We start from the raw sequence: 243,793 nt of genomic DNA, 5'->3' as shown, positions 1-243,793 counted from the left end.
TCAAAAGTACTCGTTACATTTAGAACGCTTAGCAGGACAGGAAAATGGCCTAATTCACACACTTATCAAAAGATCATCCCTGGTCCTCCCTACTGCCTCTGATCTGGCAGACTCACTAAACACATGCTTAGTTTGTAAATGATGTCTGAGTGTTGGAGCTCCTGGCTATCCAGAAAAAAAAGAAAATGATGCCACCTGGTTTGCTTCATATAAGGAACTAGAAATGATTTATACTTTTACTTTTGATACTTAAGTATATTTAAAACCAAACTTTTAGACTTTTACTCAAGTAGTATTTTACTGGGTGACTTTCACTTTCCATTAAGCTATCTTTACTTTTACTCAGCTATTACAATTGGGTACTTTTTCCACCAGTGTGCGCCCTCATGCACACTGTTTGCATGTGCACCTTAGCGGTTGTGCTATCTAGATGAGAGCATGGAGTCGACAAGGCTGTCAAGTGGAGCTGGAGGGGCTGGCCAATATCTATGGGGATGCCGGTATTGACACCAATGTCATCTAGGGTTGACTCTTGCTGCTTTCACGTGCTAGTCCGAATTAGGAAACTCAGACATGTTCAATTTGCTAACTGGTTGTAGTTATGTGTTCAACAAATCAGCAAGTTGGACATTTTTGAGTTTCCTAGTTCCGACTAGCATGTATACACGCCATTACTCAGGCAGGATGAAAACAACTATATCGACCATGATCCTTTGTTAGTTACGGCCACTTTCACCATGATCCTTAGCGATTCTTTGGTGCAATTAAGCCCCATTGAGCAATATGGCGTGCTTCAAATTAAAATACCTCTGGCTTCATGCGCCATCCAGAGTTTTCCATAGGAATATATGGATGACGTCAGCGCTATCTACTGGTTTTAATGTCTATGGCTAAAGTGGCCTTTTGGCCACTAGAGGCCTCTATCATTCTCTATGGGCGAGACCTTTTTGCAAGACTGGATTACTGTAAAGTTTGCCTTGCTGTAATTGGCTCACACACTTCCAGTGGTGTACTTTGAGCACTTCTAGAAGTTCCTTACTACAGAACATGACCATATTTTGATAAATGTGTCAAATTTCGTCCCTATAATTCCTACATCCAAATTTATGCAAATTGTGTTACTGTCCCCCTAAATGATGTACATACCATAAGTCCATATGGAAGACTACAAACAGATCATAACATGGTTCTACACTCCTCAAGGCCTTTCAGTCAGTCCACACAAAATTGTGGCACACAACACTATTTGCCACGACTGCTTAAAGAATAAGGCCTTTTTATAATTACAGTTATATTTTTGGTACTTTCTTTCTACTTTCCTGTCAGATTTTTTAAACTTCACATTGGTTAAAGGGCAATGCCACAATTTTTCAACCTCATATTCATTCTCTCCAGCACCAAACCAGTGTTTACATATTTGAAAACAGCGTGTTTCTATGATCCGTGGTTAAAACGATGAGAAGAAGGGTCTCTGTGACATCCCAGGGTAGGATTAAAAGCGAGAACACTGTGGTTCTCAAAACCTGCAATGAGTTTCTATCCAAGGGAGGGTATTTTCTTGCTCCACATGTTACCCTGAATCTCATAGTGTATGAAAATCATTGTTTTTAAACATGTTTTAACTTTTGATGATGTCAGTAGGTAGAACTATTTCAACTTCATATTTTTTTCTTCAAATGTAGAAATGTGCCGATTTCACATATGTTGACACTGGCGTTGTGCTGGAGATAATGAAAATTAGCTTGAAAAGTGGTGGAGTTGACCTTTAATATAATTCCATCTAGATTTCCATAATAAACTGAAAGGCCCATAAACCCTGGCTCACACTGGGGACACAGTCACACTCAATGGCTCCCTGATGATGAAGAATATTTCATTAACATTTCATCTGGATGGAGTGGGAGCATCTGTCACACGGAGTGTGCTCTGACCTTGAGTGGGCTTCAGCCCTTTCTCTGGAAACCAATCAGTGCAGGTGAAAATGAGGTGAGTCCGTTTAATAGCATTCTTCTGCTGAAAGGTATGTCTATGCATCACAATCTGGGATAGCCCAGAACGCACTACACTAGAGATGTTCAGGTAAGTATTCACATACACCAGTTCACACACAGCTCTGTAGGAATGAAAGCAATAGTTTTCTGAAGGGACTTTTCTCCTTGTTGATGGTTGGAGAATTTCGTCTTGTTTTCTGGAGGCACAGACCAGTTTGCCCATGTTAATCAAGCAGTCACCTCACTGACCTAGTTTACATGCACACTAATATCCCGTTATTATTCGGGATACTCAAGTATTCTGTTTTTGAGTTGACGCATATAAACATCACATCCCGTTAACAATAACCCGAAAAAAGCTTGTAGCCTGGTTATGAGATCCCCGGATATGATGCCTGGAGTATGCTGATCTAAGACGGGATACTGTGGCATGAAAACATCTTATGCCGTTTACTGTTGTTTTTGCAGTCCGCGCAGGCTCAGTTTCACATATAATGGGTGTTGCGTGATGATGTTTTCATCTGATTGTCAAACAAATCACTTCTAAAAGTAGGAATTGTCATGCTAACTGCTGGAATGTCCTGCAGAGCTGTTGCCAGAGAATTGAATGTTAATATCTCTACCATAAGCTGCCTCCAACGTTGTTTTAGAGAGAATTTGGCAGTATGTCCAACCGGCCTCACAACCGCAGACCACGTGCAACCACACCAGCCCAGGACCTCCACGTCCATCTTCTGAAGAGATGCTGATAGAAAGAAATAATGTTTCTCCATTCCTGTACCTGAAACAAAATTAACATTTGTTGTATTATTCTGCAGGAGTTAATGTTATATTACTCTACATGTGAGAGGTTATAGGCCTACATTCAGTGCAATATTTCAGTTTCTATTCCATTTAACCCATAGAACTTAAATGAGGAATATTGTGTTTATTAATGGATACAGGGATTCTCATGAGCAGGATATCAAAGGTGCATGTAAACAGATCATCCCAAATAAGACCTTAAGTGGGATATGAGCTGCTATCCGGAATACTGTGGACATGTAAATGTGGTCACTGATAAGTTGACAGGCTCAGTTTCACACACCAAGCCACCTGCAGGAGACAATCCCATCTCCCCCTTCCCCAACCCCTTTGGTTGCTTTGGGTTGGTCAGATAAGGCTTGGTCTAGTGTGGTGCAAGTGCTATGGGTGCAGGAAAAGCCTGAGTTTATACTAAGCTCTCATGGTTAACAAATGCATTAGGCTGATAGAATATATGTCTGGCTTTCTTTTGAGAATAGCAGAAATTTTAGTACAGTGCCCTCCGCAATTATAGTACAGTGCCCTCCGCAATTATAGTACAGTGCCCTCCGCAAGTATTGGGACAGTGACAGATGTTTTGTTGTTTTGGCTCTGTACTCCAGCACTTTGGATTTGAAATGATACAATGACTGAGGTTAAAGTACAGACTGTTAATTTGAGGGTATTGTCATCCATATCGGGTGAACCGCTAAGAAATTACACCACTTTTTGTACAGATTATGTTTTGCCCAATAGAAATTAATGGCAAATAATGTAGTGTCATTTTGGAGTGACTTTTATTGTAAATGAGAATAGAATATGTTTCTAAACATTTCCACATTCATGTGGATGCTACCATTATTACGGATAGTTACAGACGCACAAATATCGTAAACAAATATCATACATGCTAACCTTTAGGCCACTAAATCCACCTGTACACCATGTTCTACTTATCTGGTATTACCCACAAAAATGTGAGACCTTGACGTTGTACTGGGTAATACCGTAGTAACTATGTAGTGTAGGCTACGATGTAATACATGTATCACTAGCCACTTTAACTATGCCACTTGGTTTACATACTCATCTCATATGTATGTACTGTACTCAATATCATCTACTGTATCTTGCCTATGCTGCTCTGTACCATCACTCATTCATATATCCTTATGTACATATTCTTTATCCCCTTACACTGTGTATAAGACAGTAGTTTTTTTGGAATTGTTAGTTAGATTACTTGTTCGTTATTACTGCATTGTCGGAACTAGAAGCACAAGCATTTCGCTACACTCGCATTAACATCTGCTAACCATGTGTATGTGACAAATAAAATTTGATTTGATTTGATTTGAATGTAAAAATGTTTAGCATGGCAAATCAACAACCTCACAGTCAACAAGCTCTTATTACTTTAATTTATTAATAGAATACATCTTCAGATCACATATTATTAGGACCACAGTCGCCACACAATGTCAGGAGTAACCCGTTATCACCTTAGCAAGCAAATGTCTAGGACTTGAAACACCAGAAAGTAAATACTGCTACCTTGTGGCTATTTGAGAGTAGTGCTGAGATACACCACTACTCCCACACCATTTCAGTTTAGTAAAAAAAAAAAAAAAGCATTGACTAAATTTCCATATAAACATTGAAATCTATGAAGCACCACAACATAATGTGTCTTCAGCAGTTCTCAGAGATGTCAGAGGTGTCGTACGGAGAGGGTCAGCTCTTTCCCCAGAGGGGGGCCAATGTAGCGTTCCTCTAATAGCAGACGGAGAAGTAGGTCTTGGGTATCCTGGGGCCAGTGGTGTATCCTGGTGCTCTGAAGCCAGGCAGGAACATATCTCTGTAGGAGAAACATAGGATAGGCTGAATCATTACACTCTGGAGAATATAACAACAGTATGAACATGTCTCTGGAAGACAGTGATGGGATGAGCATTACACTCTGGAGAACATAACAACAGTATAGCCTAACCCAGTGAATGGGAAATCTGGTTATCCACTCACCTTCGTAGAGGTGGGAAACAATACCGGTACCAGTTTTAAATGAAGGCAGCGCTGTTGGATGAACTCATTCTGGATCTGACATGAGAAATGTTATGATTTCTTTTCATGGTAAATTAAATGTATACTATACAGAAACTATACACACTGTATAGATGACTTGGGTATACACTACTGGTCAAACGTTTTAGAACACCTACTCATTCAAGGATTTTTCTTTATTTGTACTATTTTCTATATTGTAGAATAATAGTGAATATATTCGTACAGGCACATGTAAGTGTCTACCTGAACTTTGTGTGGAGACCATGCTCATCCTCTCCATCTCTTTCCACGTCTGCCTTGTACTTGGGACTGATGACCACGATGATCAGCACTGACTTCTGCAACACGGCACCTCCTAGTCAGTTCAGTTGTTTTATGTATAGTTTCGTAATTGGATAGGTCCAAATGATGTCCTAAAAATGCTGACAGCTTAGACTTACATCCTTTAAATAGCTGTCCATCCACTTGTTGATGTCCATTCTTCTAACCGTGCTATCAAAGATGTCAGTCTGCCAGAGAGAGGAAGTATGTTTGAATAGAAATTTCAAAGAGTGGGTGAATGAAATCAAATGGAAAACGTACAGCTGGTTTAAAGCCCTGATCTGTCAGACACTTCACAAAGGTAAAGAACTCACTGGCTGTGTCCACAGAATATGTAATGAACACATTTCCTGCGATCAAACAAAGCATTGTACCACATGGAAGCTAATTGTGCTCAGGCAAATATTTACTGTACATATTTGTGGTTTTAAGTCCTAATATTGAATTCTTAGGGTGACTCAATCACTTCTGATTCACCGAAAGTCCACTGTTTAATGAACAATCATCTTTAATGTCTAAAAATGAATGATCTTGGTTTTGCTGAGGGATGGACATTGATACATAATTACTGCACTCCTCAGATAGACTGATGGTCTTCCTCAGTTCCTGTGTAGCTGTTCATCCCCCACCTGGTTGGCCAGGGGTCCCCGGGTAGGAGGGCACCACACTGACCTCCCTCATCACCTGTCTGGGAGGGGCGACACACTAAGTAAGATTTAGGCTGGAGGCTTTTAGATCTTCTTGTCCATATAGTCTGTTTGAGCTGTGGGAGTCCTACAGAGGGAAAAGTGTAGAAGAGTTTAATTAATATTCTAATGCCCAGCAGCAGGGTTTGGAGCCCCACAAAACACCAAAAAGTTAAGAAACATTTGCTAGTTGACTATAACAACGCTAATATATAGGCTAATAATACAATCTGATGTTAGACCAGCGTAGGAATGTTTAGTGTCCCAGGACAGTGGGCACTGGTGAGGGTCCTTCTGAGGTTCCATAGCGTGAAAATTGTTATAATGATCCTATAAACATCCTGTCTTGGATGGTCTCCAAATCAAAGTCATTACTTCAGCTGTGTTTACAGCTCTTTGCCAATAATTGGGCAGAAGATCAGAATTAGGCTGCATGTGTAAACACAGCCTATGTGAATTATAGAATGTGGATCGTCCAGGCTAAATCTCAGACAGTAATATATACAACAACATAAACAAAAACTTCACCAACTTACCAGCAAATGTTATATAGCTGGGTCGTTCCATGCATAAATGTTTATATTCTGTCATAAAGAGCACACGTTCATAACACACTAGATTTTTAAAAAACAAGGTTTTCCATCTCAAGAAGTCAAATTAAGACAAATGCCAATTAAAGTAACAGTAAAGGGCCAAATAAAGTAACATTGTTTATTCATATAAACAATCTGATTTATTATACTTAATTTAATATAACAGGCTTTTAACAGGCTACTTAAAATATCAAAGGAATGCAAGAGGAACTCTAGTTGTGGAACAACCCAGCTACTGTCATAGACATTCAGAATAATGTATTTCATGTATGTATCTACAGTCGTGGCCAAAAGATGTGAGAATGACACAAATATTCATTTTCACAAAGTTTGCTGCTTCAGTGTCTTTAGATATTTTTGTCAGATGTTACTATGGAATACTGAAGTAGAATTACAAGAATTTCATAAGTGTCAAAGGCTTTTATTGACAATTACATGAAGTTGATGCAAAGAGTCAATATTTGCAGTGTTGACCCTTCTTTTTCAAGACCTCTGCAATCCGCCCTGGCATGCTGTCAATTAACTTCTGGGCCACATCCTGACTGATGGCAGCCCATTCTTGTGTAATCAATGCTTGGAGTTTGTCAGAATTTGTGGGATTTTGTTTGTCCACCCGCCTATTGAGGATTGACCACAAGTTCTCAATGGGATTAAGGTCTGGGGAGTTTCCTGGCCATGGACCCAAAATATAGATGTTTTGTTCCCCGAGCCACTTAGTTATCACTTTTGCCTTATGGCAAGGTGCTCCATCATGCTGGAAAGGGCATTGTTCGTCACCAAACTGTTCCTGGATGGTTGGGAGTTGGTACCATTCTTTATTCATGGCTGTGTTCTTAGGAAAGATTGTGAGTGAGCCCACTCCCTTGGCTGAGGGACTTTACTGTTGGCATGATACAGGACTGATGATAGCGCTCACCTTGTCTTCTCCGGACAAGCTTTTTTCCGGATGCCCCAAACAATCGGAAAGGGGATTCTTCAGAGAAAATGACTTTACCCCAGTCCTCAGCAGTCCAATCCTTGTACCTTTTGCAGACTATCAGCCTGCCCCTGATGTTGTTCCTGGCGAGAAGTGGCTTCTTTGCTGCCCTTCTTGATACCAGGCCATCCTCCAAAAGTCTTCGCCTCACTGTGCGTGCAGATGCACTCACACCTGCCTGCTGCTATTCCTGAGCAAGCTCTGTACTGCTGGTGCCCGGTCCCGCAGCTGAATCAACTTTAGGAGACGGTCCTTGCGCTTGCTGGACTTTCTTGGGCGCCCTGAAGCCTTCTTCACAACAATTGAACCGCTCTCCTTGAAGTTCTTGATAATCCAGTAAATGGTTGATTTAGGTGCAATCTTACTGGCAGCAATATCCTTGCCTGTGAAGCCTTTTTTTGTGCAAAGCAATGATGACGGCATGTGTTTCCTTGCAGGGAACCATGGTTGACATAGGAAGAGCAATGATTCCAAGCACCATCCTCCTTTTGAAGCTTCCAGTCTGTTATTAGAACTCAATCAGCATGACAGAGTGATCTCCAGCCTTGTCGTTGTCAACACTCCATGGAGAATAAGAACACCTCCTCCCAGCTGCCCACTGCACTGAGGATAGGAAACTCTGTCACCACCGATAAATCCACTATAATTGAACATTTCAATAAGCATTTTTCTACGACTGGCCATGCTTTCCACCAGGCTACCCCTACCCCGGTCAACTGCACTGTACCCCCCACAGCAAATCGCCCAAGCCTTCCCCATTTCTCCTTCTCCCAAATACAGTCATCTGATGTTCTGAAAGAGCTGCAAAATCTGGACCCCTACAAATCAGCCGGGCTAGACAATCTGGACCCTTTCTTTCTAAAATTATCTGCTGAAATTGTTGTAACCCCTATTACTAGCCTGTTCAACCTCTCTTTTGTGTCGTCTAAAATTCCCAAAGATTGGAAAGCAGCTGCGGTCATCCCCCTCTTCAAAGGGGGAGACACTCTAGACCCAAACTGCTACAGACCTATATCTATCCTACCCTGCCTTTCTAATGTCTTCGAAAGCCAAGTCAACAAACAGATTACCGACCATTTTGAATCCCACCACACCTTCTCCGCTATGCAATCTGGTTTCAGAGCTGGTCATATGGGTGCACCTCAGCCACGCTCAAGGTCCTAAACGATATCTTAACCGCCATCGATAAGAAACTATACTGTGCAGCCATATTCATTGACCTGTCAATCTGTCAATCACCACATCCTCATCGGCAGACTCGATAGCCTTGGTTCCTCAAATTATTGCCTCGCCTGGTTCACCAACTACTTCTCTGATAGTTCAGAGTTCAGTGTGTCAAATCGGAGGGCCTGTTGTCCGGGCCTCTGGCAGTCTCTATGGGGATGCCACAGGGTTCAATTCTTGGGCCGACTTTCTTCTCTGTATACACCAATGATGTCGCTTTTGCTGCTGGTGAGTCTCTGATCCACCTCTACGCAGACGACACCATTCTGTATACTTCTGGCCCTTCTTTGGACACTGCATTTTTTCTTTTCTTTTTTCTTGTTTTTTGTTGAATTTTACCCCTTTTTCTCCCCAATTTCGTGGTATCCAATTGTTTTAGTAGCTACTATCTTGTCTCATCGCTACAACTCCGGTACGGGCTCGGGAGAGAAGGTTGAAAGTCATGCGTCCTCCGATACACAACCCAACCAAGCCTTCTTAACACAGCGCTTATCCAACCCCGAAGCCAGCCGCACCAATGTGTCAGAGGAAACACTGTGCACCTGGCAACCTTGGTTAGCGCGCACTTCGCCCGGCCCGCCACAGGAGTCGCTGGTGCGTGATGAGACAAGGACTTCCCTACCAGCCAAGCCCTCCCTAACCCAGACGACGCTAGGCCAATTGTGCGTTGCCCCACGGACCTCCCGGTCGCGGCCGGTTACGACAGAGCTTGGGCGCGAACCCAGAGTCTCTGATGGCACAGCTGGCACTGTGGTACAGCGCCCTTAACCACTGAGTCACCCGGGAGGCCCTGTGTTAACACTGTGTTAACAACCCACCAGACGAGCTTCAATGCCATACAACTCTCCTTCTGTGGTCTCCAACTGCTCTTAAATACAAGTAAGACTAAATGCATGCTCTTCAACCGATCGCTGCCTGCACCTGCCCGCCAGTCCAGCATCACTACTCTGGACGGTTCTGACTTAGAATATGTGGCCAACTACAAATACCTAGGTGTCTGGTTAGACTGTAAACTCTCCTTCCAGACTCACATCAAACATCTCCAATCCAAAGTTAAATCTAGAATTGGCTTCCTATTTCGCAACAAAGCACCCTTCACTCATGCTGCCAAACATACCCTCGTAAAACTGACCATCCTACTGATCCTTGACTTCGACGATGTCATTTACAAAATAGCCTCCAATACCCTACTCAATAAATTGGATGCAGTCTATCACAGTGCCATCCGTTTTGTCACCAAAGCTCCTACCCACCACTGCAACCTGTACGCTCTCGTTGGCTTGCCCTCGCTTCATACTCGTCGCGAAACCCACTGGCTCCAGGTCATCTACAAGACCCTGCTAGGTAAAGTCTCCCCTTATCTCAGCTCGCTGGTCACCATGGCAGCACCCACCTGAAGTACGCGCTCCAGCAGGTATATCTCTCTGTTCACCCCCAAAACCAATTCTTCCTTTGGCCGCCTCTCCTTCCAGTTTTCTGCTGCCAATGACTGGAACGAAATACAAAAATCTCTGAAATTGGAAACACTTATCTCCCTCACTAACTTTAAGCACCAGCTGTCAGAGCAGCTCACAGATTACTGCACCTGGACATAGCCCATCTATAATTTAGCCCGAACAACTACCTCTTCCTCTACTGCATTTATTTATTTATTTTGCTCTTTTGCACCCAATTATTTTTATTTCTACTTTGCACATTCTTCCACTGCAAATCTACCATTCCAGTGTTTTACTTGCTATATTGTGTTTACTTCGCCACCATGGCCTTTTTTTGCCTTTACCTCCCTTATCTCACCTCATTTGCTCACATCGTATATAGACTTATTTTTATACTGTATTTTTGACTGTATGTTTGTTTTACTCCACGTGTAACTCTGTGTTGTTGTATGTGTCGAACTGCTTTGCTTTATCTTGGCCAGGTCGCAATTGTAAATGAGAACTTGTTCTCAACTTGCCTACCTGGTTAAATAAAGGTTAAATAAAAAAATGAAAAATAAAAATTAAACACTCACACCTGTATTAACGAGAGAATCACTGACATGATGTCAGCTGGTCCTTTTGTGGCAGGGCTGAATGGCAAAGAGGGACTTTGCAATTAATTGCAATTCATCTGATCACTCTTCATAACATTCTGGAGTATATGCAAATTTCCATCATACAAACTGAGGCAGCAGACTTTGTGAAAATTAATAATTGTGTCATTCTCAAAACTTTTGACCACGACTGTATATCTGTTCTGTCTCATTCTATGAATACTGTAGTCATATACAGTACATCGTGTTACTTACACTGAGGAGGCATGTGTGCTTGGTGACTTGGAGGGACACAGTAGTGGATGTTGTTTAAGTCAGATGTGAGAGGAAGAGGGGCTTCTACGTGTTCTGCTCCTTTTAAGGCAACAGTCCCAAGGTCGTGGCCAGCTAGGAGGACCAGCGAAGCCCTCCACTTCCCGCTGGAGAAGCCCAGATAAAGAGAAGTCCTCATCCTCAGTCCACTGAGCCTTTTCTCTGTAGGGGTGTAACCTGAGATTGTCAGGGTAGGGGCCTTTCATCAGGCGATCAGGGGTGTGGGGGGACATGTCTTGCTGATGTGGCCCAGGCAGGGAAGGGGCTCTGGGCGGGGGTGGAGGCTGACCCTGAGGGTCCTCCACTGGGCTTCTCCAGGGGTCCTTGGGGTCGTTCACCTGGCCTACATCATTGACAGTCACCTCAGGGGAACCAGCCCTCTTCCTTTGGCCCACAGGTCACAGTAGGTCCACGGTTGATAATGTCATAGACTCATCTGTCTCCAAAGGAATGCTTCTGTGACAACAGGAATCTGACAAAAATAAAAAGAGAGGTTGTTATTCAGCTTAAGCCATTTAGAAGAAGTAAGGGACATAATTATTTATTATAACTAGGAGTGAGTTTAGTGAAGTGTAAGGTTAACTTTTCTGTCTGTTAAGTGTAGTAGTGTTTCCTGTAGTGTTTCCTTTAGTGTAGTTGACAATTCCATACCTTGATAGAGTCCATTCTTCTCTCAGGAGGGATAGACTTCTTGTGAAATTGAAACAAATGTGATATTACAGGAATAAACGTAGTATTACAGGAATAAATGTGGTATTACAGGAATAAGCATGGTATTACAGGAATAGACATGTATTACAGGAATAAATGTGGTATTACAGGAATAAACATGGTATTACAGGAATAAATGTAGTATTAAAGGAATAGAATATGAACTATGTGGATAGCAGCATGACGTGACACTCCTGGCAACGCTTTTCAGAAACCTTGTATTCACAAGTGACACAAACTGTTTTAGAGTGAAACAGATAGCAGTGATCTATAGCTATCATTCTAGATCGATGTAAAACACTTCCCATTTCGCTATACAGAACTCAAAGCAGTCCTTTGGTGATAAAGAGTCACTATAATACATTCGATTATAACCAGTCAAAGCGATGCTCCTAGAAAGTGAACTTTTTCATTCTTTCAAGCAACTACTGTAAACCTTCCTGCATGGTGTCTGTGAATGAGTAATAAAAAAACAAGTCTTCTACTAAATTCTCCCGACTTCAAACAATGAAAATAAGTTCAAACTTACAGAAAAGTGTGCCATTTACGGTTACGTTTAACAGTTAAACCTGAGCCCCACTCACCTTTACACACCTATCTGTGTCAGAGCTGTGTATTCCCTGGCTCCCTCTACATGCAATTCTGCTATGAGGCAAACAGCAAACATTCCCTCTATTTATGTTTGAAGAAGAGATCAGCTCATGCAAAGCAGAGAAGTTCCTTTGCACAATTTATGCAAATAATGCGGATCATGCAGTTCACGTCCGCCAATCAGGTTGTTCTCCAAACAGAGCAGGAATTCTGCGACCAGTCATGATGAACCTTGTAGTTTGAACTGATACATGAGAATGGAATGAGATAGTTAAAACATACCCACAGATATGAAGGCACTTGGTTAATGGAAAGTATACCGTCCATTAAAGTGAACAAGCCTTTAACATCCACACGTGAGGATATAAAATAGCCTACACGGTTTGGTATTGTAATGAGAATTTTAACATTTGAGCTTTACTTACAACTTATTTCTGTGTTCTATTCATGTGCTGTTCTATAAACCAATTTATGTGTTCTTGCAAGTGGCTGACTGTACAAATCCTCACTATCAGTAGCTGCAATTTGGCAGTTCGCCCAGACCTTGTTTTGAGAACAAACTAAATATATCTCAGTTTCAAGGTCTAGCTTAGAGAGAAGAAGCCTCGTGAGGTATTGGTCTGTCACATGAATGAAACAAAACGGTAAAGATGAATTAATTATGCTAAATCATGCAAATATAACTTGTCTGTGTATAGCCGTATGTAAGACAACTGCTGGGTCTGCCTATGGCAGAGCTCCTGAATGACGTGTACTATGGTGCATTGAGTTGGTTGGAACCTCTCCAGTGCACTGACAATAAACAATGATTCATTTAAGATTGACTTGGAGTGTCCCTGCGTAAGAATTTCCACGACAGTATAAATTCAAATGTTGTTTTACAAGTTGAGTTTTCATTGAAAAAAGTCCATGTAGGCCAACAAACACTATTCAAACATAGTTTATAACAACACAGAACGATCCTACAAACATACAATAAAATTCAAACATTCAAACCAACAACTATAGAAATGGGTATCCAGTAACGAAAACCAGTCATTGTAAAAGTTGTTCATATCGTTGTCCAGTCACCACGTCCTGCGTTCCCCCCTCCTTTCCTATCGAGCTATATAAACCCTGGACTGCTAATACTATGTATTGGCCATTGAAAGGCTTTGAAGTCACTGGTTGGCCATCGGCCATATTGTCCCTCCCCAGTAGGAGCAGTCATCCATAGGAATGAATGGAATTCTACAGTATTTCAATTCAATGGTTCAAGGACAAAATTATATGTATTTAGGTATTTTTAATTGTTGTAGTGGGGACGGTAACATTAGTACTCTCTAAAAAACTACTTAAAGGAATTTAAAGAAATATATTTTTATGTTTAGCTCACATAACATAATTAAAAAATTTTCATTAAGGTGTCGGTAATACGATAAACGTGTCAAAAACGAATGTAGACATTGCATTTCTAAAGCTTTTTTTACAATGGAGGAGAAGTTCCAAGATGGCTGTGCAGTGGCTTCAATACAGTGCCTCCTGTCAGTCATCCAGGGTTTATACACATCATTGTCCTTTCTCCCTCCATTCTCCTCCTCTCTACTGGGTCTGTTTGAGGTTGGTGAGGACTACAGTGATGGGGTCTCTGGTCGGCGGTGTTTTATGGTCCACCAGAGAGAACACCTTCATTGTGGTCTGGGTGAGAAAGGAGCCCAGCTCTCGGGCCTTGGACTTGCAGGTGAGTGTGTGGATCAGCTCCTGGCGGAAGCCCCGGCTCACCATGCAGTAGAGCAGGAAGTTGGTGGTGGAGTTGAGGTTCTGCAGCATGTTGGCCAGGTCACTAATCAAGTTGATGGGAATGCGGTAGTCGTTCCGGTCAAACCAGTCGTGGTTGTACTTGGTGCGCAGGATGCAGTAGGTGACGAAGCGTGGCAGGCTGAGCACCACGAAGGACACAGACACTGTGCCCAGCAGGAAGATGGTCCTCCGCACCATGCCCTTGGTGCCCCCCCCCCGCATGACCCTCCGCTCCTCCTTGGTAAACATCTTTCTGGCACGGGTCAGGTGGTGGCCGATCAGCGAGTTGAAGATGATGACCAGGATGATGGGGATGCCACCGGAGAGGAACGTAGTGACCCACACCAGGACAGTAGAATAGATATGGCCCCTGTAGTGACACCAGGGCACAGTCACATTCTTCCCCTCTCTGGTGAAATTCTTCGGCGTCACCACGTTGATCCAGCCCATGGGCACGGAGGCCAGGTGGGAGACCAGGATGATAGACACACAGGTCAGCCTAGTAACCTTGGCCTGGGAGAAGTGCTGCTTGGCGGACATGCTGCTGAGGACCAGGTAGCGTTCGATGGTAAACACCACCACGATCCAGGAGGAGCTGTACAAGGAGCCGTACTGCAGGAAGCCCATGATGCCGCAGGCCGGGTGGGAGTGCCAGAAAGGCTGCAGCTGCCAGAAGGTGAGCGTCAGGTCCAGCAGGATGACCCACACCAGGTAGAAGGTGTCCACGATGGCCAAGCAGCTCAGGTAGATGATGGCCGTGTCAGACATTCCACACTTCCGGAAGCAGATCATGTAGAAAGTGAAGAGATTGGCTGAGGAACAAGAAATAGAATGGCATCCGTTTTGAGTTGTGACATTTCCTTTTCAATTGCTCTCACAATAATTAATGAAAACAAGTTTGGAACATCACACAGACACAAATAGATTTAGAAAACAGCACAAACAAGATAGAAGATTCACACACCTGGGATCCCCAGAATGCACAGCAAAGGGTAGTAGACCTTCTGAACAGTGATGAAGCCACTGTCCCCCTCCATGTTTCCGTCCTCCTCCTCAGCACCAGGCAATAGCAGATAAGGTAATGCCTGCAATAAACCCATTAATGTTAGCTGGATGGGAAGACATTATTGATACAGAGATGAGCACAGTGTAATAAACAATATGTGGAGAAGGACCGAGAAGGGTTACTTATTTCTCCCCCCCAAAAACTTTGGTTTTTACTAGGCCTTTATGGATATATTATGATTGGGGTTGGCTATTTGTTGACGAGATGTTAAGGGTAAATTTCAATTAGAAAAGGAAGCACTCAATCAGATTCGGCAGACTTCATGATCACATTTGAAAAGATTCCATACATCTCAAGGCAAGGATGAACGTACGGACAGCATTTGATTCAATGTCATATACTGTGAAATATTGTGAAACTGATGAGGACTTGAAAATTAAAGAGAGCCGCACACTCTAGATGCAAACATTTAATTACCAACGTTTCAACAGCCAAGCTGTCTTCATCAGGGTATAATCACAAACACTGCGGGATGACTCGTTAATGTAGTGTCAAAAGACACAGGTGTCTGTAATCATGGCCAAGAGTGGCCTAATATCATTGGTTAATTATCAAATATTAAAATGTCATACAAAGAACAGCATACAAACAACAAATGGATAGCATACGATCATAGATTCATTTGACTACACAAGTTTACAAACAATTACAATGGCAAAGTCACAATAATCACAAGAATGGCTTCAGATCAAAATCTACGTTGAGACCGAAGGGAGCAAGGGTCTTTAAGTTAAAGATCCAGGAAGCCTCTCTTTTTAACAATAAATTATCAAGGTCATCCCCTCTCCTAGGGAGGGTGACATGTTCGATGCCAATATAACACAGAGACGAAATCGAGTGGCCTGCCTCCAAGAAGTGGGCCGCAACTGGGTAAGTAACGTTCTTACACCTATTGGTGCTACGAGGCTCAGAGATATGTATTTTAATTCGTGCTTTGTTTTACCCACATCATTTTTACCACAAGGACAAGTTATAAGATAAATAACTGCCTTAGTGGAGCACGTAATAACACCTTTGATTGGGATCGATTTCCCTGTTTGTGGGTGTTTGAAGGATCTACATTTATAAGTGCCATTGCATTGAGCACAGCCATTACATTTGTAATTTCCATCCAGTAGGGGCGCAAATAGACGTTGTTCAGGAATATCTTGGGGTGGTAAACCAGAGTGTACCAATTGGTCTCTGAGATTTCTGCCCCGCGAGAATACGACTAAGGGAAGGTCCGAAAACACATTACCGAGAATACGACCAAGGGAAGGTCCGAAAACACATTACCGAGACTATCATCGGATTTTATAATGTGCCAATATGAACAATTCCCTTAATTTGTTCAGAACGCTTTGAACAGTGGGTAGTTAGAACACAAGAATGCATATTTTTGCGAGACTGACCTTAAACGGTAATGTCTCATTTTGTTTTGAATTTTCTCATTGGTAATATTAATCTGATCATTCTTGTAGCCCCTCTCCTTGAACTTTCTTTGCATCTCAGCCATGTTTCTGTTGAAATCTGATTGTTTTTTGCAAATTCTTTTGATTCGACAGAATTGGCTGTAGGGCAAACTATTTTTCAAGGGAAGTGGGTGACAACTATCAGCCCTCAACAAACTGTTACGATCAGTAGGCTTCCTGTAAAGATCCGTGTATAGAACATTATCTTCACACAAGATCAGAAGATCAAGAAAACTGATTTGACGTGAATCAGATTGCATAGTAAATCTCAAATGATCAGAACAGGAGTTAAGAAAAACATGGAATGCCTGGAGCTGTTTTGCATCACCCCTCCACAGAACACAAATATCATCAATATACCGTTTCCAAATAATGATGTTAGGCAAGAAAACATTTTTGAGAGGTTGGAAAATAAACTGTTTCTCCATGTAACCCACATATAAATTAGCATAGTTAGGAGCCATGGGGGATCCCATAGCAGTACCCTTTGTCTGAATAAAGAAATAATTTAGAAACATGAAATAGTTATGTGTGAGTACTATTTCAGCCAATGTTATAATGCAGGCACTGGAAGGTAGTTCATTAGGGTCACGTTGCAGAAGAAAATGTTCCATAGCTTCAATACCGCTCTCGTGGGAAATCGATCCCAATCAAAGGTGTTATTACGTGCTCCACTAAGGCAGTTATTTTTCTTATAACTTGTCCTTGTGGTAAAAATTGTGGGTAAAACAAAGCGCGAATTAAAAGTACGTATCTCAGAGCATCGTAGCACCATTGGGTGCAAAAACTTTACTTACCCAGTTGCGGCCCACTTCTTGGAGGCAGGCCACTCGATTTCGTCTCTGTGTTATATTGGCATACAACATATCACCCTCCCTAGGAGAGGGGGTGACCTTGATAATTTATTGTTAAAAAGAGAGGCTGCCTGGAACTTTAACTTAAAGACCCTTGCGCCCTTCGGTCTCAACGTAGACTTTGATCTGAAGCCATTCTTGTAATTATTGTGACTTTGCCATTGTAATTGTTTGTAAGCTTTTGTAGTCAAATGAATTTACTTACCCAGTATGCTATCCATTTGTTGTTTGTATGCTGTTCTTTGTATGCCATTTTAATATTTGATAATTAACCAATGATATTAGGCCACTCTTGGCCATGATTACAGACACCTGTGTCTTTTGACACTACATTAACGAGTCATCCCACAGTGTTTGTGATTATACCCTGATGAAGACAGCTTGGCTGTTGAAACGTTGGTAATTAAATGTTTGCATCTGAGCTCCTAGAGTGTGCGGCTCTCTTTAATTTTCAAGTTTTCTACTCCGCTAGCCAGCACCTCGCCTTAATAGATGTGCGTTTCTTTTTCTTCTAGATAAAACTGATGATGACTAACACGATAGCTATGTCAACAACAGCAAAGGATATTTTACTGCCTGAAACATGCAATTATCTCATCTGACAAGTCTCTACAGAACAGGCGAGTACAACATGACGACCCTTGTGTACCTATGACCTTGAAGGGCTTATATAAGTGCCTAAATGACTCTGTGGTAATGTATTGACATTGACCAGGAGACATGCAGATGAGGGTGAATTTGTGCTGTTATCATACATATGTGGTTTTCTTGGAACTGGGAAACAGAAAAGGCAATTCCACCTTATAGCACTATCATCACTTTCCATTTTATAGCCAGATGCCCATATAGCAAAGTCAAATCATTGGAAATCTATATTTTTTTTTAGCAGAACACTTCGTGGAATGTCATAGACTTTAAGCACAGATCTATTGTAGCCTATACACATATATATATATATATAATTATATATCATGATACTGCCAACTGCATGACTAAGTGCTAGAATTTTCTTGCTGTACCATTCCCATCACTTTAAAAATGGATAAAACAAATGGAGAACTGTATGGTAAACATAACACTACTGAGAATTTAGATTCCAATATTTTATCAATAAAAACACACTTACAACCCCCCCCAAAAAACATGCACTTGTCTACAATAATCCCATCAATGTAAGTGCATAATTTAACAATAAAGTGTTAGTACAGGTTACTTACACAGAGGGGCAGGCCTGCTGGTAGAGTAGAGATCCACAGTGTTGCCAGTCCAGTCCAGTAGTTTTAGGTGATGATGAGGACCAAGTGAACCAGCTGCAGGTCATATAAAGCTTCCCTATCTCTTTCCCTCTCTCTCTGGGCAAATCTACATACAGGAAGGAGGCCTCATCTACAGGTGTCACGTCACCTGAAGCAGAGGTGGACAGACAGAGCTGCACAGCGTAGGACAGACCTCTGTAGGGTTTATATTGATCTGTGAGATCCAGACCATGATAACTAAAATGGTATCATTTGCGCTTGAATAAGATCCCTATAATGTCCTTTATAACAAATGAAGTATTGATTGAAATATTGTTATTGTGATGTATCCAAGCAGATGTATTACAAGTCACCATGATTCATCAATGAAGTTACCAATCGTGGCAGCTGTTGGTGAGTAAATTAAGATATTTCACTCAGGCTGTTTACCATTGAAAAGAAATAGCCTGGTCCGGTCTACTTAACTGGGTGTGTCTGAATGTCTCCCATAGTCCCCTATGCAATAGCAGTTGGGTCTGATCTACTTAGTTCATTGACTTTAATTGAACCCCCCCCCCCCCACACACACCATTTTTTGGGGGTAGACAGCTGAGTAAGGTGACTCGCTTCCTCTTATGTCTCTGAGCTCAGTACACCCCGCCAGTGACACACCCACACACGGAAAAGACTCCCTCTTGTGGTCTTAACAGAAAAATAACACTCACTATCAGACTGGTCTTGTTCAAGATTACTGTAGAACCTGGAGAGAAAAAAAGTGAATAATGTTCCACACTTACCTGCTAACATAATGCTTTTTCTATTACAGAGATTGTGCAGTGACTCTCGCCTGATAACAGACACATGTCCTGCAGCTTATCAGCCATCACGACTCGTCCCATAAACATTGATTCAGAAATCAAATAACGGAGAACAAACAACAGGACTGATGCTGCTGGTAGTGATTATATGACTCAACACTGAGCTAGAAAGCTGTGTATTTGACTCTGATGTGTGAGCCTGTCATAGCTGAGCTGTCCCTAAGCAACCTTTACCAATGGAGTTGATGAGCTACATGATGAGGTGAGAGGTGTGTCACTACTGATTGCCTGAGCTGCAGACTATGTGTGTATGTGTGTCTGGCCATAGTGCTCCCCTGTATCTACCTGGCACTGGTGCCTCAACCCGCTGCAGGCCTGCCCTGAGGTCATGTACCAGTCATTTAGTACCTCCTCAGGTGACCAGCTGGCTGCTGGCCCTCTCCTTATCATACAGCTATGGGTCTGGAGAGACCTGCTGGCCCTCTCCTTATCATACAGCTATGGGTCTGGAGAGACTAGCTGGCTGCTGGTCTACAGATGGGTCTGGAGAGACTGGCTGCTGGCCCTCTCCTTATCATACAGCTATGGGTCTGGAGAGACCTGCTGGCTGCTGGCCCTCTCCTTATCATACAGCTATGGGTCTGGACTTGCTGGCTGGCCCTCTCCTTATCATACAGCTGGGTCTGGAGAGACCTGCTGGCCCTCTCCTTATCATACAGCTATGGGTCTGGAGAGACCTGCTGGCCCTCTCCTTATCATACAGCTATGGGGGCTGAGAGAGACTACAGCTGGCTGCTGGCCCTCTCCTTATCATACAGCTATGGGTCTGGAGAGACTAGCTGGCTGCTGGCCCTCTCCTTATCATACAGCTATGGGTCTGGAGAGACCTGCTGGCTACAGCTGGCCCTGCTGGCTGCTGGCCCTGCTCCTTATCATACAGCTATGGGTCTGGAGAGACCTGCTGGCTGCTGGCCCTCTCCTTATCATACAGCTATGGGTCTGGAGAGACTTGCTGGCTGCTGGCCCTCTCCTTATCATACAGCTATGGGTCTGGAGAGACCTGCTGGCCCTCTCCTTATCATACATGGGTCTGGAGAGACCTGCTGGCTGGGTCTGGAGAGACTGGCTGCTGGCCCTCTCCTTATCATACAGCTATGGGTCTGGAGAGACCTGCTGCTGCTGGCCCTCTCCTTATCATACAGCTATGGGGCTGAGAGAGACTATGGGTCTGGCTGCTGGCCCTCTCCTTATCATACAGCTATGGGTCTGGAGAGACCTGCTGGCCCTCTCCTTATCATGGGGCTACAGCTATGGGTCTGGAGAGACCTGCTGGCTGCTGGCCCTCTCCTTATCATACAGCTATGGGTCTGGAGAGACCTGCTGGCTGCTGGCCCTCTCCTTATCATACAGCTATTGGGGCTGGAGAACCACAGCTGTCAAAGGTCCAGTCTGTCTGTTCCTATGCTAGCATGAGAGAGTGAGACAAAAAGAGAGCGAGTGAGAGAGATGGAGAGAAGCCCTGTTTATACCTGAATGCATGTTAACGGCAGTTATAAACAGGGCTAGAGAGTCTTCTTCAAAACTCTTCCTTTTCACCCTGTAGCAACACCAGGTGGTCATGAAGGCAGAGATGGACAGGCCTAGTGGATTACAATGTCCAGACACACACAACAGACACAACGTATAGAAGCAGCAATTCCATAAAAATAAAATAAGTGTCTTGGAAAGAGTGTAAAATGTTTATTGTTCTTTTTGAATTTCAAATGCCAAACCACTGAATTAACAAAACAGAAATGTAAAAAAATGGAAAATGGAAGAAATAAACTCTGAGGATTACTGACATTTTTAAAACCATTAAGTTGTAAAACTGTAAAACAACGATGGGGTTCAATCTTAAACAGATCCCGATTATCACTTTAACCGTCTTAAGATAAGAACAAATACTACATTGAGACAAAACAAGGTCAAGCTTTACAGCTGGACGTTTCACCAGTGTCTTTCAACATTCCCCTTGAAGATACAGTACAACCCATTCCTCAAAGATCTAGCAATTAAGGTTCAATAAAACATACTCTGAAACAAAAGACACAAGACTTAAAATATCCATGTCAGTTTAAACATAAAGGTAAAGTAATCCAAAGGAAGTGGTCCAGAAATGAGCTGAGAACGGATCCTACTGGCGGTGCTGTACTGCATACAGACAGACCTATAGGGTGGGACATGAGGTGGATGGGGGACATGTCACTGTTCACAGAGGGAGGAAGAGACATTACCCACTAAGACTTCCCAGTACATGGCTACACATCATGGAGGAAACATGGTCCATGAGATGGATGCCTTGGAATGGCTGTTAAAATGGAACTCTGCATACAAGTTCAAATATGACCATTAAATGTCGACATACATCTTTCTCTTCTTAAATAAACGGTATGCCCTTCCAGTACACACTAAATAATACCTGGAAAGATAGATTTTCCCCCGTTATTTACTTTTCTTAAAATCTGGTAAGCGAGAAGAGATATGTTCAAAAGTATAATTCTTACACGTTTGGCTGCAATTACAAAATGTAACATACATTATTTGTAAAATAACTTTGTTACAGCATTAGCCCAACATCTATTATTATGAGGAGGACAAAGCTATCTCACATTGATGAATCATATCAAACTTACTTCATAAGAAGCATTGCTAGAAAAACGGACTACTTTGTCATGCTAGCCTAGTCGGTAAAACAGATGACTTTGCAAAGAAAGGAATGTCCTGTAGAATCTGGATTGGAAGAGAATCTGGATTGGAAGAGAATCTGGATTGGAAGAGACCAGATAACTTGAGATATTGGTCTCATGGTGCACTTTTGAAATGGTCATAATTTCTTTATTCTCATCGTCATCATCATTATTGTGCTGGAGAAATATGTCAAACAAACAAACCAACAAAATAAAGCCCAAAAGTTAAGCAAACAAGCTGTTCATATTTACATTGAATACAGGCATTTCATTGCATCATCACAAACCCAACCACACCCAAATCTCCCTCCCTTCCCCTCTCCCTCCCTCCTTCATAACCCATACACGCCCAACCTATTTAACCCAGCCCCAGCTAGATCAAACCCCACTTTCCCTCACACAAAACCTCTGGTATCCAGCCTGTTGAGTTACAGGGTCAGCCACAGAGAGTGAGGAGAGTTGAGACAAGATGCTCTGTTAAGTTGAGGAAGATGTACAGGTCCCTGGTCCCTGGTGGGGCTCCAGAGAGCTACGGTTCAGTCCAGTCCTGTTCCCAGCCCAGCGTTTAGAGGTTGTCCCCTGGCTGGTACTGCGGCTCCGTGGCCGTGAAGTAGTCCTCCAGGAAGGCCTGCAGGTACTCGAAGGTGGGCCTCTCCTCGGCGTCCTTCTTCCAACACTGCACCATGAGCTCGTGGAGGGAGATGGGGCAGTCCTGGGGACAGGGCATCCTGTAGCCTCGCTCCACCTGCTCTAGCACCTCCCGGTTGTTCATCCCTACACACACGCGCGCCGGACAAACACAGACACACAGACACACACACAGACACACACAGGAAAAGAGATAGAGATCAGTTAACTACAGCAGAGGTTTATAAAGTAACTGATAAGACAGTTCAATGAAATACATCAGTTTTGACCTCTAATGAATGACCTTAATGACAGAGACATTGAGCTATAAACCTCAGAGATGCTGACCTTAAGGCAATATCTGGACCTGGAAAAGCATTTATGTAACACAGGGGTTACAAGTTTTACAACCTGGGGATGTTTGAATGGCCTACTATCCACTTTTGACTAGCTAAGAGATGTAGCCTCTGCATCAACAAGAAGAGTCCAGAGAAAGGGCCTCGAAAGCTGCTACGATATCTGTTAGGATGATGCTATTATTCCCTCAGCTCCAGCTTGGCCTCCATAGCGTGCAAGCCCTCCACTCGTGCCCATTCTCCCTCCCTCCCTCCCTCGCTCCCTCCCTCCCACACCAGCTCAGTGAAGTGGCCCATCTAGACAAACATGTGTTCCTCCCTCGCGCTGATCTCAGTCAACTCCTTGCCCCTGACCAGTCCTCTCACATGGGCTAGCAGCGGCCCAGAGGCAGACCCTGGATTAACAGTTATAAATCTCTGATTCTGGCAGGAAAACAAAGTTACTCAGCCGTGGTTAGACCTCTTCTTTTCTTTAGCATAAACAGCAGGAGCTAGGTTGTTATATATATATATTTTTTTCTTAACCAGGCAAGTCAGTTAAGAACAAATTCTTATTTTCAATGACAGCCTAGGAACAGTGGGTTAACTGCCTGTTCAGGGGCAGAATGACAGATTTGTACCTTGTCAGTTTGGGGGTTTGAACTTGCAACCTTCCGGTTAATAGTCCAACGCTCTAACCACTAGGCTACCCTGCCGCTGTTGTTGTGCTTTATAATTGCACCATAGTCCTCTACCTATTCTTAATACAAGTGAGGCTTATACATAATAGTAACTTAATCAAAACAAACACAACACACATCGTCTTGAGCTCTGTCAGGATGTGAACATTATATCACATGGGCTAGCAGCAGCCCAGAGGCAGACCCTGGATTAACAGTTATACATCTCTGATTCTGTCAGGATGTGAACATTATATCACATGGGTTAAGCCCAAAAACGGCACCCTCTACCCTACATAGTGACCAGAGCCCTATGGTGCCATTGGGTTGCTACCCTACATAGTGACCAGAGCCCTATGGTGCCATTGGGTTGCTACCCTACATAGTGACCAGAGCCCTATGGTCCCATTGGGTTGCTACCCTACATAGTGACCAGAGCCCTATGGTGCCATTGGGTTGCTACCCTACATAGTGACCAGAGCCCTATGGTGCCATTGGAGATGGAACCATTAGGTTGCTACCCTACATAGTGACCAGAGCCCTATGGTGCCATTGGGATTCTACCCTACATAGTGACCAGAGCCCTATGGTGCCATTGGGTTACTACCCTACATAGTGACCAGAGCCCTATGGTGCCATTGGGTGGTGCTACCCTACATAGTGACCAGAGCCCTATGGTGCCATTGGGTTGCTACCCTACATAGTGACCAGAGCCCTATGGTGCCATTGGGTTGCTACCCCATAGTGACATAGTGACCAGAGCCCTATGGTGCCATTGGGTTGCTACCCTACATGGTGACCAGAGCCCTATGGTGCCATTGGAGACGGAACCATTGGGTTGCTACCCTACATGGTGACCAGAGCCCTATGGTGCCATTGGAGACGGAACCATTGGGTTGCTACCCTACATGGTGACCAGAGCCCTATGGTGCCATTGGAGACGGAACCATTGGGTTGCTACCCTACATGGTGACCAGAGCCTTATGGTGCCATTGGAGACAGAACCATTGATTCTCTGGTCATCTGTCCCTTGATCCTCCTCACCTGGGTAGGGTACCCGTCCCTTGGTGACCAGCTCAGTGAGCAGGATGCCGAACGACCACACATCTGACTTGATGGTGAACTTCCCAAACAGCGCAGCCTCCGGTGCTGTCCACTTAATAGGGAATTTAGCACCTGGGAGACAACAGAGGGGGATGTGTAGATGACAGAATGTAACTTAGCTACATATGGCTACAGGTATCCATTCTCTCCAGAGATGGGAGTGTCTCTCAGTGTCTCTGTAGTACAGTGGTATAGCCAGACAGTGAGCCATTGACATCCTGTCAAGGTGTGATGATGCACACAGTATTGTGTTGGAAGAACTCTCTTCATGAACTAAGGCAATCATTAGTGTGTGTGTGTGTGTGTGTGTGTCCTCACCTTGCCGTGCTGTGTACTCATTGTCCTCAATCAGCCTGGCCAATCCGAAGTCGGCGATCTTACACACCAGGTTGTCCCCGACCAGGATGTTAGCCGAGCGCAGATCTCTGTGAATGTAGTTCATCCTCTCGATGTACGCCATGCCTGCTGCCACCTGGAACAAACAGACAGACAGACAGACAGACAGACAGACAGACAGACAGACAGACAGACAGACAGACAGACAGACAGACAGACAGACAGACAGACAGACAGACAGACAGACAGACAGACAGACAGACAGACAGACAGACAGACAGACAGACAGACAGACAGACAGACAGACAGACAGACAGACAAAATAAAATCACTGAGTTAAACGTAGTTCCAGAAAGAATACAACACACGGTGACACACCCCTGTAGTTCCAGAAAGAATACAACACACGGTGACACACCCCTGTAGTTCCAGAAAGAATACAACACACGGTGACACACCCCTGTAGTTCCAGAAAGAATACAACACACGGTGACACACCCCTGTAGTTCCAGAAAGAATACAACACACGGTGACACACCCCTGTAGTTCCAGAAAGAATACAACACACGGTGACACACCCCTGTAGTTCCAGAAAGAATACAACACACGGTGACACACCCCTGTAGTTCCAGAAAGAATACAACACACGGTGACACACCCCTGTAGTTCCAGAAAGAATACAACACACGGTGACACACCCCTGTAGTTCCAGAAAGAATACAACACACGGTGACACACCCCTGTAGTTCCAGAAAGAATACAACACACGGTGACACACCCCTGTAGTTCCAGAAAGAATACAACACACGGTGACACACCCCTGTAGTTCCAGAAAGAATACAACACACGGTGACACACCCCTGTAGTTCCAGAAAGAATACAACACACGGTGACATACCCCTGTCCTGAAGTTTCAGTGCTGCTGAGTTGTCTTGTTTGTGGTCACACAGAGTTCAGTTATATAAACACAGAGCTGAGTGAGTGACATCTTTATCGGGGCTTACTTGGGCTGCCATGTCAACCAGATTGGGCAGCTTCAGTCCTCGTCCCTCCCCATCCTTCAAGAAATCCAGGAGGCTTCCTAAACAACAGGAGAACATGTTCTGTTGTCAGAACATGCATTTGAAATAGAAGATCTTTATTGAAACAAGTCTTCTGAACGTCAGTTAACAGTCTGACCTACATGTGGGATTCCTTCCCAGCTTGTCAAAGAAACAATGTTTTCAGCCCATTTATTTCTATACTTAATTGAGGGATCTGAAGCTCTTTCTTGTGGTGCTCGTAAATGTCAGCTTGTTGGCCAACTGTGCCATAGTTAACTATAGGCTTCAATTATTGTTGCACTGAAAAAACACACAGGGCTTGCAACAAGGCAGATGGTTACATAGTCTATCTAGCTAGGCCTACAGCGTGTCACTGAAGGTGCTGGCTCACCACAGTGTCAATGTTGGATTATTCTTTAAAGAAATATTGAGTTCTAGGGTCCGTTTTCTCCATAGCATCGTTGCAGAGTACGTGGACAAAGGTATTGCATTGTGTGTGTTTCAACATGAACTGTGTGTGGGTGTGTGTGTGTCTGTCTATGTGTGCATGCGTCCATTCATGGGTGTGTGATTGACAATACCTTTGCCCATGTACTCAGTGACGATGTAGATGGGTTCCTCAGACACCACAGCGTAGAGCTGCACCAGCTTGTCATGCCGGAGCTTCTTCATGATCTGAGCTTCTTCCAGGAAGGACTCAGGAGACATGGTGCCCGGCTTCAGAGTCTTCACCGCCACCTTAGTGGTGCCGTTCCACGTTCCTGTTACCCACCAATAACAAAGTAGAAGTACAGCCGTCACATCTCACAACTTCTGGGGCCAGTTTCCTAGACAGTTTAATCCTAGTCTTGGACTAGATTATTTCGGTGGAGATTATCCATTGAGCATGCTTCTTAGTCCAGGACTAGGCTCAATCTGGATCTGGAAAACTGTTCATTGATGTATACAGTACATCATGTCACAAAGCAAGACTTGAGACCATTTTGTTGTGAATTCAATAAGTAATACTGTGTACAATATAGTATGTACATATCTAAAAACTCAATAAACAGACAAGTCTTGCTTTGAAATACAACAACGCAGCACACAACTCAGAAATGGACATTGACATCTGCTTGCCTTTAATTCACACGCACAAAGGTTGTCCTGAGGGACAAATCAATGTGTATGACATTTATAGTGACCCTTCATTTCTAATGGCTTTCAAAAGCCATGAGAGAGATCTGGCAAGGTTTTAAATCCCACAATATACCAACACGGGAAAGGATCATCCGTTGTAGGATAATTAACAAAAGCAATAGCCCTGTAAGTAAGGCCCTCTCTGCTGTCGTGCAAGTTACTGTACTGTAGCACAGTGTGAGCATGCCACTGTTCTCTACAATAGTGTACCTACAGCTTCAGGCCTTTGTGTCAGTAAATACACTGTGAAACATTGAACCATTGAATCAGGGTCTTCTTCTTACGAGGTAATTTAGCTTGTTCTGTGTCTGCGTCCCAAATAGCATCCTATTCCTGTACTACTTTTGCCCAGTGCCCAAAGGTAGGGCACTATATAAGGAATAGGATGCCATTTGGGATGCGGGCTGTCACAGTAAATAATGTCAAAATATTAACTGTGACCTAAAGGCAAGACAGACCTCGAGTCAGTGTGTGACATTTGGGATCCACATGCTTTTCTACTGCGGTGAGTTTGGGGATTTTAATTTAAGAATTTGAATAAATCCTGGAGAGCGGTGTTGATAAGTGACACAGCTATGACTGCTGGGTCAGTCTTTTTGGGACCTGGTACTGTGCAGTGACTGTGCTGAGGTCACCCGCTGGGTTCTGAGGTAATGGGATCCCGGGTGTCACTGGCAGCAGGGTGTGGGGCTAAGCTATCAGCCGGGACTAGCCCCAACCAAAACCCCAAACCCATAAACAGAATGTCCAAACATTACAACAGGACACACCCCTGATCTAAAACTCTGGACTCAAAAGTAGTTCATTTAGCCAGTTCTACACAAGATACATTAAAATAATAGTAGGATTGTATGTTTAAAAAGTTACTTTTAGACAACTGATTTAAGCCTTTAAGCCCTCAAATGAAGCATGATAAAATAATATTTGCAAAAATGTAGGGTATCCTGAAAAAAAGAACGATAACTTACATTTTCATTAACCATTACAATACAAAACTGAACCACCTGCACAAAAGTTTCATTTTGTGATTTATAGACTGAAAATGTCCTCAGGTGATTCTATACTTAGAAAATAAATATATATAAGTTATCAAATTTTCCTCCCGGACACCCCTTACTAGAAATGAAAAGAAAATGATGGAACAATTTTGTTCTTACCACACCACACCTCAGCAAAACATCCCGCCCCCAGCTTTACTTCGAACTCAAGTGAGTCTCTGGCGATTTCCCAGGAATCGTGAGTCAGGCCCACAGTATCAGGGGTGTAGTTCACACACACACCGGTTAAATTAAAGCACAAACCATCCGCACTCTCTACAGGGGAGGGAACATGGAAGGCAAGGCACACAGAGTTAACTACCAGGGAGAGGAACATGCAAACAGACAGATGGAAGGCAGCCATATTGAATTGAGAGAGCAGAGTTTGTAGACATTGACAGTTTGTTGAAATCATTGTTCGTGTTTTACATGGATCACAAACTAAAAGTGTCCCTTAGGAGAGACCAAGTAATGATGATCTCATTTAACAGTAAAGACGTTTCTGACGTTCCCCTTTTCTCTAAGAGAGAGAGGTTGTGAGGAGACTGGATCTGTTCTCTGTCTGATGTCTCTGCTTTCTCAGTCAGTGTGGCCTCCTTTCATGTAGCCTGTGGTCAGACGTTTACGGAGGCGAGTCTGCCCGTACCCATCCAGACCTCCCCAAACTGCCCATTCCCCAGACGCTTGATGAGCTGCAGTGACTCCCGTGGGATCTCCCACACGTCTTTGGTTTTGACGGACAGGTCGGTGAGGCGGGGCATCCCTTTGTGGCAGGGCACTACCAAGCGACAACACAGCCCCGCTGCCCGCTCTGCAGACAGGCATGATGAGCGTGCACACACATACACACACGCATACCCACAACACACACACACGCACGCATACAGAGACACAGAGAGAGAGAGAGAGTGAGATAGGGAAGAGAGGGGGGTTGAAAGAAAGCAGTTAGCAAAGCACTTTGAAGAGAGAGAGAGAGAGAGAGAGAGAGAGAGAGTGAGAGAGAAGAGAGAGAAGAGAGAGAGAAGAGAGAAGAGAGAGAGAGAAGAGAGAGAGAAGAGAGAAGAGAGAGAGAGAAGAGAGAGAGAAAGAGAAGAGAGAGAAGAGAGAAGAGAGAGATAGAGATAGAGAGAGAGAGAGAGAGAGAGAGAGGGAAGAGAAAGGATAAAGAGAGTGAGGATTTGAGAGAGAGAGAGGATAGAGAGAGAGAGAGAGAGAGGATAAAGAGAAAGAGGGTAGAGAGAGAGAGAGAGAGAAAGGATAAAGAGAGTGAGGATTGAGAGAGAGAGATGATAGAGAGAGAGAGAGGATAAAGAGAGAGAGAGGATAAAGAGAAAGAGGATAGAGAGAGAGAGAGAGAAAAGATAAAGAGAGAGATGATAGAGAGAGAGAGCGAGAGAGAGAGAGGATAAAGAGAAAGAGGATAGAGAGAGAGAGAGAGGATAGAGAGAGAGAGAGAGAAAGGATAAAGAGAGTGAGAATTGAGAGAGAGAGATGATAGAGAGAAAGAGAGAGAGGATAGAGAGAGAGAGAGAGAAAGGATAGAGAGAGAGAGAGAGAGAGAGAGAGAGAGAGAGGATAAAGAGAAAGAGGATAGAGAGAGAGAGAGAGGATAGAGAGAGAGAGAGAGAAAGGATAGAGAGAGAGAGGATAGAGAGAGAGAGAGAGAGAGAGAGAGAGAGAGAGAGAGAGAGAAAGGATAGAGAGAGAAAGGATAGAGAGAGAGAGAGAGAGGATAGAGAGAGAGAGAGAGAAAGGATAGAGAGAGAGAGAGAGAGGATAAAGAGTGAGGATTGAGAGAGAGAGATGATAGAGAGAGAGAGAGAGAGAGAGAGAGAGAGAGAGAGAGAGAGAGAGAGAGAGAGGATAAAGAGAAAGAGGATAGAGAGAGAGAGAGAGAGAGAGAAAGGATAAAGAGAGTGAGGATTGAGAGAGAGAGATGATAGAGAGAGAGAGAGAGAGGATAGAGAGGATAGAGAGAAAGAGGATAGAGAGAGAGAGAGAGAAAGGATAAAGAGAGAGAGATGATAGAGAGAGAGAGCGAGAGAGAGAGGATAAAGAGAAAGAGGATAGAGAGAGAGAGAGAGAGAGAGAGAGAGAGAGAGAGGATAGAGAGAGATAGAAAGAAGTAGTAGCAGTCAGTTAAGGTGAACTCTTATAGCAGCACAGTTTCAGGTGCATCCAGCGGTAAGCCACACAGCAGCCAGTCAATCTGTCCCACTAAATGTCCCAGACAGTGTCTGTCCACAGGCCATAAAGTCAAGCCTCAATCTGTCTAACGCCCTCTTAGCTACTGTTCATCAAATCACACTGAGTGCTGTTCCATCCACCCTCCCTTTAAGTATCGTACAGTACCGCATTAGGATTCTGTCGCCTCTGTTGATGACACACAGAAAGTGACATTTTTACCAGCTTCCCTATATTCCTTTGAATGTAAGAAATTCAGTAAGGAATTCAGTAAGGAATTCAGCAAGAACTTCAGTAAGGAATTCAGCAAGGAATTCAGTAAGGAATTCAGTAAGGCATTCAGTAAGGAATTCAGTCAAGAATTGAAGGGTCAGTGTTGTTTAGGTTGCAGCCTGTTTTGTGTAGTGGTTGCTCTTAGTCAAAGCTAGAATGAAGTGATTAGCAAAGGTCAGATATGACTGCAACAGCCCGCTATAGATGGCCACATTTATGGTTCTACTCTGGTTAATGGCATGTGTGACTCCCAACACTTTATTATAATGAATGTAATTGCTTGGAGATAGCCAGCCTGTCAATCACTCCAAATGAATATTAAAACGTCCTAGTTGTAATGATGGTTAAACACATAGAGACCACATAGTTAATGCACAACACGGTGCACCACAACTAGGACATTTTAATGTTCATGCAAACTAGGGAGTAAAGGAGGGTACTGTAGTCTAGATTTGAGACAGGGACAGCAGAAGCCATTGTGGCTGGTAGCTGTATGTCTATTAGTGTGTGATGATGAAAACCCGTTATCTCATCCCTGACATGAACATTTGCGTTACTTCTTTCCGCAGAGAAAGTAGATGTGTTTGCCCGCCATCGATTGAAAGCGAGGCGTGTGGGTGGTGCTTCCGCCGCTGTCCCTCCACTTTGATTCCCCTGACATGCAAGGGCCCCCCCCGGAGATAAGGACCAGGCTGTTTGCTCAGGGTAGTAAAGGGGAGATAAAGGCTTGTGTCTCTCCAATGGGAGTGCTGTCTGACTGTGCTGCAGCCATTAAAGCCCATCGGGGCCTGCTGCTGTGACCCGGCATCAATACTGTACTTTATGTCTCAGTCTCACTATCATAAAACATGTCAATACAGCAAATGGGAGAGGCTGGCGTTGGACACACTGCATGCACACATTAGGTATCAAAACAGTTATTTGTCCTTGTTGGCTATTAAGATAAAGTGGTATTTCTGAGATAAGGATTTCATTTTATAAACTACACTCTTAGAATCTAAGGTGCTATCTAGAACCTAAAATGGTTATTCGGCTGTCCTCATAGGAGAACCCTTTTTGGTTCCAAGTAGAACTGTTTTTGGTTTCAGGTAGAAACCTTTTGGGTTCCATGTAGAACCCTCTGTGGAAAGGGTTCTTCATGGAACCCAAACAGGTTCTACCTGGAACCAAAAAAGGGTCTTCAAAGGGTTCAAAGCTTAATAACCATTTTAGGCACTAGATAGCACCTTAGATTCTAAGACTGTAGTTTGGCCTGGTGGTGTTTTGGCCTATGTGATTGCTGTTTGGCTGCCGTGGGAAAGATGCGTTGACAATATAGAAATTAAACCTCGATAAAAACCCAAGTGAGAGATCGTGAGAAAGCAAAAGGCAACAGAAGAAGCACAAGCCCTGGAAGAAAACAACAGTGGTCAAGGTCATTTGAAGAGGTGTGTTTGGACTTCACACTATATGCTCCCTGGGGTGGCAATAGAGGGCATGGAAAGACAAGGTTAATGCACTGTGACACAAACATACACACACAATCCATACGGTTCATTTCCAGTGGACTAAGAATCGATATGTCAATGTGATAACTGGAGCACATCACCATTCTCATGGAGAGAGATATACAAATACATAGAGGTAGAGAGATGCATAAAGAGAGAAAGGGAGAGAGTAAAGTGAGAGAGATTGGGTGAGGAAAAGACAGAGAGTGAGAGAGTGAAAGAGAGGGATAGGAAGACAGCAAAAGAGAGAGACAGAGAGGGAGAGACAGAGAGAGAGAGACAGAGAGAGAGAGAGAGAGAGAGAGAGAGAGAGAGAGAGACAGAGAGCAACAGAGAGAGAGAGAGAGAGAGAGAGAGAGAGAGAGAGCGAGAGAGAGAGAGAGAGAGAGAGAGACAGAGAGCGAGAGAGAGACAGAGAGAGAGAGAGAGAGAGAGAGAGAGTGAGAGAGAGAGAGAGAGAGAGAGAGAGCGAGAGAGAGAGATATGTCTGACACCAACACGTGCTCATGAATGCAGTATGTCATCATCAATGGAATGGCATTGAACAGTCCTCGGCGTCTGCTGAGAACATGGTCTGTACGACGGGGACTAACATGCCTATTAGAGTGAACCAATTGGCCTAGTAACTCACACTAAGACTACAGCGATTGAGTAGGCTACTTCACCCTTGCAGGGTCCCCTTTTCAAACAACAATAAGTGGCGCTAGTGTCACAAGTGTCTCAATAGTTGTAAAATAATTGATTTCAAAATGTGTCACTTCATCAATTCTTTAATCACTTATCTGTTGCATCCTCAACAGTTTTCTGAAAGTTTAGAAAGTGCTAAGCTGAGTATCATAGCTACGCCACTCATACATGTCTAATAAACATTCTAATAATGGTGTATGAATGGTATAACTGACTGTTTTGTTCAGCTCACTGTTACTGCAACTCTAACAGGTCATCATAGCTACGCCACTCATACATGTCTAATAAACATTCTAATAATGGTGTATGAATGGTATAACTGACTGCTTTGTTCAGCTCACTGTTACTGCAACTCCAGGCCTGCACTGAAACCGGTGATAAACTAGCCATTTTTGAGGCAATATGGCTATCGTATGCATTTCAGTCATATATGTCTAACGAATGGTGTATGAATGGTGTAACTTGGACCTGTTCTGACTCTTACCTGAGTAGTGCTGTACCAGCTGCTGTAGGGTCTCAAACTGAGCCCTGGTGGTGATGTAGTAACCGCCGCTGTCCAGCTTACGGATCTTATAATGCTTCACGTGGTCCCCCTTCACGTCATCCCAGTCTCGTATGGACAGGGAGAAGGCACCTGTAGGACACACAGATGGGGAGTAGAGTGTCACTGGGAAACAATCACTTACCTCATGCATTAGCACTGAGGGTCATGGGAAATGATTGATAGTATTAACAGATACAGAATGAGATTTTATAGAATAGTCAGCTGCTCAGTTGGATAAATGAACAGTATATCAAACATTCTGTTAGACAGCTGTCCTACCACACAGGCAGTGGTGTAAAGGACTGAAGTAAAATACTTTAAAGTAACTACTTCATTTGGGGTATCTGTATTTTACTTTACTATTTATATATTTTACAATTTTTACTTTTACTTCACTACATTCCTAAAGAAAATGATGTACTTTTTACTCCATATATTTTCCCTGACACCCAAAAGTACTTGTTACATTTTGAATGCTTAACAGGACAGGAAAATGGTTCAATTCACACACTTATCAAGAGAACATCCCTGGTCCTCCCTACTGCCTCTGATGCAGCGGACTCACTAAACACACATGCTTCATTTGTAAATTATGTCGGAGTGTGCCGTTGACTACCCCTATCCCTAAATACATTTAAAAAAACAAGAAAATTGTGCTATTTGGATTGCCTAACAGAAGTCATTTAAAATAATTTATACTTTTACTTGTAATACTTAAGTATACTTAAAACCAAATACTTTTAGACTTTTACTGGGTGACTTTCCTTTTTACTTGAGTCATTTTCTATTAAGGTATCTTTACTTTTACTCAAGTATGACAGTTGGGTACTTCACTTAGATGAGTTGGTGGTTACCTTTTGTAGTTTCGCTCTCTCTGATGAGATAGGTGCCACGGGGGTTACCAGTGAACAGCAGCTGCCTCTCTGCATCCTTCCGGCCTAGTTTCCCAAAGTACCAGCTATGAAGAGTGGATAACAACGAGTGAGGGAGGCACAATCATAAACCATCCATCTTGGTTTGGTATAGACTATGTGTGTAAAGGGTCTTTGAGTTTAAAAATGATCATCTGATACACAGTGATCAGAGACACGTTGATTGTGACACCAGTCACAGGGCCAGTTAAAACTCTCACTGCAACACTGCCAATAAATCCCCATGTGGCCGTGGTCTCTGAGACTAGAGGCTGAACACTGGCTAAATACATGTAGAGAGGGAGCATGACATGTCTCTTACAGTAATAAGTCAGTGTTGGTGGATTGAACCACCCCCATACAAACCCTGGCTGTCCATCATGCTATAGTGTACCTTGTGGTGCACCAATAGAATAATGACATCATTATTCACCAGAGTCTGATGGAGAGTGAGGTGGGGGAAGGGGCCTGTAGCACTGTCTGACACCAAGGTATATATATATATATATATATATATATACACACACACACACACACACACACACACACACACACACACACACACACACACACACACACACACACACACACACACACTCGGGAAAAACTCTCACACTGTCTCTGACATTTCAAATATCTGAAAACACAGCATTTAACAATTCACACAACTCTCCTCTCTTTTATAGTGTCTAATAAAAGTGTTTTTAATGAGCCGGTGAAAGTGCCAGCTCTGCAGAGACATACTGTACAAATCCCAGTATGTTTACATTTCTCCTCAGAGCCTTGTCTTGATTGTTAACTTCAGGCACTGAGATATAGAGAGCCTATCTGCGCTTGTCTAAACTTCTGACATCTTCCTCTCTCCCTGTTGTCTCAGATAGAAAACAGAGGAGAGAGAGCGAAAGAGAGTGAGAAGAGAGAGGGTTAGAGAGACAGAGAGTGTGTATGTGTGTGCGTGTGCACGTGTGTGTGAGTGTGTGTGTGTGAGTGACGTGACAGGAGAAGTGTCACTTTGTGACCTGGTGTCTGGTGTGCCATGTATTCAGCTCTGTCAGAAAGTGTCCCAATGAAACCCAGTATGACAGATTGCTCCTCACTCCTCAGCCTGGATGGAGTCCACTGGAGCCACGTAATTACTGGGGATGTAACCATTTCCACCGGTGGTGAGGGAACGAGCATCCCACCAGTCCCCTTCACTGAGAGAGAGAGAGAGAAGGGGGGCAGAGAAAGGGAGGGAGAGCGATAGATGGAGAGAGAGAGAGAGCAGAGGAAAAGCATCATTACATGATATTCCCTACAGTATTGATCAATACACATTTGCAATACTAGTCAGTCATGGTAGGGGTGAGGCTTAAAGGGTTTAACCCCTGCTAACCAAAGGAACCCACGTGGGATCAGATGGTTTCATGTACACTATGTATTAGGAGATTGGCTATAGAAATAACAAATGAACCACTGTGATCAATAATGCATTTGACGTGAATACATTGGGTAGTAGTACATGCCTTGTTCATATGGAATCCTATACTGTAGGGAGGCAGCATGTGTTGGCAGCACTGTCTGAATACAAGCAGGGGTTGAAAGGAGGGAGGGAGAGCTCTTAACGACCACAGCTTGCATGCCCATGCAGCCATTACCGCCTCTCTCCTGTCCTCTTTCTCTCCCTCTAACAACCGTCTCTCCATCACGCTCACTCTCCTGTCCTCCCAACACACTGGCCTCGTTTACATCCCTCTCTCCCTCGCACATTTCATTACATCTTTCTTTTTATATCTCCACTTCCTGACACACTTAACTGTTATCCCTGCTGTCTCTCAAACACAGTATAGTCCCTTCTTCTTTTCAGCACCAGACTGCATTACATTCTTAATCTCCCTGTATTCCTCTCAATGTATTCCACAGTACCCCACCACTCATTCATTTATCCTCTCCTCCCCAGCCTCCTCCCTGTTTTCCTCTTCCACCTGACTCCTCCTCAACACCATCAAAAACACACATGGAAAGCACAGGAGACATAGGTGATGCCTTAAGGAGTGGTCCATTATTTGCTAGCCCGCGCACACACACACACACACACACACACACACACACACACACACACACACACACACACACACACACACACACACACACACACACACACACACACAAACACTGGTCCCTCAAACATAGTCTCCCCCACACACAGAACCACCTACTACTACATCCCTAGTAGCAGTCTTTCATTTGTCCTGAATAAAAACATGACGGGTTTCATTTGTTCTGAGAGGACAATGGAGGTTACATCTGGAGGGCTAGTGTGTTCAAGCTAACACGCTAACGCCAACAGCTGAGAGGAATGATGGACTGCTGGGAGGAAAGGAGGAGCGAGAAAGGCAGAGAGAGCAGGCGAAAGAGTGAAAGAGAGAGAGAGACAGGGAGGGACGGGATGGACCCCAGTCCATTCACCACTTCTGTCTTCTTAAACAAACGCTCTTTAAACCAAGTCGGCTGCGCCGCAAAGACAGAAAACAACAACATGGGTAAACAAACAAAGAACCAGCCTTCTCCCATCTCCAGAAATATTGTTATGCTTCAACTAACTTCTTTCCCTGTGGTCACTGCTAATGACAGAGTAATCATTAAACAAAACATCTGTGGTATTTCCTGCATATTTCTGAGGTAGTTGTACAAAAACAGACTGTGAAAAAATGTGCTAAATGTGCAATTGCATGATGAAGACGTATACACGTGTCATCTTGTTACAGCAATCATGTTATAGGAAACTATTCTAAGCAATCAGAATCAAACATTATAAACACTTGAGTCTTATTGTTTGGGATGCTTCCCTGTAACCTGTTGTTTGCATTCACCAAGCTCAGCGATTCATTGAGAAGATGCCACCATAATACAACACAACAGACCCTGTGCTCAGTAGCCACAGGAGTCCCATGGCTGCTCAGAGGAGTCCCATGGCTGCTCAGAGGAGTCCCATGGCTGCTCACAGGAGTCCCATGGCTGCTCACAGGAGTCCCATGGCTGCTCACAGGAGTCCCATGGCTGCTCAGAGGAGTCCCATGGCTGCTCAGAGGAGTCCCATGGCTGCTCACAGGAGTCCCATGGCTGCTCACAGGAGTCCCATGGCTGCTCACAGGAGTCCCATGGCTGCTCACAGGAGTCCCATGGCTGCTCAGAGGAGTCCCATGGCTGCTCACAGGAGTCCCATGGCTGCTCACAGGAGTCCCATGGCTGCTCACAGGAGTCCCATGGCTGCTCACAGGAGTCCCATGGCTGCTCACAGGAGTCCCATGGCTGCTCACGTGATTCCCTGCCTGAACAGGCATCTACCATGTACTGTCTGTTTGCCAGGCAGCCTGGCCTGAGAGGGAGAGACTGGGCCTGGGCTGGGTGCAGTTACTCTTCTCTCCAGCAGGGGCCAGTGTGCCAAGCTAGAACAGTGCCTGGATGCTGCCAGGGAGGGAAGTTAGAAGTGAGGGAGGCGTGGGCGGACGGAGGGTGGATGATGGAGGGCTGAGGCTGCAGCTCTGACTGGCCACTGGCCAGGAGGAGAAGATGAAGGGAGGAGAGAAGGAGGGGAAGATAGCATAGAGAGGGTCCTAATGATGATGTCTTCCTGCCTTTGCTCTAGATGGGTGGGCAGTGGGTGGTGGTGGTTAAACGTGTGCTACTGGGGTATGAGGAGCAGCCCTTCCACATGGGAGAAAGGACAGGATGTCAGCTGCTAAAGCAGTATGGATGGGTATGGAGACTGGTGAGCATCCCCTGTGCTGCCTGGGCTTTAGGTTGAAAAACTACATGGGTGAACATAAACATGGGGACAGTGGAGGAGGAGCTGGGAAATCACAAACCTAAACAGACACAGACAGTCATACTTCTGAGAGAATATATCAAATGACATTTTTCAGTGTGTCACTAAAGCCTGCTGAGAAGGAAGAACCCATCCATGAGGTTTCAGAGCAGCATGTTCATGGGCTGGTCTGAGACAGTTGTGCTGACAGAGGCGTAACAGAGTGGCTGCACTTTGTGTCAGACCGTTCAAAGAGAAAGTCTACACCAGACTAAAGCAGACTGAAGAACAACACAAAACCATTCCACATCCCCCTCCCCCACCTCAAACTAAAGACCCCTGCCTGTTCCATACAATTTAAATGCTGATGTCTTGAAAATGGAAATAAAACTTATTTTACAGTCATTCCAACACCTTCCCCGGTCAAAGTGATAAACCTAGGCAGCCAGGCTACCAGAGTGATTCTAATATGATATTTACATCTAGAATATAGACATTTTCCCACTCTCAGTGCAGTAGGTGTGATGTGTGATAAGTGGCTGTACTATACTGTACTTACGTGCTGTTGATAATCTGAAACCTCTCCCCTTTCCTGAAGCTGAGGTCGTCCTCTGTCCGCGCCTCATAGTCATAAAGTGCCACAAAGAGGGTGACTCCTGCCGAGAGAAAACACACAGCGTCAGCACTCAAGCGATTAGGAAGTGCAGCAAATGAACCTTAGAGTCTGAGAGACTAACATTGAACTGACTGACCCTGGAAGGGAAGTTGGGTGCATGGTAGTTTTTATACTAGAGTCTGCAGCCATTTCTGGATGCAGTGGATATACTAAGCTGTAGTGAATTGAATGTGAAATCATCCATTAAATTGGTGACAGTATAAATAGCTGGAAATAAGCCTTCATACAGTATTGGACATCTTTCACCTGAAAGATAGCATACAAACACTGCAGCAATTATGAATGGAAAAAGGTCCTTCATATAATCTTTCAGCAGGCAGGTAGGTAGCACATACACTACATACCACATGTAATAGAAGATTATTATTATTACCAACTACCTAGATGTCCAGGGAGACAGGCTGAGAGAGAATCTAGGGAGACAGGCTGAGAGTGTCCAAGGAGACAAGCTGAGAGAGGATCTAGGGAGACAGGCTGAGAGAGGATCTAGGGAGACAGGCTGAGAGTGTCCAGGGAGACAGGCTGAGAGAGAATCTAGGGAGACAGGCTGAGAGTGTCCAAGGAGACAGGCTGAGAGAGGATCTAGGGAGACTGTCTGAAAGAGGGTCCAGGGAGACAGGCTGAGAGAGGATCTTAGGAGACAGGATGAGAGAGGGTCTAGGGAGACAGGCTGAGAGAGGATCTAGGGAGACTGTCTGAAAGAGGGTCCAGGGAGACAGGCTGAGAGGGGTTCTGGGAAAGACAGGCTGAGAGGGAGTCCAAAGAGAGAGGGGCTGAGCCTGCTCCATCTACACAGGCAGTCTGCTGAATCTCTCAGCATAAGTCTCCACAAGTCTAAAGAGCTTTCTTTATTCATCTCCTTTCCCTGATCTGAAAGGACTTGATGCACCACAGCAATATGGTGGGGGTGGAAGCCTAGACAGTCTTTTGAGTGTTGGGACAGTGTTGAGTGTACGGCGGAAATGAATAGTCTGTGCTTTAAGAGCAAGGCCCTTGGGGATAGTAGCAGTGAGAAGAGAACAAGCTGCTGCCTTTCACATGACACAGAACAGAGAGAGAGTAAGAGGGAGAGAGTAAGAGAGAGAGAGTAAGAGGGAGAGAGAGAGTAAGAGGGAGAGAGTAAGAGAGAGAGAGTAAGAGAGAGAGAGAGAGAGGGAGAGAGAGAAAGAGAGAGAGAGAGAGAGAGAGAGAGAGAGAGAGGGAGAGAGAGAAAGAGAGAGAGAGAAAGAGAGAGAGAGAGAGAGAGAGCGAGGGGATGCACACAGGGGGATTTTGCATGCCACACCTCTGATGCATCTACCTGTCACAAGATACAAACAGACTGCATGACTTCTGAAGAAATGCCTCCACATCTCCTCCACTTACAAGAAACACCTAGCAAGCCAGAATACAACAACCAGGCTTTGGTTATGCATGGTTTATTATTTATTATATATTTACTACAGTAATCTGAGGATTGGCATGTGAGTGAGGCCCATTCAATTCAGTAATTTAAGGTCACGGTACATACAGTACTAGCTGTGAATTTCCGTTCAGACTGTTGACTAAGTGCAAACAGATCAAATGATTCCCGATAGAATGTCACAAACGGCACCTCATCTATGAGCCTGAAAGGCAAAATGGTGCCTGTTAGACAGACAAGGCAGTACCACTATTTTGTCATGAAAGTGGTTTAGAGAGAGAGAAAGAGAGAGAGAGAGAGAGAGAGAGGAGAGAGGGACAGTTTGTACCAAAGTTAAACCCCCTTGTCCCCTGCAACTGACAGTGGATTTGGATCATTTTGGGACAGAAATAATCCACACTTTGATGGAAGCTGTGTTAATTAAGTGGAAACGCTGTAGCTCCTCTTGTAGCAGCAGAGGCTCAGTGAAACATAAAGGATATCCTGACTGGGAATATTCTCTATGTAAACAATGAACCCACCCTACAAAGGGCTGTGCAAGCGCCGGCCGGACGTTCAAACACAGGGCCGAGGGGCCGTGACTGGGCTGTGAGGTGAAGCGGGTCCAGGGAAGTCAGGAGAAGGGCTAACGGGGAACGTATGGACACCCCTACCTGTTCCGCCACGGGTGCGTAGGGTCCCGGTGTGGGAGGAGGTGTTGACCCCTCCGAAGACGGTCATTCCCTGGCCGACAGGCGCCTGGAAGTTGTTGAAGTTGGGGATGGCGGTGACCCCGAAGCTGGGATAGTGCTGGTGCTGCGGCGTGGGATCGGCGCCATAGCGGAAGCCTGTGGCACTCTGGGAGATGCTGGTGTCTCGGTCGTCCGTGAGTTTCGTTGCTTCTTTATCCTTGCATTGTACACAGCCCATTATCTATATTCTACACAGAGAGTAACACAGAGAAGAAGAAGAGGGATTATCAACTTGCTTGTAAATCAATTGAACATCTAGTCTGAAAAGGAAAAGGAAGGTTACAGGACTGATGACAAGCCACAATACATGGAATAGAGGTGTACTTTAACATTGTTCTTGGTTTGCTCTCCTCTCTCCTCAGATGACATGTCCTTGTCTCATTAGAGAAATGCTGTCTCTCAAGGAGCACTAGGAGGTTTATAGCCTGACATACACACGCGCACACACACACAAACGCACGCGCACACACACACACACACACACACACACACACACACACACACACACACACACACACACACACACACACACACACACACACACACACACACACACACACACACACACACACACACACACAGGCGCATACACACACAGCAGAGCTCCGGATGACTCACACAAACACTGTGTCTCTTTCACGGCCAGGGGAAAAAAATACACTTAGATATACACTCGTGTTGGGGAAGGAGAGCTAGTCGGGGAGAAGGGGACCCATGGAGGATCGGTCATAGGGGTATTCACTCATCCATTATTCCATGATAACATCACTGCCAGCATCGACCGGCCGGTCCTATGGGTGGGAGGTGGGGGGAGTGTGGACTTTGCTTCTGTCTGTTAATAAAGAGACAGGACATATTTCCAGTAGGACATCTCTATGTTTCTTCCAACACTATTACTAAACCAAGTATAGTCTCCTTTTATGGTATAACCTAGGTCTTCAAATACTGGTATGTAAACACACCTACAGACAAGAAAACATGTTCAAATACCTTCTGTAGAGACTGTTTATGCCTTGGCTGTGATGGTATTGGCACAAAATTAAAGCATAGAAAGTTTATCAACTAGCTGGTGCTGGGGAAGATTACCACAGGACAGAATTATTCACCCTGTGACAATTAATGTGATCTCATTACCAGCCTACAAAATAAACATGAAAATAACACTGTCTGTGTAGACCAGCACAGACAAACAGACTGTAACTTGCAGTGTTCCCTTGGAGACAGACTGCTGATCTAGTCCTCAGCTATAGCCACGACTGCCATCAAACGTGTCATTTGAAAATATTCAGGATTTCAATTAGAGGTCGACCGATTAATCGGGATGGCCGATTAATTAGGGCCGATTTCAAGTTTTCATAGCAATCGGAAATCGGTCATTTTGGACGCCGATTTTAAATTTTTATTTTGTATTTATTTATTTATTTTACACCTTTATTTAATCTTTATTTAACTAGGCAAGTCAGTTAAGAACACATTCTTATTTTAAATGATGGCCTAGGAACAGTGGGTTAACTGCCTTGTTCAGGGGCAGAACGACAGATTTTTACCTTGTCAGCTCGGGGATTCAATCTTGCAACCTTACAGTTAACTAGTCCAACGCTCTAACCACCTGCCTCACGAGGAGCCTGCCTGTTACGCGAATGCAGTAAGAAGCCAAGGTAAGTTGCTAGCTAGCATTAAACTTAATCATTCATAATCACTAGTTATAACTACACATGGTTGATGATATTACTAGTTTATCTAGCGTGTCCTGCGTTGCATATAATCGATGCAGTGCGCATTCGTGAAAAAGGACTGTCGTTTCTCCAACGTGTACCTAACCATAAACATCAATGCCTTTCTTAAAATCAATACACAGAAGTATATATTTTTAAACCTGCATATTTAGCTAAACGAAATCCAGGTTAGCAGGCAATATTAACCAGGTGAAATTGTGTCACTTCTCTTGTGTTCATTGCATGCAGAGTCAGTGTGTCACGCCCTGGTCCAAGTATTTTGTGTTTATCTTTATGTATTTGGTCAGGCCAGGGTGTGGCATGGGGTTTTTGTAATTGTGGTGTGTTTGTCTTGGGGTTTTGGTGGTGGTATTGGGATTGTAGCTTAGTGGGTTGTCTAGCAAGGTCTATGGCTGTCTGGAGTGGTTCTCAATCAGAGGCAGGTGCTTATCGTTGTCTCTGATTGGGAACCATATTTAGGCAGCCATATTCTTTGAGTTTGTCGTGGGTGATTGTCCTTAGTGTCTTACTTGTACTCTCTGTTAGTTTGCACTAGATAGGCTGTTTTCGGTTTTCATTACGTTTATTGTTTTGTCGTGTTTAGTGTTTAGTCGTGTTTAGTGTTTAGTCGTGTTTACGTTTTGTTTAATAAATATGGATCGCAATCGACACGCTGCAGTTTGGTCCGACTCTCCTTCATCACCACTAGAAAACCGTTACAGAATCACCCACCACCAACGGACCAAGCAGCGTGTTAACAGGCAGGAACCACAGGAGAGGCAACAGAGGCAGCAGCAGCAGGAGCAGCAGCAGCTGCAGTGGGAGAGGCTGCACCACCTGGAGAAATGGACATGGGAGGAAGAACTGGACGGTAAAGGACCCTGGGCTCAGCCTGGAGAATATCGCCGCCCCAAGGAAGAACTGGAGGCGGCGAAAGCTGAGAGGCGCAGATATGAGGAGGCAGCACGGCGTAGCGGATGGAAGCCTGAGAATCAGCCCCAAAAATTTCTTGGGGGGCTCAGGGAGAGTGTGGCAGAGTCAGGAGTCAGACCTGAGCCAACTCTCCCTGTTTATCGTGAGGAGCCAAGGAGGAGACCAGAACCAGAGACTGTGAAGGAGTTAATGGGGAAATTGGAGGAGAGAGAAATGAGGGAGTTGCTGTGTTGGTGCTTTTTGCATGGAATTCGCCCGACGGAACGTGTTGGGGATTTGATGGCACCTGGGTTAGCGCTCCATACTCGTCCTGAGGTGCGTGTTAGTCGGCTGGTGAAGTTGGTGCCAGCCTCACGCACCAGGCCTCCTGTGCACATCCCTAGCCTTGCACATCCTGTGCCAACACTGCTCTCAAGATCTCCAGTACGCCTTCACGGTCTAGCCCATCCTGTGCCACCTCCACACTCCAGTCCTCCGGTAGCAGCTCCCCGCTCCAGGCTTCCTGTGCGTGTCCTCGGTCCAGTACCACCAGTACCAGCACCACGCATCAGGCCTACAGTGCGCCTCGCCTCTCTAGCGCTGTTAGAGCTTTCCTCATCTCCAGCGCTGCCGGAGCCTCCCGCCTGTTCAGCGCAGCCAGAGCCTTCCTCCTCTACAGCGCTGCCGGAGCCTCCCGCCTGTTTAGCGCAGCCAGAGCCTTCCTCATCTCCAGCGCTGCCAGAGTCTCCCGCCTGTTTAGCGCAGCCAGAGCCTTCCTCCTCTACAGCGCTGCCGGAGCCTCCCGCATGTTTAGCGCAGCCAGAGCCTTTCTCCTCTACAGCGCTGCCGGAGCCTCCCGCCTGTTTAGCGCAGCCAGAGCCTTTCTCCTCTCCTACGCTGCCGGAGTCTCCCGCCTGTTCAGCGCAGCCAGAGCTGCCAGTCTACATGGAGCAGCCAGAGCTGCCAGTCTGCATGAAGCAGCCAGAGCTGTCAGTCTGCATGGAACAGTCAGAGCTGTCAGTCTGCATGGAGCAGCCAGAGCTGTCAGTCTACATGAAGCAGCCCGAGCTGCCAGTCTGCATGAAGCAGTCAGTCTACATGGAGCAGCCAGAGCTGTCAGTCCGCATGGAGCAGCCAGAGCTGTCAGTCTACATGAAGCAGCCCGAGCTGCCAGTCTGCATGAAGCAGCCAGTCTACATGGAGCAGCCAGAGCTGTCAGTCTGCATGGAGCAGCCAGAGCTGCCAGTCTGCATGAAGCAGCCAGTCTGCATGGAGCAGCCAGAGCTGTCAGTCTGCATGGAGCAGCCAGAGCTGTCAGTCTGCATGGAGCAGCCAGAGCTGCCAGTCTGCATGAAGCAGCCAGAGCTGTCAGTCTGCATGGAGCAGCCAGAGCGGCCAGTCTGCATGGAGCTGCCAGTCTGCAAGGAGCAGCCAGAGCTGTCAGTCTACATGAAGCAGCCCGAGCTGCCAGTCTGCATGAAGCAGCCAGTCTACATGGAGCAGCCAGAGCTGCCAGTCTGCATGAAGCAGCCAGAGCTGTCAGTCTGCATGGAACAGTCAGAGCTGTCAGTCTGCATGGAGCAGCCAGAGCTGTCAGTCTACATGAAGCAGCCCGAGCTGCCAGTCTGCATGAAGCAGTCAGTCTACATGGAGCAGCCAGAGCTGTCAGTCCGCATGGAGCAGCCAGAGCTGTCAGTCTACATGAAGCAGCCCGAGCTGCCAGTCTGCATGAAGCAGCCAGTCTACATGGAGCAGCCAGAGATGTCAGTCTGCATGAAGCAGCCAGAGCTGTCAGTCTGCATAGAGCAGCCAGTTTGCATGGAGCTGCCAGTCTGCATGGAGCTGCCAGTCTGCATGGAGCTTCCAGTCTGCAAGGAGCTGTCAGTCTGCACGGAGCTGTCAGTCTGCACGGAGCTGCCAGTCTGTAAGGAGCTGCCAGTCTGCAAGGAGCTGCCAGTCTGCAAGGAGCTGCCAGTCAGCCCGGAGCCGCCAGAGCGGTCAGTCTGTAAGAAGCCGCCAGAGCTGTCAGCCTATATGGAGCAGCTAGTGCCGCCAGTCTGCCCAGCGCCGCCAGTGCCCCCAGTCTGCCCAGCGTCGCCAGTCTGCCCAGCGCCGTCAGTCTGCCCAGCATCGCCAGTCTGCCCAGCATCGCCAGTCTGCCCAGCGTCGCCAGTCTGCCCAGCGTCGTCAGTCTGCCCAGCGTCGTCAGTCTGCCCAGCATCGCCAGTCTGCCCAGCACCGCCAGTATGCCCAGCGCCGCCAGTCTGCCCAGCGCCGCCAGTCTGCCCAGCGCCGCCAGTCTGCCCAGCAACGCCAGTCTGCCCAGCGCCGCCAGTCTGCCCAGCGCCGCCAGTCTGCCCAGCACCGCCAGATCTACCAGTCAACCAGACTCTTCCAGATCTGCCAGTCAACCAGACTCTTCCAGATCTGCCAGTCAACCAGACTCTTCCAGATCTGCCAGTCAACCAGACTCTTCCAGATCTGCCAGTCAACCAGACTCTTCCAGATCTGCCAGTCAACAAGACTCTTCCAGATCTGCCAGTCAGCCAGGATCTGCCAGTCAGCCAGGATCTGCCAGTCAGCCAGGATCTGCTGAAACCACCAGCCAGCCAGGAGCTGGTAGATCTATCTACCTGCCTGAGCTTCCTCTCACTCCTGAGCTTCCTCTCACTCCTGAGCTTCCTCTCACTCCTGAGCTTCCTCTCACTCCTGAGCTTCCTCTCACTCCTGAGCTTCCTCTCACTCCTGAGCTTCCTCTCACTCCTGAGCTTTCTCTCACTCCCGAGCTTCCCCTCAGTCCCGAGCTGCCTCGGTCCCGAGCTGTCCTTCAGTCCCGATCTGCTCCTCAGTCCAGTGGGATTCTGGGTGGGGACTACTAGGCCATGGTCGGCGGCGAGGGTGGACTATCCAGGGACGAAGGGAGAGGGGACTAAGACATTAAAGGAGTGGGGTCCACGTCCCGCGCCGGAGCCGCCACCATGGACAGACGCCCACCCGGACCCTCCCTATTGTTTTGAGGTGCGTTCGGGAGTCCGCACCTTAGGGGGTTCTGTCACGCCCTGGTCCAAGTATTTTGTGTTTATCTTTATGTATTTGGTCAGGCCAGGGTGTGGCATGGGGTTTTTGTAATTGTGGTGTGTTTGTCTTGGGGTTTTGGTGGTGGTATTGGGATTGTAGCTTAGTGGGTTGTCTAGCAAGGTCTATGGCTGTCTGGAGTGGTTCTCAATCAGAGGCAGGTGCTTATCGTTGTCTCTGATTGGGAACCATATTTAGGCAGCCATATTCTTTGAGTTTGTCGTGGGTGATTGTCCTTAGTGTCTTACTTGTACTCTCTGTTAGTTTGCACTAGATAGGCTGTTTTCGGTTTTCATTACGTTTATTGTTTTGTCGTGTTTAGTGTTTAGTCGTGTTTAGTGTTTAGTCGTGTTTACGTTTTGTTTAATAAATATGGATCGCAATCGACACGCTGCAGTTTGGTCCGACTCTCCTTCATCACCACTAGAAAACCGTTACACAGTGTATATGCAACAGTTTGGGCCGCCTAATTTGCCAGAATTTTAAGTAATTATGACATAACATTGAAGGTTGTGCAATGTAACAGGAATATTTAGACTGATGGATGCCACCCGTTAGATAAAATACGGAACGGTTCCGTATTTCACTGAAAGAATAAACGTCTTGTTTTCAAGATGATAGTTTCCGGATTCGACCATATTAATGACCTAAGGCTCACATTTCTGTGTATTATTAGAAATGGTATAGAGAGAAATAGTCCTATAATTCCTATAATAACTACAACCTAAAACTTCTTACCTGGGAATATTGAAGGCTCATGTTAAAAGGAACCACCAGCTTTCATATGTTCTCATGTTCTGAGCAAGGACCTTAAACGTTAGCTTTCTTACATGGCACATATTGCACTTTTACTTTCTTCTCCAACACTTTGTTTTTGCATTATTTAAACCAAATTGAACATGTTTAATTATTTATTTGAGGCTAAATTGATTTTATTGATGTATTATATTAAGTTAAAATAAGTGTTCATTCAGTATGGTTGTAATTGTCGTTATTACAAATACATTTAAAAAATTGGCCGATTAATCTGTATCGGCTTTTTTTGGCCCTCCAATAATCGGTATCGGTGTCGTAAAATCATAATCGGTCGACCTCTAATTTCAATAAGAGCCCTGTTTCCCTTGCACTGTCGGTCTCTGTCTGTCTCTCTCTCTATCCTTCTTTTTCTCTCCTCTCTCTCTCTCCCTCTTCCCTCTCTCTGATCTCTCTTTCCCTCTTTCCAAGCCTCCTGGCCTGGTGTGTTGTGTCTATTCCATCTCTTCTGATAGAAGAAGGAAGTGCAGTCTGCAGTCACTTAAGACACATGGGAGAAAGAATGTGGTCCAGTATGCTTCCCTTTGGCCAGAGGGAAAAAACAAGGCCCAGATTATAGGAAGCCCTCCTTCCTTCCATCAATCAGCACAGCTGACACACAATGGCCACCCATTGAGCATGGTCAAGGTCCAGAACCTGCTTCCCACATCATCACTGACTGACGACCGCATGCTTGGCAAATGGGGAGAGAGAGAGAGAGAGAGAGAGAGAGAGACAGAGACAGAGAGAGCATCAGGATTCCCAATCCATTAAAGTTTAAACAACTGAGCAATACACATATTGGTTTAAGTTGTAGATTAAGGCTAAATCCACACAGATACAGTGATCAGATAAAAATGAATCTCTGTGACATTATCCAGTCTCATATAATAAATAACATATCAGACAGCGGCTAGTATTTGGCCTCTGACCGTGGCCTGGCAACCAATGAATCCCTGGCTCCGCTAAACGACATGCGAATGCTACAATGACTCAGTGGGCTAACACTGTAATCCACCACAACAAGCCCTAGACAGGAAGAGAGCCAAGAATCAGATAACTGTAACGGTCAGTGGTGGATTCCACAGCATCTCTAATCGTCTTCAACTTGTAGCATCACTTAAAATGCTCAAAGTTGCTTGATAATCTATCTCATAACATAGCCGCTGGGCAGCAGAGAGAGATTGGATTGGCTTCTGGACATCGACATTTGTATTGATCTCTGTTATCCGGTCAGAGGGCTTGGCTTGTGTTGTGGTAAATGTCAGAGTAATCTGTGGAAGCAGGATGTTGTTAACTGAATACAGTCAAAGCTGCCTCTGGTAACAGCACAGTATTATAGGTGAATCCAAAGGAGCCAAATGGAACAGGTTGTTGCTGTGTAAATGACTGGAGATGTTGAGCATGGCAAGCACGCCATACACACACACAAGCACACACGCGCGCGCACACACACGCACACACACGCACGCGCACGCGCACACACAACAGTGTGTAGTCAGCTACATCCCTATCACAGAGTACTGCAAGACCACTCACAGTGTTGTTATTCTCCCGTTCAGTAGGCAGCTATGAGACAGCCCTCACAGCAGGAGACAAACAGACAGCCACAACAGAGCCTCAGCCCAGTACGATGCCTGCTCACTGCGGACCCCTCAACACAGGCTAGGGACTGAGCTCAGCATCACTGCTCCCTTAATTTGAACCCAACCTCTTTCATCTCTTTCTTTGCCCCCTTCCCTCCTGTTGAGAAAACAGAAAACACCTGCTAGCCGTAGGCACTTGTATTGTTGTTTACTCCTTCTCTCCTCCCCTTCCTCTGCTGCAGAATAACAGCCTGAAACCAACTGATAGCCATCAGCACAGTGTTTCATATAGAAACCAACTGATAGCCATCAGCACAGTGTTTCATATAGAAACCAACTGATAGCCATCAGCACAGTGTTTCATATAGAAACCAACTGATAGCCATCAGCACAGTGTTTCATATAGAAACCAACTGATAGCCATCAGCACTGTGTTTCATATAGAAACCAACTGATAGCCATCAGCACAGTGTTTCATATAGAAACCAACTGATAGCCATCAACACAGTGTTGCATATAGAAACCAACTGATAGCCATCAGCACTGTGTTTCATATAGAAACCAACTGATAGCCATCAGCACAGTGTTTCATATAGAAACCAACTGATAGCCATCAACACAGTGTTGCATATAGAAACCAACTGATAGCCATCAACACAGTGTTGCATATAGAAACCAACTGATAGCCATCAACACAGTGTTTCATATAGAAACCAACTGATAGCCATCAGCACAGTGTTTCATATAGAAACCAACTGATAGCCATCAGCACTGTGTTTCATATAGAAACCAACTGATAGCCATCAGCACAGTGTTTCATATAGAAACCAACTGATAGCCATCAGCACAGTGTTTCATATAGAAACCAACTGATAGCCATCAGCACAGTGTTTCATATAGAAACCAACTGATAGCCATCAGCACAGTGTTTCATATAGAAACCAACTGATAGCCATCAGCACAGTGTTTCATATAGAAACCAACTGATAGCCATCAGCACAGTGTTTCATATAGAAACCAACTGATAACCATCAGCACAGTGTTTCTTATAGAAACCAGCTGATAGCCATCAGCACAGTGTTTCATATAGAAACCAACTGATAGCCATCAGCACAGTGTTTCTTATAGAAACCAACTGATATCCATCAGCACAGTGTTTCATACAGAAACCAACTGATAGCCATCAGCACAGTGTTTCATATAGAAACCAACTGATAGCCATCAGCACAGTGTTTCATATAGAAACCAACTGATAATCATCAGCACAGTGTTTCATATAGAAACCAACTGATAGCCATCAGCACAGTGTTGCATATAGAACCCCATATCCTTATCACTTTTCTTCTCATCAGATTGGCTCAACCAATCAGATCAATGGTCCTTCATGGAAAACCAATTATTAAGCAGAACATGACCAGAAGCTAGTTAAAGTAAAGGCCATTCATATAGAATCTATATGGACCAAATTCATTAATATATTTAATTGTAAGATCTAAAACGTTGAAGGATCTAAGGCTGCTTTAAATTAAATAAAAAGCAGAAGGGATGACAATTGATTAAATCAAGTTAAAGAGGTGTCAACTTCTACCATATGTTCTGTAATCCATCTCTCAACAAAGAGGAGAGGAGATAAAGGGGATAAAACCAGATCCATCCACAGATCCAGGTCAAATATTAATGGAGCAGTTGTGGAAACTCAAGGTTGGCATGCCTCAGAGTCTGTGTCGGGCTAGCCGCAAGAGAGCTGCAGAAGGACCAAACGCCCTGGATGGAAGCATGTATATTTCATAGGGGGTGATGAGGTGGCAAGGGTGAATCACTAGTATACACTGTCACATTATGCCCTGGGGGAGAGAGCCTTTTATCACCACTCTTTACACGGATGGTCTGGACAATTTTGGGACACCCTCTGTCTGGACAGAACACCTCAGGCTTTACATGAAGCCATCATCTCTGAGCAGAGAGTAGGGAGGAGGAGAGGGAAAGAAAATGGATGCTTATACAGGACATACACTGAGTGTACAAAACATTAAGAATACCTTCCTAATATTGAGTTGCAGCCCCCTTCTGCCCTCAGAACAGTCTCAATTCGCTGGGGCAAGTACTCTACAAGCTGTCAAAAGCGTTCCACAGGGATGATGGGCCATGTTGACTCCAATGCTTCCCATAGTTGTGTCAAGTTGGCTGGATGTTCTTTGGGTGGTGGATCATTCTTGATACACGCAGGAAACTGTTGAGCGTGAAACACCCAGCAGAGTTGCAGTACTTCACACAAACTGGTGCGCCTGGCACATACTACCATATCCTGTTCAAAGGCACTTAAATATTTTGTCTTGCCGATTCACCCTCTGAATGGCACACATACACAATCCATGTCTCAAATGTCTTAAGGCTTAAAATCCTTCTTTAACCTGTCTCGCCCCTTTCATCTACACGGATAGAAGTGGATTTAACAAGTGACATCAATAAGGGATCATAGCTTTCACCTGGATTCACCTGGTCAGGATTATAATCACAGTGTATGTCATGGAAAGAGCAGTGCTCTTAATGTTTTGTACACTCCTATGTATATTTGTGGGTCTGTAGATATTTGGGTGAGCTCATCTCAATGACCTAGTCATTAATGTGTGTCTCAAAGTCAAGCCAGGTCAATGACGTGGCCCACGCAGCCAGTCATGTCTCTCTCTCGCCACTGCAGAGCCAGACAAAGGATCAAGACGTTTGGTTTTGTTCTCTCACTTCAGTTCTGTGCGTGTAAAATATGACTCTGCCTCTGTGTCATGCCCTTCATCAGAGTGAATGTTAAAACAAACTTCCAGACAGAGAGAGAGAGAGAGCATCAGGTCTACAGAGATAATGAGATAGAAGATGATTAAGTGGGGCGAGAGGATACGGAGGGGAGGAGGACAATGCCTGTCTAAGAGAGGGACAGATGAATAGAGAAGCCCACTAATACACCCACCCAAGCCCCATCCTGCGACCTAAGAGGCATGCACCAGATGCACAGCATGCTCTGCTCACACCTAATGGTCCAACCCTAAATAAGTAAATGCTCTCAACAGAGAAAGATGTCCTCCTGTGTGCTACCTATGTGTGCTACCTATGTGTGCTACCTATGTGTGCTACCTATGTGTGCTACCTATGTGTGCTACCTATGTGTGCTACCTATATCCCCCCACTAGAATCCCCATACTTTAATGAAGACAGCTTCTCCATCCTAGAGGGGGAGAACAATCGTTTCCAGACCCAGGAACATGTACTAGTCTGTGGCAAAATACACCAATTTCTTCCTCAGGGCTGGGGGGTGAGACAGGGATGCAGCTTGAGCTCCACCCTCTTCAATATATATACAGTATCTATTTGTATCTATTAGAATGCTATTTGGCCCTAAACAGAGAGTACACAGCGGCAGAATACCTGACCACTGTGACTGACCCAAACTTAAGGAAAGCTTTGACTATGTACAGACTCAGTGAGCATAGCCTTCCTATTGAGAAAGGCCACCGTAGGCAGACATGGCTCTCAAGAGAAGACAGGCTATGTGCTCACTGCCCACAAAATGAGGTGGAAACTGAGCTGCACTTCCTAACCTCCTGCCCAATGTATGACCATATTGGAGATACATAGTTCCCTCAGATTACACAGATCCACAAAGAATTTGAAAACAAATCCAATTTTGAAAAACTCCCATATCTACTGGGTGAAATTCCATCACAGCAGCAAGATTTGTGACCTGTTGCCACGAGAAAAGGGCAACCAGTGAAGAACAAACACCACTGTAAATACAACCCATATTTATGCTTATTTATTTTCCCTTGTGTACTTTAACCATTTGTACATTGTTAAAACACTGTATATATATATATGACATTTGTAATGTCTTGATTGTTTTGAAACTTCTGTATGTGTAATGTTTACTGTTAATTTTTATTGTTTATTTCACTTTTGTATATTGTCTACCTCACTTGCTTTGGCAATGTTAACACATGTTTCTCATGCCAATAAAGCCCCTTGAATTGAATTGAATTGAGAGAAGGGGAGAGAGAAAGAGAGAGGGAGAGAGAAAGAGAGAGGGAGAGAGAAAGAGAGAGGGAGGTTAACAAAGTGTGAGAGAGGGAGGAGAAGGAGGAGGCGGAGCACAGCTCTTGACAAACACTTGACAAAAGGAGCCGGATAATGATCAGTGCTGGGCGTCACATGCAGAGACTCAGTCCGCCGGGGAACGGCCTCGCCTCTGTGCTCTCAGTGTTCTTACAGCCAGCCACATCACGAGCAGGCCTGCCTGACTGTCTGTGCTATTCAAGGTTAACGCTCAGAGGCTTATGGCCCTTTCCTTCCACACACAATCACCAACCTACACTTAACATGAACAAGAAGACAAACACGGCACCCAACACACGCAATCTAAAACCACCCTTCTTAGTATGAACACATGCGAGATCTCAAGAAACAATGCGATGGGAGAAAGGTCAGTGGGCCGCTCATTTCCCTCAAAGCAGTGTGTGTGTGTGCGTGTGTGTGCGTGTCAGAGTATTTATGTGTGCGTGTATGTGTGACAGAAAGAAAAAAGGGAAGCAAAGGAGTTGTGTGTGGGTGAGCAGTGTGTTTGAGTAAAGGGGAGCAGAGGAGTTGTGTGTGGGTGAGCAGTGTGTTTGAGTAAAGGGGAGCAGAGGAGTTGTGTGTGGGTGAGCAGTGTGTTTGAGTAAAGGGGAGCAGAGGAGTTGTGTGTGGGTGAGCAGTGTGTTTGAGTAAAGAGGAGCAGAGGAGTTGTGTGTGGGTGAGCAGTGTGTTTGAGTAAAGGGGAGCAGAGGAGTTGTGTGTGGGTGAGCAGTGTGTTTGAGTAAAGGGGAGCAGAGGAGGGGTATTTTCTCCTGAGTGTGTGTTTGTGTGAGCAGTGTGAGCGTATGTGTAAGTGCTAGCAGCACAATTATCACAACAGCTACAAGGCGAGCCATGGAATTAATCCAAATCACTGCACTAACAGTCTGACAAAGATCCTTGTAGTGATTTAGGATTCAAATCAGACTGTGTGGGGCATCAGATTCCTCCTCCTTTTCCTTCTCCCTCCATCACATGCGATGGTCTGGTGTGATGTTATTCATCATCAGCTGGCAGAGAGAGAGAGTGCGATGGTGTGCTGCTTCCGGGTCTGACTGATCTGGCTGTGTCTCTGTGAGGAGAGAGAGCTCTTGTTCAAGAAGGACTGGCCCACTGCCGCCGGGTTACAGGGGTCACCTGGCATGGCCCCGAGGAAACAATCAGGCACAATACCACTGCTGGAGGAGCAGGCGGGATCCAAACCTCCCCGAAACCTCCCAGGAGTCGCAGAGCCCAAAGAGAGGGTTGGCCCGACCGGACTAGCCCCCTTTCCTCTCCTGCAGCCCACAAAAGGAGAAATCTGGCTCCCATTTTCTAAGGAGCAGCCTTCACAAAAAGAGAGTGAGGGAAATACCATTTGATGTTTTCCCTCTCCATGGCTTACTATTTGTTTTTGTGATCAAATGTTTTCTTATTTTGTAATTGTTTTCGGGGGGGTTTACAGGTACAGTCTTCAAATTAATATATTTTCATATATTCAGTTCAAGAGGCGAACAGCTAACAGCGAACAGCTAAGCAAACAGCTGGAGGCAGGGCTTTCTCCTATAGAGCTCCATTTTTATGGAATGGTCTGCCTACCCATGTGAGAGACGCAGACTTGGTCTCAACCTTTAAGTCTTTATTGAAGACTCATCTCTTCAGTGGGTCATATGATTGAGTGTAGTCTTGCCCAGGAGTGTGAATGTGAACGGAAAGGCACTGGAGCAACGAACCGCCCTTGCTGTCTCTGCCTGGCTGGTTCCCCTCTCTCCACTGGGATTCTCTGCCTCTAACCCTATTACAGGGGCTGAGTCACTGGCTTACTGGTGTTCTTCCATGCCGTCCCTAGGAGGGGTGCGTCACTTGAGTGGGTTGAGTCACTGACATGATCTTCCTGTCTGGGTTGGCGCCCCCCCTTGGGTTGTGCCGTGGCGGAGATCTTTGTGGGCTATACTCGGCCTTGTCTCAGGATGGTAAGTTGGTGGTTGAAGATATCCCTCTAGTGGAGTGGGGTCTGTGCATTGGCAAAGTGGGTGGGGTTATATCCTGCCTGTTTGGCCCCCCAGCATCTTGCCCCCCACATCCCTATCTGACCCCTCATCTCCCCTCCAGACCTGAGGGAAAGTGTGTCCCACGCTTTCCTCACCCGACCACTGAGGTCGGTACCCCGCCCACTCCATGGCTTACTCTGAATGAAAGGAAAACAGCATGGAAGCTCCCATTTCCATCAGGAATCTTGTGAGATATGAAACTGATTAGGCCTAATAAGAAGGCTTATCCTGCTGTTACCTTGATCAGCAACACACAGACTAACCAATCCACTGTTCAGAGTCTCTTTAAGGCCAATACTCAATACAAAACATATTTCTCCTTTAAATCCAAACAAGCATTCAGCAGCCTTGATCACACATATCAGGTCTTTCAAAGGGAATGGGAGACATGTGTGTGTATCTGGGCTGGATTATCTTGTTCCATGACTCTTTTTCCCAACTCGTGCCCACCAAGCGGTCTGCTGGAGGATGCGCCAAGCTCTGTAATTAAAAAACAAGCAGGGGCCACTCTACCCCCCCACAATAAGCTCCTCAGTGTCTAACTCTGCTTCCTGGGGTGAAGATAAGAAGAGCAGATAAGCCTCTGTAGCCTTGCCTCTCTCTGCCACAGCCATAAATTACAGAGGATAAGTGAGACAGTCAAGTTGTGTGACGTTAATGTGTTTCCTCCCGGAATAGAGCGTGTTTTTCCCCCTCCGTTTATGGTTCATTTCAACAAGCTGCTTTAGGGCATTGGAGGCTGCCTCTCTGGGTGGGATTATGAAACTGTGAGCTGTCAAAACTGTGGATAACCCTTCTCCCCTCTCGCTCATTCCTTCCTTAAAGTCTCTTTCCACTGGTTGAGCCAGGATCAAAACACTGAGCCAGCCTCCCCCCTCCCTCCTCCAACTCCCAAGGAAGGCCACTGTCCTCTGCCCTGCCTGCTCCTGTCAGTCAAAGGCCAGGGCAGTCCGGGTAAGGCTGCACTGCACTCGGGTGAATGGGAGGGGCCTTAGCTGGCACCATTGTGTCAGGGTCATTCAGTGTCAGTTGTGACATTCAGATTGCTGCTGGAGGAGGGACTGAGGGGACCTGACTAGCACTATCCCAACGAGCAGAGAGGGAAAGGAGAGGAGCTGCCTGCCTGGCTGGGAGAGCTGCTGCTCTAACCACTGAGCCTCAGGCTTCAGCCGTCCTGAGCCCTTAGCTGTTAGCCTGCATGAGCTCAGCCAAATACGCTCTGGTTAGGGATTAGCAATGTGGCTTCCCTGCTTTCTCTCCCTGGGACTGCAGTCATTGGAAACTGTTACTTGGTGTTTAATCAGGCTAAGAATCAAGTACCAGCATTGTGTTACTATGCATTTACAACACAATCCACTATTATTGTAGTTATTCCACTGCTATTTTCTCATTGCATAATAACATAGGATGCTACTGTAGGTTTATCAACCACTTACATGCATTTGTTCTGTGTTACATTTCAAAGAGATGTTTCAAAACATAGGGCTGAGTAAATGATTGGCCGAGTGACAAGCATAAAAGCAGAGGATGAATAAATAAAAAATAAACAGTGACATAAATACAAGCTTCCCCTAAATGGACCATGTCATTTTGAAACCATGTCATGGAGCCCTCCAGAAGTATGCTGCCAGCTGAACTTGTGTTAACAATGCAGCTGTGTCCGTGACGTGACCCCTGACCTCTGACCTCCACCCTCTAGCTCCCCCAGGGAGGGCCAGTTATAAATCAACAGCATTATACCACCTATCCAAGCTGTTGCCAAGGCCCTGGTAATATAAATATAAAAAATGATGATGACACTAGCATATGTGCGAGTGAAATGTGTGTGCAGACACTATGGGGCTTCAAAGCATCTCCTGCAAGGGTTGAAAGTCTAATTCCGTGCAGCACAGTTAGTACCAGAGGTGTGGACACGAGTCACATGACTTTAAAAAGGTGTGCAGCGCATCAACTCTTCATTTAACGGATTACAGTTTGAATCGGACAGCAGCCAATCAAATTGTGCCAGCTGAGAAAAAGTTGTGTGTGGCAGTGCAGAGGAACGTCGGTGGGTGAATTCAGATGGAGCCCTTGGAAAGATGATACCCCAAATTATTATTTTCGGATATAAAGACGATGCTGTATCAACAAAAACTGATTGCAATTTGCAAAACATGCGGGAAGAAAATTACAGATGGAGCCTCAACAATTTCCAACTTTGTTCGACATTTGAAGCTGCACAAAGAACGGTGGCTAACGTGGCTAATATAGCCGAAAGCTATATATTTTATTACTTTACTAGTGTATCATGTAGGTTAACGTAATGTTAAATCAATGAGCCTCCACACAGTCAGTCAGTACGGGAACGTGATCATTGCACCCAAGATTGAGCTTCAACTGACTAGGCAGTTGGTAGCCTAAATCCTGCCTGATGTTCCTAAAACAAGGTTGGGCGATTATGGTTGGGCGATTGTGTACAAGCCTACATTGCCCGATTGCGCCCCATAGCGATCATCGATAGTCGGGTGGGTCTTTCTCATGGCTACCCATGTATTTCCATGGAAATATAACGTTTATTTGGAAAGTAATAAATATATAGATATTTTTAAAAGGATTCATGATTTGCGTAAATGTAATATACTAACTATTACTCTTGTTAAAAATATGAAATGGTATTACATTTGGTGAAGAGCACATTATGACTTGTTTAGGACTCGAAACTCAAAGTTAAAGACTTGACTTGATACTTGACAGTCTTGACTTGAGACTTGAGTGCTAAGACTTGAGACTTACTTGTGACTTGAAAAACAATGACTTGGTCCCACCTCTGGTTAGTACACTCAAGGAAGTAAAGCATCGCTAAGAAGCATTGTTGCATTTTGCCCAGTTCCTCTGTTTTCACAAAATCAGACAAAAGGCTCAGGACTCAAGGTCACACAGGCACATTGTTGATACATCTTATTTGACTGCATGGTGGGCTGAACAACACACAAAGACATTGAGGTTACTGGACGGAGACAGCTTATGCAAATCTACTGCTCCTGTTATTTTAGTATACTGCACAGATGTGATTTCCTTTCTTTTCTCACAGTAGCAGAAACCTAAACTATGTCTAAACGTACGTCTGAACTAAAATAATATCATAATATCATAATAAATGCCATTTAGCAGATGCTTTTATCCAAAGTCATGTGTGCATACATTTAACGTATGGGTGGTCCTGGGAAACGAAGCCACAATCCTGGCAAGCGCCATGCTCTACCAAATGAGCTGCAGAGGACCACAAAATGGAGGCTTAATATTAGAGGTCTGAAATGAAAGGAAATGTAGCATTGGGCATGGCATTAAGAAAGGGAAAATCCTCCAGCTTCAACTGATTTTTTAGGAATAAGGAAGTAAACATCTTGTGCTTTTGTGTGTCAGGCAGAAGGAAGTGACTCGTTCTTTTTGAATGACTCTTTTTACTGACTCGGGAGTCATGATTCGTTTTCATGAGTGAATCGTTCATTTTAGTTGTTTGTTTTACCAGCTGTCCACAGTGAATTCTTCAGCAGGATTAATGGCGCTCCACCGGTGACTCCGGAAACGTGCTCTGTCTGTCATAACTGTCTGTCATATTTTCAGGCAAAATAAATCATGCTGCAAGAAGCATAAAGAATAAAAATACATGTTCCGAACTGATAATTGATAACATGGTGCAAGAATTTATGCAATGAATTAATTATTGAACGTTACGATGGACACAGCTTTGTAGAACCAAAACATACACAGCCTCTGCTCAACAAACGCGAACTTGAAAATGAATCGTTTCTGCAGTTCGTGAACGATAATGTACTTATCAGTCCGATGGCAGTCAAGTAAGGCATTCCATCAAGAGTCGTTCACAATGTAGTCCGGTTGCAGCCACAACTAGACCTAGTTTCAAATGTACCAAGAAAAAATCTTATTTGTATGCCAAGCAATCAACAAATGTACATTGTTTGGAGCAAGCTTTTACAAGTCTCAGTCACAAATGACAGCTCCGATAAGCAGGGAAGGACTTATTTATTCGGAGGCCCCAGGCAGGAGCCAGTCTGATGTCATGATGTTTTCATCAGATTGTCAAACAAATCAACAACAAAAACTAGGTTACCTTTGCATGCTCATCCCAAATAATTCCAGCATCCGAACAGGGCACAATGCACCCGTCAACTTTCCTTCAATTTGCAAGTGGCTGAAACTATCTCACTGGAGTGAGTGAAACAGTGCCCCCTCTGTCTTACTATGGGCTACACATACATGTTCTCTGCCTCAACAACAATGGCACTCTTATCAGCGGTCTCTGTGTCTTTTAGCAAAGAAATGCTTTAACTTCAGTAAAAAAAAATGTTGTTTCATTCTTTCTTTTTCTTTTCTCTGCCCCGCTCTGAAAGCATCGCATTGCTGCAGCTTAATTCAAATCAAATCACATTTTATTTGTGACATGCTTGGTAAATAACAGATGTAGACTAACAGTGAAATGCTCACAGGCCCTTCCTAACAATGCAGATAAATAATAATAATAATAAAAATAGAAAGAATAAATACACAATGAGTATATATACAGTTGAAGTCGGAAGTTTACATACACTTAGGTTGGAGTCATTAAAACTTGTTTTTCAACCACACCACAAATTTCTTGTTAACAAACTATAGTTTTGTCAAGTCGGTTAGGACATCTACTTTGTGCATGACACAAGTAATTTTTCAACAATTCCAGTGGGTCAGAAGTTTATATACACTAAATTGACTGTGCCTTGAAACAGATTGGAAAATTCCAGAAAATGATGTCATAGATTTAGAAGCTTCTGATAGGGTAATTGATATCATTTGAGTCAATTGGAGGTGTACCTGTGGATGTATTTCAAGGCCTACCTTTCAAATCAGTGCCTCTTTGCTTGACATCATGGGAAAATCAAAGGAAATCAGCCAAGACCTCAGAAAAAAAATTGAAGACCTCCACAAGTCTGGTTCATCCTTGGGAGCAATTTCCAAATGCCTGAAGGAACCACGTTCATCTGTACAAACAATAGTACGCAAGTATAAACACCATGGGACCACGCAGGTGTCATACCACTGAGGAAGGAGACACGTTCTGTATCCTAGAGATGAACGTACTTTGGTGCAAAAAGTGCAAATGAATCCCAGACAACATCAAAGGACCTTGTGAAGATGCTGGAGGAAACAGGTACAAAAGTATCAATATCCACAGTAAAACGAGTCCTATATCGACATAACCTGAAAGGCTGCTCAGCAAGGAAGAAGCCACTGCTCCAAAACCGCCATAAAAAAGCCACACTCTGGTTTGCAACTGCACATGGGGACAAAGATTGTACTTTTTGGAGAAATGTCCTCTGGTCTGATGAAACAAAAACTGTTTGGCCATAACGACCATCGTTATGTTCGGAGGAAAAAGGGGGAGGCTTGCAAGCCGAAGAACACCATCCCAGCCATGAAGCACAGCGGTGGCAGCATCATGTTTTGGGGGTGCTTTGCTGCAGGAGGGACTGGTGTACTTCTCAAAATAGATGGCATCATGAGGTAGGAAAATTATGTGGATATATTGAAGCAGCATCTCAAGACATCAGTCAGGAAGTTAAGGCTTGGTCGCAAATGGGTCTTCCAAATGGACAATGACCACAAGCATACTTCAAAAGTTGTGTCAAAATGGCTTAAGAACAACAAGGTCAAGGTATTGTAGTGGCCATCAAAAAGCCCTGACCTCAATCCTATAGAAAATTTGTGGGCAGAACTGAAAAAGCGTGTGCGAGCAAGTAGGCCTACCTACATGACTCAGTTACACCAGCTCTGTCAGGAGGAATGGGTCAAAAATTCACCCAACTTATTGTGGGAAGCTTGTGGAAGGCTACCTGAAACGTTTGACTCAAGTTAAATAATTTAAAGGCAATGCAAATTGAGTGTATGTAAACTTCTGACCCACTGGAAATGCGATGAAAGAAATAAAAGCTGAAATAAATAATTTTCTCTACTATTATTCTGACATTTCACATTCTTAAAATAAGGTGGTGATCCTAACTGACCTAAGACAGGGAATTTTTACTCTGATTAAATGTCAGAAATTTTGAAAAACTGAGTATTTGACTAAGGTGTATGTAAACTTCCAACTTCAACTGTATATACGGGGTACCAGTACCGAGTCGATGTGCAGGGGTACGAGGTAATGGAGGTAGATATGTACATACTGTATATGTTGGGGTAAAGTGACTAGGCAACAGCATAGATAATAATAATAAGTAGCAGCAGCATATGTGATGAGTCATAAGAGTTAGAGCAAAAATGGTCAATGCAGATAGTCTAGGCCCTCTGTTACCTGTGATCCATGATCAGATCCTTCATCTTGCTGATGTTGAGAGATAGTTTTTGGCATGGCATCACAATGCCAGGTCACTGATCTCCTCCCATATAGGCTGCATCATCGTCGTCGGTGATCAGGCCTACCACCGTTATGTCGTCGACAACCTTGATGGTGTTGGAGTCATGTGCGGCCATGCAGTCGTGGGTGAATAGGGAGTACAGGAGGGGACTAAGCACACACCCCCGAGGGGCCCCCGTGTTGAGGGTCAGCATGGCGGATGTGTTGTTGCCTACCCTCTCCACCTGGGGACGGCCCGCCAGGAAGTCCAGGATCCAGTTGTCAAGTGAGTTGTTCAGTCCCAGGTTCCTGAGCTTAGTGATGAACTTAGAGGGCACTATGAACAGCATTCTCATGAAGGTGGTCTTCTTGTCTAGGTGGGAGAGGGCAGTGTGGAGTGCAATAGAGATTGAGTCCTCTGTGGATCTGTTGGGGCGGTATGCGAATTGTAGGGGTTCACTGTGTCTCGGATGATGGTGTTGATGTGAGCACTGACCAGCCTTTCACGGCTACAGATGTGAATGCTATGGGGCGATAGTCATTTAGACAGGTTATCTTGGCATTATTGGGAACAGGGATTATGGTGGTCTGCTTGAGAAATGTAGGTATTACAGACTGGGTCAGGGAGAGGTTGAAAATGTCAGTGAAGGCACTTGCCAGCTGGTCAGCGAATGCTCTGAGTACATGTCCTGGTAATCCATCTGGTCCTGTGTCCTTGTGAATGTTAACCTGTATAATGGTCGTACTCACATTGGCTACGGAGAGCGAAATTACACAGTCTCTGGAACAGCTGGTGCTCTCATGCATGGTTCAGTGTTGCTTGCCTCGAAGCGGGCATAGAGGGCATTTAGCTCATTTGGTAGGCTTGCCTCACCGGACAGCTCGTGGCTTGGTTTCCCTTTGTAATCTATGATAGTTTGCAAGCCCTGCCACAACTGACGAGCACCAGAGCCGGCGCCAGAGCCGGATGTTGCCTGTAATCCATGGCTTTTGTTTGGGATATGTACGTACAGTGTGGGGATGACGTTGTCAATGCACTTATTAAGCCGGTGACTGATGTGGTAAACTCCTAAATGTTAACCAGGAACATATTCCAGTCTGTGCTAGTGAAACAGTCCTGTATCTTAGAATCCGCTTCATTGGACCACTTGAGCGCATCACTGGTACTTCTAGTGTGAGTTTTTACTTGTAAGCAGGAATGAAGGAAGATAGAGTTATGGTCAGATTTGCCAAAGGGAGGGTGAGGGAGAGCGTTGTATGCGATTCTGTGCATGGAGTATAGAGCATTGATTTGTGGTGAAAAACATAGATGAAAACTTGGTAAATAGTATGGTCTGCAGGTCATCATGAGGTATTCAAAAATGAAAGACAACCTTAACAGTAGAGATCGCACACCAGCTTTTGTTCATAAACAGACACACTCCTACCCCCTTCGATGCATGGAAAACCCAGCAAGATGTATATTATCCATGTCCTTGTACAGCCACAACTACGAGAAACATAGAATATTGCAGTTTTTCAGGTCCCATTGATAAGATAGTCTCAAACGGAGCTCGTCCAGTTTGTTCTCTAGTGACTGCCAATAGAACAGAGGGAAGAGGCGTTTTATTTGCTCGTCAGGATGCCGGCTTGTCTGCCTCTCTTGTGCCGTCGCTTCCTCGAATTGAATCCCGGAGAATTAGGGCCTGGTCCGGACTAAGCTGAACATCCAGAGCTGTCGACTCATTGAAGTAGAAACTGTCATCCAAACTGTTCTGATGTCCAGAAGCTGTTTTCAGTCATAGGAAATTATGGCGGAGACATTATGTACAAACAAGTTAAGATCAGTGTAGAAAACACAAAATTGGTCAGGAGCCTGTAAAACAGCTGTTATCTACTGCCGTCCCATCTAAGATCCCTCCCAATGTCAGTGGCCTTGAGCAGAGCATGGGGTTGCCTCAAGCAGATAAATTATGTATACGGAACAAAAATATAAACGCAACATGCAACAATTTCAAAGATTTTACTGAGGTACAGTTCATATGAGGAAATCACTCAATTGAAATAAATGCAATAGGCCCTAATCTAGGAATTTCACATGACTGGAAATACAGATATGCATCTGTTGGTCACAGATACTTTACCTTAAAAAAACGTAGGGGTGTGGATCAGGAAACCAGTCATTATCTGGTGTGACCACCATTTTCCTCATGCAGTGCGACACATCCCCTTCGCATAGAGTTGATCATGCTGTTGATTGTGGCCTGTAGAGTGTTGTCCCACTTCTCTTCAATGGCTGTGTGAAGTTGCTGGACTTTGGCAGGAACTGGAACACACTGTCGTACACGTCAATCCAGAGCATCCCAAACATGCTCAATGGGTGACACGTCTGGTGAGTACAGTATGCAGGCCATGGAAGAACTGGGACATTTTCAGCTTCCAGGAAGCTGAAACATGAGGTGATGGAGGCGTATGAATGGCACAACAATGTGCCTCAGGATCTCGTCACGGTATCTCTGTGCATTCAAATTGCCATTGATAAAATGCAATTGTGTTTGTTGTCCGTAGCTTATTCTTGCCCATACCATAACGCCTACGCCACCATGGGCCACTCTGTTCACAACGTTGACCTCAGCAAACCGCACGCCCACACGACGCCATACACACTGACTGCCATCTGCCCGGTACAGTTGAAACTGGGATTAATCCGTGAAGTGCACACTTCTCCAGCCTGCCAGTGGTCATCGAAGGTGAGCATTTGCCCAATGAAGTCGATTACGACGCCAAACTGCAGTCAGGTCAAGACCCTGGTGATGACAATGAGCACGCAGATGGAAATTCTTCGCTTGTGCAAAGCCACAGTTTCTTCAGCTGTCCGGGTGGCTGGTCTCAGACAATCCCACAGGCGAAGAAGCTGGATGTGGAGGTCCTGGGCTGGCGTGGTTACACATGGTCTGCGGTTGTGAGGCAGGTTGGATGAACTGCTAAATTTTTCTAAACGATGATGGAGGCGGCTTATGGTAAAGAAATTAACATTCAATTATCTGGCAAAAGGTCTGGTGGAATATCCTGCAGTCAGCATTCCAATGGGACACTCCCACAAAACTTGACACATCTGTGGCATTGTGTTGTGTGACAAAACTGCACATTTTAGTGGCCTTTTATTAACCCCAGCACAAGGAGCACTTGTGTAATGATCATGCTGTTTAATCAGCTTCTTGATATGCCACACCTGTCAAGTTGATGGATTATCTTGGCAAAGGAGAACTGCTCACGAACAGGGATGTAAACAAATGTGTGCACAACATTTGAGAGCAAGAAGCTTTTTGTGCGTATGGAACATTTCTGGGATCTTTTATTTCAGCACCTAAAACATTGGACCATCTCTTTACAAGTTGCATTTATATTTTTGTTCAGTGTATATATAAGAAAAATATTTTTACTTTTATTAACTTTTATTATGCCCAGCTCTGGAGGCCCCTTGATTTGTATTTTAGCTAAACCTTACACTAACCTTAACCCTTTTCCTAACCTTAACATATTTATCCTACTGCATAAGTTCTCCTAACCTGCTACGAAAAGTAAATTCTGACAAAAGCTGTATCCAGTCTAGCTAAAAACTTTTCAGTTCATCGTTTGCTGGTATCGGGTCCTGTGTGCTCTGGCATTACTGACTCAAATGAACGAAATAAGTTGAAAGTATTGTTATTTTGACTGAACAAGTCGAAAAGATCTGAGTCAGTAAAAAAAGAGCAGAACTTTCCATCACTACTGCACAAGTTGTTGAAGGTAAGTGCAACACTCTGCCCCCCATAAGCTAGCAAGCTACCTTGGTGGTTAACACAGAAATACAAACAGCGTGAAGGCTATCTCACAGCAGCATCACAACTTTACAAGTTTGCTTGAGCAGGATGCGGTTAACCATCATGTGGGCTTCCAAGTGTAAAGTTTCCAATTACTCTGCTGCCGAGAATAACGTTTTGACTGTAGGCGAGGATGAGAGTGCAGAGTTTTAGCTTAACGCTATGGTTAGAGAATAGAAACCCCACAGTCAGACAGTGAAAACAGGAACTAACTACTTCCATTCACTGCTTCCATATGTAGGAGGACAGATTATTTTCCTGAGCGGATGTTCAGGGGGCCGGAACATAGTTATAAATAATTTGTAGACTGCAAATTGACCGCAAGAAGCCCAAACAGATATAATATTTAACAAAAACAGAATAATTTTAAATGTTGATTTCATTGGGATACGATAACATATTCCACTGTATTTATGTGTGGGAATACTTGGAAACACATTTTCTCAATTACAATCACTTTGAGCTGATTTCCTGGTGATTTTTATGTCTAACAACAAGAGGTGGGTAAAATCACCCACGGGCCGGCTATTGGGGAGCCATGGTCTATGACCTGCTACATCACATGCATACTTCATATCAGGATGAATGAATGGCCCAGATATAGCCTGGCTATAGCAGCATTAAGTCTTACCAACACCATCACCAGCTCCAACACCACCAGCAGCAGCAGCAGAGCACTGTAATAGCCAGCCATCCCTGATGCACAGCCACCCATCACAGACCAACAGAGTGATCTGTCACTTCAGACCCGTTGCTAGGTTACTGACATTCCTCGACACACAGAGTACTATCGGCCATTTTGCTGCTGGCCAGGAGAGCTTTTCAGGTCTGGGGAGTGTCAACTATAGAGGGAAAAGGATACAGGAGTATATGACTAGGCTTGAGAGAAAGGGATAAGTGTGTGAGCCGTGTATGTGTGTGTATGTGTGTGTGCGCAAGGGACACTGGGTGGCTTCAGGACGCCTGCTGGCCCTCAACAGAGTTAGAGAGAGAGAGAGTGAGAGCGTGAGAGAGTGAGTAGAAAGAGAGCGAGAGAGAGTGAGAGAGTGAGAGAGTGAGTAGAGAGAGAGAAAGCGAGAGAGATATAAAAATCACCAGGAAATCAGCTCAAAGTGATTGTAATTGATAAAATCTGTTCCCAAGTATTCCCACACATAAATACAGTGGTATATGTGATCATATCCCAATGAAATCAAGGATAGACAGAGATAGAGAGAGGGAGTGTGCATATTACCATGGTGGCCCATTGCGCCAGTCATTAGTTATCCCTGGGTACAGACAGTGAACCCCCTGTACTGGCAGCCAGCTAGACAATACAGGCCCATGTTCAGAGTGGATTGGAGACGCCGCAGCTACAACATGATTGCTGCACCTGTGCCCCCGCACATTGACTCTGTACCAGTACCCCCTGTATATAGCCTCACTAGTATTATTTTACTGCTGCTCTTTAATTATTTGTTATTTTTATTTTATTTAACTATATTTACTTAACACTTATTTTTCTTGAAACTGCATTGTTGGTTAAGGGCTTGTAAGTAAGCATTTCACTCTAAGGTCTACACCTGTTGCAGTCGACGCATGTGACAAAGTGCATTCGGAAAAACCATCAAGTGCTATGATGAAACTGGCTCTCATGAGGACCGCCACATGAAAGGAAGACCCAGAGTCACTTCTGCTGCGGAGGATAAGTTCATTAGAGTTACCAGCCTCAGAAATTGCAGCCCAAATAAATGCTTCACAGATTTCAAGTAACAGACACATATCAACATCAACTGTTCAGAGGAGACCATGAATTATTGTATACATTATTTTTATTTAACATTTATTTAACTAGGCAAGTCAGTTAACAACAAATGTTTATTTACAATGATGGCCTACCAAAAGGCCTCCTGTGGGGACGGGGGCTGGGATAAAAAAATAAATATAGGACAAAATCAGGCCTTCATGGTCGAATTGCTGCAAAGAAACCACTACTAAAGGACACCAATAAGAAGAAGAGACTTGCTTGGGCCAAGATAAACATGAGCAATGTACATTCGATTTTTGGAAATCTGTCCCCGGTCTGATGAGTCCAAATTTGAGATTTTTGGATCCAACCACTGTGTCTTTGAGACGCAGAGTAGGTAAACGGATGATCTCCGCATGTGTGGTTCCCACTTCCCACCGTAAAGCATGGAGGAGGATGTGTAATGTTGTGGGGGAGTTTTGCTGGTGAAACTGTTAGTGATTTATTTTGAATTCAAGGCACAGAATGCTACTACAGCTGGTTTGTGCTTAGCGGGACTATAATTTGTTTTTCAACAGGACTATGACCCAAAACACAACTCCAAGCTGTGTAAGGGCTATTTGACCAAGGAGAGTGATGGAGTGCGGCATCAGATTCCTTGGCCTCCACAATCACTCGACCTCAACCCAATTGAGATGGTTTGGGATAAGTTGGACAGCAGAGTGAAGGAAAAGCAGCCAACAAGTGCTCAGCATATGTGGGAACTCCTTCAAGACTTTGGAAAAGCATTCCAGGTGAAGCTGGTTGAGAGATTGCCAAGAGTGTTTTAAGCTGTCATCAAGGCAAAGGGTGGCTACTTTGAAGAATCTCAAGGATAAAATATATTTTGATTTGTTTAACAATTTTGGTTACAAAATTATTCCATATGTGTTATTTTATAGTTTTGATGTCTTCACTATTATTCTACAATGTAGAAAATAGTCAAAATAAAGAAAAACCCTTGAATGAGTAGGTGTCCAAACTTTTGACTGGTACTGTATATATATTTGCGATTGCTCGATGTAAAAAATCTTGCTCGACCAACAACCTATCGACCGAACAATCGACCAGTTGACTAAATGGGGTCAGCCCTAGGAAGGTGTTTCTAATTTGTACACTAAGTGTATACATGATCAATGGTGTGAACTGGTGCAGAACTGAACAGGAACTGTCCACGTCATTACTGTTCTGTTAACTGGAGAAGCCTGTTCTATCATCAGTTGGTGTGGTAGGCAGTGTCTACTGAACCAGCAACGCCAATTGGTTAACTCGGTCTATATGGAACACGGTTACTCTAATAGGATTACTCTGAATGTTCCCACATTCATTTTCATTTCTGACCAACACTCTGTTAACACCCTGAGAAAGATGGTACATTAAGATATTTTGCCAACCCACAGCCAATGCTCCACTTGCTCTCTTTTGCACCTGAGCATACAGTAGTCACTAGAGATAAATATGTTGTTCAGAATGGTTTGATCTGATTTGGCTCAAAGGATCTTTCGCCTCACATTTCTCAAGGCTTTTCGCATTGCTTACTGGGTGGTTTCCATTAGGATCAATCAACAGATAATGTATGAATACCTCAAAGAGATGCAGTACCACAGCGCAGTACAGTAGTATTTTTGCTTATGTTGCAGTACCGCTGTGTTGACAACTTCCTGAGTAACTACAAACAGAGAGTGAGACTGAGAGCTTATGAAATTCCATGTAATGGAGAACTAACGAAATGAGAATGATTTCATAGCAGAAACGAAATTAAAGCTTAGATGTCAGCTGGTAAATTACTGTCACAGATGTATTGTACATGAGAGGTTCCAGCCTTAAATTCATGACAGCAGGGGGTAGGGTGCATTTAAAAGAAGAAAAAGTGCTCTTAATATCCTTTCCCCATCCAGATCGGCCAACTGTGGGAGTTAAAACCCAACCTCATAGACCTACTATCCCAGCCCAGGCTGAAGCACTGCCACGTGGCCAACACCATGCCCACTCTGTGCCAACACCATGCCCACTCTGTGCCAACACCCTGCCCACTCTGTGCCAATACCATGCCCACTCTGTGACAACACCATGCCCACTCTGTGCCAACACCATGCCCACTCTGTGCCAACACCCTGCCCACTCTGTGCCAACACTGCACCCACTTAGCCACACAAGCTCTGCCAGCACGTTTATATGGAAGCCTATTGCCGACAATCACCCAAATAGCCATTCTTATAGGTTTGCATCCCAAATAGCACCCTATTACCTTAATAGTGCAATCATTTCGACCAGAGCCCTATGGAACCTGGTCCAAAGTAGTGCACTATATAGGCCGTATTACAAGAAACAGGGAGGCATTTGTGACACAGGCATATACATTTCTTTCTCTTGTGTATAAAAGGAGTTATTCCCGGCGCCAACATTAGGTAATAAAGAAACTCTATGATGAATAAGGAGGAGGAACTGGATATGAACCCCCTGATGAAGTCTGGCTGCAGGTTCCTCTTTCATGTTTCCTCAATCACTAGATGATGGGTCAACCTCAGTCAGATCTCATTCATCTTGTTTATGACATGTACATGTGTGTCCTGAATAGGTCAGTGATTTGGGTTCCCCCCTTTATGGTACAGTACACATGCCTATTCCCTCCTCTCCCTCTGAAACACCTGTCTCTCTCAATGCCCTAAATCAGTTTAGAGTTCAGATGTGCCACTCCACTTTCACCTGACACAACACTGGTGCAGCAGCAGCAGCATAACAGTAGGCTAGTGAACCCACTGGGACTGTTCATTATACGCCTGTGGCTAGTAGCTAAAAGATATTGGCCCCAGAGCGGCCATATGTCCAGAGCCCAACAGTTGTCTCCCTCCATTATAATTAAAAGGACATCGCCATTGTCAACAAACCAAACCCCCAACAAGTGGAGTGGTGCTTATGTAAGCGTATGAACAGCATGGGGTCCGCCTGGAGCAGAGGAAGCAAACAGAACATCAAAGAGCTCCTCCTACTCTAGCACTACACTACACCATGCTAGGTCTGGGCACTGTTTAATGGGACTGACCAGCATGTCCACAACATTCACTAGATGAATTCCAAATTTCACCCTCCGCCCTGCAGAGAAGGAAGGCTGTACTGTAGATCAAGTGTATGGCTAGCTACATGAATCATCTGCAGCATTAATATCAGAGATTTGGTCTGATGTTTTGCAAAACATTTTTTTTTTATTGAATCAGACTTGAGTTAAATTTGAGTTCACTAGCAAAAGCATTCTGAATGGGTCTCAACCCCTGATACAGAGGGAATTAAAGGTTCTTTGTGTCAGCGGCCATCTTGACTGGGTTGAGATTTGGCAAATTTGCATCCCAGCGACAGATGTTCCATAAAGGAGTGTCCAACGCAGCACGGTCATGTGAAACAGACCATTGTCACCTTCCACCCAAGTCCATAATATGCCCATCTATGTGTGAAGCCTTTATTTGGCCTGGTCCAGATGTCCTCCAGTGATTCTTTTTACTTTCACTGTTGAAAAGCGATATCCCAAGTATAAATACAGTAAAGTACACACACTAAAGAGTAAAAAAATATTTTTGAGCAAAATAGTATTTTTTTTGACACAACTGCAACTTCAAGGAGTAGGGAGTTCAAGGAGTTGGTCTGATGAGAATCGGTGATGTCATCGGCCTCCCCCTTGCTGAAGAACAATAGAGGATCAATAGAGAACAAACATTGCTCTTCTATCGCACGTGCAATGATGTCCGAGGGGAAAAAACTGTGGTCGCTGTTTGCAGTAACTTCTTTGCTGTTGTAATATTGCAAACGGAAGTGGCCCTTTCACCATTAAGGATTACAGCTTTAAGTAAGGTTGAAAGGTGTTAAATTGGGTGAAAAGGAGACTGGAGTGCCACTTCAAGGCTTTTTCAGCTCCTCTCACAACATACCTGTCACACCGCTCAACAGGGGGAGCAGTAAGTCTAACCTTAACAATGAAGAAAAGGCAGCATTCATTGACTCTGGGGTCTCTGATTCTTGCGTCAATGCCTTTTCATATTGGCCAATAAAATCTGCACAGAGTGACGCTCAGGTCAGCTCAACTCCACTTGTAATGAGCACATTGTGTTCAGTAAGGCAATATGGCCACCTGAAGCCTACAGCCCTCCCTCTCATACATATAAACTAACAACCCATAGTGTGACGTGTCCCCATCAGTCAGAGAGGTCACACAATTATTGAGGGTTAACATTTGCCAAAGTGCAATTCGCGGGAAAACACCGTTGTAAACAGCGCACCTGGGATAACGCCGTTGTAAACAGCGCACCTGGGATAACGCCGTTGTAAACAGCACACCTGGGATAACACCGTTGTAAACAGTGCACCTGGGATAACACCGTTGTAAACAGCACACCTGGGATAACACCGTTGTAAACAGTGCACCTGGGATAACACCGTTGTAAACAGCACACCTGGGATAACACCGTTGTAAACAGCACACCTGGGATAACACCGTTGTAAACAGTGCACCTGGGATAACACCGTTGTAAACAGCACACCTGGGATAACACCGTTGTAAACAGCACACCTGGGATAACACTGTTGTAAACAGCACACCTGGGATAACACCGTTGTAAACAGCGCACCTGGGATAACACCGTTGTAAACAGCGCACCTGGGATAACACCGTTGTAAACAGCACACCTGGGATAACACTGTTGTAAACAGCACACCTGGGATAACACCGTTGTAAACAGCGCACCTGGGATAACACCGTTGTAAACAGCACACCTGGGATAACACTGTTGTAAACAGCACAACTGGGATAACACCGTTGTAAACAGCGCACCTGGGATAACACCGTTGTAAACAGTGCACCTGGGATAACACCGTTGTAAACAGCACACCTGGGATAACACTGTTGTAAACAGCACACCTGGGATAACACCGTTGTAAACAGCACACCTGGGATAACACCGTTGTAAACAGCGCACCTGGGATAACACCGTTGTAAACAGCGCACCTGGGATAACACCGTTGTAAACAGTGCACCTGGGATAACACCGTTGTAAACAGCGCACCTGGGATAACTCCGTTGTAAACAGCACACCTGGGATAACACCGTTGTAAACAGCGCACCTGGGATAACACCGTTGTGAACAGCACACCTGGAATAACTCCGTTGTAAACAGCACACCTGGGATAACACCGTTGTAAACAGCGCACCAGGGATAACTCCGTTGTAAACAGCATACCTGGGATAACACCGTTGTAAACAGTGCACCTGGGATAACACCGTTGTAAACAGCACACCTGGGATAACACCGTTGTAAACAGTGCACCTGGGATAACACCGTTGTAAACAGCGCACCTGGGATAACTCCGTTGTAAACAGCACACCTGGGATAACACCGTTGTAAACAGCGCACCTGGGATAACACCGTTGTAAACAGCACACCTGGAATAACTCCGTTGTAAACAGCATACCTGGGATAACACCGTTGTAAACAGTGCACCTGGGATAACACTGTTGTAAACAGCACACCTGGGATAACACCGTTGTAAACAGCGCACCTGGGATAACTCCGTTGTAAACAGCATACCTGGGATAACACCGTTGTAAACAGTGCACCTGGGATAACACCGTTGTAAACAGCACACCTGGGATAACACCGTTGTAAACAGTGCACCTGGGATAACACCGTTGTAAACAGCGCACCTGGGATAACTCCGTTGTAAACAGCACACCTGGGATAACACCGTTGTAAACAGCGCACCTGGGATAACACCGTTGTAAACAGCGCACCTGGGATAACACCTTGTTGTAAACAGCGCACCTGGGATAACACCGTTGTAAACAGCACACCTGGGATAACACCGTTGTAAACAGTGCACCTGGGATAACACCGTTGTAAACAGCACACCTGGGATAACACCGTTGTAAACAGCGCACTTGGGATAACACTGTTGTAAACAGTGCACCTGGGATAACTCCATTGTAAACAGCACACCTGGGATAACACCGTTGTAAACAGCGCACCTGGGATAACACCGTTGTAAACAGTGCACCTGGGATAACACCGTTGTAAACAGCGCACCTGGGATAACACCGTTGTAAACAGCACACCTGGGATAACACCGTTGTAAACAGCACACCTGGGATAACGCCGTTGTAAACAGTGCACCTAGGATAAGACCGTTGTAAACAGTGCACCTGGGATAACACCGTTGTAAACAGTGCACCTGGTATAACACCGTTGTAAACAATGCACCTGGGATAACACCGTTGTAAACAGTGCACCTAGGATAAGACCGTTGTAAACAGTGCACCTGGGATAACACCGTTGTAAACAGTGCACCTAGGATAAGACCGTTGTAAACAGTGCACCTGGGATAACACCGTTGTAAACAGTGCACCTGGGATAACACCGTTGTAAACAGTGCACCTGGGATAACACTGTTGTAAACAGTGCACCTGATAGCGGTTCCCTGTTAGAAACTTATAAAGAGGGGGAATCTAAAGATGCAACAACTAGCATAGGTTGCTAATATGACTAGGACTGTGCCTTTTGCTTCTGGACAACGAAATAAAAAATATATGAATACCAATAGAACGGGAGAGAAAACGCGTAGCGGTGGTTCCTATAGGGAAGTAACTAAAAATACACTTGCCAAAATTACATAATTACTCCTGTCTTTACATAAATTAATAAAATGATTTTTAATACTTGACTTAGCCACAGAGGAATCGAGAACCATAAGCTACTTTAAAAGATAGCTGTGGATTGTATCAAATCGCAAGGTCATAGGCCTATGACTATTTGGGAAACCTGCAATTTAGGCAGCGCACGTGGCAATAGGCCTAGCTGATTATTGAGTTGCGGATGTCAGTGAAAAGCATCTAAAATATGTATGAAGATAACGTGTCTCGAGTATAATTGAAACTGTTGAGACAAGAATAAGGGGAGGTTTCACCTGTCTTTGTGCTTGTCCCCCCCAGGTGTCGCCCATATTCCTCATTATCCCCAGTGTATTTATACCTGTGTTCTCTGTTTGTCTGTTGCCAGTTCATTTGTTTCGTCAAGCCTACCAGTGTTTTTTCCCGTGCTCCTGTCTGTCTCTAGTTCATGTTTTCTAGCTTTCCTGGTTTTTGACCATTCTGACCATTTAGTATGGTCAGGGCGTGAGTTGGGGTGGGCAGTCTATGTTTGTTTTTCTATGTTTGGTTTCTGTTTCGGCCTAGTATGGTTCTCAATCAGAGGCAGGTGTCGTTAGTTGTCTCTGATTGAGAATCATGCTTAGGTAGCCTGGGTTTCACTGTTGGTTTGTGGGTGTTTGTTTCCATGTGTGTGTGTTTGTCGCCACACGGTACTGTTTCGGTTTCGTTCATGTTCACATTTATTGTTTTGTATTGTATAGTGTTCAGTTTATTTATTAAAGTAATCATCATGTAAAGACATAGTAATCAACACTTACCACGCTGCATCTTGGTCCGATCGTTACTCCTCTTCAGAGATCTGCCGTTACAAACCTGCTACACTTGTGAGAAACAAGTTTTGGTTTAACCATCATTTACGAGATTTGTCATTTTTTTCATTGTCTTTTGTGTGGAGTGCTCCATGTGGGCAATGGACATGTGTCTGGTTTCTCTGTCCTGATAATGTTGAGGGAGCATGCTCACCTGAGCACATATAGAGTACCTGGCCTACTTTGCGGAAATGTACGAAGTGTTTTTTTTTTTTACATCTTTTGCGAATTATTGTATATAAAAACTAAAGTTCCTCACAGTATGCTATTTGAAAAATCTTCTCTGTGTGAAGGGTTTCATATGGAACTAAAAAGGGTTCTACCTGGAACCAAAAATGGTTCTTCAAAGGGTTCTCCTGTGGGGACAGCCGAAGAACCCTTTTAGGTTCTGGATAGCACTTTTTTTCTAAGAGTGTACTGCTGCATTGGTTTATCGGCTATGAGTTCCATCTGCTCATTTCTTTAGCCGCCAATGGATCACTGTGTATCAATGTGTCCATATCGCAGAGGCTGGTGTTCTCGCATTAGTTGACTTTTAACTTCTAGATTTTATGATTAACCACATGACAATGATTTTGAGAAACAACAACTTTATTATTGAAATGTAACTGTCCCCCACAAAAATGCACATATGATTTGCCTGCTTTGAAGCAAGGTAAGACATGCCTTATAATATGAAATAAAGCATGCAGGTTTCCAACAACAATGCTTACTGCCTCCAGCTCACAAAGTGGTGTGTGATGCGCTGATAGCCTATTGCCTGTACTTGAATGGTGAATGGGAAGCGCGCTTCAATTACCAGCTGAGAAAATAAAAATAGTAGCCATTTTTAATCATGCACCAAAACAACCAGCTGAAGAGCTGCAGGAGAAATCCTGCTCAAAATAGTCTCTGTATGCTGTGCACGAGTGACAGTTGTGTTGGATAAATCAGATACATGATGACTAACAAAAACATACACAGGCCAATTTAATTCCACTAAATTATGCAAATTAACCTATAGCATGAGGGTCAAATGTAAACTCAGCAAAAACAGAAACGCCCTCTCACTGGCAACTGTGTTTATTTTCAGCAAACTTAACATGTGTAAATATTTGTATGAATATAACAAGATTCAACAACTGAGATATAAACTGAACAAGTTCCACAGACATGTGACTAACAGAAATGTAATAATGTGTCCCTGAACAAAGGAGGGGGGGGAATCAAAATCAAAAGTTACAGTCAGTATCTGGTGTGGCCACAAGCTGCATTAAGTACTGCAGTGCATCTCCTCCTCATGGACTGCACCAGATTGCCCGTTCTTGCTGTGAGATGTTACCCCACTCTTCCACCAAGGCACCTGTAAGTTCCCGGACATTTCTGGGGGGAATGGCCCTAGCCCTCACCCTCCGATCCAACAGGTCCCAGACGTGCTCAATGGGAATGAGATCCGGGCTCTTCACTGGCCATGGCAGAACACTGACATTTCTGTCTTGCAGGAAATCACACACAGAACGAGCAGTATGGCTGGTGGTATTGTTATGCTGGAGGGTCTTGTCAGGATGAGCCAGCAGGAAGGGTACCACATGAGAGAGGAGGTTGTCTTCCCTGTAACGCACAGCATTGAGATTGCCTGCAAGGACAACAAGCTCAGTCCGATGATGCTGTGACACACCGTCCCAGACCATGGCGGACCCACCACCTCCAAATCGATCCCACTACAGAGTACAGGCCTCAGTGCAACGCTCATTCCTTCGACGATAAACGTGAATCTGACCATCACACCTGGTGAGACAAAACTACGACATGGCAGTGCCAGTCCTGTCTGGTCCAGCGACGGAGGGTTTGTGCCCATAGACAACGTTGTTGCGGGTCATGTCTGGTGAGGACCTGCCTAAAAACAGGCCTACAAGCCCTCAGTCCAGGGATTGTGCGTTCCTGGTGTAACTTGTACAGTTGTTGTTGCCATCCTGTACCTGTCCCGCAGGCGTGATGTTCGGATGTACCGATCCTGTGCAGATGTTGTTACACGTGGTCTGCCACTGTGAGGACGATCAGCTGTCCGTCCTGTCTCCCTGTAGCGCTGACTTAGGCGTCTCACAGTACGGACATTGCAATTTATTGCCCTGGCCACATCTGCAGTCCTCATGCCTCCTTGCAGCATGCCTAAGGCACGTTCACGCAGATGAGCAGGGACCCTGGGCATCATTCTTTTGGTGTTTTTCAGAGTCAGAAAGGCCTCTTTAGTGTCTTACGTTTTCATAACTGTGACCTTAATTGCCTACCATCTGTAAGTTAGTGTCTTAACGACCATTCCACAGGTGCGTGTTCATTCATTGCTTATGGTTCATTGAACAAGCATGGGAAACAGTGTTTAAACCCTCTACAATGAAGATCTGAGAAGTTATTTGGATTTTTACAAATTATCTTCGAAAGACAGGTCCTGAAAAAGGTATGTTTCTTTTTTTGCTGAGTTTATTTCCTTCGACTGGTATTTCCATTAATTAATAAAAAGCATTATTTGGCAATAGGATTTAATTTTTGGGGTCATTTTGCCCGGCAACAGTTTTATAAAAATCCAGAAATCCCTCACACACACACACACACACACACACACACACACACACACACGCACACGCACACACACAAAGATGTGGGGGCTGCTCCTCATCACAGTCAGCATCTAAGTGCAGCAACAGAGACCGTTCCTAAACTCTAAACCATGTTAACTTCAAACAGACAAATCCAGAGAAAACAGAGACACACAGCATAAATAACCAAGTTCCCTTGGAGCCTAACACACATGCCCTGCACATGTGTGCGTGTTTGTGTGTATACGTGTGTATGTGTATGTGTGTATGTGTATATGCGTGTGTGTATGCGTGTGCATGTGTGTGTGTATATGCATGTGTGTGTGTGTGTGTGCGTGTGTGTGTGTGTGCTCCTCCAGCAGACCTGCCTCCACCAAATAAGATGGATAGACTGAGGAAAAGTAAAGAGGTTGAATGAGTCAGAGATCATTAAGCTGCCTCTGCTAAACTCCTCTCCTTCTCCCTCTTTCTTCTCTTTCATCCGCAGAGAGAGAGAGAAAGAGAGAGAGAGACAGAGTGACGTCTCATGTTTCTTTAACACCGCTGCACCTCGACAGAGCGATGCAACTAGAAGGAGATAAGCTTTAAACGTCAGCACACCGACGTCATTGTAAATAAGAATTTGTTCTTAACTGACTTGTCTAGTTAAATAAAGGTTAAAAATTAAAAATGTGGATATAAAATGTCAACAAATGAGCCAACATAATGGAGTGCAGCTAAAATAGGTTAGCAGTTACCACCACAGCCCAGCCTGCTGTGTCTCAGGCTAATCTGATTTACAGTCAACCACAGTGAAACAACAACCATTTGAGGGTTACTCTGACAATTCAGAAACATTGTTCCAAGCTCACACCACAGCTATTCATTGAGGGTGAAATAAAGGGGTGTGAGAAAGTAACTAATTAAAACAGATAATTGATACTCATCGTTAAGGGCCTAAAGACATAGTGATGCAATTATGAAAAACCAAGCATACTGAAGAACAGTGTTCAGTTAGGTTCGTCATTAGTTGACAAGGTACAAATCTGTCGTTCTGCCCCTGAACAAGGCAGTTAACCCACTGTTCCTAGGCCGACATTGAAAATAAGAATTTGGTCTTAACTGACTTGCCTAGTTAAATAAAGGTGAAATAAAAAATAAAAAATGAGACCATGAAAAAGACACAAGAAAAGAAAACGAGGGGGAAATATGGGAGGTCTTCACATGGAACAACCTCACTGGAATGACTGACTCATTTTCAGCTCTCACTAACCATCACATACACACACGACACCCACCATAAACTCCCACTGTCTATCGTTCCACTGACAGTGTGCCAGTGAGAGTGACTTTGTAGCTCTCTACGTTCAGCCACAGCAGCCATGATGTCACCACTGCAGAGCTGCTGATGACTCCAGCATGTCATGACTCACCAGGCAGACAGGCACCACTACTTCATACACACCATCTGTTTCCCAAATGACACCCTATTCCCTACATAGTGCACACCTTTTGACCACTATGTAGGAAATAAGGTGCTATTTGGGACGTAGACACTCTCCAGAGCCTGAGTCACAGGGTTGGCCCGCCATGTTGCCTTGTTTCTCTCCACAAATTCAACACAGACCACAAGTGTTACAGTCACATCCACACAGAACTCTCTCTGCTTCATCGACTCCATTACAAACCATCTGCCATGGCTCAACCAGATCATGGTTACTGTAGATGTATGAGAGAGAGCATACATACCGTATATAACAGAACAGAGGCATACAGCTGTGCATCTGCCTGCATGATGTATGCAAATGCTATGCCTGTTGAATACTCAGCTGGCTCCATGGAAGCTTCAAGCTGGTTCTTGGAAGAAGAAACCCTTGTGCATCAACCGGTTTCCACTCTGCCAAGTGGAAACCGGTTGCCCCCAAAAAAGCTTCCTTTCTATTTATAGCCTGTTGTATTGTTGCTTCGGACTGGCCGGCGGGGTTCCTACCACAATCCATCCCCTTTGTCTGCCTGCTTGCCTATGCTGCGCTCCTCAGTCTTCACACAGGAAGAAGAAACTGCAGAGTGCAGGTTTTGTGACAGGGCCAAAGCATGGCTCAAGCACTATGCTGATTGCTCTATGCTGACTTTCACAAAACAAGTGAGCTCACTGCAAAGCAGAAGAAAGCCACTTCGTTGTGGTCACTATTTAGTGCACAATCAAAATTAGTGAACACTATAGGATGCCAATCACTTCGTTGTGGTCACTATTTAGTGCACTATGAAAAGTAGTGAACACTATAGGATGCCAATTGGGATGCAACCATAGACTTGCCTCAGGAGGAAAGAACAGAGTGCTGTTAGATGTTGATAAGTAATTTAGCATCGAAGTCACTGTCTGGTCCTCCGTGACAGGAACCGCCCAGCATGCAAAGACAAGGATTATGATCAAATAGAAAACATGTCACTAGTGAAGAAGAAACAGAAAGACAGTGAGAAAGCTGGATGGATAACTGCTCAGAACAGTTGCATGTACAGTTGAAGTCGGAAGTTTACATACACCTTAGCCAAAAAACTTAGTTTTTCACAATTCCTGACATTTAATCCTAGTAAATATTCCCTGTTTTAGGTCAGTTAGGATCACCACTTTATTTTAAGAATGTGAAATGTCAGAATAATAGTAGAGAGAATGATTTATTTCAGCTTTTATTTCTTTCATCACATTCCCAGTGGGTCAGAAGATTACATACACTCAATTAGTATTTGGTAGCATTGCCTTTAAATTGTTTAACTTGGGTCAAATGTTTCATGTAGCCTTCCACAAGCTTCCCACAATAAATTGGGTGAATTTTATCCCTTTCCTCCTGACAGAGCTGGTGTAACTGAGTCAGGTTTCTAGGCCTCCTTGTTAGCACACACTTTTTTAGTTCTGCCCACAAATGTTCTATAGAATTGAGGCCTGGGCTTTGTGATGGCTACTCCAATACCTTGACTTTGTTCTCATTAAGCCATTTTTCCACAACTTTTGAAGTATGCTTGGGGTCATTGTCCATTTGGAAGACCCATTTGCGACCAAGCTTTAACTTCCTGACTGATGTCTTGAGATATTACTTTAATATATCCACATCATTTTCCTCCCTCATGATGTCATCAGAACAGAGGACATTTCTCCAAAAAGTATGATCTTTGTCCCCATGTGCAGTTGCAAACCAAGTCTGGCTTTTTATGGCGGTTTTGGAGCCATGGCTTCTTCCTTGCTGAGTGGTCTTTCAGGTTATGTCGATATAGGACTCGTTTTACTGTGGATATAGATACTTTTGTACCTGTTTCCTCCAGCATCTTCACAAGGTCCTTTGCTGTTGTTCTGGGATTGATTTGCACTTTTCGCACCAAAGTGTGTTCATCAATAGGAGACAGAATTAGCCTATCAGAAACTTCTAAAGCCATGACATAATTTTCTGGAATTTTCCAAGGTTTCCAAGGCACAGTCAACTTAGTGTATGTAAACTTCTGACCCACTGGAATTGTGATACAGTAAATTATAAGTGAAATAATCACAATCTCATAATGTCATGCACAAAGTAGATGTCCTAACCGACTTGCCAAAACTATAGTTTGTTAACAAGAAATTTGTGGAGTGGTTGAAAAATGAGTTTTAATGACTCCAACTTAAGTGTATGTAAACTTCCAACTTCAACTGTATAAAGACAGTAAGAACACATATATGTGCACTCTGTGACACCAGGTGAACCTACTGGTAGGGTGATTTTCTGGGCTGACCTGCACAGAGCTTTAGCTTCCAGCATGGAGAAAGGGAGAGAGAGAGAGACAGAGAGAGAAAGTGAGAGAGGACTGTGGGAGGGAGAGCGAGAGAAGAGAGAGAGCGACAGAGAGATCCCATTAAGTCAAGCCAAAACATCCTATGCCTTTTTCACCCCACACAGCCCAGACAGTGAGAGAGTGACACAATTGGGACACTACTGAATATTCTCTTCCTGACTTGGTCACCTGAGATTTGAGCTATTGTAGGGGCACTAGGGCCCTGCTGCCTAGCTGGGAGACACTTATTGTACAGGAGAAACAACAAACACACATTTGCTATGAGCGCTCTTTGTAACATCCTACTTGTAGAGGTAGAAAAGAAAGACAGTGTAGCTGTGGACAGCAGGAGTGCCTGTAGCACAAACTCCAAACCAGCAGTGGCCAGCTGGTGTGTGTGTGTGTGTGTGTGTGTGTGTGTGTGTGTGTGTGTGTGTGTGTGTGTGTGTGTGTGTGTGTGTGTGTGTGTGTGTGTGTGTGTGTGTGTGTGTGTGTGTGTGTGTGTGTGTGTGTGTGTGTGAGCCCGTCTGCTGTGTGAGCTGTAATTATTGTGGCAGGCAGCACTGAGGTACGTACCTCTGGTTTCAGTGTATCAGGATCTTTATTTGCTCCACATTGCTTTGTGTACTGCGAAAACAGAGGCCCTGTGGGGAGAAAAAAACATTTCATTATTAATTTATAGTGTTCAATAAAACATGACTATCAACTGTGTGTGCCAGCCAATTTTCATTTACTGTAAGCGTCACTCCAAAAATGGGTCTTGCAATTTCATTTTCCGCCCCAGCCCCAGACCTGGCCCTCAGAGCTAATGCCTTGGGAAGTTGTGACAGGCTGTGCTCTGTTGAACCGTGACCTCAATATCTGTCCATTAGTAAACAACAGGTTGCAGCGTGGGACACAATCTAGGTGCCAGGCTTAATAAAAAAAAATCTGTCTGTATGATGGCCTCATTTCTCTCTGTATATTACCTGTACCAGGTAAATGGATTTGGGGGGCTTAATTCATTCAATGTTCTGAGCTGAAATAGTATTACCTAAAATAGCTTGAATGAGAGTGTTTTTCATCAAGTATCCTTCAATCAAGAGCCTCATACAGGTGTTACAGAGCTTTGCCTCCTGATACTTGGAATAACTACAGACGATATGCATGAGGCAAAGTGTGCTTTAAGCAATTATTTCCCTATTTACTGAGTGACTTTCAACAACTTAAGTATCTAGTAATCCTTCATCCAGCAAGTGTAAATATTGGCTTCATAACAGAGTCCACTACAGCCGTTCAGTAGAAATCACAGCAATAATTGATAAAAGCACTCCAAAAACATAAAGCTGCAACAATGAATTCAAACTGAGATGGCAAGGTTTGAAGAACCACTGCACAACTAAAAGTGATGCTTCAAAACGTTTGTATAATTTCAGCCAGTAGTTTTGAAAGTGGTGCTCACGAGCCAAATTAGGTCCCCGTTCTCTCTGTACTTACGTCATCCAATTGTGTACTACGTCACCCCCCTACCCCCCCAAAAAAGAAACGTGTAATGATATGTTATGAATCCAATTCGTACAATATGTTTGTATGAATTTGTTGTGCATAAGATCCTAATTAAACATCTACTACTGGCAAATAAAACAGCTGAACTTGCACACAAATCAATCTCCACCTAAAACAGCACACAACAAATGCTCCATGCCCTGCCAGCACTTTGAAACGAGGAGACACTAATGTTTCACAGTGGAGTCATCGTGCCCATAGCGACAGGGGTTAGCTACATGGTGAATTGACTAAATGTACTTTATCTACGACAGAATCCGATTTTCCACAGACAAAATCTGTTATAACTCATTGCACACAAAGTCGACTACTGAGCAGAGCTGTTCATCAAATGCATGTATTTCTATCTGAATCTGTTAACTGTTTATGACTTTGTTGTAACCCGTATAAGAATAAGCATGAGATAATATTTAGTCTTCTAGTTTGGTCTTGTGTGTAATTCTCCAGTTTGTATAGTCTAAATATTCTGGCGGTCAAATCAAATCGTACTTGTCACATGCTTGGTAAACAACCGGTGTAGACTAACAGTGAAATGCTCACAGGCCCTTCCCAACAATGCAGAGAGAAACAATAGAAATAATAGAAAAATAATATCACAAGGAATAAAAACACAATGAGTAAGATTCACTTGGATATATGCACGGGGTCCCAGTACTGAGTGTATATGCAGGGGTACGAGGCAACTGAGGCAGTCATTATGTAGCTTGCACATAGAAATTGACTTGAATCGCAACCCCCATTTTGTACTACAAATACTGTAGACACAGGGTTTTTCTAATGAAAACTCACAATCAGACTAAATGGAATATATCTTGATTTAGATACTGAGGCCAGAGGAAATTGGTGGGTAAGATATATGAGAGGTAGTTTCAGTAGTTGATTACCTCTCTCTGACTGAGGCTGGTCAGACAGATAGACAGAAAACAGAGAATGGGCCAGTAGAGACAAGCAATAATCAAGTTTGACATTCTCCCTCCTTCAGACTTTCCTTGACCCATTGTTTTCTACTGTTGTTCTGGATGATGCATGACATCACATATTGGAGCCATCCTGTTATAGTGTAGAAATCGCAGGCAGATGGCTGAGATAGCTATTAATAGGCTGGTATACAATATAAAGGATAAAATGGCATGCAAATGTAAAAGGATATAACTTTGGCAAAACCTGCAAACAATTAAAAGTCTCATTTTGAGACAAAGGGACAAAAAAAAGCAAGTACCCTCATTCAGAAGTATTCTCCTCTGCCAGACACCACTCTAAAAATGACTTTTTTTTTCAAATTGAGAGGTATGCTGAGCTATCCTATTTTGGGCGTATATCTGGATGAAACTGAGAGCGAGTCCCAAAAATACACTGCTCTATGTGTGGAAGTAAAACGTGATTTTCAGCACCCGACACCAGCAGAAGGTTGTCATTTAGCCATTCCTCATGTCTGTGTCCACTCTGTGGTCTCTCTCTCTCTTTCTCTCTCTCTCCATTCTACCCTCCCTCCCTCCCTCTGTCTTTTGCTTCGTCTCTGTCTGTCTGGGCACTGGGCAGCCATGGCGACGAGCTCCCAGCAGGCCGTGCTCTCTGAGTGAGTGAAGCTGCAGTCCAGGGACCAGGGGCAGAGCAGAGCTGGCTCTCTTTTCATCCCCAGCCCCTCCAATAAAACATAATGGCACTGGGGCTGAGGCCTGCGGGGGGAGTCATTCAGCCACACACAGATCACATGACTGCCATGGCACAACGAGCTCAGTCATTCTTACTGTCGCTCTTTACTGGGCCAGATGAGTGGAGAGCAGAGCACAAAGCTAGGGCTGATAGACTGGCTCCCCAGAGGGGGAGTAGCTCTCCATGCACAGCCTGCTGGGTAGGCACTAAGCGGGGGCACGCCATATGCCGCCTGAGGGAGAGTAGCCACAGCCCTGGCCGATCTCATACGCCTACATCTACCATCTCTAACCCACACCAAGTTAATTTCAGGGCTTATCTCTAAAGGCCAAGGGACTAGTCACAATGCCATTTCAATAGCAGCAGTATCTAACGTAAACCCTGTGCAATAATTGCATGTCTTGCATAGACATAATAATCACACAGCAGTATCTCAGATATGGTATTGTCACTAAACACGAGAAAAGACCACCACTCCTCAGCCAGCCCCCACTACACAGACAGGGCTTTGGTTGACAGCTCAGGATTGTATATGAGCAGACAGCCTTCACACAGAGGCTCTCTGTGGGTGTCCCAAATGCCTCCCTATTCCTTAAATAGTGCACTACTTTTGACCAGAGCCATTGGGGCAGTAGTGCACTATATAGGGAATGTGGTGCCATTTGGGACTCAGTATCTGACTGACAGAGCCAGGGTGGATTAACATGGACCAACATCCTCACTGTAAATATCTGCTCTGGCTCCATGGATGATGTGTATGGGCAGGATGCCTCAAATGTACAGTGCAGGAGTTCACCAACATAGTGGAGGCAATGGATAACAATGAATGAAAGGTTAGAGTTGAATGGCATATTGGATGAAGACTCACTGTATCCTACTACAATGAGACCTCACATTAACCTAGACCAGGGGACCTTTGCAAATGTCAACACTGAATACACAACACAATTATGAGAAAATTAGATTCCTTCAAAATAACTTGCAGAGGAAGCATGTGTGAAATAAACCCCTAGCATGTGTGAAATAAACCCCTATTACATAGAGCTCTGTTGCTGCTCTCCCACTACACTAATTAAAGATAAATAAATTTCATTAACAATGGCCCCTTTGATGTTTATCAGGGCTTCCTAAAAGGTCAATCTCTATAATTTGGTCAATATTGCTTTATCCCCTGGCAATGAGGGGGAATTTGAATGGGGCATACTGAGGAACTAGGCCTGGTGTGCCAGCCAGGAGGCCTTCGTGATTCCAGGATGAGCAAACGTCTCCTTTGTCAGCCCCCCAGCCAGCAGCAGCTGCATCAGCATAGCAGAAAAATGACACTGTAGAGAGGCAACAGAGAGGAGCAGGGAGCATGGCTGGCAGACAGGCACCACTCAGAATCAACTTTATTAGCCAAATACATTTGCATGCACAGGAATTTAACTCTGTGAAGTGGTGCTGCCACAATAAACAGGATATATAGACAACATATGTAGACTCAGAGTTTACACTCAGAGACACAGTATAACTGCTACCTGTTATACCATTTTACTATTCTACTGTAAACCAGTATACAGTAGAAGAGTACTGTACTGTACAGTATTATTGGAGTGATACAGTATGGAGGGCAGACAGGCACTGCTAAGACACTGTATAGCTGACTGCAATGCAGCTGTCTGCCATACAGTTCTGCTGTACTACTACTGTATATCACAACTTATGATGAAATGGGAGAGTATTGCTTCATATTACTGCAGTCCAATGGGTAGGCCTAAAAGGCTATCTGCTTATATCACAATCGTACCTGGTTAACTAGCCTATATCTTGGTTGAAAATCTGCTCAAATGTGGCATGAACAACATTCTCACTGAAATTCATAAATGCATAATGTCTTCTTTGTAATGCAATGTACCATTTCTTTTTATTACAGCAGTAGTAGTTGCTTAGTAGTTGCTTTTGTTCTGTAAAATCTTTTCATTCTCCTATTGGGGAGAGCACCAGCACATGATTCATACTTTATTCTGGCGAGGAAAATGCATTAAACTACTCAAATGTTCACCACTTATCAGTGTTTAAAGGCAGACTCGGCGAAATGATGTTGCTACGAGCAGCACTGAAGACATTGAGATGAGCGAGACGCAACGCTTCGCTCTCACACATTCGCACACAGTAATTTGCGCATGTGCACGGATTCGCTTCAGGCTTTAACAGCGTGGTAGCCACGGGACCAAAACAGCCGAGATGTTGAGCCTCGCGCTTCAACACTCTTAGTTCTTACGCAAATTGAACCACTGTACTGTTTACTTCCTGCATCTATGCCATATCGCTGAGTCTACCTTTAAAGTTATGAAAAAACATTGAGTCCTCCTCGAGTCATATACATATCACAACGTACGCAATCACCCAATCTCACCACGTTATACTAATATTATTTCATATGCAAAATCTTTGGGGATCGATGGAGGGAGGGAGGGAGTGACCGAGAGAAAACGACCTGCCATTCAACAAAGAATGAAGCGCAACAATATAGTACAGTATCCTTGAAAATCCACGTTCGGCATCGCCGACCTTCTAGCTGCTGCCGAATCTACTGCTGGCAAATGCCCTTCACTCATCAACCCCGGACTTGTCTCTTCATCATTACACTCACCTGGTTCCAATCCCCAGTCTATCACTGTATATATACTCTCTCTGCCATTTGTTTTTTGTTGGTCATTGTACATGTTACTTGTTTTCTCCTACTATTTCATGAGTACTTTATATTTCGCACTTTGGGTTCGCCCTGTGCCTTTATGTTTATGTAGATATATTTTGAGCAAAACAGCGTTTGGGTTTCGTACCGCTTTGTTCTATTGTGCTTAAATAAATCCAGTAGTTCTAAAACTGCGACTGCCTACTCCTCTTTACACCTGTGACACATAGTGTCTGCAGGTTTTTGTTTTTTCCTTTCAATTAAGACCTATACAACCAGTCGAGGGGAGCTCTTTCCTAATTAGTGACCTTCATTCATCAATCAAGTACAAGGGAGGAGCGAAAACGTGCAGACACTGCCCTCGTGGAATGAGTTTGACACGTGACCTAGATCATAGTATGGAGATTTAGCATGTTCTGCAGACAGCAGCATATGGCAGACATCTGTAAGAGAACTCTACTATTGCTGCCTCAGTACGTGTGCATTGGTAAGAATATGTGGGTTGGTGGTTGGTAGAATCCATGTACTTATTTAGCAATGTAGTTTTAAATATAGTCTTGTCTGTTTGCACAGAAGAGTGCCATTACACTGCAAAGCTCCTGAATACTGGCCTTTATTGAAGATCAATGGTACATTGGAGTTCCGAGATTAAATGTAGGAGAAGCCCTGCTTCTGTGCTGATGCTCTCAACCACGCACACACAGGTAGAAGTGATGTGTGTGTTGATAAGGAGAGTGTGTGATACAATCTGCCTCTGGATCTGGGGACTTGATGTTAGACAAACAGTTGCAGCTAATTGAATTCCTTTGAAGGAATATTCCCAAGATGGCCATCTCTATAGGCCTGAGGCAACCTTGTTTTGACAGGCTTTCATGCAAGCATATTAGTTTCACACATCATTTAATCCCATGATATTGCTGCAACAATGGCCAAGCGGCAGTGATTTTGGGGTGGAGTCTACGAGATTTATAAAAGTGAACACACAGGCCTTTCACTTTCATAGCACTAAAGTGAAAATGCTACAGCACAAACACAAAGATGCTTGGGTGATTCACCTGGAGGGAAAATATGATTGCTTAGCTTCACATGTCAACATAAACTCAGCAAAAAAAAGAAATGTCCCATTTTCAGGACCTGTCTTTCAAAGATAATTTGTAAAAATCCAAATAACTTCACAGATCTTCATTGTAAAGGGTTTAAACACTGTTTCCCATGCTTGTTCAATGAACCATAAACAATTAATGAACATGCACCTGTGGAATTGTCGTTAAGACACTAACAGCTTACAGATGGTAGGCAATTAAGGTCACAGTTATGAAAACTTAGGACACTAAAAAGGCCTTTCTACTGACTCTGAAAAACACCAAAAGAATGATGCCCAGGGTCCCTGCTCATCTGCGTGAACGTGCCTTAGGCATGCTGCAAGGAGGCATGAGGTCTGCAGATGTGGCCAGGGCAATAAATTGCAATGTCCGTACTGTGAGACGCCTAAGACAGCGCTACAGGGAGACAGGATGGACAGCTGATCGTCCTCTCAGTGGCAGACCACATGTAACAACACCTGCACAGGAAGGGTACATCTGAACATCACACCTGTTGGACAGGTACAGGATGGCAACAACAACTGCCCGAGTTACACCAGGAACGCACAATCCCTCCATCAGTGCTCAGACTGTCCGCAATAGGCTGAGAGAAGCTGGATTGAGGGCTTGTAGGCCTGTTGTAAGGCAGGTCCTCACTAGACATCACCGGCAACAACATCGCCTATAGGCACAAACCCACCGTCGCCGGACCAGACAGGACTGGAAAAAAGTGATCTTCACTGACGAGTGGCGGTTTTGTCTCACCAGGGGTGATGGTCGGATTCGCGTTTATCGTCGAAGCAATGAGCGTTGCACCGAGGCCTGTACTCTGGAGTGGGATCGACTTGGAGATGGAGGGTCCGCCATGGTCTGGGGCGGTGTGTCACAGCATCATCGGACTGAGCTTGTTGTCCTTGCAGGCAATCTCAATACTGTGCCTTATAGGGAAGACATCCTCCTCCCTCATGTGGTACCCTTCCTACAGGCTCATCCTTACATGACCCTCCAGCATGACAATGCCACCAGCCATACTGCTCGTTCTGTGCGTGATTTCCTGCAAGACAGGAATGTCAGTGTTCTGCCATGGCCAGCGAAGAGCCCGGATCTCAATCCCATTGAGCACATCTGGGATCTGTTGGATCAGAACTTGCAGGTGCCTTGGTGGAAGAGTGGGGTAACATCTCATAGCAAGAACTGGTACATCTGGTGCAGTCCATGAGGAGGAGATGCACTGCAGTACTTAATGCAGCTGGTGGCCTCACCAGATACTGACTGTAACTTTTGATTTTGACCCCCCCAGGGACACATTATTCCATTTGTGTTAGTCACATGTGTGTGGAACTTGTTCAGTTTATGTCTCAGTTGTTGAATCTTGTTATGTTCATACAAGTATTTACACATGTTAAGTTTGCTGAAAATAAACTCAGTTGACAGTGAGAGGACAATTCTTTTTTTGCTGAGTTTACATCCCTCGTGGCGCTGTCATACTTTGCATTCATCCATGGGTAAACATTTACTCATCTGTAAAAAGCAGTTAATTTGAGTCCGTCAGTGTTAACCACACAAACTGAACAAAAACATTCAAATACACACACATATACGTTTCATTTCCCCACAATATATTTGTGACAAAGGGCATCGTTGTTGTGTGTGACTATGGAGCATTGGGCTGATGCTGAGCACAGAGTGGCTGCTGAGCTCTGAGGCTAGGACTCACGCGTGAGCCCCACATCTGACTGATAGTGGGCTCAGAACAGGAGCTATGTGATTACATCAGCACTAAACACAACACACTCCTGGTCATGGCCAGTTCAAAATGGCTTCTGATGTCAGAGAAGAGGGTGAGGGGACAGGGGATGTCACACAGAAGAGTGTAACTACAGTGGCCCCACTTAACCAGATTGTCAAACTGGAGCACAAAGTAGCTGGAGTGTACTATACACATCCAACAAGTCTACATCCAACCAACCCTCAAAATGCCTATACAAAGTCCTGGATTGATTAAGCCCACAAATGTGGTGATGTTTGGGGAGAGTTATGAACCAAAGCATACCAGTTCAAATGAAAGCACCTGATGGACAAAAGCCAGTCCAAAGTTCCTACTGTATAGTATGATATACTGCATTTCAGAGCAGTTTTGTCTCTCTGTAGTGTGACAGCAGAGAGTAGCAGCATGCCATGCTGTCACAGGATCAACAGTGAGCAGCAACATGGGTGTTTGGCAGCTCTCTCTTCAGCAGAGGAATGGGACTGATTGGGAGGAAGAGCACAGTACTGTCTTTCTGACTGGGCTGTGGTGAATTGGGGCGGCAGGGTAGCCTAGTGGTTAGAGCGCTGGACTAGTAACCAGAAGGTTGCAAGTTCAAACCCCGAGCCGACAAGGTACAAATCAGTCGTTCTGCCCCTGAACAGGCAGTTAACCCACTGTTCCTAGGCCGTCATTGAAAATAAGAATTTGTTCTTAACTGACTTGCCTGGTTAAATAAAGGTAAAATAAATAAATCAATTGTGTTGAATTGCACAGAGAAATATATGGCTCTTCAATAACAGGTTAAATTACCTAAATTACGCAACATTTCTTGAAATCAATGGTGGACATTATTTGAGCTGAAGCGAGAGACAATGAACTCAGACTTCGGAATGAAATGTTGCCTATTTACATCTCATATGTTGGCTATTTTATCTTGATACCTTAATAAATACATGTTGTGTTAATTTTGGCATGATGCCTACGTACTGTAGATAGCAAGCCCGTAATAAGTCAATAGGGCTAAATGGCAAGCTACTAGTAACAGTAGGTAGGGCGGCAGGTAGCCTAGTTAGAGTGTTAGAGTGTTGGACTAGTAACTGAAAGTTTGCAACAACAAATCCCAGAGCTGACAAGGTAAAAATCTGTTGTTCTGCCCCTGAACAAGGCAGTTAACCCACTGTTCCTAGGCTGTCATTGAAAATAAGAATTTGTTCTTAACTGACTTGCCTTGTAAATAAAAAAATAGTGACTGGAAAATGGTACAGTGAATGGGTGCTGTAAGTCAATAGGGCTAGCTAGATAGCCACAAAGAATTAGCAGCTACCCATGGGAAATGTACATTGCATAACATTGGTTTTAGGTCAGTTTTGCCTGTTTAACTAACTGGTTAGCTAGATTATTACGATTCACATATCTCACTGATAATTATGAAGTGAAATGTTTGCTTTGTGCATATCTTGTTTTGTCTATTGTTGCCATTATCCTGGCTGGAAGAAGGTTCAGTGAATGGGGAGGTGAAGCGTGAGGTAATAAAATAGGTGTGCCAGTGCTTCTCAAATGTATCGTTTTATGCATTCTCCACACTCTTGTCCTCACAAGAACGTACTCAAGAGAACGTGGTTGGAGAATGCACTCGGAGCATGACAGTGTGGAGCACGGTAGTATGCATATTGAGAATCACCCTCAGTTTATCATATATCCTGATGCCTAGTCACCTTACCCCTATACATATCTACCTCTATCACTCCAGTATCCTTGCACATTGTAAATATGGTGTTGGAACTGACCCTGTATATAGCTTACTTACTTCTCCTGTTCTTCTTATTTTAATTTCTTGTGTCTTTTTGTTCTACCTTATGTTATTCTTAGTGCTACATTGATGTTGATTACTGCACTGCTGGGTTTAGAGCTTGCAAGGAAGGCATTTCACTGTACTTGTGCACGTGCCATTAAAACTTGAAGCTTGCAACTATTCATGCACTTCCTCAAGGACTAAACAATTAGAACAAGACCGTACATGGACCGTAACCCGTAACGTTGTGAACCATGTTGAGTTGGTGTATTTGTATGGCTTCTATGGAAGATTATACTTCAGGATGACCAGGGCTTTCTGTGGTTTTCAAGGTTACCTTTGTGGATCCTACAAAAACTGCAGGAGCTTTTTGCAAACATCTTCTCACACCAAACAATCATACTATGCATCCATACCTGATACATGAAATCAACATTACTGCCCATATTTTGCAATTGTAATACAAGTAACTTTTCTGTGAAAGAAAATAGGAATAACAGTACAAGCCTAGGCCGATGTCTTAATATTCTTAGCAATAGGAGAAGAAAACGATCACAAATTACACCTTTTCTATTTGTGAGAGTTATTCACATCAATAATAAAGAGCAAGCAAATATGACATGAAGCCCAAGTGCAGGATGTTGGTGAAGCAGTAAGCAACTTGAAGAAGAAACCAAGACGATAGAGAGACAAGATAGTACCGGCATCAGCTATGTACCGGAAAACTCTCTATTCAAACCAGTAACCTACATCAAGAAAACTTGCATTGTGCAATAAAATACACAAAAAGAAAAACAGAAAACATTTCTGACCTGTTTTTAACCAAACTTTCCTACAGGGTATAAAGGAAATGTACCAAATATACACTACATGGCCAAAAGTATGTGGACAGCTGCTTGTCGAACATCTCATTCCAAAATCATGGGCATTAATATGGAGTTGCTCCACCCTTTCCTGCTATAACAGCCTCCACTCTTCTGGGAATGCTTTCCACTAGATGTTGGAACATTGCTGCAGGAAAGATTCATACCAAAGTTGTTCGATGGGGTTGAGGTCAGGGCTCTGTGCAGGCCAGTCAAGTTCTTCCACACCGATCTCAACAAACCATTTCTGTAAGGATCTCGCTTTTTACACGGGGGAATTGTCATGCTGAAACGGGAAAGGGCCTTCCCCAAACTTTCCCCAAAGTTGGAAGCACAGAATTGTCTAGAATGTCATTGTATGCTTCACTGGAACTAAGGGTCCTAGCCCAAACCATGAAAAACAGCCCCAGACCATTATTCCTCCGCCACCAAACTTTACAGTTGTCACTATGCATTGGGGCAGGTATCGTTCTCCTGGCATCTGCTTAACCCAGATTCGTCCGTCGGACTGCCAGATGATGGAGCGTGATTCTTTTCACTCCAGAGAATGCGTTTCCACTGCTCCAGAGTCCAATAAAGGGGCGGCAGGGTAGCCTAGTGGTTAGAGCGTGGGACTAGTAACTGAAAGGTTGCAAGATCGAATCCCCGAGCTGACAAGGTACAAATCTGTCCTTCTGCCCCTGAACGAGGCAGTTAACCATTGTAGGCTGTCATTGTAAATAAGTATTTGTTCTTAACTGACTTGCCTAGTTAAATAAAAATAGGCAAGCTTTACACCACTCCAACTGACACTTGGCATTGCACATGTTGATCTTAGGCTTGTGTGCGGCTGGAAACCCATTTCATGAAGCTCTCGACGAACAGCTCTTGTGCTGATGTTGCTTCCAGAGGTAGTTTGGAACTCGGTAAACATGTGTCTCCTAAGACAAATCCTTAGACATGCTCTCTGTACTCCTATTTGGGACAGTAAGCATAATGCAACAATGATAATGTATAGACAAAGTAATAGACAATGTAATAACAACCAGTTAGTATTTTTCTGACCTGCACAGAGGAATAAGAGCATTCAGCATGAGTAGATTTTGGGAAGGATAACTAGTATTGTATTGAAGGATGTGAAGATCAACCAGCGCAATTTACTCTAATTATCAAAGGAACTGTGGTAACCAATTTCACAACAATGGGTTGGTTTATTCTCAAATACTGCATATTCTCAGGAGTATCTATTTGAGTAGGTTATCCAACTCACCTGATGTAATTAAGATGATTTGAAATAAACACAAATAGCAGTGTTATTCTGAATGACTGTTCCTCAAAAGGTTCTATAGCTGCACCATCGAGAGCATCCGGACTGGTTGCATCACTGCCTGGTATGGCAACTGCTCGGCCTCCGACCACAAGGCACTACAGAGGGTAGTGCGTACGGCCCTGTACATCACTGGGGCCAAGCTTCCTGCCATCCAGGACCTCTATACCAGGCGGTGTCAGAAGAAGGCCCTAAAAATTGTCAAAGACTCCAGCCACCCAAGTCATAGACTGTTCTCTCTGCTACCGCACAGCAAGCGGTACCGGAGCGCCAAGTCTAGGTCCAAGAGGCTTCTAAATAGCTTCTACCCCCAAGCCATAAGACTCCTGAACATCTAATGAAATGGCTACCCAGACTACTTGCATTTCCCCCCTCTTTTATGCTGCTGCTACTCTCTGTTATCATCTATACATATGTCACTTTAATAACTCTACCTACATGTATATATTACCTCAATTACCTCTACTAACCGGTGCCCCTGCACGTTGACTCTGCACTGGTACTCCCTGTATATAGCCTCGCTATTGTTATTTTACTGCTGCTCTTTAATTATTTGTTACTTTATTTCTTTTTTTAAGGTATTTTTCTTAAAACTGCATTGTGGGTTAAGGGCTCTGAAATAAGCATTTCACTGTAAGGTCTACTACACCTGTTGTATTCGGTGCATGTGACAAATACCATTTATTTGATTTCATATTTCTGACTTAATGCAATGGACAAAGTGGGTCATCAACAAATGCCGTGATGAACACATAGCAAAGGAAGGAATACAAGTTGGCAACATCCATTGGGAGCATATGATCATGGTCTTCACAACCAAGTTATTGCAAGCTTCTTGACTGGTTGAATATAAACCTCCACCATATAAAATAGAAATCAATAGAAACCAATCAACAAAAATCTATATAGCCTACCCTACATAATACTCTTAGAAAAATGTGTTCCAAAAGGGTTATTTTGAGTTCCATGTAAAACCTTCTGTGGATATGTTCTCCCATGGGGACAGACGAAACACCCTTTTAGGTTCTAGATAGCACCTTTTTTTTCTAAGTGTACGAGCATTTGCTACATTGAATCCTTCATCATGATGCCATATTTTAAGAATGAATGAGATAGCATGTTGACGGAGAGGGTTATCACTACTATATCACGGTAAACAAATTCACCAAGCCTCTGAATGCGACAAGGCACTCAAGAAGGTTGAATGTTTTTGCAGACACAGCACATAGATTTTATTTCTAATGAATAGGCCTACACATGACATAACGGCGTTCGAGGATCGAGGCCAGGATACTTGTAATTGGCCAATGCAATTTGTATGTTCTCATGGCAAAGGCAGTCTATAAAGATATTATGAAAAATAAGCTTTGTAACATCTCAGCTAGCCTACAGACATGAGAGCAAATGCGTTATCCATAAGAACACACTAATTAGATCCATTATGCCATCCAATAAAGATAAAATCAAAGTAATTAATTTCGCATTGGTATAGGTGCGATTACACAGAAACAGGATAGGAAGGACAAACGGTTCCTTACCGATTCGAAGGCGTCTAATTAACCGGACGAATGTATTCCATTGCAGTTGAAGATGAGACGCTTGATGTTTTTGTGACAATAATAACCTTATAGCCTACATAAATCCTGTGTGATATTCGAGCTGCCCCACTCGCTATAGCTGCTGAGTATGGGGTATGATGGCGTTGTCTTTGCAGGGCCACAATGAAACTAACGGGACCAGTGGAGTGATTGACAACACCACCAGCCAATAGAATGGGAGGATGCTACTAGTAGTGAGGAACAGGGGATTGTAAACAGGTACCGTAGCCATAAAGTCAGTAGGCTTGGCATTTAGAAGATTATTGAGGTTGCGAGACTATTGCGTTAAGAGGTATTTCCATGACACTAGATTAATTTTGGGTCAAGACATGGCTGCCCATAATGAATGTTCATCAATAGATGGAGGGATGAAGTAGGCCTACTTCACATGATAGGGATGGAAAAATGTGATGTTTTAATTGACAACTGCATCAGTTCTTTAGAAAAGTGTGTGCCCAATTAACATACATGCCTACACGAATACCAAATGTTAGATACTTCTATAGTTGAGACGATAGACTAATAGAAAAATAACTGCTCAATACACGGAAAATGTGTACATTGTATTGTGGGACAAAGTTTTGTGAAGATCATCATCATCATCATCAGTGCGATTGAATCAAAGATTTTGGAATTCAATCAATGATTTCTCGCGTTGACACTGCGGTCTAATAATCATTGCGTTGGGGCGCCCTCTGCTGCCAACAACTACCAGTTCGTATTACTCAAACTGCTCCCTAGTTATCTCTCATTATACCTTCATAGAATTCAGGAAATTAGATCTGGATTATTCAAATACCAGTGAGATCAGATATGGAAATACAGTCACACTTATGAAACGTCTGTTTTTCAATTTGATGCCAATGTCAATGAAATAGGCACTATGGTCTCTACTCTAGAAACAGAGCTCTGGCAAGTAATTGCATAGTCCAAGTGGAATGAAAAAAGGCCTGTGCATACTCCTAATAATTTCACTTCACTGTAATTCCACACTGTAAATGTACCTTTAAAAAATGTCAAATGAGCCCAGGACACTGTTGATACATTCTCAGCATAGTACCAGAACAAATGTCAGTGCAGGCATGATATTCTAAGGAGATGTGTGCCTACAGCTGTACACTTGTTTCACACTAGCGTCTCTGTCATTTTTTACAATGCATCTTTTCACATCTGGGCTGTACAATGACAGTAAGCCTAATGTACATTCCACATCATAGACAATGCCACCACAACTGTTAAATATTTAGTCAAAGCTTTCACAGACAAAATACAGTACAACAGCTCTCTCTGGCTGTAGTGTGATGGGGGGATGGTCAGTGGGTATTTGCAGCTGTTCTTGGGATCCTCTGTTGTAGTCTAATTGAAATACCAGTTGTTGCTAATGTCCCCTGGGCAGCGACTCATTGACAGCAATATGTGTCAGATACTCAGTCTGTCAGACAGCACCTACCTGCAGTTGATCCCCCAAAACAAGTCTATTAACACTGGCATCTTATCAGCCCCTGTGCTGCCCCTCAACATTGACTATAGGCCTTTTTGAAATGACACACATCATAGCAAACATTGTTTAAGCAGAACTATATTGTACAAATGAAATGTGTTAGTATATATATATTTTTTTATCACATCATGGATAACTTCCCAATTTTACTTTGATTTTGTAAATTTGTAATACATTTGTATAAAAGTACTGATTCTACAGAATCAGGAAATGCATATGTTGTAACACAATCTCTGTGGTCATCATGCTTGTGCCCCATTACAGTACTTATCGTATATACAGCAGCTTTTGTAATACATTTGTATAAAAGTACTGATTCTACAGAATCAGGAAATGCATATGTTGTAACACAATCTCTGTGGTCATCATGCTTGTGCCCCATTACAGTACTTACCGTATATACAGCAGCTGATGTCAGACAAGAAGCAAGTACCACTTTCATCCAGAGAGTGGCAGTGATCACTAACACAACACATCGGACTCCTGTTGACTACTGTTACTAAACATATAGGCCTATTACAGTCGTTTGGTTACATGACTGTAAGGCAAACCCTGTGTTTCATCCCAAACAAGAATGTGCGGCTTTGCTCTCCTAAGCCTTACAATGACAGGGGAACAATTGATGCCTGTCAAATCATCCACTGCCATAAAAATAATAAGATCCACCCAAAGTACCACAGAGAGAGCATGTCATCACAACAGTCTTCTATTCTTCTCCACCCGATGTGAAAGATCTCAAACTCGGATCAGTCTCTCTGGTGTTACTGCTGTGGTTCAATTCAGCAATAAGGCACGAGGGGGTGTGGTATATGGCCAATATTTCACAACTAAGGGCTGTTCATAAGCACGATGCAACGAGGAGTGCCTGGATACAGCCCTTAGTCGTGATATATTGGCCATATATCACAAACCCCCAAGGTACCTTATTGCTAGTATAAACTGTTTACCAACGTAATTAGAGCAGTAAAAATGTTTTGTCATACCCGTGGTATAAGGTCTAATATACCACGGCTGTCAGACAATCACCATTCAGGGCTCGAACCACCCAGTTTATAATGTACTTTATATACTGACTGTAAGCACACAGAATGAAAGCCTTCAGCTGAAATGTTAATAATGTAATGTAGAATGTAAACTTCATGTTTGAAGAGAGGGCTTCCTAACTTGGAGTAACACTGTCATAACTGTTTTTGATTCAGTCCATCCATCTTTGTCTTGTATAAGGGCATCCTTGTCTTGAATAAGGGCATCTCTGTCTTGTGTAAGGGCTGATTACAGATACCACAGCTCATCTGCTGACCCTATAGAGACCTTTAACTGGGTCATCTTTGAGCTGACACTGCCTGTTCTCGGGGGTCAGTGTGCTTCTAACAGCTTAGCTTCCTCCAGTGTCTGACTGCCCCATACTGGACTTGAACCAGTGATCCTCTGCTTCGCAACACACGTCACCATCCTCCTTGACAACGTTCCACCGAAAATGATCTTCTTCTATAGCTCCCATCCTTGACATTTCAAGTTTGCTGTGGAGTGAACGGTATGTTCTTAACTCCGTTACATGGGCTCCGTTACATGGGCTCCGTTACATGGGCTCCGTTACATGGGCTCCGTTACATGGGGACCAGCAGATGGCTAGTATTTCAGCATGATTTTCTAACAAGCATTATGTGGAGCAGTTGTCCTATAGCCTGCTGTTCAAGAGAGTGCACACTTTTAAAAAACTCATCATGATCACAGACCAACATCAACTTCAAACACATTCACTTCTAAATTTAGAGTTAGGAATGTCTAATACAGAATCCATCAAGTAAACAAAATTCTATCTTCAAATAGAAAAAAATATTTAGCTATTCATCTTGCATACGTGTGATAGTTTGCATAAGTTGTCATCTATGCTCGTTCACAGTGTGGTCACTTTATACAAAATCACAATGCATGATGACGCCATTCGTTGGCTGAAACTGAGCTAACATCTTAAGGTGAACCTGTTAGGTATGAACAGCACTGTAGTGGTGCCTAGTCAGACAAGACAGACATTCAGGAAGACCTACTAGATAACAGACAGGGACAGGATGGGAGTGAGTTCCAGTCCAGGAAGAGGGATGCACCATCAAAGAAATGTGGATAAAAAGAGCACAAGGCTGTTGGCACCAAACAATGGTGTGTCCTTGACAGTATTTACAGAATCTGATAAATGGATATTTGATGCATAAATAAACTGTTACTAATGTACTTCATCATCAATCTAAATGTGAACTGATAGTCACTATAAAACATCAATATATAGTACATCTTTTCAAAACAAAAGAAAAATGTTTAAATATAAAATAAAACGGTATAAAATGTCAGTTCAGTGACATCAATGTCTTATGTACAAAATAGGAAATAGCTTTACAAGCTACACATTTGTTCAAACACTCTTAGCAGATATCTTACAACGCACAGTTGAGTTCCTTGGAGGAATGGTATTAGAAGTTCTCCAGATGACACGACCACAGGTCTCAAAGTATCAGTGGACTGGTGCCTTGTCCCACTCCTGGTTCTTCAGATGATGATGTCTGGGTTCCTTGTTGGACATTCCTCATAGAGGGCTGGCTTCATGTTCCCTTCCTCTGATTCCTCACTAGACGAGACAAGCGGATATCCTTGGATTACTATTAACATTACATGAACCTACAGGTAACCCCAGTTCAGCACTGTAATAACAGTTATAGTACAATCAGAAAGGTTGAAATGGCTGTTAACCCAAGCTAAGATGTTCACTCCTGGTTTCAAATGAAATACTATGTAATAGAATCTTCTCACTGTTTTCCCCTTCAATGGATAGAGATGGGATTCAGACCTGATGCTGGATCCCTCCACATCCTCAATGGTGTCAGCCAGGGGCTGGTGGGCTGTCTCAGGCAGTAGCAGGGTGAGGGCTGCACCTAGCAGAGTACACAGGCCAAACAGCACCATGGGAGCATTCTTACTGACACCCCTCAGCAGGTAGATGATGGGAGCCAGGACTCCCCCTGCCCTGGCACACATGGAGCTCATACCAATTCCACTCTGCCTGTGGAGCACAGAGGAGACGTGTTCAGCCAAAATAACTCCACATTGTCGCAGCACTGTAATTAAGAATGTGCATTAAACCCGTTCCGCCACATCTCCAAACAATTAACAACAGCTGCTCAGCTAGTCTGCTGCCTCTCTTCTTATTGTGGTTGTTTGGGTCAGAGAAATGTACACTAGGCAAATCATGGGAAACATCAGAATCTGATTGAAATGTTATGAATAGTTTGAATGGTTAGACACCGGGCAGGACACTTCCTGAAAGTGAGATATACACTACCGTTCAAAAGTTTGGATAGAAATGTCCTTGTTTTTTAAAGAAAAGCACATTTTTTGTCCATTAAAATAACATAAAATTGATCAGAAATACAATGTAGACATAGTTAATGTTGTAAATTACTATTGTAGCTGGAAATGGCAGATTTGTTATGGAATATCTACATACAGTAGGCGTACAGAGGCCCATTATCAGCAACCATCACTCCTGTGTTCCAATGGCACGTTGTGTTAGCTAATTCAAGTTTATGATTTTAAAAGGCTAATTGATCATTAGAAAACCCTTTCGCAATTATGTTAGCACAGCTAAAAACTGTTGTGCTGATTAAAGAAGCAATACAACTGGCCTTCTTTAGACTAGTTGAGTATCTGGAGCATCAGCATTTGTTGGTTCGATTACAGGCTCAAAATGGCCAGAAACAAATAACATTTTTCTGAAACTCGTCAGTCTGTTCTTGTTCTGAGAAAGGAAGGCTATTCCATGCGAGAAATTGCCAAGAAACGGAAGATCTCGTACAACACTGTGTACTACTCCCTTCACAGAACAGCGCAAACTGGCGCTAACCAGAATAGAAGAGGAGTGGGAGGACCCGGTGCACAACTGAGCAAGAGGACAAGTACATTAGAGTGTGTAGTTTGAGGAACATATGCCTCACAAGTCCTAAACTGGCAGCTTCATTAAATAGCACCCGCAAAACACCAGTCTCAACGTATACAGTGAAGAGGTGACTCCAGGATGCTGAGGTTAGAGGTTCTTGAGGTTAGACCCACAGAGAACTGCTCATTAAAGTAACTAACTTTGGCCTTCCGGATAGCCTGCGTGCACTTATTTCTCATTTGCCAACGACAGCCAGTCAGTCTAAATATTTGTGTGCCGAGCCTTTTGCCAAATGGTATTCTTGAGATGGAGTAACTCTACCAGATCACGGTCGAACCAGGGGCTGAACCTGTTTTTAATGCATATTTTCTTTATGAGGGCGTGCTTGTTAACAATACCACTGAAAATATAAAAAAAGAAAATGCAGATAATATTGCTGATATTATACCAATTTACAGAGACCAGGTAATGAAGGAAGGCTTGCTCATTAAAGTTTTTTAGCACGAGTCTATGACAAATCAGGACAGGTAATTTAACTGAGCAGCCATTCAGAATACTCTTGTGACTTCATGCAACAGTTGTTTCAGCCCTTATCAGAAGTTCAAAAGTTAGGGTTAAGAATTAACAGACCTTTATACACCCATTGAGTCAGTGTCGACTATTGCAATGAGGAAACACGTTATTGGCATTGGTTGGTAAAAGATGTGTCCACATGAAAAAGATCACACGCAACATTTACTTATCCATGTAAAATGCAATGAAGAAGTATTACAAAACTTAGCTTAATATATCAATACTTTTTGCTGACTGAAGTGGAAACAGTTCTATTTCAAATACTTGTTTTGATGTCTCACTATGGATACACCTGGCCATGTCCACAAGCTCGAAGAAACCAATCACACAGTGTCTGTTCGAGAGACACGTCGAATGGTGAATGAGGTGAGCCTCTCTCCTTTATAAAATGAGCCACTTGCCTGCCAAGTTAGTCATTCTTGCCTCTCTTCCTTGTGGAAGTGACTGTGTTCACTAAAGCTCTCCTCAGCGCGACTGGATTTCTGTTTTTGCTACTGAACTGTTTTCAGGCGAACCATGAAGTTAACACTGCAGAACATAGTATTTCAGCTCCTGTCGATAGTGTTGAGTACCGACCAAATTCATTTTCTACCCGTCAGTCTCTAACTCTCAAGATTTGGTTAGGCTATCGCTGCAAGGCTTTAGCTAACTTGGCTAACTAGCTGCAAGTCTAGCCAACCATGCTGAACAAAGGACTAACACAGATACTTCCCGATGAGCCCTGGCAACTCCGCAGTGATCTTTTGACCCAGACGCACAGAGTAAATCCATGGCCCTCTGAACATGGCCTGTGAGGAGGAGAATCTGAATGCGACTTGCCTCTTGGAGTCTTCTAGACTACCCAGGAGCCCCTTCTACACGCTCACTGTATGAAACAATGGCGTGTTATCGTTCTTATGACATACCTTCTCAGCCCTCAACAACAAAATTAAGGTCACAGAGATATTGACAGAGTCAGTTAGAGGATTAACTCCAAGGATGGTTAGACTCATGTTGTGATCTAATGCTCTATTCCTGAATGATCCTGATGGAAAACAGCCCAGACATCAGCAGTCCACATTAGTCAGCAGAACACTCCAAATGTGTGTCCCAAATGGCACCCCATTACCTATGTAAATGAATACTTTTTTTAGGGCCCATAGGGCTCTTGTTAAAACTAGTGCACTATATAGGGAATAGGGTGCCATTTGAGTCAGACGCTCACCTTATGACAGTAGGGAAGACCTCTGCTGAGTAGACGTAGACGATGGATAAGGAGGCGGTGATCCCAAACTTCCCCACCATAGCCAGGACAGTTCTAATAATGGAGAGATCTGTGTATATGTGTGTGTGTGTTGGGGGTGTGTGTGTGGGGGGGGAATAAGTGATGGGGTGAATGGGGGAGAAAAATGATGGGGTTAGAGATTAAACAGGGGGGAAGTGATGGGGAGAGATTAAACAGGTAAATAGCTAGGCTATTTGTGTATAGCATCTGAAGCTCCAGGTTACATTACTGTGAATCACTCTCCAGCATTCCTACTGGAGACCGTAACCACCTAAGGTAGTGTAGATCCTACTGGATACTGTAACCTCCTAAGGTAGTGTAGATCCTATTGGATTCCGTAACCACCTAAGGTAGTGTAGATCCTACTGGAGACCGTAACCACCTAAGGTAGTGTAGATCCTAATGGAGACCGTAACCACCTAAGGTAGTGTAGATCCTACTGGAGACTGTAACCTCCTAAGGTAGTGTAGATCATACTGGAGAACGTAACCACCTAAGGTAGTGTAGATCCTACTGGAGACCGTAACCTCCTAAGGTAGTGTAGATCCTACTGGAGACCGTAACCACCTAAGGTAGTGTAGATCCTACTGGAGACTGTAACCACCTAAGGTAGTGTAGATCCTCCTACCTGGAGAGATAACCACCTAACGTAACCACCTAAGGTAGTGTAGATCCTACTGGAGACCGTAACCACCTAAGGTAGTGTAGATCCTACTGGAGACCGTAACCACCTAAGGTAGTGTAGATCCTACTGGAGACCGTAACCACCTAAGGTAGTGTAGATCCTACTGGAGACCGTAACCACCTAAGGTAGTGTAGATCCTACTGGAGACCGTAACCACCTAAGGTAGTGTAGATCCTACTGGAGACCGTAACCACCTAAGGTAGTGTAGATCCTACTGGAGACCGTACCTAAGGTAGTGTAGATCCTACTGGAGACCGTAACCACCTAAGGTAGTGTAGATCCTACTGGAGACCGTAACCACCTAAGGTAGTGTAGATCCTACTGAGAGTAACCACCTAAGGTAGTGTAGAACCACCTAAGGTAGTGTAGATCCTACTGGAGACCGTAACCACCTAAGGTAGTGTAGATCCTACTGGAGACCGTAACCTAAGGTAGTGTAGATCCTACTGGAGACCTAAGGTAGTGTAGATCCTACTGGAGACCGTAAACCTAAGGTAGTGTAGATCCTACTGGAGGTAACCACCTAAGGTAGTGTAGATCCTACTGGAGACCTAAGGTAGTGTAACCTCCTAAGGTAGTGTAGATCCTACTGAGAGACTGGAGACCGTAACCACCTAAGGTAGTGTAGATCCTACTGGAGACCGTAACCACCTAAGGTAGTGTAGATCCTACTGGAGACCGTAACCACCTAAGGTAGTGTAGATCCTACTGGAGACCGTAACCACCTAAGGTAGTGTAGATCCTACTGGAGACCGTAACCACCTAAGGTAGTGTAGATCCTACTGGAGACCGTAACCACCTAAGGTAGTGTAGATCCTACTGGAGACCGTAACCACCTAAGGTAGTGTAGATCCTACTGAGAGTAACCTCCTAAGGTAGTGTAATCCTACTGGAGACCGTAACCACCTAAGGTAGTGTAGATCCTACTGGAGACCGTAACCACCTAAGGTAGTGTAGATCCTACTGGAGACCGTAACCACCTAAGGTAGTGTAGATCCTACTAGTGTAGATCCCTGGAGACTGTAACCTCCTAAGGTAGTGTAGATCCTACTGAGAGTAACCTAAGGTAGTGTAGATCCTACTGGAGACCGTAACCTCCTAAGGTAGTGTAGATCCCTGGAGACCGTAACCTCCTAAGGTAGTGTAGATCCTACTGGAGACCGTAACCACCTAAGGTAGTGTAGATCCTACTGGAGACCGTAACCTAAGGTAGTGTAGATCCTAAGGTAACCACCTAGTGTAGATCCTACTGAGACCATAACCTAAGGTAGTGTAGATCCTACTGGAGACCGTAACCTCCTAAGGTAGTGTAGATCCTACTGGAGACCGTAACCTCCTAAGGTAGTGTAGATCCTACTGGAGACCGTAACCACCTAAGGTAGTGTAGATCCTACTGGAGACCGTAACCACCTAAGGTAGTGTAGATCCTACTGGAGACCGTAACCTCCTAAGGTAGTGTAGATCCTACTGGAGACCGTAACCACCTAAGGTAGTGTCTTCAAGTGTACGGCTGACATGACTTCCATGAGGGCCCCGGTGGGAGTTAATAACAACTCTACACCCAGGAGGTTAAGTCAGTAACAAACTCTGGTTATTACAAAAGGAGCTAGTTATATAACATTTAAATGTGGCTTGCATAAGTTTTTCAGTTTCGAACATAAGCCAAGTTTCAAGCCACAAAGACTTTCCATTGACTACTAGCTAAGTACTTATAAACAAGGCTATAAAACTACACAACTATGACATCATTCAAGGACTGCCATGGTTTAATTACACTGGTAAACAACTTAATTCAAGTCAACTGAAGTCTTTTCAGGGCCAGGAGGATACTGTAACTCGTCATGTAGATCAGGATGTGTTTAAACGTCTTAAAGCCGTATTGACACACAGCAGAGTTTTCTATGGAATGGTCCATACCATCAGGAATGAAGATGGTTAGCAGGCAGGCCAGGCCTCCCACAGCGAGGAAGGCTAGCTGGGATATCCTCCTGGAGCGGTTCAGGGTAAAGAGGGTGATGGTCCTGGCGGGCATCTCCACCAGGCCAAAGATCAGCTGGGTCAGGTAGATGTTCATCCCAAAGTCAGAGATGTTCAGGGACAGGCCATAGTAGACCAGCACGTTGACAAACCTGGACAGACACAGAGATGGAATGGTGGAGGAAACACTGGTGAGGAAAGGGAAAGATTAATAACATCGCTGTCACTGCAGTGAAACAAGGACTCCTTTCTTCTGCTGGTTTGACATAAGCCTATCATGCAAAGTGGAAAGATGTCTGGGAAGCAGAAATGTCTCTCTAGCCACCTACTGGATAATTGAATCAAAATCAAGGTACTTTCTAACAGACTAATATTACAGTATATACCTCTTGTAAACTGTATTTGACACGGAATATAGTGCAACATTTTACAGTAGTGATATCTATTGACAATGTTTTCTACATTAACACTCACTTCTCAGTGCCTGGGAAGCTACGTAAAGTATTCCCATTCAAATAATAATCTTTCAGTGTTGCCTCAGTGAGTGATACACTGCAATTCAAATGGCTTACACAGCAAGCATAGTGACCTGAGGAGGCCTTAAGAAGCCTGTGCAGTAAACAGTTCTGAGAACTACATTGGCGTACCACATCAAGGGAATCAACCCATAATGAAAATAGTTAATAAAGAATCATTACTGTGAATGATACATGAACGTTATGAATTTTTGGCAGAAACAGAAATCTCAATGAAACAGTAGTTGATACAGTAGATTTGATTAATTCTTGTTTGCCCCACAACAGGATGTGTCCTGACAAAGTTCTACTGCGAACATCACACGGAATACTGGGAATGACACTCACCACAGGTAAAACATGATACATGAATTCCTCCTCATTTTTGGCGTACGGACCAGGTCAATGACTGTGTCCTTTTTCCTCTCCTCCATCTTCACCATATCGTTGTACCCCTAAAAAATAACAAGAGTAGATGAGCCCTGAGCATTTCACCTGATGCTTCTCAGAAAAGGAATGACCTCATCAATGCAAAAAGCACACCAATGCAACTCATATAATTTGCATGTCCCGCATGCCTACACAGCATAGAGGACAGCATGCAAAGCACTTTAATATGCTCAGGTTTTGGCGGTATTGCGCTCAACATTGCCTGTACATAGAAACGTTGTTTGGCAAGTGCTTTAATCAAGGCTGTTGGAATTTCATAATGATCAATGATAGCTTAATCTCGTCCACCAGCCGGCTATTTCTCTCTATAGCAATTAGCCTTGGGACAAGGTTAATGATACTGTACTAGCTTCACAACAACAAAAAACCCACCTGATCCTCAATGTCCTCCTGAGTCCAGTTACTGTATATATGTGTGTGTGTGTGTGTGTGCACATGCGTAACCACACCTGATGTATCTCTATGTCCTCCTGAGTCCAGTTACTGTATATATGTGTGTGTGTGTGTGTGTGTGTGTGTGTGTGTGTGCACATGCGTAACCACACCTGATATATCTCTATGTCCTCCTGCAGGGGTTTGCCGTTCATCAGAGCAGCTTTCCTGATCAGATCCATGGCCTCCTCGTTCCTCTGGTTGGCCATTAGCCACCGAGCCGACTTGGGTAGGACCCTAAGAATGTAGAGGAGAGGTGTTGACCCACAAGCATAAACAACTACATATGACTCTCCGCATAAGTTTGGCACCATGGGAACAAGAGATAATAACATGAAGATACATTTAGTCATGAGGCAGGATATAGGCCAATACTACTGCTAAAATATTAGAAAAAGAAAATAAAATAATTTGGTACTATGCACACAATTTTGCAATTTAGATATACTTTAGGTATTCCCAAATGGCATTCAATGACCCATCTGGTTTTGATTATTGATGAAAAAAGAGAGTTCCTCTACATTCTCTTGAATTTCCCCTTCAGTGAGTTGTCTTGCTAGCCTGGAATCTAAACTGAATGATCTTTTCCCTTCATGGAAGATATTGAAAGTGAGTGATATTCCGTGTGTATTTAAGGCTACAGGCGTGCTGCAGCTGGCCAGTGACTCACCAGATGTAGAAGATGAAGAGGAAGCCTGGTGCTGAGATGGCCAGTTGGAGCTTACGCCAGTCTCTGATGAGGTAGGCCAGGCCTGCCAGGGTGATGTAGCCGAACCCAAAGAAGTAGTCTGTGATGATCCCAGCTAGCATCCGGTGCTTTGATCCTGTCCACTCTGTGCCTGGGGGCAACAACAGAACAGTATAGAGAGTAGAAAACACCTTATCATCTGAATTTTTTCTTAGATCACAAGTCAAAGTGTTATTAATGTTTCGTGTGTGTGTATGTGTGTGGTGTGTTTGAGAGAGAGAGTGAGAGGGAGCGAGCGAGAGAGAGACTAACCTAAAACAAATGCGTTCATGATGACAGCTGAAATAGTTGTTCCAACCACAAAGCGCAGAAAGACATAAATGTAGAAATTTGGGGCAAAAGCAGCACCAACCCCAAAGGTTGACTGGATAGTCAAACCAACCAGGATGATGTTCCTGCGTCCAAACCTGAAACAAGAAAGAGGTAGCAGCTACTCTTCCTGGGGTCCGGCAAAATTAAGGCAGTTATACAATTTTAAGAACATTACAATACATTCATTACAGAATTCACACTAAGTGTGTTGAGAATGAATTAGACTGTTAGGGAGCGGGGGGGAGTGTTAGGGAGTGGGACTGTTAGGGAGTGGGGGGAGTGTTAGGGAGTGGGACTGTTAGGGAGCTGGGGGGAGTGTTAGGGAGTGGGACTGTTAGGGAGCGGGGGGTGCTGCAAATTAGATGCACTCTTTAAAATACCCCGCGTTAAATGCTTCAAATGCTTTTGACCTTTGACTTTGGCCAACAAGAGTGCATTTCAAATGAAATCACTGCCGCCTATAAATATCAATGAAGGAGACAGCTAGTACTGAAATAGTCTGTACAGACATTTTGTCTGTGTACTTTCTATGAATAATCCTAGATACACAAATAAAATATACTCGCAAATGTACATAGAAATAAAAGCTGCAAAGTGTTCATTGAGCTCAATTTTAGTTTTACTTCACCTAAACTGTGACTGACCTCTCTCTTTATATTTGTTTAGCATTACCTTTTATTAAGTTTGTGACCTACCTACAATAGATGTTCCATGGATCCTCAGGCTCTTCAATTTATCTGAGCCAAGCTAATTATAAATTACATTAAAAATACATAAGTATCACTGGTGGAAGACGCATGGTTGTTTTACACTTACTTATCAGCTAAGGAACCAAACAGCACGGCGCCGACCAGAAGACCAAACATGTAGATTGAGGAACCAATGTTGTTCAGATTGGCATTATCACACACCAGATCCCACTGTCAAGGACAGAGGGTTCAAATGAGATGAAATGCTACATCATATTAACAAGCCCATCTGTATTTTCACCTACATTCTTTATAAACCATGTACTAGGTATAACATTTCAGATTTCAAATGATACTATATCCTTTTTTACCAGGCTTTTGTCCTTGATTGACTATACCTAGCCTATTACACTGTGAAGGTTCACACTCGCACAACACGGTAACTGTATTTTGACTGTGGTGTCCTACTCCTTTGCCCCTGAGCAATAGAAGCCTGTGAGCACCTTGCTTCTCAACAGATTCCAATAGAAGCCTGTGAGCACCGTGCCATTCAACAGATTCCAGTAGTAGCCTGTGAGCACCTTGCCATTCAACAGATTCCAATAGAAGCCTGTGAGCACCTTGCCATTCAACAGATTCTAATAGAAGCCTGTGAGCACCTTGCCATTCAACAGATTCCATCTAAACATCCTTCAGGGCACTGACATCAATCAGGGTGGAATGTGACAAAAAATCTGAGTTATTATAGATCATACAGACAGCCTCCAACAGTGGGCCTCACAGTGAAGGTCTGATCCCAGTGTTTATAAATCATAACAGGTTCTGCTGGCTGGGACCATTCCACTATGGCTACTGTCGCTGTGTGAGGGTCTGTCACGTGGCAACACTACACTGTTACATAGTAGTGAAACATGCTCCTAGGGAAAAATTTGTTCGACAAAACAAACTGCAGAGGCTTCATGTGAATTCATCTGACAATGTGGGACAGAGGGTAATGATCATGTTTGAACCCGACAGACAGACAAACAGACAGAGAGAGAGACTGACAGAGACAGACAGACAGACAGAGAGACAGACAGACAGACAGACAGACAGACAGACAGACAGACAGACAGACAGACAGTAAAATCACTGAGTTAAACATAGTTCCAGAAAGAATACAACACACGGTGACACACCCCTGTAGTTCCAGAAAGAATACAACACACGGTGACACACCCCTGTAGTTCCAGAAAGAATACAACACACGGTGACACACCCCTGTAGTTCCAGAAAGAATACAACACACGGTGACACACCCCTGTAGTTCCAGAAAGAATACAACACACGGTGACACACCCCTGTAGTTCCAGAAAGAATACAACACACGGTGACACACCCCTGTAGTTCCAGAAAGAATACAACACACGGTGACACACCCCTGTAGTTCCAGAAAGAATACAACACACGGTTGACACACCCCTGTAGTTCCAGAAAGAATACAACACACGGTGACACACCCCTGTAGTTCCAGAAAGAATACAACACACGGTGACACACCCCTGTAGTTCCAGAAAGAATACAACACACGGTGACACACCCCTGTAGTTCCAGAAAGAATACAACACACGGTGACACACCCCTGTAGTTCCAGAAAGAATACAACACACGGTGACACACCCCTGTAGTTCCAGAAAGAATACAACACACGGTGACACACCCCTGTAGTTCCAGAAAGAATACAACACACGGTGACACACCCCTGTAGTTCCAGAAAGAATACAACACACGGTGACACACCCCTGTAGTTCCAGAAAGAATACAACACACGGTGACACACCCCTGTAGTTCCAGAAAGAATACAACACACGGTGACACACCCCTGTAGTTCCAGAAAGAATACAACACACGGTGACACACCCCTGTAGTTCCAGAAAGAATACAACACACGGTGACACACCCCTGTAGTTCCAGAAAGAATACAACACACGGTTGACACACCCCTGTAGTTCCAGAAAGAACACACGGTGACACACGGTGACACACCCCTGTAGTTCCAGAAAGAATACAACACACGGTGACACACCCCTGTAGTTCCAGAACACCCCTGTAGTTCCAGAAAGAACAACACACGGTGACACATACACACACGGTGACACACGGTGACACACCCCTGTAGTTCCAGAAAGAATACAACACACGGTGACACACCCCTGTAGTTCCAGAAAGAATACAACACACGGTGACACACCCCTGTAGTTCCAGAAAGAATACAACACACGGTGACACACCCCTGTAGTTCCAGAAAGAATACAACACACGGTGACACACCCCTGTAGTTCCAGAAAGAATACAACACACGGTGACACACCCCTGTAGTTCCAGAAAGAATACAACACACGGTGACACACCCCTGTAGTTCCAGAAAGAATACAACACACGGTGACACACCCCTGTAGTTCCAGAAAGAATACAACACACGGTGACACACCCCTGTAGTTCCAGAAAGAACACAACACACGGTGACACACCCCTGTAGTTCCAGAAAGAATACAACACACGGTGACACACCCCTGTCCTGAAGTTTCAGTGCTGCTGAGTTGTCTTGTTTGTGGTCACACAGAGTTCGACATAACAAACGGCAGAGGCTTCATGTGAATTCATCTGAGAATGTGGGACAGAGTGTAATGATCATGTTTGAACCCGACAGACAGAGAGACAGACAGAGAGACAGACTGACTGATTGATTGGCTGACAGAGAGACAGACAGACAGAGACAGATAGACTGACAGAGAGACAGAGAGACAGAGAGACAGACAGACAGAGACAGACAGACAGACTGACAGAGAGACTGACAGAGAGACAGAGACAGACAGACAGACTGACAGACAGACTGACAGAGAGACTGACAGAGAGACAGACAGAGAGGTTGCCCTGTTTTACTGCACCACCACTTACTCACCTCGGTTGCCACGGTGCTGTGGAAGGTCTCTTTGCTGTATTCCCATCCCCCTTGACAAACCCCGGTGATGTGGTCATCGCTAAGGGCCAGGGCGGTGCTGTGATTCAACTGGGCTAGCGGGGTGCTAGGGACCCCCCCAGGGGCAGAGCAGGACAGGTCAGGGTCATCGTCTGGGCCCGTAACCAGGCTGAAGTTGAATGCGTCTGAGCTGGCGGGCAAGGCCCAGGTGGTGTTGTTGGAGCGACAGAGATGAGGGGGGACGGCCCCCGTGAAGACCGATATCAGCATGTGGAACGCCAGCAGGACCTGGGGGAGGCAAATCCACACATACAAGATCTTCTGGAACTTGCCAAAGCCACCGATATGAGAAAGAATCTCGTCAAAATTCATGCTTCTTTCCATAGCTGCTATTTCAATGCAGACGCTAGCCTAATGTATCATCACAGATACAAGAGGTCTAACAGAACAGTGCTCTCTCAACTTGCCAACAAAGATTTTAAACTTCTGAATGGATTGAAAGTGGAGTGGACAGACGGCTGAGAGGCAGCTGACACCTCACAGAGCTCAGGTTAAACTACACAGGCTGGTTTGTGTTATTCTCATTCAGTCCTCATTCAGATGAAGTCACACCTGTCTATGGTGTAGTGAACCCTGAGCGCAGGCAGGCTGCTGCCGCTGTCTGCAGTGTTGTGAACTTGAAGCACTGCATTTGCAGGGTAATATAACCATTCTGTACGGGGAGGGAGGGCCCTAGATCCTGAGGGTGGAGTCTCAGCTCAGAGGGAGGAACTGCTCTTCGTGCTGGCTGAGTGACTGCATTTGTTAAAATCTCTCTATACTGTATATCCTTTACTCCCCATATTTCTGCTTTTTTGCATGGTGAGAGTCAGAAATGGTGGAATAAGTCATATTTGTGTGTGTGTACAGGTGTGTATGTGTGTTGTTGCAACAACGATGAAAGCTATAAATCCACTTGACTGCCTCCTGGGACACTACAGTTGCAAAACAATATCAGTGGAAAACTAATACAGTTCTAAAGAAATGCAGATTCCATCTGGTATCCAATGATTCATGTTACATAGAGATGCCTACAGTGGAGAGCTGGCTAAACTGGTCAGACAAAAGCAACAGATTAATGCCATGGGAAGAAGGGATTAAGGTTTGTCCCCCTGACACCAATAAAAGAGCTGCATTCTGGCAACTCCATAATTATCCATCACCCTGGCTCCCGTTCCTCGGTCTTATCATTTTATCCTTTCCCCTGTTGTGGATTCCCATGTTTGAATACGGCGAGCGCTCTTTTCTCTTAGTGAGCTGCAGCCCATTGCTCTCAGAGGACATCCCAAATCACAACCATTCATCAAAATGGAACAGAACACCCAGGGGTAACCAGAGAGGGGCTGACGTTCTGCATTCTTTTGAGAGGTGTGGGACTCCAGTTCCGGGTTTGCGTACTATGCAAGGACAATACACAAAACACAAATGCAAACATCTACAGTATATGACCTCTCCTAAATGACAACATTAAATGAATGAATGACAACATTGCACCTAGGAAAGGACATTAAAGTCGGATGTTTGAATGGCTGCAACTGACTATCATTATCATAATCCTCAGACTCACATGTGAAACTCAGCATGTGAAGTTTTCCTGTGTCTAAAGTGACATAAGCTGCATTTAGACAGAGAGACTAAATCATGACATTTTTTCCACTAAATGGTCTTTTGATAAATCACATCAGATCTTTTCAATTTCATTGAAACGATGTTGAAACAACATTGATTCAACCAGTGTGTGCCTAGTGGGTATGCATTAGTTCCTGTAAATGGCTGTGTTGTAGTGAATAGGCAACATAAGGTGCATTGCTTCTTTATCTGGAGAGGAGAACAGGAATCCAATTGTTTCTCAGTGATACGGATGTGGAGTGCCATAAAAGGCAAATGCTGTCTTCATAAAGATGACCACAACCAAATAAGAAGTCAATCAATGACAAGGATAGCAAAATACTGAACAATAGCATTTACCCAAACATGCAGCAATTTCTAAGATTTTACTGAGTTACAGTTCATAAAAGAAAATCAGTCAATTTAAATACATTCATTAGGCCCTAATCTATGGATTTCACATGACAGGGAATACAGATATGCATCTGTTGGTCACAGATATCTTTAAAAAAGGTTGGGGTGTGGATCAGAAAACTAGTTAGTATCTGGTGTGACCACCATTTGCCACATGCAGCGCAACACCGTCTTCGCATAGAGTTGATCAGGCTGTTGATTGTGGTCTGTGGAATGTTGTTCGACTCCTCTTCAATGGCTGTGCGAAGTTGCTGGATGTTGGCGGGAACAAGAACATGCTGTTATACACGTCAATCCAGTGCTCAATGGGTGGCATGTCTGGTGAGTATGCATGCCATGGAAGAACTGGGACATTTTCAGCTTTCAGGAACTGTGTACAGATTCTTGTGACGTGGGACCGTTCATTATCATGCTGAAACATGAGGTGATGGTGTCGGATGAATGGCACGACAATGGGCCTCAGGATCTCGTTGTGGTGTCTCTGTGCTTTCAAATTACCATTGAATTCATCAGATGGTGCCAGAGAGATGGTGGATGTTTTACTTCCTCCTAACAGATTGTGTTTTTATGTTAGTTTTTTTTAACGTTATTTGTAACTACATTTTTTACTTCTTTTGTACATAACGCTGCTGATACCGTCTCTTATGACCGAATATAACTTCTGGACAGCGAACTGGCGTCGTGGTAAGACAAGCGGTGGCGGACTATGCATATATGTAAACAACAGCTGTTGCACGATATCTAAGGAAGTCTCAAGGTTTTGCTTGCCTGAGGTAGAGTATCTCATGATAAGCTGTTGACCACACTATCTACCTAGAGAGTTTGCATCTGTATTTTTCATAGCTGTCTACATACCACCACAGACCGATGCTGGCATTAAGACCGCACTCAATGAGCTGTATTCCGCCATAAGCAACCAGGAAAACGCTCATCCAGAGGCGGCGCTCCTAGTGACCGGGGACGTTAATGCAGGGAAACTTAAATCTGTTTTACGAAACTTCTATCAGCATGTTAAATGTGCAACCAGAGGGATAAAAATTACTAGCGGCGTGACCACCTTTACTCCACACACAGAGACGCATCTCCCTCACCCTCCATTTGGCAAATCTACCCTCCTAAAGCAGGAAGCACCAGTGACACGATCAATAAAAAAGTGGTCAGATGAAGCAGATGCTAAGCTAAAGGACTGTTTTGCTAGCACAGACTGGAATATGTTCCGGGGTGGCATTGAGGAGTACACCACATCTGTCATTGGCAACCAGACGCCATGGATTACAGGCAACATCCGCACTGAGCTAAATGCTAGAGCTGCTGCTTTCAAGGAGCGGGACTGTAACCCGGAAGATCATAAGAAATCCCGCTATGCCCTCCGACGAACCACCAAACAGGCCAAGCGTTAATACAGGACTAAGATCGAATTGTACTACACCGGCTCCGACGCTCGTCGGATGTGGCAGGGCTTGCAAACCATTACAGACTACAAAGGGAAGCACAGCCGAGGGCTGCCTAGTGACTCGAGCCTACCAGATGAGCTATACTACTTCTACGCTTGCTTCGAGGCACATAACCCTGAAACATGCATTAGAGCACCAGCTGTTTTGGATGACTGTGTGATCACGCTCTCCATAGTCAATGTGAGTATGTCCTTTAAACAGGTAAACATTCACAAGACGGCAGGGCCAGACGGACACAGGGGCCCCTAAGGGGTGCGTGCAACACACTGATCTTCAACACAGGGGCCCCTCAGGGGTCCGTGCTCAGTCCCGTCCTGTACTCCCTATTCACTCATGACCCCATGGCCAGGCACAACTCCAACACCATCATTAGCCAGCAGCATACCACCCTGCATACTACTGCTGGCTTGCTTCTGAAGCTAAGCAGGGTTGGTCCTGGTCAGTCCCTGGATGGGAGACCAGATGCTGCTGGAAGTGGTGTTGGAGGGCCAGTAGGAGGCACTCTTTCCTCTGGTCTAAAACAACATGTCCCAATACCCCAGTGCGGTGATTGGGGACACTGTGTAGGGTGCTGTCTTTCGGATGGGACGTTAAACAGGTGTCCTGACTCTCTGAGGTCATTAAAAATCCCAAGGCACTTATTGTAAGTGTAGGGTTGTTAACTCCGGTGTTCTGGCTAAATTCCCAATCTGGCCCTCAAACCATCACGGTCACCTAATAATCCCCAGTTTACTTTCCCCTGTAACTATTCCCCAGGTCGTTGCTGTAAATGAGAATGTGTTCTCAGTCTACTTACCTCGTAAAATAAGTTTGCAGATGACACAACAGTGGTAGGCCTGGACAACAACGAGACAGTCTGTAGGCAGGAGGTCAGTGACCTGGCTGTGTGGTGCCACAACAACAACCTCTCCCTCAATGTGATCAAGATAAAGTAGATGATTGTGGACTACATGAAAAGGAGGACCAAGCATGCCTACATTCTCATTGACGGATCAGGTTGAGAGCTTCAAGTTCCTTGGTGTCCACATCATCAAATTAAATTTATTTATATAGCCCTTCGTACATCAGCTGATATCTCAAAGTGCTGTACAGAAACCCAGCCTAAAACCCCAAACAGCAAGCAATGCAGGTGTAGAAGCACGGTGGCTAGGAAAAACTCCCTAGAAAGGCCAAAACCTAGGAAGAAACCTAGAGAGGAACCAGGCTATGTGGGGTGGCCAGTCCTCTTCTGGCTGTGCCGGGTGGAGATTATAACAGAACATGGCCAAGATGTTCAAATGTTCATAAATGACCACTATGGTCGAATAATAATAAGGCAGAACAGTTGAAACTGGAGCAGCAGCACAGTCAGGTGGAAGTTGAAACTGGAGCAGCAGCATGGCCAGGTGGACTGGGGACAGCAAGGAGTCATCATGTCAGGTAGTCCTGGGGCATGGTCCTAGGGCTCAGGTCAGTTGAAACTGGAACAGCAGCATGGCCAGGTGGACTGGGGACAGCAAGGAGTCATCATGTCAGGTAGTCCTGGGGCATGGTCCTAGGGCTCAGGTCCTCCGAGAGAGAGAAAGAAAGAGAGAAGGAGAGAATTAGAGAACGCACACTTAGATTCACACAGGACACTGAATAGGACAGGAAAAGTACTCCAGATATAACAAACTGACCCCAGCCCCCGACACATAAACTACTGCAGCATAAATACTGGAGGCTGAGACAGGAGGGGTCAGGAGACACTGTGGCCCCATCCGAGGACACCCCGGACAGGGCCAAACAGGAAGGATATAACCCCACCCACTTTGCCAAAGCACAGCCCCCACACCACTAGAGGGATATCTTCAACCACCAACTTACCATCCTGAGACAAGGCTGAGTATAGCCCACAAAGATCTCCGCCACGGCACAACCCAAGGGGGCGCCAACCCAGACAGGATGACCACAACAGTGAATCAACCCACTCAGGTGACGCACCCCCTCCAGGGACGGCATGAGAGAGCCCCAGTAAGCCAGTGACTCAGCCCCTGTAATAGGGTTAGAGGCAGAGAATCCCAGTGGAAAGAGGGGAACCGGCCAGGCAGAGACAGCAAGGGCGGTTCGTTGCTCCAGAGCCTTTCCGTTCACCTTCCCACTCCTGGGTCAAGGTAATTGATCCAGAACCAACAAACAAACATGGTCCAAGCACACTAAAACAGTTGTGAAGAGGGCACAACAAAACCCATTCCCCCTCAGGAGACTGAAAAGATTTGACATGGGTCCTCAGATCCTCAAAATGTTCTACAGATGCACCATTGAGAGCATCCTGACTGGTTGCATCATTGCCTGCTATGGCAACTGCTTGGCCTCTGACTGCAAGGCACTACAGAGGATAGTGCGTGCGGCCCAGTACATCACTGTCTCTGCCTGGCTGGTTCCCCTCTCTCCACTGGGATTCTTTGCCTTTAACCCTATTACGGGGGCTGAGTCACTGGCTTACTGGTGTTCTTCCATGCCGTCCCTAAGAAGGGTACGTGGGTTGAGTCACTGACGTGATCTTCCTGTCCGTGTTGGCACCCTCCTCGGGTTTGTGCTGTGGGGGAGATCTTCGTGGGCTATACTCAGCCTTGTCTCAGGGCAGTGAGTTGGGGGTTGAAGATATCCCTCTAGTGGTGTGGGGGCTGTGCTTTGGCAAAGTGGGTGGGGTTATATCCTGCTTGTTTGGCCCTGTCCAGGGGTATCGTCGGACAGGGCCACAGTGTCTCCCGACCCCTCCGGTCTCAGCATCCAGTATTTATGCTGCAATAGTTTTCGTGTTGGGGGTTAGGGTCAGTCTGTTAAATCTGGATTATTTCTCCTGTCTTATCCAGTGACCTGTGTGAATTTGAGTATGCTCCCTCTAATTTTCTCTCTCTCCTTTCTCTCTTTCTCTTGCTTCTTCTCTCCCTCTTTCTCGCTCTATCTCTTTTCTCGGAGGACCTGAGCCTCAGGACCATGCCTCAGGACTACCTGGCCTGATGACTCCTTGCTGTCTCCAGTCCACCTGGTCATGCTGCTACTCCAGTTTCAACTGTTCTGCCTGCAGCTATGGAACCCTGACCTATTCACTGGACGTGCTACCTTGTCCCGGACCTGCTATTTTGGACTCCCTCTCTACCGCACCTGCTGTCTCTAACTCTGAATGATCTGCTATGAAAAGCCAACTGACATTTACTTCTGAGTTGCTGACCTGTTGCACCCTCTACAACCACTGTGATTATTATTATCTGACCCTGCTGGTCATCTATGAACGTTTGAACATCTTGGCCACGGTTATAATCTCCACCCGGCACAGCCAGAAGAGGACTGGCCACCCCTCAGAGACTGATTCCTCTCTAGGTTTCTTCCTAGGTTTTGGCCTTTCTCGGGAGTTGTTCCTAGCCACCATGCTTCTACATCTGCGTTGCTTGCTGTTTGGGTTTTAGGCTGGGTTTCTGTAAAGCACTTTGTGACATCGACTGATGTAAAAAAACATTTGATTGATTGATTGATCACCGGAGCCAAGCTTCCTGCCATCGAGGACCTCTATAACAGGCAGTGTCAGAGGAAGGCCCTAGAAATTGTCAAAGACTCCAGCCACCCTAGTCACAAACTGTTCTCTCTGCTACCGCATGGCAAGCGGTACCGGAGCTCCAAACCTAGGTCCAAGAGGCTTCTTAAAACAGCTTCTACCCCCAAGCTATAAGACTCCTGAACATCTAATCAAATGACTACCCAGACTTTTCGCATTGCCCCCCCCCCCTCTTTTACGCTGCTGTTACTCCTGTTATTATCTAAGCATCTACATGTACATATTACCTCAATTACCTTGACTAACCTGTACCCCTGCACATTGACTCTGTATTGCTATATAGTCTCACTATTGTTATTTTACTGATGCTCTTTAAATACTTGTTACTTTTATTTCTTATTCTTATTCACATTTTTTATACTGCATTGTTGGTTAAGTGCTTGAAAGTAATCATTTCACTGTAAGGTCTACACCTTTTGTATTCGGCGCATGTGACTAATAATGTTTGATTTGATAAAATGCAATTGTGTTAATTTTTCTTAGCTTATGTGTGCCCATACCATAACCCCACCGCCAGCATGTGGCAATCTGTTCACAACGTTGACATCAGCAAACCGCTCGCCCACACGACTCCATACACGCTGTCTGCCATCTGCATCTGCCCGAGCTCATTTCTCCAGCGTGCCAGTGACCATTGAAGGTGAGCATTTTCCCACCCTACGACACTGAACTGCAGACCCTGGGGAGGATGACAAGCACCAGATGAGCTTTCCTGAGAATGTTTCTGACAGTTTGTGCAGAAATTCTTTGGTTGTGCAAACCCAGAGTTTCATCAGCTGTCAGGGTGGCTGGTCTCAGACGATTCTGCAGGTGACGAAGCAGGATGTGGAGGTCCTGGACTGACGTGGTTACACGTGGTCTGTGGTTGTGAGGCCGGTTTGACGTATTGCCAAATTCTCTAAAATGACATTTGAGGCAGCTTATGGTAGAGAAATTAACATTACATTCTCTGTCAACTGGTGTATATTCCTGCAGTCAAGCATGACAATTGCACGCTCCCTCAAAACTTGAGATATCTGTGGCATTGTGTTGTGTCACAAACTCCACATTTTAGAGTGGCCTGTGTTTTTTTTAACCTTTATTTTACTAGGCAAGTCAGTTAAGAACAAATTCTTATTTTCAATGATGGCCTAGGAACAGTGGGTGAACTGCCTGTTCAGGGGCAGAACGACAGATTTGTACCTTGTCAGCTCGGGGATTCAAACTTGCAACCTTTCGGTTACTAGTCCAACACTCTAACCACTAGGCTACCCTGCCGCCCAATAATGTTAATGATCATGCTGTTTAATCAGCATATTGATATTCCACACCTGTCAGGTGGATGGATGATCTTGGCAAAGGAGAAATGCTCACTAACAGGGATGTAAACAAATTTGTGCACAAAATATGAGAGCAATAAGCTTTTTGTGCGTATGAAACATTTTTGCGATCTTTGCATGTTTACATGTTGTGTTTATATTTTTGTTCAGTATGAATGGTCTAGAAGAAACAGCGATGGATGTGAAATGGAAAGCTTTCAATCAATGATGAGAGTTACAAAAACAAAAATACTATCACCTTGAGTGGAAATGCTCACATAAATACTATTAGTTCATGTTACAGAGAGCAAGGTAGAGTCATTACATTTAGCTGGCATCTGTTTGGACCTCTGTGCTCAGAGGGCAAGTGAACACCATTCATCAACACCTCTGATCACTGGAAAAATAGTTACCTGTAGTACAGAGAACACTCTGACAGTTGTTCAAGGGGAAAGTGGGGATTTATTAACGGAAACTTCATCTTTGAGTGAGCTGGATACTGCAGGCAACGGTATGACATCAGTAGGACAGGAATAAAACCTTAGTAAAGTGGCAAACAGCTGGGCCAGTGAATGGCAAATGGCTTTTTCCAGTAAATAACTGTTGGCAGATCTGTCACAGACCTGGAGTGGTTGGGTGGTCGGCAGTGGGCATTGGGCAGTGGTCCAGAGTAGGTTTAATACAGATGGAGCCAATGCCATCTGCTTCCGAACACAACACTTCACATACTCCTAGAATGTCAGACACGGCACCAAAGTCTCAGCCAAGCAGGCCAGAGAACCTGAATATTATGTTCTCCAGGTGAGCTAGAACTCTACAAAGGTCTTAGAGTCAGAAATAAACCCCACCTTTAGGTTCCCAGAGAAAGGGACTTGCTGCAGCACACCCGTGATTTAAGGTTTAATAGTGGAAAAAGATGGTGGAAAAAAAGCCACACTCTTAGTTGTTGCAGTAAATAAAGAGGTTTGTGGTAAGAAGAGGGAACGAAGAAGGAAATTCCACCAACGTGGTATTTAAACCCCCAAAAATAAAATAAAGTCTATTTAGAATGGTTTACAGTCTAGTGAGCTGCAGCAGCCCCATCCATGGAGGGCTGGATGGGGAAAGGAGCTGTGTATTGGTTGTCATAAACTACATTGACTCATAGATAAGAGTTACCTTCTCCAACATTGTCCATACTTGTCCACTGCCTTCCACACAGGTAAACATACTGTAGACGGAATGCAATTACATTGTATCCTTCTGTAATCCTTTTATCTCACCAGATGACACAACAGAGCATCTGCCACACAATGGATGATAGCTGTGGTCACTTGTGGAGAATGGGGAGTAGAAAGGGAATGTTTGACCTCAAAATGTAAGTGACAGGCTCATACACATCCATGTATACCAGGGCTGTTCAATGTCGCTCCTGGAGGGCCGAAACACTTTTGGTTTTCATCTTAAGGGACTAATTCAGACCTGGGACCCCAGGTAAGTGCAATTAACTACCAGGTAGAATCTCCAAGCAGAAGTGTTTTGGCCCTCCAGGACTGAAACTGAACAGCCCTGATATATACAAAAACGTTACAATTTGTGCATTAATCTTAAGACAGTTAGGTGAGACAACAACATATCACAATCGTATCATGTACATTTTCCCTCAACAAAGTATTTATCAGCAAAGCCAGTGCTAGTAGGAAAAGATAAGTGCCTTTTCTACTAACCAAGCTTAATTTTTGTGATGACCAAGAGGGGTAGTGGAATGTCTGCGTTTGCAGATGAGACGTCCCTTGTTGACTTGTAGACACCCCTCAGGTAACTCAGGACCTGTGCACATTGGTTTTCATGTGTTTGATGCCATTCCATTGGCTCCATTCCATCCAGTATTATGAGCCGTCCTCCCCTCAGCAGTCTCCACTGGTCTGGACACTCAATAAAATGACATGGCATTCCTGTCATTCCACAGGGGAGGTAATACAGTGGTTATCCTCATACATACCCCTTTTCTCTCCCAATGTTTACTGGTCAGGACTGCCACCCATTGCATGCATGGCTCCCTGCCCCTGTTTAGCCGCTTTAGATGGAGAGGGGAGTAGGGGAGGAAGGGAGGGGAAGAGATGAGGAAAGGAGAAGAGCAGATGATTTATTCCCTGAATTCCGTTAATTGGAGACCCCTGGATGGAGCCCGGAGGTGAGGGAGTCCGGGATGTGGACATGAAGCTAGGGTTAAGGATCTGGATTAGGCTAGGGCTGAACCGGGCAGTGGCTATGACTCTAAGGTTAGGGTTAGGGTTGGTGGCTAGGGTTGAACCAGGATGTGGACATGAAGCTAGGGTTAGGTTTAGGGTTGTGGTTAGGGTTGAACTGGGATGTGGACATCCCAGTTCAAGGGCTAGGTTTGTGGTGGAGGGTTATGATTCAACTAGAATCTGGACTTGAAGCTAGGGCTACATTTAGGGTTGAGGCTGAGGTCAGGGTTGAACTGGGATGTGGACATGAAGCTAGGGTTAGGGTTATGGTTGAGGCTGGGGTCAGGGTTGAACTGGGATGTGGACATGAAGCTAGGGTTAGGGTTATGGTTGAGGCTGGGGTCAGGGTTGAACTGGGATGTGGACATGAAGCTAGGGTTAGGGTTGAGGCTGGGGTCAGGATTGAATTGGGATGTGGACATGAAGCTAGGGTTAGCGTTATGGCTGAGGTCAGGGTTGAGCTGGGATGTGAACATGAAGATAGGAGTAGGGTTGAGGCTGATGTCAGGGTTGAGCTGGGATGTGAACACGAAGCTGGGGTTAGGGTTATTGTTGAGGCTGAGGTCAGGGTTGAGCTGGGATGTGGACATGATGCTTGGGTTGTGGTTATGGTTGAGGCTGGGGTCAGGGTTAAGCTGGGATGTGGACATGAAACTAGGGTTAAGGTTGAGGCTGAGTTCAGGGTTAAGCTGGGATGTGGACATGAAGCTATGGTTAGGGTTATGGTTGAGGCTGGGGTCAGGGTTGAGCTGGGGTGTAGACATGAAGCTAGGGTTAGGGTTATGGTTGAGGCTGAGGTCAGGGTTGAGCTGGGATGTGGACATGAAACTAGGGTTGTGGTTATGGTTGAGGCTGGGGTCAGGGTTAAGCTGGGATGTGGACATGAAGCTAGGGTTAGGGTTATGGTTGAGGCTGAGGTCAGGGTTGAGCTGGGATGTGGACATGATGCTTGGGTTGTGGTTATGGTTGAGGCTGGGGTCAGGGTTAAGCTGGGATGTGGACATGAAACTAGGGTTAAGGTTGAGGCTGAGTTCAGGGTTAAGCTGGGATGTGGACATGAAGCTATGGTTAGGGTTATGGTTGCGGCTGAGGTCAGGGTTGAGCTGGGATGTGGATATAAAGCTAGAGTTAAGATGATGGATGTAAATGAGCCTAGGCCAGTCGTATGGTGGTGGGAATCCTCTGCCTAAATCTTTTAATGACAATTTCCACCGTTTCTTCTCATCTTTATCTTTTAAGATTCTTTGAATGATGTGTTTCAATAATAATAATGCATTTGTTATATATAAATAATAATGTTAATGTATGTTATATCCATAAAACAATACATTTGTTATTTTAATTTAATTAATCTACTAGTCAAATTGTGGGGGGAAATGTGGGGAATCTTTGGTTAGCCTGTGGGCCCTGAGGATCGACACATTCCTTACAAATCTTCGAACCTTTCGTAACCCATAAATCTTTCATAAGTTGCATTATGTGAGGATGCGTCACACTATCTTACCACCTTTCGTAACTCATAAATCTTTCATAAGTCATGCTATACGAGGATGCGTCACACTATCTTACCACCTTTCATAACCCATAAATCTTTCATAAGTCACGCTATACGAGGATGATTCACACTATCTTACCACCTTTCATAACCCATAAATCTTTCTGTAGTCATGTTATTTGAGGATGCGTCACACTACTGCCAAAGCATCATGTTGCTCATTTTTCAGTCCAGCATACAGTATTTCGAACCACAGATTGTTTCAATAACTAAACCCACTTCTAGCAACTGGTGATTACATTTTCTTTACTGTGTTTTAGTGGGAGATGATGTGAAAGGTGTGTGTAATTTACGAGTGGCTGAGAGCGGAGCGGAGCGCCACAGCTTGGGACAGGAATGTCCCCTAAGGCCCTCCTGTCTAGGGGACCTGTCAGTGAGCTGGCTCCTAGGAGGATGAGAGGAGGAGGTGGCGTTCTGTTTCAACATTCATGAAAGCAGTCAGAAAGGTTTTGCTTACATTTTTGTGAAGTTGCTTGAGTGATCACCTACGGTGTAAAGAGAAGTGTGAGTAATTGCTCTGTAACTGTCAAGTTCAAGACACCGGGTCATATATTTAATTAACACGAGAGTGACAGTAAAAAAGAACTACTCTGTTTGAACGTCAGAGACATTTACTGCACAATGGAGATCATGAAAGAAGCTCTGGCTTGAACGTGGGACAATTTTATTGGTCCATTTTGTGTCTTTATGTAAAAAGCATATGAGGTCATGTTGCCTTAGGTTCCATAAGAACTCTTTATGCACCAATCACAAATCCCCAAATGTTGTTTGTAATAGAAGATTCCCTCAGATTGCTCTGCGTGCCCCCTTGTGGTAGGAGAAGTATATTTTATGCAACAGGCAGTAACAAAACTCTCAGCAGGGTTACTAAAGACCTTCAGAATGTTTTGCTGCCATACACTGGCCATAAGAGAAAATATTTCATAACTCCAAGCCATATGCTATAAATATATTTGATTCATAGAGTAAAAATAACCATTATGTATGGACAAAATTACATGATACTCCTGGAGAGAGTGATCATTCATGAAGAGGAGTCTTGGCTGCGTTCCAGATCAGTGTGTGAGAAATATAGAGAGAAAGAAAGAGGGAGAGAGGGAGAGATTGTGTGTGTGTTAGTGTGTACAGGAAGGCATCAGGCCACAGGCCCTTCCACTTCATTAAGAAACAAATACATGTATATGTGAATAGTCAAATGTAAACATCCAAATAATCATTTGTGTTTTTATTTTGTTGAGGCTTATGGTTAACTAAAGAAACACAACATCACTTCTCAATACACTAACAGCAACAATGCAGTAGGACTGAGTTTAATAATATCCTCACCCCAGGCATTGTATTATCAGGTTTTAAGGGGCATCAAGTCTGACGAGGTCTAATGCTTAGAATGCCTTGTACAGTCGTGGCCAAAAGTTTTGAGAATGACACAAATATTAATTTCCACAAAGTTTGCTGCTTCAGTGTTTTTAGATATTTTTGTCAGATGTTACTATGAATTACTGAAATATAATGACAAGCATTTCATAAGTGTCAAAGGCTTCTATTGACAATTACATGAAGTTGATGCAAAGAGTCAATATTTGCAGTGTTGACCCTTCTTTTTCAAGACCTCTGCAATCCGCCCTGGCATGCTGTCAATTAACTTCTGGGCCACATCCTGACTGATGGCAGCCCATTCTTGCATAATCAATGCTTGGAGTTTGTCAGAATTTGTGGGTTTTTGTTTGTCCACCCACCTCTTGAGGATTTACCACAAGTTCTCAATGGGATTTTAAGGTCTGGGGAGTTTCCTGGCCACGGACCCAAAATATCAATGTTTTGTTCCCCAAGCCACTTAGTTATCACTTTTGTCTTATGGCAAGGTGCTCCATCATGCTGGAAAAGGCATTGTTCGTCACCAAACTGTTCCTGGATGGTTGGGAGAAGTTGCTCTCAGAGGATGTGTTGGTACCATTCTTTATTCATTGCTGTGTTCTTATGCAAAATTGTGAGTGAGCCCACTTTCTTGGCTGAGAAGCAACCCCACACATGAATGGTCTCAGGATGCTTTACTGTTGGCATGACACAGGACTGATGATAGCGCTCACCTTGTCTTCTCAGGACAAGCTTTTTTCCAGATGCCCCAAAAAAACATCTTGCTTTGTGCTGGATGTGCTGGATGTGTCAATGTGTAGTTCATACATGCATAATCTATTAGCAGAATTACTGTCTTACCTCAATTAGCCAAAAATCTCTCATTTGAAAGCCAGTCTTTTCTGGAAGCTGTGCGGCGCCATTTTCCCTTCATTTTTTCCAATGAGCTTCAGCTCCTTGCTATTTAGCAACAGGCACACACAGCAGAGTGAGATAGAGAGCAATGGTGTGGTGAACATACCTGAAAAAAATATCCTGTTTCTATAGGCATTCTACTACTACTACAGTGGTGCTAAATCACTGAAATGTTTTTTTTTTCTATAATTTTTACAGAGAAATATCTTGAAACATATCTTGAAATAAGAAAAAGTACTTGTATTAAGCCACTACTACTGCTACTACTACTACTACTACAACAACTACTACTAATAGTACTACTACTACTGCTACTACTAATAATACAAGAATACTTCAGCCACCCGAGCCACGGCCTGTTCACCTCGCTTCCATCTAGAAGGCGGAGACAGTACAGGTGCATTAAAGCTGGGACCGAAAGCTTCAGAGTTTTAAATAGTCACCACTAGTCGGCCTCCGCTCAGTACCCTGCCCTGAACTTATTCACTGTTACTAACCAGCTACCACCCAGTACTCTACCCTGCACCTTGGAGACTGCTGCCCTATGTACATAGTCATTGAACACTGGTCACTTTAATAATGTTTACATACTGTTTTACCCTCTTCATATGTGTATAGTGTATAATATTTTTCTAAAACTCAACTTCAAAACACTCTCCTGCAACCCGCGTCACCCAATGTGGTGTGAATCTGTTTTTTTTTCTTCTAAAGTATTATTCACCTCGAATCCGGAATCCCCCAACAGAAGCTAAACGCCTCACTAGCTACTAGCTAGCAGTCAGCTAATCACTGCTAGTGGTCATCAGCTAACCTTTAGCTCAGCAAGCTCTCGCCAGTTTGTACAACGGGTCTCAAACCAGAGCATACCGGACCTATTTTCTCTCCATATCCCCGGATTCCTACCGCAAGCTCTGGACGTTTTCATCTGGATCTTCGCAGCTAGCTAGCTGCTATCCGAGTATTGGCTAACGTCGGTCCCGGAGCAAGCATCATTTAGCCTGGAGCTAGCCCATGCTAGGCCCTTTCTCCTGGCTTGCTAAAGAGGCCCATCAGCCACTCCTGGGCTACAATACCCGGACCCCTTCTACAGCCGGTACAGGGCACGGTACCCCGCCTACTGGACTATGACAATCTGCTCGAGGGGGTACTCAACTGGCCTCTACATAGCAACCACCCCTGAATGCCCATCCGCAAGCCGCAGCCCGCTAGCTGCTAGCTGTCTAGAGCATACTGGACTGTTAGCTGTATAGATCCATCGGCCAATTTCTTGGGCCACTATACCTATTTTGCCAATTGGACTTGGACCCCTCTGCTACTTGGAACCCTACTAATCCATCATGACTGGTCTACATCGAACGTGGAGGCTTTACTCCGTCGAGACGTCCCTCTAAGGCCCTTCTGCTAGCTTGCTAGCCCCGGTCTGCTAGCATGTAGCCCCGGCCTGCTAGCTGTCTGAATCGCCATGTCTCCAGCCAGCCCAACCACTCACTGGACCCCTATTGATCACCCGGCTACACATGCCTCCACTAATATCAACATGCCTTGTCCATTACTGTCCTGGTTAGTGATTATTGTCTTATTTCACTGTATTGCCTCTAGCCCTGCTCAATATGCCTTAATCTACCATTTAGTTCCACCTCCCACATATGCAGTGTCATCACCTGGCTTAAATGTCTCTAGAGACAATATCTTTCTCATCAATACTCAATGCCTAGGTTTACCTCCAATGTACTCACATCCTACCATACCTCTGTCTTTACATTATGCCTTGAATCTATTCTCTCATGCTCAGAAACCTGCTACTTTTACTCTCTGCTCTGAGCGCACTAAACGACCAGTCCTGTTAGCCTTTAGCCGTACCCTCATCCTAATCCTCCTCTATTCCTCTATGATGTAGAGGTTAATCCAGGCCCTGCAGTGCCTAGTTCCACTCCTACTCCCCAGGTGCTCTCATTTGTTGACTTCTGTAACCGTAAAAGCCTTGGTTTCATGCATGTTAACATTAGCAGCCTCCTCCCTAAGTTTGTTTTATTCACTACTCTAGCACACTCTGCCAACCCGGATGTCCTAGCCGTGTCTGAATCCTGGCTTAGGAAGTCCACCAAAAACACAGAAATGTCTATGTCTAACTATAAAATTTTCCGACAAGATATAACTGCCAAAGGGGGCGGTGTTGCAATCTACTGCAGAGATAGCCTACAGAGTTCTGTCTTACTATCCAGGTCTGTACCCAAACAATTCGAACTTCTACTTTTAAAAACCCATCTTTCCAGAAACAAGTCTCTCACTGTTGCTGCTTGCTAGAGACCACCCTCTGCGTCCACCTGTGCCCTGGACACCATATGTGAATTGATTGCCCCCCATCTATCTTCAGAGCTCGTGCTGCTAGGTGACCTAAACTGTGACATGCTTAACACCCCGTCCATCCTACAATCTAAGCTTGATGCCCTCAATCTCACACACATTATCAATGAACCCACTAGGTACAACCCCAAATCCGTAAACACGGGCACCCTCATAGATATCATCCTAACCAACTTGCCCTCCAAATACACCTCTGCTGTTTTCAACCAAGACCTCAGCGATCACTGCCTCACTGCGATCACTGCCTGCATCCGTAATGGGTCTGCGGTCAAACAACCACCCCTCATCACTGTCAAACGCTCCCTGAAACACTTCAGCGAGCAGGCCTTTCTAATCAACCTGGCCCGGGTATCCTGGAAGGATATTGACCTCATCCCGTCAGTAGAGGATGCCTGGTTATTCTTTAAAAGTGCCTTCTTCACCATCTTAAATAAGCATGGCCCATTCAAAGAATGTAAAACCAGGAACAGATAGAGCCCTTGGTTCTCTCCAGACCTGACTGCCCCTGACCAGCACAAAAACATCCTGTTGCGTTCTGCATTAACATCGAACAGCCCCCGTGATATGCAACTTTTCAGGGAAGTTAGGTTAAGTTAGGAACAAATATACACAGGCAGTTAGGAATGCTAAGATTACATTTTCAAGCAAAAATTTGCTGGAAAGCTGCCGCGGTCATCCACCTCTTCAAATGGGGAGACAGTCTAGACCCAAACTGCTACAGACCTATATATATTCTACCCTGCCTTTCTAAGGTCTTTGAAAGCCAAGTCAACCAACAGATTACCAACCATATCGAATCCCACCGCACCTTCTCCGCTATGAAATCTGGTTTCAGAGCTGTTCATGGGTGCACCTCAGCCACTCTCAAGGTCCTAAACGATCTCATAACCGCCATCGATAAGAGACATTACTGTGCAGCCATATTCATCGACCTAGCTTAGGCTTTCGACTCTGTCAATCACAACATTCTTATTAGCAGACTCAACAGCCTTGGTTTCTCAAATGATTGCCTCACCTGGTTCACTAACTACTTCTCTAGAGTTCAGTGTGTCAACTCGGAGGGCCTGTTGTCCGGACCTCTTGCAGTCTCTATGGGGGTGCCACAGGGTTCAATTCTTGCGCCGACTCTCTTCTCTGTATACATCAATGATGTTGCTCTCTGTGCTGGTGATTCTTTGATCCACCTCTACACAGACAACAACATTCTGTATACCTCTGGCCCTTCTTTGGACACTGTGTTAACTAATCTCCAGATGAGCTTCAATGCCATACAACTCTCCTTCTGTGGCCTCCAACTGCTCTTAAATGCAAGTAAAACTAAATGCATGCTCTTCAGCCGATCGCTGCCCGCACCTGCCCGCCCGTCCAGCATCACTACTCTGGATGGTTCTGACTTAGAATATGTGCACAACTACAAATACCTAGGGTTCTGTTTAGACTGTAAACTCTCCTTCCATACTCACATTAAACATCTCCAATCCAAAATTAAATCTAGAATCGGCTCCCTATTTCACACCAAAGCATCCTTCACTCATGCTGCCAAACATACCCTCGTAAAACTGACCATCCTACCAATCCTCGACTTCGGCGATGTAATTTACAAAATAGCCTCTAACGCTCTACTCAACAAATTGGATGCAGTCTAAAAGCCCCATATGCTACCCACCACTGCGACCTGTATGCTCTCGTTGGCTGGCCTTCGCTTCATACTCATCGCCAATCCCACTGGCTCCAGGTCATCTTCAAGAACCTGCTAGGTAAAGCCCCGCCTTATCTCAGCTCACTGATCACCATAGCAGCACCCACCCGTAGAATGCGCTCCAGCAGGTATATATCACTGGTCATCCCCAACGCCAATTCTTACTTTGGCCGCCTCTCCTTCCAGTTCTCTGCTGCCAATGACTGGAACGAAATGCAAAAATCTCTGAAGCTGGAGACTCTTACCTCCCTCACTAGCTTTTAAGCACTAGCTTTCAAAGCAGCTCACAGATCACTGCACCTGTACATAGCTCATCTGTAAATAGCCCATCCAACTACCTCATGCCCATACTGTATTTATTTATTTTTCTTGCTCCTTTGCACCCCAGTATCTCTATCCTACCGTTTTGGAATGTGAGAGGTTAGCATGTCTTGGGGGTATGATATTTGTGTGTTTGTAACTTTCTCATACATTAGTAAGAACCGAAAACCATCAGGCTCTGGACCTCGTAGGGCAGCATTTCCAAAACTCTGTCCAGGGGATCCCAAATGGTGCACTTTGTAGTTTTTGCTAGATGATAAGTTGATTATTTGAATCAGCTATGTAGTGCTAGGGCAAGAAACAAAATGTGCACCTCTTGGGGTCCCCAGGATCGAGTTTGTGAAACCATGTCATAGGGTAAGAGCTAAATACCCCTGCTGTACACTCATGCTTGAGCAGAGAATATCACTTCTGTAAAAAAAATGTTTCATATATACTGTCTTAATATAGGGCATGTGTGTAGTGTAAAAAACATGTTCATCTAAAATGTGTCAGTGGGTTCAAATAAGTTTTAACCGTACAAAGTTTAAGAATAAAGCACCGATGAATCTAATGTGAATGTGCTTGTGTTAGGCAATAGATCTACAGACTGGGGGATAAACAAGTAATCTGGGCTTGGAGGTCTAAGAGCAAGCCAGTGGTTATGTAGAGAAATATTTTCCTTCGGATCAAGTAAGCTACAGAAAGGTGTGTTTGGAGAGGAGACAGAGGGGCGCTTTGTGCCCCTCTCTGCCAGGTCAGCTTCCTCGATCACTCTTCCCCATTCCCCCTCCCTCTCTCTCACTTGTTATCCTTCCTTCCCACTTTTTCTTTCACAAGCTCCCAGAGCTCACATCAACCTGAGTACTTAAAAGATGCTATCTCTGCTCTGCTCTTCACTCTTGGTCATTCTAGCTCAACAGGTGAGAGCTGCGACTTTCCGTTTCTCTTGCCTCACAATAATGATGAGTTGTGTCTCTGATAGGACGGGGCTTGATGTGATACTCAACACCTGCTTTCTAGGGAGAATCAGGAAAAGGGTGATGACAGCAAGTCACAGAGAAAGATGGTAGGGTTGGTATTAGAGTAAGGCCTTGGTTGTATATGTTATTCATACCTTACAATATGTTGAACTTGCAACGGTTACTTTATTTGAGTGAAAGTATTTTCTTGTCCTTAGCCAATTCTTCAGTTGCAGGAAATTACTATTGAGCCTTGTTGAGTGAGAGGTAATGTTGTCGTAAAGTTGCAATAAAAAGGGTTCCCTTTGCATCCCTTTTTAATCTCCTAGAGTCGATTGACACACCGCTCTGTCGATCTAAGTTACATACCCAAATATTCCCCATCAAAATATGTCCGTCAAAGATAGAGATATCAGGTTGTTTGCATTGGATGCTTCTGAATCCACTCCATCCGCCAGTCTCACATTTCCACATCTGCAGTGAAAGGTGGCAGAGCTAGAGCTGTGTTTGTCAGACCATGAGACATCTTGACTTCAGACCATGAGACATCTTGACTTCAGACCATGAGACATCTTGACTTCAGACCATGAGACATCTTGACTTCAGACCATGAGACATCTTGAAAATTGGTCTTCTCGCGAAAAAGAACGGTTTGACCTACAAAACTATTGACTATGACCACTCTATGGAAAGAGGAAACTCTCACGCAGATGATGGTGTTCTCCCCCACAAGTGTCAGGAGACTGGTCTGAAGTTGGTACCGTCGATGTGCCAACTGATGTTTGGTAGCGTCCAAACTCTTGGCTGATTTCTTTGGATTTTCCCATGATGAATGTAGGCCTTGAAATACATCCACAGGTACACCTACCATTGACTCAAATGATGTCAATTAGCCTATCAGAAGCTTCTAAAGCCATGACATAATCTTCTGGAATTCTCCAAGACACACTCAACTTAGTGTATGTAAACTTCTGACCCACTGGAATTGTGATACAGTGAATTATAAGTGAAATAATCTGTCTATAAACAATTGTTGGAAAAATTACTTGTGTCATGCACAAAGTAGATGTCCTAACCGACTTGCCAAAACTATAGTTTGTTAACAAGAAATTTGTGGAGTGGTTGAAAAACGAGTTATAATGACTCCAACCTAAGTGTATGTAAACTTCCAATTTCAATTGTATGTTTGACAGTGAATGAAAAATACAAAAATTCTGTAATTTACACATCAGGAATGTATGATATATTGTAAAGTGTGTGCCAAAACGTTAATCAAAATTATAGCGCCTTTGACTAACAGATTTTGCAAATTGATTTATGGAATTTGTTGATACTTTTACTAATCATACTTTGTTTTGGTGTTCTGATCTTTGTATCCTTGTTTTATCCTTTATCCTCTTAACTGTTGTGAAATGTGAATGTTCTGAATGTTTTAACCATAGGTGACTTCTTGGTGAACTTTAAACTTTATCAAGAACTTCTTCTAACTTCTATGTCACATAAAGCAACACTTTCAGAACAGTAAATCACAGGCTTTGTATAATATTATTTGCTTTAGTTTACGGGGACCTTCTGGTCTTTGTTCACCCCACCTCCCAAGCAGTGCTCGTTTACCTGTAACCATACAAGAACCCTGTCCTCTCCTTCCCTCCAGTCTCTATGCAGGGCTCAGAACCATGGTGGGCAGCTGTCTGCTCCACGAGGCAGCAAGGCCATGTTGGAGAGGAAACAGTTCTGCCAGTGGCCCTGTAAGTGCAGGGTTAAGCCCCAGTGTGCCCCTGGGTTCAGCTCTGTGCTGGACAGCTGCGGCTGCTGTAAGAGCTGTGCCCAGCAGATCAGAGAGGCCTGCAATGAGAGGGACATCTGCGACCCCCACAAGGGCATGTACTGCAATTTCTCTAAAGACCAGCTGCGATATGAGGCCGGAGTCTGCGCTTGTGAGTGAACGTGTCAAATCTAGCCCATGGGCTATCAACAGAGTTAAGTCAATGTACAATTGAATGTCTCAAGGTCAATTACTTATTTTCAAAGGGGGAAGGAGCTGTACTGTGTAATAGGACTCTGCTACTTCAAAGAACTGGCTAGAAACGTTAGTACATGAAAATACTTCAATCCCATGCGATTCACTCAGGATTGGAGATTTGCATAAACCTGTAGTTCCACAGGACTGGTTTACTCATTTACCCATGGTCTCTTTGATCATCAAAGGACCCCATTAGGTCAAACACACATTTCAATCAGGCAAATACCCCAAGGCTGACCACACTTAGAGACACGCTAACATCACAAGAATGTGGCAAGCACTGCACAGGCCAGTCAACTGTGTTGAGTGTTGTTTCCCTTATCTCCTGCTTCTAGACTTGATGGCAGTGGGCTGTGACTTGAACGGGGTCCACTATGAGAACGGCGAGGCCTTTCAGCCCAGATCAATGTATAAGTGCACATGCACTATCGTCTACACCCTGGCCTTCATACCCTGGCCTGCTGTTCTCCTGGGTCCTGCCCCTCTGAGGAGCAACACTTCTAGGAAGCACCAGCAGGATACGACCTACATGGCCGCCATGCCAGGTGTGTGTTAGTAGAGAAAACCAGGGCCAGAATTGCCAGCTTGTCTGCCCTGGAATGCTAATTGCTGTGAAAGTAAGCTGGATGGAAAGAGGGAGGCAGAGGGCTTTTAATGACTTTGGCTGGGAAGTACAGAGAGGATGGAGTATGCCTGACTGGCTGTTAGGGAGTAGGGTGGATGGTTCCAGTCATGAATGAATGTCCATAGAGAGCTGGAGCTCACTTTCCATCAAAAGCAACAAGGCCTCTTTTAAGTATGCTTTGATATATTTGAATAAATGTCTGCTTTGCTTGGCTTGAAAAACAAGAAACATCCTGCTTTCTAGTGAATCTGAAAGGATAGCAGCCACTTGGTCTTGATGTTTTTGATATTGCCATTACACAACTCGAATACAGTATGTCTTCAATCGCTGAATTCAAACCATACAAATAGGCAATTGAAACTATCTTGGCATCATGGCCTGCCTAAAGATTTATCTCCAACTGGGTTATCCAATAGTCTTTAGCAGGCAGAATGATTGAGGACTGAGGGCTCTTGATTCTCTCTGAACAGCATGTGCTCTGTAGTGTCTTAACACTTCATACTTATTTATGTAATAAGAAAGACTCTGAATACAAGCAATTGAACTGGAGCTTCACATTTACTCAAACTAGTTAGTACCAGAATAACATAGAACAATACTGCGCATGACCAAGAGTGCTCCATCCTTAAAGGGGACATCAGTAATTAACAGAACATAACATTCCTTCTCTTATACAATCAGAGTTACTTTTACCAAACCACAGCTGAAACATTTCCCAGAACTTGTTGTAGTTATTTTGCATCTTTTAATTTGAACAGTTAGTTTTTGTTTGTTTGTTTATAAGTCTAGTCTGTCTGGTGGACGGTGCCTTCGTTCTGGGTAGGGCCTCGGATTGTCTGGAGGCTCCTGAACATCCTCAGTGTGTGCTTGTTCCATTATAGCGTCTGCTATAGCAGCACCTTCATCAACACGTTCCCTTCTTTCAGCCTGGGGTCTCTTTACTGCCCCACCGTCCTCTACAGTTCCCTGTGTGTCACTCTCAGGAGCTCTCTGTGCCTGTTCTCTCTACTGCCCCACCGTCCTCTACAGTTCCCTGTGTGTCACTCTCAGGATCTCTCTGTGCCTGTTCTCTCTACTGCCCCACCGTCCTCTACAGTTCCCTGTGTGTCACTCTCAGGAGCTCTCTGTGCCTGTTCTCTTTACTGCCCCACCGTCCTCTACAGTTCCCTGTGTGTCACTCTCAGGAGCGCTCTGTGCCTGTTCTCTCTACTGCCCCACCGTCCTCTACAGTTCCCTGTGTGTCACTCTCAGGATCTCTCTGTGCCTGTTCTCTCTACTGCCCCACCGTCCTCTACAGTTCCCTGTGTGTCACTCTCAGGATCTCTCTGTGCCTGTTCTCTCTACTGCCCCACCGTCCTCTACAGTTCCCTGTGTGTCACTCCCAGGATCTCTGTGTGCCTGTTCTCTCTACTGCCCCACCGTCCTCTACAGTTCCCTGTGCCTGTCACTCTCAGGAGCTCTCTGTGCCTGTTCTCTTTACTGCCCCACCGTCCTCTACAGTTCCCTGTGTGTCATCTCTCAGGAGCGCAGTTCTGTGCCTGTTGCCTCTCTCGATTGTTGTGCTGTTTTCCGTGGAATGCATTTGGTTAAAGTGATGCCGCCACATTATGTCTGGGCTCACTTGATGTCTGGGCTCACCTGGTAAGTTCTGGGTCCCGTTTGTGTGTGTACGGTCCCTCTTGTCCATTTCCCTCCTCTTCTGTAGTCTCGCACCATCACTTCCTGTCCTGTTTGGAGATGGCGCTCCCGGCCACCGGAGAGCATCTTGGCTTGTTTGTTCAGCACTTCATTACGCCTGTTTGGCTTCATGATGTCCAGCTGTGTGCGGAGAGGCCTCCCGAACATCAGTGCGGCTGGGCTTTCATTTGTCGTGGCATGTGGGGTGTTTCGGTAGGAGGCCAGGAACTTGGCCAGTTTTGTTTGCAAAGTCCCTTCGTCTCGTTTTGCTGCACGGAGTCCTTGCTTTAGGGTTTGCACAAAGCGTTCTGCCAGCCCATTGGTGGCAGGGTGGTACGGAGCTGAGGTTGAGTGTTTGATTCCATTTACTGACTTGAATCTTGTAAACTCGTCACTTACAAAAGCTTGCGCGTTGTCACTTACCAGCTGCAGTGGCAAACCGAAGCGTGCAAACGTTGTTCTGAGACACTCTATCGTCTGAGCTGAGGTGGAGGAGTCAGTGCAAAACACCTCTGGCCATTTGGAATGGGCATCAACTATAACCAGAAACATGTGCTTTTCAAAGGGACCAGCGTAGTCCACATGAATTCTCTGCCATGGCTCTGCGGGCCATTCCCATAGGTGGACTGGGACAGGAGCAGGCATGTGAAGGATTTCCAAACATCCACTACAGTTCTTTGCCATATTTTCTATCTGTTGGTCCAGACCTGGCCACCAGAAGTGACTCCTTGCGAGCAGCTTCATTTTGACAATTCCAACATGACCTTCATGTCGTTGCTGCAAGACTAGATGTTGGCATTTCTGGGGTATCATGACTCTCATTCCCCACATCAAACATCCTTGGTACGTTGTAATTTCGTTTCTCCGCTGGAAATACGGAGTCAGCTCCTTTCTACCAGTAGCTGGCCATCCTGACATGGTGTAGGTGTACACTTTTAACAAGGTCACATCTTTCCTTGTCTCCTGTTTGATAACTGTGCTTGTGACTGGTAGGGCCTCGAGCTGAGCGGTATGGAACATGTCCACTGCATCCACCCTCCTTTGTCTTTCTCTTGTACACGGCAGTCTGGATAATCCATCTGCATTTGTGTGGAGGGATGACGGCTTAAACTCAATGTCATACATATGACTGGCAAGGAACAGGGCGTATCGCTGTAACCTGGCTGCTGTCATCGCCGGAATGCCTTTCTTTGGACTGAAAATGGAAAGCAACGGCTGGTGATCTGTAACCAGTGTGAAACACCTGCCATATAGGTGTGCGTGGAATGTCTCGACGCCTCACACTAGTGCCAGTGCTTCTTTGTCGATTTGTGAGTAGTTTTTCTCTGCATCATTCAATGTTCGTGACGCAAATGCAACTGGCCTCTCTGACCCATCTTTCAGTGTGTGTGAAAGGACGGCCCCTAATCCATAAGGGGACGCATCACAAGCCAGCTTCACTGGCATTTCAGGGTCGTAATGCATCAGGACCTGTTCAGATGTTATGAGCCGTTTTGCCTCCAGAAATGCATTTTCACACGGCTCTGTCCACCGCCACGTCCTATTCTTTTCCAGGAGCTGATTTAGAGGCTGGAGTACTGCTGAACGGTTTGGAGGAATCTTCTGTAGGAATTGATCAGTCCCGTGAAAGATCTCACTTCTGTGATATTTTGTGGTCGTGGTGCCTGACTCGATTTTGTCCTGTGTTTTGTGCAATCCATTGCAGTCAATCTCATGTCCACAGAAGACAATCTTGTCTTTGAAGAACTCACACTTCTGTAAGTTTGCCTGTAGACCATACTCTTTCAGTCTTTTCAGGACCTCTTCCAGGTTAGCCAGGTGCTCTTTGTCGTTGCGTCCTGTTATGATCATGTCATCCAGGATACACTGGGTTCCTGAGATTCCTTGCAAAATCTGGTCAATAGTTCATTGCCAAATGGCTGGGGCTGATGCAATGCCAAAAACCAGGCGGTTATACCTGTATAGACCTTTGTGTGTGTTTATTGTCAGGTACTGTTTGGAACTCTCTTCAACCGGTAGCTGCAGGTAAGCCTGTTTCAGATCGATTTTACTGAAGTGTTTCCCACCAGCTAGTGCAGCAAAGATGTCATCCAGACGTGGTAGGGGGTATTGGTCCACATGCAACATTGGATTCACAGTTACCTTGAAGTCCCCACACATTCTACAGACCCGTCTTTCTTCACAATAGGAACTATGGGTGTGGCCCATTCGCTTATGTCCACTTTCGTCAGGATCCCTGTATCCTGCAAGCGATCGATTTCCGCTTCCACCTTTGGTCTCAGGGAGTATGGAACAGATCTGGCTTTGCAGAATTTTGGGGTTGCATCATCTCTTAGTACAAGTTTTGTTGTGAAGCCTTTTACTGTTCCCATCTGATCACTGAAAACTGTGTTGTATTTCTTCCGCAAGTGTTCCAGTGTTTGGTCTGTGCCTTTCTCTTTGGACTGGAACGTGTGGAGCATTTTCAAGTCACACCAATTCAGCTTTATTTTTGAAAGCCATTCCCTGCCAAATAATGGGGGGCCAGTTCCAGGCACCACATACAGCTGTAACTGCTGTGTTTGCCCCCCCATAATGCACTCTGCAACGCCCCCATTGGGCTCAATCTCTCTCCTGAGTATGTCTTCAGCAACACATTTGTGTTCTTCAGCTTGATAGCCTTAAAGTGCTCATTGTAGACAGTAGTGGAAATTATAGACACTGCAGATCCTGTGTCCAGCTCCATTTTGAGGGGTTTTCCTTCGATATCTGGTGTCACCCATATTATGCTACTGCTGGGAGAAGTCACTGTGTTTAACTCCATTGTACCAATTAATCGTTCATCTGAATCACTGCCACTGTTCTCTGCTAGTGCATTCACAGACCCTTTCATTTTCTCAGTTTTCCTGTTGTGACTGAATTTTGCTTTGCATGCTCTTTGAATGTGCCCCCTTCTACTGCATTTGTGACAAATTTCGTCTTTGAAACGGCAGTCCTCTGCTCTGTGACCATCTCTGTCACACCTGTTGCATTTTTCGGCCACACGGGTTGCTGTCGACTGCGTGAAAACTTGTGCAGGGAAATTTGTGACAGGTCAGTACTTCTTTTACTTTGCAACTCAAATGCATCTTTAGTCGCGATTTCCATAGCCACAGCAATTTCAACAGCCTTTGCAAATGTGAGCTCTGATTCTGTGAGCAAACGTTTTTGAATGTGTTCATGTTTCAGTCCACAAACAAATCTATCCCTTAATGTGTCATTTAGGTTCTCTGCCAACTGGCAATGTTCAGACAGTTTCTGCAACACTGCTACATATGTACTAACACCCTCCCCCTCATTCTGATCTCTCTTGTGGAAACGAAAACGTTCCGCGATGAGGAGTGGTTTAGGTGATAGGTGATTTTGCAATATCTCCACAATCTCTGTGAATGTTTTATTTGAGGGCTTCAGAGGGGCAGTCAGATCTCTTAGCAAACTGTATGTTTTTGGGCCAATTAAACTCAACAACGCTGGTACTCTTTTGTTGTCAGCAATGTCGTTTGCAATGAAGTACTGTTCCAGTCGTTCAATGTAAGTTGCCCAGTTTTCTTGCGTGTCATCAAACACATCTATTTTCCCGATGCTAGCCATTCTCTTTACCTCCGGCTCCACGGGTCTTCAAATCAAATCAAATCAAATTTTATTTGTCACATACACATGGTTAGCAGATGTTAATGCGAGTGTAGCGAAATGCTTGTGCTTCTAGTTCCGACAATGCAGTAATAACGAACAAGTAATCTAACTAACAATTCCAAAAAACTACTGTCTTATACACAGTGTAAGGGGATAAAGAATATGTACATAAGGATATATGAATGAGTGATGGTACAGAGCAGCATAGGCAAGATACAGCAGAGGATATCGAGTACAGTATATACATATGAGATGAGTATGTAAACCAAGTGGCATAGTTAAAGTGGCTAGTGATACATGTATTACATAAGGATGCAGTCAATGATATAGAGTACAGTATCTACGTATGCATATGAGATGAATAATGTAGGGTAAGTAACATTATATAAGGTAGCATTGTTTAAAGTGGCTAGTGATATATTTACATCATTTCCCATCAATTCCCATTATTAAAGTGGCTGGAGTTGAGTCAGTGTCATTGACAGTGTGTTGGCAGCAGCCACTCAATGTTAGTGGTGGCTGTTTAACAGTCTGATGGCCTTGAGATAGAAGCTGTTTTTCAGTCTCTCGGTCCCAGCTTTGATGCACCTGTACTGACCTCGCCTTCTGGATGACAGCGGGGTGAACAGGCAGTGGCTCGGGTGGTTGATGTCCTTGATGATCTTTATGGCCTTCCTGTAGCATCGGGTGGTGTAGGTGTCCTGGAGTCCTGGAGGTGTCCTGGAGGGCAGGTAGCATCCCCCGGTGATGCGTTGTGCAGACCTCACTACCCTCTGGAGAGCCTTACGGTTGAGGGCGGTGCAGTTGCCATACCAGGCGGTGATACAGCCCGCCAGGATGCTCTCGATTGTGCATCTGTAGAAGTTTGTGAGTGCTTTTGGTGACAAGCCGAATTTCTTCAGCCTCCTGAGGTTGAAGAGGCGCTGCTGCGCCTTCCTCACGATGCTGTCTGTGTGAGTGGACCAATTCAGTTTGTCTGTGATGTGTATGCCGAGGAACTTAAAACTTGCTACTCTCTCCACTACTGTTCTATCGATATGGATGGGGGGGGTGTTCCCTCTGCTGTTTCCTGAAGTCCACAATCATCTCCTTAGTTTTGTTGACGTTGAGTGTGAGGTTATTTTCCTGACACCACACTCCGAGGGCCCTCACCTCCTCCCTGTAGGCCGTCTCGTCGTTGTTGGTAATCAAGCCTACCACTGTTGTGTCGTCCGCAAACTTGATGATTGAGTTGGAGGCGTGCGTGGCCACGCAGTCGTGGGTGAACAGGGAGTACAGGAGAGGGCTCAGAACGCACCCTTGTGGGGCCCCAGTGTTGAGGATCAGCGGGGAGGAGATGTTGTTGCCTACCCTCACCACCTGGGGGCGGCCCGTCAGGAAGTCCAGTACCCAGTTGCACAGGGCGGGGTCGAGACCCAGGGTCTCGAGCTTGATGACGAGCTTGGAGGGTACTATGGTGTTGAATGCCGAGCTGTAGTCGATGAACAGCATTCTCACATAGGTATTCCTCTTGTCCAGATGGGTTAGGGCAGTGTGCAGTGTGGTTGAGATTGCATCGTCTGTGGACCTATTTGGGCGGTAAGCAAATTGGAGTGGGTCTAGGGTGTCAGGTAGGGTGGAGGTGATATGGTCCTTGACTAGTCTCTCAAAGCACTTCATGATGACGGATGTGAGTGCTACGGGGCGGTAGTCGTTTAGCTCAGTTACCTTAGCTTTCTTGGGAACAGGAACAATTGTGGCCCTCTTGAAGCATGTGGGAACAGCAGACTGGTATAGGGAATGATTGAATATATCCGTAAACACACCGGCCAGCTGGTCTGCGCATGCTCTGAGGGTGCGGCTGGGGATGCCGTCTGGGCCTGCAGCCTTGCGAGGGTTAACACGTTTAAATGTCTTACTCACCTCGGCTGCAGTGAAGGAGAGACCGCATGTTTTCGTTGCAGGCCGTGTCAGTGGCACTGTATTGTCCTCAAAGCGGGCAAAAAAGTTATTTAGTCTGCCTGGGAGCAAGACATCCTGGTCCGTGACTGGGCTGGGTTTCTTCCTGTAGTCCGTGATTGACTGTAGACCCTGCCACATGCCTCGTGTCTGAGCCGTTGAATTGAGATTCTATTTTGTCTCTGTACTGGAGCTTAGCTTGTTTGATAGCCTTGCGGAGGGAATAGCTGCACTGTTTGTATTCAGTCATGTTACCAGACACCTTGCCCTGATTAAAAGCAGTGGTTCGCGCTTTCAGTTTCACACGAATGCTGCCATCAATCCACGGTTTCTGGTTAGGGAATGTTTTAATCGTTGCTATGGGAACGACATCTTCAACGCACGTTCTAATGAACTCGCACACCGAATCAGCGTATTCGTCAATGTTGTTGTCTGACGCAATACGAAACATCTCCCAGTCCACGTGATGGAAGCAGTCTTGGAGTGCGGAGTCAGCTTGGTCGGACCAGCGTTGGACAGACCTCAGCGTGGGAGCCTCTTGTTTTAGTTTCTGTCTGTAGGCAGGGATCAACAAAATGGAGTCGTGGTCAGCTTTTCCGACTTTGATCTGCCGCCTCGTTCTCGTCAGCTCTCCCCTCGTCTTCACTGCTTGCTAGCTGTTGTGCTACAGGGTCAAAATCTTCCTCTCTTCCTACGAACTCCATCTGTATTCGTGATGCACACTGCAGGTAATCATCCTCATCGCCATTGTAGTGTCTTAACACTTCGTACTTATTTATGTAATAAGAAAGACTCTGAATACAAGCAATTGAACTGGAGCTTCACATTTACTCAAACTAGTTAGTACCAGAATAACATAGAACAATACTGCACATGACCAAGGGTGCTCCATCCTTAAAGGGGACATCAGTAATTAACAGAACATAACATGCTCTGTGGCAGAATGGCAGGTGCAGGCGGGTTTCTTCCTCTAGCCGTCTGGGTGTTCACCCGGTGCCCTTTAATACTGAACGCTTACAGGGATCCTCCTTTAGTCTGGATGAAGAACTGCCTGATCCAGACCACTCCATGGAGTCCCTGCTCCAAGACCTGCGGCCTGGGTATCTCAGTCCGGGTCAACAACGACAACGGCAAGTGTGAGATGAGGAAGGACCGCTGCCTCAGCCTGCTGCAGCCGTGTGAGAAGAGCATCATGAAGAACGTCAAGTTGACCGACCACCAGCCAGACTCTCTAGGGGTTGATGATGCATTGTTGAGATGGTGATGGGTGAAATGTAAAAATAATTCCCCCTATGCCCACAACACACTAAATATGACAGTGGTCTTGGATCGACTGTATACATTCACATGTTCCTATGTGAATCTTAAGTAATCATTTGGTGGGTGCTTACATTTGTCTTATTTCAGGTGTGTATTAATATGCATGTGTGAATTGGATATGCGTTTTTTTTGCATATCCCAACTCTCCTTAAGACACCCTTGGAGTGTGGGATCACGGCCAGGTTCAATCTAACTATGTCCTTTTCCCCTCTAGATGCAGAGAGGAAAGAGATGTAAGTCCAAGTTCCAGGCCAAGAAAGCTGAGAAGCTGACCTTGTCTGGGTGTAGCATCACCAGGAGTGTCGAACCCACTTACTGCGGCATCTGCACCGACAAGCGCTGCTGCGTCCACAACAAATCCAAAATGGTGTCCGTCAACTTCAAGTGCAACGGCGGCTCCAACGTGCGCTGGAAGATGCAGTGGATAACGTCCTGCGTGTGCCAGAGTATGTGCGACGACCCTGGGGACGTGTTCGCAGAGCTACGCTTCTTCTAGCACCTTGTCTAGCATCTATATCAACCTTTGAGCCTCATCCATTTTGATGCCTACAGACTCCAACACACAGGCCTTACTGCCTCTGACCGAGTCATCCATATCCCTGCCTACAGATTCCAACACATGCCTGGCCTTACTGCCTCTGACCGAGTCATGGTGGTTAAGCGGACAGGACTTAACCTTCAGTCTGGACATCAACTGCTCCTGAACAGTGCCTGTGTTCTCTGGCTAGATTCACGTGGGCTGATATGAAAGTTGAAACACGTGGAACCTCAACTCATGAAGTGTGACTGGATAGAGACAACTAGGGTTTGGCTGATTACTTAACAATTAACATGAAGAGAAACGTAATGTAAGTAATGACAATTTGGAGTTGAACCTCAAATGCTATGGTTTTTACAGTACCTCATTAACAGTAGGGCTGTCCCTGAGGCCAATAGTGGTAACAGGGATAGATAGAGCAAACATGTTCTGGGTCAGTTATCTTCTTAAACCTTTTTTATGATCTAGAGAACAACTGATCGTAACCCCTTATCAATACCAAACACAGTGTTATACCAGCTGGATAAAAAATGAATCTTTCTACCAGTTAATTCTCAACCAAGTTAGCTCCAAAATATCTTACAATCTCATATCCACTTTGATTCACTACAGATTTGGATTGTTAGTTTGAATTGTTAGTTTGGTATAAATGTTTATTTGTATTGTTGACATAATAACCTTTTGTCAAGGTATACATACTCACTACTCAGCAATCCATTGTCATGTATTTTGACGGATGAGGAATATAATTTATGCACAAAAGTGTACGAAATCGTTTGAAACTTGTAAACAAGAAATAAACCAGTTATTTATAAAACAACAGTACTATTTTCTTCTAGTAAAATACTAAATTGCTTTGCACATATACACCAACACATTACCACACACGGTCCACTGTGTGTACAGTCTGCTAGTGCTAACACACTCACACAGAGAGGACCTTCAAGTGGCAATGTTGAGTCTGGCAGCGTCAGGCATTAGTCTGTCCTTGGTGGCATCCAGCTGACTGTAGTCCTCTATCACGGAGGAGAGGGAGGAGATGGGCCCCGTGAAGCAGCCCTGCTCCATCCTGTCCATCAGGGAGGAGATGGCCTTATTGAAGCAGCCCTGCTGCATCCTGTCCACAAACAGGTAGTGATGCAAGTGAGCCTGACAAAACAATACATTATGTCAGATAGGGATGTACTCTACACTGATCACAGGGAAAATCCTGATGCCTACAGCCTTGCTTAGAGAACCGCTTCTCCTTATTTAACAGAAATGGTCTTGTTGCTGACTTTACCTCTCAATCTTCTGGACCCTAAACACTTCTTTTGCAACAGAGTTTAAGGTTGTTGTGATTGAAGATTAGGTTAGGATGCACCTTCTTCCTGTAGAGCTTGGTGATGCGGTCTCAGAGCTCTATGAAGGTGGGCTTGACGCAGGTATTGTTGGTCAGGGCCAGTAAGGAGTGATCGACAGGGGGCATAGAACACAGCCCTGTCTTCCATCCCTCTTGGTTCCACGACACAAAGGGCAGTGTGGGCCTCAGTCTGAGATGAAGAAGAAGAGAGAATAAATATGGGGCTACCATTGGTCAACCTGCTTTTCGATGAAAACATATAGGGTGGATTTCCCATTCTCAAAGGAGAAGTTTAGGCGCCTGGAAATGAGCCAGGGTTTACTTAAAATCACTTCTAGTACAGTCTAATTGAACAACCAAAGTATATAATACTGTCGCTATCCAAAGTCACCTAAATGTGCCACAAGGTGTCTGTGCTCCAGGAGATTTCTCCTCCAGATTTACATGGTGGTCATCCACAGGTATGTGCTCTCATAAAACCTCCTGTTTCTGCTCTTGACAACATGCCACATGAAAAAGATGGGAGCTGAATTGATCAGTCATGATTCAGGGGCATCGGTAGTGGAACACAAACACACAGCGGTGAATAGGAACACTATTTGAGAGTGAGCAGCTGGGAAGGTCATCTCTGGGCCGTACGAGTATGGATGAGTCTGGGTGAATAGGAACACTATTTGAGAGTGAGCAGCTGGGAAGGTCATCTCTGGGCCGTACGAGTATGGATGAGTCTGGGTGAATAGGAACACTATTTGAGAGTGAGCAGCTGGGAAGGTCATCTCTGGGCCGTACGAGTATGGATGAGTCTGGGTGAATAGGAACACTATTTGAGAGTGAGCAGCTGGGAAGGTCATCTCTGGGCCGTACGAGTATGGATGAGTCTGGGTGAATAGGCAGTTTGTCACGACTCCCACCGAAGGCGTCTCCCCTGCCTGTCCGGGCAGCGCTCGGCGGTCGTCGTCGCCTAGCTACTAGCCGCCATCGATCCATTTTTCCTTTTCTGTTACTTTAGTCTTATTAGTTGCACCTGTTCCTTTTTGTGTTTCTTGATTTTTGGTCTATTTAAGCCTGTTAGGCCCGCTTAGGTTTGTACAGGATTCATTTTGTTCTCTGTCGGTTGTGGATGTGTTCTCATTTTCTCCGGACCGTTTGTCCTGTGTTTTGGGCTGGTTAGTGTTAAGCGCCCTGTATTTGGCGTGACCGTTTTGTGCTGGAGAATAAATACAACAAATCACCGAACCCTCTGCGCCTGACTCCTACCCACCACTCCTTGTAACCTGTGACACAGTTGCAGTCCTTTTTATTAGAGATTGGAAACAGGAATGGGGAGGATAGCTGAAGTCAGACACCTGCATGTTGCTCCTGAACCTGAGGGCACAGGCCAGGTATTGGTCTTTACTGGAGGCATCAGTGAACATCTGGTCCAGCCTGAGGTAGGATAGACACAGACAGTATTGAATGCATACATTTTCATACTGGTCCCTCTTGGGAATCAAACCCACAACCCTGGCATTGCAAGCGCCATGCTCTACCAACTGAGACACACAAGACTGCAATGTACCGTAACTAAATATTTCTTTTTTTCAATTTTTCTTGGGTCACTATAACTATACAGTATATATTTTGCCAATTGGATTGATCCCCTCTACCACACGGAACCCCACTAATCTACCGAAGGAAACGCACGAACTGGCTAAAAACAGACCTCCATCCTATGCTAGCTTGCTACCGATGGCCCGGCTAGCTGTCTGAATCGCCGTCACCCCAACCAACCTCACTACTCACTGGACCCTTATGATCACTCGACTAAGCATGCCTCTCCTTAATGTCAATATGCCTTGTCCATTGCGGTTCTGGTTAGTGTTTATTGGCTTATTTCACTGTAGAGCCTCTAGCACTGCTCACTATACCTTACCCAAACTTTCAATTCCACCACCCACATATGTGATGACATCACCTGGTTTCAATGATGTTTCTAGAGACAATATCTCTCTCATCATCACTCAATACCTAGGTTTACCTCCACTGTATTCACATCCTACCATACCACATCCTCTGTACATTATACCTTGAAGCTATTTTATCGCCCCCAGAAACCTCCTTTTACTCTCTGTTCCAGATGTTCTAGATGACCAATTCTTATAGCTTTTAGCCGTACCCTTATCCTACTCCTATTCTGTTCCTCTGGTGATGTAGAGGTGAATCCAGGCCCTGCAGTGCCTAGCTCCAGTCTTATTCCCCAGGCGCTCACTTCTGATGACTTCTGTAACCGTAATTGCCTTGGTTTCATGCATGTTAGCATTAGAAGCCTCCTCCCTAAGTTTGTTTTATTCACTGCTTTAGCACACTCTGCTAACCCGGATGTTCTAGCCGTGTCTGAATCCTGGCTTAGGACGACCACCAAAAATTCTGAAATTTTCATCCCTAACTACAACATTTTCAGACAAGATAGAACAACCAAAGGGGGCATTGTGGTGCAATCTGCTGCAAAGATAGCCTGCAGAGTTCTGTCCTACTATCAAGGTCTGTACCCAAACAATTTGAACTTCTACTTTAAAAAATCTGCCTCTCTAAAAACAAGTCTCTCACGGTTGCCGCCTGCTATAGACCACCCTCTGCCCCCAGCTGTGCTCTGGACACCATATGTGAACTGATTGCCCCCCATCTATCTTCAGAGCTTGTGCTGCTAGGCGACCTAAACTGGAATATGCTTAACACCCCAGCCATCCTACAATCAAAGCTTGATGCCCTCAATCTCACACAAATTATCAATGAACCTACCAGGTACCACCCCAAAGCCGTAAACACGGGCACCCTCATAGATATCATCCTAACCAACTTGCCCTCTAAATACACCTCTGCTGTTTTCAACCAAGATCTCAGCGATCACTGCCTCATTGCCTGCATCCGCAATGGGTCAGCGGTCAAACAACCTCCACTCATCACTGTCAAACACTCCCTGAAACACTTCAGCGAGCAGGCCTTTCTAATCGACCTGGCCGGGGTATCCTGGAAGGATATTGATCTCATCCCGTCTGTTCTTTTTAAATGCCTTCCTCACCATCTTAAATAAGCATGCCCCATTCAAGAAATGTAGAACCAGAAACAGATATAGCCCTTGGTTCTCTCCAGACCTGACTGCCCTTAACCAACACAAAAACATCCTATGGCGTTCTGCATTAGCATCGAACAGCCCCCGTGATATGCAACTTTTCAGGGAAGCTAGAAAGTTAGAAAAGCCAAGGCTAGCTTTTTCAAGCAGAAATTTGCTTCCTGCAACACAAACTCAAAACATTTCTGGGACACTATAAAGTACATGGAGAATAAGAACACATCCTCCCAGCTGCCCACTGCACTGAAGATAGGAAACACTGTCAACACTGATAAATCCACTACAATTGAGAATTTCAAGAAGCATTTTTCTACGGCTGGCCATGCTTTCCACCTGGTTACCCCTACGCCGGTCAACAGCACTGCACCCCCCACAGCAACTCGCCCAAGCCTTCCCCATTTCCAGTCATGTAACTGCTTTCCTCCTCCTCTTCTTCTGAGGAGTAGCAAGGATCGGACCAATGCGTGCTAAGCGTGCTAAGTGTCCATGATACTTTAATAATAACTGAACACGACTCAATACAAAAATAACAAAGTGAATGGAAACGAAAACCCGAAACAGTCCTGAATGGTGACACAAACAACAAAACAGGAAACAATCACCTACAAAACACAGGTGGGAAAAGGCTACCTAAGTATGATTCTCAATCAGAGACAACTAACGACACCTGCCTCTGATTGAGAACCATACCAGGCCAAACACAAAACACAACATAGAAAAACGAACATAGACAACCCTCCCAACTCACGCCCTGACCATACTAAAACAAAGACATAACAAAATAACTAAGGTCAGAACGTGACAGTACCCCCCCAAAGGTGCGGACTCCAGCCGCAAAACCTGAACCTATAGGGGAGGGTCTGGGTGGGTGTCTGTCCGCGGTGGCGGCTCTGGCGCGGGATGTGGACCCTACTCCATCATAGTCTTTACCCGCTTCTTAACCCGCCTCCGTGGCGCCTTTCGAGCGGCGACCCTCGCCGCCGACCCCGGACTGGAGACCCTAGCAACGGGTCCCGAATGGATGGGAGATTCCGCCAGCACCGGACAGGCGGGAGACTCCGGCAGCGTCGGAGTGAAGGGCGACTCCGGCAGCATCGGACCGACGGGAAACTCTGGCAGCTCCGACGTGAAGGGCGACTCCGACAGCGCTGGAGTCATGGGCGATTCAGGCAGCTCCTGGCTGACGGACGGCTCTGGCAGCTCCTGACTGACGGGCGGCTCTGGCAGCTCCTGACTGACGGACGGCTTTGGCAGCTCCTGACTGATGGACGGCTCTGGCAGCTCCTGACAGACGGGCGGCTCTGGCAGCTCAGGACAGACGGGCGGCTCTCGCAGTTCAGGACAGACGGGCGGCTCTGGCAGCTCAGGACAGACGGACAACTCTGGAAGCTCCTGGCTGACAGACGGGCGGCTCTCGCAGTTCAGGACTGAAGGGCAGCTCTGGCAGCTCAGGACAGATGGGAGACTCTGGCAGCGCTGGACAGGCTAGAGACTCTGGCAGCGCTGGACAGGCGGGAGCACCTGGAGGAAGGAGACGGAGAGACAGCCTGGTGCGTGGGGCTGCCACCGGAGGCCTGGTGCGTGGAGGAGGCACCGGATTGGCGCACTGGGGGTCTCGAGCACTGAGCCTGCACAACCCTACCTGGCTGGATACTCTCCGTAGCCAGGCCAGTGCGGCAAGGTAGAATGCACTGGGCTGTGCTGGGAAACTGGGGACACCGTGCGTAGGGCTGGTGCCATATACCCCGGCCCGAGGAGACGCACTGGAGACCAGATGCTCTGAGCCGGCTTCATGGCACCTGGCTCGATGCACACTCTAGCCTGGCCGATACGAGGAGCTGCGATGTAACGCACTGGGCTATGCCTGCGCACCGGGGACACTGTGCGCCTCACGGCATAACACGGTGAGCACTGGGAGTTGGCTCAGGTCTCCTAGCCACTCTCCCCCCCAATCCAGCCACGCTGCCTCCTCATATCGCCGCCTCTCTGTGATATTCCCCAGCCTGAGGCCAGGGTCCTTCTCCGTCCAGAATATCCTCCCATGTCCATGAGTCCCGAGATTTCTGCTGCTGCCCGATACCACTCTGCTTGGTCCTTTGGTGGTGGGTGATTCTGTAACGTCTTTCTTCCTCCTCTTCTGAGGAGAACTAAGGTCAGAACGTGACAAGTCAGCTGATGTTCTGAAAGAGCTGCAAAATCTGGACCCCTACAAATCAGCGGGGCTAGACAATCTGGACCCTTTCTAAAATGATCTGCCGAAATTGTTGCCACCCCTATTACTAGCCTGTTCAACCTCTCTTTCATGTTGTCTGAGATTCCCAAAGATTGGAAAGCAGCTGCGGTCATCCCCCTCTTCAAAGGGGGTGACATTCTTGACCCAAACTGCTACAGACCTATAGCTATCCTACCCTGCCTTTCTAAGGTCTTCGAAAGCCAAGTCAACAAACAGATTTCCGACCATTTCGAATCCCACCATACCTTCTCCACTATGCAATCTGGTTTCAGAGCTGGTCATGGCTGTACCTCAGCCACGCTCAAGGTCCTAAACGATATCTTAACCGCCATCGATAAGAAACAACACTGTGCAGCCGTATTCATTGACCTGGCAAAGGCTTTCGACTCTGTCAATCACCACATCCTCATCGGCAGACTCGACAGCCTTGGTTTCTCAAATTATTGCCTCGTCTGGTTCAACAACTACTTCTCTCGTCTGGTTCACCAACTACTTCTCTGATAGAGTTCAGTGTGTCAAATCGGAGGGTCTGTTGTCCGGTTCTCTGGCAGTCTCTATGTGCCACAGGGTTCAATTCTTGAACCGACTCTCTTCTCTGTATACATCAATGATGTTGCTCTTGCTGCTGGTGAGTCTCTGATCCACCTCTACGCAGACGACACCATTCTGTATACTTCTGGCCTTTCTTTGGACACTGTTAACAACCCTCCAAGCGAGCTTCAATGCCATACAACTCTCCATCCATGGCCTCCAATTGCTATTAAATACAAGTAAAACTAAATGCATGCTCTTCAACCGATCACTGCCTGCACCTGCCCGCCTGTTTAACATCACAACTCTGGACGGCTCTGACTTAAAATATGTGGACAACTACAAATACATAGGTGTCTGGTTAGACTGTAAACTCTCCTTCCAGACTCACATCAAACATCTCCAATCCAAAGTTAATTCTAGAATTGGCTTCCTATTTCTCAACAAAGCATCCTTCACTCATGCTGCCAAACATACCATTGTAAAACTGACCATCCTACCAATCCTCGACTTCGACGATGTCATTTACAAAATAGCCTCGAATACCCTACTCAATAAATTGGATGCAGTCTATCACAGTGCCATCCGTTTTGTCACCAAAGCCCCATATACTACCCACCACTGCGACCTGTACACTCTTGTTGGCTGGCCCTCGCTTCATACTCGTCGCCAAACCCACTGGCTCCAGGTCATCTACAAGACCCTGCTAGGTAAAGTCCCCCCTTATTTCAGCTCACTGGTCACCATAGCAGCACCCACCGTACGCGCTCCAGCAGGTATATCTCTCTGGTCACCCCCAAAACCAATTCTTCCTTTGGCCGCCTCTCCTTCCAGTTCTCTGCTGCCAATGACTGGAACGATCTACAAAAATCTCTGAAACTGGAAACACTTATTTCCCTCACTAGCTTTAAGCACCAGCTGTCAGAGCAGCTCACAGATTACTGCACCTGTACTTAGCCCATCTATAATTTAGCCCAAACAACTACCTCTTTCCCTACTGTATTTTTTTTTCTCCTTTACACCCCATTATTTCTATCTCTACTTTGCACTTTCTTCCACTGCAAATCTACCATTCCAGTGTTTTACTTGCTATGCTGTATTTACTTTGCCACCATGGCCTTTTTTTGCCTTTACCTCCCGTATCTCACCTCACTTGCTCACATTGTATATAGACTTATTTTTCTACTGTATTATTGACTGTATGTTTGTTTTACTCCATGTGTAACTCTGTGTTGTTTTATGTGTCGAACTGCTTTGCTTTATCTTGGCCAGGTCGCAATTGTAAATGAGAACTTGTTCTCAACTTTATTTACCTGGTTAAATAAAGGTGAAAAAAATGCATTCAACTAACAAAGATAATACGCTACTGTATAGCATCACACTACACTATACATGCCAGGACACACCACTGGCATAATGGGCTATTCATAGGTCTCTCTAGTATTCCTGGTTTACTGTGAGATTCCACTTTGGACACCAGAATATATAATGAGTGCTTGATATCATGCTATCCCTATCACGTCACTATCACTCACTGTTTTTGTTATAAAGTGATAAATGATGCTGGCTCATCTAACCAATAGGCGGCGCTATCACCGGTCCTAGGTTGGTAACTGTGAGCAACAGAGATAGTTAGTTGAGTATTGGTCTCCGTGATAGATGGTGGTGTAAATCAGTTCCTAATAAATGACAAGTAAAGATTACATCCAGTGTCCTCCAATTATATGTTGGTCTATTCAAGATACTACAATTTTATATAGCATAGAACAGAGTAGACCGCATCAGTGAGACGGAGCTTTGCTATTCACGGAGTGTCAACAAAGGGCACTTGTACAGAGGGCAGTGGGCAAGAGAAGAGAAGTCTACGGGTAAAAATAGCTGTTGGGACAGGAGAGCAGATCTCCCAGTGGGGAAGTTAACATCAGCCAGGGTGTAGAGAGGGGTAACACTGGGCACAAGGTAGTACAGTCGAGGGAAGGGAACTAGGTCCATGTCATTCAGGTCCATGTTGAGCGATCCTTCAAAACGAGCCGAACTACAGAAGCAGAGAAACATAAACAGTGAATTGGTAGCACATCAGACATGTAAGAACCAAGCAGACAGATGCTAATCCCTCAGAAAAACAAACATGATTCTTTATTGACACAAATAACCCCCAATTAACAGTGCAATGACTGCACTGTGCAATTACGTTGTTGGTAGTGGGGTGGTTCTTTTGTAATTCTATTATAGCACTTTTATAACTCAGAATTTCCTCTCAATTTTCTTAAAAATGGCTTTTTTATGTTTTTTTTTTATCCAAAAACAGATGTTGGTTTTTACAATGGGAGTAAAATGCACTGGAGGAGACCAGACTGCAAACACCTGGGAGGCTCAATGAAGAGGCCTAGTGCCACAGATAGCAGCCTGTCTATCTCCAATAGTCTACCTGGTGATATTGAGCAGCAGGTTGGCTACGACATTGTTCATGGCATTCTCCGCTCCACTGACCCCTCCCTGGCCTGAGACGATGGCAGTGTCCTTCTTGATCACAGAACCTACCTTTCCACCGTGGGGCATGTGCTTTATCTTGTTCACTATGCCTGCCAATGACTGGAAGTAGAATAACAAAAATGGCCAATTAAGTAAATCACTGCGGTTTAACTTTAACTGTCAGAAACAGAATGGAGGACATGCATAATGAGGAAAGACCTGAGCACTGAATCAAAGTCTAAGATTACACTTTAACCCTGACACACAGGCAGTAACACACGCACACAGACAGATACACACCTGATTCTCCACAAGGAGAACACAAGACGGCATGCCCGGTGAGCTACTGTAGTTTCCAGCAGGACAATATTCTACATAGTTTAGCGCAGAGAACGTTGTAATTAACTACAATAACCATAATACATTGCGAGTCAGCTTAGACTTGTCCGGTCTGTGCGGAACACATGACCGAGAGGGTTAGAAAGCAGGTGCTTAGTGAGCTGAAGATGCATGATCTATGTGATTGATAGTTGGTATTCAGCAGTCATAAAAGTAAGCCTTATTTACTTTGAAGAACTACTAAATAGTGATTTTTGTCAGACAGCATAGGCAGCAGCTCTATAGAGATGATGACTTGGAATGAAATAATATAGTCATCAACTAAAACAAATATTTTATTAAAGTAAAGTAATGTGAATAAATTATGGTTAATGAGTGATAAGCAATAATGGGCAGTGCCCACCATCAAGGGACTTTTGTGAATTGTTTTATTCTGTGTTGTTACAGCATTAAACCCACATAATGCATAGTGCATTTAATGTCTAAAAAATAAATCATTGTAACCGAAAACCATGATAATTTTTTATAATCGAACCGAACAGACAAAAAAAAAGCACTAATCACTACACACCAAACTACTGACAATGCTGTCTCCACTGAAATAGACTATTTATGTGCCATATAATGAAGCGATTACCATGTAAAGCTCAGGGGTACTAAACTCTTTACCCCTACAAGGTAATGAGCGTGCTGTTTTTCTGTGATACCTGATAATTAATTGCACCCACCTCGAGTCCTACTGTAGGTCTAAGTCAATCCCTGATTAGGTGAGAACAATGGAAAAGCACATTGAAACTAACGTTGAGGTCTAGAGTTGAGTTTGAGGTGCCTAGCCTATACAGAACTTTTACAAAAAAATGAGTTTCATAATCTGCATATGGGCATGTGAGATGGCAGAGGCAGGCATGCAGACAGAGAGACAGTCAGTCACTCAGTTAGTCACTCAGCCCTCACCAGGACACGTCAATGAGCAGGACACGTCAATGATGAGCTGAGTGCTGTCAAACATCTCGCATGCGGGCCCTGTAGGATCTCATTTACCATGCCCTCCTCCACTCCTCCATGTCTACCAACACCGCCTGTAGAGAGGGCATTCCTCTTGTCAGAGGGTGTGTGAAGCTGACACACACACACACACACACACACATTAATCAAGCAGAGACAATAAATCATCACTGGAATTTACCCTGGGATCGTATCCTCCCACCGGTGATGTCACAAGCTCCTCCATTGCTTCTGCTGGAAATACATACATAGCAGGGAACAACAATGATCATTTGAGGAGGTGAGTAAAGGTTGACTGACTGACTGAGCATGCACATTTCACAGGCAATGGGTCACAGCAAAAGATGGGCGGGATGGAATTACCTTGGGTCAACATTCTGGGAAAAGCTGCTCAGAGCCTCATTGTAGATTACTTTCTAAATGACAAAGAAAATAGGAAATAAATGTGAGAGATACTGTAGCCCAGTTATGAATATGTCAAATGAGAACATACCACTAGCCTTACTTCCTGTCCCATTTGATACAACAGGGGATAAAAACCACAGGTGACTGGCATTCATCTAGAATACATTGTTAAACATTATGAAATATTTTCTCCACTACTGGTAGCCTTGACCTTTTCCCATCAAATCAAATCAAATAGATGTACCTTTTAATAACTACAATTATTTTTAAGGAAAAGTTTACTTACCTTGTTGACATATGAATGCTTCCGCAAAGCAAGATCCCATAACCTGCAGCCCACCTGGTCACCACACTGTCCAACTGCAGAACACAGCTAACCCATGTTACATAAATATTAGCTAGCTGTTCCATTTTAAAGCAATGCTATATTGCTACTTTTACTCAACATCAGACGTCAGCATGCCTGAGTGGACAAAACATTAGGAACATCTGCTCTTTCCTTGACATTGACTGACCTGGTGAAAGCTATGATCCCTTATTGATGTCACCTGTTAAATCCACTTCAATCAGTGTCGATTAGGGTTCATAATAAATTATTTATATGAACAGCATAGCGTGAAATGGAAAATTAAATTATATGCTATGTCTAAATCTTCTCTACGGCCTCTGCATGATAAATCAGCGCTCAGGGTGGGGACAGACAGCCCAGCTCAGTACAGAAAGCAGTATTTGCCCAATTATATTTAAAAGTTCAAATCAAATTCGCTAGCCTACAGCATACTTGGAACTTTGTGGGCCGCATGTGCTGCACTAGAATCGTATGTTCTCTTCTGCTTTATCATGGGTTGAAAGATGTGCATAATTCCATTCCATATAATACACTATATTACAATACAGGACAGTAATACAGTTCACACTAAAAAAGATTAGGCTACTGGAGCTAGTTTCATTTATCTACCCAAGATATATAAGAATATAGTTAGCTACATCTATGGGCTTTATGTTTTTCTGTCATGTGTAATGTGCAGTAGCCTATATCATATATGAAATGGATAACAGCACAATCATTTGGGCTAATTAAAAATCATTAATGCAGGGCTCATAAAGTGTATTTAATATATGGCTCATCAGCAGGGTTGGGTAGGTTACTTTCTAAATGTAATCTGTTACAGTTACAAGTTACCTGTCCAAAATTGTAATCAGTAACGTAACTTTTGGATTACCCAAACTCAGTAATGTAATCTGATTACATTCGGTTACTTTTAGATGACTTTCCCCTTAAGATGCATTAGAAGAAGGCAATGTCATGGATCCCTCTGGAACTTTTTTTTACGCACACCTGGCCCCTATTCCCAGTGATTAGTAATTGTATAAGTGTGCCCTTGGTTTACCAGTGTCCTGTCGATTATTGTTACAGTGTCCGTTGGTTCGTGTGAGTACCTGTCTGTGTGTTTTGGCTTTCGTGCCATTGTGGATTGCGCAGATGATTACGGGTCTCATCCCGTGTGTTAATCATTGTGCTCTTGTGTTATTTATTCAAGTTACTCCTCGTTCTTTTGTTTGGGTTTTTAACCTGTGTTTGTATAGTGTTCTTTTGGTCTTTGTCCCCGTGCCTTTACACGGCATGCCGTAATTTGGGTGTAATAAAAACACCCATTACGCATTCCTGCGTCTGTCTCCCGAATCATTCATACCAGCGTAAGAGGTTTTAACTAAACTTAAAAGGCAATTTATTATACTCCCGAAGGAGTTGTAGTTGATATCTCAAATGATGACGTTATAAAGCAATTTGTAAGTAGGCAAAATGGAGACTGCGTCTGTTTCACTGTTGTCTCAGGTGCCAGGCTTATTATGGACAGAGAGTGACATCTGCTGGGCACTAAGACAGTGCAACCCAGTTACAGTTTTTCTCAGTCGCTTTGGTGCATTTTTCACATCATCCCTAACATGTGCAAAATAATAAGTGCATTTCTCAGAACAATTTGTACAAACTGCAATATACAATAGATATGTTTCTAAAGCTAGTCAGTCACTAAAAATACTTAGAACATCTCTCAAAAGTAAATATTCATGCCAATGATCATGTCAGTGTCATCAGAATGATAAGTCATTGAGTCATTGTTCACGAACAAGGTCGTCAAAATGTTTAGGTATGTTGTCAATGTAACTGTGTACTTTGACAGTATTACCTAATATAAACTTAGGGTACAGTTTGGATGACAGTTACTGTATTGTAAATGCACAAGGCTGCACTTCTATGGCATATATCAATTTCAACAGTACTATTTACATATTACTGTATGTGGGTTATTGATTGAAAGAGACTGGACAACCCAAGGGGCACAAAGGAAAAAAAACTAAATTAGAAAGAAACACAGGAAACCACCCCTAAGGCACAACTTTGCCCGCAGCACTGTTGTGCTGTCTCTACACATCCAGACGTTCCTGTCTGTCGGCCCACATATTCTCATCCACATCACACCGGATATTTTCTCTTCCAATGCAACGTGGAAAGAATCTTTTGGAATGCCTTATCCATCCTCTGCAGGCGTCTACTGTGATGTCCTCACATGCTGCATCCATTGCAGCCAGCAGGGTCATCTGTGTGTGTGGCTGACGATCGTACACCTTCCACCTCCATGCTGAAAATAACTCCTCAATTGGGTTAAGGAATGGTGAATAAGGTGGGAGGAATTCTATGAGCATCCTCGGGTGGGTCACAAACCATTGCCATGTTTGATCGATGGAAACTCACATTATCACAAATGACCACATACTTTGGCAAATCCTCTCTAAACAGAACCCTCTCATCATCAGGGATGAGAGCCCTGTAGAGAGTCTCTAAAAAGTTGAGTAGATGCTGGGTGTTGTATGGCCCTATAAGGGGGATATGGGTTAGGACACCATGCTCCGAAATAGCAGCACACATGGTGATATTTCCTCCCCGTTGGCCTGGCAAATCCACAGTAGCTCTGTGACCGATGATACTCCGACCCCACCTTCTGCATTTGGTCAGGTTGAAGCCAGCCTCATCCACGTATACAAAGTTGTGAGAGGGTTCACTTGATTCCAACTCCATTATATGCTATATCCCAGAACACACAGTTGAATTTGTTTTGGTAAGGAAGAGTGACATAAAATGTACATATATTGCATGTTCCTTCCACAGCAATGGAAATGTGTGCAGTTTATGCTTACTGTACTATGTATCACTATAAAATGTTGCTGTAAAGTAGTTACATGGATATATGTTTTACCTGTACATACTGGTACCGTAGCTCCTTAACTCTGTCCTCATTCATTTGGAATGGTACACGGTACAGCTGTTTCATACTCATCTGGTTTCTATGCAGCACCCTGTTGATGGTTGAGATGCTAACCGTATGGATGTTTTCAAAGCCATCGTTGTCTTCTATAATGGTCCTTTGTATTTCCCTGAGTCTCATGGCATTGTTTGCTAGGACCATGGTGCAAATAGCCTCCTCCTGTTGAGGTGTGAAAAGGCGTCCTCTGCCACCGGTTTGAGGTAATCTTGCAGTCCTATGTGGGGAAAAATGCAGTGATGCATCGCACACTTTCACATAGAGAAAAACTATGCGAACACACATTTTACTGTAAAACATACAGGTGGGTGCATGTAAGGTGCAGTATGTATCTGTATAGAGTATATTTCTGTATGCTGTGAAATACAAGTGGACTACTGTAATATGAAGCATTGTAAGAAGTATACAGTATACTGCTTATATACAGTAACAGTACACTGTAACAGTGTAACAGTGTTACATTGGTGGACATACCTGTTCTCTCTTCGAAACGTTTGAACTATTGAGGACACGGTTGATCTCCCAATATTCGGCTGCACCCTTCGACCCGCCTCAGCCATTGTAAGGCCATGATTGACAACATGATCTACAATAGTGGCCCTTATGTCATCAGATTAGCGCCTTTGTCCTCTTCCTCTGTTTTGCCTTCCACCACGCATCCTTGCTCCTCTTCTTCCTCCTCTTGGCTGTTGACCCTGTTTGTTTCCTGGTCCATCCATTATTGGAAAATTGCAACTCTGTTTTGTGGTCTGTCTATATATGCTTGCCAATTGATTCTTCATGAGATGCACCTTTGAGCAATTTAGACAACTGGTTGATTGTTGGTTGAACTAACACTTTGCATTCCTTCATGAGTGAGGGTCAATTTCACCTGCACGATTCATTAATTCACGTTTTTGTACAAAAGGTTTAATAGAAATGTGTAAAACTATGCTTGACAGTTTATGACAAATAGTTCAACAATTTTGCATGTAATGGCTTATGCGAGGAACTAATGCCTAGATGTTTTGAGGGGTAAGACTATTCAACAGAGAACCATCTACTATATTTTGATCAACATGACATGAGCAATTGCTAATGTGGAAAAAAGCTGACACTTGTACATTATCAATTGCAATTTGTTCAAAGGAATAAGAAATTGCTTTAATGATGTGCACAAGTGACTAGATGATTTGGAATTTGTATAAGTAGTATCAAGAATTGCACTTTTGATCTAAGAAATGCACCAAAGCAACTGAGAAAAACTGTAATACATATTGATCCCTCCAAAGCATTACATATGAATCTTAAAATAGACATTTAATTAATATTGAAGCAGAAAGTGAATATCCAACAGAGATTGGTAATAAAAATATAGAGTAACCTTTTGAAGTGAAAACAATGCCTTCCAATATGGAGAAAGTGATCATGTGTCACACCCTGATCTGTTGCACCTGTCTTTGTGCTTGTCTCCACCCCCCACCAGGTGTCTCCCATCTCCCCTTATTATCCCCTGTGTATTTATACCTGCGTTCTCTGTTTGTCTGTTGCCAGTTCGTTTTATCCATCAAGCCTACCAGTTGTTTTCCCCTGGCTCCTGTCTTTTTCTATAATTCCTGTTTTCTAGTTTTCCCGGTATTGACCATTCTGCCTGCCCTGACCCTGAGCCAGCTTGCCGTTCTGTACCTTTTCACACCGCCCTGGATTATTGACCTCTGCCTGCCCTGACCCTGAGACTGCCTGCTGTTCTGTACCTTTAGACTCTCATCTGGATTACTGACCTGTCTGCCATTGACCTCTCGTTTTGCCTGCCCCTGTTCTAGTAATAACTTTTGTTACTTCGACACTGTCTGCATCTGGGTCTTCCCTAAACCGTGATAGTACGAATTGGCCATGACCGACCCAGCAAACACAGACCAGCTCCACAATGTCATCTCCCTGCAAGGAGCCACCATTGGACGACACAAGGAGTTACTGCAATGTCTTATGGAGGGACCATACCCTGGCAGAATGCCATGACCAGGCGGCCAAGACTTTTCTGGAGCAATTCCGTGGATTCCCCACTGGGCAGCGGGTCACCTATCCCAGTGTCTCGAGAAGTCTGCTTACCTCCTACGGAGCACAATGCTGGAGATTCTGGAACCTGCCAGGCATTTATCTCCCAGTGCTTCCTCATTTTCAAGCTGCAGCCTTCTTCGTTCCCCTCGGAGGATAGCGTACATCATAATGCTGATGTCCGGGAGGGCACTTGCCTGGGCTACGGCGGTGTGGGAGCAATAGTCCGCCGTCTGCCTCCGTCTAGAGGAGTTTGTGGCGGAAGTTCGGAAGGTGTTTGATTCTCTGTTGTCCGGGAGAGAGGCTCCCACTGCTTCAGCTACGTCAAGACTCCCGTAGTGTGGCAGACTACGCAGTGGATTTTCGTACGTTGGCGGCTGAGAGTGCCTGGAATCCGGAAGCATTGTTCGACATGTTCCTTCATAGATTATCGGAGGTGATCAAAGATGAGCATGCAGCCCGGGAGCTGTCGATGGATCTTGACTCACTCATAGCCTTGACCATCCGGATCGATGAGCGGATTTGAGAACATAGGAGAGAGAATATGTGCCCTGTCACCCTCGTTCGTCCTCGATTCCCACCTCGCCTCCAAAAAATTGCGAGCGACCCCCAAAGTCTACATGTTCGAGTGAACCCGACGTCACCCGGGTTCTCTGAGGAATCACAGAGGGCTGTCGACTCGCCTCTTTCAGATTCCAGGCACCTGGGCAGGGCTAGATTGACGCCGGCTGAGTGCTTACGCCATCTCCACACCCAAAGCTTTCTATATTATGGAGCGACGGGACATTTCGTAGCTACCTGCCCATCAAAAAACCAGGCTCATCAAGAAGGGGCGAGTACTCTGATGGGCCTTATCTTTTTTGCGACAGGGGGCAGCATTTTCACTTTTGGATGAATAGCGTGCCCAAACTGATCTGCCTCCTACTCTGTCCCAGATGCTAATATATGCATATTATTATTAGTATTGGATAGAAAACACTCTCAAGTTTCTAAAACTGTTTGAATGATGTCTGTGAGTATAACAGAACTCATATGGCAGACAAACAGGAAGTGAGAAATCGATTTTCAAAACAGTGCCTATTCAAATCCCCGATAGTTATGGATGTGCTTGCACTTCCCAGGGCTTCCACTAGATGTCACCGTCTTTAGATCCTAATTTTAGGAGCTCATAGAAGCTCTTTTAGTGAGTGGTCTGGCAGAGAGCCTCCGTCTCATGACGCGCGGTCACGAGAGAGTATGCTCTGTTCCAATGCTTTTCTTCAGACAATCAAATTCTCCGGTTGGAACCTCATTGATGATTTAAGTTAAAAACATCCTAAAGATTGATTGCAAACATCATTTGACTTGTTCCTACGACCTGTAACGGAACCTTTTGAGTTTTTGTCTGGAGGAAGTGCTCGCTCCTCATGAAGATGGATTACTGGGCTGAACACGCTAACAACAAGTGGCTAAATGATGGGCTTTATGGAACTTTATGGAACAAATTAGTCATTCATTGTCGATCTGGGATTCCTGGGAGTGCCTTCTGATGAAGATCATCAAAGGTAAGTGAATATTTATAGTGTTTCTCCTAACTAATGTTGATGCCAAAATGGCGGCTATTTCTTTGGCTGAATTGGGTACTGAGCGCCGTTCTCAGATTATGCTTTTTTAAATTTATTTTTTAAATCTGACACAGCGGTTGCATAGAGGATAAATCTATCTTTATTTCTGTGAATAGCACTTGTATCTTTTATCAATGTTTATTATGAGTATTTCTGCAAAATCATCGGATGTTTTGGAATCAAAACATTACTGCACGTAACGCGCAAAAACTGAGATTTTGGGATATAAATATGCACATTATCGTATTATCGTGTACATGTATTGCGTAACATGATGTCCTATGAGTGTCATCTGATAAAGATCATCAAAGGTTCGTGATTAATTTTATCTACAGTGGGGAGAACAAGTATTTGATACACTGCCGATTTTGCAGGTTTTCCAACTTCTAAAGCATGTAGAGGTCTGTAATTTTTTATCATAGGTACACTTCAACTGTGAGAGACGGAATCTAAAACAAAAATCCAGAAAATCACACTGTATGATTTTTAAGTACTGGACGCCGTGCCTGGACTGGACATTGGCGCAGAGGAAGGCTCCTGCCATGGAGTGGGACTGGACGCCGTCGCCGGAGCCTCCGGACCGTGGACCGTCGCCGGAGGCTCCGGACCGTGAACCGTCGCCGGAGGCTCCGGACCGTGAACCGTCGCCGGAGGCTCCGGACCGGGGACCGTCGCCGGAGGCTCCGGACCGTCGCCGGAGGCTCCGGACCGGGGACCGTCGCCGGAGGCTCCGGACCGGGGACCGTCGCCGGAGGCTCCGGACCGGGGACCGTCGCCGGAGGCTCCGGACCGGGGACCGTCGCCGGAATCTCCGGACCGGGGTCCGTCGCCGGAAGCTCTGGACTGGTGACACGCACTTCAGGGCGCGTGCGAGGAGCAGACATAGGACGTACCGGACTGGGGAGGTGCACAGGAGGCCTGATGCGTGGAGCCGGCACAGGTTGCTCCGTACTGGTGACACGCTCTTCAGGGTGAGTGTGGGGAGCAGACACAGGACGTATCGGACAGGAGAGGCGCACGGAGGCCTGATGCGTGGGGCCGGCACAGGTTGCACCGGACTGGTGACACGCTCTTCAGGGCGAGTGCGGGGAGCAGGCACAGGACGTCCCGGACTGGGGAGGCACATTGGAGGCCTAATGCGTGGGGCCGGCACAGGTTGCACCCGACTGGTGACACGCTCTTCAGGGCTAGTGCGGAGAGCTGGCACAGGACGTATCAGACTGGGGAGGCGCACTGGAGGCCAGATGCGTGAAACCGATGCAGACTGGTGTCACGCTCCTCAGCACGCCTGTGCTGCAGCACTCTCATCGCTACCACCTCTCTCATCGAATTCCTCCTTCGACTCCCTGACTGGCTCTGGTTCACCCCCCGACTCTGCCGACCACCCCATGTGCCCCCCCCCCAAAAAAATTGGTTGTCTTTTGGGCTTTCTTTGTGGCCGCGAACCCCGGCGTCTTCGCTGTACTCCCTTCTCTCCTTGAGTCCTTGTTTCCACTGCCATAATCTCCTCCCAAGTCCAGGATCTCTTCACCTCCTTTATCTCCTCCCAAGCCCAGGATACCTTCACTTCCCAGCCACGCTGCTTGGTCCTGGTGTGGTGGGATCTTCTGTCAGGATCGTAGCTGTAATCATACTCAGACCAAAGCGCAGCGTGGAATCGGTTCGACATCTATTTATTAGAAGAGAACCGAACAAAAAAACAATAAAGAATACACAACACGTGAAGCTCATGCAGTGCTCACAGGCAACTACACAGAAACAAGATCCCACAAAACACAGTGGGGAAATGGATGCCTAAATCAGAGACAACGATAAACAGCTGCCTTTAATTGGGAACCATACCAGGCCAACATAGAAAAAAACAACCTAGATTGACCACCCTAGTCACACCCCGACCTAACCAACAGAGAGCCTTTATATTCTCTATATGGTCAGGGCGTGACAGTAAGATGTTACCTCTCTCTCGCGCTGTGTCAGTTTATGGAAAATGTTGAATGAAAAGGCTATAATATTATTGTATTAGCTGAATGTATATTTTATGACCACATCTGTAAATCAGACCAGTGTCTTTCATGTGGGAGGGGAATAAATTAATAACAGCAAGGATTTTAGAAGATCCATTTTATTCAGCAGAACAAATGTAGAAAAACAACAAGGTGACAAAGCAATGAAGACTATTTTGTTACATGCTGATATAGCCCCTTCTAGTGACTGCCATTTCCTTACCACCTATTTATTTATTTTTCTTAGTTTTTAGTCTACTGTCTGTGTTGTATCATGTTATGTATTGTCTGCCTGTTTTGTTTTCCCAAATTTGAAAAATATATACACTACCGTTCAAATGTTTGGTGTCACTTAGAAATATCCTTGTTTTTGAAAGGAAACAATTAAAATAACATCAAATTGATCAGAAATACAGTGTAGACATTGTTAATGTTGTAAATGACTATTGTAGCTGGAAACAGATTTTGTTAATGGAATATCTACATAGGCATACAGAGGCCCATTATTAGCAACCATCACTCCTGTGTTCCAATGACACGTTGTACTAGCTAATCCAGCTTTATTATTTTAAAAGGCTAATTGATCATTAGAAAACCCTTTTGCAATTATGTTATCACAGCTGAAAACTGTTGTCCTGACTAAAGAAGCAATAAAACTGGCCTTCTTTAGACTAGTTGAGTATCTGGAGCATCAGCATTTGTGGGTTCGATTACAGGCTCATAATGGCCAGAAACAAAGAACTTTCTTCTGAAACTCGTCGGTCAATTCTTGTTCTGAGAAATGAAGGATACTGTCACGACTTCCACCGAAGTCGGCTCCTCTCCATTACACACCTGGTTTTCATTCTATAATTACTGCATGTATTTAGTCCTCTGTTCCCCACCATATCTGTGTGTGTAATTGTTTATTGTTATGTGGATTTTGTCATTCGCTATACTTTTGCTATGTTCCGTGTTTTTGGCACGTTATTGTTCTTATGTGCTATAGTTTTTGGACCGGAATTAAAGCCTACACTCTCCTGCACCTGACTTTCTCCTCCCATACACACCCCTGACAGCTATTCTATTCATTGGCCATTCTCAACGTCAACAGTGAAGAGGCGACTCCAGGATGCTGGCCTTCTAGGCAGAGCTGCAAAGATAAAGCCATATCTCAGACTGGCCAATAAAAAGAAAAGATTCAAAATGGGCAAAAGCCTTAATTTCTCAGAAGAATAGACTGACGAGTTTCAGAATGGTGATGGTTGCTGATAATGGGCCTCTGTACGCCTATGTAGATATTCCATAAAAAAATCTGTCGTTTCCAGCTACAATAGTCATTTACAACATTAACAATATCTACACTGTATTTCTGATACATTTTATGTTATTTTAATGGACAAACAATGTGTTTTTCTTTCGAAAACCTAGGACATTTCTAAGTGACCCCAAACTTTTGAATGGTAGTGTATATATATTATTTGAAATAAAATTATACATTAAATGAATAAAAATATAGAAAAGACAAAGATGTGGCTACATTGAGATTACAAAATAGGGTAGTGGAAGCATTGTCTGGAACTGGAGTTGGTTGCACTTCTACAGTACATCACAGCTCTCGTAGACTAAACAAACCCGTCCCTTTGGAGTGGGAGTGTGATTTATGAGTACTGTCAATGTAGATTAAGAGAATGAAGATGCATTTACACGCCTTCTTCAGTTGGCTATAATATGAGCACTGGAAATGCAGTGGTCCTTAATCACAACATGTTGCAGTCCTTCAAAGAAACACTGAGACTCTTTGATAAACAGTTTTTTCTCATGTCAAACTAGACTAATTCATAGGGAGGGTGGTTTACATTTCTGGGTCATTCTCTTACCAAAGAACAACAAATGTTGCGTTGGTGAACAAGGATAGATAGTTATGAAGCAGAATTTGGTCAGTCTTGTTGCTGCAGAGCTGGCCTGTATTGGTTATGACAGGCCTTTAGGCAGCTGGACAGAAGCCCACACTGACGGCCCCGCTGACCAGGGCAGCTTTACTGAAGCTCACTTGGCTCTCATTCACAGTCAGCTTCCTCATACAGCCTGTGTAGGCCCTCCTAGTCGCAATGCCCTCTGGAAGAAGAGATACTAGGACGATAGATAATAAATAACATTATAAACACATTCATTACTACTTACAGCTACTATTTAAAGACACAGCATAAAAAGTAATTGGATGAAACTACTATAGCTGTAATGTAGTTCATAGGATTTTTTTGTATAGCATCCTTTTTTTCTTAATTTCACCCCCCAGCAACCTATACAAAGTTGTTACAGTTTGGATGTGATTTGTGGATGGGTTCTCAGAAATTAGGTGTTATAAGTAGTGTTTAACCACTAGTATGAGAGTTGAGTAGTCTAGAGATGCATGTCCTTGCTACTGACCTGGAGCTCCACCAATGAACACAGGGGTCCTGACACTCTTGGTGCTGGGGTTGAGTGGTCCCACCACGTGATTGACCTCTGAGTCCACATCCAGCTGGACAACATTGGCATCTCGAATCACTGTGAACCAGAGGAGGCAGGAAGGAACTGCACATGTCAGTCACTGCACATAACATTAGGGCCGGATGATACCAGTATCGCGATACTCATTAGTATCATGGCAAGAAAACAAAAGTGAAGCGGATTTAACATCTTTAGGAAAACAGCCCTAATGTTGGAAACAAACATCATTATGTTGTCATCAGTCACATTCAGATTTTTTAAGGAACCAAATAGTATAGTCTGCTTCATCTTTTCTTTTTTGACATGGAAAAAACATCGCAGTACTGGTATCGTCATGGACCTACATAACATGGACCAATCAGTGTAAATAAATCATGGTCCCATCCTGTTTAAATCAGGGCAGTCAGTGAAGGGAAGCCTCTTACCTGTGATCCTGTGCCAGCTCCCATCACACAGGCCTAGTCTAGGAGTGACCTGAGTGAAGAACTCACGAACTCCGTTGTTCACCAGCACCATCACCTGTGAGCATAGAACAACACTTGCATTGATGACAAGTCCAAGATCTAAAAATAGAAAATAAGCAAATTAATACAGATGACTTTGTATTAGTGGCTTACTGCTCCTTGATGGATGTACATGGTGAGGTACTCCTCGGCTGCTGTGTACACATGCAGTAGCACCCCTGATGCCACACGGGGGCGCACCTCTACCACCAGCTCAAACTTCAGCCCCAGGTTGAACGTGTCATCTGAATGAGATGGATGGAAAGAGAAGTTCAAGCAAAGTCTGCTTTACAACCCCCTCGTATTCTGAACCTCCCCTTTAACGTCTGTAACCTGGAATATTTCACTGCCCTTTGGCCCAATGAGGTATGTCCACATGTGAAACTTAGCCGGCCACAGTAGGGTGTGAAATTGCTCTGTCCTCATTCAAACAGCTGCAGCTCGGCTCCCAAGAGTTTTGGGTCTGCAACTGTCCTCCGTGCCCTCGAATTTTCCACCAGGCCCAATTTTCACCACAGCTGCACTGGGGATATTGTATTCCTCTATCCTGACTACAGTTTCTCTGCTTCACTGTCTGTGTGGGGATTGGTGAGGGCCCAAGGGTTTTGTCTGCTTTCCAGAGGAAATATAAAATGGCGTGTGATATAATTGACTCATTGTTTCCAAACAGTTCCAGACCCTGCCAAAACTATTAGTGTACAACGATACGATGTCCTGAAGATTGCAGCAAATCAATGTTTCACAAGCTTTTCCTTTGGTTTCATACTTCAAATTAATCTGGAATGGTTCAACCACAGTATGAAGCCAGAAGGGCTTTGAGAGGAATAATGTGTGTTTGTGTATTACCCAAAACAACATATCCACCCTCTTCGGAGAAGTATGTCCCCGGCTCGGAGAGTCCCTCAAAACACGGCGTCACCCCAAAGGTCTGGGACACGGAGGACAGCCATTGGCCATTCAGCTGGAGGTTCTTCACACAGCCAGTGAAGCTGTATGCAGAGTTTCTCTGTAGGAGACAAATACAGCACAAGGAAGCGTAAATGAGTAGTACTAGACTGGTCCATTCATGGTAGTAGAGTAGAGTGGTAATGTCTGGAAAATATGTTCCACTAACAAATACGGTCTTGCAGAGAGGGGTCCCGTTGGTGGTTTCCTGTTCTCTGTGGGAACCGTATCATCTGAAGACAGCAGTCTGAAGTGAAAATACTTGGATGGCACCCAGTGTGAACATATAATGCCAGAAAAGACTAGAGGACCATAAATCACCCAAACATCTCTTGCAATGCTCTGTTTGGAGAGGTCAGGATCTTAACTATTTTATCCTACTTCAACATTATTGGCCAGGCTTTGTGTTTCCAGAATTCCACTGTAAAAACTTTGGAACATTCTGCTCTATTTGCCTTCAGTAGGCTACTAGGCTACAAATGGCACCCTATTCCCTATATAGTAAGTGCACTACTTTTGACTGGTACTACCCCTGGGTGCTAAGAGGTGTATCTTACCTGTATGTTCCTCTGGGCCCTCCCTGGGGGCACCCCCCCCAAGTAGAGTTGGCTGCTGACGTGCCAGGAAATGTTGGAGCCCTGAGCTCTGTCCTCCAGCACTGTCAGCCCATCAATGACTAATCGGCCTAGATTCCCATCACGGATAAAAATAACCTGCAGGAGAGACAGAACAGAGCTGCCACACTGAAGTGTTGGAGTATTTTACTGCTAAAAACTAGTGGTTTATCTTAATATAGAATTATATATTTCTGTAGGGGAGAGTGGAGTAAGTTGAGCCAAAGCGGTAAATTGAGCCACCCTTGTTTCTAGGAAAGCATACACAAATGAATAATTTGACAATATTTTGGAAGTCATTATTTTATGGAGTATATGAAGAGAGAAACCACACAGAAAAAGTGGTTAGGTCCAGGAAACAGATTTTTCACCAAGTCAAATAAATGTATTGTGTTAGAGGTTTCATGATGCTCGTATCTAAACAAAAGTAGATACTTTTAAGATTGTTCAAATGAGGTCTGTATAAGCTTCAATATGAGGTCTTAAACCTAGCATGAAAGTGCATCCTTGTAGCTGTGTGGGTTAATACAGTCAAATGTTTTGCCATGGGGTAAGTTGAGCAGATGGTTGAGCCAATGGCAAGTTGAACAAATTGAAGTGTTGTCTTCACAGGCATAATGCAAGGCATTATTGCTGGGACATGAGGTAACAACAGGGCCTGGCCTATGTTAAAAGTGTTTTAAAAAGTTCAAAGTGTTGTTAGGTGTTAAAAGACCCCCCTAGGGGAAGTTACCCGTAACTATTTCCATGTCCTGTCCTAGAGATGAAACATGCCTTTGGGGGGCTCCCGAGTGGCGCAGCGGTCTAAGGCACTGCATCGCAGTGCTAGAGGAGTCCCTACAAACACCCTGGTTCCATTCCAGCTTGTATCACAGCGGTCTAAGGCACTGCATCTCAGTGCTAGAGGTGTCACTACAGACACCCTGGATCACAGCGGTCTAAGACACTGCATCTCAGTGCTAGAGGCGTCACTACAGACACCCTGGTTCCATTCCAGGCTGTATCGCAGCGGTCTAAGACACTGCATCTCAGTGCTAGAGGAGTCACTACAGACACCCTGGTTTGAATCCAGGCTGTATCACAGCGGTCTAAGACACTGCATCTCAGTGCTAGAGGCGTCACTACAGACACCCTGGTTCCATTCCAGGTTGTATCACAGCGGTCTAAGACACTGCATCTCAGTGCTAGAGGCGTCACTACAGACACCCTGGATCACAGCGGTCTAAGACACTGCATCTCAGTGCTAGAGGCATCACTACAGACACCCTGGATCACAGCGGTCTAAGACACTGCATCTCAGTGCTAGAGGCGTCACTACAGACACCCTGGTTCCATTCCAGGTTGTATCACAGCGGTCTAAGACACTGCATCTCAGTGCTAGAGGCGTCACTACAGACACCCTGGATCACAGCGGTCTAAGACACTGCATCTCAGTGCTAGAGGCGTCACTACAGACACCCTGGTTTCATTCCAGGCTGTATCACAGCGGTCTAAGACACTGCATCTCAGTACTAGAGGCGTCACTACAGACACCCTGGTTCCATTCCAGGCTGTATCACAGCGGTCTAAGACACTGCATCTCAGTGCTAGAGGCGTCACTACAGACACCCTGGATCACAGCGGTCTAAGACACTGCATCTCAGTGCTAGAGGCGTCACTACAGACACCCTGGTTTCATTCCAGGCTGTATCACAGCGGTCTAAGACACTGCATCTCAGTGCTAGAGGCGTCACTACAGACACCCTGGTTTCATTCCAGGCTGTATCACAGCGGTCTAAGACACTGCATCTCAGTGCTAGAGGCGTCACTACAGACACCCTGGTTTCATTCCAGGCTGTATCACAGCGGTCTAAGACACTGCATCTCAGTGCTAGAGGAGTCACTACAGACACCCTGGTTCCATTCCAGGTTGTATCACAACCAGCCGTGATTAGGAGTCCCATAGGGTGGCGCACAATTGGCCCATCATCGTCAGGGTTTGGCCGGTGTAGGCGGTCATTGTAAATAAGAATTTGTTCTTAACTGACTTGCCTTGTTAAATAAAAGGTTCAATAAAAAATAAATGATGAAGGCAATTGATACATATTCACAAACTGGGTGTGGGGAATTTCCACATGGTGTTGATACACATCAATAAATAGGGCCTAGCTAGCTAGCATGCTAACCTTATCTGGCTAGCTATCTTGCTAACCTTATCTAGCTAGCTATCTTGCTAACCTTATCTAGCTAGCTATCTTGCTAACCTTATCTAGCTAGCTATCTTTCTAACCTTATCTACATAGCTAATATTTGATCTGTTGTTGCCGGGTTTTTTTAAAACTCCACCATATTCAAAAGATTAGCCAGCTGGCTCTGTGGCTTGTTCTCGCACTGGATTTGTCATAGCATTGATTTAGGGAAAACTTCACCACAGAAGGAAACCACTGGCCTATCTTTGACTTTGGCATCTATTGTTATCTTCAAAGTTTTGGCATCTTCCATAAATTCTGTCTGCGAATACGCCATAGAAATAGTAAGAAAGAATAAGATGAAGCTCCGGTAATATGGATAAGTATTTAAAGATAGCTGATATGTGTTTTTCTACATTGTAATGGACACGGTGCAACCTTTGGTAAGCTCCTGGCAGGCTTCGGCTGGGGTACAGCAAAGCCAAGTTAGCACGAGCTCATGGTTCTCACAAGGGAAGTGAAATGATCGGCTACAATGATTTTGCTCATGATCATGCACGACGTGCCTTTTCATTATCTGGATAGACACTTGTGGTTTTTAACTAACGTTACACCAATCAAAGCAGTGGACCGATGGGGGAGTGGGTATGCAAAATGCTTTAATATCACGCAATTCTACAATTTATGAAATTGTCATATACAGTATACATTTGTTTTTATAAAGACTAGCTAAAAAATAAGTGAAAATTGACAAATTATCAAATGGATTAAGATCATTTTCAGTTAAAAAAAGTACAGGAGCACAGATCTGTATTTAATAGTTTACAAAAGTAGTTACCTTCTGAAATCTGTATTCAATTAGTTTTAAAAAGTAGTCCGTTTTTAGGATCTGTATTCAAATAGTTGTAGTCAACTATTTGTTCCCCTGTTTTTTATATTTTTATAAAGCATAGTTAAAACTATAGTTATCCCAGGTCTGGTATACTGTATGTGACTGTCAGAGGTCAAAGTAAAGTATTTTTGTATGGATAGTGGGGAATAAGTACATCCACTTACATTGTGCCATGCTCCATCATTGTACTTCTCCAGGCTCTTGATCTTGACCCTCTGCTGACCCAGGTTGAATGTGTACACTAGCTTGCCATGGGCCAGGAAGAGAGCCATGAAGTTGTCCTCTGCCTCATCTGATGCATAAAAGATTAGGCCAAAGGAGGACTGGGTCTTCAGGGACAAGGAGAAGTGAGACCTGGGGGAGGATGGTGCATAAGAACTTGTACTTAGACCAGAGAGCACGTGACTAGTACTTAGACCAAGAAACCAAAGTGGAGTTCATGTGTTCAGGATTGACCTCTGGTTGACTTCTGGTCAACCTATGTACCCACAATGTTTTCCTAGCCCCAGCATTACCTCTTAGAGAGTGACCCTGGGATGTCTGTGAACTCCTGCCTGCTGTTGGCAGTGCCCCCATAGTGATGGGCATGGCGGGTGGCACGGGGCCTGGGGGACAGGTAGCAGGGCGTCTCCTCTGTCTCTCCTGGCTCCTGGTCATCACTATTCAGTCCCAACAGGCCTTTTGGGAGGTTGGACTTATCTCTGCCCACCTTTGAGAGACAAAGGAAGTCACTTGACTGTTAGTAGTGGTTCAATGCATGCATGCCTCTAGTTCAATATTCACTGATTAATTCTGTACTCCTTCCGCATTGATTATACCAAGATGGGCATGAATAAAAATGAAAATTGACATTTCGTAGCAAACTGTGTTCACTGACATGTATGGAAATGAATGAATGTCTTTATACCTTCCTTGTATGGCCCTGCTTGGGTTTGGCAGAGTTTTTACTTTGCTTCGAGAACAGGGCAGCGATTGGTCGCTTCACAGGGCAGTCCTGCAGAGAGGTCTGGACATTCTCAGTGTACTTCTGAAAGTCCTCTGGCTCAATGTCTCTGTCTTGTCTGAAGAGAAAGAGAGAGAGGGGGAATAACATCTAAGTGCCAAAGACATAAGAGCCATAGAGATACTCACACACACACACAACTGTCTCCATGGAAACACACTCCTTGTCCTCCCACTCGGCTCTCAACAGCAGCTCTATATGTGAGCCTGGCTTTCCTCCTCTCATAGATAAAGCTAGGCAGCTAGGTTTTCACCAACCAACCTAAGCCAAATGATCAATTAGCATGCTCTCATAACAGCAGTCCCTGGAGAAAGGAAACAGGCTCACTAACAGTGTGCAAACTTGGACTTGTTCACTCGCTAATAAAATGCTCTTTACAGAAACACATTCAGCATTGACTGGTGGTGGACGAGGTCAGCTCACCCATAAAATTGCTTTATTTCAGTTAAGTGACTTCTCTATATAGATGCAATCCATGACAATCCATTTCATCAAATGCATTAGGCTACGGGGCCACTTGAGTTGCAATCCTGTCTATGTATTTCTAATGTGATCTGAGTGCTGTGGCAGGGAGAGAGTGTGACCTGCTGATGTAGGCATAGCTGATGCAGCCAGTGAAGTTCTTGATGCTGCTGCTGGGAGAGCCTCCGAAGTAGAAGTTCCTCACTGTGGATGCTGACGGGGCAGCAGTCGGACGTTTCTTCTCATGCTTGTCTTTGTCATCCACCACCAACTCATACCTAGGATAGCAGTAGATGGTTCATAAGCAAATTAGTGTAATGAATAATGATAACCTATTCTATATTCAAAGAAACCTTTCAAAAATGAAGAAATCTCAAAGTGCCTTAATTAACAGCAGGGCAATCTGTAAAAGCACATTGTACATGGGAGCCATACATTGGATTCTTACTTGTCATTATTCACCGAAGCTACCAGGAAATGGGTAATTCCATCATTGTACTGCTTCTTCTGTGATTTGACTCTGGTGCCTCTGGCGTTCAATACCACTGCTCCATTCTCAAGGGTGATGGTAAACTCCTCAGACTGGAGGAGAAAGACAGAGGAGAGTTTATAACAGTTGTACTTCCTTTGTAGTTCCTTTTGGAACTCATATTAAAAAGAGAGCATTCTTGATTTAATAATAAATCAGTATACCCCTTCGCTGTGGTAGAACAGGAGACCAGTAGGCTGCAGTGTCCTGAAGTTAAGGCCTCCCTCGAAGGAGTCGAAAGGAGATATCTTTGCCGCAGACCCTAGGTAGCTCTCTCCAGTGAAATAGGCTTTACGGGACATCTGTGACAATCCATGACACAACAGGGATATTGTCAACTATTGTAGTTCAGTTGATTCTGTATATGCTTTGTCTAGTAGAGTTTAATGTGGACTACAGTACATACAAAGTACTCCTCAGGACAACCGCTGCTGATGCCAATAGTGCCAGGTTCTTCCAGGAGGTTGAAGTCTTTCTTCTGGAACTGGAAGCCCTTCACACAGCCCTTCAGCCCAACCAGGGAGGACAGATCAGGTCTGGGGGAGAGGGAACAGGCTCATAGTTTTATAGGGCATAGCTGTCTAATGCCAATGTTATAATCTGTTGATATTGTGTTACAATTGTCAATTGCTTTTAAGGTTATACCTCTGTCAAAGTCCTTGGATTGGTGTGAGAAAGTGCATGATTGTGGTGTTGGTTGGACAACTCACCTGGAGAGGAGAATGTGCGAGGGGGCTCCTCCTATGTAGATATCAGAGAAGGGCAGAGTCTTTTTCTCATTCTCCATGGACTTCACGTGACTCTTGTCCACCAATAGAATGAACTTCTTGGAGTAATGGTAGATCACTGACACCTATAAAAAAAACAGCATAGATTAGATTACTGTTGAGGACATTTATTTTATTCTCACAGTTGTAGAATGCACAACCCTGCAGACACAAAGGGAGTGGGCTGATTTAGATTTACCTCATGGTATCTTGCGTCGTTGATTTGTAGTTTGGGTGAGTTACTCTCCATGACGTTCGGGCCTCCACTGAAGCCAAAGTCATACATGAGACGTAGGAAGCCATTCTTCAACTCCAACAGGAAGAAGTTGTCCTGGAAAGAAGATAGAAGAATTACAAAAGAATTGTTCACAGTTACATGATGAAGAACAATTATTGGTAAATCTCTATGCTCTCTGAAGTATTACAAGGCATAGCATTTTATCACGGACTGACTGTGTTGCTTGTTCAAATATAAAGGTGACATTTTTGTTGCTATATTTACCCCATTGACCATGAGTAACAGGATACCGTTGTTTGCCACTGTCCGAACAGCAATGTCAAACCGGGTGACGATGCCAAATTTACCCCTCCTCTCCATGTTGTTGATGAGGGCATATCCAGTTCCGTCAAACAGGTAGCTGGCGATACGACTTTGTGAGAATGCCAGCTTATACCTGATAGGGCAAAGAAAACAATGTTCGATTTAAGTCAACATTAAGTGACTTGTCTGAACAAGCCTCAGATGTAGATGTGGACTCTTTAAAGGCAGAGGTAATATCTAAAGTTCCCAACAAAAATGTTTGGACAAGATGCAGTATATCATACCTGGGACAAGGTGTTGAAGCAACTACATCCATCTTGTGGGTCTGTTTGAAATTGTACATACTGATGACATCGTTATTCAAAGAGGCCAATTCGATGCAGCCCACAAAAGGAGCTAGGCTTAGTGCAGGTGGAAGCTACAAGAAAAACAAATGAACAACATTCAGAATCTTATCTTGGAAGGGAAGCGTAAATTCAGAATCATTGCAATACTGATTCAATCCTGCTGTGTCAATGGGTCTTGTGTGAAGTACAGGTTACATCAACACTGTATGATGAAAACGGTCTGCTATGCATTCGCCAATGCCACAGAACTCTGATCAGAGGCTGGTGTCATATCCTGTTAGAAAGTAATACTGTACCCTGACATCAGCGGGGACGCCACCCACAAAGAAGACAGTGTCTTCAGGATCCAGGTCGAACAGGGAGTCGGTGCCAAAGGCCTCTCCCTTCTGGATGAATTTCTGCTCGTCTGTGGATGTCTGACTGGGTACGGTCAGGAACACTTTGCCATGTCTGCCCAACCTGTCAAAACAGAGACACAAAGCAGCGTGAATAATCAGTCACATCAACACCATTACCTCCTGCATGGGCAGATCAGCCTCCTAGCTCCCTGTGAGTGGTTAGACTAGACAGATGTATTGACTGTGTGAATGGATGGACGACCTTTAGCCTGGTCGCAGATCTGTACTCAGTGGTGTAAAGTACATAAGTAGTATTTTAAAGTATTTTTACTTAAGTAGCTTTTTGGGGTATCTGTACTATACTTTACTTTAACTTCACTACATTCCTAAAGAAAATAATGTACTTTCTAACTCCATACATACACCCAAAAGTACTCATTACAATTTGAATGCTTAGCTGTCACGTTCTGACCTTAGTTCTTTTGTTATGTCTTTGTTTTAGGTTGGTCAGGGCGTGTGTTGGGGTGGGTTGTCTATGTTCGTTTTTCTATGTTGTGTTTTGCGTTTTGGCCTGGTATGGTTCTCAATCAGAGGCAGGTGTCGTTAGTGGTCTCTGATTGAGAATCATACTTAGGCAGCCTTTTCCCACCTGTGTTTTGTGGGTGATTGTTTTCTGTCTTTGTGTATGTCACCAGACAGGACCGTTTAATTTCGTGTCATTCTCTTTGTTATTTTTGTTTTAGTGTTCTGTGTTTAAAAAATTCATCATGAACACGTACCACGCGGTACATTGGTCCTCCGATCCCTCATACTCCTCAGACGAGGACGACAAACGTTACATTAGCAGTACAGGAAAATGGTCCAATTCACAGACTTATCAAGAGAACGTCCCTGGTCATCCCTACTGCCTCTGATCTGGCAGACTCACTTAATTTACAAACTAAGAATTTGTATTATGTCTGAGTGGTGGAGTGTGCCCCTGGCTGTCAAAAAAATATAATAATAATAATGAAATCGTGTCGTTTGGTTTGCTTGATATAAGGAATTTGATGTACAGCATTTACTTTTACTCAAGTATGATAGTTGAGTTATTTTTCCCCCACTGTACTTAAGTACATTTAATACCAGATACTTTTAGACTTTTACTCAAGTAGTATTTTACTGGGTGACTTTCATTTTATATTAAGGTATCATTATTTTTATTCAGGTATGACAATTCAGTACTTTTTCCACCTCTGTCTGTACTGTATGTGCTTTAGCCAAGTCCTTTGTCATTGGTTGTCAGTCATGATGCCAAACATGTATGGCATGACAGCAGACACGACAGAAGTCTTGTCTATCAAGCATTAACTGATCTGCTTCCAGAATATGAGAGTCAATCTGTGTGGATCTGTTTCTTAGGAAATACTCTATTGTACCTCTCCACTTTGATGAGGTTGAAGACTGGAGGCCATTGGCTGACAGGCTTTGAACCAAGTGGGATCTCAACATCTTCCTCTCCCAGGTTGTAGACGTACACCAGGTTGTCATTCTTGATTGCCAGACCCATGTAGTCCTTCCTACCCTACATGATATATAGGACAAAAACCAAGGTTACAGGTTTTATACAACATATAATGCATGTACTGTAATATGGAATCCCTGCCTGTGCTCCTTTCAGGAAAAGCAAAGCATCCAAATCTTTGGTTTCATAAAACCAACGAAAGGTCACTGAGAGTGCCATTTCTAAGGGAACACCACTGCCTAATTTACAGCAGTGGCAGAATCACCAGGGTAAGCAGCATCGTTAATGAGAACAGAGAAGCCCAGAGAGGAGAGATCTGCCCTGCTGTCAATAAGCCCCTATGGGTGGGGGTTAACGCCATTTATGTAAAGGATCCCCGACTTTGAAGGCAGTGGCACACACTATTGTTAACAGGGGTTTCCTGGACACCTTTCAAAAACGGCAACCGTCTGCTTTCAAAGGCCTCTCCTGCTCACATAATGACAACAAACCATTCATCTGCACACAAGCTGCTCTCCCTTTCATCTCAGGCCGTCCTCAGGGTCCAAGTCTGGGAAGTTTCAATAGCAGATCTGGGCCATTCTGCACCCCTCTCCTCCCACCCACCCACTTCTTGCACACAACAGAACAATGCCTCAGTCAGATCACAGGAGCCATTGTGTTCTATGCTGCTATCCTGATCCCAGATGTGTTTATGCTGAATGGCAAACTCCCATGGAAGTGACATCACAACAGCACGAGTTGGCTATACAGGACAAACATATCTGCTTTATAGAAAAGCCAAGCTGATGAACCCAGCACCAGCCCTGCTCCTTGTTCCCTGTCCCTCCTCTCCCCCAAGCATCCTCACGTTTCTGTCTCCCAGATAGAAGATGAAGCGGTCCTCGATAGGGTCCTTATCTGGGTCCACCCTGATGAACAGGCTGATGGTGGTCACTGTCTTCAGGTCCTCCAGGTTGGTGTGGGGCTGCACCTGAACCGATGACTGACCGTTGAACTTCATGGACACTTGGACCTATGGTGTGACAAAACATGATATATCCATGTCATACGACCTTGATTACGAACAAGACTTGGGATTATAGTAACGTGAGACTAAATAGAATTTTACTCATCATAGGTGGATGAAAGTACATTTCGGTTGTGATATAGTGATTGTTAAGATGATAATCTTGACCTTCTTGGCCACACTCCTGGCCTGGGCAATGAGCTCTCTGATCCTCATGATGTTAGTGGTCACATTGTTCACTTGGTTCTTCTCCTCCACCACACGCAGCTTATGTAGCAGTTCAGGGACCAGCTCAGACAGGTTCTCCACTAAATACACCACCATAGATGGAGAGGAAGATGACAATTTACAACAATAATTCAACTACTTTTTTCTATTAAGCCACCACAACCACAGAGCATTTTTTTCTGAGAATCTCTGTTCAGTTTTACACTTACTAGTTTCAGTGTAATGCTTAGTCATGCAGTCTTCTCTGTTGAGGATTGAAATGCTGTTGTCTGTATGGGTGTACTGTACCTGCTTCCCCAGCAGAGACTACAGCGCGGTCAAAGGCCGCAGCAGAATAATCTTGGTGCTTCATGTTGGTGGCCCACTCCTCCACCTTCTCGTGGATGGGGGTGATGGTCTGCAGGACCTCCACTGACCGGTTCAGGGTGCCTTCAGCCACCTCCTCGGTGAGCTCCAGACGCTTGGTGGTTCTGCCTGGAAGGTCAGAGTGGAATTCAGAACAAAAGAAAATGTCACTAAAGAGATGAGAGCAACCTTGGAAGGGAAGTGAATACAATGATGTGTATGTCAGAGACCCTAGATAGGCTACGGGCCAGAAAAATAATGTGTTTTACCTGGCTCAATTCCATTGATATCTTTCAGTACTACCGCTAGTTTTTTGTTGTAATCCCCCATGGTCTCCTTGGTCTCCTCAATGTATTTCATCTTGTCCAGAACCTCAGCTTCAACCTCTGTGGAGATAATTCACACATGCATCATCACTGAGGATAACCTGTACAAGCTAGTCTCTAACAATAATCAAACAGTGCTGAACCAGAAAATGTGTTATACCGAATTGCTCAGAGCGCAATGAAAGAGATTCCTTGAAGACATTCTCACTCTGGGTCTTCAGAAACCCCAGCTGGGTGTTGATCCCATCGCTGGCCTGCCATAGACAGCACAGTTTTAGGTTACCAAGTGAAAATCACTGTACAGTAGCCTAAATATATGATATGTAGCTAATTGTGCATTTCAGACAACCTACATCCTCAGCTCTTGTTGCTAAATCCATTGTTGTCAGTCCAGTGATGTTGGCCTCTTCGATGTACTGGACTATGTTGTTGTACACATTGGCTGTAACCAGAGCCTTCTGCACGAAGCCGTTGGCATCACTGCGTTTCAGATTACTAGGTGAAAAGAAACATACCACAAAATCAATGTCTGGTTAGAATGTTTGTAAAGCATTGAGGATAAGGAACATAGCTGAAGTGCTGGCCTACTTTTAACTGGTGCTACTACTGTACATTAAAGGGTGGCCTTTCAATGGTGCTTTTATCCCGTGTTGGATAAACATGTTCAGTGGGTATTTTGTATCTTGAATGTGGTGTCCATTATCATGGAGTAGAGGATATTCAAGTGTAGTGGTACTTAGTAGTTGGTTGGTTCTACAATGTGATGTGCATTTATAATGGACCAAGGAGGAGTGTTTAGAGTGATGCAATGATTAGATCACTACTATGTAACATCACTACTGCTCACTACTCCAGCTCGTCCGCTTGACTCTGGAGGTCCTCTGCGTGGTCCTGGGCTCTCAGGACCAGGTCTCTGTCTGTCAGGGGCAGCACCTCAGTCTTCTCCTGCAGCCCCTTGCTGGCGCCGTCGATCGCAGCGTGGTATTCAGTCACGTTCTACACAGACAAAGACCCCATTCCAGGACTGACAATATTACCTCTGAATGATTATATTTCCCTACTGAGTAACAAGGCAATTGACTTAAAGGGGAATTGTTCAAAGAAGCAGTGGCTTTTTCGATCCCAATCAATTCCAAAAATGAGTCTCTCATTTTGTCTGTCTGTTAAATTTGTTATGGATTGCATAGACCAGTACATGGGACTCTTCCTGTCAGTCAATATTCAACACATGAACTGAAACATTACATGACGACCTCATTGAGGGGGTCCAAAACAAAGCTTTCAGGCATAGCAGGTTAATAGTGACTATGGTGTGTACACTCTTAGCCTTTTTTTTCTATCTAGAACCTAAAAGTGTTCTTCGGCTGTCCTCATAGGAGAACCCTTTGAAGAACCCTTTTTGGTTCCAGGTAGAATACCTTTGTGTTCCATGTAGAACCATTTCCACAGAGGATTCCAAATGGAACCCAAAAGGGTTCTACCTAGAACCAAAAAAGGTTATCCTATGGGGACAGCCGAAGAACCCTTTTGGAAGCCTTTTTCCTAAGAGTATACAGGACGAGGACAGGCCTTACCTGCACCAGGAGATGCATCTCGGCCACAGTATTTTCAGTGTCCATGATAAGGTCTTTAGCCATCTGCAAGGTATCATTCACAGCTTCGTGGTTCTCTATCAGTTCCTGCTGCTTGGCCTGGGAGCGAGAGTGGACAGGATTAGTGAATACTCTTGACTACTGTAGAGAACCGAGAATATACATTGTGTAGAGAGTACAGGTTATGTATATCTCTCCCATATGAACACTTGTATCATAAAAGTACATAAATCATAGGTAGAATCATTTCAAATGTCAAATGAAAGCTGCAAGCCTAATCGATGCAGAACATCAACATTTAATTTATAGAACTCCCTTTAACAACTTGTATTTTGCCCTAAAGAGGCAAGAGAGAGATATGTGTTGACAGCAGTTATGAGTATGGTACAGTAACATTCTCTTTCCCCCATAGTAACCCTGGCTGTGTTTCTCCTGCCACGACTTGTGTTGACTAATCTGCTATGGGAAGGAAGAGCCCCAGATTATGGTCTACCTCCTGTTTGGACAGTACACCATTCACGGAATAGATTTGAAGCCGAGGCCCAGATCAAGGAGATAACACACACATACAGCCCTGCACCAGCTGGTTGTCCTATCTCCAGCCTTCACTGCAGCAGCTGGTTGCTCCCAGCACCAGCTTTCACTGCAGCAGCTGGTTGCTCCTAGCTCCAGCTTTCACTGCAGCAGCTGGTTGCTCCTAGCTCCAGCTTTCACTGCAGCAGCTGGTTGCTCCTAGCTCCAGCTTTCACTGCAGCAGCTGGTTGCTCCTAGCTCCAGCTTTCACTGCAGCACAACCACAATAGGCCCATAATGTCAATTTGTACATGACAACAGGGCCAGTCTCTGATATAAATTAGAATCGCAATCCCTCAGGATTTCACACCAAAATGAATAGGAACAACAGGCCTGTTGTATTGTATTTTGGATCTATTATTTAAAATCTTTCAGTTGTCTAACTAGCCTCATGCCTCAGACGGATGAAACGTTCAGGATCTGTACAAAATTACTGTACACATTCAAGTAGCTGTGGGTATTCAACTCTAAGGGGCATATCCTCTTTATATGGGCTATGGGGTTAGGCTTGTGTTGTACAATAATGTATCTACCCCCCACTTTGTGCCTCCTAACAATCCTTAACAGCTGTTTCTGTCTTATTGTTCTCTACAACTAAATACCATGGGTAACTGAGTTCTCTGGCAGATGTTGGGAACAACTACAATCCCCATACTGTATTGCAGAGAGGGAATATCTGGTCTATTCCTTGAAAGGAGATGAACTGTTGCTTTCCAGTGATAAAGTCAAGCTGAATTCCTGCAACAGTCAGAGGGAAGATAAAGGCAAACGGTACTGATGCACCTCAGAGCAGGCTGGAGCTGCACTGATCTCTTTAGCTGAGCGCTATCAAATCAAATCAATTGTTATTGGTCACATACACATGGTTAGCAGATGTTAATGCGGGTGAATTGAAGTTCTTGTGCTTCTGGTTCCGACAGTGCAGTAATATCTAACAAGTAACCTTTCAATTCCCCAACAACTACCTAATGCACACAAATCAAAAAGGGGTGAATGAGAATATGTACATATAAATATTTGGATGAGCGATGGCCGAGCGGCATCGGCAAGGTGCAATAGATGGTATAAAATACAGTATATACATATGATATGAGTAATGTAAGACATGTAAACATTATTAAAGTGGCATTATTTAAAGTGGCATTGTTTAAGTGACTAGCGATCAGAGTGAGCTGTGGTAACAAAACCATGCTGACAAACACAGGGAGCCAGGGAGTCAGGCAAGCAGAGATACAGGGAGTCAGGCAAGCAGAGAGCCAAGGAGTCAGGCAGCCAGTAGGGAAGGCATAAAGTCAGTCAGGCAGCCAGTTAGTCGGCTAGAGGCATTTGGGGAGGCAGGAGGAGAGAGGCTCCAGGCGGCACGCTCTAGTCCAAGCTGACCCCGGGGTCATTGGAAGTTACCTCACTCTTCTGGAATTTGACGGTATTGGCTTTGTTCATGTCTTCCGTCTCCTGGACAGTGTTGGCAGCCTTCTGGAGGATCTCCTGGGCCTCAGAGAGCTTGTTGGTGAAGCGGGAGAGCACCTCCCGTACTGGGGCCACGCGGCTGTCTGTACTGATCAGCTTCTTCTCCAGCTGACGCATGTGTCTAAGGACTGGACAACACAGACATTTGTAAATACACAAGACCACAAAGCTTGTCTCTACCTCCCCATTATAACACGTCTGTAGCGTGTGTCTTTCTTTGTGTAGATGTGTCTATGTGTGCGTTTTTTCTCACGGTCGTGGGCCTCGGTTGACTCATCAGTGGCGATGGGCTCATGTGGGGAAAGGTCCAGTTTCTTCATCCAGGCCACCATGCCCTCTGCAACAGCTGTCTTTTGAATGATGATCTCTGGGTCCAGATCCTGATGGACACTGTACAGCTTCCAGTCACTGATCATCTCTGTGAGACACAGACACGACACAGAGCACAGGGGGAAGGAAGGCTGGGACATGGCAGAGGCTCCATTACCAAAAGCACCCTCATAAACAAGTGCTGACCAATGGATGGCAGTAGGAAATACAGCAAAGGTGATTTGGATTTAAATCTTAAAGCAAGGCGGGCTTAAAAAGTAATTGGATATCATATATCAACATTTATAACATACCTAGGAGCATTATGAATAATGGGGGAGGTGTACAGGGCTCAGAGAGGCATAGCAGTGTATCTTTAGCAGGCTTAACAATACCTTCAATTAGCACTTTGAGGGCGGTAAGGTTAGTTGTCAGCTCATCAGCCAGAGTGAAGCTCTGTAGTGTGTCGTCATCCACTCTGTCCCCCAAGGACTTCACTACACTCTCCTGGCCCACAGCAAACACCACACAGATTAATTACATAGTCAAGACATGAAAAACACCACAGAACACAAAAATCAATGACACATTCTGGACACCACCACTACAAGCTCAACTAAAACATTTGATGGCTCAGAGATAACTGAACTGTATAACCTTAGTCTCTCGTGACAGACGTTAACATTAAAATGTTAAATCGAGTAGTGGGAGATTTGGTTCTGGAACCAACAGGACCCTGAACAGCTTCTACCCCCAAGCCAGAAGATTGCTAAATAGTTTCAATTTTTAGTCTACACTAGTTGTTTACGAAGCATGCAACAAAAACATTTGAGTTAGTATGAATTAACTCTGTTGGTTTTTGTATTTGGACTTTATTTCACCTCCAGAGAAATGTCAACTATGAAAGGAGGAAGGAGGAGGAGTGTGAGTGAGTTAGATGAGTGATGAAGGTGTCCCCTTACCGTCTCTGCAAGATGGTTCATGTCTAAGAGTAGAACAGCGCTGGCCTCCTCCAGCTGCCCAGTCTGGGTTCTCATCAGAGCTGACTTATTCCTCCAGTTCACAAACTGTGTCTGGAAACAAAACATAGGGGTAATGGGATAGACTTACACAATATTATTACAATACAGTAAATTTATGTTAGGATTGTGAGAAGAAAATTATGTGATTCACACAGTACAATGGTTGTTAGATTGGCTGGTTAGTTGGTTGATTGGTTGGTATAAACATCTTGAGTCCCAACTATATCAGCCTGAGCAGAGAGAAAGGCTGTACGTGGTGTGATCATAACATACAGGAACTCAAGTTCTTTTGTTCACCTGACCTAGAATTCCTTACAATCAAATGCCGACCGCATTATCTACCAAGAGAATTCTCTTCGATCATAATCACAGTCGTGTATATCCCGTCCCAATCAGACACATCGACGGCCCTGAAATAACTTATTTTGACTCTATGTAAACTGGAAACCACATATCCTGAGGCTGCATTTATTGTAGCTGGGGATTTAAACAAGGCTAATCTGAAAACAAGGCTCCCTAAATTTTATCAGCATATCTAATGTGTGACCCGGGCTGGCAAAACCCTGGATCGTTGTTATTCTAACTTCAGCAACGCATATAAAGCCCTTCCCCACCCTCCTTTCGGAAAATCTGACCACAACTCCTTTTTGTTGCTCCCAGCCTACAGACAGAAACTAAAACAGGAAGCACCCATGCTCAGGTCTGTTCAACACTGGTCCGAACAATCGGATTCCACCCTTCAAGATTGCGTCGGTCACGTGAACTGGGATATGTTCTGCATAGCGTCGGACAATAACATTGATGAATACGCTGATTTGGTGAGCGAGTTAATTAGCAAGTGCATCGGTGATGTTGTACCCACAGCATCTATTAAAACATTCCCCAACCAGAAACCGTGGATTGATGGCAGCATCCGCGCAAAACTGAAAGCGCAAACCACTGCTTTTAATCAGGGCAAGGTGACCGGAAACATGACCGAATACAAACAGTGTAGCTATTCCCTCCGCAAGGCAATCAAACAAGCTAAGTGTCAGTATAGAGACAAAGTAGAGTCGTAATTCAACGGCTCAGACACGAGAGGTATGTGGCAGGGTCTACAGTCAATCATGGACTACAAAAGGAAAACCAGCCCCATCGCGGACCACGATGTCTTGCTCCCAGGCAAACTAAACAACTTCTTTGCTCGCTTTGAGGACAACACAGTGCCACTGACACGGCCCGCTACCAAAACCTGCGGGCTCTCCTTCACTGCAGTCAACATGAGTAAAACATTTAAACGTGTTAACCCTCGCAAGGCTGCCGGCCCAGACGGCATCCCCAGCTGTGTCCTCAGAGCATGTGCAGACCAGCTGGCTGGTGTGTTTACGGACATATTCAATCAATCTTTAATCCAGTCTGCTGGTCCCACATGCTTCAAGAGGGCCACCATTGTTCCTGTTCCCAAGAAAGCAAAGGTAACTGAGCTAAATGACTACCGCCCGTAGCACTCTGTAACGGCTTTCTTCCTGGGTAGGAGAGGCAGACCAAAACGCAGCATGGTTATAGTTCATGGTAATTTAATAAGGTAACTCAAACATGAACACAAAACAATAAACATGGAAACCGAAACAGCCCTATCTGGTGCAGAAAACACAAAGACAGGAAACAACCACCCACAAAATCCAACACAAAACAGGCTACCTAAATATGGTCCCCAATCAGAGACAATGACTAACACCTGCCTCTGATTGAGAACCATCTCAGTCCAAACATAGAAATAGACAAACCAGACACACAACATAGAATGCCCACCCAGCTCACGTCCTGACCAACACTAAAACAAGGAAAACACAAAAGAACTATGGTCAGAACGTGACACACTCACTTCCGTCATCTTGAAGTGCTTTGAGAGACTAGTCAAGGACCATATCATCTCCACCCTACCTATCCTAGACCCTCTCCAATTTGCTTACCGCCCCAATAGGTCCACAGACGACGCAATCACACTGCACACTGCCCTAACCCATCTGGACAAGAGGAATACCTATGTAAGAATGCTGTGCATCGACTACAGCTCAACATTTAACACCATAGTACCCTCCAAACTTGTCATTAAGCTTGAGACCCTGGGTCTCAACCCCGCTCTGTGCAACTGGATCCTGGACTTCCTGACGGGCCGCCCCCAGGTGGTGAGGGTAGGAAACAACATCTCCACCCTGCTGATCCTCAACACTGGGGCTCCACAAGGGTGCGTTCTCAGCCCTCACCTTGTACTCCCTGTTCACCCATGACTGCATGGCCATGCATGCCTCCAACTCAATCATCAAGTTCGCAGACGACACTATAGTGGTAGGCTTGATTACCAACAACGACGAGACGGCCTACAGGGAGGAGGTGAGGGCCCTCGGAGTGTGGTGTCAGGAAAATAACCTCACACTCAATGTCAACAAAACAAAGGAGATGATCGGGGACTTCAGAAAACAGCAAAGGGAGCAGCCCCCTATCCACATCGACGGGACAGTAGTGGAGAAGGTGGAAAGTTTTAAGTTCCTCGGCATACCCATCACGGACAAACTGAAATGGTCCACCCACACAGACAGCGTGGTGAAGAAGGCTCAGCAGCACCTCTTCAACCTCAGGAGGCTGAAGAAATTTGTCTTGTCACCAAAAACACTCACAAACATTTACAGATGCACAATGGAGAGCATCCTGTCAGGCTGTATCACCGCCTGGTACGGCAACTGCTCTGCCCACAACTGTAAGGGCTCTCCAGAGGGTAGTGAGGTCTGCATCACTGGGGGCAAACTACCTGCCCTCCAGGACACCTACACCACCAGATGTCACAGGAAGGCCAAAAAGATCATCAAGGACAACAACCACCCGAGCCACTGCCTGTTCACCCCGTTATCATCCAGAAGGCAAGGTCAGTACAGGTGCATCAAAGCGGGGACCGAGAGACTGAAAAACAGCTTCTATCTCAAGGCCATCAGACTGTTAAACAGCCATCTCTAACATTGAGTGGCTGCTGCCAACATACTGACTCATCTCTAGCCACTTTAATAAAGAAACATTCATTACATCAATTTATCACTAGCCATTTTAAACAATGACACTTTATACTGTATAATGTTTACATACCCTACATTACTCATCTAATATGTATATACAGTACTCTATACCATCTACTGCATCTTGCCTATGCCATCCGGCCATCGCTGATTCATATATTTTTATGTACGTATTCTTATTAATTCCTTTACACTTTTGTGTATAAGGTAGTTGTTGTGAAATTGTTAGGTTATATTACTTGTTAGATATTACTGCATGGTCAGAACTAGAAGCACAAGCATTTCGCTACACTCGCATTAACATCTGCTAACCATGTGTATGTGACAAATAAAATTTGATTTGATTTGAAAATGTACTATACCTGCAGACGTTGGGCGGTGTAGTTGTAGTACTTGAGCCTGTCGTTGGCTGCAGCCCCAGTGGAGATGTTCAACACACTGACCTTCACCTGGTCCAGGGTCTTATTGGACAGCCTCAGGTCACCAATCAGGTGCCAGATACACTCATCACAACCTGGTGGTAGGGAGGAGACAAATTATTTGTGTGTAATTTCCCCAACATCACATTATGCTAAAATACAACACAAAGGGTTATTTAAGATAATAATAAAAATGAATGTTTCAGTTTAACTAGACACTCTTACTGATGTTGCAGAGATTGACCGTGGTGGATTCAGGGAGGCACTCCCCAGTGTGCACATCACAGTGGCTGCTAGCACAGTCACATTCTGGATGGAAGAAACAGACATACACATTTCATATAGTTGATTACATGTCGAGTTCCATTTATCGAGTTGAAGGCTTTATCATCCGGACATAGGAGAGTCAGTCGGTGTACAAATACCAAATATATAATGGAACCCATGGTGGGTCTTTTGGCTGGGAAGGAGTGCTGCTGCACATCTGTAGTGTGGTTCTGGTTCTCTATAGTGAAGCGGTGGAATGGATGATGGTTCCGGCAGCTGGGCAGATAAATTAGGACTGGGCGGGCGGTGATGTCAGAGGAACGTCGGCTGCCAGCTGCAGTTAGTGTCTGTGGTCATGTGCAGATGCGTACGGATGGTCCCGGTGTTTCAGATCGCAGCAGATGCCTCCCTGACATCATGTATGAGTGGGTGTGAGAATGGTGGACTGGCCTGCTAGCTACAGATAATGTCATCTGTTCTTAATGTTTGACCAACTGGTCTGGGTGGTTCGCCAGATTAGACAGACACAGTACTTACTCTGACACCCTGAGGGGCCATAGTTCCAGTAGTCTGGGAGGCAACGCTCGCAGTATCGGCCTCCGGCCCCTGGTTTGCACTGGCAGCTGTGGGTCAGAGGATGACAGGTGGGCCGGAGACCGGCAGGTCCGCAGTCACAACTATGGCAGCCCTGGCAGTTATTGAAACCTGTGTGGCCCTTCTAAAGTACACAATGGATATACAGTATGTTAGACATCTGGTTGTTATTTTTGTTATTCACAGTAGCCTTAATGGTTTTGTCTGCTTTCATTTTATTGTCTGCATTACTGAGCATATCTGTTGTCAGGAAAATCTGTCCAACAGTGTTATTGTGTGACCACATGGTTGTAAGGCTGTCTCCTTGACAAGGCCCTTGAGCGTCTCACCTCACATTGGTCACAGAGTTGGCCGGTGACACCAGGCTTACAGTGACATGTCCCTGTCCTGTCATCACACGAAGCTGTCCCACACTTACTACACTCACACACTGTAACACAGGACACACTCATAGTTAATACAGTGGGTCAAAAAAGCATGACATGGCCACAATGAAAATCCTGCAATAGATTGTGATTTTTCCCCATTTCTTCAGTTGTATTCTTCATAGTTTTCTACAAGTGAGTTAGAGATGGACTTATCTCATCCAAACAGCAACAGTCCGTGTAGACCCAAATTGGTCTACACGGACAAGTTCTGGCCTGGTTTAGATCTTATTTCTCGGAATGATATCAGTTTGTCTCTGTGAATGGTTTGTCCTCTGACAAATCAACTGTAAATGTTGGTGTTCCTCAAAGTTCCGTTTAGGACCACTATTGTTTTCACTATATATTTTACCTCTTGGGGATGTCATTCGAAAACATAATGTTAACTTTCACTGCTATGCGGATGACACACAGCTGTACATTTCAATGAAACATGGTAAAGCCCCAAAATTGCACTCGCTAGAAGCCTGTGTTTCCGACATAAGGAAGTGGATGGCTGCAAACTTTCTACTTTTAAACTCGGACAAAACTGAGATGTTTGTTCTAGGTCCCAAGAAACAAAGAGATCTTCTGTTGAATCTGACAATTAATCTTGATGGTTGTACAGCCGTCTCAAATATAACTGTGAAGGACCTCTGCGTTACTCTGGACCCCAATCTCTCTTTTGACGAACATATCAAGACTGTTTCAAGGACAGCTTTTTCCCATCTACGTAACATTGCAAAAATCAGAAACTTTCTGTTAAAAAATCATGCAGAAAAATTAATCCATGCTTTTGTTACTTCTAGGTTAGACTACTGCAATGCTCTACTAGACTCCTGTTACCTGGAGACTCCTGCTACCTGGATAAAGCACTAAATAAACTTCAGTTAGTGATAAATACGGCTGCTAGAATCCTGACTAGAACCAACAAATTTGATCATATTACTCCAGTGCTAGCCTCCCTACACTGGCTTCCTGTTAAAGGCAAGGGCTGCTTTCAAGGTTTTACTACTAACCTACAAAGCATTACATGGGCTTGCTCCTAAATATCTTTCCGATTTGGTCCTGCTGTACATACCTACACGTACGCTACGGTCACAAGACCCAGGTCTCCTAATTGTCCCTAGAATTTCTAAGCAAACAGCTGGAGGCAGGGCTTTCTCCTATAGAGCTAAATTTTTATGGAATGGTCTGCCTACCCATGTGAGCGACGCAGACTCGGTCTCAACCTTTAAGTCTTTACTGAAGACTCATCTCTTCAGTAGGTCATATGATTGAGTGTAGTCTGGCCCAGGAGTGTGAAGGTGAACGGAAAGGCACTGGCGCAGTGAACCACCCCTGCTGTCTCTGCCTGGCCAGTTCCCCTCTCTCCACTGGGATTCTCTGCCTCTAACCCTATTACAGGGGCTGAGTCACTGGCTTACTGGTGCTCTTCCATGCCGTCCCTAGGAGGGGTGCGTCACTTGAGTGGGTTGAGTCACTGACGTGATCTTCCTGTCTGGGTTGGCGCCCCCCCTTGGGTTGTGCCATGGCGGAGATCTTTGTGGACTACACTCTGCCTTGTCTCAGGATGGTAAGTTGGTTGAAGATATCCCTCTAGTGGTGTGGGGGCTGTGCACAGTGTATCGTGACCCCTCCTGTCTCAGCCTCCAGTATTTATGCTGCAGTAGTTTATGTGTCGGGGGGCTAGGGTCAGTCTGTTATATCTGGAGTACTTCTCCTGTCTTATCCGGTGTCCTGTGTGAATTTAAGTATGCTCTCTCTAATTCTCCCTATCTCTCTTTCTTTCTTTCTCTCTCTCGGAGGACCTGAGCCCTAGGACCATACCTCAGGACTACCTGGCATGATGACTCCTTGCTGTCCCCAGTCCACCTGGCCGTGCTGCTGCTCCAGTTTCAATTGTTCTGCCTGCGGCTATGGAACCCTGACCTGTTCACCGGACGTGTTACCTGTCCCAGATCTGCTGTTTTCAACTCTCTAGAGACAGCAGGAGCGGTAGAGATACTCTTTATGATCGGCTATGAAAAGCCAACTGACATTTACTCCTGAGGTGCAACCTCGACAACTACTGTGATTATTATTATTTGACCATGCTGGTAATTTATGAACATTTGAACATCTTGGCAATGTTCTGTTATAATCTCCACCCGGCACAGCCAGAAGAGGACTGGCCACCCCTCATAGCCTGGTTCCTCTCTAGGTTTCTTCCTAGGTTTTAGCCTTTCTAGGGAGTTTTTCCTAGCCACCGTGCTTCTACACCTGCATTACTTGCTGTTTGGGGTTTTAGGCTGGGTTTCTGTACAGCACTTTGATATATCAGCTGATGTAAGAAGGGCTATATAAATACATTTGATTTGATTTGAACTACAAGTTAATATTTGGTGAACATGCAGCACTTTTCCATGATACTATTCTTACACGGATGTGCACATGGCATTAGATAATACACAGGCCAGGGTTGTCTGAATTGTACTGTACTGTCTCTGAGGCATTGTGTCATTAGAGCATGGCAGGAATTCTCACTACCCAGCCTGCCCAACTGTGTAAACACACAAAATAGACCTCCCCGTATTTTGTTTCAGATAGAGCCTTGTGATTGACTTATGACTATATGAGCAAAACAAGGGGAAATTGTTAAAGCTCTATTGAAGACACATTTTTCCCTTGGATATTTTTCAATGGGTAGTCTACATTCACAGTAAAGTTGACCTGTGTCACGCCCTGATCTGTTTCACCTGTCCTTGTGATTGTCTCCACCCCCTCCAGGTGTTGCTTATTTCCCCCGGTGTATTTATCCCTGTGTTTCCTGTCTCTCTGTGCCAGTTCGTCAACCAGCGTGTTTTTCCTGTGCTCCTACTTTTTATAGTCTCTTTTGCTAGTCCTCCCGGTTTTGACCCTTGCCTGTTTCTGGACTCTGTACCTGCCTCTCTGACCATTCTGCTTGCCCTGACCTCGAGCCTGCCTGCCACTCTGTACCTCCTGGCCTCTGAACTGGTTTTGACCTTTTGCCTGTCCATGACCATTCTCTTGCCTACCGTTTTGGATTATAGTAAATATCAAAGCCTCCCGTTTCTGCATCTGGGTCTCACCTTGTGCCCTTATAACCTGACTTATTCCCTTTAGCTCCTATTGGAGCAAAGGGCCTCAGTAGGGTAAGTAATGTCTAACAGTACTCTTGGCAAGCACCTCTGCAGTTCTTGGCACTGATGGCGTCGCCGTAGAAACCTGGGGCACACCGTTCACAGTTGGCTCCGGCCGTGTCCCCCCAGCAATTCTGACAGAAGCCGGTCACGTTGTGGCACTCATTGAAGATGTGGTTGGGGTCCGAGTTACCGTTACAGTCACAACTCTTACAGGAGTCACCGATCACCATGGGGTTCCCATAGAAACCTGGAGCACATCTGGGTGAGGAAGATGCAAGGTGGTTACCAATTGTTTGATTTAGTATGACTTATCACTTACAGTGAAACATCATTGTTATATGAAAGCATTTCCAAATATTTATTGTTCAGGCCCTGAAAAAATAAATAGTGAAATTGTAAGAGCTTTACATGTGTCTATATGAGCCGATTTAGGATAATAAGTGTAATTGCTCCCACGGTGGTGTTAACTCATGGTGTTGGCCAAGGTTCTGTCAGCACTGACCTCTCACAGTAATGTCCAGCATAGCCCTCTTGGCAGTTGCATCGTAGGATGTTACTGCTTCTGTCACAGTGCTCTGCAAAGCTGGCCAGACACACAGCGGAAAGAATGTCAGTCAGTGAGCTCTGCCCGCCAACACACAGGCCTCTCTCTGCACGGCCTGCACAACAGTAGGGTCTGGATGGACGGACGTTATAGCTTACTTGTTGGAGGGGCTGGACAGGGGACAGGCGCACGGCTGGCAGGAGTGACGTCCGTGGTTGGCGACGTCAGGCATGTATCCATCCTCACATATTTCACAGAAATCCCCAGTGGTGTGGTCCTGACATGACTGCATGGTAAAGAGTGGAATATAGTTAAAATCTATTACTGATATGATAGTAGATAGTAATCTAGAGACTAGAAGTATTCCCCATGGTGTAATTAAACAATAAGGCACAAGGGAGTGTGGTATATAGCCAATATACCACGGCTTAGGGCTGTTCTTACGCGTGACGCAATGAGGAGTGCCTGGATACAGCCCTTAGCCGTGGTATATTGGCCATATACCACAAACCCCCGAGGTACCTTATTGCTATTATAAACTGGTTACCAACGTAATTAGAGCAGTAACAAGAAATGTTTTGTCATACCTTGGGTAAATGGACTGATTTACCACAGCTTTCAGCCAATCAGCATTCAGGGCTCGAACCACCCAGTTTATAATAAGTATTAATAGAGGGGATGGATGTCATACTTACTGTACAAACACCTGTGATATCTTCACATGTTTCTGAATGGCCTTTGCAGTTACATGGTAGGCATTTTTTCTGGTTACTGAGAAAATATAGTTTTGCACACACCTAGGGAGAGGGAACATGAACGAGCTCTTTAAAACAGAGTACAACCTCAGTTTCACACAAGTTTTCCCCTGAATCTGATCTAGGATTAGAAATACATTTGACCAGTGATATGGTACCTGTCATTAATGCCAAGTTGCTTACGGGGCACTTTATCATTCTACCTTATGTTATTTTGAGTATTAAATTGTTATTGATTACTGCACTGAGCTTGCAAGAAAGGCATTTCTCTGTACTTGTGCATGTGACATTAAAACTTGAAACAGCAATTTCAGAAAGTACGTAGAGCACCTGGAATCGTTTTGGCAAGGCTGGATTAAGTTGTGCGTCATCAATGGGATACAACGTTCCCCTACTTTTCACAATATCTCTTATCATGAAAAAAAGGTGCTCTCGTGACTAAGACAAAATTCTGACATTATTGGATACTTGCATACTGCTAATAATGGTTCTCTCATTCACAGAATGTTACTTACAAAACTCTCATGGCCATTTCACTCTGGCAGTTTCCTAATGTAGTGTGAAATCAGAGTTCAGCAACACCTCTCCTCACTCCCCCTCCACAGATCCCTTTGATCTTCAGTCACCCCATTCAAAGATGGTTATGATCCTACAACACTACTGTTCATATTGGCCATGTTTTCCCCCCTTGTTTCATCCAGTCAATGGAACACGTATGTTGTGTCCAGAGTGGCAGGCACCAATACATCTCAAACATCTCACACATCTCCCAGTTGTGATGCATAATTCCCCTTGATTAATTCGGTAGCAGGCCGTGAGGTCCGGCTAGCAGGCCGGAGGTCGGGCTGCCTTCTGAAAATGAGTAGTAGATTTTTTTTCTTCTGGCAATCATTGGAAAATAAAATAAACGACCTACGAGGAAGATTAAACTACCAAAAGGACTGTCACGCCCTGACCATAGAGAGTTTTTTATATCTCTATTTTTGGTTTGGTCAGGGTGTGATTTGGGTGGGCATTCTATGTTCATGTTTCTATGTTTTCTATTTCTTTATGTTTGGCCAGGTATGGTTCTCAATCAGGCACAGCTGTCTATCATTGTCTCTGATTGGGAATCATACTTAGGTAGCTTTTTCCCTCCTTCTGTGTGGGATCTTGTTCTTCGTTTGTGACCAGGTAGTTTGCACTACGAACCTGGTTGGTTGTTGTTTTCTTTATTGTTTTTTGTCTAAAAGTTTCACTTCAACAATAAATATTATGTGGAACTCAAGGAACGCTGCACCTTGGTCTCATCCTTCCGACGACAGCCTTTACAAGGACATTAAAAACTGTAACATCTTAGAATTAAATTATCAACATACTGTACAGCTGGCTGGTTATATGCTGCATCGGCAGGATAGAACAGCGGCGTCTGGTAAGACAAGGGGTCGGGGACTATGCATATATAAAAACAACAGCTGGTGCACGATATTTAAGGAAGTCTCAAGTATCTCATGATAAGCTGTAGACCACATTATCTACCGCACTCAATGAGCAGTATTCCGCCATAAGCAAATAAGCAAACACTCATCCAGAGGCGGTGCTCCTAGTGGACGGGGACTTTAATGCAGGGAAACTTAAATCTGTTTTACCAAATTTCTATCAGCATGTAAATGTGCAACCAGAGGGGAAAATACTCTAGACCACCTTTACACCACACACAGATACTCTTACAAATCCCTTGCCCTCCATTTGGCAAATTTGAGCATAATTCTATCCTCCTGATTGCTGCTTACAAGCTAAAGTTAAAGCAGGAAGCACCAGTGACTAGATCAATAAAAAAAGTGGTCAGATGAAGCAGATGCTAAGCTACAGGACAGTTTTGCTAGCACAGACTGAAATATATTCTGGGATTCTTCCTATGGCATTGAGGAGTACACCACATCAGCCATTGGCTTTGTCAATAAGTGCATCGACGACGTTGTCCCCACAGTGACCATACGTACTTACCCCAACCAGAAGCCATGGATTACAGGCAACATCTGCACTGAGCTAAAGGCTAGACCTGCCGCTTTCAAGGAGCAGGACTTTCAAACACGGAAGATTATAAGAAATCCCGCTATGCCCTCCGAAGAACCATCAAACAGGCAAAGTGCCAATACAGGACTAAGACTGAATCGTACTACACCGTCTCCGACGCTCATCAGCTTGCAAACCATTACAGACTACAAAGGGAAGCACAGCCAAGAGCTGCCCAGTGACACGAGCCTACCAGACGAGCTAAACTACATCTATCCTCGATTCGAGGCAAATAACACTGAAACATGTATGAGAGCACCAACTGTTCCGGACGACTGTGTGATCACGCTCTCTTACACGAGTAAGACGTTTAAACAGGTCAACATTCACAAGGCCGCAGGGCCGGATGGATAACCAGGACGTGTACTGTGAGCATGCGTTGACCAACTGGTGAGAATGCTATTCATTGACTACAGCTCAATGTTCTACACCATATTGCCCTCAAAGCTCATCCAACACCATCATTAAGTTTGCCGATGACACAACAGTGTTAGGCCTGATCACCGACAACAACGAGACAGCCTATAGGTAGGAGGTCAGAGACCTGGCCATGTGGTGCCTGGATAACAACCTCTCCCTCAAAGTGATCAAGACACAAGACACAGGAGATGATTGTGGACTACAGGAAAAGGAGGACCGAGCACGACCCCATTCTCATCGACGGGGCTGTAGTGGAGCAGGTTGAGAGCTTAAAGTTCCTTGGTGTCCACATCACCAACAAACTAACATGGTCCAAGCACACCAAGACAGTCGTTGAGAAGGCACAACAAATCCTATTCGCCGTCAGGAGACTGAAAAGATTTGACTCAGATCCTCAAAAGGTTCTACAACTGCACCATCAAGAGTCTGGTTGCATCACTGCCTGGTATGGCAACTGCTCAGCCTCCGACCGCAATGCACTACAGAGGGTGGTGCGTACGGCCCAGTACATCACTGGGGCCAAGCTTCCTGACATCCAGGACCTCTATACCAGGTGGTGTCAGAGGAAGGCCCTAAAAATTGTCAAAGACTCCAGCCACTCTAGGCATAGACTGTTCTCTCTGCTACCGCACGGCAAGCGGTACTGGAGTGCCAAGTCTAAGTCCAAGAGGCTCTGAACAGCTTCTACCCCCAAGCCATAAGACTACTGAACATCTAATCAAATGGCTACAACCCCTCCCCCCTTTACGCTGCTGCTACTCTTATTATTATTATTATTATTATTATCTATGCATAGTCACTTCAATAACTCTACCTACATGTACCTCAATTACCTTGACTAACCGGTGCCCCCGCAGATTGACTCTGTACTGGTTACTCTCTGTATATAGTCTCGCTATTATTATTATGTTATTGCTGCTCTTGAACTACTTGTTACTTTTATCTCTCATTCTTAATCGTATTTTTTTAACTGCATTGTTGGTTAGGGGCTTGTCACGGAGCAGATTTTTCCGTCCTTCCTGTGGCTTTTCTGACCTGTAGTACACACCATAAATGAGGCCAGGCCTATACATCATATGGTTATGATGTTATATGATGTCCTGGTTATTGACTACAGGTCATTTCAATCGATTCTACTCACCTTCTGCTCCCACACATATGTTTGCATTACAACTGATTACATACTATAGAGTAGGTGTTATCTATGCCAGTGTATAGGTAAAATTATCTGAATGGGTCCTGAACAGTAAGCAGTCTAGAGATCCATATCACAATTGAGGCTACTGCACTACAGAATGCTAGTCCTCTCAGAAACCAACTAAATCATCAAGTTTGCAGACAACGCAACAGTTGTAGGCCTGATTACCAACAACGACATCACCGCCTACAGGGAGGAGGTGAGGGCCCTGGCGGAGTGGTGCCAGGAAAATAACCTCAACGTCAACAAAACGAAGGAACTGATCATGGACTCTAGGAGACAGCAAAGCATGCACGCCCCCATCCACATCGACAGGGCTGCAGTGGAGAGGGTGAAAAGCCTCGGTGTGCACATCACTGACAACCTGAAATGGTCCATGCAAACGGTGTGGTGAAGAAGGCGGAACAGCGTCTCATTAACCTCAAGAGGCTAAAGAAATTCAGTTTGGCCCCTCTGACCCTCACAAACCTCTACAGATGCACCATTGAGAGCATCCTGTCAGGCTGTATCACTGCCTGGTATGGCATTTGCACTATCCGCAACCGCAGGGCTCTCCAGAGGGTGGTGCGGTCAGCCCAAGCATCATCGGGGCCACACTGCCTGCGCTCCAGGATATCTACAGCACATGTTGTCACAGACAGCCCAAGAAGATCATCAATGACCTCAGCCATCCGAGCCATGGCCTGTTCACCCCGCTACCACCTAGAAGGTGGAGACAACTCAGTCATTGTTACTGGCCGGCTACCACCCTGTACTCTACCCTGCACATAGTCATTGAACACTGCTCACTTTAATAATGTTTACATACTGTTTTACCCTCTTCATATGTATATACTGTATTCTAGTCAAGCCTCATCCTATTAAACTACTGCTGTACACACCTTTTCTATTCATATACTGTCCATAATGTCTATACACAACATCATATACATATGTATATTGCTCTTTCTGATATTTCTTCATTATTTTATTTTATTTGTTGGATTTGTATGTATTGTTTTGAATTATTGCACTGTTTGAGCTAGGAAAAACATTAGCATTTCACTGCACCTGCGATAACATCTGCAAAATATGTGTACTTGACCAATAAAATGTGATTTGATTTAATTACCCTATGGTGAACTACTTTTGACCACCAGGGTCAATACAGTAGGGCTCTGGTCAAAAGTAGTGCACTATATACTGTATAACAGGGAATAGGGTGCCATTTGGGATGTAGACTTTAGAAGTGTAAAGTATATAACACAGCAGACGTTTCACCATGTAACATCTAACTACATTAGTTCCTGTTCGTTTCGACCAGAATGAGTCTCATTCAAATATCCTTTAGTTCAGAATACCATTTAATTAAAACACCAAACCCCAACTTCCTGGTACTGTTTCCCCTGGGTATAGGGAGTAATCCTGTGATACAGAAAACAAACCCCTCAAGAATATTTTACAGCATGGTAAATGCTCTAATCCGCTCCTAAATGGCATGAACATTGAAACAATTCACATCTGTAGCCTTCTGGTCCACTCTGAATGTCCTCTGTAAAGTGAGCTATTTCTGAACTATTTCTCTGTGCTCCCACTGCCGTAGAGAACAAAGATGACATTCACCATGTAGTGTAGCCTTTCTCTGTTTCATGTGCAGCAGCATGTCCCAAAGACTATGTCACTGTGCTCCACTTCTAAAAGGTGGAACCTCAAATAAATGTTAAAGGCAATTCCACATTAACAGAGTGATGCAGAGACTCAGATTTTTCACACTCCTTGTGCACAGAGTTTAATCGTTTGTTTAACTTTGCAATCATTGTTATTTTTTGTTGGCATACAATTTAAAGTGAAAAATCTGAATCTCAACATCACTCTGTTATCGGGGAATTGCCAGTATGCATTTATCATTAGCTGTTCATATCATGTGTTCGGAAGTGCTATAAGTTTTTTAGCCTACATGAGACTAAGCATGAGTCTGGCTCTATCTCTGCCTCTGGTACAGGGATAAATAAATACGGTGAGTCTCAGCCCAGGCAGAAAAACAAGAATTGGCTCCAAACAAGAGTTCAGTCCAAAGTCAACATCTTCTCAGGTCTGAGGCTGTGGCAGACTCTCTCTCTCTCTGAAATAGGAACAACAAACCCGGTGCCCCCCTCTCCCTCCCTGCCTGCACTCACTCCTCACAATAAGAGGCAGATAGTTTATTGACTTTGGGCCTAGTGAAGGCTTCACTCTCTGACTTAGTGGTAAACTCCTCGGAAGATACTGAGGATGGGAAAGGGGTATGGCTTGGTAATGTGAATCTCATCATAATCCAATAACAGAGCAGAGACGATATGTCTGCAGTGGAGAGGCCTCTATATATGGGTCTCTGCTATTAGAATGCTCATGTACACAGAAGAAGTAAACAATTTCACAAGAGGCGGAAGATCGTCAATTCTAAATTTAGACACTGGGGGATCTGCTCCCTGCCCCCTCCCCTTCCCCCCACCCCATCAAAATTCTCTCTACTGCCTTAAATTTAGCAAACAAAAAATAAATATAGTTATTAAATTCATTGTTCTGTGACTCTCTGTGACCTCTTACACAATGCAAAGTAGGTTTGTGTAACATTTACATTAGTTACATTACTAACATTTACATTAGTCTTGCTCTGGGCACATTGTTTTGCCTGTGTGTCCCTGAGATATAAGGTCTCTCTCTAAGATAGATGCCCATTCTTTGGGCCCCCGTTGGCCCCCAAACAGGAAATATCTGCCTGCACCCAGTCTACCCACTATAAATGTGTGAGAAGCACGTCCTGTATTGTTTCTCATGCCATTTCTGCGTGCTATGTTCCCTCTATGTGTGTTGCTCAACACTTGGCAGCTGGTTTCCATTAGGGCTCCACCGGTGGCTAGCGCGGGCCAATGGAGAGTGATATGTCCCTCATCAGGGTCTCGGCTGGAGCTCCTCCACAAACATCCCGACGCCAGGCAGAACACAGAGAGGGTTGAGACGCAGCACTGAGTGGCCAGAGTGCTGCCACAGAGATATGGATCCACACAGCAAGATCCTCACACCCAAACCACCCCAGCATTTCACAAAAAAAGATCTAAGAAGCATACTGACTGACTTACAAACCTGCCTCTCTTGCAGTGACTATCAAACCCCATTAGAGTTTAGCTATAGAAGCATTCAGCACAGTTCATGGGCATAATATCCAATGTGACAGTCTGATTCAGTCATGTGGAAAAAGTGATGTCGAAAAGTTTGCAATAACAACAGGTCCTCTGTATTTAGCTGTGATAAGGAACTGGACACCTGCTGTGCATTCTGTACCAGCCAAGCAGAGAAAAAACTAAATGTCTGGTCTTACTTTCATCACAGACTGCTGTTCCCAATGTAAACCAATGGAAGTCGCTGAGCAGACGATCCCTGAGAGGACGATGGAGAGTAGAAGGCAGAGGCAGGGCAGAGCTTTATCAGCAGACATGTCTGTGTGTATGTCCAGTGGAGCGCTGCTCCCTCTCGCTCTCTGTCTCACTGTCCTGCCTGTAGTGAAGTCTTTCTGCGACACAGGCAGCTCTCTCTCTCCCTCTTTCTGCAGCACCCGTTGGTTAACTTTTCCACTGGTCCGACCTTGCGGTGCAAGCGCCAGCTCAGTCCAGCCGCAAGTCCTATAAAACAAATAGTGTGTACTTCCTCCTCTCCTTTCCTTTCAACTCCCGTCTATGCCTCCCCCAGTGGACCTGCCTCCCCAGAGCCTGATCATAAATCACATTAAGATGAGAAGTCTGGAGAGGGAGAGAGAAGAGGAGAGAGAGGGGGGAGCAATAAAAAAGGGAGAGAAAATTAGAGAGCAACAGGGTGCACTAGACTAGTGTGTATTTCAGACAGGCAGACAGTGCAGTCATCCAGGTGGCATATCTCCCTCTGACTGGCAGAGTCACATTGAGTGTTGTTGGTCAGCAGCTGTCTCCGTCTGCAGGGTCCCTCCATGGTACCCTTGGGGTACCCTTGGGGGGGACTGAGCAGCAGACACAACCTCCAACCCCTTTCAGAGCCCTCCCTCCCCCTCTGGTTGTCCAGGTAGAGAGAGGGGCCGGGATAAGCCTCAGCACTACGTCTGCAGTTCTGAAAAAATAAAAAAGCTGCCCCACCCCACCTCAACACTCTTGTCCCCCATCCCCCTTCCTGGCTGGCGCTGCCCCTCTGTTTTTCTAAACACAGGTCAGACTGTCAAAGAAGGTGATACATTTATGAAAACTATGTTAGTCAGGATGCTTCCCCCACCAGGAAGGAGGCCAGTGACTATGGCTGAAAGTAGCACTCAGTCAGTCAAAGGAAGTATTGTCAAAGTTCAACGCTGTGTACTCTAGGATCAAAGTATGGTGTCCGTGTCGGTGCATGTGCTTTATTCGTGTCGGAAATGTTCAATGCAGAAACACATGACAATAAAGAGACGTCTCATGCCAGCCATTAGATTGTGACAGGGTGATGTTGTTCTCTCTCCATCTCTCTGCCTATAAAGAGTGTGTTGTAAGTCGTTTCAAATGTGTCGTCTGAGTTATGTGCCATTGGTCCTGACTGGACCATGTGGAAGTTCTACACTGCTCGTCGAACATCCCATTCCAAAATCAGCCTCTACTCTTCTGGGAAAGCTTTCCACTGGATGTTAAAAAACATGGCTGCGGGGACGTGCTTGCATTCAGCCACAAGAGCATTAGTGAGGTAGGGCACTGATGTTGGGCGATTAGGCCTGGATCACAGTCGGCGTTCCAATTCATCCCATAAGGTGTTCAATGGGGTTGAGGTCATGGCTCTGTGCAGGCCAGTCAAATTCTTCCACACCGATCTCAAAAAAATATTTTGCTTTGTGCACAGGGGCATTGTCATGCTGAAAGAGGAAAGGGCCTTCCCCAAACTGTTGCCACAAAGTTGGAAGCACAGAATAATCTAGAACGTCATTGTATGACTGTAGAATTAAGATTTCCCTTCACCGGAACTAAGGGGCCTAGCCTGAACCATGAAAAACAGCCCCAGACCATATTTCCTCCTCCACCAAACTTTACATTTGGCACTATGCATTGGGGCAGGTAGCATTTTCCTGGCATCCGCCAACCCAGATTCGTCCGTCGGACTGCCAGATGGTGAAGTGTGATTGATCACTCCAGAGAACGCGTTTCCTCTGCTCCAGAGCTTTTACACTACTCCAGCCGACGCTTGGCATTGCGCACAGTGATCTTATGCTTGTGTGCGGCTGCTCGGTCATGGAAACCCATTTCATGAAGCTCCCGACAAACAGTTATTGTGCTGACGTTGCTTCCAGAGGCCGTTTGGAACTCGGTAGTGATTGTTGCAATTGAGGACAGACGATTTTTACACGCTACGCGCTTCAGCACTCGGCAGTCACGTTCTGCGAGCTTGTGTGGCCTACAATTTCACAGCTGAGCCATGGTTGCTTCTAGACGTTTCCACTTCACAATAACAGCATTTACAGTTGACCGGGGCAGCTCTAGCAGGGCAGAAATGTGATGAACTGACTTGCTGGAAAGGTGGCAAGTCACTGAGCTCTTCAGTAAGGCCATTCTACTGCCAATGTTAGTCTATGGAGTACACATGGCTGTGTGCCCAATTTTATACACCTGTCACCAACCGGTGTGGCTGAAATAGCTAAATCCACTAATTTGACTGGGTATCCACATACTTTTGTATATATAGTGTATGTCTCGAATGATCAATAAACAGGCCGTCACATTCCACTGATGCATGTTAGGGATGTTTCTTTTAATCCTGCCTTTCTTCCATGCAAGAGCAAAACAAGACAACAACATGTCCGTTACCACGCATCAGAGGAGATCAGCCTTTATAATATGATAGGAATTATCTCTCTCACACACTAACACACAGCACACACATTGCTTATGTAAAGCCTGGCCTCAGAACCATAAGAAACATCCTGTGGTGTTTACAGTTTCCCAATCTTATAACTTTACTAGGTTAAATAACAAACGGACGGAGAGGGAAATATGGTTAATGCCCACAGGTGTTTTACTGTTACACTGCACGGGGTAACAGGGAGCTGCACAAAACCAACAAACCTAGCCTGAACTAGCTAGCCATACCTCCCATTGGACAGGGACAACTGTGCGGCCAAGGGGTGCTAGCCTCTCCCGGTATATCACCACTCCAACCTGGCCAACTACGTAGCAGGGACCCACCCAGTTGCTGTCCAGTTTGGTGCTCCTGCTTTTCACTCTCTTGGGGACGTACACCCACACCAGGTCTCCTGATGTAAAATATTGCACCTCACATGCGCATCGTACAATGTGCATGTGAGGGGGCAACATTTTACATCGGGAGGCAGATTTTCTTCATAGTCTTGGTAATGCCGAAATGTCCTACACCAGGGCGTCCATGGTGTAGCTCCAGCACTTCTTCTCTCAGGACGTAAGGGATGACAAACTGCCAATGAGCCTCTCCTGAGGCTGATTCCAACCAGCTTATTTTCAGTGCTCCATCTCTTATTTCTACCCCAGGCCACTGTGACCACACTCCCCTCACAGTGGGTGACTGCTCCACCACCTTTCCCAGGGGGCAACGTCCTTCCTCCACCCAGCCAATCACCATATGTAGGTCGGGATCAGCTTGCTGTTTTTTTATTTTATTTTTTACCTTTATTTAAGTCAATAGATGTCTAGAAATTACAACAACCAATTTGACAGAGCTTGAAGTAAAAAAATGGGCAAATGTTGCACAATCCAGGTGTGGAAAGCTTACAGAGACTTACCCAGAAAGACTGAACTGTGATAGCTTCCAAATGTGCTCTATAAGGTATGGACTCAGGGGTGTGAATACTTATGTAAATTAGATATTTCTGTATCTAATTTTCAATACATTTGCAAATGTCACGTTCTGACCTTTATTTCCTTTGTTTTGTCTTTATTAGTATGGTCAGGGCGTGAGTTGGGGTGGGCAGTCTATGTGTGTTTTTCTATGTTGGGGTTTTGGGTTCAGCCTAGTATGGTTCTCAATCAGAGGCAGGTGTCGTTAGTTGTCTCTGATTGAGAATCATACTTAGGTAGCCTGGGTTTCACTTTGAGTTGTGGATGTTTGTTTTCCGTTTGTGTGTTTGTCGCCACACGGTACTGTTTCGGTTTCGTTCATGTTCACATTTATTGTTTTGTATTTCATAGTGTTCAGTTTATGTCTTAAAATAAACGTTATGGACACTTACCACGCTGCGCATTGGTCCTCCGATCCTTCTCGCTTCTCCTCCTCAGAAGAGGAGGAAGAATGCCGTTACAGAAACACCCACCAACAAAGGACCAAGCAGCGGCAAAGAACACAGGACTTCTGGACATGGGAGGAGATTCTGGACGGCAAAGGACCCTGGGCACAGCCAGGGGAATATCGCCGCCCCAAAGCAGAGCTGGAGGCAGCGAAGGCAGAGAGGCGCTGGTATGAGGAGGCAGCACGGCAGCGCGGCTGGGAGCCCGAGAGGCAGCCCCAAAAATATTTTGAGAGGGCACACGGGGAGTGTGGCGAAGCCAGGTAGGAGACCTGCGCCAACTTCCCGTGCTTACCGGAGAGAGAGAGGGACTGGGCAGGCACCGTGTTATGCGGTGGAGCACACAGTTTCCCCAGTGCGTGTGCATAGCCCGGTGTCCCCGGTTCGCCAGCACAGCCCAGTGTGGGTTATTCCACCTCGCTGCACTGGCCTGGCTACGGGGAGCATTCAACCAGATAAGGTTGGGCAGGCTCGGTGCTCAAGAGCTCCAGTGCGCCTGCACGGTCGGTCTACCCAGTGCCACCTCCACGCACCAGCCCTCCGGTGGCAGCCCCCCGCACCAGGCTGTCTCTCCGTCTTCTGCCTACAGGTGTTCCCGCCTGTCCAGTGCTGCTAGAGCCTTCTTCCTCTCCAGCGCTGCCAGAGTCTCCCGTCTGTCCTGAGCCGCCAGAGTCTCCCGTCTGTCCTGAGCCACCAGAGTCTCCCGTCTGTCCTGAGCCGCCAGAGTCTCCCGTCTGTCCTGAGCCGCCAGAGTCTCCCGTCTGTCCTGAGCCGCCAGAGTCTCCTGTCTGTCCTGAGCCTCCAGAGTCTCCCGTCTGTCCTGAGCCTCCAGAGTCTCCTGTCTGTCCTGAGCCTCCAGAGTCTCCCGTCTGTCCTGAGCCGCCAGAGTCTCCCGTCTGTCCTGAGCCGCCAGAGCCGCCAGTCTGTCCTGAGCCGCCAGAGCCGCCAGTCTGTCCTGAGCCGCCAGAGCCGCCAAGCTGTCCGGAGCCGCCAGAGCCGCCAGCCAGCCAGGAGCCGCCAGAGCCGCCAGCCAGCCAGGAGCCGCCAGAGCTGCCAGCCAGTCAGGAGCCGCCAGACATGCCAATCAGCCAGGAGCGGCCAGAATCGCCCTTCACTCTGGAGCTGCCAGAGTCTCCAGCCTCTCCTGCGCTGCCGGAGTCTCCTGTCCATTCGGGACCCATTTCTAGGGTCCCCAGTCCGAGGTTGGTGGCGAGGGTCGCCGTGCTTAAGAGGCCGCTACAGCAAACATTTTTCACTTCATCATTATGGGTTATTGTGTTTTTCAGAAATAAATGTAATCAATTTTGAATTCAGGCTGTAACACAACAAAAATTTTAATAGGTCATGGGGTGTGAATACTTTCTGAAGGCACTGTAAATTATTTATACACTTTAAGTACATGGTACTTTTTTATGCAATTTAGATTTTAGCCACTAGATTTTTAGCCACTAGTTTTAGACTGATCCAATGAACCGTTGTATTTCTGTTCAAAATGTTGTCTCAAGACTGCCCAAATGTGCCTAATTTGTTTATTAATAACTTTTCATGTTCAAAACGGTGCACTCTCCTCAAACAATAGCATGGTATTCTTTCACTGCAATAGCTACGTCACCGGCCTCTAGACATCACTGAAGTGTTTCATTACGTACACCTGGTTCCAATTTCCCCTGATTAATAATTGTACATATATATGTGTCCTCTGTCCACCTTTGTTTTGTCGGTTATTGTTTCCATGTCTGTTGGTTTTGTGAGTACCTGTACTTTGTTGTTTCAGCTTTTGTGCTGCGTGTATTGTGTACTCGTTATTACAGGTCTGGTCCTGTGTATTGTTGTGCACTTTTGTTTGGGTTACATCACTTTGTTTTTGTAAACGTGTTTGTTTTGGGCTTCGTCCCTGTCATTCACCTAGAGGCGTTCATACATCTTTGTGCCTATAACTTGAAAAGGAACACCATTGAATGGGAGACTTTTATTCCCTAAACTACATTTTATCCTGCCAAAGGCTGTGCATCTGTTGAAGGTCAAAAATATCATAAATTACTATTAGAATGAAAGCCTTGTAGGGAAACTAACAATGTTGCTCTATCAAATAGAATACATCTACTGGGCTTGGAATGGAATCCCTTATGCTAGCTGGCTTGCTCATTTTAGATGAGAGTAGCAAAAGTTAGTTACTAGTTATCTCAAAAAGAAAAGACATTTCACCCTTTCCCCAAACTTTTGTCCTTTCTCAACGTTATGAATTTTAGTGAAGTTGACAATTCTTGTTCCAGAATGCATTTAGTTTTTTGGTCCTTGAACTCGATATATGCCATTTTGAAAGCACCAGTGACTCGGTCAATAAGAAAGAGGTTAGATGAAGCCGATGCTACAGTAAGCTACAGGACTGTTTTGCTAGCACAGACTGGAATATGTTCAGAGATTCTTCCGATGGCATTGAGGAGTACAACAAATCAGTCACTGGCTTCATCAATATGTGCATCGATGACTTCATCCCCACAGTGACCATACATACCCCAACCATACCACAACCAGAAGACATGGATTACAGGCAACATCCTCACTGAGCTAAAGGGTAGAGCTGCTGCTTTCAATCCCGCTCTGCCCTCTGATGAACTATCAAACAGGCAAAGCGTCCAAACAGGACTAAGATTGAATCGTACATCACTGGCTCTGACGCTCGTCGGATGTGGCAGGGCTTGCAAACTATTACAGACTACAAAGGGAAGCACAGCTGAGAGCTGTCCAGTGACCCGAACCTACAAGATGATCTAAATTACTTCTATGCTCACTTCGAGGCAAATAACACTGAAACATGTATAAGAGCACCAGCTGTTCCGGACGACTGTGTGATCATGCTCTCCGTAGCCGATGTGAGTAAGACCTTTAAACAGATCCACATTCACAAGGCCGCAGGGCCAGACGGATTACCAGGACATGTACTCTGAGCATGCGCTGACTAACTGGCAAGTGTCTTCACTGACATTTTCAACCTCTCCCTGACTGAGTCTGTAATACAAACATGTTTCAAGCAGATCACCATAATCCCTGTGCCCAAGAACACTAAGGTAACCTGCCTTTAAGGACTATCGACCCATAGCACTCACGTCTGTAGCCATTAAGTGTTTTGAAAGGCTGGTCATGGCTCACAACACAATTATCACAGAAACCATAGACCCACTCCAATTTGCATACCGCCCCAACAGATACACAGATGATGCAATCTCTATTGCACTCAACACTGCCCTTTCCCACCTGGACAAAAGGAACACCTATGTGAGAATGCTATTCCTTGACTACAGCTCAGCGTTCAACACCATAGTGCCCTCAAAGCTCATCCATTAGCTAAGAACCATGGGGCTAAACACCTCCCTCTGCAACTGGATCCTGGACTTCCTTAAGGGCTGCCCCTAGGTGATAAGTGCAGGGAACAACACATGGCCCCCAGTGTTGCACGCAGATGCTCAACACGGGGGCCCCTCAGGGGTGCGTGCTCAGTCCCCTCCTGTACTCCTTGTTCACGCATGACTGCATGGCCAGGCATGACTCTAACACCATCATCAAGTTTGCCGATGACAAAACAGTGGTAGGCCGACAAAGTAGGACAGCCTATAGGGAGGAGGTCAGACAAACAAACTCCCCCTCAACGTGATCAAGACAAAGGAGATGATTGTGTACTACAAGAAAAGGAGGACCGAGCACGCCCCAATTCTCATCGATTCTCATAGTGGAACAGGTTAAGAGCTTCAAGGTCCTTGGTGTCCTCATCCTCAACAAACTATCATGGTCCAAACACACTAAGACAGTCATGAAGCGGGCACGACAAAGCCTATTCCCCCTTAGGAGACTGAAAATATTTGGCATGGGTCCTCAGATCCTCAAAAGATTCTGCAGCTACACCATCGAGAGCATCCTGACTGGTTGCATCACTGCCTGGTATGATAACTGCTTGGCCTCTGACCTCAAGGCACTACAGAAGGTAGTGCGTACGGCCCAGTGCATCACTGGGGGCCAAGCTTCCTGCCATCCAGAACCTCTATTTCAGGCGGTGTCAGAGGAAAGCCCTAAAAGTGGCCACCCTAGTCATAGACTGTTCTCTCTGCTACCGCATTGCAAGTGGTACCGGAGCGCCAAGTCCAAAAGGCTTCTAAACAGCTTCTATTCCTAAGTCATAAAACTCTTGAACAGCTAATCAAAGGGCTACCCAGAACCCTCTTTTACGCTGCTGATACTCTCTGTTTATAATCTATGCATAGTCACTTTAACTCTACCTACATGTACACTAGCGTTCAAAAGTTTGGAGTCACTTAGAAATGTCCTTGTTTTGTCCATTAAAATGACATCAAATTGATCAGAAATACAGTGTAGACACTGTTAATGTTCTAAATGACTACTGTAGCTGGACTTTTTCAATGGAATATCTACATATGCGTACAGAGGCCCATTATAAGCAACCATCACTCCTGTGTTCCAATGGCACATTGTGTTAGCTAATCCAACTTTGTCATTTTAAAAGGCTAACTGATCATTAGCCTTTTGCAATTATGTTATCACAGCTGAAAACTGTTGTCCTGATTAAAGAAGCAATAAAACTGGCCTTCTTTAGACTGGTTGAGTCTGGAACATCAGAATTTGTGGGTACGATTACATAATGGCCAGAAACAAAGACCTATCATGTGAAACTCGTCAGTCTATTCTTGTTCTGAGAAATGAAGGCTATTCTATACTATAAATTGCCAAGAAACTTGAAGATCTCGTACAGCGTTGTGTACTACTCCCTTCACAGATCAGCACAAACTGGCCCTAACCAGAATAGAAAGAGGAGTGGGAGGCCCTGGGGCAAAACTGAGCAAGAGGACAAGTACATTAGAGTGTTTCGTTTGAGAAACAGACTCCTCACAAGTCCTCAAGTGGCAGCTTCATTAAATAGTACCTGCAAAACACCATTCTCAATGTCAACAGTGAAGATGTGACTCCGGGATGCTGTCCTTCTAGGCAGAGTTCCTCTGTGCAGTGTCTGTGTTCTTTTGCCCATCTTAATCTTTTCCTTTTATTGGCCAGTCTGAGATATGGCTTTTTCCTTGCATCTCTGCCTTGAAGGCCATTGCCCCAGGGGACATTGCCCTGTGTAGGGTGCTGTCTTCCGGATGGGAAGTTAAACAAGCGTTCTGACACTCTGCGGCCACTTAAGATCCCATGGCACTTATAGTAAGAGTAGGGGTGTTAACCCTGTCGTCCTGGCTAAATTCCCAATCTGACTCTCATGCTATTATGGCCACCTAATCATCCCTAGGTTCCAATTAGCTCATTCATCCCCTCTCCCCTGTAACTATTCCCCAGGTTCTTGCTGTAAATGAGAATGTGTTCTCAGTCATCTTCCCCATTAAAATAAGGGTTAAAAAACATTGATAAAATATTCATTGTGTAAAACCATTACAATAATAAGGACAGTTGGTGGATTATCATAACACTGCCTGAGTGTCCTGGGGCAGGAGTTTGGTCCATTAGTTCTGATTATCTTCCATTGTTTAGCAGGTTTACAACACCACCTCTCCCAGTCTCTGGATCAGTTGTTTTAACACACTTAGCACCTTTAAAATGTAATTGTTGGGACTAATTATACGTTTTCACAGCCATCAGTGCTGAAAACAGGGAGGTATGATAGCTAGTGGTGTTCATTCACATGTCAACAGGTCCCTTGTCAAGCTGCTGCAGCTAGAGTGGAATGATATGCTAATATCGGCTACCTTTTGTAAGTTGTGTGTGTGTGTGTGTGCGTGTGTGTGTGTGTGTGTGTGTGTGTGTGTCCATCCCTCCTAAGAGAGTGTGGTTAAATGAAAAGGACAAAAGAGATAGAAGCCTAGTATTTACAGTCCTTGCCTTGGGCAGGAGCTCACCGGAGCTAAGTACCAGCACCAACATTTGTCTACTGCTTGAGTTCCTGCACCTGTTAAAGAATATTAACTCAAAAGTGTCGGAGGTCCTGCACATAAATATTAACAGTACCAGCACTCAAAATGAGTACCTGTAATTATTTCAGTCCAAGTCAAGCACTGAATATATGCCTATAGCTGTAACTTACTTTTAATATGATAAGTTATATTGCAACATAGGATCTTATTTGATCCACTATTTTATTTCTACATTGATATGTAATTATATATATCATTTCTGATGATACAAGACATTTTTTCCCCCAAAAGTTTTCCATCCTGGATGGTCTGATATTGTCAAATTAGTATTCACTAGTTTTTAAAATACTGCTCCCACACAGTTACTCTGCGTTGATTATATTTACACACTAATGTGAAGTCACCAAACTTAAGTTGCTGTAGCCTAGTTTTACTGTAGCCCAGGCCTATGAAGCACTGTTGGCCAACTGGTAAAATATTGAGGTTATTACAACCTAGTGAAAATGAAATTTTAGCCTACAGTCTGGTTTACAGTTGGTCTGTAGACAGTTGTCCAACACAACTTGTTATGAAAAAGTGACCACACATGATGGGCTGCATGACATCAACAGCATGGTGGTCCAAATGGCACAACTGCTGTATTTTAACCTCAATAAACCCATATTTAATTTACTATATTATTCTTGTCTGCATTAAACATATCATTAGACCAAGTTTTCAGACCACTAATTATTTAGCAATTTATGGTTCAGCCTTATTTTTAAAAAGAAAAAAGAAATCCTCAATCTACACAATAACATATGCCAAAGCAAAAATGGGTTTAGAATTTTTTGCAACTGTATATGACTGATACTCTATTTACATAAGTATTCAGACCCTTTGCTATGAGACTCAATGTGCGTCTTGTTTTCATTAATAATCCTTGAGCTGTTTATACAACTTGGAGTCCACCTGGGGTTAACCATCTCTGCAGCACTCCACCAATCAGGCCTTTATGCTAGAGCGGCCAGACGGAAGCCACTCCTCAGTAAAAGGTACGTGACCACCTGCTTGGAGTTTGCCAAAAGGCAACTACTAAAGGTCTCAGACCATGAGAAATAAGATTCTCTGGTCTGATGAAATCAAGATTGAACTCTTTGGCCTGAATGCCAAGCGTCACGTCTGGAGGAAACCTGGCAGTGAAGCATGGTGGTGGCAGCATGCTGTGGGGATTTTTTTCAGTGGCAGGGACTGGGAGACGAGTCAGGATCGAGGGAAAGATCCTTGATGAAAACCTGCTCAGGACCTCAGACTGGGGCAAAGGTTCACCTATCAACAGGACAATGACCCTAAGCACACAAACAAGATAACACAGGAGTGCCTTCGGGTCCTGTTTTTGCTCTGTCATTTTGGGTTATTGTGTTTAGATTGGGGGGGAAATGTAATACATTTTATAATAAGGCTAACGTAACAAAATGTGGAAAAAGTCAAGGGATCTGAAAACTTTCTGAATGCACTAAACTTTCCTCTACCCTTGCAGCTGGCTACCAAAGGAATTTAGGAAGGCTGTTTTTCATGATAAGAACCCACTTTTTGGTGACTGTCAATATCCGATGCTATGCGACTCAAACATGAGCAATAAGAGATCAGCACAATGGACAGTGTTTGATTAATTTACCACAAAAAATGATTTTATTATCAAGCCACTGCTCTGTATTTTTTAAATAGTTTTTGACAATGTTTTTGTTTCTTGTTGGTGTGGTTACAGGTACATTATCCATTTCAAATGATAAGTTTATTGAACATACCCGTAGGCTGTTACTAAAAACAAAGAAAACCGTAAGAAATACAGAATTAAAGTGATAAATAGGAAAACATATAAATACATTGGTCTCCTCCCTCAACCTCCCCTTCCCTCAACCCCACCAAGGCAACATGTCTCCATCCACCCCCCACTCCTGGAAACCATGTTTCCCCCTGCACTTAGCACCTAGCACCTCCCCATTCCACCCCTTCCCCGTTGGCCTGAAAGCAAAGAAAGTAAAGATTAAAGTAGGTAAGGACACTACCGGTCAAAAGTTTTAGAACACCTACTCATTCAAGGGTTTTTCTTTATTTTTACTATTTTCTACTTTGTAGAATAATAGTGAAGACATCAAAACTATGAGAACACATGGAATCATGTAGTAAGCTAAAAAGTGTAAAACAAATTCTTCAAATAGTCTGCATTTGCCTTGATAACATTCTTCAAACGTTGCCTTGATGACAGCTTTGAACACTCTTGGCATTCTCTCAACTACAGTGCCTTGCGAAAGTATTCGGCCCCCTTGAACTTTGCGACCTTTTGCCACATTTCAGGCTTCAAACATAAAGATATAAAACTGTATTTTTTTGTGAAGAATCAACAACAAGTGGGACACAATCATGAAGTGGAATGACATTTTTTGGATATTTCAAACTTTTTTAACAAATCAAAAACTGAAAAATTGGGCGTGCAAAATTATTCAGCCCCCTTAAATTAATACTTTGTAGCGCCACCTTTTGCTGCAATTACAGCTGTAAGTCGCTTGGGGTATGTCTCTATCAGTTTTGCACATCGAGAGACTGAAATATTTTCCCATTCCTCCTTGCAAAACAGCTCGAGCTCAGTAAGGTTGGATGGAGAGCATTTGTGAACAGCAGTTCTCAGTTCTTTCCACAGATTCTCGATTGGATTCAGGTCTGGACTTTGACTTGGCCATTCAACACCTGGATATGTTTATTTTTGAACCATTCCATTGTAGATTTTGCTTTATGTTTTGGATCATTGTCTTGTTGGAAGACAAATCTCCGTCCCAGTCTCAGGTCTTTTGCAGACTCCATCAGGTTTTCTTCCAGAATGGTCCTGTATTTGGCTCCATCCATCTTCCCATCAATTTTAACCATCTTCCCTGTCCCTGCTGAAGAAAAGCAGGCCCAAACCATGATGCTGCCACCACCATGTTTGACAGTGGGGATGGTGTGTTCAGGGTGATGCGCTGTGTTGCTTTTATGCCAAACATAATGTTTTGCATTGTTGCCAAAAAGTTCAATTTTGGTTTCATCTGACCAGAGCACCTTCTTCCACATGTTTGGTGTGTCTCCCAGCTGGCTTGTGGCAAACTTTAAATTACACTTTTTATGGATATCTTTAAGAAATGGCTTTCTTCTTGCCACTCTTCCATAAAGGCTAGATTTGTGCAATATACGACTGATTGTTGTCCTATGGACAGAGTCTCCCACCTCAGCTGTAGATCTCTGCAGTTCATCCAGAGTGATCATGGGCCTCTTGGCTGCATCTCTGATCAGTCTTCTCCTTGTATGAGCTGAAAGTTTAGAGGGACGGCCAGGTCTTGGTAGATTTGCAGTGGTCTGATACTCCTTCCATTTCAATATTATTGCTTGCACAGTGCTCCTTGGGATGTTTAAAGCTTGGGAAATCTTTTTGTATCCAAATCCGGCATTAAACTTCTTCACAACAGTATCTCGGACCTGCCTGGTGTGTTCCTTGTTCTTCATGATGCTCTCTGCGCTTTTAACGGACCTCTGAGACTATCACAGTGCAGGTGCATTTATACGGAGACTTGATTACACACAGGTGGATTGTATTTATCATCATTAGTCATTTAGGTCAACATTGGATCATTCAGAGATCCTCACTGAACTTCTGGAGAGAGTTTGCTGCACTGAAAGTAAAGGGGCTGAATAATTTTGCACGCCCAATTTTTCAGTTTTTGATTTGTTAAAAAAGTTTGAAATATCCAATAAATGTCATTCCACTTCATGATTGTGTCCCACCTGTTGTTGATTCTTCACAAAAAAATTCAGTTTTATATCTTTGTTTGAAGCCTGAAATGTGGCAAAAGGTCGCAAAGTTCAAGGGGGCCGAATACTTTTGCAAGGCACTGTAGCTTCACATTAAATGAGTAGGGTGTTCTAAAACTTTTGACCGGTAGTGTATGTGTTGGGCTTTATGGATTGTTTATTTTTGTTGGGCTTTAGCTGAGATTGTTCTTTAGAGTCAACCATGGGAACATCTGTGTCATCCTCATCTTCAATGCGAGGATCTGGACAGCCATGCTATTTGAGGTCATGTGAAGCACTGCCGTTGCAATTATGACAATGCAGCATCTTCTTGGTTGAAAGCGCAATGTGTTTATGAGACAATGGAAATTACTTTTCCATACACCAAACATGTGCTCCACCACACCTCTGGTGCGGATATGAGCTTGGTTGTAACATTGTTGCTCAGGTCCTATTGCATGAAGCTAGGGCGTGACCAAGAAATGGGTCTGCATACCCACTATCACCCAGTATGATTCCAACATGTTGTCCTCCAAGCTGATCATAAAAATAATATTTTTTTCCAACATGCAACAATGTTGAAGAACTGCAAATTGGGAGTGCACACACTTTTTATATTTATTCAGAACCAGGTTGTTTGATTCCTGTACTCCTCAGCATCTGCAGTAGAGGGACACTTGATGGGAATATGACATCCATCTACACAGCCACTGACTACCATATTCCTAGAACTCCGCATCAGGGAACTTGATGTAATTGTCTTTCAGTTTACATATAGCATTGCAGACTTTGTGAATTATTCTGCGTACAGTTGGTTCACTAGAAGCACACAAATCTCCTGTTTCACGATGGAAGGTTCCAGATGCCAAAAACCTCAAGTTGATCAGAACTTGTAGGGAAGGAGGGATGGGCTTTCCCCCAAGAGAGTCAGATGAAAGCCTTGGCTTAAGCAAACAAATGTCAGCTGCATTGTCTTTCAAAATCATTCAGTGGGTTTCTCCTGTCTGTAACTGCCCTTCTGTCTGTTCTTGATGGTGCTCTTTGATCATCATTGAAATAGTCCAGGTAATCCATTTTCCTCCATTGCCAAGGTCAACCTGGGGGCCAACATCCATTAATCTGTGTCTGCGGAACCCCCGCCATAATGTTTAAATTGATGGTTTAGATTATGGGATGCCAAGGTCATATTTTTCCATATTCGGTTCCAGTTATAGGGTTTTTCAGATTCACTTAGATCTGTGGACCATACTTTTTTAATTGCTAGCTCAGAATGTGAGCTTTCCAAAAGTTGTTTATATATTATAGAGATCAGTCCTTTCAAGAGCCCAGATAATGTATTTATAGATCCCATCATTGCATGGTTCAGTGTTTGGGTTTCCCAAGGGACTCCATAGGCCAGTACGTACAGCTGACCTAAATTGTAAATATAGAAAAAAGGAGTTGCCTGGTGATGTGTATGTGTCTTTTAAATCTTGGAATGTTCTGAAACCATTACTGTCCATGATTTTGTCAAGGGTACTGATACCACATTTGTGCCATTGGGGGGGATGCAGAAGGCTGCCCTCCAGATTGGAAGGAATTGTTGTGAAACACTGGAGTATGGGCATACCATTTTGATTCCCAGTTACATTGTTTTTACATTTTACACCAAATAGAAATTGTGTGAGAAATAGTAGGACCAAAGCGTAGTTTACACAGTGCAATGTCACAATCTTCCTCCTCTTCATCTGAAGAGGAGAGGCGAGAAGGATCAGAGGACCAAAATGCGGTATGTGTTCATGATGAATGTTTAATTAAAGAAAGAACTGAACACTGAATACAAAAACAATAAACAAATAAAGACCGTGACGCTATCATAAGGACTGTGCTGACACAAGCAACTAACATAGACAATCACCCACAAACAAACAGTGCAACCCAGGCCACGTAATGTACGATTCTCAATCAGAGACAACTAATGACACCTGCCTCTGATTGAGAACCATACTAGGCCGAAACATAGAAATCCCCAAATCATAGAAAATCAAACATAGACTGCCCACCCCAACTCACGCCCTGACCATACTAACTAAATACAAAACAAAGGAAATAAAGGTCAGAACGTGACATGCAAGGGATATATCAGTGAAGACCACCTCTTCCAAGGTAATAGGAAACACCATATTTTTCTATATACTCAGCCAGGGGGCAGAAGAATCATGTCTAAACCAATTTAGGATGGGACAAAATTCTAGTGCCTGGAAACACAAAAATGTAGTAACGGCTAGTCATCCCACGCCTTTCCAAGTTTGTTAATTTTATCAGGGCTCGCTTACTTTGCAATATACATTTTCTCCCAATATCCTGAAGGGGGAGACAAGGGAAGCATTGAACCACAGAAATTCAGCCTTGACAATATATTCATTTTGACAGTAGATATTCTGCTGTTTAAAGCAACTGGGATATTAGTCGGATTGAATTGATTTGAGCGTTCTGTTAACGTTTCTGGCAATGGTTTTATCTAAGGAAGGAAATACAGTATATATATTCCCAAATACTGTATTTAAAATGGGAAACGATTGAGATTCCATACGTAGAGACTGAGTCCTCCATCGGGGTCTTGAGAGGCGTAAGGACAGATTTATTTTAAAACTTGAGATGAGGAAAGCCAGTATGAGGATTTGCACTCAGGCTAGAATGGATGGAGAATGGATGGAGGCCGGTGCGTAGGAGAACAAAAATATATCTGTAGAGTTCAAAAGGTACTCGCACTCAAAACCGTGAAAAGGAATAACCCAAGGAGGTCGAGATTCATTTCATCCATGCTCAAAAGAATACAACAAGTGAAAGTGCAAGGTGCAATAAAACAAAAACGGAGCATATGTTTCGACCTTATGCCTTTATCAGTGCTGTACAAACAAATTAAGACACTGTTTCAGGAGACACACCTGCTGTGCGTAACAGGCGCAAGCGGATAGTTTATTAGATACTGGTAAATAGGTAGTCAATGAATATTTGCAAGGAATATGTAGAAGAATATTAAAATGGACAATTCAAATGTCACATATAATTGAAAAAAGTCAACGGTCTAGGCTACATAACAATATCAGAAGCAATTGATATGAATTAAATATTCAAGTTGCCTGAAAATCTCAGAGGGCGGGGCATTCAAAGAGGATAGTTTCAAGGGGAATAAAATTGGGTCTAGTTATTGTTCATTACAAGCATTCATTTGCATTCGTTCTTTTAAATCTCTTAAAATAGCCTATACTCTTCTTGTGTACTGTATAGCCTACTGTACTGTTTGTCTGTCTGGACTGTCTGCCTGTCTTGGTGAGAATCTTAAGTTAATAAAATACTAAAATATTATAGTTTATATTATAGTTTGTGTGTACTATTATTTGAATAGATATCAATATGGGGAATCCCTGCAATAGTGTGTCGTTTGGGACACACCCATAGAGACCCTATTTTTTTAAAGAGCAAGTCACAGGCCGAGGCTATGGCTGCAGATCTCAGTGACATAACTTCAATGAATCTGCTTGGCGTGTTCCAAGACAGGTGAGCAGACTCAACGGAAGCCCCAAACGGTGCTATTCTTTGTTGAAGGTGTTCCAGTCTGCGAATAATAATTTCTATTCATATATGGGTACAAGCATTACATAGTATTTCACATACATGAAGTACTATAATCACAACCTAGTGAGCTTAATACTAACATAGTAGTAATTGCCTTGAGGTGAAAATGTTGTAGGCCTATTGGAATGGGATATTATTTCTCTATGAAAACTTGATGTTTGTGGTTTGACTTTTGAATTACATTTCTATACTGATGCCAGTCCCGTAAGGGCAGAGGTGGCACCACAGGTCCAAGTGTAATGGTGTGTTTTTTTTCCTGATCTGGAGACCTAGCTAACTCCGAACCCTAATGACATTGTGATTAAACCTTTTTTTATTTTTATATATACTTTGCTGTATTAAATAGCCCATATAAAAAAGGTTTAATGTAATGTAACCAATCAGTCCCCCTTTTACTTGTATCATTTCACACCCTGCAAATCACCAGCGGAGGGTGACCATTTTCACATTCACTCTGTTTACTAATGCTTACAAATTGGATCACAACTCTACAAATAACAGCGATCCCACTCTGGAACTTTGTTATACCTGTAGAGTAGGGCTCTCCAACCCTGTTCCTGGAGAGCTACCCTCCTGTAGGTTCTCTCCAACCCTGTTCCTGGAGAGCTACCCTCCTGTAGGTTCTCTCCAACCCCAGTTTAATGAATCTGATTTATTTTATCAACCAGCCTAATTATTAGAATCAGGTGCTCTCTTGTTTCCCTCAGCATCAGCAGAGAGCCTCTAATATTCCTCCACCGATCCTACCAGGAGAACGGTACAAAGCCACCTCACCAACTACCGCTGGTCGTCCACACAATCCTATAGCCCCTGCGGCTGTCACTGGCCGGCCATGAAGCCCCGTACTGCTACTGCGAAGAAGAAATAGCAGGTCTACAGATTATTTTATGCGAATACAGGTATTTTCGCCTCTAGTTTTACATATGACCTGCTCTGTGTAGACCAGCACTCCTAATCTGGGAAGGCCCCGGTTTCAGCTGCAATCAGTAGTCCAATTTTATTCCACAAATGTTTCTTATCCCCAATTAGTTTTGCACTGTATACTGCCCTCTACTGGATGGTCTGGTATTGGCAGTTCTATCACTAATTCACTAGTTTTTAAATTACTGCTTCCATGCAGTTACTCTGCATTGATTCTATTGAAACACTAATGTGAAGTCACCAAACTTAAGTTGCTGTAGCCTAGTTTTATTGTAGCCCAGGCCAATGAAGCACTGTTGGCCAACTGGTAAAATATTGAGGTTATTACAACCTAGTGAAAATGACATTTTAGCCTACAGTCTGGTTTATAGTTGGTTTGTAGACAGTTGTCGCAGTGACATGAACATTCTGTTGTCCAACATCAAACTTGCATGACAACAGCATGGCGGTCCAAATGGCATAACTGCTGTATTTTAACCCCAATAAACCAATTTGTTTAATATTTAATTTAGTATATGATTTTAATTGTCTACACTAAACATATCCTTAGACCAAGTATACAGTGCATTCGGGAAAATTCTTTTTTTTTATATACACGCAATACTCCATAATGACAAAGCAAAAACAGGTTATATTTTGGCAAATGTATAAAAAATGTAAACAAACTGATATCCTATTTACATAAGTATTCAGACCCTTTGCTATGAGACTCAAAATTGAACTCCGGTGCATCTTGTTTCAAATGACAATCCTTGAGCTGTTTCTACAACTTGATTGGAGTCCACCTGTGATAAAGTCAATTGATTGGACATGATTTGGAAAGGTACACACCTGTCAATTTAAGGTCCCACAGTTGACAGTGCATGTCAGAGCAACAACCAAGCCATGAGGTCGAAAGAATTGTCCGTAGAGCTAAGAGGCAGGATTGTGTCGCAGCACAGATCTGGGGAAGGACACCAAAACATTTCTGCAGCATAGAAGATCTCCAAGAACACAGTGGCCTCCATTCTTAAATGGAAGAAGTTTGGTTAAATGGAAGAAGTTTGGAACCACCAAGACTCTTCCTAGAGCTGGCTGCCAGGCCAAATTGAGCAATCGGGGGAGAAGGGCCTTCCTCAGTGAGGTGACCAAGAACATGATAGTCACTGACAGAGCTCCAGAGTTCCTCTGTGGAGGTTGGAGAACCTTCCAGAAGGACAACCATCTCTGCAGCACTCTACCAATCAGGCCTTTATGGTAGAGTGGCCAGACGGAAGCTGCTCCTCAGTAAAATACACGTGACAGTCTGCTTGGAGTTTGTCAAAAGGCACCTAAAGGATTCTAAGACTATGAGAAACAAGATTCTCTGGTTTGATGAAATCAAGATTGAACTCTTTGGCCTGAATGTCAAGGGTCACGTCTGGAGGAAACCTGGCACCATCCCTACAGTGAAGCATGGTGGTGGCAGCATGCTGTGGGGATTTTTTTCAGTGGCAGGGACTGGGAGAGAAGTCAGGATTGAGGGAAAGATGAAAAGTGCAATGTACAGAGAGAAGCTCTCAGGACCTCAGACTGGGGCAAAGTTTCACCTTCCAACAGGGACAATGACCTGAAGCACACAGACAAGACAACACAGGAGTGGGTTCGGGTCCTGTTTTTGCTTTGTCATTTTGGGTTATTGCATGTAGATCAGGCTGTAATGTGACAAAATGTGGAAAAAGTCAAGGGATCTGAATACTTTCTGAATGCACTGAACGTTCCTCTCCCCTTGCACCTGGCTATCAAAGGAATTTAGAAAGTCTGATTTTACTTCATGATAATAACTCTTTTCGGTGACTGTCAGTATCCGATGCTATGCGACTCATGAGCAATAAGAGATCAGCACAATGGACAGTGTTTGATTAATTCACCACATTTTATTAAGAAACTGCTCTGATTTTTAAAAATTATTTTTGACAATGTTTATTTTGTTTCTTGTTGGTGTGGTTACAGGTACATTATCCGTTTCAAATAATACGTTTATTGAATATGTACTCGTAGGCTGTTACTAAAAACAAAGAAAATGGTAAGAAATACAGAATTTAAGTGATGAATAGGAAAAGAAAAAACACAAATTGGGCCTCCTCCCTCAACCTCCCATTCCCTCAACCCCACCAAGGCAACATGTCTCCATCCACCCCCCACTCCTGGAAACCATGTTTCACCTTGCAACTAGGGTTGCTCATCAGTGACCCCCATCGTTCCTCTTCAGGCGATCAAAAAAACAACAACCTCTCCATACCACCCCTTCCCCGTTGGCCTGAATGTTAAGATTAAAGTAGGTATGTACACTACCGGTCAAAAGGTTTAGAACACCTACTCATTCAAGGGTTTTTCTTTATTTTTTACTATTTTCTACATTGTAGAATAATTGTGAAGGCATCAAAACTATGAAAAACACATATGAAAGTAACCAAAAAAAGTGTTAAATAAATAAATTCAAATAGCCACCCTTTGCCTTGATGACAGCTTTGCACACACTTGGCATTCTCTCAACCAGTTCCACCTGGAATTATTTTCCAACAGTCTTGAAGGAGTTGCCACATGCTGAGCACTTGTTGGCTGCTTTTCCTTCACTTTGTGGTCTGACTCATCCCAAACCATCTCAATTTGGTTGAGGTCGGGGGATTGTGGAAGCCAGGTCATCTGATGCAGCACTCCATCACTCCTACTTGGTCAAATAGCCCTTAAACAGCCTGGAGGTGTGATAGGTCATTGCCCTGTTGAAAAACAAATGATAGTGAGACTATGCGCAAACCAGATGGGAAGGCGTATCGCTGCAGAATGCAGTGGTAGCCATGCTGGTTAAGTGTGCCTTGAATGCTACATAAATCACAGACCGTGTCACCAGCAAAGCACCATCACACCTCCTACTCCATTCCTTACGGTGGGAAATACACATGCAGAGATCATCCGTTCACCCACACCGCGTCTCACAAAGACATGGTGGTTGGAACCAAAAATCTGAAATTTGGAGTCATCTGACCCAATGACAGATTTCCACCGGTCTAATTCTTGTGTTTCTTGGCCCAAGCAAGTATCTTCTTCTTATTGGTGTCCTTTAGTAGTGGTTTCTTTGCAGAAATCCAACGACGCAGGCCTGATTCACAGAGTCTCCTCTGAACAGTTGATGTTGAGATGTGTCTGTTACTTGAACTCTGAAGCATTTATTTGTGCTTCAATTTCTGAGGCTGGAAACTCAAATGAACTTGTCCTCTGCAGCAGAAGTAACTCTGCGTCTTCCTTTCCTGTGGCGGTCCTCATGAGAGCCAGTTTCATCAAAGCACTTGATGGTTTTTGCAACTGCACTTGAAGAAACTCAAAGTTCTTAATGTTCCGGATTGACTGACCTCCATGTCTTAAAGTAATGATGAACTGTCGTTTCTCTTTGCTTATTTGAGCTGTTCTTGCCATAATATGGACTTGGTCTTTTACCAAATATGGCTATCTTCTGTATACCAACCCTACCTTGTCACAACACAACTAATTGGATCAAATGCAATAATTAGGATATCAATTCCACAAATTAACTTAAGGCACACCTGTTAATTGAAATGCATTCCAGGTGACTACCTCCATGAAGCTAGTTGAGAGAATGCCAAGAGTGTGCAAAGCTGTCGAGGCAAAGATTGGCTATTTTGAAGAATCTCAAACATAAACAAATCAAAATATATTTTAACACTTTTGGTTACTACATGATTCCATATGTGTTAGTTCATAGTTGATGTCTTCACTATTATTCTACAATGTAGAAACAAATTAAGAAAAACCATTGAATTAGTAGGTGTGTACACACTTTTGACTGGTATGTCTTGACTCATATTGTCAGCCAGTCCAAGCAGATTAGTTTGGAACAATCTCACACACACACACATTGTTTGAAGTTGATAACACAGCTTCAGGAGAGTTCAAAGCAATGAGGCGACACATTCATATATGAGCGCTGACCTTTCTTGGACTAGGGACTTGATTAGCAGGAAATGGCTGTGACTAAGGTTGCAAAATCCTGGGATACTTTCAATAACTTCACAGTAAATTCCCCCTATTGTATTGCTTGACTATATTCCTACTGAAGGGTTGGAAGAGAGATGGACTTCATCATTACTTGTTTTTGTAAGAGGTGTTGACAAGCTGAATTTACTGAGCTGTCTGTTTAAAATATTTTTACTGAACATTTGTTTCCTCATCTCACACCTAATTATATAAAACACACATCAGAATTGGGTCAGATTGATACAAGAACCTCCATACCTGAATTAGATTAGAAATAATGGCAGATATTTTGATACTTCAAACACCACACACATTAATATAACCTACCACTCACCACTTTTCTCAGTGTTTTAGTCCCACTAGTGCACCTTGTTTTAAAGTGTGCATCTTCAGTTTATAGTCTTATGCATCCCTGGGCCGCTGATGGTCAGCATCGATTAGAAGCAGATGGGAGTGTGTGAGAGGAGGGATAGATAGGAGAGGTCTGAGTTGGTGGGGAAATTAGTCACACATTAAAGACTGGTTTCACATAAATTGCTCCTGTCTACGGCGAAGAGATACAATCTGACAAAGTGAGTGAATGTGTTCTGCAGTGCATTCATTCTGGCATGTCTCCTATCCAGCCTGTGACTTTGGAATGTGAAACTTATATTTAATTATGAAATGCACAAAATTAAGAACTGCAGCTGTCACAATTCCACTCATACCAAGGGAAAACAGAAGGCATCTTGTATGTGGTCAGATGAAACCCCATATCCTAGCCCATCTTTAACTGGGCATCACTTTCACAGGAGGTTGGTAGCACCTTTAATTGGGGAGGAAAGGCTCATGTTAATGGCTGGTGCGGAATATGTGGAATGGTATCAAAACACATGGTTGCCATGTGTTAATATCATTCCATTTACTCCGTTCCAGCCATTATTATGAGCCCTCCTCCCCTCAGCAGCCTCCACTGAGAGCTATGTACTGTATGCCTCAGCTGGTGGAGCAGTGGTGAATGTATCCTTTCATAGTGCCTGTCTGCTTGCTTGCTGTGGGTACAGCCTTTGGGCCTACAGACCTCAGAAACATTACTCCACTCCAACGTTAGTCAGTTACTAGGTAGGCAAAATGTCACTTAGTTACAAGATACAGTATATATGCTATGTATCATATTCCTAATGGTTGACAAGCACACTAATTGTTGTTACTGTCATGGCCCGGATCAGGGTACAATGCTTCCCCAACAATAAGCAGGAGAAGCACATCAACAGGAAGTGTTAGTCTGGATGTGCATTCCTCCACTATCTCAGTGTGAAGAGGGACATGGCAGATAGCAACCCGTCTGGATACTAGCAGTGACACAGGACTTAGGACTCCCTCCTGTCCTACTCTGTGTTCACACTGCTGTATCGTACTGTTATCAGAGACAATGGCTGACAAGGACATGTTTCATATCCCCTCCTGTCACCTTACCATGTACTCACACTCCCAGTTCCACAGAAAGGTCCACGGAGTTCTGTTAGTCCATCCCAAAATCCTTAGCAGGAGTAAGCTGTTGCATGATGTAAATTCAGTACAACGTCTGGGTAGAAGGCTGTCTAATTTCTACTGTATCTTGTGTCAAGCTTGATCATCTTTTAATGACACATGCTTGAGTGTATTCAAAAGTGTTTCACTCGTAATGTTAAATGTCATGAAGTTAATTGAAAATAGACATCACCTTTTTGTACTGTACTCAACTGAGCTGGACTAGTATTTTGGCTACATGAGTGCCCCCCAGTGTTGACAAACTAAACTACAGTTAATTTCTCCCCAGTAGAAGCAGCAGTCCCCTCTTGGGAATCACTACCCTCATTCTTGCTCAGAGAGAAGCATGTTTTTGACAAAAGGCATCGAGGATCTTCACACTGGATATAAAATGCTTCAAATGCTGAATACTGTGTGATCCATGGTTGAGGGTTTCTACAATCGAATGTATAAATATTGAATATACTCCCAACCATATTATCCAAAGCAGAAAAATGAAACACTCCCACATGTGGTCGTTTCCAAATCTACTGAAAATCCTGCTGCATCTGTAGGCCCCAATTATCATGAAAAATGATGGAGCGATCTTCAGAGGGACGGTCAAAGTCTCCAGTTGATATGGATCCCTTCCCTTCCTCTAGTGAGGTACTGGTGCTGCTGAGCAGGTCTGTGGAGGAGGTGTAAACCCACTATACCTGACAGAGCTCGTTCCCACAGATAAACCCTATCCATCACCCCCACGACCTTCACCTACACACACCACAGAAAGACGACAAATTACATTGATTTACTTTTGGAACAGAGCTACCGCCGCGCTGAGGTTCATTGCGCCTCTCTTCAAAGTGATTATTGTGTTTTTGGGTGGACCAGTGCAGCGGTGTGTGTGTCTAATTGTGTCTAATTGGTGAGCTGGCTTGATCAAAGCAGCCCACTCTCTGGAACTGTCAGTGCCCAGCCTACCGTAGGCAGCTCAGCTCAGCCTGCATTCTGGAGGAGGGAGAAAGTAAATTACTTTTTCTTCATGAGGCCAGGCAGACAATAAGCGTGTTGTGATGCTGTCAGACTAATGAAAAATACCCGGAGGGGAGTCATTGTCTTTTTAATAACTTCATTATGTTTCTTTAATTCATTAAATGAAAACCTTTGTTCTCTCCGAGGAGTTTCAACACTCTGACTGGCTATTACAGGCTTATGGTATTGAGCTGTCCTCTTGTTCTTTAGATGAGCACAAAGTAAACTGTATTTTCTCACTCAGTATATTAGAAAATAAACCTGAGTACCATAGCAACATTTTCCTCAGAGGTTACCTCTGTATGCCTGTTGATTCAAAATTGATTTCTGTAGAATGATACTTCTTCATATGCTAATAATGGAAGCCTGTTTCAATCTGAAATGCACAAATGATAAATATGTGAAACATTTGCTTATAATTGTATGAAAAGAGATGGCTGGTGTCCATACTAAAGCACACTATTTATATTCACTATCAATTAAGCCTTGCATCAAATCCCCACACATAGAAACAGGCACTACTATATCAAAATCTGCATGGATAAACAACACACTAAATCAGTCCCTAGGATAAACAATCGGATTCGTCACCATCAGCAAACACAACACAGTACAGCACTGTAAGCCCTGGTTCAGAGGCGTTGGGTTAAATGCCAAAGACACATTTCAGTTGAATACATTCAGTTGTACAACTAACTAGGTATCCCACTTTCCTTTTCCTTTCCCATCTCTTAGTTAGGTTGGTTAGATGACTGGATGTCTGGACCACATTTTCCCCCAGCCTGCAGTACCCTGCCAGACACTCTAGAGGGCAATACTGCTCACAGATTCAGGCCTGGAACTACCGCAACATCTCCCCAAGGTCTCCCAGAGAAAAGAGAAAAACGTCCTCCATTGTTTCCCAGTTGCTGCAGGATGGGACCCCTGCCAGCCTCCTCCTAAATATTACACACCCGGAGAAGAATAGGTGAAAACTCTATGGAGCAGAAAATACAGGCCATAAACATTCAGACTTGGCATGGGCCATTTAATGTTATGGTCTTGGGGAGTGGATTTTGAGGGATGTTTTTTCTACTTCAGTAGATAACATAGCCACTATAATTTGACAGAATTGCACAGAGTTGCAGCCAATTTGTCTGGTTTATAAAAAAAATACTGATGTAATTCAGAAGAGAGCCAAGCTATAGAAAGCCATAAAGCACTGCTTTCAATAAATCCACCAAGAGCATTCATATTGTGATGTGAAAATGTATCTTTTGAAAGAACAAAATATTCCAAGATGAAGGAAAGACCATAACATGAGATGTCTCTTTACAACTGGAATGCTTTTGTCAAAGACGTCAAGCAGGACGTCAGGCAGCTATCAAAGGTTACCAAAGGAAATGTAAATACAGACAACAGTCTTCTCTCTGGTCTCCAAAGCATTGTGGGGGTGTAGTCAATGTCAGTGGAGACGCAGGCAGGAGGGGTGGTTGTGGGAGAGCTGTGTTATCCTCCTGTGATTGGGGTGACATTTCCTCTCTAACCCACACAGAACGTCAGTCCTGTCAGTCTCCACAGGCGCTTAGCTGTAAATCAAACACATCCTGCAGCTCCCAGACCCATTTCTGAACACATAAATGACAAAAACATATTTCAAAGTCACTCCTGTCTAATCCTTATTCGAATATCTCAGGGGAGACGAGGAGAAAGGTCAAGGTTGAGGTGAAAGCAACCAGGCACAGAGACGTCTTTGAAATAATGATCAGAATTTCTCATTCTGAATCATCAATCATGTTTGGTCAGATACGTCCTGTTTGAATATAAAAGATCTTTCGAGGGTACAAAAAAATAACAATTGTAAATGAAACGGCCGGGCACTCACACCCATAGCATTGTTGTATACGTTTCTATTTTCAGCATTAAACATGCAGGAGCGGATTAAATCAGATGAGTCCTTTCCCTGGATTGGTGATTTTCCAGGTGATTTCTGTGACCATACTGGTTATATGCACTGATATGATGATTATAGACATGCTCTATGACTATACACTCACATATACTGCATGTGTGAATATACACACAAACATAATAGTTTAAGATGTTGTGTTTTAATTGTCACATACACTGGACAGGTGCAGTGAAATGTTTTGTTTTACAGGGTCAGCCATAGTAGCACGATGCCACTGGATCCTTGCTCAAGGGCACATCAACATACATTTGACGTTGTCGGCTCGGTATGTACAGTATGTATGAGATACAGTACATACAAGAACCTCCAACCTGCTTGCTTGATAACAGTCAGAGTAACCACGTTCTTATCTGTTAAAACAAACAAACATTGAAATCTGAAGAGTATGACCACAAAGTGTGTAGCAGTGTGTGTAGCAGTCAACCTCAGAGTTAGGAGTTGGAGGGAGGGCTGTAGAATAGAGAGCGAATGGATGGCCAGACATCTGCTGCCTGCCATACTTGTCAATATTTGCTCTAATAATTGCCAGGGTGGCACTTTGTTATCCTCAGAAACCCCCTCTAATGATGGTCAGAGTTCCTCAAGTAAGTAGACGAGTGCAAAGCCACTTAGTTTTTTATTTGAACCACTTGTAACATTTCCACGTTAATCTCTCTTCCAAGCTTATTTTTGAGGAGTGAGACAGATTTCCTTTCCTAGAAGCTTGCTTTCTACAAAAGAGTGTTTAGGGGCTCCAACAGGACATCGAGAGGGAGAAGTGTGCAGCAGTAGTCACAGAATAGCTTCAGGGTCGTCACTGCTAATGTACAGGACAGAGAGGGAGAAGTGTGCAGCAGTAATCACAGAATAGCTTCAGGGTCGTCACTGCTAATGTACAGGACAGAGAGGGAGAAGTGTGCAGCAGTAGTCACAGAATAGCTTCAGGGTCGTCACTGCTAATGTACAGAACAGAGAGGGAGAAGTGTGCAGCAGTAATCACAGAATAGCTTCAGGGTCGTCACTGCTAATGTACAGAACAGAGAGGGAGAAGTGTGCAGCAGTAATCACAGAATAGCTTCAGGGTCGTCACTGCTAATGTACAGGACAGAGAGGGAGAAGTGTGCAGCAGTAGTCACAGAATAGCTTCAGGGTCGTCACTGCTAATGTACAGAACAGAGAGGGAGAAGTGTGCAGCAGTAATCACAGAATAGCTTCAGGGTCGTCACTGCTAATGTACAGGACAGAGAGGGAGAAGTGTGCAGCAGTAGTCACAGAATAGCTTCAGGGTCGTCACTGCTAATGTACAGAACAGAGAGGGAGAAGTGTGCAGCAGTAATCACAGAATAGCTTCAGGGTCGTCACTGCTAATGTACAGGACAGAGAGGGAGAAGTGTGCAGCAGTAGTCACAGAATAGCTTCAGGGTCGTCACTGCTAATGTACAGGACAGAGAGGGAGAAGTGTGCAGCAGTAATCACAGAATAGCTTCAGGGTCGTCACTGCTAATGTACAGAACAGAGAGGGAGAAGTGTGCAGCAGTAATCACAGAATAGCTTCAGGGTCGTCACTGCTAATGTACAGGACAGAGAGGGAGAAGTGTGCAGCAGTAATCACAGAATAGATTCAGGGTCGTCACTGCTAATGTACAGGACAGAGAGGGAGAAGTGTGCAGCAGTAATCACAGAATAGCTTCAGGGTCGTCACTGCTAATGTACAGAACAGAGAGGGAGAAGTGTGCAGCAGTAATCACAGAATAGCTTCAGGGTCGTCACTGCTAATGTACAGAACAGAGAGGGAGAAGTGTGCAGCAGTAATCACAGATTAGCTTCAGGGTCGTCACTGCTAATGTACAGGACAGAGAGGGAGAAGTGTGCAGCAGTAGTCACAGAATAGCTTCAGGGTCGTCACTGCTAATGTACAGGACAGAGAGGGAGAAGTGTGCAGCAGTAATCACAGAATAGCTTCAGGGTCGTCACTGCTAATGTACAGGACAGAGAGGGAGAAGTGTGCAGCAGTAATCACAGAATAGCTTCAGGGTCGTCACTGCTAATGTACAGGACAGAGAGGGAGAAGTGTGCAGCAGTAGTCACAGAATAGCTTCAGGGTCGTCACTGCTAATGTACAGGACAGAGAGGGAGAAGTGTGCAGCAGTAGTCACAGAATAGCTTCAGGGTCGTCACTGCTAATGTACAGGACAGAGAGGGAGAAGTGTGCAGCAGTAGTCACCGAATAGCTTCAGGGTCGTCACTGCTAATGTACAGGACAGAGAGGGAGAAGTGTGCAGCAGTAGTCACAGAATAGCTTCAGGGTCGTCACTGCTAATGTACAGGACAGAGAGGGAGAAGTGTGCAGCAGTAGTCACAGAATAGCTTCAGGGTCGTCACTGCTAATGTACAGGACAGAGAGGGAGAAGTGTGCAGCAGTAGTCACAGAATAGCTTCAGGGTCGTCACTGCTAATGTACAGGACAGAGAGGGAGAAGTGTGCAGCAGTAGTCACAGAATAGCTTCAGGGTCGTCACTGCTAATGTACAGGACAGAGAGGGAGAAGTGTGCAGCAGTAGTCACAGAATAGCTTCAGGGTCGTCACTGCTAATGTACAGGACAGAGAGGGAGAAGTGTGCAGCAGTAATCACAGAATAGCTTCAGGGTCGTCACTGCTAATGTACAGGACAGAGAGGGAGAAGTGTGCAGCAGTAGTCACAGAATAGCTTCAGGGTCGTCACTGCTAATGTACAGAACAGAGAGGGAGAAGTGTGCAGCAGTAGTCACAGAATAGCTTCAGGGTCGTCACTGCTAATGTACAGGACAGAGAGGGAGAAGTGTGCAGCAGTAATCACAGAATAGCTTCAGGGTCGTCACTGCTAATGTACAGGACAGAGATTGAGAAGTGTGCAGCAGTAATCACAGAATAGCTTCAGGGTCGTCACTGCTAATGTACAGGACAGAGATTGAGAAGTGTGCAGCAGTAATCACAGAATAGCTTCAGGGTCGTCACTGCTAATGTACAGGACAGAGAGGGAGAAGTGTGCAGCAGTAATCACAGAATAGCTTCAGGGTCGTCACTGCGGCAGGTAGCCTAGTGGTTAGAGCGAAAGGTTGCTGGATCGACTCCCCGAGGTGACAAGGTTAAAAAAAAATATGCCATTCTGCCCCCCAAGGCAGTTAACCCACTGTTCCCTGGTAGGCCATCATTGTAAATTAGAATTGATTCTTAAATGACTTGCCTATAGTTAAATCAAAGTTAAATAAAATCAAAATGTACAGGACACAGATCAAACACTGCACAGGAAAGAAAATGGGTCACTTGGAGGCAGAGATTTTACCCTCCTGCACTTACAGGTTTGCTGACCACTGGAGGTGCCTTGTCTGCTAAAACAGTCTTTAGCTGAGGTGTCATTTGGTGGAACGTGTGCTTTGCACTACTTCAAAGGGGAGTGTTTAATGTAAGAATAAACACATACAGTAGTTCCGAGTCCCCCTTGGCCCCCATAGTCTACACAAAAGCATAGCTCTCACATGAGTCATTATCCATGAATTTCACAGAGTGTAGTATTTAAAATACACATTTTGATTTTGATTTCCCCCAAGTGACCACAGCTCCTTATGATTCTTCTCTGACTGAGAGCAAGAATGTACCCATTGCTCTCTGGGTGCAGCGGAGGCAGTTGTGGTAGACCTTAACCCTTGATTTATTATTCCCCAGCACATTCTATTACATTGTGCCATTACACCGTTTTGTTTGTGCCCCAGAGCGTTGCACATGATCTCAAAAGGAGACACGTCCTAAAATACAGTAAACACAGCATTGACATTACCAAAAGTGGCTTAGCGATTTATGAAAGCGTCATTCAATTAAGCATGTTTTGAAAAGTGGCCCAACTCCCCTAAACCTTGCTGCTTTGGCCAGTCAGCCTTTAACTTCTCACTTCACAGAACTCTCCACTTCCATCTTCCAGAGATATTGATGAATTGTGCCTCCATTACACTCCTTGGCTTGTGTAGAGAGAAAGGACACATTTTTTCCATCTGTTTCTCCATCAAAACAGAAAATCCATACATCTTTACCTCATCTGTTATGTGTAGAATTCCTGCAATTGACTAATACGTTATACGTGTAATACGTTATAATGGGAACTGACATTTAAATGCCCAGATGTTAATCATAAGACATCTCCATGCTCTACATTATGCTCCACATTCCAATGTCTCTGTATGTTCTAGTTTCACCATGCGAGGCTTGCTTTTAAAAAGAAGAAAAGCCTCCATGTGAGTGCTCCTGTCCAATGTTAGTGACAGTAAATAAAGTGTGTTTGGAGTGAGTGGCCTAGGAATAGGCCCAAACTGCACCCTAGTCCCTATGTAGTGCAATACTTTTGACCAGGACCTATAGGGAATAGGGTGTCTTTTGTGACCAGGCCATGGTATTAAGCTGATGTTGTGCAGCATGAACCAGACCAGAGGCTGCATGGTGCTGTGAGCTGTGTCAGGGAGGCTCAGCCAGCAGGACTCTATCCACCAGAGCATGATCAACTCATACACAGCGGTTGGTTATTAAACACATCAGTCTTTAGACAAACATTATTATTAAAACACATTTTATGGGTGCACTCTTAATGAAACAAATATTCACCCCAACTTATTATTTCGGCAACATATATAAAAAAGAAAACTGCGAATGATTTATGCTTATTCACATTCTAGGCATCCCACCCGTTTCTTCTCTCTTCACTCACATCAACCTCACATTGTCGACACCCTGTCTCCTTTGCTGTTACTGACAACTAACCCCAGGAACATGGCGGCGCTACCTGAATCTAAATCTGCCCAACAAGAGGGAAATGACATTATAGAAGCAGTCAGAAACAGAAAGCCCTGGTGACTTTCCAACAAGATCCACTTGTGATTTGTCAGTGTGAAGGACTCCTGCTCCACCAGTTCCTTGGCTCACTGGCTTTCTAATGGGATTAAACTACTACCTCAGCCAGATAAACTGGATTCCCATATCCCTCCTGGCAGGAGGGCCTAGGTTACAATCACTGGAGGAGGTACTGAGTGGAGCAGAGGTGAGGGAGAGCGGAAGAAGAGGAGAGAATTAAAGATGGGATGTGATTAGGCTAGTTTAGGGGCCCTGGTGTCCACATCTCAGCTCTAATCAGTCCCGGAGGAGGAGGAGAGGAGAGAGGAAGGAAGGAAGAGACAGGATTCTAATCAAAATGATGAGCCCAAAAAAGCAGCGTTGCCCTACAGAGAGGGAAGAGAGGAGTAACTACGGTAATCAGTCCAGTCTCCTATGAAATGGACAGTAGAATGGCAGAACAGCTGCAAGGAGAGCCTTCATAGGACTGGACAGAAGTTCTACAGTCTTATTCCCACCATTATTGTCATAAGCTTGAGTCTCAACTAATGTAAACAGAAACATTTACAACTAACTAAGGACCAAAAATAATTATTGAGCTAAATAGCAACCTACAGTAGTTTTTTGTTGTATTTTATTAATTTAACCTTTATTTAATTATATAACACAGTGGTTTGCTTGGTAACAGGCTGTATACAATGACACCCCTCTGCCCCTTACAGTAATAATTCAGCACTATTCCTCATTTGCATGATACAGTATCACCATGACAATGGTTCTCTCAGGGCTTTTGGAAGAAAAATGCTTCTCCTATAGAATTAAACAGGTCTAATTCTATGGCTTCTCCCCCTCCCCCTTCCTTCAGCAGTGTGTACTGTAGCAGTTTGCATTGTAGCATACAGTATACTGTAGGTGGCAGTTGGTGCCGACCCTCCTGGACTGTAGTAAGCAGTGTAGTAGGAGTGATGGTTGGTGATGCCAGACCACATGTGAATAAAGAGAACCCTGTATGCTGGCCCAGCTGCTCCTGGTTGGCCTCTGCACAGTCAAAGGCAAACAGCGGGCCTCTTACAGTTTACACTCCACACAGATAACACGCTCTGATCTGTCACTGGCCGGTCATAGGCCAGTATGGGCACACAGCCAATCACAGCTGAGCATGGCATGTGGCGATATCTCAGGCCCCTGCCCATCTGCTTCCTGGCCTGGGTGACCTTGGCAGTAACCTCTCTTGAAGGATTTGAGAGTCCTAGGATGAAGACTGTAGTCTGAGTGCAGGACTGACCCCTGGCTAACACACAACCTGCATTCAGAGGGAACATCTGAAACATGGACTTGTATAAAGGTTATTGTGTTACATCGTTTTTTTTTTTCAGATCAGCATGCATATATGTACAACACACCAATAACTCCCTCCTGTTTGGATCTCACTCTCCTTCCTCTGTTGAAAACCAGAGGCCTGTGTCTGAAGCAGTCTTCCGATGGGGAGACTCATCCAGTGAGACAAAACAGAAACACCTTCTGACAGTCAAAAGACAGCTATTGACCTGGCGTGATAAAGCCAGAGCTTCACTGCTCCCCTGTCAACGTGTGAACGGTGCAGAGCAGACTGACGGACATTTCACCTGTGCAACATAGCTGCAGTGTGCATAGAGCAAATCAATGGAACGTCAACCAATAAGTCAAGTAAAAACTGAGCGAAGGTGACAAACGATAAAACACAAAAAGCGGCGCGCTGGGAAACAGGAGGAGAGGAGAGGCCCTAGCTTAGGGGGAATGCTTACCAAACACATAGATCAATCACAGAGTCTAGGCACAGAGCAGAAACATGCCTCACACAGGTGGGGTGGCTGTGATGAGAAGTGCATGATCATTTCCTTGCATGCTAAGTTTAACCCATGGTGCACAGAGGAATGGCCTGGGATCTGGGACGTGGGAAGGGTGTCTGGGGGGTGGATGACAGGAAGCAGGGGCACCACTAGAGGGGAACGTTTTCCCTGGGCCCAGGCCTGAGGGGTAGAGGGGCGGTGGGATCACACCCCTGAGGGGAAGGTAGGCAGTTTGTGGAGGGGGTGGATGAAGGGAAAATGGTGGGTGGATGAAGTGATAGATTTATGATGTGAGACGGGTGGGTGGTGGTTGGGTGAATGTGAGGGAACTGGGTGGTAGGTCTAAGGAACTAAGTATGGTGGGTGGTACTGTAGAAAGGTGGTTTATGGAGGGTTCAGTCAGCACACTGTCCAGCAGCTGGAAGTGGACCACACCACACCACATTGCTGTGGCTCCACTCTCAGGAAGTCAGTCTTCTCTGTCCCCACATTCCTCCAACAGATGTTTGACAAAGAAAATATTTTCACAGCTGGGAGGGAAGGGAGGGAAAATATGTGTTTCACACTGGAGTTGGCAAAGAAGAAGAAGAAAAAACAGATACACAAGATGGTCTGTTACTGTTCTCGCAGCGTCTTCACAGGTTTGGGCCAGAACGCTGTATGTCCATTCAGAGTTTCTTCAATCTTTAGCAGGTTTCACTGTGTCACTGCTCTGGTGTGTAGTCCAGCTGACTTGGCCCATCCATCCTTCATACATCAGCCTTGTGAAAGTAGTGTACATTGGTCCATCCCAAATGGCACCCTTTTCACTATATAGCGCACTACTTTTAACCAGAGCCTTATGGGCCCTGGTCAAAAGTAGCGCACTACGAAGGAAACATGGTGCCATTTGGATTTCAACCCATGTCTAATGATGAATCCACTCTACCGCAGCAACCTCTGGTCTTTCTACCAATGATGATGATGATGATGATGATGGAGGATTTTACAGCAGACAACTAAATAGATGATTACCATACAATAATAAAAACCATACATTTAGGAAGATGCATGAATATGGATTTGGAACTAAATGATTCTGTAGGACTATTGCATCGGAAGTAAAACCATGCCAAATCAATGCACCTTCTGCAAAGCAGTTGGATGTAATTGTGTGCAGTAATTGGATGACTTTATGTTTTCTTTAGAATCATGTCAGATGGGAGAAGCTAAGTGGTCTTTATCTTCTTATGGGCAAGTGGGATGGTTTGTCCTCGAGGTTTCGCCTGCCATATCAGTTCTGTTATACTCACAGACACAGTTTTAGAAACTTTAGAGAGTTTTCTATCCAAATCTACCAGTTATATGCATATCCTAGCTTGTGGGCCTGAGTAACAGGCAGTTTACTTGAGGCACGCTTTTCATCTGGATGTCAAAATACTGCCCCCTACCCAAGAGAGATTATCAGAAAGACTAAGAGTGACAGCCAGTCAGCCCAGTACAGGGTGCTTTAGAACGTAGAATGACGCCAGAGAGGATGCTGACGTTTTTCATGCTCCTAACCAACTTTTATTTTTTTTCATTTTTTAAAAATTGTTTGTAATGTGACAAACATCTTCAAGGTTAGGAAAGTTTGTCACAAATTAAGCGGGAGACCGTCACCAAAATCACCCCAGTATGAGAGCTCTTTCGAACAGGACAGTACCTGTATGTTGGTTTCTCCATCCTGATTTGCCCAGGCCGCAGGCACAGTCAAGGATTGTAGGGTTCGGTACACAAATCGGGTTCTCGGTAGGTCCAGGTCCAAATGCCAACAGGTAAGTCCAAACAGTCCAGGTCATACACTGTAAATCCAGCTGATATATATTGTCACGTTCTCTATGGTTCACATATCCCCCAGCCCCTTCCTCTCTCTCGTCCTGGTTTGTCTTGACCCCTTATCTGTGGGTCGGCCCCACCTTCCTAGTGTTCCCGTTGCTTCGGGGGATTGTAGTTTTTGGCGGTTGTACATTTCATGATCTGTAGTTCTGGTCAGGGTGGCCATTTTAGTGAGAGGGCAGAGCCCATTTATTAGTTCTGCCATCACATTTCTGCCATTTATCACTTGGCCCCCGTCTTTGCCACATATCTTCAACCTCCTAGGTCGGGCTACCGCAGCAAAATAGGCGTGCATGCAGGATAACCCATCCACATTTCTCATTTCCTTCCTTATTCTGTTTCAAGACCCCAAAAAACACAGCATCACCCGATCATTCTTCACTTTAGCCCTATGCATCCAGGTGAGTGGGGCATGGTCACTGATGAGGGTGAAGTGGCGCCCTAGCAGGTAGTATTTCAGGCGTTCTACAGCCCACTACTGCCAGCGCCTCTTTCTCAATGACTGGGTAGTTGTTCTCCCGTGGTTCCAGTTTCCTGCTTAAAAACAGGATAGGGTGTTCCACCCCTTCTACCTCTTGGGAGAGCACGGCTCCCAAGCCGATCTCTGAGGCATCCGTCTAAACAACGAACTGGCGCTCAAAGTCTGGTACCACCAGCACTGGATTACAGCAGAGAGCCTCCTGTAATGTTCTAAATGCTTTGGGATGCTTGTCATCCCATTTTACCATGTTTGGCCCTCTGGCTCTAGTCATGTCGGTGAGTGGGGCGGCCACTGTGGCATAACTTGGGATGAACTTCCGGTAGTAACCAGTCAACCCTAGGAAGGCTCGAACCTGCTTCTTATTTACTGGTTTTCGGCCATCCTCTAATTGCCTCAACCTTATTAAGTTGGGGTTTGATTAACCCTCTTCTCACGGTGTATCCCAGATACTCGATTTCCTTTAACCCCACGTAAGACTTGGCAGGGTTTGCCGTGAGCGTCTAACACTGCCTGTACCTGAGGTAATTGGGATTCCCAATCTGGGCTGTAGATCCCCACGTCATCTAAATAGGCTGCTTTATAAGATCAGTACGGTATTGGGACCTGGTCCATTAGCCGTTGAAGGGTGGCTGGGGCCCCGCGTAAGCCGAATGGCATGACAGTGTATTGAAACAAACTGTCAGGGGTTGCAAAGACTGTCTTTTCTTTGGCTCTGGGGGTCAGAAGAATTTTCCAGTAACCTTTGGTTAGGTCCAGGGTTGTAATGTACCGAGCTTTACCAATTTTCTCCAGCAGTTAATCTACTCAGGGCATGGGGTAGGCATCAAACTAGGAGATTTAATTTACCTTCCGAAAATCATTACAAAACCGCAGACCCATCGGGCTTAGAGACCATCACAATTAGCCTAGACCACTCACTATGTGACTTTTCGAACACTCCATCTGCCAACATTTTCTCCATCTCTGTTTTTCTGGATCAGGGTCTTTACTTCCTGTACTTGTGCTGTGTACAGAGTGGGTGAAAAATGCACTTCAGCTGCCTCCTGAGTGGGTGTGGGGCACATGGCAATTAGTGTTTCTCTCTCTGTCCATGCTTTTAACAGGTTTATGTGATAGATCTGTTCCGGAGGACGACGACCTGGCTGTCGGATCCGATAATTAACTTCTCTTATTCTCTCCAGCACTTCATATGGTCCTTTTCATGTGGCTAATAGTTTACACTCTACCGTGGGGACCAGTGCTAACACCTTATCTCCCGGTTGAAATTCCCTCAGGCTATCCTGCTGGTTATGTGTTTCGCTGGTGCTCTTGTGCTTGACTCATGTGCTCTCTGACGACAGGTGTGACTGTGGATATCCTGTATTGCATTGCCGTGACATGCTCTATAACACTAGTATAAGGGGTGGATTGGTGCTCCCGGGTTTCCCGGGCGATGTCTAAGATTTCCTGGTGGTGCCTCCCATATACCGGCTCAAAACCCCACCGAGGCTTGGGGAACCGCTCTAATAGCAAACATCTGATACGGCAACATGAAATTCCAGTTTTTCCCATCCTTATCGGTTTACCTTCCTGAGAATTGATTTCAGGGTGCGGTTGAATCTCTCAACCAGCCTGTCTGTCTGAAGATGGTAAACCAATGTCCTCAACTGTTTCATCTGTCACAACTTACAAACGTCTGCCATAAGGCGGAACATAAATGGGGTCCCCTGGTTAGTAAGGATCTCCTTTGGAATCCCTACCCTGGTAAACAGGAGCACTAACTCCATGGAAATATTTTTGGAAGCCGTCGTCCAAAGGGGAATGGCTTCTGGGTAGGGAGTGGCATAATCTAGGATGACTAGAATGTATTGGTGCCCTCTGGCAGATTTGGGTAGTGGGCCCACTATATCCATCACTATCCTCTCAAATGGCGTTCTGATTATTTTGATTATGGGGAGTGGAACTAACAGGCTTCTAACATCTGCATGGGGAGCTGTTAACTTGCACTCTGGACACTCTCTACAATGTCGAGCCACCTCAGCCTGAATTCCTGGGCAGTAAAACCTTCTCACAATCCGTTCTCGGCGTTTATCGATACCAAGGTGTCCACCCAGAATATGCCCATGAGCTAGGTCCAGTACTGTTCTCCGGTACCAGGTGGGGACCAATAACTGTTCCACCACATCAACTCCTATTTTTGAGACTCTGTACACCAAACCCTTTTTCATGATGAAGTGGGGAAACTAGTAGGCATAGTCCTATCATTTATGGGGGTACCATCTACGACCTGCACATCTGCTCTGGCTTGCTGCAGGGTTGGATCCTGGGTCTGGGACGTCTCAAAGTTAGTCAGGGACCCTGCCGGGTCTGTTGGTTCTAGATAGTCGCCATCTGGATCCAGATCAACCCAGGCCCCACTAGTACCAGACTATACCAGACTACTCGTTATTGACGGGGTCTACCCCTTCTTTCTCATCCTCCCCTACTAGCATCTGTGAGGTTGGTCCCTGGGAGACCTTTTCTTTTCTTGGCTTTGGTTGAGGGCTACAGGCTACTTTCTGCGTGGTCAGGGGTGTTGGCTTCAAGGATAGCAGGGTTTGTTACACAAATCAGGTTCTTGGTAGGTCCCTGTCCAAACGCCAACAGGTAAGTCCAAACAGTCCAGGTCATACACTGTAAATCCAGCCGATATATTGTCACTTTCTCTTTCTCTATGGTTCACAGATCCCCCAGCCCCTTCCTGACTCTCTTCTTGGTTTGTCTTGACCCCTTATCTGTGGGTCGGCCCCACCTTTTATTAGTTCTGCCCTCGCATATCTGCTCTTTATTACTCTGCACCCTTCTTTGCAACAATGACTTATTTTGTACATAATGTTGCTGCTACTGTCTCTTATGACCGAAAATAACTTCTGGACATCAGAAGAGTGATTACTCACCACGAGCTGGAAGACGCTTTTTCTTTTAAACAGGTCAACATTCAAATGGCTGCCGGGCCAGACGGATTATCAAGACGTGTACTGTGAGCATGCGCTGACCAACTGGCAGGTGTCCTCACTGACATTTTCAACATGTCCCTGTCTGAGTCTATAATACCAACATGTTTCAAGCAGACCACCATAGTCCCTGTGCACAAGAACATTAAGGTAACCTGCCTACATGACTACCGGCCCGTAGCACTCACGTCTGAAGCCATGAAGTGCATTGAAAGGCTGGTCATGGCTCACATCAACACCATTATCCCAGAAACCCTAAACCCACTCCAATTTTCATACCGCAAAAACAGATCGACACAGATGATGCAATCTTTATTGCGCTCTTTATTTATTTAATCTTTATTTATTTTGTGAAGTGCATCAGTCCCTCCTGCAGCAAAGCACCCCCAGAACATGATTCTGCCACCCCCGTGCTTCACAGTTGGGATGCTGTTCTTCAGATTGTAAGCCTCCTCCTTTTTCCTCCAAACATAACGATGGTCATTATGGCCAAACAGTTCTATTTTTGGTTCCTCAGACTAGAGGACATTTGTCCAAAAAGTACAATCTTTGTCCGCATGTGCAGTTGCAAACAATAGTCTGGCATTTTTATGGCGGTTTTGGAGCAGTGGCTTCTTCCTTGCTGAGCAGCCTTTCAGGTTATGTCAATATAGGACTCGTTTACCTGTGGATACAGCTACTTTTGTACCTGTTAGCTCCAGCATCTTCACAAGGTCCTTTGCTGTTGTCTGGGATTGATTTGCACTTTTCGCACCAAAGTACATTCATCTCTAGGAGACAGAACGCGTCCCCTTCCTGAGCGGTTGTCACGCCCTGACCTTAGAGATCCTTCATTCTCTATTTTGGTTAGGTCGGGGTGTGACTAGGGTGGACATTCTAGTTTCTTTATTTCTAGGTTGGCTTGGTATGGTTCCCAATCAGAGGCAGCTGTCTATCGTTGTCTCTGATTGGGGATCATATTTATGCAGCCTTTCCCCACCTGTTTGTTGTGGGATCTTGTTTTTGTGTAGTGCCTGTGAGCACTGCATTTGCTTCATGTTTCGTCACTCTTTATTGTTTTTTTGTGAGTTTCATTTAATTAACATGTGGAACTCTACGCACGCTGCGCCTTGGTCCGAGTATGATTACCACGACAATCGTGACAGCGGTATGACGGCTGCTTGGTCCCATGGTGTTTACACTTGTGTACTATTGTTTGTACAGATGAATGTGGTACATTCAGACATTTGGAAATTGCTCCCAAGGATGAACCAGACTTGTGGAGGTCTACAATCTTGGTGTCAATTAGCCTATCAGAAGCTTCTAACGCCATGACATCATTTTCTGGAATTTTCCAAGCTGTTTAAAGGCACAGTCAACTTAGTGTATGTCATCTTCTGACTCACTGGAATAGTGATACAGTGAATTATAAGTGAAATAATCTGTCTGTAAACAATTGTTGGAAAAATTACTTCTGTCATGCATGAAGTAGATGTCCTAACCGACTTGCCAAAACTAGTTTGTTAAGAAGAACTTTGTGGAGTGGTTGAAAAACAAGTTTAAATGAATCCAACCTAAGTCTATGTAAACTTCCGACTTCAACTGTACATTTAACCTCAATTACCTTGACTAACCGGTGCCCCCGCACATTGACACTGTACCTCCCTGTATTTAGCCATGCTATTGTTATTTTACTGCAGCTCTTTAATTATTTGTAACTTTTATTTCTTATTCTTTAAAAAATATTAACTGCATTGTTGGTTAAGGGCTTGTAAAGTAAGAGTTTCACTGTAAGGTGAAATGCCTGTTGTATTCGGAGCATGTGACAAAACATTTTTTACTTGATTTCTATGGGAGACTTTGACACCCTATTCCCTTCATAGTGTACATTTGACCGAAGCCTAGAAACCTCTCCTTTCGTCCATTTAGGACTCAGTCGTGGTTTTATTCACCCAGAATATGAGCGCCAGCCAGCCCAGTACAGGGTATTTTATATGGGAACCTCAGTCTAGGGGGGAGGCCTCAGTGAGCTGAGATACAGTGCCTTGCGAAAGTATTCGGCCCCCTAGAACTTTGCGATCTTTTGCCACATTTCAGGCTTCAAACATAAAGATATAAAACTGTATTTTTTTGTGAAGAATCAACAACAAGTGGGACACAATCATGAAGTGGAACGACATTTATTGGATATTTCAAACTCTTTTAACAAATCAAAAACTGAAAAATTGGGCGTGCAAAATTATTCAGCCCCTTTACTTTCAGTGCAGCAAACTCTCTCCAGAAGTTCAGTGAGGATCTCTGAATGAGCCAATGTTGACCTAAATGACTAATGATGATAAATACAATCCACCTGTGTGTAATCAAGTCTCCGTATAAATGCACCTGCACTGTGATAGTCTCAGAGGTCCGTTAAAAGCGCAGAGAGCATCATGAAGAACAAGGAACACACCAGGCAGGTCCGAGATACTGTTGTGAAGAAGTTTAAAGCCGGATTTGGATACAAAAAGATTTCCCAAGCTTTAAACATCCCAAGGAGCACTGTGCAAGCGATAATATTGAAATGGAAGGAGTATCAGACCACTGCAAATCTACCAAGACCTGGCCGTCCCTCTAAACTTTCAGCTCATACAAGGAGAAGACTGATCAGAGATGCAGCCAAGAGGCCCATGATCACTCTGGATGAACTGCAGAGATCTACATCTGAGGCGGGAGACTCTGTCCATAGGACAACAATCAGTCGTATATTGCACAAATCTGGCCTTTATGGAAGAGTGGCAAGAAGAAAGCCATTTCTTAAAGATATCCATAAAAAGTGTTGTTTAAAGTTTGCCACAAGCCACCTGGGAGACACACCAAACATGTGGAAGAAGGTGCTCTGGTCAGATGAAACCAAAATTGAACTTTTTGGCAACAATGCAAAACGTTATGTTTGGCGTAAAAGCAACACAGCTCATCACCCTGACCACACCATCCCCACTGTCAAACATGGTGGTGGCAGCATCATGGTTTGGGCCTGCTTTTCTTCAGCAGGGACAGGGAAGATGGTTAAAATTGATGGGAAGATGGATGGAGCCAAATACAGGACCATTCTGGAAGAAAACCTGATGGAGTCTGCAAAAGACCTGAGACTGGGACGGAGATTTGTCTTCCAACAAGACAATGATCCAAAACATAAAGCAAAATCTACAATGGAATGGTTCAAAAATAAACATATCCAGGGGTTAGAATGGCCAAGTCAAAGTCCAGACCTGAATCCAATCGAGAATCTGAGGAAAGAACTGAAAACTGCTGTTCACAAATGCTCTCCATCCAACCTCACTGAGCTCGAGCTGTTTTGCAAGGAGGAATGGGAAAATATTTCAGTCTCTCGATGTGCAAAACTGATAGAGACAGACCCCAAGCGACTTACAGCTGTAATTGCAGCAAAAGGTGGCGCTACAAAGTATTAACTTAAGGGTGCTGAATAATTTTGCACTCCCAATTTTTCAGTTTTTGATTTGTTAAAAAAGTTTGAAATATCCAATAAATGTTGTTCCACTTCATGATTGGGTCCCACTTGTTGTTGATTCTTCACAAATAAATACAGTTTTATATCTTTATGTTTGAAGCCTGAAATGTGGCAAAAGGTCGCAAAGTTCAAGGGGGCCGAATACTTTCGCAAGGCACTGTATCTGAACAGAAACAACTAGATCACCAGGGACCAATTAAGCTCTATTTCCGGGGCTGGACGAGGGCCGTTTTGATCCAAACTGAAAGAGAACAACCTGCGCTGAGAGAACAATATTCTCCTCTCAGAAAAATGTGCCCGGTCAATTATCCAACCCCTCCTTAACCATTCAGTGTTTTATCTATGAATTCAAGTCAAAACAACCGGTAACGAACAGCACTCTTGTCCCTCTAATATCGTAACATGCATCTGTCCAAGGGAAGGATGAGTTGTATTTGGAATGCTGTTCTTATTTAACCTTTATTTAACTAGGCAAGTCAGTTAAGAACACATTCTTATTTACAATGACGACCTACAATACATGACATAGTCAATTGGAGTGTTATGACATCTAAATCATAATGAACATTTACCCCCAAGTTGAACCCTCTCCTCTCTCTCCTGTCTCGTCACAGCTGTGTCTGCGAGTTGGAAGATCCTCATAGTGGAAGGAAAACATGGGCTGGGAGAGATCAATACCCATCCTGTTTTTATTGCTGCTGTGGCCTGGAGACGCTCGTGGAGCCTCTCATGGAGCTTGGCCAGAGACAGCAGGCAGTATGTCAGCCAAAGACCAGAGAAGAAAATCCTGTCTGTGAGAAACACGTTAACAAACTGGACACTCAGGACAAACAGATAATGCCCTATATCCCAACTTTGATGTATAGTAACGGAGTATGCATGTTGAGGGATGATGTAAGGATGGTGATAATAATGCTGCTGCTGCTGATAATGATGATGATAATCATCATTATTAAATTGTGTTGATGTCTATGGAATTTCTTTGCTAGTACACCTACATGAATGGCGACAACATACATATTTGTCATCTTACTTTTTACCCTTACCCTTGAATAATATACGCCGAGGTGAAAAAGGAAAAGTGCCCCCATTTTACCACGGTTTCCTAACATGGCAGAAATGAGTTTCCTGTTGCCTCCAGCTGGTTCCATGTTAGTCCTGCCTGCTGACCGGTAGTGTCATGCCCCCGTCGTCTGTACTGGTGTCATACACCCCACTGTGTGTGCTGCTGTCCAGACTGACCAGACGCCCTCCTAGAGCAGTCCTGGGTGTTTGACCTCCTGACCAGACTGACCAGACGCCCTCCTAGAGCAGTCCTGGGTGTTTGACCTCCTGACCAGACTGACCAGACGCCCTCCTAGAGCAGTCCTGGGTGTTTGACCTCCTGACCAGACTGACCAGACGCCCTCCTAGAGCAGTCCTGGGTGTTTGACCTCCTGACCAGACTGCCTTGAGCCAGGATACAGTCACTAGGCTAGAGCAGTGAGAACTGGCTGGCAGTTACAGTATCAACTCTACTCTGTGTTTTACTAATACATTAAGCAGTTGTGGATCGACTACTGAGTGCATACAGTACGGCACTTATTGAATGTAATGCAATAACACAACTCCAACAGTGATTGATTCCAAGCGGAGACTCAATAGCCCCTGCTAATCACACGTTTTTCCAAATCACTAGAGCACATCAATCTCTGTAGTCAGATACAGCCTCTGTAAGCTAGGCATTGAGACCTGCGGGGGCAGGATTGTGAAACATGGATGGTAAATTGTGTGGTTCCCAGGATGTTGCCTGTTAGAAAATAAAGGCCCCCCACACCCCTGCCTGCCTCCGCTCAGCAGTCTGAGCATCTTAGATGCTTATTAGCAATTTTTCTAGATGGTTGGTACCATGTGTCAGGAAGAGAGGTTTATAATTTGCTTCCTTTGTATGTCCCATTCCCTGTTTTGCACACTCACATATGCTATTGAAATTTGAGACGAAGCCCTGCAAGTATTTTTTTTAAAGTATATTTCTTTACAATTTTTTTTTGTCATTTAGCAG

The 243,793-nt window shown here is 44.5% G+C and overlaps 5 protein-coding genes, 2 long non-coding RNA genes and 1 pseudogene across 12 annotated transcripts; 2 read left to right on the top strand and 6 right to left on the bottom strand.

The window, feature by feature from the left end:
- Positions 1 to 4,181: 4,181 nt before the first annotated feature.
- LOC121846495 lies at positions 4,182 to 12,365 on the bottom strand. 4 transcript variants are annotated; one of them, XR_006083379.1, is made up of 8 exons: positions 12,278 to 12,365; positions 11,634 to 11,672; positions 10,926 to 11,454; positions 5,789 to 5,933; positions 5,279 to 5,347; positions 5,082 to 5,176; positions 4,797 to 4,871; positions 4,182 to 4,632 (listed from the first exon to the last, which is right to left on the bottom strand). It is a non-coding gene; the product is annotated as an uncharacterized LOC121846495 (long non-coding RNA). The 4 variants fall into 4 exon arrangements; XR_006083376.1 differs by having other exon boundaries at positions 5,279 to 5,933; XR_006083377.1 differs by having other exon boundaries at positions 5,279 to 5,847.
- A 1,012-nt stretch (positions 12,366 to 13,377) lies between these two features.
- Positions 13,378 to 15,128, bottom strand: LOC121846595 (probable G-protein coupled receptor 139). The gene is made up of 2 exons (XM_042322740.1): positions 15,028 to 15,128; positions 13,378 to 14,875 (listed from the first exon to the last, which is right to left on the bottom strand). Exons 1-2 carry the CDS (start codon positions 15,098 to 15,100, stop codon positions 13,866 to 13,868), a joined length of 1,083 nt encoding a protein of 360 aa, XP_042178674.1. The 5' UTR covers positions 15,101 to 15,128; the 3' UTR covers positions 13,378 to 13,865.
- Positions 15,129 to 21,212: 6,084 nt separating this feature from the next.
- On the bottom strand, positions 21,213 to 97,003 carry LOC112250060 (tyrosine-protein kinase Fyn). Of its 3 annotated transcripts, XM_042321610.1 has the most exons (14): positions 95,475 to 97,003; positions 81,848 to 81,915; positions 81,208 to 81,304; positions 41,159 to 41,424; positions 38,987 to 39,083; positions 35,738 to 35,836; positions 34,584 to 34,687; positions 33,670 to 33,819; positions 29,201 to 29,365; positions 26,920 to 27,099; positions 26,300 to 26,376; positions 25,278 to 25,431; positions 24,900 to 25,031; positions 21,213 to 22,987 (listed from the first exon to the last, which is right to left on the bottom strand). In XM_042321610.1, the coding sequence occupies exons 4-14, from the start codon at positions 41,412 to 41,414 to the stop codon at positions 22,779 to 22,781; spliced, it is 1,623 nt and encodes a 540-aa protein (XP_042177544.1). In that variant the 5' UTR covers positions 41,415 to 41,424; positions 81,208 to 81,304; positions 81,848 to 81,915; positions 95,475 to 97,003; the 3' UTR covers positions 21,213 to 22,778. The 3 variants fall into 3 exon arrangements, with proteins under 3 accessions (XP_042177544.1, XP_042177543.1, XP_042177545.1); XM_042321609.1 differs by lacking the exon at positions 81,208 to 81,304; XM_042321611.1 differs by lacking the exons at positions 29,201 to 29,365; positions 81,208 to 81,304 and adding an exon at positions 28,675 to 28,830.
- Positions 97,004 to 98,776: 1,773 nt separating this feature from the next.
- Positions 98,777 to 112,223, bottom strand: LOC112250059 (solute carrier family 22 member 6-A). Its single transcript, XM_024419899.2, has 10 exons — positions 111,547 to 112,223; positions 108,733 to 108,836; positions 107,857 to 108,011; positions 107,527 to 107,695; positions 106,970 to 107,093; positions 106,323 to 106,429; positions 105,400 to 105,611; positions 102,738 to 102,846; positions 99,875 to 100,087; positions 98,777 to 99,655 (listed from the first exon to the last, which is right to left on the bottom strand). The coding sequence occupies exons 1-10, from the start codon at positions 111,946 to 111,948 to the stop codon at positions 99,577 to 99,579; spliced, it is 1,674 nt and encodes a 557-aa protein (XP_024275667.1). The 5' UTR covers positions 111,949 to 112,223; the 3' UTR covers positions 98,777 to 99,576.
- Positions 103,725 to 104,015, top strand: LOC121846494. Its single transcript, XR_006083375.1, has 3 exons — positions 103,725 to 103,751; positions 103,843 to 103,903; positions 103,998 to 104,015. It is a non-coding gene; the product is annotated as an uncharacterized LOC121846494 (long non-coding RNA).
- Positions 112,224 to 133,011: 20,788 nt separating the features above from the next.
- On the top strand, positions 133,012 to 143,890 carry ccn4 (cellular communication network factor 4). The gene is made up of 4 exons (XM_042322694.1): positions 133,012 to 133,267; positions 133,689 to 133,898; positions 142,195 to 142,445; positions 142,779 to 143,890. Exons 1-4 carry the CDS (start codon positions 133,045 to 133,047, stop codon positions 143,058 to 143,060), a joined length of 966 nt encoding a protein of 321 aa, XP_042178628.1. The 5' UTR covers positions 133,012 to 133,044; the 3' UTR covers positions 143,061 to 143,890.
- Positions 143,891 to 144,044: 154 nt separating this feature from the next.
- LOC112249850 lies at positions 144,045 to 153,122 on the bottom strand (annotated as a pseudogene).
- An 11,772-nt stretch (positions 153,123 to 164,894) lies between these two features.
- Positions 164,895 to 200,008, bottom strand: LOC112250058 (laminin subunit alpha-4). The gene is made up of 40 exons (XM_024419896.2): positions 199,645 to 200,008; positions 192,575 to 192,676; positions 192,038 to 192,165; positions 191,838 to 191,918; positions 191,379 to 191,593; positions 188,115 to 188,215; positions 187,729 to 187,909; positions 187,150 to 187,233; positions 186,868 to 187,019; positions 183,399 to 183,509; positions 182,832 to 182,943; positions 182,381 to 182,545; positions 182,062 to 182,255; positions 180,070 to 180,186; positions 179,343 to 179,491; positions 178,849 to 178,990; positions 178,656 to 178,749; positions 178,439 to 178,555; positions 178,113 to 178,298; positions 177,765 to 177,904; positions 177,438 to 177,602; positions 176,502 to 176,647; positions 175,042 to 175,204; positions 174,683 to 174,816; positions 174,360 to 174,531; positions 174,057 to 174,188; positions 173,801 to 173,943; positions 173,497 to 173,626; positions 173,255 to 173,392; positions 173,010 to 173,143; positions 172,684 to 172,839; positions 172,004 to 172,157; positions 171,612 to 171,805; positions 171,261 to 171,450; positions 167,980 to 168,135; positions 167,324 to 167,483; positions 166,592 to 166,722; positions 166,400 to 166,493; positions 165,912 to 166,031; positions 164,895 to 165,614 (listed from the first exon to the last, which is right to left on the bottom strand). The coding sequence occupies exons 1-40, from the start codon at positions 199,759 to 199,761 to the stop codon at positions 165,469 to 165,471; spliced, it is 5,646 nt and encodes a 1,881-aa protein (XP_024275664.1). The 5' UTR covers positions 199,762 to 200,008; the 3' UTR covers positions 164,895 to 165,468.
- Between the last annotated feature and the right edge of the window lie 43,785 nt (positions 200,009 to 243,793).

The sequence above is a fragment of the Oncorhynchus tshawytscha genome, linkage group LG05 (assembly GCF_018296145.1).
Source record: "Oncorhynchus tshawytscha isolate Ot180627B linkage group LG05, Otsh_v2.0, whole genome shotgun sequence".
Lineage (NCBI taxonomy): Eukaryota > Metazoa > Chordata > Actinopteri > Salmoniformes > Salmonidae > Oncorhynchus > Oncorhynchus tshawytscha.
The sequence above is the reverse complement of the archived record's forward strand: the minus strand, read 5'-3'. Positions and strand labels throughout refer to the sequence as shown.

Bases quoted from the DNA above. Each gene is read 5' to 3' on its own strand.
- LOC121846595 (XM_042322740.1), bottom strand. From the start codon at position 15,100: ATGGAGGGGGACAGTGGCTTCATCACTGTTCAGAAGGTCTACTACCCT. The intron at 14,876-15,027 runs GTGTGTGAATCT...CTTGTTCCTCAG, and splicing joins GTGCATTCTGGGGATCCCAG to CCAATCTCTTCACTTTCTAC.
- LOC112250060 (XM_042321610.1), bottom strand. From the start codon at position 41,414: ATGGGCTGTGTACAATGCAAGGATAAAGAAGCAACGAAACTCACGGAC. The intron at 29,366-33,669 runs GTAAGAGTCAGA...GCCTGTCTGCAG, and splicing joins GCTGGTACAGCACTACTCAG to AGCGGGCAGCGGGGCTGTGT. The intron at 25,032-25,277 runs GTGAGGACACAC...GTTGTCTCCCAG, and splicing joins TGAGTACACAGCACGGCAAG to GTGCTAAATTCCCTATTAAG.
- LOC112250059 (XM_024419899.2), bottom strand. From the start codon at position 111,948: ATGGAAAGAAGCATGAATTTTGACGAGATTCTTTCTCATATCGGTGGC. The intron at 106,430-106,969 runs GTGTGGTTACGC...GTTATTTTTTAG, and splicing joins AGGACATAGAGATATATCAG to GGGTACAACGATATGGTGAA. The intron at 105,612-106,322 runs GTGAGTGTCATT...GTGTCTGTCCAG, and splicing joins TGTATCATGTTTTACCTGTG to GTTTGTCAACGTGCTGGTCT.
- ccn4 (XM_042322694.1), top strand. From the start codon at position 133,045: ATGTTGGAGAGGAAACAGTTCTGCCAGTGGCCCTGTAAGTGCAGGGTT. The intron at 133,268-133,688 runs GTGAGTGAACGT...TCCTGCTTCTAG, and splicing joins TGAGGCCGGAGTCTGCGCTT to ACTTGATGGCAGTGGGCTGT. The intron at 142,446-142,778 runs GTCAAGTTGACC...TTTCCCCTCTAG, and splicing joins AGAAGAGCATCATGAAGAAC to ATGCAGAGAGGAAAGAGATG.
- LOC112250058 (XM_024419896.2), bottom strand. From the start codon at position 199,761: ATGTCTGCTGATAAAGCTCTGCCCTGCCTCTGCCTTCTACTCTCCATC. The intron at 177,603-177,764 runs GTCAAGATTATC...GTCACACCATAG, and splicing joins CCAGGAGTGTGGCCAAGAAG to GTCCAAGTGTCCATGAAGTT. The intron at 172,840-173,009 runs GTAAGAATCCAA...CTGCTATCCTAG, and splicing joins GCTTCGGTGAATAATGACAA to GTATGAGTTGGTGGTGGATG.